The 287,425-nt window shown below is 40.6% G+C and overlaps 19 protein-coding genes across 20 annotated transcripts in view; 3 read left to right on the forward strand and 16 right to left on the reverse strand.

Moving 5' to 3' along the window:
- Positions 1-15,492: 15,492 nt before the first annotated feature.
- LOC119729754 (organic cation transporter protein-like) lies at positions 15,493-29,674 on the reverse strand. Its single transcript, XM_038202481.1, has 10 exons — positions 29,004-29,674; positions 24,056-24,159; positions 22,326-22,480; positions 21,171-21,339; positions 20,081-20,222; positions 19,695-19,789; positions 18,932-19,140; positions 17,988-18,096; positions 17,225-17,433; positions 15,493-16,644 (listed from the first exon to the last, which is right to left on the reverse strand). Exons 1-10 carry the CDS (start codon positions 29,469-29,471, stop codon positions 16,520-16,522), a joined length of 1,785 nt encoding a protein of 594 aa, XP_038058409.1. The 5' UTR covers positions 29,472-29,674; the 3' UTR covers positions 15,493-16,519.
- A 4,626-nt stretch (positions 29,675-34,300) lies between these two features.
- Positions 34,301-36,583, forward strand: LOC119729504 (trace amine-associated receptor 9-like). Its single transcript, XM_038202083.1, has one exon. The coding sequence runs from the start codon at positions 34,395-34,397 to the stop codon at positions 35,364-35,366; it is 972 nt and encodes a 323-aa protein (XP_038058011.1). The 5' UTR covers positions 34,301-34,394; the 3' UTR covers positions 35,367-36,583.
- Positions 36,584-43,609: 7,026 nt separating this feature from the next.
- On the reverse strand, positions 43,610-56,135 carry LOC119729664 (E3 ubiquitin-protein ligase Praja-2-like). The gene is made up of 6 exons (XM_038202328.1): positions 55,589-56,135; positions 50,567-53,481; positions 49,000-49,165; positions 47,966-48,110; positions 46,144-46,259; positions 43,610-43,969 (listed from the first exon to the last, which is right to left on the reverse strand). The coding sequence occupies exons 2-6, from the start codon at positions 52,951-52,953 to the stop codon at positions 43,919-43,921; spliced, it is 2,865 nt and encodes a 954-aa protein (XP_038058256.1). The 5' UTR covers positions 52,954-53,481; positions 55,589-56,135; the 3' UTR covers positions 43,610-43,918.
- A 349-nt stretch (positions 56,136-56,484) lies between these two features.
- LOC119729688 (sporozoite surface protein 2-like) lies at positions 56,485-62,056 on the reverse strand. The gene is made up of 6 exons (XM_038202368.1): positions 61,833-62,056; positions 59,995-60,031; positions 59,326-59,403; positions 58,798-58,878; positions 58,462-58,629; positions 56,485-57,650 (listed from the first exon to the last, which is right to left on the reverse strand). Exons 1-6 carry the CDS (start codon positions 61,944-61,946, stop codon positions 56,908-56,910), a joined length of 1,221 nt encoding a protein of 406 aa, XP_038058296.1. The 5' UTR covers positions 61,947-62,056; the 3' UTR covers positions 56,485-56,907.
- A 383-nt stretch (positions 62,057-62,439) lies between these two features.
- LOC119729689 (adenylate cyclase, terminal-differentiation specific-like) lies at positions 62,440-65,087 on the forward strand. The gene is made up of 4 exons (XM_038202369.1): positions 62,440-62,717; positions 62,943-62,994; positions 63,483-63,560; positions 63,857-65,087. The coding sequence occupies exons 1-4, from the start codon at positions 62,607-62,609 to the stop codon at positions 64,564-64,566; spliced, it is 951 nt and encodes a 316-aa protein (XP_038058297.1). The 5' UTR covers positions 62,440-62,606; the 3' UTR covers positions 64,567-65,087.
- Positions 65,088-68,238: 3,151 nt separating this feature from the next.
- Positions 68,239-98,701, reverse strand: LOC119729852 (fibrillin-2-like). The gene is made up of 34 exons (XM_038202647.1): positions 98,562-98,701; positions 95,154-95,226; positions 94,356-94,400; positions 92,855-92,926; positions 91,908-91,934; positions 90,991-91,118; positions 89,914-90,142; positions 88,558-88,629; positions 86,558-88,027; positions 86,202-86,327; positions 85,698-85,814; positions 84,972-85,223; positions 83,860-83,985; positions 83,402-83,521; positions 82,678-82,800; positions 82,025-82,153; positions 81,401-81,532; positions 80,940-81,062; positions 80,515-80,634; positions 79,895-80,014; positions 78,855-79,100; positions 77,818-78,063; positions 76,582-76,716; positions 76,026-76,148; positions 75,437-75,565; positions 74,609-74,721; positions 73,856-74,102; positions 73,107-73,253; positions 72,560-72,694; positions 71,619-71,743; positions 70,850-71,042; positions 70,229-70,310; positions 69,142-69,179; positions 68,239-68,557 (listed from the first exon to the last, which is right to left on the reverse strand). Exons 2-34 carry the CDS (start codon positions 95,206-95,208, stop codon positions 68,331-68,333), a joined length of 5,772 nt encoding a protein of 1,923 aa, XP_038058575.1. The 5' UTR covers positions 95,209-95,226; positions 98,562-98,701; the 3' UTR covers positions 68,239-68,330.
- An 8,391-nt stretch (positions 98,702-107,092) lies between these two features.
- Positions 107,093-117,212, reverse strand: LOC119729589 (fibropellin-1-like). The gene is made up of 15 exons (XM_038202208.1): positions 117,166-117,212; positions 116,451-116,526; positions 115,691-115,849; positions 114,850-114,990; positions 114,166-114,288; positions 113,647-113,769; positions 113,418-113,530; positions 112,853-113,099; positions 112,206-112,349; positions 111,465-111,605; positions 110,699-110,823; positions 110,019-110,211; positions 109,234-109,312; positions 108,895-108,932; positions 107,093-108,372 (listed from the first exon to the last, which is right to left on the reverse strand). Exons 1-15 carry the CDS (start codon positions 117,166-117,168, stop codon positions 108,149-108,151), a joined length of 1,929 nt encoding a protein of 642 aa, XP_038058136.1. The 5' UTR covers positions 117,169-117,212; the 3' UTR covers positions 107,093-108,148.
- Positions 117,213-123,998: 6,786 nt separating this feature from the next.
- LOC119729853 lies at positions 123,999-135,026 on the reverse strand. The gene is given in 8 exon segments (XM_038202648.1): positions 123,999-125,014; positions 125,190-125,228; positions 125,542-125,764; positions 126,196-126,726; positions 127,300-127,436; positions 127,775-128,974; positions 128,977-132,513; positions 134,966-135,026. Coding segments are annotated over 8 exon segments (5,940 nt in total). The 3' UTR covers positions 123,999-124,802.
- A 5,170-nt stretch (positions 135,027-140,196) lies between these two features.
- Positions 140,197-153,839, reverse strand: LOC119729854 (nuclear pore complex protein DDB_G0274915-like). Its single transcript, XM_038202649.1, has 5 exons — positions 153,752-153,839; positions 142,618-142,712; positions 141,666-142,203; positions 141,146-141,166; positions 140,197-140,628 (listed from the first exon to the last, which is right to left on the reverse strand). Exons 1-5 carry the CDS (start codon positions 153,837-153,839, stop codon positions 140,465-140,467), a joined length of 906 nt encoding a protein of 301 aa, XP_038058577.1. The 3' UTR covers positions 140,197-140,464.
- Positions 153,840-153,857: 18 nt separating this feature from the next.
- Positions 153,858-165,625, reverse strand: LOC119729856 (cell wall protein AWA1-like). Its single transcript, XM_038202650.1, has 8 exons — positions 165,519-165,625; positions 157,477-157,571; positions 156,230-156,763; positions 155,950-156,077; positions 155,512-155,737; positions 155,109-155,126; positions 154,633-154,650; positions 153,858-154,087 (listed from the first exon to the last, which is right to left on the reverse strand). The coding sequence occupies exons 1-8, from the start codon at positions 165,623-165,625 to the stop codon at positions 153,858-153,860; spliced, it is 1,356 nt and encodes a 451-aa protein (XP_038058578.1).
- A 1,296-nt stretch (positions 165,626-166,921) lies between these two features.
- Positions 166,922-179,849, reverse strand: LOC119729499 (cell wall protein IFF6-like). The gene is made up of 7 exons (XM_038202076.1): positions 179,771-179,849; positions 173,490-173,568; positions 172,592-173,035; positions 171,821-171,948; positions 170,295-170,508; positions 168,620-168,637; positions 166,922-168,166 (listed from the first exon to the last, which is right to left on the reverse strand). Exons 2-7 carry the CDS (start codon positions 173,542-173,544, stop codon positions 167,958-167,960), a joined length of 1,068 nt encoding a protein of 355 aa, XP_038058004.1. The 5' UTR covers positions 173,545-173,568; positions 179,771-179,849; the 3' UTR covers positions 166,922-167,957.
- Positions 179,850-184,516: 4,667 nt separating this feature from the next.
- On the reverse strand, positions 184,517-185,841 carry LOC119729514 (integumentary mucin A.1-like). The gene is made up of 2 exons (XM_038202102.1): positions 185,765-185,841; positions 184,517-185,291 (listed from the first exon to the last, which is right to left on the reverse strand). Exons 1-2 carry the CDS (start codon positions 185,817-185,819, stop codon positions 184,528-184,530), a joined length of 819 nt encoding a protein of 272 aa, XP_038058030.1. The 5' UTR covers positions 185,820-185,841; the 3' UTR covers positions 184,517-184,527.
- Positions 185,842-191,746: 5,905 nt separating this feature from the next.
- Positions 191,747-195,361, reverse strand: LOC119729857 (cell wall protein DAN4-like). The gene is made up of 6 exons (XM_038202651.1): positions 195,358-195,361; positions 193,864-194,859; positions 193,572-193,699; positions 193,144-193,369; positions 192,480-192,497; positions 191,747-192,000 (listed from the first exon to the last, which is right to left on the reverse strand). Exons 1-6 carry the CDS (start codon positions 195,359-195,361, stop codon positions 191,747-191,749), a joined length of 1,626 nt encoding a protein of 541 aa, XP_038058579.1.
- A 5,346-nt stretch (positions 195,362-200,707) lies between these two features.
- LOC119729858 (cell surface glycoprotein 1-like) lies at positions 200,708-205,366 on the reverse strand. Its single transcript, XM_038202652.1, has 6 exons — positions 205,363-205,366; positions 202,803-204,836; positions 202,514-202,641; positions 202,086-202,311; positions 201,446-201,463; positions 200,708-200,961 (listed from the first exon to the last, which is right to left on the reverse strand). The coding sequence occupies exons 1-6, from the start codon at positions 205,364-205,366 to the stop codon at positions 200,708-200,710; spliced, it is 2,664 nt and encodes an 887-aa protein (XP_038058580.1).
- Positions 205,367-210,890: 5,524 nt separating this feature from the next.
- Positions 210,891-223,414, reverse strand: LOC119729859 (mucin-2-like). The gene is made up of 14 exons (XM_038202653.1): positions 223,325-223,414; positions 222,562-222,860; positions 221,938-222,271; positions 221,569-221,696; positions 221,113-221,338; positions 220,458-220,508; positions 219,535-219,752; positions 219,038-219,044; positions 213,514-213,609; positions 212,500-213,198; positions 212,213-212,340; positions 211,824-212,049; positions 211,426-211,443; positions 210,891-211,166 (listed from the first exon to the last, which is right to left on the reverse strand). The coding sequence occupies exons 1-14, from the start codon at positions 223,377-223,379 to the stop codon at positions 210,943-210,945; spliced, it is 2,709 nt and encodes a 902-aa protein (XP_038058581.1). The 5' UTR covers positions 223,380-223,414; the 3' UTR covers positions 210,891-210,942.
- Positions 223,415-228,148: 4,734 nt separating this feature from the next.
- LOC119729770 (polysialoglycoprotein-like) lies at positions 228,149-244,592 on the reverse strand. The gene is made up of 7 exons (XM_038202511.1): positions 244,397-244,592; positions 234,981-235,069; positions 233,226-234,356; positions 232,721-232,848; positions 232,264-232,489; positions 231,614-231,664; positions 228,149-230,824 (listed from the first exon to the last, which is right to left on the reverse strand). The coding sequence occupies exons 2-7, from the start codon at positions 235,036-235,038 to the stop codon at positions 230,643-230,645; spliced, it is 1,776 nt and encodes a 591-aa protein (XP_038058439.1). The 5' UTR covers positions 235,039-235,069; positions 244,397-244,592; the 3' UTR covers positions 228,149-230,642.
- Positions 244,593-261,884: 17,292 nt separating this feature from the next.
- Positions 261,885-270,937, reverse strand: LOC119729740 (alternative oxidase, mitochondrial-like). The gene is made up of 10 exons (XM_038202456.1): positions 270,521-270,937; positions 269,210-269,313; positions 268,507-268,626; positions 267,625-267,688; positions 267,070-267,161; positions 266,245-266,363; positions 265,798-265,890; positions 265,005-265,117; positions 264,465-264,542; positions 261,885-263,448 (listed from the first exon to the last, which is right to left on the reverse strand). The coding sequence occupies exons 1-10, from the start codon at positions 270,809-270,811 to the stop codon at positions 263,323-263,325; spliced, it is 1,200 nt and encodes a 399-aa protein (XP_038058384.1). The 5' UTR covers positions 270,812-270,937; the 3' UTR covers positions 261,885-263,322.
- A 1,085-nt stretch (positions 270,938-272,022) lies between these two features.
- Positions 272,023-279,383, reverse strand: LOC119729883 (chromatin target of PRMT1 protein-like). The gene is made up of 5 exons (XM_038202674.1): positions 279,302-279,383; positions 278,209-278,329; positions 276,074-276,242; positions 274,775-275,117; positions 272,023-273,995 (listed from the first exon to the last, which is right to left on the reverse strand). The coding sequence occupies exons 2-5, from the start codon at positions 278,274-278,276 to the stop codon at positions 273,766-273,768; spliced, it is 810 nt and encodes a 269-aa protein (XP_038058602.1). The 5' UTR covers positions 278,277-278,329; positions 279,302-279,383; the 3' UTR covers positions 272,023-273,765.
- Positions 279,384-279,801: 418 nt separating this feature from the next.
- The window catches only part of LOC119729881 (vacuolar protein sorting-associated protein 72 homolog), an 8,597-nt gene continuing 973 nt past the window's right edge, over positions 279,802-287,425 (forward strand). Inside the window, exons 1-7 of one of the 2 annotated variants that reach the window (XM_038202672.1) lie at positions 279,802-279,907; positions 280,570-280,756; positions 282,060-282,209; positions 284,096-284,243; positions 284,879-285,073; positions 286,341-286,500; positions 286,999-287,425. The exon at positions 286,999-287,425 is cut by the window's right edge and continues 973 nt beyond it. In XM_038202672.1, coding sequence (XP_038058600.1) covers positions 280,640-280,756; positions 282,060-282,209; positions 284,096-284,243; positions 284,879-285,073; positions 286,341-286,500; positions 286,999-287,281 — 1,053 coding nt within the window. In that variant the 5' untranslated portion in view covers positions 279,802-279,907; positions 280,570-280,639 and the 3' untranslated portion in view covers positions 287,282-287,425. The remainder of the gene's footprint in view (positions 279,908-280,569; positions 280,757-282,059; positions 282,210-284,095; positions 284,244-284,878; positions 285,074-286,340; positions 286,501-286,998) is intronic. The other variant, XM_038202673.1, reaches the window with a different exon arrangement.

Here is a 287,425-nt window from a genome sequence, read left to right on the forward strand (position 1 = left end):
AATCCCAAAACTTCAACGTTTTCCATAGCCGGCATCATCAAAAAGTCAGTTTTTGACCCAAAAATAAAAGTTGATCAAATTTGCTCAAAAGTTCACACGAGGTGCCTAGAGGCCAGAATTGAATTCCCTGAAGAGTTCAACTCATTACATTCAGTATCCAGTGAGAAAAGAAAACTTCAACGTTTTCCATAGCCGGCATCATCGAAAAAGTCAGTTTTTGACCCAAAAATAAAAGATGATCAAATTTGCTCAAAAGTTTACACGAGGTGCCTAGAGGCCAGAATTGAATTCCCTGAAGAGTTTAACTCATTACATTCAGTATCCAGAGAGAAAAGACAAATTTTAGTTTTTTACAAAATGCACCCAAAACTTCAACGTTTTCCATAGCCGGCATCATCGAAAAAGTCAGTTTTTGACCCAAAAATAGAACTTCATCAAAGTTGCTCAAAAGTTCACACGAGGTGCCTAGAGGCCAGAATTGAATTCCCTGAAGAGTTCAACTCATTACATTCAGTATCCAGTGAGAAAAGAAAATTTTTAGGCTTTTTACAAAATGCCCCCAAACTTCAACGTTTTCCATAGCCGGCATCATCGAAAAAGTCAGTTTTTGACCCAAAAATAAAGTTGATCAAATTTGCTCAAAAGTTTACACGAGGTGCCTAGAGGCCAGAATTGAATTCCCTGAAGAGTTTAATTCATTACATTCAGTATCCAGAGAGAAAAGACAAATTTTAGTTTTTTTACAAAATGCACCCAAAACTTCAACGTTTTCCATAGCCGGCATCATCGAAAAAGTCAGTTTTTGACCCAAAAATACAACTTCACCAAATTTGCTTAAAAGTTCACACGAGGTGCTTAGAGGCCAGAATTGAATTCCCGAAGAGTTCAACTCATTACATTCAGTATCCAGTGAGAAAAGAATTTTTTTAGATTTTTAAAAAAATCCCAAAACTTCAACGTTTTCCATAGCCGGCATCATCAAAAAGTCAGTTTTTGACCCAAAAATAAAAGTTGATCAAATTTGCTCAAAAGTTCACACGAGGTGCCTAGAGGCCAGAATTGAATTCCCTGAAGAGTTCAACTCATTACATTCAGTATCCAGTGAGAAAAGACAAATTTTAGATTTTTAACAAAATGCCCCCAAAACTTCAACGTTTTCCATAGCCGGCATCATCGAAAAAGTCAGTTTTTTACCCAAAAATACAACTTCATCAAATTTGCTTAAAAGTTCACACGAGGTGCCTAGAGGCCAGAATTGAATTCCCTGAAGAGTTCAACTCATTACATTCAGTATCCAGTGAGAAAAGACAAATTTTAGATTTTTTACAAAATGCCCCCAAAACTTCAACATTTTCCATAGCTGGCATCATCGAAAAAGTCAGTTTTTGACCCAAAAATACAACTTCATCAAAGTTGCTCAAAAGTTCACACGAGGTGCCTAGAGGCCAGAATTGAATTCCCTGAAGAGTTCAACTCATTACATTCAGTATCTAGTGAGAAAAGAAAATTTTTAGGCTTTTACAAAATGCCCCCAAAACTTCAACGTTTTCCATAGCCGGCATCATCGAAAAAGTCAGTTTTTGACCCAAAAATAAAAGTTGATCAAATTTGCTCCAAAGTTCACACGAGGTGCCTAGAGGCCAGAATTGAATTCCCTGAAGAGTTCAACTCATTAATTCAGTATCCAGTGAGAAAAGACAAATTTTAGATTTTTTTACAAAATGCCCCCAAAACTTCAACGTTTTCCACAGCCGGCATCATCGAAAAAGTCAGTTTTTGACCCAAAAATAAAAGTTGATCAAATTAGCTCAAAAGTTCACACGAGGTGCCTAGAGGCCAGAATTGAATTCCCTGAAGAGTTCAACTCATTACATTCAGTATCCAGTGAGAAAAGACAAATTTTAGGCTTTTTACAAAATGCCCCCAAAACTTCAACGTTTTCCATAGCCGGCATCATCGAAAAAGTCAGTTTTTGACCCAAAAATAAAAGTTGATCAAATTTGCTCAAAAGTTTACACGAGGTGCCTAGAGGCCAGAATTGAATTCCTTGAAGAGTTTAACTCATTACATTCAGTATCCAGAGAGAAAGACAAATTTTAGTTTTTTTACAAAATGCACCCAAAACTTCAACGTTTTCCATAGCCGGCATCATCGAAAAAGTCAGTTTTTGACCCAAAAATAGAACTTCATCAAAGTTGCTCAAAAGTTCACACGAGGTGCCTAGAGGCCAGAATTGAATTCCCTGAAGAGTTCAACTCATTACATTCAGTATCTAGTGAGAAAAGACAATTTTTAGGCATTTTACAAAATGCCCCCAAAACTTCAACGTTTTCCATAGCCGGCATCATCGAAAAAGTCAGTTTTTGACCCAAAAATAAAAGTTGATCAAATTTGCTCAAAAGTTTACACGAGGTGCCTAGAGGCCAGAATTGAATTCCCTGAAGAGTTCAACTCATTACATTCAGTATCCAGAGAGAAAAGACAAATTTTAGTTTTTTTACAAAATGCACCCAAAACTTCAACGTTTTCCATAGCCGGCATCATCGAAAAAGTCAGTTTTTGACCCAAAAATACAACTTCACCAAATTTGCTTAAAAGTTCACACGAGGTGCTTAGAGGCCTGAATTGAATTCCCGGAAGTGTTCAACTCATTACATTCAGTATCCAGTGAGAAAAGAATTTTTTTAGATTTTTAAAAAAAATCCCAAAACTTCAACGTTTTCCATAGCCGGCATCATCAAAAAGTCAGTTTTTGACCCAAAAATAAAAGTTGATCAAATTTGCTCAAAAGTTCACATGAGGTGCCTAGAGGCCAGAACTGAATTCCCTGAAGAGTTCAACTCATTACATTCAGTATCCAGTGAGAAAAGACAAATTTTAGATTTTTTACAAAATGCCCCCAAAACTTCAACGTTTTCCATAGCCGGCATCATCGAAAAAGTCAGTTTTTGACCCAAAAATACAACTTCATCAAAGTTGCTCAAAAATTCACACGAGGTGCCTAGAGGCCAGAATTGAATTCCCGAAGAGTTCAACTCATTACATTCAGTATCCAGTGAGAAAAGAAAATTTTTAGGCTTTGTACAAAATGCCCCCAAAACTTCAACATTTTCCATAGCCGCATCATCGAAAAAGTCAGTTTTTTACCCAAAAATACAACTTCACCAAATTTGCTCAAAAGTTCACACGAGGTGCCTAGAGGCCAGAATTGAATTCACTGACGAGTTCAACTCATTACATTCAGTATCCAGTGAGAAAAGAAATTTTTTAGATTTTTTACAAAATGTCCCCAAAACTTCAACGTTTTCCATAGCCGGCATCATCGAAAAAGTCAGTTTTTGACCCAAAAATAAAAGTTGATCAAATTTGCTCCAAAGTTCACACGAGGTGCCTAGAGGCCAGAATTGAATTCCCTGAAGAGTTCAACTCATTACATTCAGTATCCAGTGAGAAAAGACAAATTTTAGATTTTTAACAAAATGCCCCCAAAACTTCAACGTTTTCCATAGCCGGCATCATCGAAAAAGTCAGTTTTTTACCCAAAAATACAACTTCATCAAAGTTGCTCAAAAGTTCACACGAGGTGCCTAGAGGCCAGAATTGAATTCCCTGAAGAGTTCAACTCATTACATTCAGTATCCAGAGAGGAAAGACAAATTTTAGTTTTTTTACAAAATGCACCCAAAACTTCAACGTTTTCCATAGCCGGCATCATCGAAAAAGTCAGTTTTTGACCCAAAAATACAACTTCACCAAATTTGCTTAAAAGTTCACACGAGGTGCTTAGAGGCCAGAATTGAATTCCCGGAAGAGTTCAACTCATTACATTCATTATCCAGTGAGAAAAGAATTTTTTTAGATTTTTAAAAAAAATCCCAAAACTTCAACGTTTTCCATAGCCGGCATCATCGAAAAAGTCAGTTTTTGACCCAAAAATAAAACTTGATCAAATTTGCTCAAAAGTTCACACGAGGTGCCTAGAGGCCAGAATTGAATTCCCTGAAGAGTTCAACTCATTACATTCAGTATCCAGTGAGAAAAGACAAATTTTAGATTTTTTACAAAATGCCCCCAAAACTTCAACATTTTCCATAGCCGGCATCATCGAAAAAGTCAGTTTTTGACCCAAAAATACAACTTCATCAAAGTTGCTCAAAAGTTCACACGAGGTGCCTAGAGGCCAGAATTGAATTCCCTGAAGAGTTCAACTCATTACATTCAGTATCCTGTGAGAAAAGAAAATTTTTAGGCTTCTTACAAAATGCCCCCAAAACTTCAACGTTTTCCATAGCCGGCATCATCGAAAAAGTCAGTTTTTGACCCAAAAATAAAAGTTGATCAAATTTGCTCCAAAGTTCACACGAGGTGCCTAGAGGCCAGAATTGAATTCCCTGAAGAGTTCAACTCAATCCAGTGAGAAAAGACAAATTTTAGATTTTTTTACAAAATGCCCCCAAAACTTCAACGTTTTCCACAGCCGGCATCATCGAAAAAGTCAGTTTTTGACCCAAAAATAAAAGTTGATCAAATTAGCTCAAAAGTTCACACGAGGTGCCTAGAGGCCAGAATTGAATTCCCTGAAGAGTTCAACTCATTACATTCAGTATCCAGTGAGAAAAGACAAATTTTAGGCTTTTTACAAAATGCCCCCAAAACTTCAACGTTTTCCATAGCCGGCATCATCGAAAAAGTCAGTTTTTGACCCAAAAATAAAAGTTGATCAAATTTGCTCAAAAGTTTACACGAGGTGCCTAGAGGCCAGAATTGAATTCCCTGAAGAGTTTAACTCATTACATTCAGTATCCAGAGAGAAAAGACAAATTTTAGTTTTTTTACAAAATGCACCCAAAACTTCAACGTTTTCCATAGCCGGCATCATCGAAAAAGTCAGTTTTTGACCCAAAAATACAACTTCACCAAATTTGCTCAAAAGTTCACACGAGGTGCCTAGAGGCCAGAATTAAATTCCCTGACGAGTTCAACTCATTACATTCAGTATCCAGTGAGAAAAGAAATTTTTAGATTTTTTACAAAATGTCCCCAAAACTTCAACGTTTTCCATAGCCGGCATCATCGAAAAAGTCAGTTTTTGACCCAAAAATAAAAGTTGATCAAATTTGCTCAAAAGTTCACACGAGGTGCCTAGAGGCCAGAATTGAATTCCCTGAAGAGTTCAACTCATTACATTCAGTATCCAGTGAGAAAAGACAAATTTTAGATTTTTAACAAAATGCCCCCAAAACTTCAACGTTTTCCATAGCCGGCATCATCAAAAAAGTCAGTTTTTTACCCAAAAATACAACTTCATCAAAGTTGCTCAAAAGTTCACACGAGGTGCCTAGAGGCCAGAATTGAATTCCCTGAAGAGTTCAACTCATTACATTCAGTATCCAGAGAGGAAAGACAAATTTTAGTTTTTTTACAAAATGCACCCAAAACTTCAACGTTTTCCATAGCCGGCATCATCGAAAAAGTCAGTTTTTGACCCAAAAATAAAAGTTGATCAAATTTGCTCAAAAGTTCACACGAGGTGCCTAGAGGCCAGAATTGAATTCCCTGAAGAGTTCAACTCATTACATTAGTATCCAGTGAGAAAAGACAAATTTTAGATTTTTAACAAAATGCCCCCAAAACTTCAACGTTTTCCATAGCCGGCATCATCAAAAAAGTCAGTTTTTGACCCAAAAATACAACTTCACCAAATTTGCTTAAAAGTTCACACGAGGTGCTTAGAGGCCAGAATTGAATTCCCGGAAGAGTTCAACTCATTACATTCAGTATCCAGTGAGAAAAGAATTTTTTTAGATTTTTAAAAAAAATCCCAAAACTTCAACGTTTTCCATAGCCGGCATCATCGAAAAAGTCAGTTTTTGACCCAAAAATAAAAGTTGATCAAATTTGCTAGAAAGTTCACACGAGGTGCCTAGAGGCCAGAATTGAATTCCCTGAAGAGTTCAACTCATTACATTCAGTATCCAGTGAGAAAAGACAAATTTTAGATTTTTTACAAAATGCCCCCAAAACTTCAACATTTTCCATAGCCGGCATCATCGAAAAAGTCAGTTTTTGACCCAAAAATACAACTTCATCAAAGTTGCTCAAAAGTTCACACGAGGTGCCTAGAGGCCAGAATTGAATTCCCTGAAGAGTTCAACTCATTACATTCAGTATCCAGTGAGAAAAGAAAATTTTTAGGCTTCTTACAAAATGCCCCCAAAACTTCAACGTTTTCCATAGCCGGCATCATCGAAAAAGTCAGTTTTTGACCCAAAAATAAAAGTTGATCAAATTTGCTCCAAAGTTCACACGAGGTGCCTAGAGGCCAGAATTGAATTCCCTGAAGAGTTCAACTCAATCCAGTGAGAAAAGACAAATTTTAGATTTTTTTACAAAATGCCCCCAAAACTTCAACGTTTTCCACAGCCGGCATCATCGAAAAAGTCAGTTTTTGACCCAAAAATAAAAGTTGATCAAATTAGCTCAAAAGTTCACACGAGGTGCTAGAGGCCAGAATTGAATTCCCTGAAGAGTTCAACTCATTACATTCAGTATCCAGTGAGAAAAGACAAATTTTAGGCTTTTTACAAAATGCCCCCAAAACTTCAACGTTTTCCATAGCCGGCATCATCGAAAAAGTCAGTTTTTGACCCAAAAATAAAAGTTGATCAAATTTGCTCAAAAGTTTACACGAGGTGCCTAGAGGCCAGAATTGAATTCCCTGAAGAGTTGAACTCATTACATTCAGTATCCAGAGAGAAAAGACAAATTTTAGTTTTTTTACAAAATGCACCCAAAACTTCAACGTTTTCCATAGCCGGCATCATCGAAAAAGTCAGTTTTTGACCCAAAAATACAACTTCACCAAATTTGCTCAAAAGTTCACACGAGGTGCCTAGAGGCCAGAATTAAATTCCCTGACGAGTTCAACTCATTACATTCAGTATCCAGTGAGAAAAGAAATTTTTTAGATTTTTTACAAAATGTCCCCAAAACTTCAACGTTTTCCATAGCCGGCATCATCGAAAAAGTCAGTTTTTGACCCAAAAATAAAAGTTGATCAAATTTGCTCAAAAGTTCACACGAGGTGCCTAGAGGCCAGAATTGAATTCCCTGAAGAGTTCAACTCATTACATTCAGTATCCAGTGAGAAAAGACAAATTTTAGATTTTTAACAAAATGCCCCCAAAACTTCAACGTTTTCCATAGCCGGCATCATCGAAAAAGTCAGTTTTTTACCCAAAAATAAACTTCATCAAAGTTGCTCAAAAGTTCACACGAGGTGCCTAGAGGCCAGAATTGAATTCCCTGAAGAGTTCAACTCATTACATTCAGTATCCAGAGAGGAAAGACAAATTTTAGTTTTTTTACAAAATGCACCCAAAACTTCAACGTTTTCCATAGCCGGCATCATCGAAAAAAGTCAGTTTTTGACCCAAAAATAAAAGTTGATCAAATTTCCCCAAAGTTCACACGAGGTGCCTAGAGGCCAAAATTGAATTCCCTGAAGAGTTCAACTCATTACATTCAGTATCCAGTGAGAAAAGACAAATTTTAGATTTTTAACAAAATGCCCCCAAAACTTCAACGTTTTCCATAGCCGGCATCATCAAAAAAGTCAGTTTTTGACACAAAAATAAAAGTTGATCAAATTTGCTCCAAAGTTCACACGAGGTGCCTAGAGGCCAGAATTGAATTCCCTGAAGAGTTCAACTCGTTAAATTCAGTATCCAGTGAGAAAAGACAAATTTTAGATTTTTTTACAAAATGCCCCCAAAACTTCAACGTTTTCCACAGCCGGCATCATCGAAAAAGTCAGTTTTTGACCCAAAAATAAAAGTTGATCAAATTAGCTCAAAAGTTCACACGAGGTGCCTAGAGGCCAGAATTGAATTCCCTGAAGAGTTCAACTCATTACATTCAGTATCCAGTGAGAAAAGAAAAACCTTTAGATTTTTTACAAAATGTCCCCAAAACTTCAACATTTTCCATAGCCTGCATCATCGAAAAAGTCAGTTTTTGACCCAAAAATAAAAGTTGATCAAATTTGCTCAAAAGTTCACACGAGGTGCCTAGAGGCCAGAATTGAATTCTCTGAAGAGTTTAACTCATTACATTCAGTATCCAGTGAGAAAAGACAAATTTTAGATTTTTTACAAAATGCACCCAAAACTTCAACGTTTTCCATAGCCGGCATCATCGAAAAAATCAGTTTTTGACCCAAAAAAACAACTTCACCAAATTTGCTCAAAAGTTCACACGAGGTGCTTAGAGGCCAGAATTGCATTCCCGGAAGAGTTCAACTCATTACATTCAGTATCCAGTGAGAAAAGAACATTTTTAGATTTTTTACAAAATGTCCCCAAAACTTCAACGTTTTCCATAGCCAGCATCATCGAAAAAGTCAGTTTTTGACCCATAAATACAACTTCACTAAATTTGCTCAAAAGTTCACATGAGGTTCCTAGAGGCCAGAATTGAATTCCCTGAATAGTTCAACTCATTACATTCAGTATTCAGTGAGAAAAGACAAATTTTAGATTTTTTACAAAATGCCCCCAAAACTTCAACGTTTTCCATAGCCGGCATCAGCGAAAAAGTCAGTTTTTCACCCAAAAATACAAGTTCATCAAATTTGCTCAAAAGTTCACACGAGGTGCCTAGAGGCCAGAAATGAATTCCCTGAATAGTTCAACTCATTACATTCAGTATCCAGTGAGAAAAGAAAATTTTTAGGCTTTTTACAAAATGCCCCCAAAACTTCAGCGTTTTCCATAGCCGGCATCAGCGAAAAAGTCAGTTTTTCACCCAAAAATAAAAGTTGATCAAATTTGCTCAAAAGTTCACAAGAGGTGGCTAGAGGCCAGAATTGAATTCCCTGAAGAGTTCACATCATCACAGTCAGTATCCAGTGAAAAAAAGAAAACTTTTAGATTTTTTTACAAAATGCCCCAAAACTTCACATTTTCCATAGCCGGCATCATCGAAAAAGTCAGTTTTTGACCCAAAAATACAACTTCACCAAATTTACTCAAAAGTTCATACTAGGTGCCTAGAGGCCAGAATTGAATCCCTGAAGAATTCAACTCATTACATTCAGTATCCAGTGAAAAAAGAAAACTTTAAGATTTATTATAAAATGCCCCCAAAACTTCAAAGTTTTCCATAGAGTTTTCCAACTTTTTAACGAGTTTTCTTTGTTTGACCATGGAGGAATTGTTTTAATTATAAGTTTTGAGTTATCAGTGTTGACTTTATCGAGATTTCACTTATTCCAATTTATCAACTCGTCAGCGTTACACGAAGGTGCGAATTTGTTGCAATGGGTGTTAGGGTTAGGGTTTAATGGTTAGGGTTAGGTTTGGGGAACAGGTATTGGTGAACATAATTCTCCCATTGAACTTGCAGTGGTTGTCAGAAAAGGGGTTTTAAGTTGGTCATGTTTTGGAATAAAGATTTCGCCTACTGCTGACTAAGTTTGTAACAGATAAGCTGAGATGAAACTTCAAAGATGTACCAATTACAGAATAATGGAACATTGCGGAGTACCGGTAACTAATCCCCATAGATGTTTGTCTGGTGGTGAAAATGGAATCCCACACACTTGTTGTTTTGGCAAATTGCCGATACCCATTCCCCATACCGTACCGGCCTTTGCGCGAATTTGTCTTTTCGTGAAAAATCAAAAGACATTCAGGTGAAGTTTTTCCAACATTGATTGTTATGATTTTATTGATTTTATCTGATTTTGACCCAGACATCTTCGCAAAAAAAATGTTCGTTGCGTGCATTTACCGAATTCAGCCGGAACAAGAATTTTGAAAAAAAAATGTATGATTTTTGGACTGATAATTTAGTCCATTCGTGAAAACGCTGAAAACCTTTTGCAATTTGATTTAAAATTTTCAGAGCTAATATTTAAAAGATTTGTCATGATCGTTTTCAAAGAACGAGTTTGTGACTGTTATCCCGGGGAGATGATAATCTGGATGCGTCTGTTCTTTGACGACTCTTCAGAATTCCGTTAAATCTCTGCCCCCATGATCTCCCCCTTTCGTGATTTCATTTCATCAAGTGTATTTCCTTTTATTTTCATCATCCCCTTTGTTGTTATAATTCTTGACATATATTGATTAGTGGTGAACATTCATATTCATATTTTTTTTGTTAGTCATGTAAGTTAAAAACAGACATGACATTCTTGTCCTGGTGTAAAATCATAGAGTAAAAACAGTAAAAACAGCAGTCAACATGTAAGAACTGACAACAGCATGATATACCGGTAACTTACATTTAAATTACATAACTTATGAATAAAATATGCCTGCAAAAACATAATAAATTTAAGAATGATAACAAAAAGACTGACAGCAAAAAGACACCTTGCTTATCCGTCCCGGGCTAGTAGAACTATGACAATAAAATATAACTCCAAAAATATGCCGGGGAAAAAATGATAAGAAACTTTAAAAATGACATGAAGACTGGACAAAGACTGCAAGAAGTTGGGAGTTCGATGATAATACATTTCTGGATTGCTTTTGCAGGTTGTAAACTTTTTTTATTTTCCATCGTTGTAAAAACCACAGGTTCAGATTTGAAAAGCTATTTAACTTAAATAAGGCTATTTTGTACTGTGTTTTCCAGTGGCTAATTCACAACAAATGTAGGAATCTATACGGTCTTTCGTGTTTGCTGTATGTAACTTGGAATATAATCCAATTGCATTTTGGTCAAAAATAAAATGAAGCAAGGATCGAGTCTTATTTGTAACTCCATTTTGAAAAATTTGAATTGAAGCTCCCCGATCCCCTGGATCATCCAATGCATGTACATACACGTACACGCATTTGTATGCAGTATGTATGCATAGTGCCTGGCCGTGGCGTGGGAACGTATCAGATTACATATCGGCCGCGCGCAATGTCGATCGGTTTAAAAATAGATGGTCCGATCGGGAATTGACCTGGATTGACCCGCAAATGTTCAGGCTGTCTGTGAGGTTTCACTCGTACCCCCCGCCCTGCAAACAGGACGCTGGGAAACTCTGATGAATTCACGCTCTGATTGGTTGGATTTTGCGTGACCAGTGACCTGCGCGTCATCACGGTCATGACTATGCAAGGTTTGAAACGGCCGTTAAGACTGATTCATTACCCTTTTATTCCAGTTTATCCAGTTTAGAGAAAAAAATTTTTCGTTGAAAAGCGTAATAATGGAGGAAATTCTGTGAAACTTATCTGTGTTGTAAATTAACAATTCCCGTCACTTGGTCAGGCTCCGTCAAAATGTTGTCCACATGGTCCACAATGTCATGAAACAGAAATCACATCCGGTATGGAATGTGCGCATTTCTTTGGGAAGTTTTCGGATAGCATTTGCGCACATTGTTTAACTGCGGTCTTGAATAGCTGCAGCCAGATGCTTTATACATAGGTCATAGGCCATTTCCTTCACAAGATTCTGTGAAGCTCATCAGAGTATCCCAGCGTCCTGTTCGCAGGGCGGGGGGTACGAGCGAATCTGTGAGGTAAGGTAAGCAAGTCACCGACATATTTTTTCTAAAAAATGAAACATTTTGCATTCACTCAGATCAACAAGAGGGCGCTGTTTTATCTACACGATGAAAATGTTATAGCTGAGGAGTCTTTTTGCACAATGCATTGCAGTACACATCAACGTGATGTTTCACGTATGGATTTCGATAACTCTCTGCAAAATTAGAATTAAAAGCTGAAGTTTTGGTGATGCAATGCTCACAACAGCAACTTTGCTAGGCAGAAGTTTCGGGGATTATTGAAGAAACTGTAGTGAGTAAGAAGCTTGCAAATTTGATTCACACTGGTTTTATCATGCAGCACAAAGTTTTGCACGATATGGATACCTTAAGTTTTGGGACTCTCATACACTAGTATTGAGAGTCCCAAATTTTCGGACTAGGCTCTGGAGTGCTCTGAAACGTGCAAAACTAAATCAGGTCCACTTTACTCACAGTTTAGCCAGCAAATTTCTCCAAAAATTCCACTGGGGCAAAGAAAATGTCCTCAGTATTTTACCAACCAAGTTCGCAGACTGAATTCAATTTTTAAAGGAGACTTTTCTTCAACATTTTGCACATGAGAAGGAAGTCAAGTGATTCCAAAATGGGGCTAAAGACTAGACTGGTACATGCCCAACCATGGTTCAACTATTTGGAAAGACTGACCTCTTCATATCAGTGTCAATAGTCTGGTGGCTTTACAATGGAGAAATGCGTAGTAAATCGAGACTAGTTCCCGCTTCATGCTAGTCCGAGTAACTTGGACCCAACTTATCGCCTTTTTTAACATTTGGACATGGTCTGGCGATAGTGGGGTCCAAGCTAATACCGCGACCTTGACAACATCATCCTGTCACTGTCCCAAAAATCAACATTTTCCAACAAAAAACATCAGATTTCACCTTCAAAACGGCCTCCAAATTACTAGATATGCCACCTGAGGTACAAGTAGACATCGATAATTAAGATGGTTGTACTGAAGTTTACTTACGATTCGGAAAAAAGTGAAATTTTTCGTTCATTTCGGAGAGCTCCCCTCGTGATCTTGAACACGTTAAATTTCCGATCGTGTTTAATGTTTGAACGACGCGATTTCTTCTACATGCCCAGCGTACATTCGATGGTCCCCGTATCCCGAGTGCCATTCCGTTACCGAGCGCGCGCGATGCATCGATTATGATAATGAGTCACGTTTGTAAACACATACACTGTACATGTGCATTTCGAACTGTAAAAGGGAATCGGGAACCAGCTTGAACTGGTACCCGCCATAAAAGCTGCGCTAGTTCCCGACTCCCTATTATCGTTTGAAATGCACATGTGTTTACAAACGTGATCCAGTCTACTCATTATCATAATCGATGCATCGCGCGCGCTCGGTAACGGAATCGCACTCGGTATACGGGGACCATCGAATGTACGCTGGGCATGTAGAAGAAATCGCGTCGTTCAAACATTAAACACGATCGGAAATTTAACGTGTTCAAGATCGCGAGGGGAGCTCTCCGAAATGAACGGAAAATTTCACTTTTTTTCAGGATCGTAAGTAAACATCAGTACAACCATCTTAATTATCGATGTCTACTTGTACCTCAGGTGGCATATCTAGTAATTTGGAGGCCGTTTTGAAGGTGAAATCTGATGTTTTTTGTTGGAAAATGTTGATTTTTGGGACAGTGACAGGATGATGTTGTCCAGGTCGCGGTATTAGCTTGGACCCCACTATCGCCAGACCATGTCCAAATGTTAAAAAAGGCGATAAGTTGGGTCCAAGTTACTCGGACTAGCTTCATGCCACATGTTTCTTAAATTCTTTTGGCATGGCTGATTGATGCAGTACGGTGACGGTACTGAAGCTGTGTTGGACTGGTTATTTTAGGTGCCAGTCTATTTTCTTGTTTTGCAAGTTTTTAATACCTTAAAGGGAAAATACAACATTTGCAAACATCAAAAAATAAAACTACCAAATCATTTGGAAATACCTTGCTGGACTGTTAGTGAATGACAGTGTAAAGCATCCTGTAAAATCATGGCACCTGGTATACTGTCATTTTCAAGAAAAGTGGTATTTTTGTATCAATTTCCAACGCTGATCGGCCGATCAGCGTTGGAAACAACTGTCTTTTTTTTTCAAATACTGGCCCCAATTGACCATCGCACTTGTTTGCAATCGATTACAAACCTATGAACGGGTACGAGCCAGCTAGACTGGTTCCCTGACCTTACAATTCCCCAATGTATGTAAACTGATCTGTTTCTTCTTATATGGAGTCAGGGAACCAGACTACAGGAAAATGATCGTTTTTCTTGGTTTTTATAGCATTTTCGAACCCAAAACCTCAAAAAAGTCAGTGTAACTATATTTGCTATATATTTCCAACCCCCCAATTCCATCCATTTCTGAAAATTACAGCAAAAGCAAATGATGTATATTCCCTTTAAGTTTTGGGACTCTCATACCATGGAGCTAAAGTATAAACACAGTATTGAGACTGAGAGTCCCAAATGTTCGGACTAGGCCTAGGCCTACATCTTTGTCATGTTTGTATTCATTTTGGTATTGAAAAAAACTAACCTGTATAGCTTGTCCCGTCCTTCTGTGTATGACGTAAACTTGATGAAATTGCGGAGGAAGGTCTGTTGCTGAGGTTGCAAAGACATTTTGGGCTGCCTGAGCTGAAACAAAATATTGGTTAGTGAAGAAAACAACGTGAACTTGGCAAGCGCGCGACTCGACTCGGTTAGCTTTTGCCAAAGTGAAACAGCGCCCTCTGTCGGTATCTGTTAAATGTCTTTGAATGACTTTGGCCGCGCGGCGGGGTTTGAGAAGTTTAAGATTTTATTGCAATTTTTTTATTTTTTTATGGCATATCATGAAGGAGAGACACGGGTTTCACCGAGGGGGGGGGGGTGCCATCCTTCCTTTAGTCTTTTTTTTGGGGGGGGGGGGTCGACAAAATCGATTTCTCATCACCTTTTTATCGAGGAATACCAAGATAAAATTCTAACATGAACGTTTCTTGGGATGATCAGGGTTAGAGAAATTATTTTGTCAAAAAGTACGGTATAGCAAGAGAAAGTGCAACCCTAGTGTAAAATCCCCATAAGCGGCCTGGGCCGCGCGAGGGGCCGGAAGCTCGCCACGTGACTTTTTACATGTACTTTCAGGCACTTCTAGTGTCGTCCAATAGTGCCCATGATCGTATGCTTAGAACAGCGCACCCTGTGTCACCCCCCCCCCCCCCCCCCCACACACACACACAGACTTTCCACCGTTTAGCACGGATGGTCTGTCGGTAAATGTGAGCTTGTCTTACATACGCAGTGTGGACTTCCGAACAAAAGACGTCCACATAATGTAGGTAGCAGCGACGAAGTGTGGACTTGCCCACGTCCACACAGTGTTTCCCCATTTCTGGAAAACAGGTTTAGAGGCATTTTTGGGTTAGGTTTATCTGTAGCAGAATGAAGAGAAACACTAAAGGGAATCATTGAAAAAAAATTGGGTTGTAAGAGTTTTCACAGTTTGAGAAAAATGAGTTTTTCCACTGGTGTTCCTTAACTACACGAAAAGAAAGGAAAGTCCACACTAGGTATGTGAAACAAGTCTTCGTGTTGCCGCACTACATGTAGGTGTACCTCCATTCAAAGTGGTAGTTGCGACGTTGAGTGCTGCGAGGAGAAACATACACATTACACAGTCATCAATAATCTGTCAACATGATGGAACAATCACTTTAATGTTGATATATTACTCTATAACACGCCTTGCCACTCCGAGGGTGATGTGCAGATTATTATACTGACAGCCACTACCAACCGTAAAAATTCCCACGCTGATGATGTGGAAACTTGTACCTTTATATAATGTTTACATTCGTATAGCCTTGAAGGGATGGCATGTGTTATTTTTTGTTTAATTAAATCAAGAAGGATGTTAACAAAAAATGCAAAGGCCGTAGGCCTATTTTTATTACTGATGTGAACTTTTATTGTCACTTTTCATCATGTAGACAAGGATTTTGATTCAAAATGTGAACAGAATGTTCTTAGTAACACGAAATAATAATTTCACTTATTTTCACAGTCTTTGCTTATCTTCTTCCTATACTGCATTTAAAATTATCTGTGTACAGATTTTGTTTATAAATTGCTATTTTTATAGCAATACAACAGTTGTGCACTTTTGAATGAAACATCAAATAAAAAATATCCGCCATGCATGTTTACTTATGCCATTTTTACTTTACAAATTCCGAATTATTTGCGGTCCGATATTAATGAAGGAGTATATCTTTTTGTGCGTTATGGGCGCAAAACAACTCGTCGTAAAGTGTATTTTTTAGAGGGTTAAAAAGTAAAAAAAAAAAAAAAAAAAAAAAAAACCAACCAGTAACTTGTTCTGTCTCAATAAAAAAAAAGGAAAGGAAAATTTGTCGGAAGAGAACGGCTAGAGCAAGTTTCAACCGTAATATCCCACAGCAAAGATGATTAAATCTCCAAAATGCCATGCTTTGAAGAAAAAAATTCATTCTCTCTTAAACCAAATAATTTATCTAAAATAAGCCCTTAATTATCCCAAAACACCCCTCAACCAACTAATTGAAACTTGAAGTCGTAAAAAAAACTTAATAAGCGTTCGATTACAGCATCAAAATAAGAAATAAGAAAAGAAAATGAAAACTTGCAATGTTCTTTGGAGAATTAAATCCCCTTTCTTCAGATTTGCAGTACACCAAATGAAAAGCCAATTACCAACGACAGAGTTTGACATGACGTTTTTAATGTAGAATTACCCATAACATTTTGTAGCACCCCCAAAAAAGTGTCCACATTAACAAAGACTTCATTCTCCATATCCGAATACTGACGAAATTAAACATACCAATAACCTATCACCAACAACTTAAGGAAGAAAATGGCCGTAATCACAGAAAATGAGCCTTTAGACAGAAAATTGAATTTGTAACTTGGATTCAGACTTCAGACTACCGCTGGTTCAGTTGTAGATTTATCAGTTGAAGACAGTAGAAGGAAGTCTGCAGGAAGTTTAGACGAGTCACTGCTGTCAAAGGAATCCGTCTTACAGCATCCCGGGCTCCAACCCACTACGAAAGAGGAAACAAACCAGTTGGTATGACCATAAAATCAAAGCTGCTTTGAAAAGCTTGCATAAATCATTGGTTTTGGAAAACCTGGCATTTAACAACTCAAAAGACCGTATTTTTCGGCAAATGGAACCCCCGCCCAATTTCTAGTTCCGCCGCTGGCGAATGGCGGCCCTGTTACGTTTACCATGCCACATATTATTTTGGGTGCCAACAGTAGACATATCACGCGTATTGAAGCAAATTTTAGGACATGTGTGTCGGACGAGGCGTACAAAGACAAAAGGCCCGAGTAATCAAGATTTGCGATATTGAAGGACGTTACCAGGGAGTTTAATGTGCGAGATCCATTATATAAATAATCAGCATTGGTCAGTCGAAAGACCCGAAGCACTTCATTATGATCTGCAATCCAGAATGACCTTACGGGCCGTAGAGTGTATTTCTCTTGGGATATTTTCCATAAAGTACATTAGCATTGGTCAGTCGAAGGACCCTCCCTTGATACGCTTAAATCACGGAAGGAATAGCGCCCTCATTCGCTTACACAAAACCCCCAAAAAACTGGCCTAGCACTCACTGGCAACTTTCTCTCCGTCCTGAAGAGTGTCCGGCATGTCACGACCCAAGGTCTCCGGCAGCATCAGAGACAGCATCCCGGCCAGCACGGAGCTGCCTCCGAAGACACAGAGAGGCAGTGGTTGCCAGTACTTGCCTAGGATCAAGATGATGGGGCACAGAACCCCACTCACGCGGGCTGCCATGGAAGATGCTCCCAGGCCAATACTCCTGCCAATTACGAGATGTCATAATTGCATTTTTTTTTTCTAAATTACCTATGACCGTCTTAATATATTGACAAGTAAGTTAGTTTGGAACAATACATCTTTTGTGAATTGAAAATCAAGCCTTTTTCTGTCTTTTTTTATAAAATGTAGAACATTGTACTGATTGTAATGTCCTCGAACTCCAAAAGGGAGAACAAATCATTGATGACAACCGATGGTGTTTTCCTATTAATAATATAATACGAAAAACATTGCATGGCGTTCAGCTCGGTTTAGATGCATAAAATGAAAGAGGAGCAATGTATATAACTGCTGCCACCAAGTGAAAAGTTGTTGTCTAATGACATGCTCGGTGGTCGAGTGGTTAAGACGTCTGCACTAGAAAGCAGGAAGTAGTCGTGGGTTCGATTCCCACCCTAGCAAGGTATTGATCTTTTTCTCGCAAGCTCTCGTACACCACTGATCACACAGTGCTTATTAATATTACGTTGGTGAAGGGCAAAACCCAATATTAAGAAAACAGTTCTCTAATATGTTTACAACAACATTTTATACCTTACGACGGTTGGGTGGATTTCACACGTATAGATGTAGATGTGGTTGAATGCAGCAGTGATGGCGAACTTGCCCGTCATGGCTACCGCCACCCTGCCCGCCCCGAGAGCTGAAAACAATCATCAGAGCTCTATTACCAGTGGTAAAACAAGTGGCTTCCAGTTACAACTATACATTTTTGTTAGGTTAGTGACGGGGCAAAAGCACCTGCAGAGCCAGTACTTGATATGAATGCCAATTGTTTTATTTATCAATTTTAGTTCTTTCTGGTGGTAATGAAACTACGGATTCATTCCTCATAAGTGCCCTAGGCTCTGTAGCTCGGAAGAATTAGAAACCTGTAGAGAGGAGACAATGAAAAGAAGTTACAGTTTTTTTAAGGTCAGAGGAAAACCCCAGAAAAATATGATGGATAAAACCCACGGAATCAGGTAGGGACTGAAAACCCAATCCATAATGTGGTCCGGGCAGGAATCAAACCCGGGCCACAGCGGTAGGAGGGGAGGAAAGTAACCAACCCGACTCCCTATGGAGGGGCAAACCGAAAATTTGAAGATTTGCTCGACCATTTGTAAAAGGAAGACGGCCAAAGTGAATAAACTCAAACTCTACCATTTTGGGTCGATAATTAGTTACATTGTAAAAGGTGTGAATGCTAGTTCTTGTGCATGTGAAGTTATTCGAGTATAATTTTTCTTATTAATCAAATTTGGGAAGTGCGGGTGTAGTTGATATTTTGACCAGCGTTGAAAAAGACGTTGAGCAAAAAGTAACACCCATTTTGTTTTGGGGCGTATTGGCCCGAACCCACAGTCAACAATTCCTGTAGAGCAGCTGATGAAGATAATCGCACAAGTTCGTCCAATGGACGGACGACGTTGTCGGTACACTTTTGGACCAATATTTTGTCAGGTAGACAAACAAAAACACACAAACAAACTTACGAACAAAGATGGTTGCGAGGCAAAACAGGCCTCCGAACATAAAGAATGCGAACATGGTGAATCGCCTTCCGTATTTCTCCATGACGAACCAGCACATCAGATAGCTAGGAATCTCCAATGCTCCCGATACGAAGGCAGCCACGTAGTCGTCTATCCCTAGAGATGAGGTGCTGAGAGATAGCCCATAGTAAACCATACTTGCCACAAACCTGTAGGAAAAGGGTATAGCAGTATCCTTTTCACAACTCATCCGCTGAAGATCACGTGGCAATTAAAAAGTGTCATATTTGGCAAGCGAGTTTCCAAGAACCGCCCCCCCCCCTCGAAAAAAGTTCTGTGACGTCAGCCTGACTCCGTATGTCTTGCGTATAACTTTTCAAGTCTCGTTATGATCTATAATATTTATAATTTCCTTGGGACTGTTTCTGAAATACATTGTAGCTCAGATATAATACACCTTTGCTGCCACCATTGCAGTCATGTTCCCTATATCCAATAACAGTTCTGAATGGTCATGTTTTTGTGCACACAATTAATGAACCAGACTATAATTATTTTCTTCCAGCCTTGATTTGGCTACGCATATTCGAATGGGAACAAACTAAAGATGGCCGCAACATGATAATGGTCTATTATCCGAAACCTACCACAAACGGATTCTTTCAGTACGATCGTCTACAGACGACCACAACCAACGTGACATCGATTATCGATGTTAAATCCACTAGCATACTCAACTTCACTTTTATTTTTTTTTACTCACCAGGCGTAAAACATAATGAGAGTCTTCTTACGGATGTTTGGAGTCCTAAAAAGATCAAGTATCGTAGTCCGACGTACCGGACTCGACTTCTCATCCTGCGAGTAAAACATAAATTCTTATTCAATCAATTATAGTGTTATTTCAAAACATATTTTGAAAGTTTGAAGTTGTAAACGGGTAAATTAATGGTAAAGAATGAGTTGACTTGTGTAAAATGCAGCTTTATTTTTAAACAAAGTTTGAACTTGCATTTTTTTGTGTGGAATAGAATAAATTGATCTCTGTAAAAGTGGGAGTTAATAATGAACAACGTAATTTTGATTATATTTAATGAAATTTTTACAAAATAATTCACATTTTTCCTTAATGATAACTATTCCAGTCACCTCCTCCCGTAGACTCTCAAGTGTCCCAAGGAGATTGTCCGGGACCTTGGTGCCGTTCACCTTGGCGATCTTTGTGATGATTTTCTTGGCTTCCTTGAAGCGACCCTTGGATATCAGCCATCGCGGAGACTCGGGCAGAATTCTAAAAATACACAAAGTCTTAATGCTAGACCTATAAAATGAAATGAACTTCAACGAGTTGAACTTGGTCAGATACTCCTTGCGTCGATCTTTTATACCTGTCCATTTTTAATTTCAATAACGGTAAAATAAAACTATTCATAAATACCTAAGACAGTTTACCCATTCTTATTGGTGGAGAGCCCGTCACGTGGCCGGCCTTAAACGGACGATAAAGGCTGGCTGGTCTTAAATACTTTTCAGTGTCATATAAAATTCGGACTCTTATGAAATCCAGTGCCTTTTACCATTTTATTTGTTGAACGTTAATTCACAAAAACGATTTTCAGCGGCGCCGTATTTTGTATATGGAGTAAAAAAAAAAAAAGGTTTCTCCTTGATGACAATACGTGACTCGAGTCACGAGTCACCAAGCTCGAGTCCAAGTCATCATGGTCGAGTCCGAGTCTGAGTCCGAGTCATTTTCCAATGTGACTCGAGTCAAGTCCGAGTCACGAAAAATGTGACTCGAGTCCGACTCGAGTCCTGGACTCGAGTCCTACAACACTGCCGAAAAGATATTTATGAATGGGAATATTTGTACTTGGTCGGTATTAAACACTATGGTTTGGACCGGTTGGAGTCTGGATGCTGATAATTACCCGAGCCCAATGCGAGGGTAATTATCAGCACTCCCACCGGTCTTAAACAGAGTGTTTAAAACCTCCCAAGCACACATTTATTCCCTTAAAAAACTGTTATGTGTTCTAACAGAACTTCTAACTTACGTTTGAATGTGTCATTTGATAATTATAATTTCTTGACTTTTTAATGTTAGCAGGTTAAAGTTCCAGCACGAAATGTCTCCTTTTTAGTTACGAATCCTTAATTAATTCTCTGGCGAGAAATACAACAAGAGAATCTGGTATGAGAAATAAAAGGATCAACCATGCCAGAGTCCAATACTCACATAAGCATCAGAAAACAGAGGAGATAAGGGAGCGAAATGACCAGCTGCAGGTGACGCCAATCCCGTATAAAGTAGGCACAAAAGGACAGGAGCAGATAGCCAAGAGCAAAGAATATTGCAGACACTGTGCCGACTTTTACACGGTCCTTTGGGCCGACGATCTCGGTAGCTAATGGAGGAGCGGAAACATACTTAACTAGTGAGATAAATCTCATCCTACAATTTAAGAAAACACAATAATCACTCCCCGATTTCGAATTACTTGAAGTCTGATAAAAGTTCTGGCGGTTTGTTTGTACATTAGAGTTGCCGAGAAGCAAACCAAAGAACCTTTTTAGCTGCGGAAAGAAGCTCAAGAAATGATCGCATCTCTCCGTTCGTTAGTAACAAACTTGAGCACATGCGTTTTTGGCAATCAATCACGTTGTCCCCTAGGCCCTCGCAACAACACGTGCATGCTTCAGGTCTCCACTGACCAGCTACTGCAGTCGTGGACAATTGGGTCACGAGGTTACTCGCATTGGGGCTAGCACTGTACTGCACCCAAATTGGGTGTTCCACAAACGCTGCCGCTGCGGCAGCCGCTCCATGCACCAACTGACGTTCAACAAAATAATGGGAATCCTTGTCAATTGACAGTCACGACCACGTGAGTGGTTGTCATGATAAGAACAGACTTTTACATCATGTACATTGACTTATAGGCTACAGCAGGTCTACAGTTAGGCCGCATGCTTCCGAGATCCTTTCAAGCTTGTTCTCTCAGAGCGTTGCATTCACCCACGGCTTGTTGAAGAGCACAGAGAGCTGGCAACTATAACAACGTGGAATATAGACCCTATATGCGTTGCGGATATCTCGGAGGCTGATCTTTGTCATTTTAATTTGCCAAAAATGGATACACAAAAGTTTCACTCATGCATATCCAAGCGACACAAAAGCATTGCCCACCGACTCCGCCCACGAAGTCTGTATGTAATTTAATAGTATGCATGCACAACATACGTCACGAATCAATCACTTATCAGACAATGATTCTTATGATCATGCTTGATTGCTCAGAGGTTCTTCAGTACACTCTGGCTGCTTGAGCCCCTCCCGCCCCCCCCCTTTCTGGCATTAATGATAATAAAATATGATCATGTTTATGATTACGTAAGATGGAAATAATGAGCATAATTCCATATGCACAAGCGGCCGTGACGAAACGCAATGCCATATAAGCCAAGAAGTTGGGAGCAAAAGTCGTCGCAATGGATGAGATGGAGACGAAGATGAGGCTTAGGATGAAAGTTTTCCTTCTTCCGAGCCTGGAAATCGAGAAAACAGGACTTTGAATTATTATTGAAGGACTCACTCCCTAGTACCGAGTATGTAAACGTCGTAAAACTCAAGTAGGCCTTCAACAAAATCGGTAAACAAAAGGTACAAAAACAGTTCGTACCTTACATAATTTTTCACAAAGGAAATTTACAGTGGTACAGAACGTCAGAAAGAACCAGGTATATGGACATAAAAACATGCATGGTTAGGAGGAAAAACACCTAGAGGAATTAAAAAGGGAGGACAAGGAGTGTGGCGGGGGTTGAGAAGGGAGGGGGTGATGCTTGAGGAGGAACAGAGGAGATGGCAGTGCATGAAGTGTTAGATAAGGGGGGGGGGGTTTAATGGGAGGTGATTAGGCAGGGAGAATTAAAAGCCGCCTTCACCGTAAGGCAGCTGAAACCAAACGCACAGATGCGCTTGATAGTGAACATATCGCGATGCCTTCTCGGCCTCTCTTGGCAAGACGTGGTGACAAAATAATGAGGAACTGGAAAGACGCATTGGAGGCCGCTGTTCGTGTCCTTTCTCTATGATCTGACAGTATTTGAGCGCAAGGCAAGCTCGTGCGGTTACGTGTGAGAGAGATGTAGCGGTCTCTCGGCGGCGGTGATGGGGGGGGGGGGGGGGCTTCCGGCGCATGCAAGGAGAGGAAGCGGTCGACCTCATGCTCGATGGGTGGACAACTTGATGAGGTGGAGGGTCTCTCGTGAACTAAAGGCCAAGGGACTGCGGATCGCGGAGAATCCAACAACTCTTGGCACCGCCATTCCGTATTGAAGCGGGAGCCTACGGGCCAAAAGGCTTTCGGCATCATGATGATGCATGATGTCGGATGGATGGTTGATGGGTTGATGGATTGATGGATTGAGGACTGATGGATTGATGGATTGATGGATTGATGGATCGATGGATGATGGATTGATGGATCGATGGATTGATAGATGGATAGTTGGATTAATGGATTGATGGATTGATGGATTGATGGATTGATGGATTGATGGATTGATAGATTGATGGATTGATGGATAATTGGATTAATGGATTGATGGATTGATGGATTGATGGATTGAGGACTATGAATCGATGGATTGATGGATTGATGGATTGTTGGTTAATGGATTGATGGATTGATGGACTGAGGACTGATGACTGATGACTGATGATTGATGATGAAGGAACTAAGAGTTTGATAAGGGGTAAATTAAAATGGGAGGACAGCAAAGGAGGAGAAATACCCCAAAGAGGGTAAGCAAGGTAGATTATCTACAGATATTTCACTGGATGAAACATGAAAAGGTTAGGCATTCCCTTCCTGGATATTGAGTCCGCGTATTGTTGCATTGTCCAAAGAGATCGAATTAATTTGGGGAAAAACTCACTGTGATCGAATACCCAAACCGAATAACCAAAAAATCGAATAACCAAAAAATAAACTTAAAGAAATTCCTAACAGGCACAGTCATGTACTCCTTTCACAGGAAACGTAGACTCTGTCAAAAGGGCTTTATAAGAAAAAAATGTTTCGAAAACAACAACATCTTGAAAAGCTCGGCACTTACCAATCACCCACCGAACCCCAGACTAAGGAGCCCGTCAGTACACCAGCAAACCAGACTGACTGGGCGAGACCCACAAAATCTTCTCTCTCGCACACAAGACGAAACTGTAGAAGCAAAGATACATAATAAAATTGCCATGACATTTTTTTACCATTCTGTAATTACAAGTTTCATGGATGGCTCAGAATAACCGATATGTTTGTTTGGACTCTTTTATTATATTTTTCAAAAGAAAGTTTCTGAGCGTTCACATGCTATTTTGTCATAATATCCTCAAGCAAAACAGGTTAACCCGACCCATTGGCATTCAGGTGTGGCTCGGATGGGGTTCGGGTGGGGAGGGGGACAGTCATGATCTACTTTTTTCTGCATTATACTATTTCTTTTTTTGGGGGGGGGGGGGTACCAGACCTCCATCCCCGGTAAATCCGCCACCGAGTCCTATCAGGGTGCAGACCAGTAAATCGGTCCGAAATTGCCTGCGCCGGCCAAATCACGATTTGCATGCCCTCAAAATCTTCGGTATTTGAGCATGCTGTGGGCCATGAACTTGAGGGATTGTAAAAAATATGGGTGGAAGCCGTGCACAGGACTGGGAGCTTGCAGTTCTGTGTAATTTGGATGTAATTTGGACCCTAAAAGCGCTCTATTTTGCAATGGAGTGTAGGCATCGTTTTTCAAAATGGCGATGGGCTTCAGGACTATTTTCAGGGGTGATCATCTTCAGATGGAAATTTCTCCTAAAAGTCATCAGTTGACCCCCCGAAAATTGAAAAGAAAATGAAAGATGATGAAATAAGCTTTAATTTGATGTGTGTCTCGAATACCTTGGAGAGTTGTGGGTATTTTTCCCGAATTTTGAAGTGGGAGCATTTACCATTGGGGTCTATGGAAGTTTATTTACTGGTCTGCTACCTATATGGGCTTACTTACTGCACATGCGCAGTGTGAGACATCCACTAGTCTTCGCATGTGCGCGATTTTTACCAACATAATCTGGCGCTACGGTGACATAAAATGTCCAAAATGTTTAACGTTTGGTATACCGTGAGGTATATCTAGGTTGTGTAAACTTTAGGTTTACTCCGATCTTAACGATAACCAAGTTAACGATCATTAAATAAAAGGATTTTAGGGGAACAAATTGCTTTGCCCCCTGCTACAACAAAAATCCTGGCGACGCCCATGCATGGCCAGGGAGGGAGGGGGGGGGGGGGAGGGCGAAATAACAAGACTTATTTTAGTCCATACACTTTTTTTCGCCATAACTGATTGCAATAGAACCTCACCAGTTTTCATACCTAAATGCAGAAGTTTCAACAGTTCGTACAATGTGGCCTCGAACCATTCCTTCATTAGCTCAGAGCAACATTTTATTATGCCCTGCAAAACAAGAAAGCCATATATTAAAAACATGTTTTTTTAGATGATAAGCATATGTTACATGAACATAAACTCAAGGACTGAGGCTCCGTCGAACTCCAAATTGAAGTCTACCGACACTGTGTCTGTTTTCGAGTAGTCATAATGCGAACCAAAAAAAATGTCCGACTCGAATATTAGGCAGTTTTTTCTGCTTTCTATACTTTGACTGAAATTTGTCATCACAAATTAATATTCACGAGTAGAAACGAGGAAGAACCAGTTTTCATCAAAGACAAATGGACAATAATTTCACCCCTCTCATTTCCAACAAAAGCCAGCCATTCAGTCAAAGCAGAAAAAAAGCTGCCTAATATTGGAGACGAGATCTACTTTTTTGGGGGTTCACATATTGACTACTCAAAAACAGAAACAGTGTCGGTAGACTTCAATTTGGAGTTTGACGGAGCCTCGTCCTTGGAGTTCATGTAACATATGCTTATTATCTAAAAAAGAAAAGAATGCTTTTATTAATGGCTTTCTTGTTTTTGCAGGGCATAATAAAATGTTGCTCTCAGCTAACGAAGGAATGGTTCGATCGTGGCTACATTGTACGTACTGTTGAAACTTCTGTATTTTGGTATGAAAACTGGTGAGGTACTATTGCAATCAGTTATGGCGAAAAAAGAGAAGTGTATGGACTAAAATAAGTCTTGTTATTTCGCCCCCCCCCCCCCCCCTGGCCATGCATGGGCGTCGCCAGGATTTTTTTCTAGCTTTTTTTTACTATGTACATCATAAAGCCAAGAGGAGTGGTTTTCCACATATTATTTCATTGCTTAAATTACTTAGCCCTAGTATATAGCTTGACTTCGTTTTTTCCTTGTTTACTGTTTCTTATTATGTTCTTTACTTCTCTTTCGTTGTTTATAGATTTTCGTCAAAGTGTATTCTAAGATCCATTAATTCACACTGTGTTGGTTTAAGCTTTCAGGTTTTTGGGGGGACCCAATTAGGTTAATTACCTTAATAAAAAAAAATTGCAAACCAATTCTGGTGATCTTCCATCTAATCCTAGCCAGAGACACCCTCTACGGATATATGCAGTCACCTTTAGTGTGTGACCCCGCGTCAGGCATATCTGAGCCTGACAACCTGGGCTGCCCATATACACGTGCACAAAACAAGGTCACTCATGCACTTGCGGGTAGCAAGTCCACGACTTGACCTCAGACTATGTATACAACATATGTTTCATGTCCATGACCTCCTTATTTATAGTCTACAGACATGTCGAGATTGTGTAAAAAAATTGAACAAGTTGTGTAATATGTTACACAAGTATGGAACGCCAAAAAGGCATTAAATGTGATCGTCGAATCGGTGATGCACTTTTGCAATCGGTGATGCATATTCACGATCGGTGATGGACTTCTGCGACCGGTGATCAACTTTTACTGGTGATGCATATTCACGAGCGGTGATGGACTTTCGTGATCGGTGAGGGACTTCGCGATCAGTGAAGGACTTATTCAATCGGTAATGGACTTGCACGACCGGTGATCAACTTGGCAATCGGTGATGGACTTTCGTGATCGGCGATCAACTTTGCAATCGGTGATGGACTTTTGCGACCGGTGATCATCGACCGGTGAACCGTCCACGATTGCAAATTTAGTCTATCACCGATTGCAAAGTCTGTCACCGATCGTGAATATGCATCACCGATTGCAAAAGTGCATCACCGATTCGATGATCACATTAAATGCCTCTTTGGCGTTCCATAGCAACCAGTTGTGTAAAAAAAATGAACAAGTTGTGTAATATTAATATGTTACACAAGTTGCGTAAAACAACAGTTTACACAACGGGTTGCTAGGTTCATATAGTACACAACCGTTTGATTTTTACACAACCGAAATAACAGTGCATGCAGCGGGTCTAGTTTATCTTCGTTAGTTAATCCCCATTGAATTTTTAGTTTTTGCGAGTTCCCCCATAATGTGCTATTTTCCGGGTTACATGTACAAGAGGACATTAGAGTGAATAATGAGCGATGTATGTTTGTTGAAGTTTAGTTGTGCAGTTTGAGCGGTGAGCAATCAATACAGAGTACAATGGGATTTTTATCAGTCTCGTTAGGTTTACAATTTCCCTCAAACAAAATCCATATCCTTTCTCTATGATATAACCACGTACTGAATGGGATTATGGGCTTTCCCTGTATTGTGTATTATTATATACGCCAGGAACAGCTAGCTCACCATGTGATAGAATGATCAGTCATGCATAAATGCCACTAAGTGTTGCTATATCATATCACTAATCATTATGGCGCCACAAACGAGTTTGGCCGACGTGTGGTTTTTATTCCTCCATGGTTATATATAGCCCTTATTCAACCGTCGTCATTGAAAGTCAGTGAAGGGAAAAGCACAACAATGAAATTACTTCCCCTCCCCGAAAAAACCTCCATAATACCGAAAAAGAAAAGGTTTCACCATTTCAAGCAGGGATGGGACTGGACCTTGTTGGCACGGGGGAAAGAAAGTGTTTCCTAGCCCCATAAATGTGGCCAATTCACTGAACTACCTCCGTAAATAAAGGCCACACTTCCACCATGTACAAAAACATGTCGAACTTTGTCAAATTCTGATTTTCACATTTAGGCTTAGTTTGTACTTTATTTTTGCTTTAGAAGCATACTCACCCTCTTTATAGGCTAATCAGAAAGTGCTGCCTTTGTCAGATGTTCAATTTTCGTGAAATTTCATGTTGAAATTTTGATACGCAAACGTGTGTAAACGAATCTGGAAATTTCACTGACAAAAAAATAGACATCTGAAAAAGGCAGCACTTTCTGATTAGCCTATAAAGAGGGTGAGTATGCTTCTTAAGCAAAAATAAACTACAAACTAAGCCTAAATGTGAAAATCTAAATTTGACAAAGTTCGACATGTTTTTGTACATGGTGGAAGTGTGGCCTTTATTTACGGAGGTAGTCCAGTACATTGGCCACATTTATGGGGCTAAGTGTTTCCCAACTAACTGCTACAATATTTTCCCTGCTAAATTTTACTTTTTAGAAAATGTAATCTATCCCTCTGTGCTGGTAATTGAGTCATTGAAGGGAAAAACTAGGGGCGTACGTATATGGAATTCTATCCACGGTTTGTGCCGTGCGATTCAGCGCGCCTTGCGCGTTCTCGGTACACTGCACTTTGATCGCAATCTTTATTTTTGCGTTGCGTTTTGTCGTTCTCATCGTCATTTTACCCCCAAATTTTCCTCAAATCTTCAAAACCCTGCCCTTTATCTATGATATACCTGCATGTTCTTAAATGTCGCCAACTAGTTTGGTAGGTCAAATAATTTAAAAGTGGATTTTGTTCCCTTATAGGAACCGGGCGCGAAGATACACGATCGCCGATAAAAAAGCACCGCGGGCGGGGGCTCCAGATGATAAAGTTTGCAAACGCCAGTTTTGTGTGGACAAATAGGGTACAAAGTGTTAATTATTGCACCCGTTCCTTATTTGGATTTAATTTGGGGGGGGGGGGGGGAGTGGGACTAAAGTGACCAATACCTCTTCATTGATAGTGGATTTGTAGCGCAATCGGTCGAAATCCCAGCCAGCATCACAGTCGATGACATCCGTCGAGTTGGTAGTTTGGTCGCCGTCTTCCTCATCTTCGAACACGTACCGCTCACACGAGGAGTAAACTCGACTTCCCTGGGAGTCCAACTCGTACGGGATACTCTGGTTCTTCTGCGCTTCCTGACAGGCAGACACCGAGTCCAGCTGGAGCAGGCTGCAGTTGACGGCCTGGCTGGCAGGGATCAGGCACCAATGGTCGGTGTCGGCCGCTAGAAAAACCTGAGCTAGGAACTGACATGCCCCGGGAAGTTGCGTCATGGAAACGACAATTACAAGAAACTTTTGGTATTTGCCAAAATGGCCGATTTTGTGCAAAATGTCCTCGTAATGCATCGTCAATGTTACTGCTTTTAGCGTACAGATCCGTGCTTGGTTCAGCGAGGCGTTCACAATCATATGAGAGTGTGGTAGCCAAGGTTCAAATACTCCTTCGTTTTACTGCGCGTTATTCGTAGCCTTGTTGCCTAGTCTGGTTCCACGCTGAATGTCGTTGTGATGTTGTATTCCCTTAAAAAAACCTCTGGAGCCACGACTAACATGCGCTCTACCCAACTGTGACCGGTGTCTCTGTTGAACATCATAAATATTCATTATTATAAGATGGCATTTTGCGTCGGGGTGATATAAATCAAATTACGTTTTGCCCTTCACCGACGTTTTTTGAACACTGTATACTCAGTGTGTTACCTCGCGAGTGAAAGTTGGAAAAAATCACTCGGGTGGGACTCGAACCCACGACCTCCTGCTTTCTAGTGCAGACATCTGCAAATGTGGAATGTGAAGATATTTGTCGGAAACAAGGAGTAAAAAACCCAACATTTACATAATAAATATAACATTAAAAAGTGATTCCTTGGCCTCTGTAATTTTGTCTTTTTCATAGCAGGTGAATTTGATAATCATGAGCATGTATATTCTTGAGCATTTGGAGAGGGCAAACTGGTCATGCATAGCAGGGGCTCGGGTGTCTGGCGGCTGTCTGACACGATGCCCAAAGATCTTATTTGAATTTAAACAGCAAACCTGGTTATCATCAATAAGGTGCTTTTTGTGCATATATTTCCAATGAGATTTGGGTTGGTCATAGAAAGCTCTGTCTGAAGGTATTCGGGTGTGGTGTTCACATTCAAATGATATTTGTGTTAGTAACAGAAAGCACTGTCTGAAGATATTCGGATGTGGTGTTCACATTCGAATGAGATTTGTGTTAGTAACAGAAAGCACTGTCTGAAGATATTCGGGTGTGGTGTTCACATTCAAATGAGATTTGTGTTAGTAACAGAAAGCACTGTCTGAAGATATTCGGGTGCGGTGTTCACATTCAAATGAGATTTGTGTTAGTAACAGAAAGCACTGTCTGAAGATATTCGGATGCGGTGTTCATCAAATGAGATTTGTGTTAGTAACAGAAAGCACTGTCTGAAGATATTCGGGTGTGGTGTTCACATTCAAATGAGATTTGTGTTAGTTACAGAAAGCACTGTCTGAAGATATTCGGGTGTGGTGTTCACATTCAAATGAGATTTGTGTTAGTAACAGAAAGCACTGTCTGAAGATATTCGGGTGCGGTGTTCACATTCAAATGAGATTTGTGTTAGTAACAGAAAGCACTGTCTGAAGATATTCGGATGCGGTGTTCATCAAATGAGATTTGTGTTAGTAACAGAAAGCACTGTCTGAAGATATTCGGGTGTGGTGTTCACATTCAAATGAGATTTGTGTTAGTAACAGAAAGCACTGTCTGAAGATATTCGGGTGCGGTGTTCACATTCAAATGAGATTTGTGTTAGTAACAGAAAGCACTGTCTGAAGATATTCGGATGCGGTGTTCATCAAATGAGATTTGTGTTAGTAACAGAAAGCACTGTCTGAAGATATTCGGGTGTGGCGTTCACATTCAAATGATATTTGTGTTAGTAACAGAAAGCACTGTCTGAAGATATTCGGATGCGGTGTTCATCAAATGAGATTTGTGTTAGTACGAAAGCACTGTCTGAAGATATTCAGGTGTGGTGTTCACATTCGAATGATATTTGTGTTAGTAACAGAAAGCACTGTCTGAAGATAGTCGGGTGTGGTGTTCACATTCAAATGAAATTTGGGTTGGTCATAGAAAGCACTGTCTAAAGATATTCGGGTGTGGTGTTCACGTTGAGACCGGTGAGACCGGCTGGTGATCTACAAAGGACAAGTTGCCGTCTACCTCCATGTATAGACAGCATGATTTCTTTTGTAACATCGCGGTTCACTTGACTTATATTTTGACCACCACCATGTACCGACCGAGGTTTACAATTTTTCTAACGTTGTGGTTTACTTTAATGCCGCAGTTCAATTTTTCGGCGTTTTGGAAATAATAATCACTACGGAAATGTGTCCTTTTTAGAGCATCATTATATGTGTACGTGACCAAAATGTGTGTGAATTATTAGGAGGAAATACATGAGCTGTACTGGCCTTTGTTAGTCATTGATATAAACAGAATGCATTGCGAATGTCTGCAAGGTCGGTCTGCGGGAGCTATGAAGCACCTTGTTACATACAATGAGCAGCAGGTGGCAATGCTATATACAGACAGCGAAGGCTATTAATTATGATTGGCAGATCGCCACTTATTCTTGAGTATAGTAGCAGACGGATCCCACACACAAGGATTAACGACTCGGCCCAACTCCTGGTTAGACGCGTTATAATGGCCCGTACTGGTGGCAAATAACCATGAATACTTTTCAACAAAGACCACTGCGCGCGGTGGCTTTCAGATTTGCAAGGCTCTGCGCCCGATCTGGTCTCGAAGTCTGTCAATATAGCCTAATTAAAAACGAAATTTTGGTAAATGGTGTTCTCCTCGAAATTTGACGTTTATTTCCCGGGTAAATACTTCATCTATCGGACGACAAAAACTGCACAATACCATCTGTTAGGCCAACAAGAAAAAAGTCTCCGGTATCTGGTATGCGCGCGCGTCGCCGTAGCCATGCGCGTCGGCAAAATGAAAAAGTTTTTTTTTCAATGAAAGATGATGTCTCAAAACCGCCAAACTCACTGGTTTGACTGGAATCCTGCTGCTGCACAATAAACGTGTTTTTAGATTGGGTTATGGTCGAGAATAAGGTTTATGTGGCCTCGCTGGACTCCTATATATTTGCACTAAGTTTAGTCGTGCACCATTTGCAGTCATCAGCCGACATTTGAAGCCCAAAAATCAGGTAAAAAAAAAAAGCCGCGTCGCCGCACCACTTTTTGGGCAAGCTCCATATGCATACCAGAAACCGGAGACTTTTTTGGCCTTATACCCTGACGTATTTATTTTTAAACAATTTTGGAACAATTAAATCTTAAATAAGGAGTTGTTTTGCTTACAGTTTTATGAATATTTCCGTTTTAGATGTCTTGCAAAAACCCAACACAATAGGACACCTGAACAATTCGCGATTACGCGCCAACGGGTATTAATGCCCGTTATCACGCGTCTAACCAATTAAGGCAAGTCCGCTCAGTGCTTTTTGTACTGGAGCCCAGAACAGTCGTTTATCCTGGTGTCTAGGATCCGTGAGTAGCAGAACAAAGCACGATTGACAGCTTCTTTCTGGGTTCATTCCCTTTCAGTTCAATTCAATTCAAACTCACATTTATCTCCATACCAAAATGAAATATAAGCAGAGAATACACGAATAAGTGAACGAATAAGAAAGTGGAATTGCCAGAAGGTGTAAAAGAGGCGAAAATATAGGTATGGAGGCATCATCTAGAAGCCTTGTGTCGAGATGCCTTGGGCGCAGGGGCGGCGGAACGGGGGGGGGGGGGGGCAGGGGGCAGGGGGCACCATATTTACCCAAGTGCTCCTCTTGTGGACATAAAAGTGCCCCCCTCGAGCACAAATGTGCCTCCTCGAGATGACACAAAACTGGCCCTAAAATTGCAGAAAATAATGCATTCAGTAACCATTTCCCAAAATAGTACAGAGAGTTCTTATATTATGAACGAGGAATATGAAAACCAAGCCCCAAAACCCTAACATAATGCGCAGTTTGCATAATGGCCGGTTTTGAAGAGCGCCCCCTATTTGGGAAGATGGTACTACAATGGTCGACATTTCAGCACGGATGTGCCCAAAAAAAAAAAAAAAGCTGGATACGCTGCTGCACCAACGGAAGATACCTTTTACTGAGCAAGTGGCCCTTTTTGGTGATGCCCCCCAGTTTGAAAACCGTTCCACCGCCGCTGCTTGGGTGGACTGACACAAAACAGAAACAAGAACACGCACACACACGGACAGTTGGACCAAGACCTAAGCATGAAAACTTACGGATAAAATATAGAACAGTACACTTGCTGAAAAAAAAACCATTTGCTGAAAAACCAAATGAGAAGCAAGCTGTGTCAGATATTGGGAGCTGAGAGCTCTCCTATTGGCATGTTTGAATCGACCCAAAGATGAGCACCTTATGAAATATTACACACAACAATGACCATCTTTTAGTGTATTGTTTACTTGGGGGTGTTTTTTGATACATGTACGTGAGTATTTAGGTGGGCGCCAATTTTACGGTGGATCCCAATATTACGGTAAGGTGCATCATCTTCACATCAGAACCATGTGAAATAGATCGTTGATAGTCGATGATAATAAACCTGTTCACGTTGTAATTTTTATTTATATTGTACCTTAAGGAATGATTGAGATGGAATCTTTCAAATGACGAAGGTGGCAAATCGGCTACAAGAAGAATTGCATGATTTCATCTTTGTAACCCTTAATGGCTACAAAGATTTGCACGCAGAATAACACAGTGCTGCATCTGTGGGTACATTCGGCAAGATGAATTGTGCACAACTTCTTTTAAATGCATACATAAATGTCCAAACATTCACTTGCAGGAATCATTGCAGGTACCAATGTCAATGATTCCTGCAATGATTGAGTGATGCTGTAAAATTGAAAGGAGAAAAGTACCATTATTAGGCCACCTTATGTCTTTATACAACATTTCACTTTTGGAACATTCCACTGGGGAAAAAAAGACGACATCCCAAAGCGTAGGCAAATAACTAATTAACACCAAGCCAACTGCAGTTTATTATGTGTATCCTCAGCGCTGCATTGCTGTCGTCACGATGACGTAATTCATCACGTGTTTTTCGGTTGCTGGCGGATGGACTTTTTTTTAATAACCGACACACAGTAGTGTATCGCATTCTGGACCTTTTACGCATTCGTAACAAGACCTAGTCGAGTGCGGACTCTAGTGCAGGATTCACCTTTGCCACAACTCGCCTTAAATAAGTTACTGGGCTGCAAGAATCACTGCATGCGAGATGGGTGCTGCAATCACACTACAAGTTGTCCAAAATTGCGCAGGAGTCATCGGTGTGTTGGGAAACACCCTAGTCTGCATAGTCATCTGCCGAGTGCAGTCTATGCACACCCTCACCAATGGTTTGATTCTTAATCAGGCCGCCATCGACTTACTTGGGTCACTGGTCACGCTGATCAGCGCCAATGTGGGCAAACTGGATCCCGTGCCTGACGGCCCCACCGGTGAACTTTACTGTCGTTTGTGGTTCTCCAAATTTCTCAATTGGGCGTTCTTTGCCGCCTCTACCTTCAGTCTGACCGCACTGACTCTTGAGAGGTACCTTGCTATCTTGTTTCCGTTTACCTACCAGACACGATTCACCCGACGTGCCGCTATTCTGGTCGTTATCGCCGTTTGGCTGACTGGGTGTGCTTGCTCCGCGTACAACATAGCCATCAAAAGGTTCAATGGCATCGGATCCTGTGAGTCTGTCAACGTTGGCGGCTCCCAGCTTGTTGGAGTTCTCCTCTTCTGCTTCGAGTACTTGATTCCAGTCACTGTCATGTTGTACGCCTACATTCACATCATAGTGGTGTTGAAGAGGAAAGCTCGAAGAGTCGGTGTGATGGGAGGAAACGGCACGGGGAGTTCAGCGGAGCGCCAGGCGGCTGGTCGTGGGGAGGGTCAGGCAGAGTCTCTGGTCCGTGCACGCAAGAACGTCTTGAAGACACTCTTCATCGTCTTCTGCTCCTTCGTGGTCTGCTGGACACCGAACAAGATCATCTTCTTCATGTTCAACTTTGGCTGGCCTCTTGATTTCCAAGGAGCTCTGTATGTCATCTCAGTGGCCCTGGTAGTCTCCAACTCGGCCGTCAATCCCATCATCTACGCTCTCAAGTACAGACAGTTCCGTCACGGGGTTCTCTACATGTTCGGTGTGCGCTCTAACGCTGACGAAGTCGTGCTTGGGATGTCCTCTACCCAAGGCTGAATTCTTTCCTAACTTTACTCTGACTTGACTCTATAGCCGAGTAAACCTGGGCAGTACATACTGTCGCACCGCACCTCGCACAAATTCCGAATTTCACGGCACGTCATCAATCCTGGTGTTGTCTTTTCCGTCTGTATGAACACGGCACAAGTTGGCGTCCTGTAAAATGTGCCGTAACAACTAAAAGTAGTACATGTTTTAATAGGCCTATGTAACTAAGATTTTCAATAAGGAAGACTATATTTTATTTATTCAAATTTCACCCAGAACGCTAAAGCAAAACAGCCTCCAACAATGTATAAAATAGCTCAGTCAAACGTCAATTATGAAAACAAATATGGTTCATTGACTCTAATTATCTGTATGTTAACCAAATTGTTAAAATAATTATTTGAAATATATTTAACCTAAAAAAGGTCAATGGCTCGTATCGTTAGACATGGCCCGAAAGTAGCTGAAACGTATACATGCACGTTACAGGCATTTTCGTCACTTCAGTAGAACTCTTGAGTGTCTTGATGTTATGTGATGCACTTGTCACCTTAAAGTTTATGTAAAGCACTACAAAATTGTAATATCAATGATCCACTGAAAATAATCCATTCCACTGATTCCTCTTTGTTGACAAAAAATATCGAAGAAACACACTTCAAGACAATACTCTTTCTGATCCCCCCCAACAAAAATTGTGCCACCCCCCCCCTAAAAAAAAGAAGCAAGGAGGGGACCTACTTCCAGTTTTGAAAATCACTTTTCTCGCGGCCATTTTTGTGTGCAATGCTTCGTTTGGAACATTCATGACTGATCAGCTTCTAATGATTTTCATTTAAAACAATCCAACAGTAAGAAGCACTTGCTATACCTGTTGTTTAGTAAATGCTGAACAGTAAAGGAAAAGTTTTATTCATACGGAATCAAGCATTTGGTTTTCCTTAATGGTTTTACTCCAAAGTCAATGCTTTTTCTTTTTGCTCAAACGTCCTAGTATTGTATTTGCTAGTTGTTTTTCATAGTAATACGACCCAATGTCAAGAATAATAGTCGAAAAGCTGCAGCATGCACGGCGTCATTAATTGCGTGACGCGATTATGAATTTCATAATAACCAGCTAGGGGAAAACATAGCAAATTAATTTCACCGATGCATTTGCATCTAGGGAGAATAAAATCAAAGTTGGTGTTCGATTATAGGTTTTCCCGGCCAATTTCCTAAAATGTTCATTCACTTCCGAAAATCGGTCATTCATTTTCGTCTGAATTTCAGAATCGGTCTGAACACGCGTTTCATTTTCGCTACCACAGCATTCGATTCCATTTCAGTTCAATCAATAATTATAAGTGATTGAGCAGCACCTCTCGTTTATGTTCAATCAGATTCGTTAACAAGACTTCTTTTTCGCTTTTAGAGGGCTATTTCAAACTTTGACTATATTCTATTTCACTTTTAGTTTGTGTGATGTAATGTGATGTGATTGTGATCTGCTATTTTGAATGAGAAAAACGTACTTTTGATTACACATTCGCGAAATTATATTCCAGAACTCTGCGCGAAAAAGGTATGCTTGCGTAACGTAATTGGCTGTCTGTTGCTCAAAACTGAATGCACGGACAATGAAAACGATTGAACTTTCGTTGCTTTAAAATGGAAATAAAGACGTGCAAATTCAAAGGAAAACGAATGACCGATTTTCAGAAGTGAATGAACAGTTTAGGAAATTGGCCAAAAAAACCTATATTAAACATCCGACCCGAGCCGTTTTCTTTTCACTGCAAGGTCAGATGAATTCTTTGGTTATCTTGGTAATCTAGTGGAGTAGTAGTGAATATTACTTGTCAAACAGGTTTGATTGTATTTTTGTATGTGCGATCGGCCTGGATTGATATTTCATTAAATTATTTTGTTCTGAAGCTATTCTGATCATTTTCCTCAAAAGTGCACGGGCATATAGTGCGGAAGTCCGAACTCTCGTATGAAATGACGATTCAAATTTTGGAAAAAAAAGAATATGACAAATCATGCAAGATCTTATACCGCGGAGAGGTCTCTTAATGGATCTTGACAATGAAGTTAAGGAAATTAACTGCCTTTTGGCATTGTATGCATGTTCAATCACGAAAGTGCAGCTCAATTGCAGTATTATTTCTCTGAAAACACTCTAGATAATTTAGAGATAATTTAATAAGCTCCTAAGCTGACTATCCTTCCTGCTATCAGTCCATACATCCCAAGCATAAAGGGCATTCGGGCTCTCCAGGGATTAATTAAACCTTTGCCATGGCGTCACACTATTGGTAAGCCCGTATCATACTCGGCGCGAAAGCGAAACGAATGCGAATTTGTGACGTCGTGGCAAGTATTCGCGCTGCGAATTCGTAAAAGTTGAACATATAAAATTTTCAACTCGGGCGAATTTCGCAGCGAACGTTTCATGACGTCAAATTCACTTCGCATTTGCATGAAGTATAAACCGGGCTTAACCACTGAAAATGTATAACCTTGCGATTCGGACTATCGAACTTTGTCGTCCATTCGCACCGTCGAACCTTTGGATTATTTATCCTTACTCTATTTCCGGACGAATCAACACTACGGACTAACGAACTTCGGATTGATGAACCTAGCGTATCCAGCCTTTGATGTCAAGGTGGGGGGTGGGGGGGGGGGTCAACCGCCCGACCGCGCCGAAATGTAGACATGTTTTTTTTTCTCCGGACACTTGGCCTCCGTAAAATAAAAAAGCAGGAGGGGAGGGGGGGGGGGCGGTACCCATCTTCCCAATGGGGGCGCTCTTCAAAACTGACCATTATTATGCACACTGAGAAAAAATATATGCCGATTTTCACGGGGCATTGTTATGGTTTTTGAGCTGGTTTTCTTTTTATGGGTTGATGTCACAACTCTAACCATTTATGTAAATACCGACTGAAAAATATTTAAAAATATTTGTCAAAAACATCCGCCGGAGGGGGGGGGGGGGACCGCAAGGTGCCCCCTGCCCCACCCTCTGGATACGCCAGAACCTTCAGAGTCATTATCGAACCTTCGGACTATCGAACCTTCAGACTAATGAACCTTCGGACTATCGAACCTTCAGACTAATGAACCTTCGGGCTATCGAACCTTCGGACCAATGAACCTTCGGACTATCGGTCCTTCGGACTATCGAGCGGTAGCCGTCCAGTATGGGTGTCCCCTATAAAAGGAAACAAAGGTTATGTGTTTGTCCTCGGGAGTCCATCGTCAAAGCAAAAAAAAAATCATATTTATAAATAAAATCCTCGCATTTTGCGTCCGCATCAACGAGATTTTCAAATTAATAATCTGTCGTGTGTAAGGTCAGCGCCCAGAGGGTGGACAGCCAAATGCGGAGTCTCCTAAAGTAGCATTGGAACCGAGGATCTCAGCTCAAAGCCATTTGTATGAATTGAGGACCTTTACTGTTTTTTTTTAATCCTCTCAACAAAAGGCAGCACAGGTTTCAGTGCCAGTTTGAATTTCCTGTTTCGAATCGGGAAAATCCTCTTACGGACGAAATGTGTGTCCTAATCAGGGGTTTGCTTGGATGTTTCAAGAAATCACCGGCCATGAAATGGAACATAAGGGGGGTGGGGTCAGACTTGGCCGTTTGACACTTTGTTCAAAAACCTGTGTTGATGGAAGGTTGTCATCTTTCAGTCCGACCAACGGACACGGACGACGTTATTGAAAAGAACCTTGTTGTAAATCTCTTGGGGAAGAAATTATAGTTGGCAACGCAACTCCCTCCTCACCGAAGCTTCCAAAATCTATGGCGTGCAACTGAGAAGTCAATTCCTCTCTGCACGGGTTCTCAGGTTTTTTTTTTTAATGGCATACAAGAAAGTTGGGGGATAAGCTGATCCACGAAAAAATCGCATGCCTGATTTCAATGTCGAAACATGGTGTAAAGCAGGGCTGAGGTGACAAATGCTATAAAATTTCTTTTGAAAGACGTGGAAACGTATCAATTTATATATCTCCCCCGGAAATTTAATAGATTTGGCAGCCAAATTGATGAAGACTCACCCACTTTCGCACGAATTTGAATGCACGTTCAGATTAACTAAATATATCTTCCAATTTAAATGTAAAAGCACGCCATTTCACTTTTCAATGATGCAATTTAAATAAATATGCAGTGAAATTAAAACTAATTCACGATGGGCAATCGAATTCGTCGGTGCTTCCAGTTGTGTCTGTTTGGGCATTCGAATTCGCCATTAAGCACAGCATCTTCTACTGCTCTGATAACCGTGCATAGGGGAATGGTTCAACAATTGTCCATTGTACATGCCAAGATACTTGGCGCGGCAAGAGATCGATGGCCGTCAGATACAGGCATCCTCACCATTCCAAAATACAGGGCGTCTAGTGCCTGGGGCAATATATTATGACCTTTACACTCGTAAATATATACACAAATCTTCACAAGATAACAATTTATAACTGTTCAATTTAATTTAATTTACTTGCCACTCTGATACTTTGTTAAGTTTATATCCTAAATTAAAACACAAAACATTTCCACGTCAGCTGCCAGATCGTGGCTCGACACCATGACTTTAAAATCGTTAAGTCAGTATTGCCGATTTTAAAAACTTTTTAAAAAATTCCTTAAAATCTCGGCAGTTGCATTTAATCATTTCACAAATAGACCTATATATTGTAATGCTTTCACACAAAAAATGCTCCTGACCAGTGTTGTAGTACTCGTCCTCGTATTCCGGTACTTTTTCCGTACTCGGACTCGTGGAAATGTGCTCATACCCGTACTCATACTTGCAAGAAAAAAATTATCCGTACTTGTACTTGGGCAAAGTACTCATATACTCGTGGCAAATAACTCGTACTCGTACTCATGGTAAAGCACTCGTACTAATGGAAAAGTATTCGTACTCGTGGAAAAGTACTCGTACTCATGGAAAAGCACTCGTAATCGTGGAAAAGTACTCGTACTCGTGGAAAAGTACTCATACTCATGAAAAAGTACTTGTACTCATGTAAAAGTACTCGTACTCATGAAAAAGTACTTGTAATCGGGGAAAAGTACTTGTACTCGTGGAAAAGCACTCGTACTCATGAAAAAGTACTTGTACTCGTGGAAAAGTACTCGTACTCGTGGAAAAGCACTCGTACTCATGGAAAAGTACTTGTACTCGTGGAAAAGCACTCGTAATCGTGGAAAAGTACTCGTACTCGTGGAAAAGCACTCGTACTCATGGAAAAGTACTTGTACTCGTGGAAAAGCACTCGTAATCGTGGAAAAGCACTCATACTTGTGGAAAAGTACTCGTACTCATGGAAAAGCACTCGTACTCGTGGAAAAGTACTCATACTCGTGGAAAAGAACTCGTACTCATGGAAAAGTACTTGTACTCATGGAAAAGTACTCGTACTCGTAGAAAAGCACTCAACTACAACACTACTCCTGACACATTTTTCAATGACGAATGCGGAAGTAATGTGTGTGAACTTCAACTAACACATACAAAACACCCACAAACACCTATAGATCGTTTGCAGTGCAACCATCTTGGAGGTCTGTGCCTTAGTTCAACAGGGGTACGCTTGAGTAGACCTCTTGGGCATACATTGTTGAGACCTAACATAGTAAACAACTAAACATTAAGATGGCTGCTGCATGCAATCGATCTATTATTGTTTTTTTAATTTGATTTACTATTAAAATTTCAATTACAACCAGCTGTTTCGCTTCGTGTGCTGAAACAGTCCATACAATTTTTCATTTATAAATCTTCTAATCTATAATAAAATAATTTAATATGAAGTCTTTTATAAAAGACGTCAGCTCTAATCGGCCATACTTTAATTGATCAGGTACCCTCCAGATCAAGATGTCTTAATGGATTTTATTGTCGCTGCTGACCTTTTTTTCCCCTCTAAAATATACCAAGATTTACGCTATATACAAAAATGTGCAAATGTTAATTAGTTGATGTATGTGTTCGGGAAATACCACCTACAAGTGAGGCAATACAAATTAAACTACATGGACGGTTCTTAGCACTCTAAAACAGCTTTATAAATATCACACACACACACATGTATGTATAACACCTGGTTTTCTTGCATAAACATAAACCATTAAATCACACACATGATACCTGACTACTACAACCATAGAGCAAGGACCCAAGGAGTTCGTACTCCAAGACTTCAAAAGTAAAATGATAGTGATGGTTGCCGCGCTCGAAAGCTACAATAGGAAGCACCTGGCGTCAGCTTGCTCAGTTGCTCACTACGCTAATCTCGACACAATAGAGATCCGCGCTCACTAATGCCAAAAAAAGGAGTTTGCATGGCTTCGTAGACAGTACCGTGGTATATACGCATGCGCAGTTGTCATACATCGCTAAAAATGAATGATTTTGAAGTGTTTGTTCGGAGTTGACTAATACTGGCTAACAATGTGGTCAACATCACTGAAACAATCATTTCATGTAGAACGAAATGCTCTGTACCTTTAGTGTGAAAACTTGTGAAATTTTCCAAACAAACACATTTCATCAATTATATATTGCCAATTAAAATGTCTGAAAATACATGAAAACTTATCTGAAAGAAATCCAATTTATCTCCAAATTACAGGGACAGATAACGCTTTTAAGCACCAACAACTGCACATTGCTAACTTGAGTTCATAACTCACATCTAACAACTGCGCAGTTGTAAAAACCTATCTTGTCGTAAAATATATTTTTCAAAAAAGAGCAGCGACGTGACATGACTTATTATGCAACATATAGGGAGGTTGTTGGTTACCAACTAAAAAGGCGGCGACGATCATCGTGTTCAAGGGACGCTTTGAATGGTCGAGGCTTGCGGTCACAGTGCTGTAGCTATAGACATTCCCGAGGGATTGGTATGTTAATGGTCAAAATGTAAATCGCGCAAGAGTTCTGACTTCTTGGGTCCTTGCTCTATGCTACAACCATATGGGCTCCATGCTCCAGTAACCCCTCAACAAAAAGGTCTAAAAATAGGGAGAGTTGGGGGAGACCAATGGGAGAGACATTTAAACGCATTACCGTCAGTGCCCAACGCTCAGGAGAAGATGCTATGGGTTTTCTGCACACTCAGAATAAATATTAGTCATGCGTACTTCGCGCCTACGCGCACGGACCAGTGTGTGCACGCAGTGTGTACCGCCCTCTAATGTTCACACACGTAGTCCATAGGACAATGAGTGCAAACACGGGCATATATCTGCTTAAAATACATTTCTATATCTTGTTTAAAAATTTCACAATCACAATAATCGAGAAGTCCTAGAACTTCTTATGGTATTCAAAAATATATATATTTCAGGCTTTTTTAAGAAGGTTTACTCTTGAATATTTTCTCAAAAAGAAAAAAAATCCACAACCAATTTTATTCAGTCACATCAACAAAGACAGTTTCTTATGAAACACCAATCTTCTAAGTACATACCGTCGAACTGCTTAGCAGTAACATCCATTCTCAGTCACACTGTGATAGTATAAACAATATATGCTCATACGTGCATTAATAAAGATAAATAATTTTCTCCCAAGTAGCAAAACAATACAATACCTATTTTTTTATCAATTACCAAATGCATCTATCTACGCGGCTTCACCCCACCTGCTTCGCGGGATAGGCAGCTTCACCGCCCCGCCCGCTTCGAGGATGAGAGGCAGCTCCGCGAGACGTGACATTGCCGCTTCATCCCCTCTGCAGGCGATCATCTTGTGAGCAAACTGTGAACGCACGCATCTTGCCACGGGTTACTACCATCTTTATTTCCCTACTACAGGGCGAGTCAAAAAAAGTGAAACCCAAATGTTGGGACTTCTCTTTAGTGAAGATCTGCATGTAGCACTATCAAAATCTAGGATATGAAAGCTCAATTCATAAGCTTTCTTTTAGTGCAAGAATCATTCAAATCACTCAATGTACTTTTCAAGTTATGGGATTTTAAAACACAACCACCGTTATAAAGTTCTGTCCACGGATCACAAAAATGGTGTGCTTTCTTGCAGCATAACCAAACAATTCACACACATGTGATTTGATTTCGTTTTGCTGAAAGAACACTTACTTTCTGTTGATCCGTGGACAGAACTTTGAAACGGTGGTTGTGTTTAAAATTCAGAAACTTCAAAAGTACATAAGTGATTTGAATGATTCTTGTACTAGAAGAACACTTATGAATTGGGCTTTTATATCCTATATTTTGAAAGTGCTACATGCAGAACTTCACTAAAACAATGGTCCCGACATTTGGGTTTCGTTTTTTTTTTTAACTCACCCTGTATTGTTCTCCTTTGTTTCTACTGAAATCTCAAACTCCATAGCGTTTCCCTTGTGGGCTACTTAGATTTCATAAGACTGACTTGCGAGGTCCCATCGTCCCTGTTGTTACTTTTTCTTTACTACGTTCCCGGTGCCCCATAAGAGCATATACAGGATGTTCAATCCCTAATGAAAAAGACACTAATGACTTATCTTTGTTGCCATGGCAATGAGAAGCCTAGCATCTCCTGCAATTACTAACGAGCAGGCGACAGCAATTGGAAACGACAAACAGGGCAGGTTCCCGACTGTAAAATAATGAACACAAAAATAATGAGTACAAAATCAAAAATAATAAGAACAGGGCCGGCTCATTATAGATTGGAGGGCACATTTTTATCATAAGAATGATAAAAAAAGCCAATTCATCAAACAAACAGTTGTTCCACAAATATAACGCTCTACTGAACAGGGAATAATTATTGGTGCGCAGGCAATCAATAACAAGGGGGGGGGGAGGTGGGGGGGGGGGAGGTGGGGGGGGGGAGGTGGGGGGGGGGAGGTGGGGGGGGGGGGTGGTAGTTTAATTGCTTGTACATGTACAAGGCCACAGACCCAGCTTGCAAGGGGAACCCTCACAGTGTTTTGTTATTTGAATTCAGAGGCCATGAAAGCACAATACATGTATAGCCAGTGGCATATCCTATAATTGGCCGGCTGGAGAAATTTGAAAGGGGGGAGGGGGGAGGGGCTGGAAACCACGACACTAGGGGGGCACTGCTGTTCAAGTTACAAATGTACATAAAAGTACGTGCAGAGTTGTGTGCTTACGTCCCCTAACCTAAAGCCCCTGTCACACTTTCGCGTATCCTAATTCCTTATGAGTTCCTTATCAAAATTTTATGCGACTTATGTGCGACGCACATCTAACGAACAAGTACCGAATTCAGCGCATCCATTGCGTATGGGATGCGTATGAGTTGCGTATGCAGTGCACAACATTATTTTTCGGGCTGCGAATAGGTCAGTATGCAGTGCGCATGCTGAGCGTATTCCGGACGCACCCGACTTATGCCGACCACATGCCTGACGCAATACGTCGGCATTCGCTATGAGTTCGTTCAGAGTGTGTTGTATCTGCGCTGCAAGTACGCTATGTATACGTCCAATATAGGCGGCTCATATGCTGACGGGGTGCGTGCCGGGAGGTCAGCGTATTACCGCGTATGAACCGCTTATCCCCCACGAACACATAGCGTACTCGTACCGTGCTCGACCGATGCGGGACCGATATGCTGCGTATTTATAACTTATGACCTGCGTAACAGCGTACGCAGCGTAGTTTTGTGCATGCCCAAAACTATCCGGCGTACTGGGCCGTACCATGCGTATGCCTGCGTACATAAAGCTTACACAAAACGATAGAGATGCATATGAGGTGCGTATTATGCGTACGACTGCGTATGAAAAAAATGTCAATGCGCAACTCATAAGGAATTAGGATACGCAGAAGTGTGACAGGGCCCTTACAGCAAAACGGTGCATTTAAAGCTTACATACTTGTTCTCTGCATATATATGGACTTTTGGCAAGTTAAAAGAAAACCCCAAAATCAACATTTTATTTTTCTTACAACAAAATATGGGGAGGGGGAGAAGGGGGAAGATCCAATGGCCAATGCCCCCATGGTCAAAAAGCAGGGGGGGGGGGGGGGAAATACATACATATTATCCCCCCCCCCCCTCCCCCGCCATGATACAGGACTTGGAATGTAGTTACCCATGCGTACCACACAGGAACAAATACCTGCCCTCAATTGGGACATCAGATGTAATGGGTCTAGTGAATGTTGAATTGTTATGTTAGGGAGGCCTCGGCCCAATTTCATGGCTCTGTAACCAATTTCATGCTTCTGTTCTGATGCTCACAATTCTGCGCTTACAGCGCAGGCACAGAAATCATGTCCAGTTCAATAATCACGGGATGTGTATAGGCCAACATTCATTGCTTGCATCATCAGTTGCACGTGGAATACTGTAACAGTACGTGTGTAAGGACATGTCTGAACTCCACTGTGTGATGGACTTGACAGCAACATTTTTACCATGAGGACAGAATACATGTTTTTACATGAAATGGAATAAACATAATTACCTAGAAGGGCAAAACCTAATTTGATTTACATCTCCTTGACACACACAAAAATCCCATCTTATGAATAGTTAATGCGGTACCCGCTGCTATGTACATCAGATTCGAACCAGCCAACCGATCCCGTTAGCTCGGTGGTCGAGTGGTAAGACAACTGCACTAGAAAGCAGGAGGTCGTGGGTTCGAGTCCCATCCGAGTGATTTTTTCCAACTTTCACTCGGGAGGTAACACACTGAGTATACAGCGTCTATACGTCGGTGCAGGGCAAAACCTAATTTGATTTACATCACCCCGACGCAAAAAAATCCCATCTTATGAATACATAATTACCTTCTTAAGCCAGATTGCCACACACGTAGGATGAAAGAAGTGCTGGCAAGGTAGCTCAGATAGTGTCTCATACAGCTCGTACTCGCTGTGACATATGGCACATTTCATCTCCTTTTCTGTTGAACAGAACATTTATAAATCATTCGTCAGCTGTCGCAAACCAATAGACTTCTTCTACACATGAGCAGAAACTCTTCATTTTCATTGGCAATGAATTTAAATACCAAAACCTGTACTCGTAGAGGGCTCTCTACGTATGGGGTCTGTTGTAAGTTTTCTGTAAACAAGAATAGGCTATCTGCCAAAAAAGAATTTTGCCCCTTAAAGGGAATATACAACATTTGCAAACATCGAAAAATAAAACTACCAAGTTTTTACGAAATACCTTACTAGGATGTTGGTAAATGACAGTCAAAAGCATCCTGTAAAGTTATGGCACCTGGTGTGAAGTCATTTTCAAGAAAATTGTATTTTTGTATACGTTTCCAGCGGTGGTCGGCCGACCACCGTTGGAAAAACCTACTGCTCCAAATTTACCATTTTTTTATTCAGTTCAATTTGTTTGCTATTGGTTATACCTATTCATGAACGGGTGCAGGCCAGCTAGACTTGTTCCCTTACCTTACAATTTTCCGGCATCTGGAAATTGATCCATTTTATCTTTAGTGAAGTCAGGGAACCAGACTACTTGAACATTTTTGTTTATCTTGGTTTTTCCAGCATTTTCGAACAAAAAACTTCAAACATGTCAGTGTAACAAAATTTGATCTATTATACTCCCCCTTCAAATAGTTCATTTCTGAAAATTACAGCAAAAGCCAATGATGTACATTTCCTTTAACATATTCAACAGTGTTGCATTTTTCATGCCTTGTGTTTCAAATTTGCTGTTTTTGGCACCATTGTCCCCCTAACCGTAATCAGAGTGAAGACCTATTCATTCTTTTCGAAAGGAGACTGGAAATAAAGAGGCATGAGAATGATCATTTATTCATTTCCTCAAACTGCCTAACTCTAGCTTGCAAGCCAAAGAAAGCAGATAGAACATCTTAATCCTCAAATGGGAAATGTTTGACAGGGATCCAGCATGGATATTTTGGATAAATAATCATGAATTGTCAAACTATTATTAGTTATCCCGCGAGCGCGAGTGGAACACGGAATAATGTAGTGCGTCTGTGTCCCACATACCACGAGGCCGAAGGCCGAGTGGTATGTGGGACACAGACGCACTACATTTTCCATGTTCCATGAGCCCGAGCGTGATAACGAATTTATCTTCAAGCAAACTTGACGCGCAGTAAAGTTGGACCATAGCTTTACACGAACCTTTTAGCAGTTTAGCGCATGCCGTTGGAATGTCGCTCGCATCTTTGAATAGCGCGATACGCAGGGTGCGATATGGACCGTGCAATACAGCCTCATATCACACTGTTGTTGCCATGGATCGTCCAATCAGGATCGAGGATACAAGTTTGCTTGAAGATAACATGAAATAACCTACTTGATTGTGAGTAAATAATAGGATCAAGCATCCTGGGAAATCATTGTGCCTAGTTTGCCGTCAATTTCAAGGAAAAAAGAATCACCATCATTTCCTTGTGATGGTTAGGACCAAACCATCATGCTTTGCGCCGAGAAAGATGAAGATGAATTTCCATAGTTTTCTCAAACGTGTATCTACTGAGCTAAAGGTTAGTTTATTTAATAACCTGCATCAGATTTCTGGTATTGTTGTTCCTTGAATCAGCAGAAACACCATTTTTTTTTGCAAATGGTGTCCATTACGTTTAATGAAGTGGTTAAATCCTTAAACACAAACCTATGTGTGATTCTAGCGCTGGTATCTCGTTGAGATTATCGATGATATCTTGGGTCGCCGGAGGCGGTGCACCGGTGATGCCATCTTCATTGCCTCCTTGATCGCCCACAAAGAGATGATGGGCCAAGACATTCAGCATCATGTTCTACGGAGAAATCAATGCCAATAGTCAAGATGACAAGTTATGTTTCAGAATCACATAACAATATGTTCATCAGGAGTCTTTTTGAAGTAAGGCGGTCACGGAAGGCGGGCATAAGGTTGGTAAATTTGAGTAAATACAAAAGCGTTTATCTATCCCAAAAAGCGCCCTCTCATTGTGTCCAGCATGCACGATGTCGATGTCGCTGTAGTGTATGATCCGACGTTACAGTTTTCTCTGATTTTTCTCTTGACTTATCCAAATTTCCCGAAGAATGTTCGCGTCGGTCGAGATCATAAGGGTGCAGAATTCTCAAGCCTTATGGCACTGAGGTCACCTCAAGCTCAACCCTGCAGGATATTTTTGAGAGTTTTAAGGAGATCATAGTCAGCCGACATTTGAAGAAGAAAAAATAGGGGGGGGGGGGGGAAACGTGTCACTGCACCACTTTTGGGGCAAGCTCCATATCAGAAACCGGAGACTTTTGGGGGGGGGGGCCTTATACTTGTTGGCCATTTCAGAAGACATGTAGATTGGGTTGCAAGTCCCAACAGCTGTGATTTTCCCAAAATTTTAGTCTGCAGGGTTTCAATGCACGCATCTACACCAAAAACCAACTGAAGACAGGTCTTTTATTCCTCTGTAATATGCACGAGTGGACACTCAATTTCTAGTGCCCATTATCACTAAAACTGGAATAACAAAAACAATTTTTTTGGGGGGGGGGGGCACTTTGCACAAAAAAACAGTGTCAAAATTAACCATCGGTCATCCCTTTATAACGATGAAAGGAAACAATGTTACAAAAACCAGAGACTGTTTTTTTTTTGTATCTCCATGCTCAAATCCAAGCGCGGATGATGATACACCATCAGAGAGACCTTTTTCTTACCTCAAGGAGAAGTTCCATGAACTCTTGACCAAACTCTCTGCGTGTCCTGATGAGGAGACTGAGGAGCATTCCTGGGGCGATGCCGAGTGGGGAGAAGAGCGGGGAGCTCAGCAGAGGGATCTGAAGCTCCAGGGTAGCGTCTCTCAGAGGAGATTCATTGGAGCCCCTTAAAGGGAAGATAAAACATTTGCAAACATCAAAAAACGAAATGATCAAATTATCACAAAATATCTTACTGGATTGTTAGTGATCACATTCTAAAGCATTCTGTAAAATCGTGGCTCCTGGTGTGCTGACATTTTCAAGAAAAACTTGTATTTTTCCAACGCTGGTCAGCCGACCATCGTTGGAGAAAACTGGCTTTTTTCAAAAATTGCTCCTAATTTTTCATATTTAGTTATTCCGCATTTTCTTTGCAACTGATTACACACCTGTGAAGGGGTACAAGCCTGCTAGACTGATTCTCTGACCTTAATCCCCCAAAGTCTACAAATTGCAATGTTTCATCTTACGTGGGGTCAGGGAACCAGACTACAAGAACATGGTTCGTTTTCTTGGTTTTTCCAGCATCTACAACCCCAAAACGCTAAGTAAGTCAGTTTAACAATATTTGCTATAGCATACTAATCCTCCAAATCCATTTATTTCTGAAAATTAGAGCAAAAACAAATGTTGTGTATTCCCTTTAAAGAGGGCAAGGCAAGATTGATTCCACAGCATAAGATTTGAAGATTTTTAAAAAATTTATCAATAAGCGGATATGAACTGTCCGACTTTTGATCTCTTTTGCAATTATGTAGCTCAATAGAAGAGCCTGCTTAATCTCAACCCCTTCTGCAAAGTAAGTGCTCTTTGTTGGCAGCAGACTAATTAGAACACTGAAACCTGTTAATATTTGCCACTTTGATTGAAAGCTTAAACAACTAATGATGAATGAAGTTCAATCTGTTTGCTAAAGGTTACACCGACTGTTCTGTTTTGATAGCTCACTTCCAAAGAATTTTGTTTGAAATTCTATCTAATGGCCGATATCTGGCAGAAAAGGATTAATCAACATACCATTGTATGATTTGGCCAACAAAACAAAAAATAGTTCTGCTTCCGGTTTCCCTACCTACCCTATTCTGACAGCCCCTACCCTAATTTTTTTATGGGAAAATGAGAAAAAACACCCAAAACCATAAATTTCTACCATTTACCTTTGACTACACGCAGACACCTCCATATGATCGTACACAAAACAAATTGGCAAAAAAAAAAAAATTCCCTACCTACATGTACCTACCCTATTTTCAAATGCCATGTAATCGGAACCAGAACTATTTTTTTTTGGCCTTACAAAAAACAACTCTCAACTCTTAAACTTCAATGTAATTTTAACGTGTACTCTCTTTGTTTTAAAAGCTCTCAGACCTGTAGCCCGTAGAATCAAACGGAAGAGGGTATGAGCAGTGAACAGTTCATTTGAACAACTTGTGATTTTACTTGGGACAGCTTGGCTTGTTATTAAATTTATACGAGGAATTGTTTGGACTTGACTACACATGTAACTCTGTGAGCTCTTTACCTTTGAGAAATGCCGTCCCGAGATGATCCAAACACATCCTCCATGACTTCTGCCCCTCTAGATAGTTCCCTCGGTGGCTGACGACCTCTCTGAGACAGCAAGCGTGGGATAGCTTCACTGCGATCGCTTTGATACCTCCTCCTTGCATCCCGGCTGAGACGTCCCTCCTCCACCGAAAACGTCAAGTTGTCCTGATCATAGTCCGAGGATCTCTCAATGTCAGAGACATTGTCAATAGATTGAGCAGAGGACTGTAGATGGAGCTGTCTCGGAGAGTTGCTGTTACTGGAGCTAAAGCTGCCAAGAGTTGCCATGCTTGAGGTAGGACCTACTTCATGCAACCTCCCTCTTTGATGAGGTGTTGATGAGGAGCTGTCTAGCACTGGTCCGGAGTGGAGCAGAGGAGCGAAGTTTGCCGCGGTGCCTGATGCAGTGCGGAACGAGTCTTCATGTAAATCAAGGTCATCATTGCTGATTGAAGACCCAAGACTACTTTGAATGCTGGTTGACGTTCCTTGTTCTTCAGAGGACTGTCGCAAGTTCGATGTGCCTGAGCCAAAGTGGGTTCTGTGGTGTCTTCTGAGAAGAGGTGGTGAAGGCGGTTGACCATAGAGGAGGTCTCGATTTGGGGTAATGGGTATCTGGATCTCCCGATCGGTCCCAGATATGTCCCTTGATAGCGAGAAGAATTGGTATCTTTGGCGATTTGTTCCTTCGAATTGTTCCTCCGCTGATTGCTCAGAAACAGTCCGAGCTTCCTGTTCGTCTGGTTGGTTGCTTTCTCCAGTGACTACCGAGTCTGATGATGGTATTCTTATCCTCCGACCAAAACGGTTGAGTCTAGCTTGCTGCGAGGTTGAGCCAGCTGAGGGTGTGGAGTTGCTGATTGGAGGAGGTTGTGCAAGCATTGACCTTGGACTAACAGTGTTATCAGTAACTCCTGGAGAAGGCTGCTGTTGATTGACTGACCCACTCTCAGTTGACAACTCAGGACGTTCACCAGATGAAGCATGATCATCGCTGTGGGAAACATTTTGACTTCTTGAGCTCTGTCTATTACTCAACACCGATGGCGATACCAAAACTTGACTTGACTGAATTTGACTAGTGTCCCCTGTTCCAACAGAGTTCAATCGTCGACGGATGACACTGTTCGGCTGCTGACTCCCACTGAGTTGCTCGTTGATTCTGATGTCAGACTCATCACAACCTGCAGGTAAATTGGATTCACTTGTATTTTGAAGCACAGTATGATTGGCAGAATTTGTGACAGTGCTTGTTGAATCTTCCGATTGTGCTGCTGCTTTAAACTCAGCAGAGGGCAACATGACATGGACATTACCAGCCAACGTCACGTCACCTTCGTCAAAAACATTATCGATGGGCGGTTCATTAGATGATCCTACAGACTGACTACTGGATTCATCTGGCCTTAAGTCTGGTTCCAGGTTATTTTCTTCGACATAATTTGTTATCTCTCTATTTTCTTCAAGACCAGGGACCAGTATGCCAGCAGGTTTATTCTGTTCAGCTTTTTCACTTTTATAATTTGTTGATTGTTCCGTCTTCCTCAGTGACGGTAAACCCGGACTCGTCACATCACTTTGGGCACGTCCTCTCGGTGCGCTTTCTGATGGGGCTTTCCTAATCCCATGACCAACTTCTTGGCTACTCATCTTTCTCATAATCCTTGATCCTTCTCTCCTGCTGTCTATGCTTTTGTTTGCAACTTTTACTTTGCCACGCTGTTTCTTCCTTTCATCGTAAGACAGGCTCTGGCTTTTACTTGCATTCTCGATCAACGAGTTGTTGCTCTGCTCTTCATTACTCTCTGGACTTTCTTGTAAACGAGCAGAGAGCCTCTCCTCGCGATCTGTTAAGGAATAAAGGCTACTTTGTCTCGTCAGATTTTGTGGTGTGGTTTTTTTACTAACAGGTAGGTGTGATTCATAACTACCATCCCTGGGAGCTCGCTGAAATGGTATCAGCTCTCCCGAAGAATTGATGGAGGAGCGCTGCAGTAACCTCCGGGAGTTACTTTTCTCACTGAATGTCCTTTCTCTCTTTGGTCTTCCTCCTTCTGAATTCCAATTTCTCGACGGATCGACGTCTTCGATGCCAGTGGAAAAGCTTCGGCCCGTCCTGTTGTGGATAGACGGCCGATGCCTGTTTTCACCGAGTGACTCTTGTTGAGGTGGTAGTCTGGAACTGAGATTCTTTTTGGCTCTTGGTGTTGTCTGTGAGATGTTAACACCCCTCTGAGGAGACAAACTTCTCCCAGGCAAATTCTTTGATCGCCTCTCCGTGGTCTTGTCATTGCTTGGTCTGGGGCCGCGGGAAGAGTTGATGGAAGGCAAACCACGCCCACCATTCGACGATGATGACATTTTACATTGGATTATACAAGACGGAACCGGATGGAATAGAATCGACAAGCAGTCGCTAAATTCAGCCCATCTTTGCTGCAGTTTTCAACGAGTACTACGGCATATTTCATCTCATCCGCAGCCTGAAATCTTTGATTCATGTATAAACATCACGAAGCTGAATTCCATCTTTCTCTTTTGTCAAAAGCTTTTGATGGTACAGGGCTCATTGTGGATAATCACAAGGGCAGCAACAGAGAAACAAATGAATTCTACAGTGAGCCTGAAAGTTGTATCATTAAAATTTTGCGTGTTCACACAAGAGATATTGTCAGACTGTCTGCATCTTTTTTTTTTTATCAAAGCCAGACACACTAGGCTAGGTAGATGAAAATGACTGTCTCGTTTCACAACAAGCCGACAAACACTGCCAAACTAGAAATAGTTTGGGCTCAGCCGGAAGGGAGCATGGGAAAGCCTAGTGCAGAAAACCAAGGTGATATAGGCTTCCATACATGTACGTGCATGCTGTGACGGCTCAGTCAGACACTGTGAATAAAAACAAACAGACCATGATGGTGTGATTATTGGCGAGAGTTAAAAAGCGCACATAACAAACTGCAATCATTTTGCTGGACATCAGTCGTTACTAAGACCATGCAAAGTTTAAAAGTACATGTACCAGTGACGGATCTAGAGTGAGTGTAGGGGGGGGGGGGTGGTTGGCAAACCTCCTCCCCCCCCCCCCCCCAATCTGCCGCAGATTAACGTTACGATACTCGTAAAATGGGGCCAAAAATATTAATTGGAATGCTAAGTTTATTCTCAAACTTGCCTTAGAATGCAGGAGAAAGCATCGTACATTCCAACATTTTCCAGGGGGCAAATCAACACCCCCGTTTCCTGAAAGCTAAACCCGCCCCTGTACACATTACTTACCTACATTTGTAATTACCTCAAAATGATTTTACAAGTTATTATTTCTGAGCAGTTCAGTTGAATTGTATAGTGATTCGATGCATTCCAGTTGATATTTCAAATCATATGTGTACTCTCCATAAAATTCATTTAAATTAATTTCAAACACATCTGTATTATCACATGGGCTGGCCCATAGGCACCATGGAGGAATAAGAACTTATTCCTCCATCATTTGTCCATGATAACACCAAAGTTTAAGGATGTATTCTGGATGTATTCTTGACCATACATCATGTGTACAACATGTCACGATTCAGAACACTCACCACAGACCTTGCACCCAAAACAGTGATATATCGCATGTTAGGCCAAAAAAAATAATAATCGGTCTCTGGTCAGACCGAAGTTCCGGAATTGATGCGGCGACGCAGCTTTTTTTTTTTTTGGTGTTTTTTTTTTTTTCAAGCTTGAATTGTAAGGACAAGGTGGGTACTATTTTGCTTTTTTGTGTCCTCATTATACATTGGTGTCCTCCATAATTTGCCTTGGTGCCCTTTATCATTTGCCTTGGTGCAATTTCCCCATTCCTTGGTGCTCCTTGGTACAAAAATTTGAGGAGGTGCGGCAATAGAGGGCGCTGTTGTAGCTTCCGTGTTAATTTGAAGAAAAAAAAAAAGGTTGACGCACATGATTAAAATCGACGCGCGCGCTGACCAGAGACCGAGGTATTTTTTTGGGGGGCCTTAGAGCCTAAACGGTTTTGCTACATCCACATCTCACATTCACACAAACAAAGTCAAGTGCCACTATTTACAGTTTTTACACTCATTGGCATTGCACTTTCGACTTGTCATATATTTCCTCACAAATCTAATTTCAATTCATCTCACTCCTGCACATTATAATAAGGCAGTGGATATTTAGCCGGAGACGGCGAACCTTTAGTAAACGCTAGCTTGCCGGATATGCACTGAACATGCGCAGTTACAGGTTTTTTTGGTACTTAAGACATTTTCCGGTAACAAATTTTAGTCTGGCTCCATGCCAGCATTATCATTGTAACTTCGTATTCACAAGATGGGAATCAGACCATTTTATAATTTCTGACTTTATTTCCCTTTGAAAAAAAATCCTCCAGAGCCACAAATCTGAAAAAAAAGAAAATGCAATACTCAGCAATAAAATGTTTGAGACATGTTAAAATATTAAAAGAAGAATACTCTTATTTTTTCGGGATGGGGAAAAAAAAACTTAAAAATTTCGCCAGCGGGGATCGAGCCCGGATCTTCCCGCTCATGAGATCCGTTGCTTATCCACTAGGCCACAGGTGCTACACAACTGTTCGTGGTATCTCAAAAGTCTTAGTCTTATAATTCAGCCCTATCTTAGAGAGTACAACTACAGCGCTATCTGGTGATGGATTGCCGCCGGCAATATATCCACTATCTTATATATTGCTGTTTTGTATGTAACGTACTTTCACAACAATAATTGCGAGTTTCAAATACGGCATACCTGATCCATGACTGGGTAGATCAGCTGGTACTTCATCATAGGCCTACATGTACCGCACGGTTCTATGAATATTGCTTGACCTAATTTTTCACATTATTCTTACACGAAAAAAAAGGTAAGTGTGAACTAATTAAATGCCTAATTCGAAACGCTAACGTACATTGGACGGTTGTTTACTGCACCCTTTACATTTAATAGGAAAAGAAGGAGGACAACAAACCTGTTTGGGACAGATTTCTGATCAGAAATTTGGACTTCGTTCGGCAAAAGCGTCGCTGTCGTGAAGGTAACTTGTTCCTATATGGTAGCGCCCCCATGCGGTGGCCATTGGAAAGGACTAGACTGGTTCACTATCGATCTCTACATAAAATGAGCGTTCCGCACGCAGCGAAAGTGTCAAACATTTTTGTGGAATCCATCAGTACCATTTGGGAGAGGAAAACAGTGAGGGAAAAAAAGGCAGTTGACCCTTACTTACTGTCAAAGGAATTCATCGTGGTTCAAACAGAAATTTGCAATGTTCGCGAGTGAAATGTTGCACTTGCAAAGCTGAATTTATATTTTAAACTCGATCACCGCAATTTTAATATGGGATCAATCCAAACGCTCGAGTCCGACATGAAAACGTTTTGCGCCATTTTTACACCAAGAAGGTCAGATCATTTGCATTTCTGATAATGTTTTCGTTTGAAGCAAAAGAATTGCTCAAAATACTAAGTAGGGTTGGGGCGGGATGGGGTGGGCGTGTGGTTGGGGCGGGGTGGGCGTGTGGTGGGGTGGGGTGGGCGTGGGGTAGGGTGGGCGTGGGGGAGGGGTGGGGTGGGCTTGGGGTGGGGTGGGCGTGTGGTTGGGGTGGGGTGGGCCTGGGGTGGGCGTGGGCTGGATGAATGGATGACAGAACCAGCCAGTCGGTCACGTGTGAAATGAACGTAATTTTACAGGATATTTTTGCTGCTTTCAGTACTTTTGTTGATGACATTAGCTACAAATTATGACAAATTTGCAGGTTTTTTTTTTAATTATGACGGAATAGGTTCAGAAGTTTAACTGCAACTGCCAAGGGTGTGAGAAAAAAGTAGTACAATTGGAGGATTCAGGACTCTTTTTGTAAAAAAATCATCACTTTTAATAATTTATTACTAATATTAGACAATGGCAATTTTTATGTTTCGATTTTATTTGCCTCTTTCAAATCGCCAGATTTTGAAGTAATATTTATTCATCTTTATTATTACCATGTTACAAAATGCCCAAGGGACCAAAAAAAAAGGGGGGGAGATGAAAGGCCAACGAACTTAATCGTCGTAAGTAAAAGAGAATTACGAATTCATAATTTCATATAAGACGATCAATGACTATCCATAATCAATTTTCTATATAAAAGTTGAAGATGTTCAGTGTTCACGACGGTGCCTCTGCCTAGACGTGATCGGATTCGCTGCCCGTCTGCGACGCGCTATCAAATATCTGTAGTGCTCCATATCGGGTTGAGCCGATTGTTTCCTGTGACAGTAGCACATACAACCGAGTGCAAGAAGACTAACGGCCGCTATGGCTGCCGACACGCCCATGAGAAGGTAAAAAGCGGTTTCGGACACGAAAATGACGCTGGCTGAGTGCTTGATCCAATTCATTTCTTCGTTGTTCCTCTTTGTTGGTTTTCTCACTGCTCTCGTTCGCTTCTTCCGTCTCATTGTCCGTCTCATCACTTTCTTCGGTGTCAATCTTGCTAGTCTCATCTCCAGCCATCGGAACACCTTCAGGGTTTGTTTCGCCTTGTGCGTTGCCCTCTTCATTCTTGGCGGCATGATTCGCGGGTGCCCCATTGTGAATTGCGACGCCACCGTTATTGCCAGGGTTGATTATTTGACTGTGCTGAGGACTAGGCTGAGGGCTGGGTTTATTGGCAGGCTGGGTTGGCTCACTAGGCATATTGGGGTCTTGGATGGGTTCCTGATTGGGTTGACTGGGTTCCTGACTGGGTTGACTGTTTTCCTGATTGGGCCGACTGGGCTCCTCACTGGGTTGACTGGGCTCCTCACTGGGTTGACTGGGCTCCTCACCGGGTTGACTATTTTCCTGATTGGGCCGACTAGGTTCCTGACTGGGTTGACTGGGTTCCTGACTGGGTTCCTGACTGGGTTTGTTTGGCTTTTCGATGGGTGCTTGGGTGCTCTGGGCAGCTTGCTGATTTCCGGACAGTACTGCTTCGGCTTGCTCTATAGCCGTCTCGGCTTCTTGAAGCAAGTCTAAGGTTTCTTGTACTTGTTCAAGGGATCCACCTGAAATATGATGACAAACGAAATAAAATCAGATATTACGAATTTCGCGGTGACAGTGTCATGAAATGAATTGACATTTTCGTCTTTAACTTTGTTCTTTGTGGCACCACAATCCATCATTTTTTAGATGTTATAAAATGACACGTTATGAGAATAAAAGGGACAACAATAAGTAGCAGAATTTTTTATTTTTAAACGATACGTCAGGAATGATTCTTCTTTAAATGAAGCGCGCCCTGCTCTGAACTACTTTAACATAAAATGCAAATAAATCTTCTATCGTTCCAAAAAAAACCTGATCAAATAATGTTTTTGAAAACCAAATGGTACACCGAGTAGGCTACGCATTTCGGAAAGATTTCCAAATCTGGCATCACTTGTCACACTGTGCACAAACCGTGTGAGACTGGTCTGAAAATGTCTAAGTGTTTTCTCAGTAAATACTTCAATATTTTCCCTGCTAAATTTGACTTTTGAGGACTTAACACTTTCTGATGGCTGATAGGTCACTGAAGGGGAAAATGTAGTGATGGCCAGATATGTGAATCTTGTCCGTATTTTATTCAGAAATAGTTTTCTTCCATGATTTTGGACCTCGAAATATGAATGGAATGTACTTCTTTCGAAAATGTTTAACCTTTACAAACTAAGAAGGTAGCGCTGAGCTTCTGTACGTACACTACTGAGCTGAACTGGGTTTTTTTATATGAAATCTGCTTTTTTTTTAAATCGAATTTAAGAGTGTACACAAGAATTTTGGTCGGCAGAGTTCATTCAAAGAAAATGCTACTGATTTCCCAGTAAGCCTAACCTTGGTCTCCAGCAGCTCCATCGTTTTCCTCGTCAGCCATGTTGTGTCCGTCCTCATCCGTGTTGTGTCCGTCCTCATCCGTGTTGTGTCCGTCCTCATCCGTGTTGTCTCCCTCCTCGTTCTGAGTATCGCTCATGGGTGGGGTTGTCATCGTTGGTACTCCATCATCTACACGTGAATAAATTAAGAGAACATGAAAAGGTAGTGTATCAATTCAGAAGAAGTGTGGGAACCAGTTTTCATTAGGCCTATACTAAACAAAATTTCAGTGGATGGGAGATCTAAAGTCTTGGAAAACAAAAAATTGAAAAGAAGATTTTAAAGGAAAAACCTTACTATTATTCAGCAGTTTCTGATCTGTCTTCTCCATTGTCAACATTTCCACGATGACTGCCAAACGGTCTGAAAGTCTCGTCTCTGTAAAATAAAAACGATCATCATCATCATTATCATTTTGTCAACTACCAAAGCCCGAACAATGCGAAATAAAGTTTGGATGACAGTTTTTTTCTTTATTATTATCGCTAAAAGTTTTAGAAAGACAGGCTTGAGAAAAATGAAAACATGTTCGAGTCACTCAGTTTGTTGTGGCTGGGGCATCCGACTGAAAAGTTGAGATTCTTTTCACTTATTTAGTTTACATGGGCCTACAATCAATAAAAAGTTATGATACTGAGAATATAAGCTAATTGTGAACTACTTATGGTGCTGTTCACTAGAAAAGAAGTATTTGACATGAACTTTCTGCCCTCCATTTTGGTCATCGTGATAACCTTGTTATCCATAATACCACAGAAACCGCTGCGAATACGACAATTATTATTTCTCACAATTTAGAAGCAGCATTAAATTGACTAAGCTTACCGTTAGTTTCAAGAGCAAGAATGCGCCGTTCAAGACTGGCAAGCGTGTTCTGAATTGATTGCATCGCATCGGTGATGTCTGGAATAATAATTTACAGGAAGAAGAAAGGCGTGAGGTAGCCCCATAAATGTGGCCAATTTACTGGACTACCTCCATAAATAAAGGCCACACTGCCACCATGTACAAAAACATGTCGAACTTTGTCAAATTTTGATTTTCACATTTAGGCTTAGTTTGTAGTTTATTTTTGCTTTAGAAGCATACTCACCCTCTTTGTAGGCTAATCAGAAAGTGCTGCCTTTTTCAGATGTTTAATTTTCGTGAGATTTCATGTTGAATCTGGAAATTTCGCGAAAAAAATAGACATCTGAAAAAGGCAGCACTTTCTGATTAGCCTATAAAGAGGGTGAGTATGCCTCTTAAGCAAAAATAAACTACAAACTAAGCCTAAATGTGAAAATCAAAATTTGACAAAGTTCGACATGTTTTTGTAAATGGTGGAAGTGTGGCCTTTTTTTACGGAGATAGTCCAGTAAATTGGCCACATTTATGGGGCTAAGCGTGAGGAAGACAAGGATAAGAAGAGGAACATATGACTTGAAAACAAAGAAAAATCTTCTTAGACATGGTATTCATTTTGAGAGTTTGAGAATCAAGTTTCAGACTTACCGGGTTGTACTTCGTGTTCATTGGTAGAGTCCGTTTCCTGAAAAAGAAGTCGGGGAAGATTGAATAAAGTGAAAGTGGAAGATAGTGACCATGCATCCACATAAGTGACATTGGGTGTGTGTTTAAGCAGTACAAATGTCAAATGTGGATACTGTCTAATTAGATGCAAGTTTTGAGGTATGATTACGTTAACTTACGTATTCAGATAAGTCTACGTACACGGTACACAAGCTTTGAGTAGTGCATTATCATGACGCCACATTTTAGCCGCTTTCTTCTGTAAACCATTATTACCTCAATTCGCCCTCTTCACACTTCCGCCATGGGCTTGCAGAGCCTCGATCTTGAAACTGTACACAATAGATATAGCCGGCCGTTTCAGTGATTCCCGTGTCGGGGTTCAGATCACTGAACCGGCTATTTTTATTGTGTAAAGTTGCCAGATCGAGGCTGTGCATGCCCAATGGCGGAGCGTTAAAAGAGCGAATTGAGGTAAAAATGGTTTACAGAAGAAAGCGGCTAAAAACGACGCGCCGCCACTTCAGCGGTTGTGTACAAAGTCTATGGAGAGTCAAGAAAATTTTGTAAGTATTTCCTAACAAAATTGGAAATGTTTCTCAGTCCCAGAGTCATGTCTTTTCAACATTTTTGCAATGACTGACCTTTAGTGAGATTATAAAGAAGTAGCGTCAGCTTGCAACATTCTTTCCTTTTTGTTCTCTTTAAAAATACCTAGAAAATGAGCAAAACTATCAAAGTGACGTGCATTGTTTCCCTCGACTCCCATAGACTTTCCACGCAACCAAATCGGCGTGTATTACATTCTTGTCGTTATTGTTGCCTTTGTTCTGTCGATGAAGCCATACGTACCAAGACAAGATGTGATCATTATACCCAAGTAGAAACGAAAGGCGCTGCGTTTTTCAAATTCTGACGGGAATTTCTATTTATCAATCAGTCACTTACTTCATTGAGATTCGAACCTCGGACGCTTGCTTGATACACGAGACTCTTAACCGCTAGGCCGCGCAAGATCGCTGTTGCAATGATCAATCTTTGTACGTATTTGAAGTATCCATTGAAATAAACTAAATATTCATGAGAAAATAAATATTAATAATGACGTATTGCACTATCATTGGCCGGCTCATGCGACGTCATGGTTATCGATGTCATGCGTATAACGTACCGCTGTTCCAGACACTTCACTCAGTTTTGACCGGCTGCTTCAACTCAGATCTGCACTACTTGTACATGTGCATCCAAAATGTGCTCTAAAAACAATTTTACTAATTTTTTTTCGCATGTCCGCTGTTTCCTGGATTCCTCTTGGTTAAAATCACAAGGTGAGGTGAAAATTTATTTGTTTGGCGGCAGGTAAGTGGTGATCGGGTATGGAATTTTTCCCGGCCGCACTTTGACATGTACAAAAACATGTAAAACTGTGTCAAATTGTGATTTTCACATTTTGGCTTAGTTTGTAGTTTATTTTTGCTTTAGAAGCATACTCACCCTCTTTATAGGCTAATCAGAAAGTGCTGCCTTTTTCAGATGTCTATTTTTCGTGAAATTTCATGTTGTAATTTTGATACGCAAACGTGTGCAAACGAATCTGGAAATTTCACGGGAAATGGACATCTGAAAAAGGGAGCACTTTCTGATTAGCCTATAAAGAGGGCGAGTATGCTTCTAAAGCAAAAATAAACTACAAACTAAGCCTAAATGTGAAAATCAAAATTTGACAAAATTCGACATGTTTTTGTACATGGTGGAAGTGTGGCCTTTATTTACGGAAGTAGTCCAGTAAATTGGCCACATTTATGGGGCTAGACTCGTACCTGTTGTGTATTCGTAAGATGCACACGTTTGGTGACTTTCTGCGGCGTGGACTGGACGCCAGACAGCATCGCCAGTGACACACCCACGAGCAAGACGACATTAAGGCGAGCCATGATGAAGAGGTGATCCCAATGCGATGCACTTCAGGGAAACTGAATTCCAGAAACAGCAAAGCAGTCAAGCGGCCTTCACTCCAGCTTTTTCATTGACCAAAAAGGGTGTAGCTTTCGCATAACTTCACGTGCTAGAGTCACCCCGCATGCGCATAATGACGTAACTAATTTCTGTTTGCTATGCGCACATCTCTCTAACCTAACTGAAGTACAAAAGCGATGTTCTTTTTTGATCACTGAATCGTGTCGGATCGGTGAACTTTTCGACATAAGGGACTCCAAACTTCGATGAACAACAAGTATGTGACGATTGCTTATTAAAAGAATATTGTTTTTTATTTCACACAGGAAACAATGTTTGGATATTATAAACACACACACAAACTAAACTGAGATTTCGTCAGTTCAACGATAAAAATCACTTCTTGACTGCGGAACTATTTGAGTTTTTTTCCAGTCCCCTCCCACCGTGTGTTCTTATTTAGCTTTGTCATGACGCGCAATGCGTGTATCGTTACATAATATCGCATTCCTCACTCGTACATGTTCTTGAGTAGGCCTACAAGCTGTAGGCCTATGTCATTCGTACGGTACAGTGATAGTTATTTTTTCCTTTTTTACGATTTTGGTCTTTTTGATGTCTGCTAAAATATAAACGAAATGGGAGTAAAATGGATGTGTTTGTTGTTTACATTAACGGTAATAACCGGCCAGATACACGGCACAGTTGACGCCCGGGCACAAGGATCAAGACTTTCTGCAAATGTTCAGGTATGTTTAGTGCTCACGCCCATTTTTATTCACGCATTCACTACTAATATTTTCATCAATTGATTGAAATACGTCCAATGCCGGAAAAGAAATTTTCAAATAACAAACATTGTCACTTTTATTAGAAAAAAAACAACAACCCTACTTAGTAAATATCAATGATATTTGATACGATTATGACGAGAGGATTAATACCTATCATTTTCTTGTTATTTTTCCGTGAAGGCAAAGAGAGACCAATATGAGACAAGAAGTCTTTCAAATGAAGAGGAGCATGGTAAGTGGAAAATAATAATTAATTAAGATAAATAAAGTAAAAATGCTAAATAGGAAATTGTGTTAATTGCAAAAGGTTGTTGAATAAACCACATGCGTAGCAGCCATCTTAGTAGGCAATGTCACCTTTGTTTTCCAAGAATATACATGAGTGAACCTCCTGTGCATTTATTGATACTAAATTAAAATAACAAAATATGCCCTCAAATATGGCCGCCATGCATAAGGTCTGGTAAAAAACAGGTTTTAAAAAAATATTAATAGACCCTTTGCATACAACATCCAAATTCAAAAGGATCCTTCTCCTTAGAAAAAAAATTGTAACGAGTAGTGCAGGTGGGTCTACTCAGGCCTATGCCTGCAGAACAAAAGCAGTGCCCCAAAGATGGCTGCCATTCGAAGAGTCTACTAGAGAAATGTCAGTTATCTTTGATTTCGTTTTATTACACACCTATCCGTGAAAATACATTTCTTTGTTTATTCTTTCAGATTCTCATAGTGACATCAACAAGATATGGAACTTGATAATGACATTAGAAGTTGCAACAGCAAGACTCGAGAAAATTCGTAAGTAATTCAAACCGTAATTAATGATGAAGTGAGAATTAAGTTAATTTATTGTTCGGAAAATTACAAAAATTGTATTTGACATGGAAATTCTTAATTATATTAGCATAAAACAATTCTTAGGCAAATATCTTCTTTATGAAAGGCAATGCCTCTTTAAGGATTGACAAATCTATTCGTGGTTTACCATGTTAATCTCAATTTGTAACAAGGAATTGTATGACGCGAACTTTACCACTTAATAGATCGCATCGGTTGGGTTTCAAATAATGGTGCTCTTTCCTGGCTGTCCACAGAATCTGAACTCGACGGCAAGATAACCAGCATAGAGCAGGAACTGATGAGTAATCACGGGCTGGATTCAGCCAGCTTGCTCCTTTCCCAGCCAGTGCCTGATGAAGCTGTGGTGAACACGGACATTATGCAGGTAACTTTCATGGATCAGATAGTCATGCCTACGGTACCAGACCAAGATGATGGTGTAGGGCAAGGCACTCAAACGGTACCACTAGCACTGGAAGACCAGGTGTCTGTAATTTCCGGAGAGCAACAGCAGCAGCAGCAAGACGACAAGCACAAAGAAAGTGAGCTTCTGCAACAAGACCACCTGCAGCAAACACAACCACAGTCGCAACAAGACCAACAGTCACAACCGCCGCCACTTCAACAATCACCCACACAATCCGAACCGTCGCAGGCAGATCAGAAACAATCACAGACAACCCAACTCCGACAAGAACAACCTACACAAGAACCGCCACTACAACAGATTCAGCAAGGGGCTGCAGGAAGCGAGCTCAGTGAAATAGATAAAATCATCGCCTTGGCTAGTGGACTGTCGCGCCGTCAGAAAGCCCGGCCCTCCGGCCAAGTGAGATCCTCTGCACGGAATCCGCCCATATGGCAAGATGACCGAAGAGCAAAGGTTCCCCCTTTTCTCGAGGCAATAGCTCGAGAGGGACGAATGGTTGAGAGAGAGGGACTGCCCTGGTTGTCTATCAAGTAGGGAAATTCCCCAAAAAAGCACGAGTAGAACCTTGGTTATTTTGTTAATGACACTAGATTATGACACCTGCCCTTAATATACTAACATTTTAGATGGACGCATCCTAATATCCAAATTAAAAAAAAAATATTATTAGTAAATATAATCAATAAAGAAAAGCATCAATGTGAAACGAAGAGCTGTATTTCAAATTACGCTCAAGTAACAATTATGAAATGAAATTTACTGTGTTATGTTAAAAAAGAACAATGTCATCGGATTCAGTTAAGATTTGTTGGAAACTGGATAAATCCTCAGTACACTGGATAGTTATTTCTGTTCTACTTAGGCTAATACAGGTACTGAATATATTCTTCGCCTATTCTTCATCTGCGTTCTGTCAAGTTTGAAAATAAAACTCTAATATTTGTGAGCAGATTTCACACTGAATGAATCAAATTGAGGCACTAATGTCCAATGCATTATGAATTTTGCAGTAAAATATACAATTTATATAAAATGAGACGAGTCCATTGCTTTAATATTCAATCGGTAGTTTTTCACATGCATAAAAAAAAGAAAATACCAATCTCTCCATTTTGTTATAACCAGAGAGGGCCCAGGGTCGGCAGAATGTCGAGAATGCCCAGTGTCGGTAGAGTCCCGAGAGTGCCCAGTGTCGGCAGAGTGCCGAGAGTGTCATGTGTCGATGGAGTGCCGAGAGTGCCCAATGTCGGCGGAGGGCCGAGAGTGCCCAATGTCGGCATATTGCCGAGAGTGTCCAGTGTCGGTGGAGTGCCGAGAGTGCCCAGTGTCTGCATATTGCCGAGAGTGTCCAGTGCTAGTGTCAGTGGAGTGACGAGTGTGCCAAATGTCGGCGGAGTGCCGAGAGTGCCCAGTGTCGGTGGTGGAGTGCCAAGAGTGCCAAATATTTGCCGAATTCCGAGAGTGCCCATTGTTGGCAGTGTCTCGAGAGTGCCAAGTGACGGCAGAGCGTCAACAGTGCTCAGTGTCGGCAGAGTGCCGAGTCCGGCATAAGGCCGACACTAGTTTGCGAGGCGACACAGAATCCAATTTTGGTGCACCAATAATATCCAATGTCCCGCTCTTTCCTGCCATTCATTTCATGACATTTTGTGGCCGTTTAAACATACACCCGTAGACAAACATAACAACTAAAGTTCACTCACAACTTTGTAGCGTATCAAGCTTTTATTTCCTTTAAAATCAATCCGTTTTCTATAATCCATGAGAAGTTTATCGGCTCACTTTAAACATTGCGTCTTTTTTTCTCTCTCACAGCCAGATCTTAATACTGCTAACTGGGATAATGCTGTTTATGAAGATCGTAATACTGATACTACAAAAAGCTGAAAAAATCTCATGTAACTTTCACAGCAAACATTTTATGCTAACATCTACTTCAAATTTGCATTGTTGACAGTGCCTCGCATCAAACATGTTTCAGCTGACAAGATGACTACAAAAAGGTTTCTTTTATACGTTTTACCCCTAAAAAAGCAATCGAATTAAAAAACTTTAAAAATTGACAAATTACAAAAATACCCATCACCAAAATTAACCGCCAAACCTTTCCGAATAAATTAGAAACTATTTGCCCCTGTACTGTGCACAATAATTACATTGATACCTATGTCATACAATTGCAAGGATATGTGTTTAGTTTTACTGATGTTCATGTAAAAGTACAAGTACAGTTGGTTCTTAATATCCACCTGGTCGAATTATTTAACAAACAAACAAACAAAAAAAATCTTAAATGTGTAACATAAACCATCATGTTCGCTATTTCCTAAAAAAGTGAATATTTCTTTGAATTTGTTTCATCGACCTCTTTTAAACCGGAACCTAAACTATTGTGTTTTAATTAAACCAAACACCGTCAAATATCATTCTCTGGGCAGAGGACTCCATTCCGATAAAATTTCATTATCCTTTCTAGCGATCCAAATGTGCACGCGACAGTTTCAAAAATATTTAAAGCCTTTTGGCCATCCACCATCCCAGAAAGAGATTCTAATAATTACGAAGGGCTATCTATACTTCATTATTAAAATGTTATTTACATTGTTCTAACTTCTGGCGGTGATCCCACCTGAAGGTGTCAAGTCAGATGTGGAATTTCCAGGAAAGCCGCCCTTGAAATAACTCTCTTTCTACGGTCGTCGTGTGCTCATAATTCATAAATTAAAAGAAAACCAAAAATCTGCAACGAATTACTGGTTTACTTTTTATCGTAAGATATCTCGTTGGAAAATTCATAGCAAATGTAATGCTTACAAAATTAACAATTCTGAAATCGATTTTTTTTTTTGTGGGGGCGTCAAAGCCAACAAAGCACAGATTAAGTTTTCAATTTTAAGGATTCGCATGAGAAAGAAACATAATCCGAAGCGCACGGTCTCTTAAAAAACTCCACAATCGATTTTTTACGAATTAATATTAACACGCAAATGCTTTTTTGTTTAACTTTATATACAGCGAAGTTGGATATTAAAACATTCTACATACATGTAACTAAGATATCAAATAATCTGAGTACCCGGATTTAAAATGGAAAAGGAATTTAAAAAAAAACAACACTGCATTTTCCAAGCAAATTGCGATGGCTCACGTCTTGGATTTGTTACCCGAGTAAATATATTCTATAATACGGTATTCTATTGCTATTTATCAAATATACAGCACTACATTGTTTAGCCATGACAGGAACATGACACAATCATCTTTAATTCCGTCAGACTGTTATGTCTAAAACGAATATGGCTCACTTGTTTGGTTTGTGACAATCTTAATCTTAAAGATTATCAAATATCAAATTTAGTTATATGTCCTATAGTAATTCATAAGTTTTATAATTTTATAACGGCTCAATTAAGTTTCTACACCAGAGTATTTTCACCTAAACTTTTTACAAAAATGAGTGTTAGATTTTGAATACACACGCAAGCATCATTGCAAATTATATAAGAAAATATATATACAAAACACACACGTTATGATAATATAAACATCTTTAGAAATGATAATCAAAAATGATAATTTAGTGAATGAACGTTGGCTCACAACTTTCTGAAATTTGATGTTTGGCTCACATCTTTGTTTAGTAATGCTGAATATTTTATGAATATATGAGAATACGAGAATACTATTATAATATTTGAATTATCCCAGAATGAGTTGCTAGCCGACTTGGTCCCTACTCACAAGTGCGACGGTACAGTTCTGTAAAACCATACGTGTTGAGACAATGCACGATATTGATTAATTTATGTTTTTGGCTCACGTCAAAGTTAATGTTATTATAATAATCAAACAAGCACCAACGACTCTTCTTATGATTTGAACTTCAAGTAATAACCAAAGTATTCGTTTGGACAAAGATTTTTGTAATAGTTCCTCAAAACATTTGACGACAAAATCAGAAAACAGTATTCCCGTTATTCCTGAAGTTATTGGGTGTCTATTTTTGTGGTTCAGAATCCCAAAAACTCTTTAAACAGAAATCGAGGTTTTCAAATTAGGTTTTGCCTTCACCGACGTATAAACACTGTATACTCAGTGTATTACCTCCCGAGTGAAAGTTGGAAAAAAAATCACTCGGGTGGGACTCGAACCCACGACCTCCTGCTTTCTAGTGCAGATGTCTTACCACTCGACCACCGAGCTAACGGGATCGGTAACACACTGAGTATACAGTGTTTATACGTCGGTGAAGGGCAAAACCTAATTTGATTTACATCACCCCGACGCAAAATTCCATCTTAAGAAATCGAGGCTTCTTCGTGTCGTTCAGTCAGGGCCATTTCTTCACGGGAGGTCCCCACCTTGGCCCTCCCTTTAGCCTTGCAGATGACGACGATGATGATGATGATGATAAGCAGGAGTACGACAGCTCCGACGACGATACCGATGATTTGGCCCGTGGTCAATCCGCCGGCAGGGGTGGTGGCAGGGGTGGTGGCAACGTCCGGTGCGCTGGTTGTAAGGACTGCAACGAGTTAACCAAAAACATGTAAGCAACACGGTAAAGCATTTGCTATGTATATCCGGGTACGTGATCAGTGTACACACAAGGCCCCCTTCAATGGCGAAAGCATTGTGCGACCTATTGTGCAAAGCTACACACCATGATGGATTATCTGAGCAATAGCTAGCACAGTGCTTTCGCCACTGAAGGGGGCCTTCGTGATAGAATTGATAGCGTGCCCAGATTGCTCTATAAGGAAAGAACGAAGTGAACGACTCAGGAAAACGCACGACTGCCATTAAACTCAACTGTAGAGGCAAACAATTTATATATGTAAAGTAATTCCTATTTTGACACAAAAGAAGTTACAAATCTTTCGAATTATCTTGCCAAAAATTTATCAGCCCACAATCTTCAAGAGATATTAAGATAGTTATGTTACAAAAAAAATCAGGTAAAATATATCAGTTGTTTTTCTGCTTTAACGTGAGACCAATGGAACTTTTTTTTTTTTGGTTCAAAACCATACAGCGCAGGACAAAGAACATCGCAGATTCATCAACAGCAAATAGCTGTTGAATTCTTTTTTTAAGTCGCGGTCTTACCTGCACTACAGTCGCCTCCTATGTAGCCTGCTGCACACCTGTAATCAACACACAATGAAGGACAATAATTCAACTATATTGCAACAGTTACAACTAGTCTTTTTTGCAATTTTGTATTTCTAAACTTTATTTTAGCGAGATAGAACTTGTTGAGTAAATTTTCATCTCACTTGCTGTAAGAGTCGTGTCCAACAATATTTAAAGTTTACGCTGCAGAAGTGGGGCAAGTTTTTTTGAAGAATAAAATAAAGCAAAAGCTTTTGCCATTTTTGTTATTGAAATCAGTCATTACAAGGCTGAAGCCATTCAGGGTAAAGGGCTGAAGAAATAAGGGACAAATACGGGCACAATCAAAGGCTAGGCACATAGGATCAATTGTCCTCCATGCATTTTGTTCGTTTCCAATAATGACGCCACTCACGATCCAAACCTGTTGAAGTTCTAGCTCAGTGGATTTTACACTTCTAGAGAAAACAGTGAAAAGCCTTGCAAAACATTTCGATCGCGAAACATGATTTCGTCAAATAGCACTTTTTATTGACCATTATTGGAAACCACCCACATTTCTTGATTCTTCTAAATGACAGCATGCAAGATGGACTATTTTCACGGGGTGTTTAGAACCAGTATACGGTCTTTAATCCAAGTAAGCTTTTTGATATTATAATCCGGCAAGTTATATTTTGTATAAATGCCAATGATCTACGACTTTAAGGCTCATGATCACTTGCCTATGTACCAAAAAATCATATCCGAGCCGTGTTGGTATGTGCTATACATGACCTAATCTTTAAAGCATCCACGAGGGACTTCTTCTTCTTCTTCTTCTTCTTCTTCCATTGAGTACATCCCTCCATAGTGGAGTATTGTCGTACTTGGGTGCAAAAGTGCTCGGTCACGGGAACAAATATTAACGAAGAGTGCAGTAAACTAATTTAGAAGTTGGTGCAAGTACTTGGGACTGATTGTTTTCAAATAAAGAACCATTTGGTTACACCATAGAGCAAGGACCCATTTAAAAAAAAAAACACTGAGGGAGGATTGGCAAACTTCATCACATAAAGTTGGACAAGTTTGGACTACTTACGCGCAGCTGATCTGGCTGTTGATGACGGAACATGTTCCTCCGTTTAAACAAGATGAGAATTCGCAGAAAACGCTCGGAATAGCTGTAAAGGATTAAAAAATAACTGATGAGATTAATTGCTAGTGGGAGAGCACGATTGTGGCCGATCTTTCATAAAGTCAACTGGTACACAATTGAAGAGACCTGTCAAATTGTATTATTTTTTTGTAACACACATCACACACTATTCATTAGATGGTATTTGCGTTGGGGTGATGTAAATTCAATATAGGGATTATGCACACATAGGGATTAATTTACGGGAAAGAAGTAATACGGTGTATTTATAGAGCGCACGTATCCAGCATTGGTGCTCAAGACGCTACATCATTATTACCCCTGCTCGCTTGGGCCAGTCATGAGTGAAACATTCCAAAGACAATCTCAGCTCCATGGGGAGTAAAGTCCTACACTGAGCTGATACAAATTGATGTAAGACATTGCAAGACGTGGCAATTACCGTCCTCCAATTACCTTCCTCCAATATTCGTTTAATGAGTAAAAAGGCAGACACTGCGTGATGTTTCGGTCCAAAATATGCTATTAAACTGAAATCATGGATGAAAGCGCAGACAGACTTACCCATTACGATGATTGAACTTTGCAAGAAATTTAAATCAGTTGATGCATCGTCTGCAGCAATGATGTCAGCCACGATTTCCTGTTCCGTTTTTCCTTCGGCCTCAAAGAAATACAACGTGTAGTTCACGATAAGGCTCCCATTGGAAAAGCTGTTTACCTCACAATCAGTGGCGTTTGTTGCTGACATGAAGATCTAGAATGAAATACAAGGTGCTTGCATTAAGTGAAGCTGCATATGAAATAAGCCAAATTGGATTTAGAAGTGCGCATGCGCACAACTTGAAAACTTGAACGTATCACATAAAAATAAGTTAGAGCGTTTAAGAGCGTAACTGTTAGGACCATACTTAAGAACAGGATATTTTCTTATTTTTTTCTTGTACATGCTTTTACATTTCAAAATACCTGTGATAAAAACAGATTCCGGCAGTTGTAAAAAAAAATCCAAACATTTCCATCAAAGCACTTAGTTTGTTTATCATCATGGACTTGAATGCTACATTATCACAAGACTAGTGTGAGAAATCAGAGAGACATGGACCAAAAGGTTTTTTACAAATATTTCCACATTAATTTCCCACAACATTGAAGGAAATGTGGAAATACGTGTACCTGAAGTTCTAAGCCATCGGGCCTATATTTTTTCTATTAATTAAAATGACAGCAGAAAACAAAACTTTATAGCCAGTAAACTGTACATGTCCATAGTCATATCCCTTCTGTCTACCTCAGATTAAAAAGATTTGGTTAAGCGTTAAGTTAAACTCACACCGCAGGCGCCCGATTCATAGATGTTAAACAAAAGAGAAGATTTGTTGGCAAGATCGTCGAAGTACAGGACTGGACTTCCGGCGACATCCTGGATTAACGTCACTGCAACAAACTCAGCAAGCTCTGTTTGTGGAGAAAAAGACAACGAAAATAAAACAATATTACTGTTTTGATGGTGTGAACAGAAAAGAGCAGATATGTAAAAAAAAAAATTAAAAAAAAAGCTCTATATTCACATCAGAATTTATTCACGTGTGAGATTTTTCGAAGATGCTTACTAAAAGCGCGCACAACTTTGAAGGGCTACTTAATCACCCTCGTTTAGTTTGAACAAAAAATAAAAACAACAGTCTTCGGATTAATAACTGTATCTGCAGTACAAACACCTGCAACAAAAAATGTTCAACACTTCAGTTACCACTGCACTATATATACATGATTACAAAGAAGGATATTTTCTGAATAGAATAGGCTAAAATATGTGAAAAGGACAGAAATGCATTACAAGAAACGCATTTTAGAAACTCACGTCTGAGTATAGCTACTAAGTAGCTTTATAGAGATGATCGTTATTTTTTATTTCTTAAAAATACCAATTGTTGTAAAAAAAATGTAGAACAATGTTTTGGGTTTGTCCTTAAAAAAAAACCAGGACAGCTCCAACAGCTCCAAGTATAAAGGGCCGATGACCTAGTCAGCGTCTGAAATTTTCTCCTTTTTTTCCCGACTTGCTCTAAACTGACATAAAGCCTCTCAATATCATTTAAAACAAACAGAATGCGAGTCTTGGCTGTATGCAGTTGTGGGCTTCATGTTACATAGTATAGTTTCTGTCAAATCACATCCAGAGTAGTGTTCCATTTCTCGTTATGAAAAGAAACAAGTGGACACTTGAATTTGGAAAATGGTTGAGCACATCATGCGTATTCGTTGACTTACTGTGACACCGGCCGTTCACCAGTCTCCATCCACCCAGACAATTCTCACAATGAAACTGTCCTGGGCCGTCATGTACACAGTCCACGAAGTCCTGGTTGGTGCAATTCTGCGGGTCTACCTGACACGGGAAGATTTCTGGGGGAAAAAAACAACAAATAGAAATCAAAAAACTTATTCGAACATTCAAAGGAATCCCTTTCTGTCAGTATCTCTGAGCCTTTTTTTTTCACAACAAAAATATGTTCATATTTATTTTGCTCTTAAATCAGATCACACTGAAGTCACATTTACAACTTTTACTCCGTTTACATATCTGCTACCCTGGTTGGACTGTTCATCAGATTTTCAAATAACTCATTATGCATTATCTCTTTTCTTTTACCAAGTTATAATAGTTCAATTGACAATCTCCCACGCATGCCAATGCTGACAGTGTTTATGTTCTTAAAGTTTCCCAATAACGTTTCTCTCAACCAACAAAACAACAGAAATAACCTGACCAGTTTGATGTTGTGTTTTTTTAAACATAACAAAATGTGCCCCTTACCCGTGCAGGCTTCGCCTGCAACAGAGGGTGCAGCGTAACCAGTTCGACATGTTCGACAACTAAACTCGTTGCTGACACCTCCAAAGACACATTCGGCGTAGTTGAAGTCATAGCAGTTGTCTGTAGTCTCCTCACATGGGTTGATGACTGCACGATATCAAGAAAGAAAGCGACGATTTGTCGTAGTAAGAAAGAGCATCACAATGGGGTTATTGTTTTTCTTTTTTTTATTAATCTGAGATTAAAGAGAGAAATACAAAAGAATCAATGTCTTGAAGCGATTATACACAAATTAGGGGACAGGAATGTAGAACGCTTTATGTTGAGAAGGAAATACGCCTGTTACTATTGGTAACCCTAAAGTGAATACAGTGATCAGAAGTTACCAGAGCTAAAATGCCAGTGGGGCACTTTCCACCTTCTGTTCTGCAAAATAACATGAAAAGTTAAAGGACTAGTTTTCCAAAAAATTGCGATTAAAAATGTTGCTCTTCCTTATTAATTGAAAAAAAAAAACAGACAGGTTTTTTCTTAAGTTTATGTAAGTTTTTATTCAATTTATCCCAGTTTCTTTTTCTTATTTTGTTCAATAAATCGACTTTTAAAGAAGTCATACCAGCATTTGCCTCAATTAAGAAATGTTTCGGAAGTCAGTTCTGTACCTTGAGAAAATATGTGATCACCAAATATTTTAAAAAAAAACACACAGATGAGAGTCTTTAAAAAGACATCAGCAGAATTATTCGCACCTGGTTCTTCCACTGTTGGCGTTGATCCGGTTTGAATCCGGCTGTCCGGTTCCACCGTGTCATTGTCGTTACCCCGGAGTCCGTTCACGAAGGCTTCCGACAACTGGGCCACGGTCAGGCCAGTCCCCGAATCCAAGTCAACCAGGAACGTGACGGAGGTTCCGCCGGTGACGTTGGCCATGGCCGAGACGGCTACTCCCTTGAGATCGGGCTGGACGCTTGACGAAGCATTCAACAGTGAGAACACCTGCAATGATTTGGAACATCTCATTTTCAGGAACACATAAGACGGATGAGCTCTTGACCCTCGTGGATTGAAACTTATTGATGGCCTGTTGAACTACATTTTAAAACCCTACTGAGGATTGAACCCTCGGTTTACAGGTTGAAAACCGATTTTACTTTTGACAAGTCAATGAAGCTATATTGACCTTTTTCCTAGCAAAATCCCATGTAAGTAACAAACCCCTACGTGTGGAGCTCAGAGCCCAAGTTTTCCGATATTGAATTACACTTTAGATTGTTAAAATAATTCTTGTTTTGGATGGACGATGCCACAATGAAAAGACTGCTCTAGCGCTCGTAAGTGATAACTAACCTTTAATGATAATTTAAACAAAAGACAAAATTACCCAAAAAACAAACCACAACGAATCGACAAAGTTATCAGATAATCTTAACAGTGAATAAACAATGTTTGGAGCTTCGCTTATTTGATCTGAATTGACACAAATTGATTTTTGTTCAACTCACATCGGCAGCAAGATCGATACGGTTCGCTGAGGTATCAACCACAGCCAGGTTATCCACTGCGGGTACGCCCTTGATTTGGACAAAAACGACCACCAGATTACGAGCCACGGTCCCTGAAATTACAACAAGGAAAACAAAAATAGCTCTCAAGGATGACATCATCAAGTAGGAGAAGACAACAACACCAGACAACAAATGGAAACAACGAGAACAATACCCAGCCATCACTTAGCAGTCGTATAGCCAGGGGTTTGTTTGCCCGTTGCAAAGTAGAATTATGCATATATAATCCATTTTCGCCGTCCCGATTTTGAAAGTTGATGTCAGTGGATGCAGACAGCATTGAAGTCAGGTCCAGTAACAGATCAAATCACAAGTCAGTCACAAAGGCACGGTCAAAAGTACCAAGGCGATGAACAAATGAAAAACGAATGTTGTGTCACAGTTTATTTGACTTGCGGTGACTTGTGAAAGATTTGCAATCGACTTGCGATTGACTTGAGATCACCTTAAGATTGACTTGGAATCACCTTGTGATTGACTTGTGATCACCTTGATCACCTTGTGATTGACTTATGATTGACTTGTGATCACCTTGTGATTGACTTGTGATCACCTTGTGATTGACTTGTGATCACCTTGTGATTGACTTGTGATCACCTTGTGATTGACTTGTGATCACCTTGCGAATGACTTGTGATCACCTTGTGATTGACTTGTGATCACCTTGCGATTGACTTGTTATCACCTTGCGATTGACTTGGGATCACATTATGATTGACTTCGGATCACCTTGTGATTGACTTGTGATTGTCTGTTTGTACTTACCGATGCAAACTCCGTTGACCCGGAAGTAGTTAGTCTGACATCCGCATGTGAATCCACCCACAGTGTTAATGCATTTCTCATGAGCTGACACTGAGCAGTTGTCTGCGTTGATGAAACACTCATCGATATCTGCAGACGTAAAATAACGGTAGGAAAATCAGGCACTTGATGATACAAGAGAAGGGGGCGGATCAATGGTTTTTAAAAGGGGCGGCTGAGTGTTTTAATCAAATATTTTCATCCGGTGTTGGGGTGTTAAACTCAACACATACAGAGACCAAAATACCTTATTGCAATAAAACCATGATTCGCAATACTGTTTGACGATATTGCAGTAGACTAACTTTTTGAGTTTTCCTAGTCATGTAAACAATTACATTGGTCGGAAGAAGGCATAGTCAGCAATCCTAGAGGTCCAGCACTAATTAAATGAGAACAGGTTTTTTTTTTGAGTTTTTTTGGTGGATTTCCATTATCTTTGAGCAATTGTGCAAAACCTTGCAAAAGAAATGTGATTTTCTTTGTCTACCATCAAGTTTAAATTTTAGTGATTTAATTTTTTTTTTTTAAAGTTGAGACAATCACATACCTTGACAGGTCCGTCCGTCTCCCATGTATCCTGTATCGCAGGCACACGTGTATGATCCTACGGTATCAGTGCAGGTTGCATGCGAGTCGCACATGTGGGTATTAGTCAAACATTCGTCGTTATCTTAGGGGAGAAAAGGGCAATTAATCTTAAATTGCATTACATTAGTTGAAAAAGAAATCCGTTATCTACGAAAATTGGCTCAGTGATATACTGCAAGATCTGATAATTGATTTCAACTGGTTGTTGGCTTAAAAGGAAGTTTTTAATTAAGGGGTGGGCAAGCTTATTTCGTTTCAAAGTAATGACTTGAAAATGTTTATTAAAATATACACCTAAGGAAAAATTACAAAAGTGCACCGATTGTCGTATTATTTCACTTAATTTGCTGATACTTTTAAAGGACACTGACTCACCAAACTCCCTCCGAAATATTCTCCTCTTTGCAATTCCAAGAATTCTCAAAATTAAACAAATCAGTTTTGCTGAATCCAAAGATTTCAGCCTATCGATAAATGTATTCAATTCATTATCAACCTGTTATATACAAACTTACTTATGCAGAACTGCCCGGTGCCTATATAGCCAGTGTTGCAGGAACAGGTGAAAGAGCCGGGTATATTAAAGCACACGGCGTTACTGTCGCAATTGTGGTCGAGCGATGCATCCATGGTTGTGCATTCGTCGATGTCTACAACAGAGCAAAGAATATTCAGTTAGGGATATTGTGGACACAATATTTACCCAAATGTACGCACTCTTAATATAGGTTTTCCCGGCTATTTTAATACATTTTTCGTTCGAATTTACCGATTCTTATATTCAAATTCGTCCGGCAACATCGATTCAGTGCACTTCCAATCTTTTGTCGGACAATTTCAAATTTAGTCAAAACAAATTCAAACAATGAGCACAAGTTCTCGACCCGGAGTATTCGATTTCGTCTCGTCTACGCCAAATCGTGTTAATCAGAAATCAAATTCGTCTAATTCATTTACATAAGACGAATTTGATTCGGCTACAGTTTAGACGAATAGTTGATCCGTAATGACGAATATTCCTGACCCGGTGACTAAAGAGGATGACCAAACTTTGAAATTGAATGGTAAATGACTAAATTGGTTTTGTTAAAAGCGTGTGACGTTTTTCGTGGACGAAATTAAATGATAGAGTTGGTGAATTTGAGTGAAAAGTCTTTTAAAATAGCCGGGAAAACCTATAGTACCCTTTTAATGCACATGTCTGTCTTATCTCACAAGGCTGACTAGCACAATATTTTATAAGAACTTTAAGAATTTCCTTTGATATCAGACTTCCGTCAGCAAAGCTTGGGGTTGTAGGTTACAGTTCTAAGATGACATCAGCAGCAGCGAACGTTTGTTCAGAAATTGATGACTGAACAATCGAATTCCTTATTTCCCTCATTTCAATAAACCTTTTGGTCAGTTCGAACTTCGGCTTCTGTTAATAGCATTATCGTTCCTTCCTTTTTTTAATATTGAAATTAATTTGTGTCCCCCTTTTCATTCCTGGCACAGCACTGCTTGATTATAACCTGACACTTCGTATATTTAGATTGGATGGATTTTCATTTTCCCTCTAACAGTTTCTTGTAAGCATGTACAGAGCGCCCTCATTGTGGTCAGGTCTTTGTTACTCTGTGATACGCACAGGTAAACACTCTGTACTTCACTGTTACTAAATTTGAATAACAAAGCCTGTCCACAGCGAGGGCGCTCTAAGCAAGCACTCTATTATTTCCCTGCACTATTTCACACAAGAGAGGGCGTACCTGTGCAGGTCACTCCGTCACCCATGTAGCCAGAATTGCACGCGCACGTGAAGCTGCCGTCGGTATCGGTGCACACAGCGTCCGCGTGACAGTTGTCTGCTTGCTCGGAGCACTCATCGATATTCGGGCATTCCACCCTCGCATTGCCCCGATAACCGGCATCACATTCACAGAAGAAGGATCCTACGGTGTTGGTGCAAGAGCTGTTTGACGCACAGCTCGACGGAGTGTCACACTCGTCGATGTCTGAAAGGACGAGAAAACGACTTAGCGCATGAGCTTCAGATTAGCATCGACAGCGAGGTTCTAGGTGTTGTCTCTTATTGTGGCGAGGTTTGAAAGAGAATAGGTCCACAGTGTCATGCAATGGCTTGGCAATAACAGCCTCGGTTTGGCGATTAATTTGAAAATCAAATTCGGGGTTGCGGAATGAAGTGTCGAACAATTGGGTTGTTTCAGTTTTGTTGGTTGCAGATTTTTCTCAATTCTGCTAATTTTAAAATGGGATTGTCAATAATCATTCTTAGTCTCCATCATATATGATAACCCCAAGAAAAAAAGGGGGGAAAGAAGAAGACAATTAGATAACTGTTTATCTGAATGAATTTATAAAGTCGCTAGAATAATATAACATTATCAAAACCTCTGAAACACACTGAAAAAGTCGAGGGGGGGGGGGGCGGATTCCGCCCCGGCCCTTTTAGGGTTAATAACATTCACTTCCTATCCTTGTTTTTTTTTAATATTGAAATTAATTTGTGTCCCCCTTTTCATTCCTGGCACAGCACTGCTTGATTATAACCTGACACTTCCAATATTTAGATTGGATGGATTTTCATTTTCCCTCTAACAGTTTCTTGTAAGCATGTACAGAGCGCCCTCATTGTGGTCTGGTCTTTGTTACTCTGTGATACGCACAGGTAAACACTCTGTACTTCACTGTTGCTAAATTTGAATAACAAAGCCTGTCCACAGCGAGGGCGCTCTAAGCAAGCACTCTATTATTTCCCTGCACTATTTAACATGAGAGGGCGTACCTGTGCAGGTCACTCCGTCACCCATGTAGCCAGAATTGCACGCGCACGTGAAGCTGCCGTCGGTATCGGTGCACACAGCGTCCGCGTGACAGTTGTCTGCTTGCTCGGAGCACTCATCGATATTCGGGCATTCCACCCTCGCATTGCCCCGATAACCCGCATCACATTCACAGTAGAAGGATCCTACGGTGTTGGTGCAAGTGCTGTTTGACGCACAGCTCGACGGAGTGTCACACTCGTCGATGTCTGAAAGGACGAGAAAACGACTTAGCGGATGAGCTTCAGATTAGCATCGAAAGCGAGGTTCTATAGGTGTTGTCTCTTATTGTGGCGAGGTTTGAAAGCGAATAGGTCCACAGTGTCATGCAATGGCTTGGCAATGACAGCCTGGGTTTGGCATTTAATTTGAAAATCAAATTCGGGGTTGCGGAATAAAGTGTCGAACAATTAGGTTGATTCAGTTTTGTTGGTTGCAGATTTCTTTCAATTCTGCTAATTTTAAAATGGGATTGTCAATAATCATTCTTAGTCTGCATTCGTATATGATACCCCCCCCCCCAAGAAAAAAAGGGGGAAAAGAAGAAGACAATTAGATAACTGTTTATCTGAATGAATTTATAAAGTCGAGTGCTGGAATAATATAACATTATCAAAACCTCTGAAACGCACTGAAAAAAGGTAGGAGACAGAAAATTACAAGCCCACCGGGACAGTACCAAATACACGTAAAGATAGAATATTATTATTTTTACTTCATGGTATAGTTTTGATACTGAAACTCTCTCTGCTAATGTCACGACCAATACTAGAATCAAGTCAAAATCTTTCCGTTCAATCAAAGCATATAAAGGATAAAGCTGAGGACTCGAAGCATTATTACACTGCAAAAACTGTAGTGTTAATTTAACACCATTCGGTATCTATATAGGACAACACCAGTAAAATTTAACACCAGTTGGTCCTATATAGATACCAATGGTGTAAATTTAACACTGCAGTTTTTGCAGTGTACGGATTGCGATATTTCCATTTGAGGTTACCTGAGCACGTGGTACCGTCACCAGAGTAACCACCGTTGCACATGCAGGTGTACGACCCTTGTGTGTTCATACACTGCGCGTTGTCATCACAGGTGTCTGAAACTCCACACTCGTCGACATCTGTGGAGAAGAAAAAGGGACGAGGACAAAACTGATGAATAAGGAGACATCTATCCTGATACTTTCACAGCTTCATTTTGGTTGAGTTACATCAAGATGGATGAAACAGTAGATCTCCCAAAAGAGGGGGAAGAATTAGAAATGTGTATGTATGTTTCTCTCTGCTGTACTTACTGAGCCCGCTTCGTCTTTGAAGAAAGTTTGATGACAAAGACAATATAAGGACGATGGACAGTTCATTTTAAATAAAACCACTGGCGGTAATATGCTTCTGACATCTCCTCAATAGTTCCTCAGGAGTATGCCCACAAGTTCAAACGGCACCACTGTCCATGTCATTTTTAACTTCAGCCTCTCATTTTTTTGGCTTCTCCTTTGTGAAGGAAGGGTGGAATTTGGAGGCGAACAAAGGGTGCTACATATTTCCACTCAACCCCTCCAGATAACCACTTGATCATTTTAATGGTTACAATGGCAAAATCCATTGTGTATAACCTTACCGAAGCAGGAAATTCCATCTCCAAGATATCCAGTATTACAGGCACAGCTGTACGATCCTACGCTGTCGGTACAAGTGGCCTGAGAGTGGCAGGGAGTAGTCAGCATGCACTCATTGATGTCTAAGAAAAAAATGAGAAATTAAGATTAAAATTGTTATAAATTCACAGAGTTTTAACAAAGTACAAACGACTTGAGACACGTATACAAGTTTCCTCAGAGAAACCTCCAAACAAATTAATAAAAGAATTAAACTTTGGCAGCATTTTTTCCCACTTAATATTCCTGCGAACTACGTGGGATATATCACTTACGGACTTAAAAAAACATCACATTTCGTGCATGTAGACTGAGCAATTAGGACAATAATCGAGCAATTCCGCAAAATATTTAGTTGTGCAAGAAATTCAAATTTATTTTTCCATACTTGTGCAGGTTGTTCCACTGCCTTCGTAGCCTCCGTTGCAGGTGCAATTGAAACCGCCGTCTGTGTTGGTACACATAGCGTTGCTGTCGCAGTTATCCATGTTGCGCAAGCACTCATCAATATCTACAATATAAATTGAAAGGAAAGTGGACATTGTCAGAGGGGCACGATGAATATCTGTAGGCCTTTATCTAAACCAGTTCATGAGTTTGCTATAATTTCTCCATGCATTGTCTGGCTGCCATGAACAAAACTAACAGAAAACTGACAATTTACAATATATTGTTGATTAATGTGATGTGGCATGTAGCGTTCTTGACACACGAGAGGCGAATAACACACTCGGCGCGTAATCCATTCAATGATTTGTATCAGCCAATTTTGCGATGTATCAAACAGTTTAACCCTTGTCAAAATGTTTAGCATTATGTGGTGCAACGAAATAGAAAGGGAAATATTACCAAGGCAGCTCCTCATATCGCTGGCGAGTTCGTAGCCTGATGTACATGAACAGGTGTAACCGCCAGGAATATTGGCGCAGGTTCCATGCCCATCATCACAATCGTCACTTGACTCCGTACATTCGTTAATATCTGGAACATGAAATTACACATTAGACATGAAATAAAGACTCCACAAAGTACAAGACTTAGTCATTAATGTCGCCCTCACCAGGGTTATCACCAACACCATAGGCGAACATTATTCTACATCATTCAAAGCGGTGGTTGTGACTTTGGGTTTTGTGCTGCAACTGTCTTAGTAATGCCCAGTTGTTGTTTTTTCCATGTGGCACAATATGGGTCGATTTGGTATTCCCCTCCATAGAGGACAAGGGAACTTGCGTATAGGGACGTTTTTACGGAATACTCGTGGCGTGGCAAGCATCCCTTTTCGTTTTATCGAAGCGGAATCAGAAAAGACAATGTTCAAGTTTGTTCCTTCTCAAGTGGGGCCAATGAGTTGGACTGGTCTCTACATGAATTGTGCTTTTTTTTCAAGTCAAGTTGGGGCGACTCCTGACAAGGGCAATATCATAAGGATCCAGGGGATGTCTTGTCTTTTTTTGTCTTGAGGCAGTTTACCTTCGCAGTGAGTGGCGTTTATTGCTTGAAATCCACTGTCACATCTGCAAGTGTCAGCGTTGGATGTTGAGTTCAAGAAGCAAATGGCATTGGCCCCGCAGTAGTCGGTGTCTGTACAGTTGCTTGAGGCTAGAAATAAAATTATTTCAGGAAATTGTTTTTGGTTTAAAATTGTCTGGATTGTTTGCTGCCCCATATTTAGGCTTGAAGTTTGCATTCAGGTATATAAGGACTCAAAACTTCATTGTTTTAATGATTTAGCTGTCAAACAGTAAAATGGAAATTTAACTGTTTCATGTAGTCTGCAGCCTTTGAATATTTCCACAGATTCAGTGCTTCTGATAAGAGCTTTCATTATAAGATGGAATTTTGCGTCGGGATGATATAAATCAAATTAGGTTTTGCCGTTCACCGACGTTTGAACACTGTAAACTCAGTCTGTTACTGAGCTTTCATCTTGTGAGCTTTCAGCTTAAGTATGATCAAGATTGGCATTTTGGAACTTGAAAACAAATCAGTTAACGCAAAACTTAAAAAGATGGAGCGACCTTCAATAATAACAGGCTAGGTGTGACAGTTTGAAGTCTGAACAGAGGAACACTTGAGTTGGTCTCAGAAGGGTTTTAAAGGGTTCTTTGAGTTAATTGTCTTACCCTCGCAGTCCATTCCGTTCTCGGCCAATGTAAAGCCGTCATCGCAACTACAAGTGTATCCACCCACGGTATTCATGCAATTCTGGGAACAGTCGTCGGTAGATAGACTGCACTCTTCGATGTCTGCAACCACAACAAAATGAATCACATCTCTGTTGAACCTACTGCTTCATAAAATCAATTCGGATTATTTTTAAGACTGTCGTAGAAAGAGAGGAACTAGGCCTACTTAGATCCAGGAAGAGGTTAATTTTTAGTGCTTTATGAGCGGTGCATTTAGTATCCTGAAGTTTGAGAGACAGTTTGAAAGGAATAATGCGTTACATAAGGAGTCTGTATCAGGATTGTAAAATACTGTTGGTTTTAAGTTGACTGCATTGATTTTTATATGGCAAATTAACAAAATACGTCCTTTACTTGTTTAAATTGAGGAAGTCACCCTACTTGTGGTTGTGTGAAAGACCCCTATAGACCATTATCATGACCGTTATCATTATCCTCTTTGCATGCACAAAAACATTATCATTTAGTACTTTTATTGGATACAGGGAACATGTCTATTGCAAAGGGCGAATGCTGAGAAAGTATGGACACGCTAAACTAGATCCAAAACGAGGCTGTGCTTCCACAACGCATCGTTACTATGTAGCTGGCTGAGCTATTACATAGGGGCCCATTGAAGTATTCTATGGTAGCCTCTCTTTCAGTGACTCAGTCTATTTACCAGAGCACTCGTCTCCGTTCTGAGTAAAACCGCTGTCGCAGATACAGACGAACGAACCAGCGTTGTTGTCGCACGTAGAATTGGCAGGGCAGCTGGCGGCATTAAGGCATTCATTTACGTCTGCAACAGAAAAAATAAGTATATAATATAATAAGAAATGTTACCAATAGGCCCGTAGCTTTTAATCAGAGAAATAGTAAATACAGCTGTGTTCCTTGTCTTAACTAACCTCTGGGAATTTAAATTCTGGAATCAAAAATTGGGTCAAGGATGCAAAGCAGGGAAGAATCTCACTGAGCATAAAAATGTTGATCACCGAAACGTTTTGTTTTCATCTCATGAGATGTGTGTTGAATTTTCTGGCCCTCAGCTGTTATTGCTAAGACGTAAATCAAAAGTAGTATTTCTGCTAATCAATTTTTTTAAAATAAAAATCATACTACTAATTATCTACGTACCAACGCACATGTCAGAAGAATCTTTTTCGTAGCCTTGATTGCAGTCGCACTGATAGCTACCCGGAGTATTGACACAGTGCGATGATGCGGTACACGATGCGTCCCCATTGGTGCATTCATTCTTATCTGCAAAAAAAATACAAAGATATTAAAAATGTACTGCCAAATTTGGAAAAACATTCACAATTTTGGATCAAAAACCGTATCATTGGAAAACAGATTGATGTTGAAATAGGGCAAAAGGGTCCTCGGCAGGAAAAATATCTTATTTTTTTTTTGGAAGGGCTTGTCAAAGAACACCACGTCAAATCACAACTCACAAGCCTAAATTAAATTCAAGTCTTGTCACATCACGTCATCACCTGTGATAACTTCAGAGTGACTTGTGATGAAATGTTTCGACTTTTGAAGACTCGTGATGACTTAGTCTGACTGTATAGTGACACCCTAGCCACATTCTTATTGCCCACAGTGAACTTGCTGCTATTTCCCTACACAGCATTCGACAAATCAGTCTGCTCATAGAACCTAAAAAAAACACCAAATTACCGACCGAAGCACAAGGGCGGATCCAGAACACAATTTTTTTGGGGGGCAAACAAATTTTGGTCCCCCAAAAAGTGGGTAAAAAAAAGATTACGGCGAGGGGTTCGGGTCCGCTTAAGGGCCCCGAAACTTTTTTGATTCTTGATGCTCTGTGGTGCGATCTGAGGCAATTTCTGACCACTTTAACCAATGTTTTTTGAGGAAAAGATGGTGGTGTACTCATTGCCTGCCTTTATTGCGACGTCACATTAAAACAATTGGTTTCGCTTCTTTTTTTTGGCCCTCCCCCGGATCCGCCCTTGTCGGAGCAAAACAATACTTAAAAAGTAACTTTTGCATCTGCTAGTTGCTAAGCTGCTGCTCTTTCAACTAAACTGTGCAAATGGGTATTTGGACTGGAATGCCCTACAAACCTTGCTCAAATGATATATCTTTGGACTTGCTTTGTGCTTTAGTGCACAACAAACAAACAAACAAACAAACAAACAAACAAACAAACAAACACCCCAACACCCCCAACAAACAAACAAACAACCCAACAGACAAGCAAACAAACGAAAACTTACCGACACAACTATCACCGGTCCCCGCATAGCCCGTGTTGCAAGTGCAGGTAAAACTACTAACAGTGTTTGCACAAGCTGCATTCGCGTCGCAGTCATCTGAGCCGTCGCTGCATTCGTCTGCGTCCACACATGTGCCGTTGCCACTGTCCGTGTAACCTGTGTCACACTGACATTCATACGACCCCATGGTGTTGACACAAGAACTGTCACTTGGGCAAGTGAACAGGCTTGGGTTGTCACACTCGATGACATCTGTGTAGTAATTGTCAAGCAGATACGAGACTTTGAAAAAAAATGTTTAATGACCCATGATTTTGCAGAACGGATGCATGTCAGTATAACCAGGTCTTGGTGATTTAATAAAACGCTTTCCCTTGGATTCCATTGACTTTTAATTAAGACATTCACAGTAAACCAATCAGTGGAGTTTGTTACCATTATAAATAGGGCCCAATATTTCAATTTCTGTTGCTCGAGGGACAGTTCATTTTCGAAAATAAATAAATTTTCAAGGGCAGACGAGATTCTCAACATTGAAATTTGTCAGTGTTTTTTTTTCACTTCCTGAACGTTGTTGATTTTTAACACTTTAACTACTTGCAGAATGGAAATTCTAAGTTCAGGTATTTTATTTTATTTCGCAAACAGGGGCCTACCCAGCGCCCCTAATTAAATGGTCAAGATACTGATAAGGTAATCTATTATGTCCATAGTGAATTGACATACCATCACAGGTTGTTCCATCTCCAATGAATCCTGACTTGCAAGCGCAGGTGTATGAGCCGTCCGTGTTGGTACAATTTGCATTGGAATGGCAGGGACCGCCTAGACATTCGTTGACGTCTGTGAAGAGGCAAATAACAGGTGTTGATATAGTGTTTGGCAGCATGCCGGAGAAAACATTTTTGTCATCCATTTGGTCACCAAAACACACATGTTTCTTTGTTTCGAGTCAGGGAAGGCAAACGAGTCCAATGAAAAAAATTAACTTTTCTTCTACTTCGATCTCAGATTTTGTCTTCAAATCTGAAAATACGTTAGCATATTCAAAACATTTCCGAGTTATCTGGTATTCTGTGAGAAAATGTTCCCGTCGAATTTGGTGCTTTCTTAATGGCAATCATATTTTTGGTACATTATAGCCCGATACACTTGTCAAGAAAATGAGTCTTAATAAGACGAGCATCTGCTTTGCATGATATCGGATGACAGTTTGAATCGAGTACTCACCAACGCACTGAGTAAGGCCGGAGCTGACATAGCCATTATCACACTGACAAGTGTACGAGTCCTGGGTGTCGATGCATGTGCTGTGAGGTCCGCATGCATCTGTGCCAGCGGTACATTCATCCACAACTGTAAAAAAAAAAAACAAAGGAATGGTATTCGAGGATTATTCAAAGAAATTGCCATGTGGTTGTCTGGAGTTGCTGCAATACCAATGTTGGATGATTTACCACCTGTCAACAAAATCTGTCAATCACATTTTTTTCCGCTGCATGTGTTGGCTATGTACCTTACGATTTATTTTTCTCCGTGGGGATGGAGATCACCCTGAGAATGACAGTCACTGATGTGATACTTACGAGTTGGAGTAGTGGGTGCTTCTGTAGATGGACTTTCCGTCGTAACCTGGCCACTCTGTGCTGTGGTGTCACTGCCACCCAAGGTCGAAGTGCCACTTTCCACCACTGTCGTAGATTCAACTACTTCTGTCATCATTGCAGTACCGGTAGTGGCTGCGGCTGATGCCACTGTGGTGGCACTACCACCACCAATCACAGTGCTACTCTCGGTCATGGTTGCGGCTGGTGCCACTGTGATACTCTCGGTCATGGTTGCGGCTGGTGCCACTGTGGTTGCACTACCACCACCAGCCACAGTGATACTCTCGGTCATGGTTGCGGCTGGTGCCACTGTGATACTCTCGGTCATGGTTGCGGGTTGTGCCACTGTGGTGGCACTACCACCACCAGCCACAGTGCTACTCTCGGTCATGGTTGCGGCTGGTGCCATTGTGATACTCTCAGTTATGGTTGCGGCAGGTGCCACTGTGGTGGCACTACCACCATCAGCCACAGTGATACTCTCGGTCATGGTTGCGGCAGGTGCCACTGTGGTGGCACTACCGCCACCAGCCACAGTGATACTCTCGGTCATGGTTGCGGCAGGTGCCACTGTGGTGGCACTTCCACCACCAGCCACAGTGATACTCTCGGTCATGGTTGCGGCTGGTGCCACTGTGGTGGCACTACCACCACCGGCCACAGTGATACTCTCGGTCATGGTTGCGGCAGGTGCAACTGTGGTGGCACTACCACCACCGGCCACAGTGATACTCTCGGTCATGGTTGCAGCTGGTGCCACTGTTGTGGCACTACCACCACCAGCCACAGTGATACTCTCGGTCATGGTTGCGGCAGGTGCCACTGTGGTGGCACTACCACCACCGGCCACAGTGATACTCTCGGTCATGGTTGCGGCTGGTGCCACTGTGATACTCTCGGTCATGGTTGCGGCAGGTGCCACTGTGGTGGCACTACCACCACCAGCCACAGTGATACTCTCGGTCATGGTTGCGGCTGGTGCCACTGTGGTGGCACTACCACCACCAGCCACAGTGATACTCTCGGTCATGGTTGCGGGTTGTGCCACTGTGGTGGCACTACCACCATCAGCCACAGTGATACTCTCGGTCATGGTTGCGGGTTGTGCCACTGTGGTGGCACTTCCACCATCAGCCACAGTGATACTCTCGGTCATGGTTGCGGGTTGTGCCACTGTGGTTGCACTACCACCACCAGCCACAGTGATACTCTCGGTCATGGTTGCGGGTTGTGCCACTGTGGTGGCACTTCCACCATCAGCCACAGTGATACTCTCGGTCATGGTTGCGGGTTGTGCCACTGTGGTTGCACTACCACCACCAGCCACAGTGATACTCTCGGTCATGGTTGCATCTGCCATTATGGTAATGCTCTGCTCCGTGGTGCCACTCTCGACTGTACTTCCATCTGCTTCCATGGTGCTACTCAGTACTGTGGTTTCGGTCCCATCTTATAAATAAATGGGAAAAAAGGTATTTTAGTTACTTTGAATATTTATTTTCTAGTTTTGCAGATTAATACCCCAGTCGTTTTGTCATTTTGACTAAGTGCGATCAATATAACAGCGTCTTGTCAGATCTTGTAATGATTAGTTTGAAAAATATAATGTAAAACAACGTTTGTCGTGCGCACAAAAACCTCGGCAAATATAAAAATTGAAACTCGTGTTTAAATCTGTCTGCTGTTCAGAGAAAGAAGCATCAATGATAATTTATTAAATACTTTGATTGGGAAGAATATGCAGACAGGATTCGCTGAATAGGAAACGGAAGAAATAGTCGCACTTCAAGGAGCCAGTTGCTTTTTGTCACTTTTCTGAATGGACTGTCATATCTAATGCCTGAATTGCATACTGAAAGTGTCCGTTCGAGAGTTTAGAAAGAACGAGTGAAAGGTTTAAAACAGGTCTTTCCCACAACATGAATATTTTACTTCAGAGAAATTTCAAAGCGTAGAGACATCGTGTTTTGGACTTCTACCTGATGTATCAGTTGCAGTGCTCAGTTCCTCGGTAGTGGAATCAGGACAATTAGTGTATTCTGTTGTGTTTTCTGAAAGAAAAAAAATAATAAAATAAATGAAATGAAAATAAACCGGACAAAAGGAAGTCGCAATCTAACAATCGATCTTTTACGTGGATCTGTCTGAATGGAAGGTAAGAGCAGCCATGTAACTTTATCTGTAATTTTTTTTTGGGGGGGGGGGGCAGAATAAATTTGGGTTCCCCAAAAAGTGGGTCCCAAAAATTACGGCGTGGGGTTGGGGGCCCGCTTAAGGGCCCCGAACAGTTTTTGGATTCTAGATGCTCTGTGGTGCAATCTGAGGCAATTTCTGACCATTTTAACCATTTTTGAAGGAAAAGATGGTGGTGTACGCAGTGCCTACCTCAATTGCGGCTTCACTTAAAAAAAGGGTTCTCGGTGGTTTTTTTTTGGGGGGGGGGGGAGGAGGGGGGCATGGCCCCCGTTGCCCCCCCCCCCCGGATCCGCCCTTGATTATTATCAGGCATGCAACTGGGAATTTAGGGGGGAAACGAGGAAATTCCAAACCACACAAGACTTTGTACAGTGTTGTTCAATTTGTAATGGCATTCATCAAAAGTAAAAAACGAGGAAATCAGCAGATCCGAGGAAAAGTTGCATGCCTGTATTATTAATACCCCTGATCATTGGGCCGCCAATGAAACTTTGCAAATACAGTCTCGGCTCCTTAGGTAATATACAGCTCGATACAGCCATTTCTGCGCAAGGCAGCTAGAATCAATCACAATTACCACCTCTGCCCTCACAGGCACCCAATTTACATGCACTCCTGGCTTGGGAGAAGCGATGAGTGACAAAGTGCCTTGCCCAAGGGCACACGCACCACAACCCCAGGCTGGACTCGAACCCACAACCGACAGAACTACCCACAGACCACGAGTTCAATGCCTAGACCACGAGGCCACATGCACAGCTCTCATATCGATCGAGCGTTTGTAAGTCCGCGGTTTTATGTGAATGACACTCGCCAACTGACCCATAAAAAGCTATGCCAGGCAAATAGTTTAGGCATTACAACTCTTCTCATGCAGTGACCTATCCCCCAATTTGAGGCCCGTTTGCTTTGGGGAGCATCCTGTTTAGGATCGAAACGAAAGGTCCTTTATGTTCATGACAACTCAATGTTTAAATATTTGCAATTGGTTTCTTTTTTTTTACATGTTCATTAATTCATAACTCACAAGAGGGCGTTCCCGATTGGGTGGAACCATCTTCACTAGAAAAAAAAGGGCCGAAGAAAGATCAAGTAGGTAAATTAAGGTAACTTAAATGATAAAGTTGTAAACTACATACCGTACACAATAGTGTTAATGACGTCACCAAATATGGTGAACGTGGAGTTCTGGAACGCCTCGACAAGTAATGCAACCGTCGTACTCTCAGGGACGAAGGTGGTAGATTGAAAGGAAGCATCAACTTCCAGGCCGATTGAGGTGGTGTTCGTTTCATCGGTTGTATTACTGATCTCAGTAACGTTACAATCAAGTGCTGTACTGCCAAAGTCGGTGATAGCCTCAGCGAACTACAACGGCAGGAAAAAATAAAAGATCGGCAGCCAATGAAGTTTGCGCAAGATGGGTGTTATGTGGGAAGATGATTTCGTTCTTGTGAGTGTGCAAGCGGCAGAGTTCTGGACAAGTTGGAGTCGTTTTATCGTATGTTGTGGTAGACCTACAAGTAGGCTATTGCAAAAATCTAATCTGGATGATACGAAAGCATGCATGAGCTGTTCTGCAGCAGAGGATGTAAGTGTGTTTCTTACTGCTGCTTTACGTCGTAGATGCATGTAAGAGGACTGACAAATAGAAGAGACATGTCGTTCAAGGTTCATTGACTTAATATAAGAACACAACCTGATGTTTGCTCGTTCAACATTCATTCAACAACACCAGGCAATCCTCGCGAAGCGTGCCCTGGAGCTCATAATTGGTTTATTTAATTGATTCAGAATGACTATTCATGCACCGGGAGTCTTTTCAAGCATCTGGTCCACACAATGGACAAGAGTTAGCCCATTCATCGGTGTAATGGGTTAATGCTATACGACTGCACTGCTCGGTTCTCTTCACCAGCCCACGATCAGTCAAAGGCACATTTGACAGCCAGTCAGTCAGCCAACGAGTCTGTTATTGATGCGCAAAGAGAACACAACAGGCTTGCTCTCTGGTTCCATCAAGACTCGACTCTTCGTTCACGCATTAATACAAGCTTATCATTCATTTTGCTCAGATTATACAGCGCTGTGGTTTTGTCTCTTATATCAGAGCTTCATAAATTTATTAGTATCTTTTATTATGTCGAATATTTTGAAGGTTGAGCGGGGCAGTTTTGCCGAATGACTTTCTGAAAGGTATCAAAAATTGAAGTTACCACTTCACAGATCGCCGAGCTCAGATTTCTGTATTCTTCGCTTGACGCATCCAAGTATGCAAGGTCAAACTCAGCAGCCGTCATATCCATGAAGGTTATGGAGAACTCCCCGACGAAATGGGTCTCAACTAAAAGCAGAAAAAAAGTAAGTTCTTGATAGAAAGGGGATACTATGAAGATACCTAGGACTGATAATTACCGGGAAAAGTACCTACCAGTCTAATGACAAAAACCTTGGTAAAAGTGAAGAAAAGGGTGGTACCAAATACTCCATGAAATTATTCCCCCTTCACGCTATCGGCCACACATTCTAAAATTTGTATCCTTGTGGAGACATTTCTTTGTTCTCGTGTAGTAAAGTGTTCAAATTTGAAAGTGAAATTTCAAAATGCTCTTATTTTAACCAGAATTAGTTTCCTTGGCTGAAATTTGGACTTGATATCCCTTTTCTAAAACTCTTCCATTTGCGACGAATCAACCCACCTTGGAAATTCCTAGTTTTTGAGTAAAACCCATATATCTATTTCGTGAAAACCTTGTGGAGACCTATTCATCTATAGAAATTGCCCTGTGGAGACCTTTACAATGTTTTGTTCCCTATTGTGTGCGTGTCTCCACAAGGATACAAATTTGTGGTCACACTTTTTGTCATGTACTTTTGTTCCTATTCCTATTTCACCCAAGCATTTAAAACATAACCTGAAAAAAAAACAAGAAGCAAAATTACTTGACCTTGGTTAAAATCAATATAAAAAAGGTCATCGTTTTGTTCAGTTTCTATGCACAGATCAAGATCCAGAATGCTTGGAGATTGCATAAGTACGCTTTTTCAAACTAATGGCGTTCAAGTTTTAAGTGATGTGTGTATTTTTGTTTCCGAAATGATGTAAATTATAAAACATATTACAAGCGTATACCTGTTGCTGTGGGGGAGCAGCCACTCTCTGTTGAAAAGACAACATCAAATCATCAGTTTAGTTGTGAAATTATGACAATAGATATTTCATCTTGATAATCATCGTAGGCTACAAGCAACATATTATTCTCAGCAATGCATGGCCTGAAAAAAATATAAAATGCTAAACAACGTTTGTCGTGCAAACTAATACCTCGGCAAATCTAAAAAATTGAAACGCGTAATTTTGTTTGGCACTGCTGTTCAGAGCAAGACCGGTCCACGATAATAAACCAAGGACCAGTTGCTGTTTGTCACTTTTCTGAATGTCGTATCTAACGTCTGAAATACAGGTGGAGTAAAAAAAAAGCGGAACCCAAACTCCAAAAAATATATTTCATATTTAAAAAAAATATGTAGCACCAAAATAATAATGACTGGAGAGCCAATTTCATAAACTTAGATGAAAAAATTACTGAAATTGCTCAATCCGTTCAAAGAATAGGCTATCACCATCATAAACGCAATGACCCTAAAACCTGGATTCACCAATATTATGTATATTATTTCCATGTTGCATTTGAAGTTGCTCCTTCCTTTAATTTTGCAGCGGTCTCCTTGAAATGAATCAACAAAAGCTTCTTTTGTCAGGAAAGTAGGTGCTTAGAAGCGCCATGAAGTTGGGCTAAGATTCAAGCGGGAGTGAAGATTTAAAATCTATTTTTCAAGGTGGTTACACATTTTCTATTTTATGATGGTTTGATCAGTTGAGATCTGACACTTGTGGAGCAAATTTGTAGTTTTTGAAATTTTACCTCACAATTTTTGTACTTTGAGAAAAAAAAAACCAGTTTTATTCTAATCAACAGAATGGAGCGATGGTTGGGTTCAAGATTTGAAGTCGAAGAAGCTAAGTAGACATGTCAAGCATTATTTTAATACAACTGAAACGGTATTTTGGGCTTTTACCTGATGTATCAGTTGCAGTGCTCAGTTCCTCGGTAGTGGCATCAGCAAAATTAGTGTATTCTGTTGCATTTTCTGAAATAAAAAATATTCAAATGAATGAAATGAAAATAAACTGGACATTTAGGAAATCGCAATCTAACAATCGATCTTTTACGTGGATCTCTCTGAATAGATTTTTGATCAAAATACTTTAAAAATTATCATGCAGTCTCTTTGTACACTGTGGTAATTTAATTTGAAAAGAAAACCTACTATTTAACAAAAAAAACCCAAACGCATTCATTTTGTAAATCCACAATTGCGATAGTAAGAGTTATATTTTTCAATGAAGTGAAATTTATGTTTTTTAAAAATAAATCAAAGTGTTTTGTTTTCTTTAAGAGAATCTGCCTATACATTGCAAGGGTTCACTAAAGGTGTTTTTAATTACATTTGTCACCTTTCAGTAATGGGAAGACTTTGATATTGATATAAATATGTTGGAATGGAAAATTGGTTGGAAAAATATAATGTAAAACAACGTTTGTCGTGCGCACTAAAACCTCGGCAAATATAAAAATTGAACCTCGTGTTTAAATCTGTCTGCTGTTAAGAGAAAGAAGCATCAATGATAATTTATTAAATACTTTGATAGGGAAGAATATGCAGACATGATTCGCTGAATAGGAAACGGAAGAAATAGTCGCACTTCAAGGAGCCAGTTGTTTTTTGTCACTTTTCTGAATGGACTGTCATATCTAATGCCTGAAGTGCCATTGATGGTTTCATCAGTTGAGATCTGACACTTGTGGAGCAAATTTGCAGTTTTTGAGATTTTACCTCACAATTCGTGTACTTATATTGCAAGGGTTCACTAAAGGTGTTTTAAATTACATTTGTCATCTTTCAGTAATGGGAAAACTTTGATATTGAAATTAATATTAAACAAATTGCAAGAAAAAAACGAGAATGATTATAAAAAACACATTTTGCTGCTGAAAAGTGACTAAAACTAATCTACATCTTCTCGGTGACTCGTGGCTCTAGAGATGTTCAACGGAAGCAGGGTATATACGGTTCAAGAATAATTCTTTAAAATGGTAAAGGCCTATGCGTGCTTTTTTCAAAATTTCGATTTTCTTTTCCGAAAGAAATGTAAAGGAATATAATGTCCTATAACAAACAAATGTTGCTTGTTTGCTTTTGCGGGCATTTTTAAAAAGTGGTTTTAAATGGTGCGCTCTAGTTCAGAAATTGCGCACACTATTCAGAACGAATAAGGATCGTCCCGCTCTTAATTCAAACGTTGAAATTAATAAACTGATTACTTGTCGTAGGCCGATTTTTTTTCACGCGACGTTTCATTGAAAAGCTCATGACTAATGTAATGCTTGAAAAGTATCAATTCAATTTGAAAATCTATTTTTCAAGGTGTCACACCCAAAAAGCACGTATACACCACTTTAAATGAATTCGTCGATCTAGGAAAAGTCCTTTTTCTGTTGTCTTCTGTTGTACTCACCTGTTGTAACGGCTTCGGTAGTTGCAGCGGCTTCGGTAATAAGACCTAGGAAAGTTGTAAAGTTTTCAAGGTAAAAAAATAATCATTTACAGGTCACAACGTTATGTGTTTTTCACAGTGAAAAATATAATGTATATTATTTCCATGTTGCATTCGAAGTTGATCGCTCCTTATTTTACCGCGGTCTCCTTGAAATCAACAAACAAAGGTTCTTTTGGCAGGAAAGTCTGTGCTCATTAGCGCCATGACGTTGGGCCAACATTTCAAGCAGGAGTGAAGATGTGGTTATACATTTTCTATTTTATGATAGTTAGATCAGTTGAGATCTGAAAATTTAGGTGGAAACTTGTTGTTTTTGAGATGATTTTACCTCACAAACCCAGTTTTCATTCTAATTGACAGAATGGAGCGATGTTGAGTCCAAGATTTGAAGTCGAAGAAGCTCAGTACACATGTCAAGCATTTGAACGATACTCTCTAAATTCCAAAGAGTGAAATTAGGGACTAGACGTTTTAGAGTGAAAATCACTCTCATTTTCGATTAAAATAGTCTGAAAAAAGAACCACTTCAGTCGAAGCTCGAGTGAAAACTCGATCTTTAGGAATTTCAATCTAAAACGTCCAGTCCCTAGTTTCCGACTGTGGGAGTGAATCTTCACTCGAATGGAGTGAATTTTCACTCTTTGGAATTTAGAGAGTAACACACTGAAATGGTATGAGGTAATAGGTATTAATTCAAGAATATCAATTTGAAGTTAAATAGCCAACTGATCGATTTACAATTCTACATTTATGTACCTAGCTGTGCTATCAGTGCTCCAGTTAGAACCAAGAACAGAAATTCCGCCTTCATCGTGACGGCAGGATAATCCTGAAGAAAAACAAACCGTACAAACAAGACCTGGTGAGCTATGATCAAAAAGTGGTTCAAATAATATGACTTGATGACGAAAAGGCCTTGCTAAGGTTTCAGGGCCTGGGCTTATCAGACACCCCCCCCCCCCAAAAAAAAAACCCCACCGCCATGCACGTGGTTAAACAGAGCCAAAATATTAATAAAAAATGTCAAAGAAAGACGCAAGGAAATCTTAAAATGAAAAACTTCTGATTCTCTTACATGGATTTCTTGTTTAAAGTTATCCCCCCCGGTGCTCTTTTCGAGTTTCAACCCAATTTTTTTTATTTATTCTATAAAAATTATTCAATAGTGAATGCGTCATCGAACAAAAAACATTTCTGACGTTTGGTTTTGAAATATAAACTTCTCAAGTTTGCGGCCCGACAATAATGCAAATCACGGGCGCCAGAAAACCCTAAATAAAAGCGTTTTATCAGAGGGTTGAAAACGTAAAAAAAAACCCACAAATAATTAGATTTTTCTGTTTAAACAAAAAAGAACAAATTAAAAAGAATTTAACAGAACAACAATAAAACGTGGTGAAGAGCACTGTATAACTGTAAAATAGTCGGCTATTTAAGGGGAAACAAGTTTATCTAAAACAACTTCAGTTAATTCATATTTTAACCGATTCAGCATACAGTCGAATCTCGTTAGTACAAACTCTGTTAATACAAAATTCTGGTTATAACAAACATAAAGCCTTGGTCCCGACTGTGCATTTATGTGCACAGTGAATGGGACTGATGTTCCTCTTAATACAAAATTCTGATATAACAAACAATTTGGCTTGGTCCGAACGAGTTTGTATTAACGAGACTCGACTGATACCTCAATTAGTCAATAAAAGCATGCGTCCCTGACAACCATCGGTTGAAAAAAAATCCATACAAATACAGACACAATTGTGCACCGCTGTTGCCTGTAAATATAGCGTCACGGTTGAGTTGCAAAATAAAGCTGTCTATAAACCACGGTGTTCGTGAGGAAACACAAGTTCAGGTGTACGTGTACGACTTACAACAAAGGGCAAACGAGTTAAACTGACAGCCTCCGGCAAATTGTCCGATAATTCAGCGAACCCCCAAATCCCGCTATTGTGGGCGAACAATACCAATATTATCTCCGTGGGGGTATGTATCCAAGACCACTGAAGAAAAGTTACCAAAACAACTGTTAAACAACCCAAACGTTAGGTCGTTGCCATGGACCAACTTTCAGTTTTAGAGGCTCCATCAAGTTCAAAGATCAGCTTGTATAATACTGTAATTCAAATTAAATTTTAGAACCCCGAATTTGGAAAGGAAAGTTCAAACGTTCGAAATGAAGTTGAGCACACTGTGACGTCAAAAGTCGAAACAGCATTATTATAGATCAGCAGTATGATTTATCGCATTTTTAGTATAATTAATGGTTTCAATACGAGCCAAAAAGTTCATCGCAAATTGGAAGTACTTTCAGAGAAAATATTTTCAGTATAGCTTAATTTATGAAAATGAATTGTTTATTTTAATACACTAAAGTGTTGCCGACAGTATCGTTTGAGTTCAAGAAAAACAGGTAAAAGTTGGCTTAATTAAAACGTAGACAAAAGGCTTATGTCTGTACTTTCCTTTTGACCCTATAGTCCATCCAGTAGAGGATGGGTGGGGGGGGGGGGGGCTTCCTGATTTGCCTCTTGACCAACCCACAGCCACAAGGCTTAATGTCTTGAACTGCTGTAATTGAGAATTCAGCCCCCCCCCCCAAAAAAAAAATCTAATTCTCTGGATCCGCCCCTCGTTGAGCCTGGAATCCACCATACATGTTTAATATGAAGTTTGTTTTTTTATCGACTTGCCGATTGAAAGTTAAAAGTTGAAGTTTAAGACCAAGAAAAGAATGCTGTGTCCATTATCAATAGGCCTCAAGATTTCAAACTATGTACTTTCTTTGAAAACTTTAAACCAACATAAGCTTCAAGTCATTTCTACTTTAAACTGTCATTATCTAAGACTGCGAAGAGGAGTCGACTACAGAAATGCGTGCAACGTACCTTAGAAACAGAATCACAACATTTTATTTTCGAGAAAAAAAGAAACAATTTGTACATAAAAGAAAGCTTGTTGGACATAAGCCTAGTCTGTATAAGAATCAGAATGTATGTTTGTCAAACGGGAAAATTGAAGGGCAGGATAAATTTTCAAGTGAAGTCGAACTGTTTCAAGATACTGTGAGTTAACGGTCGAATCTTTTCATCTTTATCTCATAAACCCCACATTTTTCAAATACCTTGACAAATCAACCTGCATGATTTCACAAGTACGATAAGTTGAAAAAAAATAATCATTTCATTTAATAACTGCATAAAGATATTAAATCATAAAACACGAACCAAAAGAATAAAAAAACTCACTCTCCAAAATAGTGAATCTCTTATAAAAACCACTCCAAAAGTGTGAAAATCACTCCAAAAGAGTGGAATGTCCACTCTTTCGAGGAGCCATATAAGGGACAAGTCTAAAAAGAGTGGTTCCTGATATGGTTCCTCGAAAGAGTAAAAATTTCACTCCTTTGGAGTGAAATTTTCACTCTTTTTGGAGTGAGATTCACTCTTTTTGAGTGGTTTCATAAGAGATTCACTCTTTTGAAGAGTGAGTTTTTTTCACAATTGGACGTTTACATTTCTGGATGAATGCAGATGATCCTGTATGAATTTAAAGGTCAAATAGTTAGTGTAACCCCTAGGTAGATTTTTAACGATCACATTATGAAGGTAATTCTATTATGTTATAACATAATAGAATTACCTTCATAATGTGATCGTAACAAATCCGCTAAGGATTACCTAGGGGTTACACTAACTATTTGACCTTTAAATTCATACAGGATCATCTGCATTCATCCAGAAAGTAACCTACGGAATCACAAATCTTACTTGGATTAAAGATCGTACAGGGACCAAAGCAACTCGTGAAATTATTTCGTCTGGCTTGCTGTCATTTAGAAGAAACCAACAAATGTTAGGTGATTCCCAATGGTCAGTCAATTGACTGATTTTTGGAAATTAAGAATGCTATGGACGAAATCGGGTTTACTGATCGAAAGGTTGTGCATGGTTTTTCACTGTTTCCTCAAAAAGTGTATTATCCACTGAGCTGAAACTTCAGAAGGTTAGGTTTTGAACAGTTGTCTTTGGATTTTGAGCGGTGTACATATTGGCAGAAACAAAATGCAAATGCTTCTACAGGCCTTTAAGTTCATACATAATATAATACGCATATGTTTGCAAAAATACAAATAAATAACAACAGAATACAAATACTTACCCAACGCCTGATCTTCTTAAATCCAACAATCCAGGTATCCAGTGAAGGAGTTAGCACACAGTCAAGGCAAGGATTGAAATTTATCAGCTATCCGATGATTAAAAAAAACCCGCATGCGAATATCACCGTGGTGGTTCAAGTCTATGGGTGGACTCGGTACCAGTATCTCTGTATCTGGGAACCCTGGCTGTTCACCGCCTGGTTACTCCTCAGTTTACGTTGCCACGGTGAACGTCGACATGGAAACGCTAAATAAACCGCCATGGCACCCCTGGCCGGATATGAACTAAACTACTTCACTTTTTTTTTTCTGGAATTCCGCGGTCAAACTTTCATTTTCAACAAAAGATTTTTAGAGCTGCCTTAGATCGTGATTGTAGCTCTTTTTTGCCGGGGCGAACTTGACTGAAAAGGCTGAGGCCGATTCATTGTTAAGTGCGAAGTCACTCAACGCGCGATGAATAGATAAAGGGCATTCAAGTGAAGTATTTCATCATTACGATATGGCCTAGGCCTAGGCCTATACACCACGTTCATGGCCAGACGGTTTCGAATACCGCACAAAATTGGGTTGTATTGATTCCACAGAAAGTTTGCTTTCTCGTGAATGGTATTCAAGTTTTCCAATTAAAGCTGGGCCTCACGCAATCTTCATGCAACAATAAGTTGTAACCGTCTTTTCTACTGTCACCACATACATGTTGTGCAAATTTTTTTTGGTTTATCAACTTGATTTGAAAATTGATCAAGAACGGTCCCTGGAAAGATGTATTGCTGTTTTTTCCCCAAAAGATATAGTCAGAGGACAAAAGTAAGGTTTTTTGGTGCAAAGGGAAAGTAATTAATTCTTTTAACTTTTAAGGAGCATGAACCGGCCCTAATTCTAACAGTTTCGCTTCACTGCGAAAGTATCCAAAGTTTATAAGCCATTTTCAGAGTTATTATTGTTCCACGACACCAATAGTACCTGTTCATGGTGTATGAGACTATAGATTGAATCCGTGACATTGACTTCGTGAAAGTTTCTAAATTATACAAATATCGCCCATGGTAAAGTCTTTTTTTTCGGGAATAGTTTTGTTCGTCATCCCAGGGGTTAGGCTTAAGCACACACAAAAATGCAATGGATTTCATCATTGGATACTTTTTAAAAACTCTCTTCGAAAAATAAACACAGACAATTTCTTTGTAGTTTGAAGGAGAGGCATGTTGGGCTATCGTTTTGGGGTTTTTTTGCGGGTGCTACTATTATTAACGGTGCCCCCCCCCCCCATCATAACACACACAGTAATACCTTACCTACTGTCGAATTTCTCCCTGGAGAAAAAAATCATTTTACTCCCACTGTGAACACTCAACCCATTTCAACCCATTTTTTTTTATCGAGATTCCCTTGAGTCTTCCTCTTCATTTTGCAACAAATAAACCCCAAAATGTCTCAAAGCTCGTTTCTCAGAGAAGAGGAAATCTTGAGTATGTAAACAACGGCAACCGTAGACCTAGAACAAAAGGGTTAGGGCACGAACAATACGTCCACGATTGACCAAACGTCCACGATTGAAATTCTTGTACAAAACCAATGAGAGCTGTTGATTAAAAGTTAGAGCACAAACAAAGGAATGATGATTTGGGACAATGTGGACCTCTTTTATTCGCAGGTCCATTATATGTACGATTAGATCACGCACACCGGCACACCTCCCACCCCCCCCCCAAAAAAAAAAAACCCGCGAAAATCAACGATATCATTTTGGAAACTCGTTTTCCCTTCAAGGGGAGAATTCCACTGAATACTCAAGTACTTGAGAATTCACAGGTTACTCATTTTTAAAATGTTTGGACGGGGTGGGGTGACCTGCTGCCCATACACCTGCAGCCCTCGAACAATGAGGGTTATTGCCGCTTCAAAATCGAAAGCGCACGCCGGGGGTACCACATGCAAACACCACTTTCATTCAATTTAACTTTTAGTTCAAGCGAGAGAGAAAAAAAAAACAAGTACAAACCCTATACAATCGGTAACCAAAATAAACTCAAAACATAAAACAGCCAACCATTGCTTAGGTGACAAACAATCATCTCTTGCTAATATTTACTGTAATTTTCTTGTAGCTTTAGAAACGTTTGAAGTGCAAACTCTCCATCGGTCTAACAAACGTTCCCTTGAAATCAAATCTCCCTTCTCTTTTTGTTGAGATTTCAAGTTTCACAAATGCTTCATTGATAAAACACTTCCGAAAATAGAAATTTAGGACATTAATAAAATGTCTTCATAATTTTTTTTTTTAATATTGTCCCTCTCATTGTATTTGTAATTAACACATACTTTAAAACAATGTCCCGTGCAAGATAAGGAATTCACATTTCAACATTTTCCTGCCCCAAACCGGCGATGTCGTCGAGTCCACGATGTCAAGTCGGAAGTAAATCGCAAGTCCGTCGCAAATCCGTTCACAAGTAAATCACAAATCCAGTCACAAGTAACAGAGGTGCGAATTAGCAAAGGAATGCCTTTATCGCAGATCATTTGAAAAGCTTTGCGACATGACTTTGGACTGATTGACTTGCGATTGACTTGTGATTGACTGGCGATTGACTTGCAATTGACTGGCGATTGACTTTAGATTGACTTTAGATTGACTTGTGATTGACTTGTGATTGACTTTGTGATTAACTTGTGATTGGCTTGTGAGTGACTTGTGAGTGACTTGCGATTAACTTGTGATTGACTTGTGAGTGACTTGTGATTAACTTGTGATTGACTTGTGAGTGACTTGTGATTGGCTTGTGATTGACTTGTGATTGACTTGTGATTGACTTGTGATTGACTTGTGATTGGCTTGTGATTGACTTGTGATTGACTTGTGATTGGCTTGTGATTGGCTTGTGATCGACTTGTGATTGACTTGTGATTGACTTGTGATTGGCTTGTGATTGACTTGTGATTGACTTGTGATTGACTTGTGATTGACTTGTGATTGACTTGTGATCGACTTGTGATGGACTCGACTGCAACACTGCCCAGACGCCTTCGGCGCACCTAGGGGCTTTTAGTACCCGACACAGATATACCACTTGAAAACTGCACTTTGGAAAAAGCTTCACCATTGGCTTCCAAAGTTTGAAGTCTGAGGGTGGCAAAATGGGTGAATTTTCCGAAAAGGTGGCCCCCATGTTGGTCTGTAGCCATTTGTTTGTTTCGGCATATGGAGTATGGTCCTCTCCACAAATCTAAACGCCGCTCTCCAGGGTAGGCGGTTCCCGCATCGTGGCCCACCGTTCCCCCGATGACCGCGTATGTTCCCGTGTCACCAATGCGCCTGTCGGTGTCCTGGTAAGTGATTTGAACACCACGAGGATCATGGCGATGGTTACGATCAGGCATGCCAGGCCGGCACCCGTCACTATACCGATGACGGCCGCTAGGCTCAGCCTCTCGGAGTCTTCGGTGGGTGTAGTCTGCGGAGGTGAGGTAATAAGCAGAGCTAAAACGAAAAAAAAAACATTCAGATTATGATGAAAAAAAAGAAAGAAATACTGAAGTTTGAAGTGCCGTGCTTCAATCAATTTTCCAAGGACATTTGTTTTGTTAAACGTGTGCTCACAGCATAATGATGCCGTCAAATTTGCTTAAAATATAAGGATAGATAGAGGTAGACAAAAAATCTGTACATCTATATATACCTGGCAGGGTATTAGCAAGTATCAAGATCAGAATCTCTAACATCTTCATTTCAACCGTCAGGGAAGTCTGAACGAGGTAAAAAGAAAACCAATGGTTGTTAAAATCTTACAACATGTTGGTGTGTTCTGTGAAAACAAGGAATCAGTTTAGTGAGAAATGCCACCAGCTTAAACCGTTTTAAGACGCTGCTGGAAATTAATCGTTTCCAACATGCTTTTGATTTGTAATCTATTTTATTGTAAGTATTTTTAATGAACTTAACTTGCATGCAACACTAATTTTAATGGTGTCTTTTGATGTATTTCTGATCCTTATTTGTAGTTTTAAGGTATCTGGTGATTTTAATGCATATTAATCAACATAGGCCAATTTACAACATTTGCTTTTCAGAAATGTTTTTTTTTCTCCTGACGAGTTTTCACTGTGTGTGTTTTGTTGTCACGAAAAACTCTACTGTACATGTACATGTATTCCAAATTTAGGCGTCTACAACTTTCTGAAAGAGGGCTTTCAACTGCGCACAAATAAACCGCCCGGCAAGAGCCAAAATATTGTCTGGCAGCCAATAATTCCATTTTGTGAAGGATAAACTAAACGTTGATGGATTTTTTTTCATTCGATGTTTCATTCAACAATGAAAGTTAAACTTTTACATTACTAGGAAAATGGCAATTGAAAAAACAAAACAAATCTATTTGTCGAGGTAAACTCGAATACAGTACGTGGAATACATCTTTAAATATGTTTCACGTTTCACTAAGATGTCTACTACTACTGGGTCTTTCTTTATTTGCATGTATACAGGGTCATTTCTTGCCATAAATTTTACCAAACGGAGCCAGTAATCACGGAAATATAAAAGAAAATAGAGCGACGAAAATTCCATGATTGTTTTAGCCCTGGAGATAAATTAGGCTAAGCAGGAAGGCAATTGATAACAGAATTTGCGACGCATGAGTTGCGATGGCGTTGCAAAATACTGCAGAACGAAGGGCAATGCATTAGCTGCCACACCGAGTGATTATTTGGGCAATTATGGGAGAGCGTGACCATGACAACCATTCAAAAGGAAATATGACAACGGAGTGTTTGCATTCTTCCAAAGTCTGGTCGTTTGTGGTTCTGGTTGGAAGATGATCTATTTTCCGTCGGTATCGTCGTGACAGAGTGGCAGTACGATAGCTTTGGGTCTGCATAAGGCCGTTAATATAATATTTGCCCGTTCAAGCTTGTAACTATGAATATTCATAGTTTCCCCTATTGTACAATACATTTCGTTCATTTCCCCTTGAGTAAACGTATGCCAACACATTGGGTTTTTTCCCTTCCCTTTTTTGGAACGGAGGGAAGCCAATTCCAGCTATTCAGGATCCAGTATTTGGTTCGTTTGGATCGTAAAGGAATATTTAAAATGTCCAAGTGGGATTGGGGCAATCGACAACTTCTAGCAGAAGAAACGGCCATATTTCCATAATCTCTCTGGGTAAATATCGCTTAACACCAGACGACCACTCACTTTAATAAGTACATGTACATTGATAGACAACAAAATTTCCCCAAAGTCCCCAGAAAAATGGCTCATTTCTGGAGAATGTTAACTACATGTATTAACAACAAATTACAAACGGATATTGCCTCAAATCAAGTAGGATCTAGTAGTATAGGACACACTTCTCCCCCCCCCCAAAGAAAACCTTTTGCATCATCGATTGTACCTTTACAACTTGCAAACCTACAGTTCCTTAAAAAAAATCCCTATATCGTTGCATATCATATTAACGCCCTCTTCGGTCTTAGAGATATAAACTGCATCTTGAAACAGTTTCAGAGGACCCTGTTGTATAGTTCCCAACTACGAGTATTGGTTTCATGTTTAAAAGAGTTTTAAAATTATTTGTGTTCAAATAAAGGCATGTTGAAAACAAATTGAACCGATTTGAAGGAAAATCGATGCTGCGGTACATCAGATGCAAACTAGAGCCACACTTTGAGCGCGTTTTTTGAATACGTACATTGTACATACTTTTACGTGAATTTCAAAAATTGAACTTTAAAAGCGAAGAACAATATTGTGAATTCATTTAAGGTGTTGTCTACGTGGATCTAAAAGAATAGGAAACACAGAAATTAATGTAAAAGGCAACCAGATCGTCACATCATGAATATGATGAACCATTTCCACATTAGAAAAGAATGCAAGTGATTGATTTTCCTTGAAATTGGTTGAGTTTGTTTTTGACATGCCTTTATGTGACCACGAATCATTTTAAATCCCTTTTGAAAATCAAACCAATACTTGCCAAAGATAAAGTTAAGATTCCAAGCTTCAAAAGGATATCAAAATAATGGCGTTTAGTGTTTCCGCGGCGACGCTAGATCCTCGCAAAAAAAATGTTAGGTGTAATTTGGGACGCTCTGTATAGCCTGTTATCCGATTTGGGTGGAAAAACCTGCCTTGAAAACCGGCAGCACCGGAACAAAAAACATACCTGCACTTAGGTAGGACTCACTTTCATCGCTTTTAACCAACAGTCCGAAGCGCCCATCAGATTCATCAACGGGTCGAGGTGTGTCCAGTCCGAGACGGCAGGACGGTCATCATCTTCGTCAGAACGTACACCGATATGACAGGAGCAACTGCACGGATGCAGCATCATCTGGCTTCGCATGGTTACTATGGTAAACGTCGCCATGGACACAGCTGGGTTGCCATGCATTCCCATGCACCGTAATATTCCAAAACTGTGTGTAAACTTGAACCGTGAGGACGGTTTCCTCAAAACCACTGGATCAGATCGATAATGAGAAAGAAGTTCAGCGGCATACGTGTACATCAAGGGCGGATCCAGAACACAATTTTGGGGGGGGCCAAAAAAAATTTTGGTCCCCCCAAAAAGTGGGTGAAAAAATTACGGCGTGGGGTTCGGGGCCCGCTTAAGGGCCCCGAAAAATTTTTGGATTCTAGATGCTCTGTGGTGCAATCTGAGGCAATTTCTGACCACTTTAACCAATGTTTTTTGAGGAAAAGATGGTGGTGTACTCATTGCCTGCCTTTATTGCATTGTCACATAAAAAAAAAAAAAAATTGGTTTCGTTTTGGGGGGGGCCATGGCCCCCTTTGGCCCCCCCCTGGATCCGCCCTTGGTGTACATGAACATGCATATTTCTTGTCACTTGTGACTGTTTGAAAGTTTTCAAGCACACTTGTTTTCACTTTCACTTGGGGGAAACACACTGAGCAGGGGCGGATCCAAGAATTTTTGCGGGTGGGGGGTTCATTAGCAAATCAATGCTGAAATGTAGACAGGGTTTTTTTCTCTAGGCACTTGGCCTCCGCCGGGGGGGGGGGGGGCGGGTCGTACCATACTTTAAATGGGGCGCTGTTGAAATCCGACCATCATTAATTTAACACTATATTACAAAATATTACGTCGACTCTCATTATAACAAGGTCGATGGGACTAGCCAAATTACCTCTTTATAACAGGAATGTTGTTATAAAAGGACAGCGAAACAAAGCGAAAACAAAGAGAACCTGAGATTTGGGACCTCAGAATTTGCTCTTTATAAGCAGAACCTCTTTATAAAAGTGCTCTTTATAATGAAAGTCGACTGTATACAATAACACCCGTAACCCAGCTGGCTCTGTCCCAATTTGTGCACAATTAAGCGGACATAATTACAAAAATGTACTAGTAAAATGTTTTTGGGTATCGGACCGGGGGGGGGGGTCACATTATTTGTGTCAAATTCCCGTGGTTCCGCGCCTGACTGAGTACTGTACATATAGTGTTTATACGTAGGTGAAGGGCAAAACCTAATATTGAATGATTAATTTTCCGTCTTTTTTCCCTTCATTTTTAAAATGATTTCGATTGTTCGGATATTTAAGCATGCACACAGTACATGCACGTTTGTTACCAAGGGGCAAGTGAGTAAATACGTGGCCAGTGGAATACACAATTGGCAATTTGCATTATTCTCGTCAACTGCTTAATAACAATGTCACCGAGCAAAACTGAATTATTAGCATCACATCAAAGTTTCATTCAACAATTGTACATGTACATGTACTCATTATTTATTCAATAGCCACGGCTTCATTTTTCTCGTGTAGCATCTGGTCACGTGCTGTCATTATAATGAATCATCAGCAATCTGTTGCTGGGGATTCCAGTCGCCACATTGCGGGAATAAGATCATAACATAAAGTGCGTGAAAAATTAATGAAGTATCTGAGCGACGCGGTTGCAAAATAGGTCATAATACCGAATCGGCACGTTCTGAAAAGTTCAAAACATGTACATGTATTCATTTGTAGTGATCCTTTGCTGCTCATTTCAGCATTTACTTTTCATTTCAACATTGAAGAAAATACAAATGTTCTCTGAGTCTCAAAATGTATATATATTTTTTTCGTTTTCGATTTGTTTGTTTTAATTCCGACTAGTTTCACACACACATATACAGACAAATACTTGATTTTTATCCTTGTGGAGGAATTTTTTTGTTCCCGTGGACTAAAGTTTTCGAGTTTGAAAGTGTAGATTCAAAATGGTCCTATTTTAACCAGAATTAATTTCCTGGGCTGGAATTCGGACTTAATATCCATTACATAAAATACTTCAATTTGCGACCAATCAACACACCTTGGAAATTCCTAGTTTTGGAGTAAAATCCATATCGTAAAATCTATTTCGTGATAACCTTGTGGAGACGTATTCACCTATAGAAATGGCCCCGAGGAGACTTATTCAATCTTTTGTTCCCTATCATACCCATGTCTCCACAGGGTACCGTGTAACAGATCATAATTACAAGCATTCATGTACATGACTATTTACACTTTGAAACCACATAGATTTATGTTCTCATTTATTGATCAAGTCAAGTTATACAAATATTCAATAAACTTGTGAAGTTTAAACTTGTCAAATTGATAGCACTAATCAATGACTTTTTTTCAAAACAATTTATCATTTAAGCTTTATTAAACTTCACACCATGAATTATTTAAAACAGGACTGCAAAGTTTCCAATTATCTAAACCACTAGATGTTAAAATGCACACAACCTTTTATTTACATTGTACAAGAATCCATTGTTTAAAAAAAGAGTAATATTTTTGATTCACTTTAACGAAAATCAAAGATAAAAATACATGTACAGTGCATTGTTGATTTATTTTTACCAAAAGCTGCAGTTCAGCTGCTTCAATGTAACAATTACTGCGTATACATAAATTCATTAATAACCCAAAATGGTGAAATTGTGGTCTTTTCTTTTGGATGCGAAATGCATGTTAGCAAGCGTAAGGTTTCGTATTTCAGTACACGTAGTAACAATCCATCACTTTAAAGAGTAAGTTCAAATCTTCAAAACCTGTGTAAAACTTTAAATAAAAAAGAAGATAAAATCCCCTTCCGTCCTTAAAAAAAAATATACTTACATCAATATATACATGCAAATAAAAAAGGTGTTTATCCCTTTTCTGTATTATGACAAACTCTGAATTATGAATGAGAGAACAATATTGTTTAAAATGGTGCGATATTCATAATTTCAATATTGCACCCTTTATAAAATATGTTTCTCTCATGCATTTAAAAAAAGAAAGAATTATTTACAAGTTAATTACAACGAATATCCAACACAACAAAGGCAAACTCCATGCTAGCCTTTTACATGAAAACAAAATATGGAAAAAAAAAATAAAACACAATATACAGCATACGGAGTCACAGGGTTCTTTAGAGCACCTCAATGCGTTCATATTCATTTCAAAACACTCAAGATGAGCAGGAGATGCTTTACAGGAATGCAAAACCAACAGAATCTTCGCTGGTGCCAACCCCGTGTCCGGCTACCAGGGAATGAAGTTAAAACCATGTGCAACACCCCATCAGTGTTGATGTTGATCAGCGAGTGGTATTTCGTCTGGTTCCTGTTCCCGAATGCCAACTTTAGACTTGCCGGTGCATTTCATGATTACTACTACCAGAACGACCACGATGATTATGGCAGCGACCACACAGCCCACCGCGATACCGACGATCGCTCCGGTACTGAGGCCGTCGGGTGCGGCGGTCACGGCGATCGGCGTGACGACTTCAGGGGTTGTCACAGCTATAATCAAACAAAACCAAACAATTTCAGTCAAATTTGCTTCAAATTGAACAAGAAAAAGTGGGATAGGGAAATGGCCTTTTAAGATAGGATTCGCTGTTAAGGATTGGATTAGGCTCTGACGGGGAAGATGATTTTCATTTTTTTAAAGATAAATTTTGGAGCTTTGGAGACTTTTGTATGTCCACAATGTATGTTCCATGGATATTTTGACCTATCTTCGGGTGTGTGTGATGTCCAAACAAATCAGTAACAAGATTGTATGTAATCAGAAGTGTTGGATTTAGTTTTGACGAAGGCTTGGGTCTCAGCTGTGATAGAATCCTCAAAGCATTTCATGTCCCGAGCAGAACAAAAATTAATTAATAAATAAACAACCAGGATTCCGCACCCTTGATTGAACATTTTATTAAAAAAAAAAATATGCATTGTTTCGATTTAGGTATGTCTCGGTGTCAGTTTTGCAAGGTTAAGAATTGTAATCATTTTAGTTAATAGACATTTACATCGAGTTTGTCTTACCTGTGCCACAGTCGCTCCCTGTGTAACCTGTTGTGCACCTGTAAATGTAAAAAAAAAAAAACAATCAATAAGGGATTTCTCATATTAAGTTTTTCAATTTAAGTGAAAACAACTTGTAGTACTGGTACTTCATAGAGTATTAAAAGCAATTATTGCAGTGACGGATCTGCTGGAAGTTAGGGGTCTACCCCCCCCCCTCCCTCCTTTTGGCCGCCAAACAAGTAGGAAAATCATGTAGGAAAACACAGCATATGCCTGCTATACCCCCTCTTAGCAGCTACTCCCCTTCAAACCTGCATCCGCCCTTGCATCGACAAGAATCTAAGTTAATTAACTTACGCGCATACTATCTGGTTGCTATCAATAGAACAGGTGGCACCATTCAAACAGGAACTGAACTCACAGAAGGCGCTGATGTCTGGAGAGAAAACGAAAAATAAGGACCAGGAGATAAGGACACGGCGATTACACATAGCGTTGTTGAACTTGGAAGATTTCATTCAAAAATATGTACATGTACATGTATAGGCCTACATGTAAGGTTTTAAATAAATTCGTTCTGCCTGGAGAGCCCATACGTAATAGACCATTTTCATGTTGTGGCCATCATGATTTTTTTCTCATTCAAATCAACGTAACCAAAGCGGGGCTGGAAGGGAAAACAGTCTGGTTCTTGTTTTGTTTTTAAACATGTTATCATTCAGTACTGCTATTGGATACAGGGAACATGACTGAAATGGTGACAGCATGATAAAGGTCTATAGGCAACAGTCACAACATGAACTGAAAATTAATGTGTACAGAACTGAAATGACTAACACGAATTGAAGTTTGCATAAGCTTTCGTTGCTACAACTACTTATCAGATGCAGTGAAGCGGGTCATCATCGTGCAATGTCAGGTGTTGATTAGTCAGTAGTGTATAGTGTGACAAATAACCTGCACCAGCCCTATTTAGCCCTCTTTTAACACAGTCCAATCTAAGAATGAGTTGTTGCTGCGAACGTTTATGCACGCTTGTATTCTTGTCACTCATTAAAGTGCTATCTCACTTTTATTGTGTTTTGGTTTGACCAACAGGGTTGCTCATCACTTGACATGAAATGAGCGAATGGCAAACTCACCGACTAAACTAACAGAGCTTGGAGTCAGCGCCAGGGAGCCCGTAGCGGTGTCAGCACTGAGGATAGAGGCAGACAGGTCTGATGCGGTGGAGTTGTCCGCCTCAGGGAAGAGCAAGATGTAGTCGATGATAATGCTGCCATTACTGAAACCTAGAATCTGACAGATGGACGAACCGGTGGCCGCTGTCAGGAACTTCATGGAAACAAAAGAAAATGAGAAACAAAATGAGAGGAGATGGGAATTAATTTCACGTCAGAGGAAGACACGATTGACTCCGATGCAATCCTCAACTCAACTCCCAACTTAGAAAGCTTCTTAAATTTCAAAGAGTTTTTTCATCTTTTATATGAGAAGGTTTGGGGTAATATCCGTTTTTCGGTTCAACACTGAGGGCAGGATTACCTTTACTGCCAGTTTGGACAATAAAGGGAAATTAAACATACCGCAAGCACAGAAATGACATTTTGCGAATCTGCGGTTAAAATAATACATGTTAAATAAATAATAATAATTATATACAATCACACCGTGTCTCTTTTTTTTGTCCAGTATTTTAAATTGTAATACAAATAGAAAAACGGGAACCCAGAAGGGAATGAATAGGACCCAGTCCTGTAATTGGCGGTTTTTTTTGCTGTTGGATGTGGATAATAAATAAATTAATAAAAGGATAACTCACGGTGCAGATATCGTCTGCCAGTGCAATGTAGGCCGATGATGAACTGTTGGTCAGATCCTCTGTAAACTCCGCCGTCATGCCACCGTAGTCTTCAAGCCTGGCGCTGCCTTGGAATTTCTGCAGCCCTGTACAAGGAAAGGAAAGAATTGTTTGTCCAAATTAAACTTCATTCGTAAATACCCAAGACAGTTTACACATTCCTATTGGTCAAGATCCCGTCACATGGCTCTCGACAAATTATCAGCATCCAGACTCCAACAGGTCTTAGCAGAGTTTTTAAAACCAGCCTTAGAAAAAAGGGTTTTAAAACTGGCGGAGCACACATTTATTCCCTAATTAATAAATATAGAGAGACTTCTGGCTTAGAACTTATTTAAAGAACAAGTCAAACAGCAACAGCTCACCCATTGCATGTAATTGTTTAAACGAGTTAAAGGGGTCGGAAATTTGGACAACAGACTAAAGAATAAACATGCTCATGAACAAAATCATGAATTTTTCATTGGGGAAAATACATGTAGCAATCAAAATTTGTCTATTCAACCATGAAATCAGGTTTCTGAAATTCACTTCATATCACGCTGATAGTTTTCATACTGCAACCTAACGTTTCACACAAATCGAGACTTGGGCAAATAAATGAAAAGCCAAACAAAACTTCTAAGTATATGTTGACATAAAGAAGGAAATATACTTAAGTTTGTTAAGGGGCTTTTTCGGGCGAATTGATGAGTGAAAATGTGGTGCATGGCGGCATTATACGTACTTTCGCACTGGCTTCCCACCATCGTCCAGCCAGGCAGACAGTTTTCGCAGTGTGACTCGCCGGGCCCGTCGTGTACACAGTCCACAAAGCCTTGATCGGCACACGCTTGGGACACGGTGCTGTTGTCACAGGGAAAGATTTCTATAAACGAGGGGGAAAAGTACAAACATTGAAAACAGTTTGTACTACATGTACATGTATATCAAGTAATTCAACAGGTAGAGGTAGAGATTTCTTTAAAATGGCTTATGTTCTGTCCATGGATTAATTTTCTTTTAATTACTCAATGTGTTTTGATCTTGAAACTTATAATAAAAAGATGAAGTTTGCGAAAACAAATGTCTAAGCATATCTTTCTTTCTATAAAAAGAAATTTAGGAAAAAACTAAGTGTGTGTGTTTTGTTCAGTGTGAATCATGCTCAACAGTAAAAAGCTGAACTACCCACCCAACTAACAATTTAAAACAAACTATTCATTCACAAATGTGTGATCCGGCATTTGCAATTTTGAAACTCTTACATACAAGTAGAAAAATAACCTAAACCCTCTAAATTCCTTCAAAATCCATCGCCAGATTTTGGACATAATTTTTATTTACTGGGCTGAGGAACACACAGTCCATACTGTTGCAAAGAATGAATCATTGTTTCCATAACAGTGTGTGATCTCGATGAATTCAGGTAGTTTGGTAGCAAAAAACAAAGATTCGGAACTTGGGGTAAAAAAAAATATTGACATACCCGTGCAGGCCTCGCCGACAACAGAGGGCGCCGCATAACCCGACAAACACGTCATACAGCTGAACACGTTGCTGCTTTCGTAGACGCACTGCTGGTAGTTGAGGGCGTAACAATTGTCCGTTCCCTCCTCGCATGGGTTGATATCTGAAATACACCAAGAAGGAATATGAATATTTTTTTTGGTCTTTAAATCATGTCTGGGAAAGAAAAGTCAAAATATGTAGGCCTACATGTATTTGGCCTTCATCCTGAAGAGCTAGTTGGTTGGTTACTGCCACAGCTAATTTGTTTGATGGTGGTTTTTGCAGATGTCTTACCACTCAACCACCGAGCTTGCCCGGGTCGGCTGGCTGGTTGAAACTGAGGTCTATACAGGTGCTTGCTCTTTTACAAGCACGAGTGCAAAACATGCGCATCGATCGGAACGAAGTCGGTCTTTCGAAACTTTTTGGCAGGAGTGCATTTATATAACCACGGAATGGCATTTGGTTAAATGTTTTTGTCAATTTTCTCGAACAGACAAACAGACAGACAGACCGACTACCAAGTGACATGTAGAAGCTCGTGCCAGAGCTTTAAAATATGTGTGGTTCTCAAAAAGATGTTTTGCCGTTTAGTGTCTTGGCTATTCTTGATCTGTAACCTACCAGGCACTGCCACAGTCGGCGTCGATCCACTCTCGATCAAGCTATCCGGTGCCACGGTGTCATTCGCCGCGCCCGTGAGTCCGTCGACGAACGCCTGCGACACTTGAGCTTCAGTCAGGGTCGTGGCGGCGTCAAGATCCACCAGGAAGGTGACAGAGGTTCCGTTGGTGACATTTGTCATGTCGGTGATTGCTACACCCAACAGGTCGGGACCGACAGTGGAGGACGAGTTGAGGACTGAAAACACCTGAAATTGTGTCAGAAATGGAGGCACAAATTCATGACTTGTATATCACTGTTTGCTTTAAGGCTGCTAGATTTATGCAGGTATAGATCGACACGGGATTCATTGTTTGACTTGATGAGCTTGAGATTTGTATACCTAATGAGACCCTGACAACACAATAATGTTGATAATTGAACGTCCAAAGAAGAATGTAAAGTTTGATTGACGTTTTCCATTATTCGTCTTAATTCCTCTCAATTGTTCTGACTTTTATATTCAATCAATGTGTGTCATGTGCAAGAGAGACGTGTAGTCTAAGTTATCAGCCGTTTTACTTACGTCATCTGCCAGTTCAATGCGGTTCGCTGCCGTGTCCACTGCGGTCAGGTTATCGACGGCTGACATGCCCAGGATCTGGGAGAAGACTACCACCAGATTAAGCGAAACCGATCCTGAAAGAGAAATGATTGAAGAGTCAAATACATGTACATGTACAGAGTATAAAACGCAGATACAGGAAAACATAGTGGGAACAAACAGGCTGACAATTTACAGGTAAGTACCGTACCTGTGCAGACCCCGTCAACCCGGAAGAAGTTTGTCTGGCAGCCGCACGTGAATCCGCCAACATTGTTGATGCATTTCTCATTGTCTGTGCAGTTATCGGACTTGACAAAACACTCGTCAGCATCTGTAAGAGTGAAAGATAAACAAAAGGTCAATATTTCAAGATTTATGTTTTGCCAAACCTTGAAACGGGGAATTACATTGTAGATGGGGCACAACTTGTTTGTCATTAACAGTCGAACCCTGATAAGAAGAGCACAGTTGATACAACGTCATGCTTATAACAAACAAAATGTAAGGTCCCAAGTCTTTCGTTTTCTTTGTTTTCCCATACTGTTAATATAAGGTACCTGTTAAACGAGGTAATTGGTCAAGTTCCAAGGACCTTGTTATAAAGGTGTTCGACTGTATTTCGTTCCTTGCCTGCCAACTGTGACCATTATAACATGCCCGATTATGTGAACGTGATAAGAAATGACTAAAACACTGCTCCACCATTGCCACTGTTTGGTTATCTTACCGGCACACGTCATCCCATTCCCAGTGTATCCTGCATCGCATGTGCACGTGTAGGATCCGGCAGTATCCGTGCAGGCCGCATTGGTGTCACATGAATCAGTGCCATTCACACACTCGTCGATGTCTGTAGGATAACCAGAAAAAAGACACGAATGAGGATCGTCACGGTTATTATCGTCACTGTTGTTGGCATTAGTCATCCAAGTGTCATTAAGTGTCATCTTTGCGAAACAAAATTTGAGTTTCACAAAAGTAGCTCAGAGATGTATTCTTGAAATCTGTCTATAGTTTTCGGACATATTGTTTCACATCGTCATCACATTACATGTATTTTAGCTCTGTTCTCTGTACACGAAAGCGATGTATGGTTGGGTATGACATGCTGTTCAAATTACAAAGGTACAATTTCTTTAATCCTTGCAAAAACAAATGACTAATTTCCACAAACTATAGTTCAGCAATTAAAGATGGCAAAATAATGACGGGCTTCGGCTTTGGATGCAAACCAAAGCAACTTGGCAAGATTACCATATGCGAAGTTCACTAATTTTCCTCTGTATTGACTAACAAGCCCCCAGATAGCAATTTCATGTCATCAAAGTCATAGGGTTTGTACACAGGGTGTTGAGTGAACTTCGTACAGTATATGGAAATTTTTCCGGCAACTTCAGCAACAAATCCTCACTTTGACATTGTCCATCCAGTCCGTTGCCTGAGTAACCAGAATTGCAGGTACACGTGTAGGAACCATCGAGATTGGAGCAAGTTGCCAAGTCGTCACAGTTGTGTCTGTTCTCCAATTGGAAAGTGGTACACTCGTCGATATCTGTTAGTAGGGAGAAATGACAGAAATCTGGTTGATGGAACAACATCGAACAATTCCTGGATCGTAAAGCTTATCTAAAAGTATCAGTGATTTGTAGCTATTGAAAAAAAAGTGCATGTATCTGTTTGCGGTCTCTGTTTCACACAATGTTGCCTGTATTCTTAGTGCTGAGGCGAAAAAGCTTTTCTTGTGAACCCTCAAAGTGGTTGTTAAGTTGTACGACACCTTTTGAGTTTGTTTTAAAAACCGGAATCTTAGAAAATTACTGTGCAACAGAAGTTTGACTTCAGGAGTAGTTGACTTGGGCGTTGTCATGACTACATGTACGGGTAGCTCCTTATTAATCAAAAGAGGTCAGAATTAAAATGGAAATTGAGAACGGTAAATTAACAAAATAATACTGGAACATTATAATAACGACATACAGCGTCTTAATATGCGCAGAATGCAAAGGCATGACTTGTTCAGATAACATTTGAGTCTTGGGGTAACCTTAATCCCTATAGGTATCGTCTTTGCACGAAAAAAACCTGAATCTGAAAATGTTTTCCACTGCAAAAACATCGAGTATCATATGTCCTCGATTCTTCTTGAATCCCCCAAAAAACCAAGGTGGATTGTGCATACGGTAGGAAGGATTGCGCTACAGATATATTTTGGGGTATAGACTTATTTGATATCCATCAGCATTTTGAATTACCTGCCGCCGATTCGGTAACTACAGGGTCAGTCGTGTCATCGGTGGTGGTTTCGATCGTTGTCTGGAATTCGGTCGCTGCCGCCTCAGCCGTTGTTTCGAAAAGTGTCGTCGTATCTTCCGTCGTCTGGTAGAGCTCAGTGGTCTGCCCATGAACACCTACTGGTCCAACAAAAAGATACATAAATACATTGTAAAGTTATGCATTTGCAATCTAAACTAGGGCGCAATTGTGTGTTTTTGGTGGGTTTTTTTTGGAGGGGTCTTTTTTTTTTAGTTTCACCCTTTCCAGGCAAGAAGCACCTTTAAATTTGAACGAGTTACGCCACTAGGCCTGGATGAAAGCACTGTGCGAAATCTTAGCACCACAGCACACAAACTATTTACATTGTGGCTGTACTAAACAACCGCGAAGGCGTCAAGGGAAATAAAATGGCCCCTGATTATCTTCAATGGCTTATTACTTACAGCCTCATCTAGAATACTTTATTTAAATTTGCTTACCATGTGGACATTTTTCGAAACCATAATACTGTACATGTAGCCTAGAAAGAGTTGTGCCTAACAATTAAAAAAAATTCAGACTAATATATATTTATTCTTCTTTCAGCCATCATATTCTATTCCGATGCTACCATTTGAATGTCCAAAAAAACCTTTTCTTTAGACATTTTCTTGTAAAATAATAAAAATAGGTAAGAACATAAACAAATAAACATCAATCACTAAAACACTTGACAACGATATGTTTTCTGTCACTTACCCAAGAGGATACTTGCACATATCAGGATAAGATGTCCCAACTCCATGGTAACGATATGAATGCCCTGCGTGAAAAACTTCGGAAAGATATAGAACAAGTTGGAATTAGTTTAGGTTGAAGGCACGAGCCGTTTCTTGAAGACCTGGAATATTTCATTTGATTTCCACTAAAATGGGGCTGAAATGGAAACAAATGTGAGGACACAAACCTCAGCGAAACTGCTTCAGATTGAGAGAAACAAATGGAACAGTTGTGGTGTGTTAATCTTAGACCCGTAGTGCGGGGTCTGAAAAGAATGTTGCAACCTGACGCTGCCTTTTTCTTCATAGATCATCTCAATAAAGGTCAGTTATTGCAAAAATGATGATTAGACATGAATCTGGGACTGAGAAACGGTTCCAATTTTGTAAGGAAATACTAGAAATTTTCTTGACTCTCCATAGACTTTGTACACAACCGCTGAAGTAGCGTCAGGTTGCAACATTCTTTTCCCGGGTTCTATTCAAAATTCAGCAGAAACATACTGTATGCAAAATAAGCATGTACATGCACACATTTTAATCGAATACATGTACATGTAATAAACTTCACTCACTGAAGTTTTGAATTAACTGGTTGTGATCAAGAAGAGTAATCAATGTAGCACACGTATACCTTCCGTGACTGATGAAGTAGTGAAAATAACCGAAATTAAGCTACCATACTAACTTCTTACCATCCCAAAACACTTGTGTCCTACATATATCACACGAATACCACTATCTCGTCCTTAACTAACAGCGGAAAGGTTACCGTGAGACGTGCATAATGTGAACATACTGATACATGTACATGTACTTAGATACCAGAAAAGCCGTAAGCATTCAGGTGTGAAAGAAGTCTTTTCGTGGTTTGAGAAACCAAAGGAAAGTCATTCAATCAACCGTGTTTGGACAAAGGAGAGATTAACCCCCACAAACGCAGGGTATCGGGGTTGACGTTTGAATAAATACGAGAAGATGGAATTCAAATTGAAGAACGAGATTGAAATAAGAGTAACATGTATATATTTCACTCGCAGTGAAACGCTTTTTGAAAGGAAATTATCGAGACGAGACCAAATCTAGACAGAAGGTAACAATTAATTAACAATAAAGTAGTCATTGAAAAGGCATAATTATGTTCAAGACTTCTATCAATCTGCAAAAAGTGCTCGACAAGACTTTACACTAAATTAGCGAGTCCCCCCCCCCCCCCCCGTTTCGAATACTTTTACATATGATTGCTACTATGGCGTCCTTAAGAAGCTGGTTTAAGTTCGGTCGTCCTAGGCCTGGCTAGCAACCAACTCCGGCTTTTGTTCCACTTCATCCATTCATACGCCTCTTTCAACTTGACTAACCACGAGCTTAGGCTTAAAGCTTGTCTTCTCCGTCTTTGTCTTGGCATTGTGGCTTCCACAGCCTGGCGTAGGGCCTTGCGTAAAGGCTCTGCACTCTTAATATCTAAAGAATCCGTGGCTTTCATTAGGTACGATTCAATGTACGATCAGGACGTAATGGCCAGTTAAGGCGAATAAAAGACCTCCTCGTCCAAGGAAACAGGCCATTGTGCGCAATGACAATGAGACAGCAATCAGTGGATACAAGGATACCACCTGTGGTCTGTTCTCATGGCTACAGAAGAACTATTGCCAAAACAACTAATAACAAACACTGCAAGAGAAACACTGAAAGCATTTTTGTTTTAACTTTCTTCCCAACTCTTGGCATTTTCTAATACCGAGATGTTGTAGAGTATTCCTTCTTCTTTTTCAGAATTTATACAAAAGAGCGTGAATTAATAACTCAGAGTCTCCTCCACATGGGATTTGTATTAGAATCAGTTGTCAAGGCAGTCGAGGTGAAACAAAGAAGACAAAATAAAATTTGTGACGACGGTTCCCAAATAAAGTAGATCCGCATCAGTTAAGTTCTTGTACAATCCACTCCATGCGAAGATTCATTTAAGAAAAATGTTGTCGGCGAGCACATATGGCGACTGTGCTTTGTAAAAATAAGATATTTTTAAGATCTTTGGTTGTCGATTCACGATTGGTATATATCTGCGTTTTTCCCAGGAGATTTTCTTTGACTAAAGTATTGATAGAGATCCTTATGTCAATTAAAGGTATGTAATGATGCCACGTGTACCAAAACTATACCTGTGTATGAGTAAACACGGGCACAACACAATTCAAAGTTTTGGTGAAGGAAGAAGCCACACTTTTATTTTTTACAATACATATTGAAATCTATCTCAGATTAAAACAGTTAGGGCCTACTATTTAACTGTAAATATCAATGAACCACAAAACGCTCATTACCCTTTGGGGAAAAAATCTGGTTATGGCCATTTTTTTTTTTGGTGGACTTGTAAAACGGTATTTTGCACTCTTTCCAGAATGACGCCCAAAAAAAGCACGGGGAAGAAACACACAACTTTATGTACAGTAAATATTAGAACAAAAAAATTGATCTTTAAACTTTGGCACAACACTATCTTCGCACGCGCTGTGGGTGTGTTGGCTTACATTTCATCCGGTCTTGTTGCACGATGAACGCGTTGCTTGGTAACATTATCGATGTACCGAAAATTACTTTAAAATAGCCTAAAATAACGGAAATCTCTTCAACGAAATTTGTGAAATAAAATCAAGGATCAACTCACCAACTTGCACTTTTATCCAAGAGTCTCAGTTGTTCTCTATTTCCGTTTAGTGTCCAAGCTTCTTATTACTCCACTGTTACTAAGTCAAGCACTTCCTAGAGAGGGCTACCGAGTCAACCGTGCGCGGTGTCTCTAACTTAAGTGATGAGCCGCGTCGTGTTGTAATACCGGAGTATACTCCTCCCCGGGAAGTCAACTTCTGTGTGTACGTAACTAAGGCGACGTCGACATGGAAACGGTACATAAGAAGACAAGCAGCCTAGACTACGGGACAAAAAGAAAGAAAGAAAGCGCGCCTTAGGCCTCGCATACTTAAGCAACCAGACAGTGATTCACTCAACCAGTGCCTATTCAGTCTTTCTCTCGCGCGGGCGTGTTTATGGCAGGTTTGTGTCAATCCTCTTTGTCGTACCAAGCCCACCAGAGACTGAGAATTGAAGGTCTTCTATTATGCCTTAGATAACGTAATGGTGCTGATGAATAACAATGGTAAAAGTCTACCCAAAAAAATCCTTATAGGGCACAACGCAACTTTAATGTCCCATGCCTAACGGAATCAGGCACCACGCCTGGTGTTGAGTCTGAAGAGAAAATTCATAGCGGAACTTCCAGGAAGTTGCCGCGTGCGTGATTGACACAGACACGTTGTCCGATTCCGTTATTTGCATGCCATTTTATGATCGCAGAAAACGTATTATTTCACCTTTGAAAGTATTAGCAACAAAATATACTACTTTCTGCACTACTCCTAGAAATTTCCTAGAGCAATATGAATTTTCTTTAATTCATGACCTCGAATATAATGACCCGCAATTTATATCTGATTTATAAAGAAAGGACAAATAGATTAATCTTTGTCATCCGTCAACATATAGGATTAGAAACATTTTTCGAGTAAATTTGAGAACGCTTCATTTATAATTGAAAACCAAAAACGTCTTAATACTGATTTGTCATCAAACATTCGCTTAGTGATGAGAAATGGTATTGTATTTCAAAACTTTTTTTTTATTCTTTCCTGATTACGTAGTATTTCACCCCACGGAGAGCTTATGAATGAAAACGCTCATCCTTGAGGCCCATGAGACGGGATTTTATGGCCGGTGATTCTGCAGAAGGAAGCCTTTGTCCGGCTGAGGCTTGTCCAGTGAGTGTGAAGAAGACATAATAACGGTTGCTATAAACCAGAGGTTTGTTTAGGATGTTCGTGTGTTTGTTATGGATACCGGACAGACTGAACCAAATATTATGACAAGTTTTTGTTGTTTCTATGTCATTGGCGTAAGAATCTTTTCATTGATGGCTTAGTGATCAGAGATACCCATATGCATGTGGTGAACATCTCAGAATCAGGCAAACAGATGACTTTCGTCGCATTTTTATGCAACTGGTCTGTTTTGACATTTTAGGGCATCTTAGTTGCATGAGTTACGCTCTTGTGAAAACAAATTGATGTTTAGTCAAAAAGCTGTCGCCTCGATTAACAGGTACTTCTGGTAATAACTTGTTCGACAAGACCATAATATCGTCCCGATAATGTTGCACGTTATAACCCAGACTACCACTTTGCTAAGTAAATGGCATTAAAACGACTGTTGGATTTTTTTGGTGAATGCAGGAAATAAAACTTTACTGGCGTGAAACTTTGAAAGAAAGGAGAAATGCACTACGTGTACTTTGAAAATGAACATTAGAGCCCCCGCATGTGGGTTGTTCAGTGTTGAAATTCTACCCCAACGCACCACTCTATGTACGTCTCTAATCCGCTCATCCGTTTTACGTCAGCAACTTCACAATCCCCTTGAAATCCCAATGTTTGGCTTTTTTTCGATTGAGTACTTTTCTGTGTGTCATCAACTTGGTAGATTTTAAACCATCACTTCATGAGAGCACGTGTCCGGCTCACGTTGACTCTTGGTACCCCATAGTCCGTGACGTGTGTACTACCTGCACTGCCATTGGTTAATAATGAAGATTGTCAGATTACCATAGCAAGGATTGTGGTTCTGCCTGAGGTTCCCTAAAAACCGAAGCTTATGGTGCAGCCCTGTATTAAAATTCAAATAGACACCAATGATAAATGGCCACATCTCACGATTCTTTTGAAAATACTCAGAACTCTCACAGGTGATCAGGATCCACAGAAAAATGATAACCAACATGTAGTCTTTCATTTTTTTTAAAATTTTTGGGTGGGTTGACCATTGACTTTTTGAGATATTCTCACCTAAAGAAGAACACCCCTAAAACGAACAATGTTTCCCAAACTGAGCCATTTTGAAAAAGAATCCCTCCACAACATGGCTAAATAGCGTCACTTTCGGGCCCGATTGAATCCAAAATGCCCAGAAATGGAAGCTGCAAATCCAGGCCAGAGGTTCTGTGCCACATATCTTCAATTAACCAATCCATGGCAATCAGAACTCTCTAATATATAATATTTTGTTATAACTCTCTACGACTTTTATTCATGAGCTCGGCGGACGGATTTTTGGTCTATTTATACAGGTGTGCACCCTTATGAGACCGGTGTACGCGGGGACATCGTGCACGCTGTTGGTCGAACCAGGTTAGACTGAGAAAATGACAACATACATGTATATGATTTTATGAATCGAATTGTTTTTTTTTTTCAATTATTCTTAATCAATTTATAGGCCAAGAGTCCTTTTTCTCAAGTGAAACACGGATCCGGAATGGCGGTATACCGCGAGCGTTTTGGTTTGGGATACTTGAGGAATTTTCAACTGATTTTCATTGATTTCAAATACATTTCAAAGCTCCTTTCTCCGTGCTTTTCTTCTCCTATTAACAGAATTTCATTCGTAATATTTTACTTCGAAAAAAAAGTCCACTTTGTTTTGTATTTTAGGCGTTTGCAACGCTCTGAAAAAAAGGGCTTTTAGTTTTGGTCGTTTCTGGGTTTTTTTCTGACGAACAAAGTATCCGCCTGAATTATTTTCGGGCCATAAACAATTCGATATTGTACATGCATTATTTCTCAACTAAACATAGACGTTCTTTCTTTGTTCGATGTCTCAATCAGAAGTAAATAAGCTTTGTTATACAAGAAACAAAATATTCATTCAACAATCAATGTTGAGGGATGAAAGTTGAAAAACTAAAATCTGTATCTGAAGTGAAAAGATAATATTTCGTATAATGCGTTATTTATTGTCTAATACCTCCTCCCCTGAGTGACCCATATTTCTTTTACCTGAGGTTACTTTTACCTGAGGCAAGGTAACAGCTCAAGGTAACGTTTAGCAGCGGGTTGTTATAATGGCTGTTTGTTATGGATACGAGCCACGTGTGATTTGTTTGTCGTCGTGTGTCTGCGTAATTGGCCGTGCACGGCAGCAGACAAGACAACAGTTATAATTGGTTTTCCTTGAATTGGAGTAAACCAGCGGCGCATCCAGCCTGGCAACTTGCCCCTTTCGTCTTTGCGACATTTTGGCTTAGACACGGCTATGGCTTACAATTACGCGTTATCTATGGGGAGCAACTGGCCGGAGCCACTTCTCATAGACACGTGTGTGTTATTGCCGGCCGTATAGCCACAAGTAATTCGGACGCGACCATTATTTTCTAGCAGACGGTGAAGTCCCAATCAATTCGCAAAACTATTTTTTTTAATTACTTTTTTTTTATTTTAATAAGAAACCTTTGGGGGAAAACCTACCCGCACTTAACATCTGGAAAGGTTTCATGGGAGTTGAAGATGTATGTCCATAGGGATTAACACCTTTTGGGAGTCCAGTTAAATTTAGTCGATAAAAAAAGACTGCCGTAGGCCTATATGAAAAGTCACGTGAAAACATTAATTCCTAAGAAATATTAATATGTTTTGTATTTGGAACAGAACACACCATGGTAGTTAGTTACAGGCCGATCCAAGCTTTGAAACGCCAAAACCAAACTCGATAGAAAAGGTGAGTATATTTACTTTTTAAAAATATTTAAGTAACCAAAAAGAGCACGCTAATAACTTGTAAACATCTCCTTTTTGCTGTAAAACTTCCTCGTTATATCCGGAATCATACCAGCCCTTGAATCCAAACCAACACAAAGCGAAACAGAGGCAGAACATGAAAACAACTCATGCGTTCGAATATAACTTTATTAAACATTGAACACGATTTTTTTTTCACGCGCAAAGAAACAAGTTGAAACGATTTACACTCTTTCGTGAACTATTTAACTACAAAGCGGACAAAAGCAAGGTGCACAAAGGAAAGTAAATTATTTATACAACCTCAACCCCACAGTATCTGCGAAACATACCTACGGAGAAGATGCTTGAAATTTGAAGAAAAAAAAATTTGATTCAATGCATAATAATAATGGCAATGTACGGGCTGTTTATTTTAAAGATTTGTAAAATTAGCACTACTGAAGAAAAAAAACCACTACTGCAGCTTTACTTTGTATAAGGTTCTTTAATCGATATTTCATAATTAAAAAAAAAATACATCGTAGATCACTTATCTACTTCGACTTTCATCTGATTAAATTCGTTGAAGTAAGAATTCAAAATGCTCTGTGTATTGATCATCAGTATATATAATTTCGACTTGCGCAAATCAAATAAAACATCCAACAATAATACTTTGTTTGGAATTATTAGACATTTCTTGAAGTTACCGTTGCCCCCCATATATTGTTCCTTCTGATGATTAAAAGTTCAAATATAATTAAAGGCCTAGAGGATCATTTGCTTTTCATACTTTTTGTTTCGTTTCCAATAAAAACACCACTCAAAATCCAAAGAAGAATGTTCAAAACTTAAACTGTTAAAGTTTCAGCTCAGTGGATATTACACTTTTCGAGAAAACAGTGAAAAACCTTGCACAATCTTTTGATCACGAAACACGATTTCGTCTATGGCTCTCTTTATTAAAAAAATATCTAGTAAATGACGGATCGTTGGAAACCACCTACATTTCTTGATTTCCTGTAAATGACAGCAAGCCAGACGGAATAATCTCACGGCACTCTTAAGTGCCAGTACGATCTTTAGTCCAAGTAAGCATTTTAATAAGAACTCGTTAGGATATCTTGGGGATAATTGAAGTGATTCTATATGCCTTTAATGTATCTTCAGTATTATATCGATGGCAAACATACACAAGTCGTATAAAAACTGTTCTGTGTAAAGAAAACCACTAATTTCCCTCAATAGTCACCGTAAACTTATGTATTATAATTATAGAGCCCTTGCTTAGAGCGCCCTCACATAAGACAAGTTTTGAACTTGCAGTAACACTGAGAGTACAGTGAGGGCGCGTTAAGCAATGGGTCAATAAGCCAGTTCGGTATTCCAAAATAGTCTGGTGCACAGCAAATGCACCCAAGGCTATGGGGGACGTGGTAACCAAATCTGCATTTTTAATATGTGCAATCGAAACGCGATGGAACTTTCGTTCTCACAAAAGTTTTGACGCACAAGACACCTTAAAACACTTCGCTGTCCAAAGTTTTTTTTGCAAAATGTTATACTTCAGAACACGATGATCTCTTCAATTTTGCTGGTACCCCGTTATGCTCTTGCACGCATACGATGACTGTTATCCCGAAAGACAAATCAGCAAATCTTGATGTGCACATGCGCAGTTGGAGTACCGAACTCGCTTATTGCATAGTCATAACTTATTACGTCACTCAGACTGGCGAACCAGTTGGTGCATCACCGACGTTGACGCGCCGCCATCCCGTTGACATTTTGACGACTTTGTATCTACGGTAGTCTCGATACTCCACGTAGACGATGACAGCGACCAACAGAAGCACCAGCAACGAGCAGCAAAGTATGATGGCCGCTACTGCACCTCCACCAAGACCACCCTCGTCTTTAGAACCGTCTCGAGAAACACCTGTAATTGGAGAAATAAGAACAATTCCGATTCCGATTTAAATTAATTTCGAAAATAAGACCTATGGTATGCATTTTTAACACGATTAAACAGATAATTGAGTTATTGCAGTCCGCTATTTTCAAATAATTATACTGAAAACATTTGTCCTTTTAGGCAAAAAAGTGTGACTTACCACTAAAGTTTGGGGGAAGATGCTTGTCTATTTCGATTTCTGGGAAGAAATATAGACAAGAAAGTTAATTCATTTTTCCACTGCTCACTACTCAACATTGTCTTGCTCAAACCTCAAACAAATGGTTAAAATTACTTTTACATAGTTAAAAAAGAGTCCGACATTTCTCTTTGCTTTCTAACCTGATTTTTTTTTAACACAATTCAAGTTTACGTTTGCAATCATTCATATAATTATGTCGAATAATCCCTAAAATCGATGTTTAGTTGTGGCTTACTCGTGAGCAAACATTAAACTTCCGCGGACGGGTCTATTTTGAAACCCCGTCCAGAAATTTGAGACGTAAGCTTACTTGTGACTTGGAAGGATTCCTTGTCGACCCCTAGCCGACTGACTACAGGGCTCTCTGAGCTAGTGAATGCCCGGATCAGCTGTGAGCGTATGCCGTCTTCCGTGACCAAGCTCCCGCCTTTGAATCGGACCTTGAAGTCAGCGATGATGCTTCCCCGGCGAAATGACGCCACGAAGCAGCTACTAAGATCATCGGGGTAGACGTCGGATAAACCTGTCAGAATCTATCGTTTAGCAAAAAATCAAGGGGGAAACCATTCATGCATATATTGAGATATTAAATTCATTTTCAGTGCTTCAGTTTGAGGAGACAGTGAAGGCGTGGCCGTCATAACGGTGTACAAGTAATCCAACATTTGAGTTATTAACTAGCTTACACTCTAATAGAACATGACTTTTTGAAACTTACTGGCACGGCTTTTAAGAGTTTATCTCTCTTGAAACGAAGATATTTTTTTCTCAATACTTTCGGGATATTTTGTTCCTTCAAAATGATTCCAAACACCTTGTGACAAAAAGATCAGAAATTTCAAGATGGACATTTGACAAGGAAGGGGTTGAGAAGTCGGTGTATTTATCTATGAGAAGTCAACTTGATGTTTCAAATCGTTTGCTTTAACGTTTTTAAAGTAATCACAGTCACGTGAGAACTCACCTCAGAGCAAACTATGCCACTGTAAACTTTGAACTTCTCCGAGTTGCGATCCTCTAAATCCGATGTAAATACCGCCTCCTGCCCATCGATACTAAGTATTCGGAATCGTCCCGAATACTCCTGAGACACTGCGACTTCGGGTACCAATGACACGATACTTGTTCCGCCGGGGATAGCAGGTTTCGTTCTGCCAGGAGTCGATACTGCAACCGAATGAGTGCCTCCCTGTGTTATCGATGCCACATCGGAGGAAATCGCGGTGGCCATTGAAGCCTGCGTCCCATGATCGAATCCCAGAAGCGTCGATTCTTCGATTCTTCGAACGGACACCGATGATCCATCAACCTGTAATCCAGCCACCGCTCGGTCGCCGGACCCGAAAGCCGCCGCCAGGTGTGAACGGATGTCATCGGCATTGAGGGCGCCCTTCGTTCCAACCTCAAACACAGCGACCACACTCCCCGATCGAAATCCAGTTGTTTGACAGTGGCTGGGATTGCTGCTGTACGCTTGGCTGAGAATATCAATAACCTAACAAGAATTATGAAACAAAGACGGTTGTTCAGCTTCCGGAAGGAAAATTAAGGCTCTTAAACGCCCATGTCACAGAACAAATGCAGGCATTTATCCTTGGGCCTTTTCACAAGAACCATGCGCCAAAGAAGGACACAATGCAACCATTTTGCACATACGTACAGAGCAAAAATTTGCGGTAGCAAAGTTTCAGCTGTGATATTAAAAGACAAGACTAACCAAATCAAGCAAAACTGGTCACCAACCATTTTGTCAAAGCGGTTTCCTTAGTCATTCAATTCAAACCTTTGGGCAAAGGTGAAACTTAAGCAAGTCTAATTTACAAGTAACAATGAGTCAGTCAGTGAGTCAGTCAGTGAGATGGAAACAGGACTGTAGCCTATAGCCCTCTGGGGCCAGCACGAAAACCCGCAGCGTCAGCGCGCCAGACGAACGCACCTGATAAACACGGGTGCATAATCGTCGATGAGACTCATAATAATACTCTTCAATATCAGCGCTCTACGTCATTCTCACCGTTGAGGGAGTACTTGTGCACAAAGATAAAAAAGAACACCTTTGACTACTCACCGCATTGCAGACTGCATGACTGTACTCCTTATAGAGGGCGGTGTTTCTGTCTTCAAGTTGACTGGAGTACGTGACCTCGTAGCCATCCATTGTCAGAATCGTAAACTGGCCCTCAAAGTGATGGGGATTGGCTTCACCTGCAGCTAACAATCAATAACATTTTAATAATTTTTTTTCTCTTAAACTAAGGACAACAATCGCTTAGTGGTGAATAATTTAGGCACAATCTTAAGCACCTGTTGTAAATTAATGGTCAGTTATTGGCTACACCAAACGCATGCACCCAAGACGCCGAATAATAGGTATTCATTTCAATCCAGAAGAAAACTTTCCTTACAATTTTGGTTTTCCCTCTCTTTTTTTGTTATGTTTTTTTGGAACAAGTCGTTTTTTTGTCTAAATCTTCCCACTTCCCGGCATCCTAAATGCAATCATGTTTTCATAAGATGACTTGACGGAATCATTGTAAACCAACCTGACTTGGTCGCAAGCGTTGTCAAACTTCCTTCTTTTGGGTCATCGTCGCCTGCAGCTTGGTCTCCTTCTCCAGTCGCCAAGTCGCCGTTGGATCCTGATGCCCGATACGCTACAGTTGTCCGCTGATCTGACACTGTAGACAGTTCCACCGGTTCCGGACTGGGTTCCACCGGTTCCGGACTGGGTTCCACCGGTTCTGGACTGGGTTCCACCAGTTCTGGACTGGGTTCCACCGGTTCCGGACTGGGTTCCAAAGGTTCCGAACTGGGTTCCACCGGTTCCGGACTGGGTTCAACAGGTTCCGGACTGGGTTCCACCGGTTCCGGACTGGGTTCAACAGGTTCCGGACTGGGTTCCACCGGTTCCGGACTGGGTTCCACCGGTTCCGGACTGGATTCCATCGGTTCCGGACTGGGTTCCACCGGTTCCGGACTGGGCTCTGGTTCGGGATCGGGCGAAGCGGGCTCTTTTACTTCTCCCACAACAATGTCTACTGGGAGATTCTCTGTTGTCAACTGGAACACTGTACTGCCGCTCGATTGCCGCGGCTCAGATGATGCGGTTGTGTGAAATTGCTGGTCGTAATTGGGCAGTGGTACGTGTTCGGGTATCGGCTCTGGTTCAGGTTCAGCCACGGCTGAGACAGTTGTCCGTTGGCTGTCCTCGAATAATACGCGGTCATTCGTTTTCAAAGTTGGAGAAGCAGTTTGTGGAATGCTTCCATGTGATGTGAGCTCTGGTAAAGGATTGGGTCGAGAATCTGACCTCCCAAGCGTGGACTGATACATTGTGACTTCATCCAAGGAAGGTCTAGCTGCGGTGCTTTGTGGTAACAGTGCTTCTGCTGGGGTTCCAGCCTCAGGGTCAACAAAGATCACGCCCACCATATCAGTGTCACGGGATGTTGTCTGAAAATTGTCTTCTACCACAGATTGAGTCGGCGATGGATACGGACTTGGTTCTGACTCGGCTGTCGGATTCAAATTTTGCCTTGGTGAATGAGCTTGCTGATTGATTGGAATCTGACCGTCAATTATGACCCCTGACCTCATCGTTGACCGCTGCAGTGAGGTCGTTGGAGACGACAGAACTTCGTCGGTCGACCCTGATTCCAGACGAACGTGGGTTGTGAATGTTGGTTCTGGTTTAGGTGAAGTAGACGATCCTACCTGTTGAAATGTTCCGTCACTACAGCACCTTTGTCAATTCCTGGATTTTGCTCGGGAATTGGGGTTGTAAGCGAAGAGAGCATATCTGGTGCTCGAAATTTAGGTGTAGTACGTGGTTCTGGTTCTGGTTCTGGTTCTAATGCAGATTTTGGCTGATGTTCCCCTTCAGTGAAACTCCGAGAGGTCACAGAAAGAACTGATTCTGTCTGTGGTTTTTGCTCGGTTTGTGTTACACTGGAGATCACAGTTGACTGGATCGATTCGGCCTTTAATTCCGGCTTCGGCTTATGTTCGGATTCTTCTTCGATTATGATTGAGGAACTTGTTGAAAATTGTTCAGAAGGTTGAACTGTGTGCGCATGTTCTGAGGTGTCTTCCAGTTCCTTGAATAATGAATTTTCTCTGATATGGTAATTTTTGTCGCTGATTTCAGTGACAGGCATTGGATATTCTGTGGTCTGTTTCTCATCAACTTTTATTGGTACACCTTTGTCTCCCAATTTTTCAGTTCCTTCGGTAGCGGGGGTTGCACTCAAATCAGCCAGGGGTATGACTGTGTGCTCCTCAATCAATTCGACTTCCCAGAGAAAGAGATGCGGCTGAGAAATGCCAGGCTTTGATTTTGAGGTGGGTGTTTTAAGTGCCCCCTCTGTGGTTGGCAATGCATTCACTTCCTCGGTTTCCAACTGTAAACTTGCTCTGGTTGATGGTGTATCAGTGCTGCCAACTTTAGTTGGTGTTGGAGCATTTGAATATTTGGACTCTCGAGGTAAGGGATTGTCACTTCCCTGGATATGTATCTCTTGGTTAACTCTTTCTGCTGGCCGATGAACAGCAGTAGTCATTTTATCTTGTGCCTGGATTGCTCCCTCGCTAGTAACGGGTCTTTCGACTGGTTTTTCGGATGAAGGTTTGCGCTGGGAGACACTTTCACTGCCAGAAACATGTAAAGCTGATTCACTTTCTTCGATTTCTGTGGTCCGATCTATAAAAGAACTACTTTCAGTCGAAGAATCTGTGTCTTGTAGTGGGCTCGAAGTTGTGGAGGCACGAGAAAATGGAGCATCTCCCACTTCATGCTCTTCAACAAACTCCACTTCCCAGAAAACAAGCTGCGGGTCTGAGTCGTTATTCACAGGTTGGGGTGTCACTGATGTTGAAACCTTGTCAGTCAAAGCACCGGCTTGGGTCACTAACTTGCCCTTAGTGATCTTAACTTGACTTTCGTCGGTGAAGTGGTCTTGTTGTGAAGTAGAAGTTGGAGAGTTGACGGCTTCAGGAAGCTCGTTATACCCTGTGCTCCTCATGAAAGCTTGAGAAGGCTTTGGAGAGAAGGTACTTGTAACTGTGTTGGTATCTTTGATGGGAAACGGATTTGTGGTTGATTCTTTGAATGCAGGTAATTTTTCCTCGCCATTTTTGTAAGGTAAAGAATCAGCAGAATTAGTCACTGGTATCTTGGAGCTTGGAGTTTCTGCGTTACCCGGCAAGGTTGTGAGTTGCTGTGGTGACATCATTCTTTTTATACCAACCAAGATATCCACTGCTCCTTGGAAGGACAGACTATCTCCTCTTTCTGGCCCAGGAGCCTCGGTTTGGCTCTTGATGTTTGACTCTGATACCATGGATTCATGGTGTGTCGTCATAGGATAGGACTCGGAGAGGACTGCATCATCTGGTGTCGGAGATGAAGTATTGGGGAGAATCGGATGGTGATTATGGCGATGTTGATGGTGATGCTTGTGTTGCTTTTCCTCGTTTGTCTCATGCTCTTTGTCATTGTTTGCTTCTTTGTTTTCTGTTGCCATGGAATCCGGAAATGTTGAGGGTTGGGTCTCGGGGAGTTTGCCATAATCTGGTGTGGAAGGTGAATTGCTTGGGAGGTGGTGGTGATTCTCCTGTCTTGTGTCTTTGTTTGTCTCATGATTTTTGTCATTGTTGGTTTCAATTGCAATAGAATCTGATGACGCAGATGTTGGGTGGATCAGAGGCAGTGTAGCACCTTTGGTATCATCTATAGTAGCCGGTGTGGTTGGATGTTTCCCTGGTGACATTCTTTTTATACCAACAAGGATATCTACTGCTCCTTGAAAAGAGAGGATATCGCCTGCTTTGGCACCAGGGGCATCGGTTTGGCTTGATGGAAATTTGCCACTTCCAATGTCGGACTCAATTTCCAAGGAATCAGGTGGTGTTGTCTGAATATGGGTCTCGGGCAGGATTGCATAATCTGGTCCCAAAGATGAATTATTGGAGACACGTTGCTGGTGGTGATGATGATGATGCTTCTGCTTCATTTCCCCACGGATTTGGTCAATGCCGGCTTCTGTTGCCATGGAATCTGATGATGGGGGTGTTGGATGCATCTGCGGGAGTATTGCAGTCTTTGTTTCATCTTCATCAGCTGGTGCTGTTGGATGTTGCTCTGGAGACATCATTCTTTTTATACCAACAAGAATGTCCTCTGCTCCTTGGAAGGAGAGAACATCGCCTGGTTTGGCATCAGGAGCGTCGGTTAGGCTCGATGGAACTGAACTTTCAATCTTGGCGTTATGGGTGTCGTCTTTTTGAAGAGAAGCCTCAAAAATTTGAGAAGAATCTCTGGAAGTTGAGTCCGGTGTGGCAGTTGGTGAAACAGTGTATTGCTTGCGAAGCACAGTCTTGACTGTACTGGTACCTTCTTTCTCTTTAGGTTCTTGCTTGTTTGTAGGGAGGATGGTTCTGGTTTTCTGCACGTTGTCTTCTTTTATTTCGTCCTCACTAAGAGTCATATGAGGGAATACAGTCATTGATTGAGCATGGGTTAGGCTAGCATCATTAGGTCTCGGAGGACTGTCTGTGGGAAGATGATGATGACCGCCCACTTCTTTAGCTTCGTCTTTGTTAGGCCCATCCTCGATTGCCGCAGGGTAAGTGGAGCCACTTGCCAAACGAATCTCAGGGAGGATACTATCATCAGGTCTTGAAGACGAATTGCTGGCAAGTTTAGGATGGTGGTTTTCTTTGTGCACTGCATGCATGTCATCACTAAAGATTTCCGTTGGCATGGAAACTGGGGAGGTACTCGCCTGGTGTGTTTGTGAAGAATTGCTTCGAAGATGGTTAGGATGTTCCTCTCTGTTTCTAACTGCTTTACGTGTTCCGGGAGGGTTGGTGATGGTTGCCTCCGTTGCCATAGTGCCGTGGGATTCCATGACAACGGTCTCCGGATGATTCTTCATACGATTCTTTGGAAGGAAGATGGTGTCATTTTGTTGCGAAGCAATATCTCCCTGGGGCTGGTGGTGGTGGGGACGATGATGGTGGTGATGATGGAGTTCCTCTCTGGTTTCGTCTTCATCAGCGTCTTTTCCCGGGTTTGCCTCGTCACCACGTACTTGGTGCATGCCATTATTGTTAACAAGGGCATCCTCTGTTTCCACAGAATCTGGCAGGGCAGTCTTCACTGGAATGCCCGAGAAGAGAACGTCTTCGCTGACTCTGGGAGACGAAGTACTCGGAGTGAGATGGCTATGGTTACGATGATGGTGGTTGTTTACATGTTTTCCGTGTTCCGTTGACAAAACACCTGTAAGATAAGGCACCACATAGTTGGGTTAATTTTATCCTTAACAAGTAAATTCGGGCCTGAGAAACACATGTCTATAATTTTGCAATTTAATCTACAGCTTGCAGTTCCTGTTGTTGCTGAGAAATACAAATGCTTCGTGACATATTGCCTTGCAATATATCGTAAATGGGACAGAAATAACAAGAAGTCAATCACATTTTAATCATGGACATACAGACCTACATGGACCCACACTATACCCGTTTGGAACTTACTAAAGCACGCCATTTAAGATATCCTTATTACAGTCAACAGCCCCACGTCAGTTTTTGACGTCTTAAAAATGTCAGTATTTTTTGCTCTGAAAAAAAGTGCCCCAGGGCTGTTGATGACGAGACCATATCAAGACAAATTGGTCTACCAGTGTTAAAATTAACTTCATTTCAGTCTGACCTTGTGTTGAATGTGCTCTTTGTATGTAGCGCCAACAAACAGTTTACTGCATATGGGAATCGCTCGAGGAGTTGAGGACTGGGTTGAAAAGTGCAAATGGGACACATTTGGCCTATTTTGTTGAAGGAAAATGATTGATTGTGCGCGAGCGCTAATGCACCCAGCCTATAGTAGCTGGTATCTCCGTGTACAATGGGAATTCTAAACTGCGTGGAGGAATTTCTGGAATTTTCAGCCATGATTGTTACAATGGACCTTTTTATTAATAAATACATAATTATACACGCATGCGCATAAATGGGCCTGGTGGCCAAATGCGAATATGTACAAGGCTACAAACACTCGGGTCATTTTCTCTCAATTTGTCCAGGATTTGTCGCTTTATTCTTTAGAAAATCCCCTTAAATCGTCATGGACATTACTCTCTGGCCTACTGGGTTATTTTTTTTTGGGGGGGGGGAACAAAATAAAGACTGAAACAAGGTTTTTTGGGGGGCACAAATTAAAGACCGAAAAAAGTAGCTTTCGTCCCGTGCGCACGAGGTCTAAGGAAATCAGCTGGCAGTGTTCCTCTTTTCACCCGTGAAAAGAATATTTTTTTTCATACCAACAACCACTTTTCGGGCCGAATCGTGGTTCGCGCCGAGCTGAACCGCGGGCTTGATCACGGTCTGTGCCGTGACGTCGTTGCGCCGGCGCAGCCCGTGATTTAGCCCGCGTTTCTGCCCGGCACGATTCAGCACCGGCACCGCGATTCGGCCCGAAACGGAAATAAAAGAGAGTAGGACCTACACAGTAGAATAATATTTGCAGGCAATATGTTGTTGAAAATATCACTGTGAAGTGCTTGGCACAATATATCTCTGGCTATTTTAAGGCATGGTCGTCACGCTCTCTGACTATGGTGTTCATTATGCTAGACAGTCGTTATATATCCTGTCGTGTAATGTACATGTAGTTGGCGTGTATTATCCTAATCTGCAGGTATGAAAAACGATCCGTAGGCTCCTGTTTCTCTTAGTAAGACCGAAGTTGAAAAAGTCTGAGAGGTTCTAGCACACCGTGTACGATGTAAATTTACATAATTAATTGGACACCTGTTAAACGTCTACATGTATATTTTAACAGTTTAAAGGCTTACAAAAAAAGAAGGAAGCATCGTAATGTAAATTTTGTATTTTGTATCGCAATGTAAATTTTGTATCTTTACTAAATACAAAGTACTTAATATTTTAATTTGAGGGTGTAATCTGGCCACCACAATGAGGGGCCAGAATTGAGATGGACAACATTTGCAAACATTCAAAAGAGAAAATGTCAATATATTAATGGCGCGTGGAAGAAGTTCGTTAGGGCAAAACAGGGGGTCGTAAGGTCAAATTCGAATTTGTTGGGTTATCGATAGGGCACGGATATATCTTTCATTTGATATACATCTTGTCTCAAGGGGCTACGGGAGCACAAAACCTTTCAAATCGATTATCTCCAAAGTGTTGTTGCGTGCCCGGGCTGCTAACGTCCTTGTGCTTGGCACGGCACGACGAAATCATGAAAATATCCTACCTGATTGTAGGTAAATAATAAGGTCAAGCATCCTATAAAATCGATGCACCTGATATGCGGCCATTTTCGAGAAAAGAGGAGTTACCAGTTTTTTTCACGATGGTTTAGGACCAAACCAAAGACCGTTCAACCGAAACTATACATGTATATGCTTTGCATTGAGAAAAACATGATGATGCATTTTCACAGTTTTCCCAAACAGTATACCCACTGAGCTGAACTTTCGACAGGTTAGTTTATAAATAACCTGTTTCAGATTAGTTGTAATCGGCCAAAACAGTTTTAGCAAACGGGGTCCATTATCGTTTAAGGTGCACGCGCATTTTAGCAAGCGTACAAACTCGGAGCAATGAGTGCACACGCTATGATCTGCGCGCGAGCGTCAGCCGCCTCATGATTGGCTTCTTATTGTGGTGGGGGATTAATTTTAGAAGAAAGGAATATACAATCTTACCATGGTTACTCATCAGCAATGATACCACCAAGACAGTGATGACACCGGTAGGTGTCTCCATGGCTGATTAGGGAAAAGCTATAAGCGTGGAACACTCACCGTAGCTTCCAACTATACCTAACTGCACCCAGCCCAAACCTGACTGAACTTCAAAACAAGTTCATGTCTGTTCCCTTACATATCTAGCAAGTCACGCGGTCATCCGACATGCACTACTTGTTCAGGGAACAAAAACTCCCGCTCACTCTTTCTGTCAGCAGCCAACAATGATTATATTCTACGTGGCGTTTTAGCCTTGCTCTTGTCGCCATTTTAAGAGAATATCTCGGTAATTCAGCCTCGAATCAAGACAATGTGTTGACCTAGTTCATCAATCTTTGTCCAAAACCGTTACTGGTATAGTAGTTTCATGGGGAAAAAGTTGAAGGTTTTTTTTTTCTAATTAGAAGGGATTTTTTTTTAAAATCGAACATGACTTGTTCGAAATAGCTTGTGCGATGTTTCAAGCCAACTGCACTAATCAAATTTATAAAAAAAAAAAAAAGATTAAAAAGTGGTGGTGTTGTTGTTGACACATCAATGGTTATCCTTTATATATTTGTATGTAAGCCTATGCAGATTTCCTCACAAATTTACCAATTTACAGGAAATAGAGATCAGTACCTCACCAAGAGATATAATGTCATCAATAACTGGATAAAGTTTAAAGTTATTATTCACATTGGTGATGAATACTTTGTAAGAAAACAAATATGTATTTTATAACGCGCAAATTTAATGTCTCGCTGCTGCTGCTTGACAATGTGAGCTATTGGGTGAACCTATAGACCTTATCACGCTGCCACCATTTCAGTCAAGTTCCCTGTATCCAATAACAGTACTGAATGATAATACTTTTTGTGCAAAAAGGGAACCAGACTATTTTCCTTCCAGCCTCGCTTTGGTTACGTTGATTTGAATAGAAAACATCAAGGTGGCCGCAACATGATAATGGTCTATTGGCTCCAATTACGTCTAGCTTGTAAAATATTGAACGTTGCTGAAGTGGACATAAATTCATGGAGACTGGTCCCCTCCACCCCCCCCCCCCCTCACCCAGCAAGACTCAGACAGAATAGCAAACTTAATTCACAGAATGCTGATTCCAATTCAATTTTTCCTCGTTTGTATTTTCCTTCACCCTGGTCTGTCCTCTCCCCGTGCCTACCTTGATTTGTCGAGGCTGTCCCCAGCCCATGAACTGGGTCAATCGACATGCGTGAACGACTGATGCCAAAAGTTCACTCCTCACATAACCCACGCGCGCCAGACAGCGTCATATCCGTCGTAAGCCTTGCTCTGAATGCCGAACAATAAAAGCTAAGCTGCCCGTCTTTGTGAGTGAATAATGGCGACAATCCATCACGAACTGTCAAAATGTCTGGTGTCAAGGGTTCATTTTGTTACTGACTGTCATCTCCGAAGACGGGCTCTGTTATGATTGATACCCCTAAAAAAATTCAATAAATAAATCTGTCTGGGTCTAATCTAGTTTCAAATCCGGGTTCATGGACAGAGTTGTCAGTACCCGTTGATTGCAGTAATTGTTTGCATGTACACCGTACAGATGGAATAAGCAAGTATATCTCAGTTTGATCTAGTCGGTTTTGAGCAAAATTTGAAACTTTTTATCGCGTGACCCGCGGATCTCCGGTTTACAAGCTCTGCTGTTTTGGCGACCTCCTCCACTTTTGTTCAATCAAAGTTTCATAAGTGCAGGTGCATGTGCTGTTATTTCCTATGAAGTGAATAAGTGAAAATAAATGAACTGAACTGAACCGAACTTAGGTTTTATGAAATACAGACTCATTGGTGGTATTGCACATGCTCACGCATAGAAAATTAGGAGAGGGGCCAGTCACGCATAGGCGTAGCCAGCGGGGGGATAAGGGGGGTATTTACCACCACCCCCCAATAGTTTGTAAAGACTGCCCTTTTCCATTTAAATCCCCTTTTTCAACGGGCTTACCCCCCCCCCAATAATTTGTAAAGAGTGCCTTTTTTGACAAAGTGCCCATTTTTTTCTGAACAAGTACCCTTTTCAAAAAAGAAGTGGTGCCCTTTTTTGTGGCATTTGCCGTTTTGGGTGCCTTTTTAAGAATTTCGCACTTGTATCGCCCTGAAAAGCACCATATATTGGCCCTTTGTGTGCATAATTGTCGGTTTTGAACAGTGCCCTCATCGACAGATGGAACGAGCACCCCCCCCCCCTCCCCCTCCCGGAGGCCAAGTGTCCGGAGAAAAAAAAACCTGTCTACATTTCACAACGGATGTGCAAGTGCCCTTTTCAGAAAAATTTACCCCCCCCAATAAAAATGACCGTGCTACGCCCCTGTCGCGTGAGAGGGTTTAACCAATAAAGGGGAAAAGCCTAGGAGTCTGATTTTCATATCACACCGACTCACTATTCGTGTCTGGACTAGTAAAAGCCATAAGGGATACCCCACCAGATCGGTAATGAGAAGCGAAGGTACAGGGTGAGTTTAAAACGCAGAGCCCAAACCCCAAAAGTATATTTAATATTAAAAAAAAAATAACACCAAAAATAAAAATGACTTGAAAGCCAATTTCATATTTGCGACGTTTAGGTGGAAAAAGTACTGAAATTGCTCAATTTGTTTGAAGAATATCACCACTTAAACACTAAATAAAAACTCGACAATTACTTTTGTTATTCTGAGTATCCATGTTTTCTCCTCACACCCCTGTCAATTTTAGTTGATAATATTTACACTCAGGAAATTTAAAAAAAAAATTATTCAAATAACAAAAAAGTTTTATGAGAATCACTTTCACTTTTAGCACGTGAACAAAATTTATTCTGTACAGATTTTTGTTAACAAAAACATATTTTTCTTGCAAATAATTAAAAAAACTTTTTTGGAATCCGAAAGCTTTTCACAATCTAAAGGTTTGTTGGTTTATAGGAAAGAGCACAGCATGAAGGAGGTGCGATTTAAATGTTTGCATTGATACTATTTGCCAATTTAATTTAAGATCAATTAGTGGATGGATAATCAATAACAAGTGACGTCATGCAACCATCCAGGTAATGGACAGGGAAGATGAAATTTAGTCCTATTTATAATTTACAATTATGGTATGAATAATGAGAGGGATCAACACTGATATGAATATTGAAAAATATGTATGAATAATTATAATCAGCGGCGGCGGAACGGTTTTCAAACTGGGAGGCATCACCAAAAAGGGGTACTTGCTCGGTAAAAGGCATCTTCCGTCACGGTCCGGGCAGCAGCGTTTTTAGCTCTTTTTTTTGGCACATCCGTACTGAAATGTCGACACCGCGCCGGCAAGTGCCAATGGCAAGTTTTGTTTTCATCTCGAGGGGGTATATTTATGTCCGCAAGAGGGGCACTTGGGTAAGTCTAATGGGACAAGTGCCCGCACCCCCACTCCCCGGTTCCGCCAACCCTGTTTATAATTATGTAATATTTTAGGTGACTAGTATACAATCATAGCTATATAGTTCACAAGATCAAACATACTTTATCATACGCATCATAACACATCAAACCACACAACTCGAGAAAAAAATTAATGAGGTGAATAAAAATACGTAACCTAAGCAGCATGATTTAAATGTTCAAACCCTTTCCCCACCAAAAAAAACCTCTCAGACTTTGCTGCTTGCCACATTTTATTCATGAAGGCATAATGAACACATACACATTGTAATAATCTGCAATACATTGCATACGTCTCTGCATTGCACGTCTCTGCATTGTTTAAAGTTTAAAAAAAATCTGCGAAATCTGCAAAGACGGTTCAGTTGCATGAGGAAAAAGTGAGGTCTTTCAAGGTGGCGTCAAAATTTCAAAATCATACTTTCCATATTACAGCATAAAAAGAACCATTAAGGCTTTATTTATTTATAATTACAAAGAGTTTTTACGTGAATTTATGTTATAATGCGCATTTTCATTATCATTTTCATTATCATTTTCATTATCTATAATGTATGGTGTGAAAACGCAGATTAATCCTTCAACACGGTATCTCGTGAAAACTCTCCATCCGACCTCGTATAAAAAAAGATATAGGACTATTAAAGGGAAAATACAACATTTGCAAACATCAAAAAATAAAACTACCAAATCATTTTGAAATACCTTGCTGAACTGTTAGTGAATGACAGTGTAAAGCATCCTGTAAAATCATGGCACATGGTATACTGTCATTTTCAAGAAAAGTGGTATTTTTGTATCAATTTCCAACGCTGATCGGCCGATCAGCGTTGGAAAAAAGTGGCTTTTTTTTCAAATACTGGCCCCAGTTGACCATCGCACTTGTTTGCAATCGATTACACACCTATGAACGGGTACAAGCCAGCTAGACTGGTTCCTTGATCTTATAATTCCCCAATGTATGTAAACTGCTCTGTTTCTTCTTAAATGGAGTCAGGGAACCAGACTACAGGAAAATGATTGTTTTTCTTGGTTTTTATAGCATTTTCGAACCCAAAACCTCAAAAAAGTCGGTGTAACTATATTTGCTATATATTTCCAACCCCCCAATTCCATCTATTTCTGAAAATTACAGCAAAAGCAAATGATGTATATTCCCTTTAATGTTTCTCAAATTTCGGTTTCGAAACAGCTTCGCTTTAATCACGAAAATAAATCCACACGCCATTTTGTGGTCCTCCGCTCAAAAAAGGTTCATTACTTAGATTTCCTACTTGCGATTCTTTTGATTCGACAAGCACGAGGAATTCCGTGATATGCTATCGTTGAAACGCGGAATACTGTGATAGCCTATCACGAAAACGTGGACTACCGCGATAGGGTATCTCAGCAACATGGAATTTCGTGATGTTTTATCGTGGCAAAGCGAAATGCCATGATATCGTTAGCCTATCACAAAATTCCACGTTTCCACGATAGCTCATCACGGAATTACACGCTTTAACGATGATGCCTATCACCGAATTCTATGTTTCTGTGATAGGCTATAATGATATTCCACGTTTCCGCGATAAGCTATCACAGTATTCCACGTTTCCACAATAGGCTATAACGATATTCCACGTTTCCGTGATAAGCTATCACGGTACATGTATTCCACGTTTCCACGATAGCCTTTCACGGAATTCCACATTTCTGTGATAGACTAACACAGTATCCCACATTTCCACGATAGCCTTTCAGGGAATTCCATGTTTCCAAGATATTTTTTCTCAGTAACGCAGTAACACGGATGGCCATATGCTTCCGAACCATCCAAATGATCCGAACTCATGTGCGACAGGCGTGCACGCGCGTATAATTATGACGCGCACGGCTGGAGCATGCAGTGAAGCAATGGAGAGGTAGGTGCACGTGTTAGCTCCCCCATGGCCACGTGCACAGTGGGCGGGGCACTGCACCATTCGGAGGAGTTTGGAGGATTCAGGCCAGGGAGGTACCTAAGAAGAACAAAAGTCTCAGGATGTTGGGGTTAAGCTTCGACTTGAGCTGCAACGGCGGAGTCTTTACCACACTTGCACTTGACGATTAGGACAATTCCCACAATGATAACGACCAGAACCACAGTGGCACCCACCGCGATGCCAGCAATCACGCCAGGGGACAGAGTGGTTGGCGGCTCAGGTTGTGCTGGTTCTGGAGTCAAACGGAACAAAAAAAATCACCATAAATGTTTTGATTTTTCAGTACAAATACGTGGAGTCGGGTTGGTGCAGTGGTGCTTTCCTCTAGGCTACGACCTCTGTGGCCCAAGTTTGAATCTACCCATTTGGATTCGGTTTTCGGTTGTCTGATTCCGTGGGTTTCCCCGGAACATCATTTCGGGGTATTCTTCCCCCCTCCCTCCCTCTTCCCCCGCCCTTAAAAAAATGAACATTTCTTCGTCGTCAATTCTTCTTTCAGATTTCTGCAGGCTTCCAAGCTAAAATGCATCTACACCTTGAGGAACCCATAGAATCAGCAAAAAAGGAAATGAAGTAAATTAATGAAAAAAACTGAGCTATTATTGTCCTTATATTTAATCCTATCCTTCACGATTCAAATTATCAAGAGAAAAAAAAATAAAATCATGATGAATCTGTCATGATTTACAAATCAATTATTTTTTTTATTTTTTTTTTAAATAAAATCAATAGTTTTCTTTCCAACTTACCTTGAGTCGTCTCCCCAGATCCTACAATTAGAGAAATAAATGTAAAGATCTATTTAGAAGTATCAAGACAATATTGACCAATTTAAAATGAAAGGTATTCATCCTAGAAATATTGCTGACATTTTACTGACGTGATGAGGGCCAACAAAAAACACGGTTGTCATTTTTGGAGAGTAAATAAAATAGAGCAATTTTCCGAACTCGATTAATTGGTTTTTGAAATCAGACTGATGAAATCATGGAAATCTAAACGTGAATGATGAGATGACTAAACTCTGAACGATACTTTTGGAACTGAAAAAAAGAACAGAGCCACGTAAATGTCGACTTTCGGTTTACTGACTATGCTCTGACTGTCACCTGCATGAATCGTATAGGGCAATCTTTTATTTAAAATTAAAATATTCGGTTCTATGATTACTATTTTTTTCGCAAGATTGTCTATATTGTATGTGTTTCAATTAATTATTTTTTTCTTCTGTATCTAAAAAAATTGCAGCTTCTGCCAATCGGGATTCACCTGCGTCTGCTGTCGTTGAATTTGTATCAGACGTGGTGACATTTTCAGCTGTTTCATTAGCACTGGAGCCAGAAACTGTGTAGCCAGCTGTCGTCCCACCTGCATTCGTAGTAGGTGTACCAGAATCTGTAGTGCCATCTGTAGGTGTACCAGAATCTGTAGTGCTACCTGTAGGTGCAACAGATTCTGCAGTGCTACCTTCAGGTGTTTCAGAATTTGTAGCGCCACCTGTAGATGTACCAGAAACTGAAGTGCCACCTGAGGTTCCAACACTAGGAACCGTAGCCGTGTATGAGGTTGTGGCGCCTGTAGTAGGACCACCGCTTGTAGAGGCAACACTACCTGTGGTGCCTGTGGTTATGTCATCAACACCTGTGGTGACCGAGCTACCATCTGTCCCTGGTGTCGTTGGTTCTGCTGTCGTGCTACCAAGGGCTGTAGTGGGCGTTAAACTGCTACCAAGGGCTGTAGTGGGCGATAAACTTGTTGGGTCTACCGTTGGGGGCTGTGCAATTATATCTAAAAACGATACAAACCTCTTTGTCAGTTGGGCGGAATAAACACGTATTTATTAATGTTCTTTGGCAGCGGTCATTAGAGTGAAGCGGCTGCCTCCGGATCTGCAGGATAACTAATGGTTTACACTGAGGACTCAAAATAAATAATTTACATAACGGTACGTCCTCGGACCCGATGTGCGTCCTCGGAGGTCAAAACCTGTCCTCGCTTTAAACCGGTGTGAATATCAACATAGAAAGGTTGAAAAAATAAGTCACGCACGAACAAGTTTAGCCAGAGGACCGTCGAAAAATGTCGGGCCTGCAAATGAGACTGCCTTCCTAATGTTTGGAATTTTTGGTCAGGGGTAAGCCCAACTAGTCCACATACCTATACAAAATTTTTTGGCGAGATACCGAAATACAAACTAAAACAGTTTGAAAATGTCACTCACCCGGTACGAGAAATACCGCAACGAGGATGAAAACGAGGGCGCTCTTTCCCATGGTGAAAAGCCGGTCTGGAACGGTGCTCGCTCAAATGGAAGACCTGAAGAAATAAACGAAACTGAGTTTGTTATGTTAATTTCGCATGGGAAAGCTGTTAAATAATTTAAACTTGAAAATAAAAAAAATACATCTGAAGTGCACGGTGTGCGCTGGGGCCTGTTCGCTCGTACCCCCCGCCTTGCAAACAGGACGCTGGTAAGGGCTGACGTCATTGAGCTCTCATTGGATAGATTTGCGTGACCTGTGACGCAGAACGTAGCTTCCCGTGCCCATCATGCGTAGCGCGCGCTAGCTGCATGCGAAGGTCAATCTGTACTTCCTTCACAAGATTCTGTGAAGCTCATCAGCCCTTACCAGCGCCCTGTTTGCAGGGCGGGGGGTACGAGCGAATGGGGCCTGTCGCGTATCGAACCGTGTGAGGGCGCTATCACCAAAGTGCGGGCACTGGCATACCCGTGCATAAAACTGGTTCCAACGACGGGACTCCCAGAATAGAAAGCAATAATGTATAGGCCTATACGTGTTAAACGAAAAAAACATTGGTTTGCATGCAGCAAGATCATGCGCCCAGAAATTGAGAGAGCGGCTGCCAATTCTGTAGTTCTACTGCCCTTGACTGTGAGAAAGATTATGAACTACAGCAACAAGTGACCTAGCACAAAGAGAAGTTATGGCTCAAAGGATTTTTTCGAAACCCTATAGCTCTCTTCGATTCACGAGATTTGTAGTCCTCTGACTTGGGTACTCTTGCTCAATATATAGGTCCAAGTTCTGATTCAGTATGATCCAGTATGATTTACTGAGTTCAAAGTGCCAAGTACGTACACCCATTTGGTCATAGGGCCAGAGGCCTGAAAAAGGACTTTGATGTCAAAGATGGAACCTAAACCGTAACGAAGCCGGGGTTTCGAAAAGCCGCTCAGTTTCAGCAATGAGCTCTTTTCACAGAAGCACCACATGTCTGAGCGAATCGAGGCTGTACTTGAGAAACAAAGACTCCACCATGAAGGTTGCTAAAGCTATTATGAGAAACCTGCTGGAGTAGCCGCAGCGTGCCGGTTCTGCCTCTCTGTGAAGCCAATCTAGCCAAAGGTGGGGATGTGGTGGCCGAGGTGTTACAATCATCGTTCAGGTGAGAAGGATGTGCGCAAGCGTGATTTGTTGACTGGCTGACCGGGCCATCCGGCGACTGATGCATGAAACATCAAAGGCGTGGGCTAGCTCACGCAATTGATATGTCATCAAACAGCCGCCATACCAAAGGAGTGAGCCAGCCCAGCACCCTGTGTAATTATATGGCGTTTTCTATTTGACTGAGCACTGTCCTGGCCGACTTTGTAGTCGATAATTCAACTCCCTGGCAGTATGCACTCTGTGAAGTTTCTTGTACAGTATTAAACTGACGTCATAATAGTACTCATAATTCCCCTAACCTTCCGCCAGTGGAGGCCTGCCATAAAATATTCCGTCAAAAGTGGGGCACTTTTTTTCGCGAATCCTGGGATTTGGCTTGCGTTCATTGGAGAGTAGACTTGCGAAATGTCTGGGTTTTGTGAGTGAGGATTCTAACAAACAGGCATGGAAATTGTCCATCATTAAGTTCCCCATAACGTGGTGGTGGTCATCTGAAATCGGCAGTTCCCGTGTCTAATGTGGGTCCAACAAGGTCGGAGACAAGAACCAATTTGTGTTTTAAAACTCAGGAGATTTGATAATATTTGATGAAGATTTAGCTGATTGCCGTGCTTTACGGGGAAGTAGGCTACTTATTCTTGAAACCAGATATCCTATAATCACAAATGCTGAAGTTACATCCTCGTAACATCACAAAGAGGTAATCATTATGAAGAACCAGGTAACTTCTTCAGGAAACAGTTAGTCAAATTACACCAATACAGGTGTTTTACTCATCGATAACACAGTCCTATAAGCGATAACCAAACCAGGCACTTTACAAAGACTGCCGGTGAAGGGTAAATAGACTTGCGCAGTCTCAAGACGCAGGTCAAGACGCAGTCTTGTTTTGCATAAGCAATCGCCGCATCTGCTCGCACATCTTAGACTCTTGCTGTGCAAGAAGATATTCCATAGACTATAGGAGTCTTTATGCATTTTGTAAAACAACTACTTCATGTGTTTTTCCCCCTTACAGGCATATAGACCTAGCTTACTTAGATTAAAGATCGTACTACAAACACTAGTACTTTAAACACCCCTTGAAATTATTCCGTCTGGCTTGCCGTCATTAAGAAGAAACCAATAAATGTAGGACCTTTCCAACGATCAGTCAATTGACTTATTGGTTGTTGTTTTTTAAGTAAAGAGTGCTATGAGTGAAATCGTGTATTGTGGTCAAAAGGTTGTGCATGTTTTTCTTTTACTGTTTTCCCAACAAGTGTAATATCCACTGAGCTGAAAATTCAACCGGTTAGGTTTTAATATTCTTCCTTGGATTTTGAGTTGTGTTATCAATTGCAAACGAACAGAATTTAATGATCCTACAAGCCTTTTACCAACCGACAGTTTTGTTTTGCAATGTTACAAAAATGAGCGTTCAATCGACTTGTATATAAAGTGGGTTATCACGACTAGTCATGCCAAATAGTGCGGAAACACGCTCAAGGCCTCACTCAACACAATACACATGGTTCACAACGCTCTTTGAGATTCGAGTCGTATTACATATCAAACATGAAATCATCGCGAATGTGTGCATTCAACACAATCCCAATTCCGTCGTTATGTTTGGGGCGCGTTGCTATTACCTTTTCACAGGTTTACTCCCCAAACCAATGAATGAACACGTCCACCTTGTGAAACCCCGGCTCACCCCAGGATTGACAGATGGCCCGGATTGACAGATGCACAATACAGGTTCCTTGGGCACGAGGTTGAGGGAATAAAAGGCAGGTTAATCGCAACGGATTCAAACACAAATGGTGTTGTGGCCAAAACATTAATCGCTAAGGACCGGTTGCCATGACGAACCCACAACAGAGCGACAACAAGGCGTAAAGCACAAACGAGTTCTTATGCGAATTGAATAACAAACAAAAAACATTTTTATTTTGTTCACTCTTCGTGCATGTCTGGAACATGCTTCCTTTATCAGACGAATTTCTGTTTGGAATTTACAATAAGTAAATTAAATTTAATTAGTTTTGGAATTTTTGGTTTCTGGACTACAGAATACGTAATGTGCCTTGTGCTCTGTCTCATTCTTTTTTTGTTGCCGCGAGCGCTCCTATTCATACAATTTCATGGATTTTTCTTCCCTGTCTTTGATTTTCGGATACAGAAACAATTTGCAGTTTTTCACTGTGAGGGTAAAAATCACCCATGAGACCAAAACAATTTGAGCATTTCTTTCACACATGAAATAACTAAAACCGAAACATTAATTACAGTTAAAACCAAACACTGATGAAGAAGACAACCCAAGCCAATGCGTCCCTCACTTTAACATCATTTTCTAGGATAAAACTGAGAAATTACAAACCTTTATTTGATTAAACGGAACCACAGAAAGAAAAGCAAAAAACACAAACACTGCATCTCTACTGGAACTAAAACTGAAAAGGTCCCATGTTTTCACAATAAGACTTTTTTTTTCTATATCAATTAAATATTCCTCATTGTGGCTTCTTTCTTTCTTTCTTTCTTTCTTTCAAGGCAGAGTATATCATTTGCGGCTATCCAAAAAGTAACTGACAAAATTATTGTTGAAAAGTGTACTTGGTTTAAAGATAGTAATGGCACTAAACTCCCTGTGAAATTATTCTTTCTCACATGCTGCCATTTTGAAGAAAACGCTAAAAGAAGGACATTTCCAAAGATATTGGAAAGTTCCGTTAGTAGTTCCTTTTTCCTTCGGGGAAACCGTGAATGGGTGCGCGCCGCGCGCGCGCTGTTGCTGTATTTCGTCGGCTCAGTGATTTCGGGCACATTTCAAAACTCGGCAACTTTTGAATTGAAATCGAGTTCCTAGAATATTGTGGTATCGGAATATTCAGCATACACTGAGCTAAAAATTCATCAGGTTAGCTGCTATACCCCCTTTTTTTATTTTGAGCACTTTTGTTTCTTCCAAAAAAATGCGCAAATGACAAATGATATTCTCTACCTTTAAGCTTTTGTTTCTGCTTTGAAAATAGAGGAAGAAAAGAGGACAATTGTGAGACAATTGAGAGTGCACGGCTCACTGAGGCGCATATATGCAACCCTGCGCACCCGGTACCACCCGCGGCAGAACTCCCCGTCCATGGTAACGACGACAGACTTTTAACCATCACACACTTGTAGGATTCTACGGTTGACTTTGGTTTTTTTTAGAATGATATCAGGGAAATACCAATGCCCATCCCTTCATACAGGTCTCCACAACAAACAACTAACAAACAGTAAATGTTACATTGTTGTCGTGGCAACGTCAATTATAAACGGTCGTTATAATAATATCACTGCGACCGTTCCGGATCACTTTCTATACAAACTGCTGGACAAGCGCAAATGTTTGGACTTTCGTGGTCCGAGTGACATCATTGCGTAGTAAAATTCCTCCTCTTCAAGTTAAAACCCAATATTTCCACCCATACTCAACTTAAAGGGAATAAATCAAGGCTTTTGTACAGGACTGAACCCGACAGTTGCGGATCACTTTCGACAATTCCGAATCACGCACGCTGCGCTACATGATAATTTAGTCTTCAAATTCATCATTCAAGGCGTGCTCAGCGCGCGCGCGCCGTGTGTCACGCCTTCATCATCTAGACTGCACACAAAACTGCATCGTTTGCATGTGTGATCCGCAACAACTGTTCATGCAGGGAAACCAATCTTTTGCAAGTACGGCAATTCAGTGAATTCAAATACCCAAACCATTATTACTCAGTGATACTCAGTGAGATTGTTCCTTACAAGAAACCTGATATAGTGCAGAAAAAAACGATAAATGTTGACTACGTTTCACAGGAAACCAGAATTGTAACCTTTACGCGATTTCTTTCACAGACCAGTTACAAAACAAGCGGATATTTCGACGAAATCGTTCGTTGGGAGCCTAATGTTTGAGGGATTTCCAAAATTTATTTTCCCCGACAATTGCAAAATGATAGACCTTAAAGTTGGTGAAAAAATCTCGAAAAAAAGTTTAGTTACAGTTAAATTAATTTTTATCTAATCAAGTAATCCATAATGATCTGTAACTGTCTCACTGACTGTATACAAGTCATTTAATATGTACGCAAGAAGGTTAAAAGTAAGCCATAATTTATAAAGTGAACTCCCAGAAATTAATTAAAAATATAGGTTTCATATTTTCAAACTTTTCCGCACTGGACTGAACAGGGAAATAAAGGCGTTATAAACGACTACAGCTCAGTCCATGAAGGGACGGCATTGTTTGGTGTTTGAAAATGCTGATGATGATAATAAAAACAATAGTAAAAAGATCAAAGAAAATATAATAGTGATGAAAACTGTTGAAGCTTATGAAACATTTTTTTTTAAAGGAGACTACCGTCCGCTTCAGATTGGTTTCCGGAGTCGCGTCGAGTCAAATACTTGGAGCGACTCTTGTCGACCTTGTCGACCCAAGTAAAATTTAGTTTCAGACAGGGAAAATGTACGCATTACTTCCATATAGGATAGCCTCTTGCGTCGATTCCTCTAGTCCATCTTTCGAAAACTGGCGCGCGAAGTCACTCATTTTTTTTTTAAATGACGAACTTGATTCAAATCTTCAGAATGTTGGTTCGGCTGCAGACTTCGAAAAACAAGTTCGAAGCGCGTGTAAGGAGAGTCGAGGGGTGAATGCTAAACACCGCTGGTTAGGCCCTAATCACAAAACGCCTTTCGACTTTCGGAAGTCGAACTTTGGTCTGTAAATTCATTACTTAGATCTCGGCCGTTCAATGGCGGTTATTATTGGACTTCAGAATAAATCCATGCGCAATGCTATAGACGTATGAGTCTTCTAAATTTACGGTACTTTTATATTTTGCATACACGGTCTGTGAATAAAGCAATTTTCATGATGCAAAGCCTTCAATGGATGATATTTTATTAAACCCCCAAAAAATCGGCGTGAAAATGGGCGCAAGATATCGGCCAATAAAACCGTTTTAAGGCTCGGTATGAAAGAAGTACACGATAAGCAGGCCCGGATTACCCAATAGGCACAGTAGGCACTGTGTAAAGCTTTCAATGGATGATATTTTTTAAACCAAAAAAAAATCGACGTGAAAATGAGCCCAAGATATCGGCTAATAAAACCAGTTTTTTTTCGTAGGCCCTAGGCACAGTAGGCACTGCGCCTAATGCCTACGAAAAAATCGGGGTCCCTACGAAAATACCGCAGTGTGCCATAAAACACACACATTATTTTGCCTGCAATCGGGAACCCCCTGTCCCTCTTTTGTTTTTACTTTTTAGGAAAACCTCCGTTATGCTTTGTACACGATCGCCAAATGTTTGTCCCCGAGTAGCCTACATTTGATACTGTAGCTCCAAATATCAGATTCAATGACCTTAATCTCAAAAATGATGATTAAATAATGATGGAACAAATTTGGTTAAAAGTGGTCAGAAATTGCCTCAGATCAAACCACAGAGCGTCTAGAATCCGATTTTTTCGGGGCCCTTAAGCGGGTCCCGAACCACACGCAGTTTAGGCTTCGCACTCGGGGAGTTTTGATCCAGATACACTAAGTCATGTATGTACCATCCCCCACTTTTGAGAACCGATTGACGCCCTTGGTGCCAACAGGCTTTTAGAGCTAGGACATATACTGGTTGGCTTGATTTGTACTGTGCTGTCAAGATGAAGCGGAAACAAACATCATTTAGAGCAAGGGTTTCGCCCAGTCGTTGTTGATAAGCCCTAGAGGAAGACTCAAGATGCACAATTTCAATGGCTCGACAGTCTTCTCGACTGACGACTTGAGGGGCTACAGAACTCAAAAGTCTCGTAAACATTCAGTTTCTAAGAAACTCTAATCAACTAATCAAGAACTTTGGATATAGATTTCCAATTTTTTGCCTCAACAAATCATTGGAATTAAGATCGTCTTATGCTGCAGAGTTTGTGTAATGAATAAACTCCATGATCCTGCACTAACTCATGCTGTGTTTTTTTTTCTCATCGAATCAAACAAAAAACGTTACCGATTAAGAAAAAAGATAGCAACGGTGTTTTGATAAAAAGGTTTTTTTTTCAGGGAGACGGGGGTCGTGGAAAAGATGTCATACTTACTACAACCTGACTCTCTGCAGTTCAAAGATTTTGTTCTTCCAACAGTGATTCCAGAACTCAATGACGCTCCAGCAATTTCAACTCTGAGGTCCTTCCAATTTCTTTAACTTGATCAAAATCGCTCACCAAAAACTCCACCAGAGGTTTCCTTTCGCTAAAAAAAATTAATTCCGCATGTTCAACTCACAAATCAGTTTTATTGATCCAGATGAATTGTCAGAAGGAAACGGCAACAGCGCATTTCGGGTATATGAAAAGCAGTAGATCGACCACGATTCTGAAGTTTATTTCTGTCAGATTGAACAGGCTAGAAAGCGTGTTGCGTTTTTTATGGCATTTCCTTGACGACAGTTCCTATGGACGCAAACCGCGTCAAGCAAGAACTAGAAGAAGTGCACGTATACATTATTGGAGAGCTTAAGTCGCCAAATCGTTGTATAGGACAAAGACAATCGGCTCCGCCCACTGTGATATCGTTGACAACTATTGACCAATCAGGTGCGCCCATGAATATCATGTCCAGTAAGCGCTGTTTTCACTGCTGGGCTATGCATATTCATAACAAAATACGCGCGCCACTGTGCCAAATTCGATGTCAACTCCAGCGAGTTATTTTCACAAAGCGCTATGTCACAATAATTGCTGGTCAGTGGGTTTGTTCAATATCACATTGCATGGCGGTAGCTGCGAACAACACAACGACAATACGAGTGAGTTATTGACTACGAACACCAAACATTCAGTACAAACGCCTTTTCATGTATTCGGGTGCAGTGGCACCTATATTTGTTTGTGTGGTTTTTTTATGAGGGGGGGGGGGAGAGAAAGTTTAAAGTTAACAGTTAATCCAGGGCCCCCAGGAAGAACAGTTCATTGACACCTGATGGGGCTAACCTTGTAAAATAACACGAACTAAAAAATGAATAAATAGATAGATAAATCAGCCGTAAAAATGTATGATGGCCCTGAAGGGACATAACCAGTCCTGACATTTTTCGCGACGTCGTAAAATTGTTCGCGACGTCGTGACTATTTTTCAGGACTAGTCGTAATTGTTTTGCTATCATGTACTTTGATCTACCAACAGAGGGCTCTTTTTGTTGCTTTTATCCCTCAAATTTCAGACTTTCAAACCGAATGCCTTCTTTACAGCGACCAAAGTATTTTTTGAAGCATTGACGACTACATGAAACACGCTGTTCGAAGGAAGATGTAAGCCTACAGATGACCCTTCCCCCCCCCCCCCTCCTAACAACTGTTCCTGGGTTGACTTAAATCTTAGCACACTGTTACCGATAGTGTGCATGATCGCCCGATTTGAAAAGCGCCCCCACTGGAAAATGTTACAAGGCACCATCCCCCCACCCACCACTATTTGATTTTACGGAGGCCAAATGTCCGGGGGAAAAAAGAACCTGTCTCCGACTGTCGACTTGGTCCTGCTGCAGAGACGCGCAATGCAGTAAATAATACGACGAATACAAGCTTGCTAATCGTCAGTTACTTCTATAAACGAAGAACAGCTGATAAAATGGAATCCATCATTTTGAAACAGCAGGTATCAATCTTAAAATACACACACGTTTTTAATTATAGTCATTGAAAATTGTTGCATTAAAAAGAACATATTTAGGTAATGCAAAAATAAATTCGTGAGCTCACGCACATTCGTTATTGAATTTAAACTAAACTCTTATGCTATCTTCTGCGCTGTAAAAAAAGGTTGGGTAAAACACTGCTTTGGCAATGTTATTTGCCTTACATTGGTGTGAAGTTACCTCATTGTGGGTTGATTCGGGTAATAATTCGTCACCGACACCACGAAGTAACACTCTACCATGTTAAACCATATTTTTTTCGATTTTCAGTTTTTTGGATTTTTAAATATTATTCATCAAGGCCTACCATTGCACGAAGTTTCAAAGCTTCAAGAGCTTTACTTTAATAATTACGCTAAGTATCCATGGAAATTTTTGCGCAAAGGTGACAATTTTCGTTTTTAAGAAGTAACACTCAAGTTCCATTTACCATGGCGCACACTCTGCTCATATTTGAGCAAAAACGTTTTCACGAAGTAACACTCTTCTTGTAATAAGTTGTATGAGCGCGCGCGCGCTGACCTGAAGTTGCACTTTCCTCGTGCTGTATACATTAGAAGGTGTTACTTCGTGAAAACGAACATTTACAGTTTCGCAGCTTTTTCGGTTTCACGAACTAACACTCATCTTTTTCCTCTTATTTCTTGTTTATTTAATACACAAACGGGTGAAAACAGCAGATTTAATAAATTCAATTCATCAAGTGTCCACAACGAGAAACCCAACTGAAAATACTCTGTTGGCGTTTTGACGCAAAGTGTTGTTTTAGAAGATGTTCAACTTTAGATGCCGTTTTCTCCGATTGCTAGTTTTTACCGGTATGTACATGAGTGTTACTTCGTGGTGTCGGTGACGAATTATTGACCAACTTTTGGCAAGAATTTGCCCAAGAGTGTCGGCAGTTTGTAAGTTGACCAACATTGGGCAAAATACTAAACCATTTGCCCAACTTATTATACCGTGAATTCTATACACACCTTCCTGTGTGAGTTTTAACTCTGGTCCTCATTTATATCATATTATCCTCACTACCATCAAAAACAAAACGCATTCGCTATATACATCAATGTATAAAAACATGTCTTTTGTACAAATCACAATCTACAGTAAATGCAAGTTACAAAGGTAGAGAATAAAAGATTAATAAAATGAATTATCATAATTGTATACACCCAACTCGATATCATTCACTGAAGAGACGGACGGAGTTATGCTATACACTGACCAGACATCAATGTAGATGTAAAAAAAAAGAATTTTAAATACTATATATCCCAAACAGGTTCAAAAGTTATCTTTTATTATAAAATAGACTCTATATCAAGCTGCCGACATTGCCCGCCTAATACTGCAAAGACATAAATTTGAGTTCGACCGACTGATTTCCTACATGTACGGGTCAGTGCATTGACAGTTTCAGGATACCAGACGATGAATACGCATTGCAACCCCGTCTCCCAGAGTATGACCCCACGAATCTGTGCTTATTTCCCTTGGCAGAAAAACAACAACATCGGCAATCTTACTTAACGACCAGATAATACCCATTTGCATATAAACATAACACAGCAAAACCTTTAAACGCAGGAAATTAAATAAAAACTCTAATATTTAAAGTTCGTATGCACCGTGTTTTGGTGTTGTTCACACAGTAACGATGCATTACTAATCATCGGCGTGGCACAAAATGAAAGCAGCAATTTTGAATGACAATTGACAGAGTTGAGGGCTAATTATCACCTCTTTTTTAGTTAAAACTGGACGGTTGTTTTTCGGTAAGCAATTAGGCAAAACGATCCAAACAATGATGCTTTGGTCAAACCAAAATTAAAAAACCGGGAAAACCAGGACTTTCTACCTGCAAAGTTTTCTTTATAAAATTAAATTACCCCCTCCCCCCCCCCCAAAAAAAAACAAACAACACAACACACAATAATGTCTAATCTTTATAAGATGGAATTTAGCGTCGGGGTGATATAAATTAAATTAGGTTTTGCCCTTCGGTGAGGGCGTAAGACATCTGCACTAGAAAGCAGGAGGTCGTGGGTTCGAGTCCCACCCGAGTGATTTTTTCCAACTTTCACTCGGGAGGTAACACACTGAGTATACAGTGTTTAAACGTCGGTGAAGGGCAAAACCTAATTTGATTTGATGTCTACTCATGCTTCAATATCACGAAGAAACAAAGAAGTGCCCTCATTGTGAGCTCAGATGCAAGGGGTATATTACAGTTTTCCTCCTCCCCCACCACCACCACCACCCCCATCCCCTCGTGCAAATACCCAAACTTGTACGTCTCGCTTAGCTTTTCCTCCATGCTTAGATCTCATCAAGATTACTTGTCTGATGCGTTGGAGACCCGGTCAGGCGGTAGGCTCTTGCCGCGAGACGATGGCCGAGTCAGCTCCTGTTCCTCCACGTCCTGGACCTTGGAAGATCGTTCCTTGTTCTTCACGACAAGGCAGACGATGAGCACGACGATAATGGCGACAGCGGCGACACAACCGACGACAATGCCGGCGATGGCCCCGGGGGACAGACCGCCCGGCCCTTCCGTGGGTGTAACTGATGAATCAAAAGAGACATGTATGGAAAAGTCAATTGAAGAATAAAGAATACCTCATGTCTTCTATCTATCTTTTAACCTACAGTCTAAAATAACTAACTCACAGCCCGTTGAATACAGATCTGGGGCCAATTTCATGGAGCTGCTGAGCACAAAAATTTGCTTAGCACCAAAAAAGTCTAGCTTATAAAAGCAGGTTACCAGCCAAAACTTTATGTGATTTTCATGGTAAGCAAACAGCTGAATACTAATCACAAGCAATATACATCACATGAAAATTTGGTTGGTAACCTGCTTTTATAAGCCAGACATTTTTGTGCTAAGCAATTTCTTGCGCTAAGCAGTTCCATGAAATTGGCCCCTGGATATAACAAACGTGTCTGTGTCAACTCAGACTATACAATGTTGACAAATGTTACATGTTCATAACATGGGGAATATGCAGCAAGTATTATCGGTCGTATTACACGTATGTAGTTTGAACAGAATTATGCAAGTATCGTTTTCAAAGCGAAAAGATGGAAGAAAAGTTTTCTCAACTTACCTGTGCTCGGTATAACTTCTGAAAACAAAACAAAACAAATGAGATAATGTTAACTTAATATTGACGAAACTAATTCAAAATAGTACATGACGCAGCAAAAAGTTCGCCCCTCGTATACGATCCGAGTACAAAATCGTCGTTGAATTTCAAATTTTCTAACTAAAAGCAATGAATATATATAATCAACTCTTTGAATTTTTAATAAGGAATTAGCACTTAATAAAACCTATAATATACTCGGAAATACTCGGGCGCTATCCGATTGTCGACGAAATGAACTCAGCAAATTTCGGGCATTTTCGGAGAAAGGAGGAATTCCTCCCGTTTAAGCCACGTGACGCAAATTGTAATACAATGTACGTATTACCGAAGACTACTTGACCTAAGATTCATCAGGAATAGTCAGAATCTTTTGGTCTGGGAACCAGACTATCGTTTTCAAATCGAAAGATCAAAGACAAGTTTTCTCAACTTACCTGTGGTCGGTATAACTTCTGAAAACAAAACAAAACAAATGAGATAGTGTTAACTTAATGTTGACAAAACTACCATTATAAGTTCTGTCAAAAGTAGGTCAAGAAAAACTTGAACCGGGCGCTTTGCAGAATATTATCGTTGTTGTGTTTTAAGAATTAATTTTAGTGATGCGTTTCTGTATTTCCTCGAGTATGTTGAACAGATTTTATACTTTATGGAACTCATCTCATGAAAGGGTACAACGTTCTTCATTAATGCATCTACATAGTGGTTAGGTCACTGCTATTATTATTATTTTATATTCATGTAGACAGCTCAAATCCTATCTTGTAGCAAGGGAGGATGGGGTCGTAGGAAAAAAGGTTTCAGTCTTGCAAGATATGAAAGAATTACAACTGTTACCTTTAACTGAGATTGATGACGTATCAACTGTGAGGAAAGCAATCCTTGGGTCCGTTGAGTTTTCGAAAGCATCCTTCAAGGTCGTTACTAGTTCCTCAGGGGTGACGTTCGTGTCAGCTGGAAATTCCAGGAGAAATGTGGCCACGATGCTTCCACTCCTAAAGCCAGAGACCGAGCAGCCCTCGATACTGCTTCCTAAAGTCGAGTTTTCCAGTGCGGTTGTGACCTAACGGACAGATATAAAGGAGATCAAATTGCGTGATGGTCAAATGAGTAATGTAACATGGACAGCCGTTCCACGGAGATAAGGGCGCTCTTTCTTGTTATAATAATCCAAGGTTCTCCATGGCTCCTGCTTGCACTCCGACTACAACTTATCATTTAGCAGGAGGGGAACGAAAACTTTTTCTACGGAATATTCATAAATGTTGTACTTACTGCATCGCAAACTGCGACGCTCAAATCCTTGTAAGGCTTGGAGTCTGAGTTCTCATATTCGCTGGTGAACTCAACTTCGGTTCCATTAATTTGAGTGATTGGTAGGTCACCCGCGAACTTCTTGACAGCTGAAACAAAAAACGAAACAAGAGGTGATGGATGTATAAAATCCGAGGCAGGTATGATGATAATCTCACAAGAGAAAATAGGCCTACTTTATCAGCTATTTTGTTTCTTGACTTCATCTTTGCCTTTTTGAGAAGTGTTCGTGTATACTCACGTGGTTTTGTTTCCATTCCAGGTGTCTCTGTAGGCGCGTTTGTCCCAGGTGCTTCTGTAGACGCGTTCGTTCCAGGTTTTTCTGTAGGTTCGTCTGTACCAGAATCTGCAGTGCCACCTGCAACTGTACCAGAATCTGTAGCGCCACCTGCAGGTGTGCCAGAATCTGTAGTGCCAACTGCAGGTGTGCCAGAATCTGTAGTGCCACCTGCAGGTGTGCCAGAATCTGTAGCGCCACCTGTAGGTGAACCAGAATCTGTAGTGCCACCTTCAGGTGTATCAGAAGTTGTAGCGCCACCTGAAGGAGAACAAGAATCTGTAGTGCCACCTGTAGGGGCACCAGATTCTGTAGTGCTACCTTCAGGTGTTTCAGAAACTGTAGTGCCACCTGAGGTGGTGTTCTCGGTTGTGGCATTCACACCTGTGGTGACCGAGCTACCATTTGTCCCTAGTGTCGTTGGTTCTGCTGTCGTGCTACCAGAGGTTGTTGCCGTTAAAGTTGTATTGTCTTCCGTTGTGTTCTGTGCAATGATATCTAAACATGATACAAAACTATTTGTCAATGGGGCAGAAAAAAATGTATTTATTAATGTTCTTTGGCATTGGCCATTAGAGTAAAGCGGTTGCCTCCAGGTCTGCAGTAGAACTATACACCGAGGACTCAAACGAATTAATTTACATAACGGTACGTCCTCGGACAAAATGTGCGTCCCCGGTAGTCAACATCTGTCCTCGCTTTGAACTAGTGTGTATATCAACATAGAAAGGTTGGGAAAAAAAGTCACGCACCAACAAGATTACCCAGAGGACTAAACACATCGAAAAATGTCGGGCCTAAAAAATGAGACTACATTCCTACTGTTTGGAATTCTTGGTCAGGGCTGAGCCCCAACTAGTCCACATACCTATACAAAAAATTATTGGCGAGATACTGAAGTTCAAACTAGAGGACTCAAACGAATTAATTTACATAACGGTACGTCCTCGGACATAATGTGCGTCCCCGGTAGTCAACATCTGTCCTCGCTTTGAACTAGTGTGTATATCAACATAGAAAGGTTAAATAAACCACGCATGAACAAGTTTAACGAGAGGAATAAACATACCGAAAAATGTCGGCAAATGAGACCACATTTCTAATGTTTGCAATTTTGGGTAAGGGGTGAGCCCCAACTAGTCGGCATACCTAAAAAAAACCAAAAACAATTATTGGCGAGATACCGAAGTACAGACTAAAATGTCACTCACCCGGTACGAGAAATACCGCAACGAGAATGAAAATGAGGGCGCTCTTCTCCATGGTGAAAATCCGGTCTGGGACGGTGATCGCTCCGATGAAAGACCTGAAGAAATAAACGAAAATTACTTTAAGTTCAATTTGCATGTAAAAGCTGTCAAACAGTTTAAACTTGAAAATAGTATTTAAAGAAATATATAAACTGCAAGGTGTGCGCGGGGGGCGAATATTTTATTTACACAATAGTACAGGGTACCCATTTTTCAGGCGACTTGAATCAAGGTTATAGAATTGTAGATTGGCTCTTTTTTCAACAATTTAAAGTTTTATCTTAGAAACGTTATTTTATAGTCGGATGCCTACATGTACTTGTATAGCAGCAATTTTCTTTTTCTTTTCTGATCCGAAGCTCTGGAGGATTTTTTTTTTAAATGGAAATAAAGTCCGAAATCCGTACCAAGTTGAAAAATAGTAACCTCCAATCAAGCCTGGTTATGTTAACCATGCCCCATAGGAAAGCGCACAAAGTATCCCAGATAGTTGTGGTAAAAAAATATCGCGCGCGGGGCCCGTCTCGTATCGAACCGTATGAGGGCCCTATTACCAAAGCGCATGCACTGGCATATACCCGTGAATAAAAAAGGTTTTATAACAACCGGGGATTCCCAGAATAAAAGGCAACAATATTGGCTTACGTGTACAATGAAAAGACATTATAGGTTGCATGCATCAAGATCATGCGTCCAGAAATTGAGAGAGTGGCAGTCAAAACTATTTCTACTGCTCTTGACTGTGAGAAGGATTTGGCCTATGGACTACAGCAACAGGTGTCCCGAGCACAAAGAAAAGTAATGGCTCTTCGATTCAGGTTTTGCTTCACGAGATTTTTAGTCCTCTGACTTGGGTACTCTTGCTCAATAATAGGTCTAAGTTCTGAATCAGTATGACCCGCTATGGTATACCGAGTTCAAAGTTTCAAGTATATCCATTTGGTCATAGGGCCTAAGGGCTGAAAAAAGGACTCTGAAGTCAAAGATGGAACCTAAACCGTAACGAAGCCGGGGTTTCGAAAAGCCCCTTATTTTCAGTAATGAGCTCTTTTCACGGAAGCGCCATGTCTGAGCGGATCGAGGCTATACTTGAGAAACAAAGACTCCACCATGAAGGTTGCTAAGAGCTATTATGAGAAACCTGCTGGAGTAGTCGCAGCGAGCCGGTTCTGCCTCTCTGTGAAGCCAATCAAGCCAAAGGTGGGGATGTGGTGGTCGAAGTGTTACAATCATTGGCCAGATGAGGAGGATGAGCGCAAGCGTGATTTGTTGACTGGCTGACCGGGCCATTCGGCGACTGATGCATGAAACATCAAAGGCGTGGGCTAGCTCACGCAATTGATATGTCATCAAACAGCCGCCATACCAAAGGAGTGAGCCAGCCCAGCACCCGTATAAGTATACCACGTCTTCTATTTTCCTGGCCGACTTTGTAGTCGATAATTCAACTCCCTGACAGTATGCATGCATTCTGCGAAGTTTCTTATTTTTTTCATATTGAAACTCATATTTTCCAAACTTCCCCCAGCGGAGACCTGTCATAAAATATTCCGTCAAAAGTGGGGCACGTTTTCGCAATTCCTGGGATTTTGCCTGCGTTCGTTGAAGAGTAGACTTGCGAAATTTTTGGGGTTTTCTGTGTAAGAGTGAAGATCCCAAGGAACAGGTGTGGACATTGTTATTGTCATTCTGTTCCCTGTTTGGAAAGGGAGATCGTGCCATCCCAGGGATGGTAAGGCGGTGGTGGTCACCTGAAATCGGCAATTCCCGTATCTAATGTTGGTCAGCCCAAGGTCTGAGACAACAGTCAAGTGTATAACATTCAGGAGATATGATGAGATTTGATGAGATTTGATGAGATTTAGCTGATTGATGTGACTTTACGAGGAAGTTGGCTACTTATTCTTGAAACCAGAGATCTTAATGACAAATGCTCAAGTTATATCCTCGTAACATCACGAGGTCATCATTGTGAAGTATCAGGAAACTTCTTGAGGAAACAATTAGTTACACAAATACAGTTTTACTCATCGAAAACACAGTCCTATAAGCGATAATTAAACAAGGCGTTTTACAAACACTGCATTGGAAGGGAAAAATAGTATTGCGCAAAACTCCCACCAACTTGACTGATTTACAAATTTAAAGATGGGGGATCTAGATTTGTGGGTTGCTTTAAAAACTATTTAAAATGCCTGTCTTTTCTTTAGACGACCAGTATCTCTAAATATGATCACCCTCTTATCAACTGAAATAAGTCCATGAGAAATCGATTGGAAATCAACCCTTCGACAGGTCTTGTTTTCTTTAGTTTGCCAGCAAGCCAAAGAGTTGTTTAGCCCCAGGATGAGACATTTCCGTGGGCAGAGCCACGGTACGAATGTCTGATATATCGTAGCATGTTATGCGACCACGCGCGCCAGCCAATCGGAGTGGTCTTTAGAACTGTGACGTCATTTTGATCAGAAATGTGGACTAAGCTGTGGATTGGCCAATTCGGATGCCATGTTTTTGTAATACAACAACGGGCTACAGGGGACCCCATAGAAGGAGCCCGCTGAATGGTCAGAATCTCGAGTTCAAGACGCAGTCTTGTTTTGCATAATTAATCGAAGACGTAAAATGTATAGACTCTTGCTGTTCAAGATGATATTCAACATACTAGGAGGCTTTATGCATTTTGTAAAACAATTAATGCATGTAAGGTTTTCTTCACAGGCCTTTACAGGCTCATTTGTATTTATCCAATAAGTAACCTATCGAATTACTATTAAAAAGCTTACTTGGATAAAATATCGTACTAGTAATATCAACACCCGTGAAATTATTCCGTCTGGCAATTCGCGACCAGTCATGCCAAATAGTGCGACACATATTCAAGGCCTCACTCAACACAATACACATGGTTCACAACGCTCTTTGATATTCAACTCGTATTACATATCAAACATGAAATCATCGCGAAATGTGTGCATTCAACACAATCCCAATTCCGTCGTTATGTTTGGGGCGCGTTGCTATTACCTTTTCAAAGGTTTACCCACAAAATGAATGAACACGCCCACCTTGTGAAACCCCGGCTCACCCCAGGATTGACAGATGGGCAGGATTGACAGATGCACAATAGAGGTTCCTCGGGCACGAGGTTGAGGGAATAAAAGGCAGGTTAATCGCAACGGATTCAAACATAAATGGTGTTGTTGCCAAAACATTAATCACCAAGGACCGGTTGCCATGATGAACACACAACAGAGCGACAACAAGGAGTAAAACCCACAAACGAGTTCACTATGCGAATCGAGTATTATACAAAAACCCACATTTTTATTGCGTTCGTTCTTCGTGCATGTCTGGAACATGCTTCCTTTATCAGACGAATTTCTGTTTGGAATTTAAGTAAATTAAATTTAGGTAGTTTTTGAATTTTTGGTTTCTGGACTACAGAATACGTAATATGCCTCATGCTCTGCCCTATTTTTTGTTGCCGTGAGCGCTCCTATTCATACAATTTTATGGATTGTTTCTTCCCTGTCTTTGATTTTCGGATACAGAAACAATTTGCAGTCTTTCACTGTGAGGTTAAAAATTACCCATGAGACCAAAACAATTTGAGCATTTTTTTCACACACAAATTACTAAAACCGAAACATTTACAGTTAAAACCAAACACTGATGAAGAAGACAACCCCAGCCAATGCGTCCCTTACTTTAACATCATTTTCTAGGATAAAACTGAGAAATTACAAACCTTTATTTGATTAAACGGAACCACAGAAAGAGTCTCCTAGAACTAAAAGTGAAAAGATGCTATGTTTTCCCAAAACAGGGGGAAAAAACCTTTTTAACATTCTGTTCGCAAAAAGCTCAAATTAAGCAAAATACTAGTCATTATAATTAGTACTTGATCTCTGGTGCGCAAATTAAAAAGACCATTTTGATGCTGCCGAGTAGGCGCTCTCCACTTTCAACCTGTCGGTTGATTAAGAGACACAGGAGAAGAAATGGAAGGGGAAGATAACAAAATAATGTGAGACCGAGAGCGCACGGCTCACTGAGATGAGGCGCATTATAGGCAACCCTGCGCACCCGGTACCACCCGCGGCAGAACTCCCCGTCCATGGTAACGACGACAAACTTTTTATCTGATCGCACAAATTGTAGGATTCTACGGTTGCCTAATAGCTATTATTTTAGAATGATATCGGGGAATTACAAATGCCAATCCCTTTATACAGGTCTCCATAACAAACAACTAACTAACAGTAAATATTACATTGTTGCCGTGGCAACGTTGATTATAAACGGTCGTTATAATTGTTAGGTACTATCAGTGCGACAGTTCCGGATCACTTTTTATACACAAACTGCTGTACACTCGCTCATGTGACATCATTTCATAGAAAAATTCTTCCTCTTCCAGTTAAAACCAAATATTTTCACCCATAATTCAACTTAAAGGGAAATAAATCAAGGCTTTTGTACAGAACTGAACCCGACAGTTGCGGATCACTTTCGATTTATCAAAAATCTGCCAAATTCCTATGAATTACTCGAAATCCACTATAAACACTTAAAATCACATTACATTATAAACAATCTATAGTCATATAAAGGTGTTATGAAATTGCGTAAATTTCAGTCAAAACGACTGGTTGCGTCACGATGAAATCCGATTCTCAGTGAACCTCAGCACATAGACAAGGCAACCTGTCCTATTTTGCAAGCGTTTTGTTTGAAAAGATTTAAGTTTTGTTAAACAAATCTACCTTTTTTCAAATTTCCTATGTTTTATCTTTCAAATAACCATCTTTGCAGAATTCTGCCAGAAATCTGCCAAAAAATCCATTCTGTCAAATTTTTTGTCAAACTCGTTTTTTTTAACAAAAAAATCCGTCAAAGTTAGCCGAAAATCGGCTAAAATGGTCACTATGGCTACATGGTATGTACAAATTCAAATTCACGGCGTGCTCAGCGCGCGCGCGCCGTGTGTAACGCCTTCACATAATAATATAGCTCTATGCGCCTTCATCATCTAGACTGCACACAAAACTGCATCGTTTGCATGGGTGATCCGCAACTGTTCACGCAGGGATACAAATATTTCGGCGAATACGGCAATTCAGTTAATTCAAATACCCAAACCATTATTACTCAGTGATACTTGACATTTGTCCTTACAAGAAACCTAATAGTGCAGAAAAAACGATAAATGTTGACTACGTTTCACAGGAAACCAGAATTGTAACCTTTACGCGATTCCTTTCACAGGCAAGCTACAAAACAAGCGGATATTTCGCCGAACTCGATCGTTGGGAGCCTAATGTTCGAGCGATTTCCCAAATTTCTTTTCCCCGACAACTGCAAAATGATAGTTAAATTGGCGAAAAAAATCTCGAATATTTTTATTTTAATTTTTATCAAGTGATCCAGAACTGTCGATGATCTGGAACTGTCTCACTGACTGTATACATGTATGTGCGCAAGAAAGTTAACATTAAACTAGAATTTATAACGCGAACTCCCAGAAATTAATTATAAATATAGGTTTCAAATTTTCAAACTTTTCCGCACGGGACAGAATAGTCAAATATAGGCGTTATAAACGACTACAGCTGAGTCCATGAAGGTAATTGAAAATGCTGATGACGATAACAAAAACAACGCCAATGATAGTGGTGAAAATGTTGAAGCTTATGAAACATATATTCTAAAAATGGAGACTACCATCCGTTTCAGACTGGTTTCCGGAGTCGCGCGTCGAGCCAAAATAATAGTACTTAGAGCGACTCTTGTCGACATTGTCGACCCAAATAGAATTTAGTTTCAGACAGGCAAAATGTACTTCCATATAGGATAGACTCTTGCAACGATTCCAATAGTCCATCTTTTGAAAACTGGCGCGCGAAGTCACTCCAAAATGTGTTTTTAAAATGACGAACTTATTAAATTCAAATCTTCAGAATGTTGGTTCGGCTGGTCTTCGAAAAACAAGTCCAAAGCTCGTGTAAGGGGAGTCGAGGGGTGAATGTTAAACACCGCTGGTTAGGCCCTAATCATAAAACGCCTTTCGATTTTCGGAATTCGAATTTTGGTCTGTATATTCATCACTTAGATCTCGGCCGTTCAATGGCGGATATTATTGGGCTTCAGAATAAATCCATGGGTGATGCTATTAGACAGAGTCTTCAGAAATGATGGTATTTTTTAATTTTGCATACACGGTCCTTGAATAAAGCCATTTTCATGATGCAAGGCCTTGGTTCAAAGGAGGATATTTTATTAAAAATAGGGGCACGATATAGGCTAATAAAACTGTTTTCAGGCTCGGTTTGCAAGAAATACATGATAAGGATCGGAAAAAAAATAATTTAGAGCAAAGGTTTTGCCCAGTCGTTGTTGATAAGCCCTAGAGGAAGACTCAAGATTCACATTTTCAATGGCACGACAGTCTTCTCGACTGACTACTCGAGTTCGAACACTGCTGACATAAGGGCTACCTACTCAGAACTCAAGGGTCTCGTTAACATTCAGATTCTAAGAAACTCAAATCAACTAATCAATAACTTTTTTTTCCAATTTTCTATTTTAATCAGCAGAATTGAGATCGTCTTTTGCTGACATAAGTTTTATGTGATGAATGAGCTCAGTGATCCTGCACTACGAAAACTGATCAGTCGTTAACTCACGCTGTTGTTGTTGTTTTTTTATTAGACCAAACAAATATTGTCACGGAGTAAAAAAAAAGACATCACAACGGTGTTTTTGATGAACATGGTTTTTTTAGGGAGACGGGGAAAGTGGAATGGATAAATGTCATGTCATACTTACTACAACCTGACTCTCTGCAGTTCAAAGATTTATTTCTTCCAACAGTGATTCCAGAACTCAATGACGCTCCAGCAAGCTCTGAGGTCTTTCAAATGTCTTCAACTTGACCGAAAACGCTCACCAAAAACTCCACCAGAGGTTTCCTTTCGCTACAAATTTGATTCCGCTTGTTCAACTCCCCAAAATCCGTTTTATTGATCCAGATGAATGTGTCAGAACAGCAAATCTCGGGTATATGAAAAGCAGTAGATCGACCACGATTCTGAAGTTTAATTCAGTCAAATTGAACAGGCTAGAAAGCGTGTTGCGTTTTTATGGCATTTCCTTGACGACAGTTCCTATGGACGCAAACCGCGTCAAGCAAGAACTGAAAAAAAATCGGTGTATAGGACAAGGCAATGGACTCCGATCACTGTAACATCGTTGACAACTATTGACCAATCAGGTGCGCCCGTATTATTATCTTGTCCAATAAGCGCTGTTTTCACTGCTGGGCTATGCATATTCATAACAAAATACGCGCGCCACTGTGCCAAATTCGATGTCAACTCCAGCGAGTCATTTTCAAGAAGCGCTAATGTCACAATCATTGCTGGGCAGTGGGTTTGTTCAATATCACATTGCATGGCGGTGGCTGCGAACAATACAACGAAAATACGAGTGATTTATTGACGACGAACACCAAACAATCAGTACAAACGTCTTTTTAATGTATTCGGGTGCAGTGGCGCCTATATTTGTTTAACAGTTAATCCAGGGCCCACTTATTTCGGTTGTGTAAAAATCAGACGGTTGTGTACTATATGAACCTAGCAACCCGTTGTGTAAACTGTTGTTTACACAACTTGTGTAAAATATTACACAACTTGTTCAATTTTTTTTTATACAACTGGTTGCTAGGTTCATATAGTACACAACCGAAATATCAGTGGCACAGGAAAACAGTTCATTGACACCTGATGGGGCTACCCTTGTAAAATAACACGAAATAAATAAATAGATTCATAAACCGTACAAATCTATAATGGCCCTGAAGGGACATAACCAGTCATGACAAAGAAAACTGAGTATTCCACCTACAACACGCCCGAACACGCTCCACTGAAGACGCTGGAGGGTAGAGAACTTGAATGAGGTCCCTGACTTTAAGTACCTTGGCGCATGGATCAACTGACATCAAGGTCAGGAAAGGAAAGGCATGGAGGGCACTGGCTGACATGAAGAAAGTGTGCAGCTCCACCATTAGCCGCAACGTAAACATCTCTTTCTTCTTGGCAACCATCGAGTCAGTGCTACTCTATGGATGCGAAACATGGACTCTAACTCCTACGATGGAGAAGTCATTCAGTGGATGCTACACACGCATGCTCCGAGTGGCGCTCAATGTATCCTGGGAGGACCACGTAACCAATGATGACCTATATGGCGACCTCCCTAGGGTCGGAGACAAAATCGCAGCCCGTCGGATGCAGTTAGCAGGCCACTATTACCGGCACCCGGAGCTGGAGGCACACAAAGTCATTCTCTGGAAACCGACCCGCGGACAGAGGAGGCGAGGAAGATCGAAAATGTCTTACACCGGGGTGTTGCAAAAGGACACGGTGTAGAATCAACAGACGAACTGGCCACTCTCATGCGGGACAGAATTACTTGCAAAAGCCATACTCGAGCCCGCCTGTGGGCGACCGAGTGAGTGAAAAAAACCTGTTTACATTACAACACGGATTTGCGAGTGCCCTTTTCACGAACTTTTTAACCCCCCCCCCCTATGAACTTACCTTGTTATGCTACTGGGACATACACAAATCTGACGGGCCTGAACACCCCCTTGCAAAAATTCCTGGATTCGCCGCTGTCATGTTAAAAGCTTATATGAATGAATATGAAGCAAACAATGGGAAAAGGACCGTGTGTGTTTGCCTCCATCAACGTCACAAAATGTCTCCCAGTGCATGCATGCATGACATCAACAGCGGCGAATCCAAATGACATCATTTTCAGAAACGGCAGTTCAAATACGCAGGACTAGACTCCACTTACTCTAAATAGCGCCCTCATAATGATTGTGTCCATCATAATCTCAAAAATGCTTGTGGCGGTCACTGAAGGTCTTTATTCGCCATGAATAAAACATGATCAGGCCCCTCCCCTTAGATTCTGGATCCACCCACCAGAGTTACTTTCATTTGGGAAACTAAAGGTTATCAATGGCGTGACAAGCTGCAGGCTACCAAATAAATGAATCTGTACTGCTCTTCAAACTTTTCCAAATATTTTAATAAGAAATTCACTTTTCTGTTTAATTCTTTATTTTAAACACGAAAACCGTTAAGCTGGGTTCATACTTCATGCGAATGCACAGCGAATTGGACGTCCTGAAACATTCGCTGCGAAATTCGCCCGAGTTGAAATGGGTAAAGTCCGGTTCATATACTTCACGCGAATGCGAATGCGAAGCGAATTGGACGTCATGAAACATTCGCTGCGAAATTCGCCCGAGTTGAAATATGTTCAACTTTTACGAATTCGCAGCGCGAATACTTGCCATGACGTCACAAATTCACCTTCGCTTTTCGCTTTCGCGCCGAGTATGAAACAGGCCTGTTATACAATAAAACCTGATTTTTTTTTATCAGTTACACTCAACTAGTTACACACAACTATTTACATATGAGTGTATAAAAAGCCCACTCTTTAATTAATCGTACTATTTACATGCATATTGTCATTATTATGAAGAGTACAATTTTAGCCAGATTACAATGCTGAATTCTTAAAGCACACATAAAAAAGTCCACGCTATAGAGTATTCACATTGTTCGTAAGCCTGAAGCACATGGAACATTTCGAAGAATGGGAGGTCTCAAGGCAAAATTGTTATTGTTATCCTCTTGCTCCATAATTAACTCATTTTTGTTTCCGTCGTAATAATTGTCACTACGAACACTTTGAAATCACTCAAGGTAAAACGAATAAATGATTCACATGGAAGTAAACTAAAATGGTACGTCTTAAATATTTTAAGGCAATAATATGATTATCTATTAGGTGCCTTAACAGTGGTCACGTGGTATCCAGGTGCTCCAATGAGCATTTGACCGAAAGCGTGGGTCAACCACTTTCTCAAAGCATAAACTGAAAACATCACTCCATAATGTATATACAAAGACTTTTAAAATTACAGTCGTGTATTTACTGCACAACACATACACTATAGGTAGGTCCGCCATTTTGTTTACTTTATTTCAACCTCGTTTACAATAGGAAAGAAGGGTGAGAAGCTTAGGGCGGCGTATTGATAGACGCCATGGGAACGAGGATACGCACTGAACCCCCCCCCCCCCTAACAAACCCCTAAAATTATTCATGTTTTAAAAACAAATAAAAATAAAATAAGTCTGCTTATATAAATATGTTTTTTTCATCATGTAAATTAAATAATCATTACTTTGAAACAAAAGCTATAAATGTCAATTGCAAAGTTTAGTCTTGGCAGAACGGGGGGGGGGGAGTTCAGTGTGTATATTATATGCGGAGTATATGTAATCTTAAAACAACCAAACGTTTGCCAACAATCCACAAATAATCTAGCTGATCGAGGCCTACTCATATTCTCAAGACACAGAAGTCACAGATGGAGACTTCTCCGGTTTCTTGTCCGAGCTGGGCTGCAGTTCGGCTTCTTCAATGGACGTGACCTTCTGGGACTGCCCATTGACCTTGACGACGGCGAAGATAATGATGGCCACCACGAGGACTAAGGCGACAGCGCCGCCAACGGCGATCCCGGCAATAGCTCCGGCTGAGAGGCCTCCTGGTGCCGCTTCAATGACATAATATAATGAATCACAAACATTAAAACAAAAGAATAAAATCGACAAAATAAACAAAGATGCAAATCGTCTGTGATTCTTTCCCTACTTTTGACGTTTTTCTCGACTGTTTGTGATTTTTTGTCATGACAAATATGTTGGAACATTACCAGAGAGGGCGCGCTATTTGGCTTCTCTTATTCGTTTCAATAACCAACGTCAATTTTTTGTATTGACTTCGGCTGCGTCCAAAGTTGGCGGTGTCCAGAAATAACACATTACCCGATGGAAGCAGCCGAGTCCTGCTCCTATTGATCATATGCATGGTAGCCATTAGTGAGGGGCGTTTTTCTTCAAGATATGTATGGAGTAGACCTTATGTGGATTTATAGAAGAAACCACACCAAATATGGCTTCGAATAGTCCGAAACAACAAAAACAAACCATTTTGAATGTGAACTTACCGGTTGCCTTCGGTGCCTCTGCGGAGAAAAAAAAAGTGAAGAAAAAGACGTTTAGTGCATAATAGCAGCCTCGTTCCCTCAGCAAACACAAACATAAAAAATATTGTTAAATAAGTCAGAAATCGAATCATAATGAAGAGGTAAAACTGTAGACCGCGGTTAGCCAATGCGCGCAAATGCCATCCGAAAAGTTTGCCATTGAAATGCATACACACCATACCGGATGTGATTTCTTTTTCATTGCGGACCATGTGGACACATTTTGAGCGTCAAATGATATGCATTTCGACCCTTCGTGAATTCGAAACGGAGCCTGAGCAACTGACGGGAGTTGAAAATTTACAAAACAGAAGTCTTACAGATTTTTCTACATTATTATGCTTTTCAACCAAAAAAGGGCGCCGCATTTATGAATGGGAATAAAAGAGTGATGAACGACTCAGTCTTAACGGCCGTTTCAAACCTTGCAGGGTCGTAGTCGTGATGACTTGCAGGTCACAGGTCACGCAAAATCTATCCAATCAGAACGTGAATTCGTCAGCCCTTCTCAGCGTCCTGGGGTACGTTTTGGCGGTCATAACCAAGAATTGGTTTGGTGGTTTCTCTTTGGTTAATTGTTTTGGGGATGGGATTTGAGTACTACATGATCATGCTTAATTCTAACCCAATTAAAATTGCCGAAGAAATTCACCGACAAGAAACCACCGAACCAATTCTTGGTTATGACCGGCAAAACGCACCCCTGTTTGCAGGGCGTGGGTAAGAGCGAAGGTCACCCCCAACTGTACTTTCTTTGCCGGTAAGGGGGTACTTGTGAACGAAGTGAATATAGGGCCTAAGCTTCGAGCGACACATGCCATGGATATATTTTAAAAAACACCTAAAAAACTCAGCTTTACCTGATGAATAAAAACTTGGGAAGAATTTCTGACAAAAGTCCAGTGACTTGAAACAGCTCAGGGGCTCAATATGTACCCTTGCCAACGTCTTTCCCCAAGTTCGCTCAAATAAATATTCAACTTCGTTCTCAATGGCAGAGAACGAAAGCAACTGCAGGGTTAGCGTAGTGCGTTGTGCTCAATGGGGACGAGGTTATCCGTGTTTTGATACAGGCGGGGGCCTTCGCTCGTACCCCCCGCCCTGCAAACAGGACGCTCGGATACGCTGATGGATTTACGCTCTGATTGGTTGGATTTTGCGTGACTAGTGACCTGCGCGTCATCAAGGTCATGACTCTGCAAGGTTTGAAACGGCCGTTAAGACTGATTCATCACTCTTTTATTCCAGTTTAGAGATTTTTTTTCTCTTTGAAAAGCGTAATAATGTTGGAAATTCTGTAAAACTTATCTGTGTTGTTAATTTACAATTCCTGTCACTCGCTCAGGCTCCGTTTCGAATCACGAACGGTCGGATTACATTATGCGACGCTCAAAATTTTGTCCACATGTTCCTCAATGACTCAGAAATCACATCCGGTATGGAATGTGCGCAATTCTATGAGAAATTTTCGGATAGCATTTGCGCACATTGTCTAACTGCGGTCTTAACCAGCTGCAGCCAGATGCTTTATACATAGGTCATAGGCCACTTCCTTCACAAGATTCTGTGAAGCTCATCAGAGTATCACAGCGTCTTGTTTGCAGTCCTCCTTGTGCATCGCTGAATGTCTTTTTACCTTTTACTTCAAAAGACGATTCGTCGACGCCCAGGCCCGTATTGGATTCCTGGAAACCTTTGATTATCTGTGCTTTCAGCGTGTCGACCGTAACCTCTGCAGTCCCCGTAAACGACAAGCGACAGTCAGCGATGACGCTGCCTTCCGAGAACGAGTTCACCGCGCATCCTTTGAAGTCATCTTTGAAAGTGGCGTTGTTGAGTGTCGTTTCGAGCTGAACACCAAGAGAGGATGAAGTAAGACGGTGTTTGATCAATACCAAGGAGTAACAACGGTAAGTGTCGATAAACAAGGCTTAACCCTAAAAGGGCGAGGACGGAATCCGCCCCCCCCCCTCAACTTTTTTCAGCAATCCCTTGATTTTTTTTTCGCGACCACAGCTGTCCTGATTTTTTTAGCCTCGAGTCTTGCACATCTTTTGATACCAAAATATAAAATTCAGACCACGGGTTGTCGCGCAGCGAAAAAAAAAATTCCGGCGCTATGCGCCATCAAAACTGAATTTCCCCATATACGTAATGTACGCAAAGCTGAATTACCATTCGTGCATATGAATAATTAATTAGCCATAATTCCAAAACCCTTTGACCTATAGTCATGACATTTCTTGGGTACGTTTATGTTGAGTATATATGCATTTATTAAGTTTCATAATTGTTCGTCACTCGATGGTCGAGATCTATAGGGGGATCCACCCCCGCCCCCGGCTGTGAGATGGTCAAAATAACCCGGCCTTTTTATTTTAAGGTAATAAATGTAATACAATCTAAACAAGGCTAGGGCTTGAATGCAAATAATGCTAACGAGCCTGGCATTCAACATCACTCTTTCTCTCAAGAAAAACCCTGACTTAATCACCCAGACATGGCGTACGTTAGCGCATAATATATCCAGTTCGGACATCTTGACTATAAAAATCAATGGTGAAGATAATCATGATCCTTTTGAAATCTCAATCCACAGGCAATAATTATTTTCACATGAGCGTTTCTTTTCTTTCTTTCCTCCTTTTTTTTTGGGGGGGGGGGCGGGTTGGGGGTTAGGGACAAACAGGCGTACATTCAAGTTCATCGACGTCACTTCAAGTTACATGTTGCGATACTTCAGAAGTATCATTATTACAGACTAAAGACTGAAGTAAAGATACTACATCGGAAAATTCAAGGAAATTCGACAGTTTGATTACCCGAACGGGGTCAACACAGCGCCCTTATTCGTTTAGATTAGTTTTGGCCTAATTCATAGACACACCATATCGGGGATATACTTGATTGACAATCCAGCGGTTTTATGGGGTAAAGGCACAGCCTAGTGATTTGGACCGACATTCCGACAACCTCCCCCTCCCCCCCTCCCCCCCCCACTATCAAGCAGTCAAGTGTATTATAGGCCTACATGTACGTAGTTTCGACTTAAATACATTTCTTTAATGTCTCATAGAAGAAACGCATCAGTCTAGTTTGATGTACAGATAATATTCTTTAATTTGTTACTGTTTGCGGACTGTATGCTTGCAGAGTACTTACCGCACCACAGACGGTGTCTCTCATATTTTTGAATGCACCCGTTTCAGGGTCTGTAAGGGCGTCGGTGAATATGGCGTCCGTCCCGTTGATTTGTGTGATCTTGAATATACTATCAAACTCCTTACGGGCTGGCAATATAAACACACGGTTTTCCTTATAAAGGTCTATCTGAGGAAAGTCAGGAACAGATATGATACCCTAACGGATCCTATTTTCTCTACACTTGGTTTGAAATCCAACTAACCTTACGACGGGTAGCGATTTGGGTCATTTCGACGGGTTTTCAAAATAAACAGCGAATGTGTCCAACCGGCAAGTACTGATCGGGGTATCGCCTAGTTTGGGGCAATCGATGACCAATGAGTCATCCAACAAATCGTCCAAGCTTATAAAAACATATTCCCTGTGCTATTTTCGAGTTTCACCTCGAGTTTCTTTTCATTTGCTATTTTCCTGACTGCTTCACAATAATTGGGCTCTCACAGGGCGGGTTATTTGTGCACATTATGAAAGCCCTTTTTATGGAAATAATGTATAGTTTTATTATTGATTGGGGTATGCATCTGTAAAGCTATTCAAACGATGCCATGTGTATATAACAAGGGGATTATTACTATATCAGTTAGAAGGGTTATCATTAGTAGAATCATTCTATATTCTCAGTATCTCCCAAGGTAAGAGTTTGTCAATGTTCGAGGCAGGGGCTCGGAGGACGAGGTAAACAATTTCTTTGAATTATTCATGTTTTCAAGAAAGAGCTAATGTTCTTACGGGTTGCTTCAGTGGGTTTTTCCGTTGCCTTTGGCTCCGTTACTGCTGGTTCTGTCACCCTTGGGCCCTCCGTCGGCCCTGGGCCCTCCGTCGGCCCTGGGCCCTCCGTCGGCCCTGGGCCCTCCGTCGCCCCTGGGTCCTCCGTCGCCCCTGGGCCCTCGGTCGGCCCTGGGCCCTCCGTCGCCCCTGGGCCCTCGGTCGGCCCTGGGCCCTCCGTCGCCCCTGGGTCCTCCGTCGCTCCTGGGCCCTCCGTCGCTCCTGGGCCCTCTGTCGGCCCTGGGCCCTCCGTCGCCCCTGGGTCCTCCGTCGCCCCTGGGCCCTCCGTCGCTCCTGGGGTATTCGTCTCCCCTGGGCCCTCCGTTGCCCCCGTGGCATCTGTACCCCCTGGTGTACTCGTTGTCCCAGTAGAAGCCGTCGTATCTGTCTGCGCGTTGATGGATGTCCCTGTGTAAAATTTAATAATCATGAAATGAAACAGTAATTCAGCCTGCATGCAATAGTTGATTTGGGCACGACTGCACTAAATTTCATGTGCTTATCTTGTGAAGGACGCACCATAGTTTTGAAAAATAGGAATATATTATTTACGTAATATATTTAATCTAAAGAAGGGTACCCTTCTGAAGTGACATATATCTTTTTTGTGAAGACTGCAGCATTTCTATGAGAGGATACATGTACATTCCTTTTTTTATTTTGTAGTCATTCCGATTTCATTTTTATACTCATTTCTTTCATTCCAGCTACACCTCAAAGAGTAACACTATTGAATCGTTCTACAAATTAAAAGGTTAAAAAAGTCAAGGAAAATACATTTTTCAGGTGGCAATCAGAAGTACTTCCACTGATCACTTGAAATGAAACAATGGTGAGATTAATAACGTAAGTGTTAACTTACCCATCATGCAAAGTGCGATGAAGAAGAAAGAAACAATTATACTTCTTGAGTCCATGATGACGAAGCTAAAATGTTGCCCCTTTTGAACACAAAAACAACAAACATGACAAACATGTAACTTTCATTTTCAAATCAACGCTACATCTAAAAATAAAAAATCCTTAAAGATAATCACAAGGCATGTAGGAGTTTTATTTAATTTAAAGGCATATAGGATCAAGGCTTATCCTAAAAGTGCCATACCCTTTTTACATGTATTATCAAAAAGCTTACTTGGTTTAAAGATCGCAGTGGTACTTATAGGCCCCGTGAAATTAAATAACGAAATGCGATTCATTGCCAACGATAAATTTCTTTCTGCCAGCCATGAACTTGAGGGTTAGAGAAAAATAGGTGGAAGCCGTGATCAGGACTTCAACATTGTCTTACTGTGAAATTTGGATGAAATTACGCCTTATAGTTACTTCAAAATTGCAATGGGCTTTCCGACAACATTTAAGTAAATCGGACTTCTCATGACGGACTCCTCATGACGTTAGTTATTTTTTTATGCAACCACGTATAGTCAATGACATAATGCACTTGCGTCAATTGGTATTGGAATGGTTCTCGGACATAACTTCCGGGTTTTTTTTTAAAGATAATCCACCAGACCCCGGATGATAAGAAAAGACTTACTTTCATTTCTTCATCAGGAGTTGATCAAACACAATTAAAGGGGGGGGGTCACTTTTTGGGGTGAAAATGAAAATGTAACATTCCCTTCAGAAATTGAATCTGGAATTATTCCACCACGCTTACCGTGGTGGAATAATTATAAGCTATAAGAACTAAATTCCGAATCAGGTGACATTATATTTGTTTTACGTGATTTGTTGCACGCATGCGCATTATGTTCATTGACTATAATTGCTTGCAGAAAAAAACTGCCTTCTGTAATGTCATATACCATATTCTGTTTTGCGAATGAGGTTGCTGTTACGTTAGGATACAAAGGGTTGCATCATGAGCAATATTAAGCAACGTTATGCTTCAATCTAATTGATAAAGATTTTTAAAACAAATAAATGTCTTTTTATTTAATAATAGCTACCGGTACATCATAGCATTACATCAATATCCTTAGGTTTCTTATGTGTTTGCACCCCCCAAATGGCGTCTCTATAGCGCCCTCATTCGTTCAAGAATACAGTTAATTAATCCTTCGAGAAATGGCGGCCACAACATGAGGGCGCCATTTGGTTTGCGTGAATGAGCCAAAAATCGTGAAACGGTGCATGCAAGTCAGAGTTCACCCTTAGCGGCATATCCTTCACATCTATCATCAAAATATATTTAAAGAAAAAACAAAAGAAGCTAATTCGAGCATTGTGTACAGAAAGCTGTGTCTGCAAATGGGAACTGTTATTGGTAGATTCCGAAACAAATCTGTATTTTTGTTGGCTAAGATTTGAGGGAGTTTATGCTCAATAACAATACATGTATGAACTGGAGACAAGTGCATTTTGTTCCATAACAAGATCGCGCGATGTTTAACACGATTTTATTTCTACTCGAAGCCTACCAGGCTAATTCTAAGCAACACATTTTTTGAAAGATTTATGAATTATGAAAACAGAAAGGGCGTAACTGTTTTGAAGTCCTGTTCTGCTGATGCAACTCCTTATGGTTTTTAAACTTTCTTAATTAACGAGTCAGTGACGTAGTAAATGGGATTCAGTGTTTCGACATTCCCACGCCCCACCCCTCGTACCCCCTCCCCCAGGGGAACGGGAACAATGAGCACCGCAGCCATTATCTTGTCAAATAATAAGAATGTCGTGTCAAATTTAAACTAGAAACAGTCAGTAGGGGCAATAAAATGTCTATATACACATACACAAATGTGTTCCGTGAAACGACTGCCCGCTGGTATGTCCGGCGGCCCAAATGTAGACCTATTCGATTTTTACTGTTGCCCCATTAAAAATGTCTCGCAAAAATTAACTGGGTGAAAATAGGAGATATGGAACCGATTAAAACCGATATAAATTGTGGATTCTATTAAAGTCAACTAATTACTCCCCCCCCCCCCAACTCCCTAATCATTCAAGATAGTGATGGCGCTTATTGGATATACCTTTTTCCATCATCCATTTATATATTCGCCTTTTTCGGCATAAAAAGGATGAACTTTACAGCCATAAAATTTCCTGTCGTCAAGTAAATATTTGATTACTTGGAAATAACACAAAGCAGCTTCGTGTGCTGTCGACTGGCGGTATCAGCGAGTACATAGCAACATACAAAAATATTTACGTCCTTTATGCATCGTCACTAGGGGCAAGGTGCAAGCGTTATGTGGCCCAATATGTGCCGAATAAAATTAATCACTTCCCATCACGATAAGAGCGCACTCAAAATTATTTATCAAGCTGGTTGCTATGAAAACAGTTACAAACATCAACAGTCGGAACCAGATAAAAGCAGATTTCTTCTTGTTGTTCAATGCACAACGATGTTGGATAAGACATGCGTTTATATAGCATCTTCTTCTCAACCAATATCTATACGTAGGGTGTCGAATTCGTAAATGCCAATTAACAGAGTTAACTGTCAATGACTATCTACTTTCTTTTCAATTCAAAGGCCCCGATTTCTACATGTTAATTCAGTTTACAATGTGTCTGATACGTTGTATCATTAAATCAGTATTTTCACTGCTTGAATGGAAACCCAAGGTTAATCAGTGCATGCCCTAAAGCCCCTGTCACACTTTTGCGTATCCTAATTCCTTATGAGTTCCTTATCAACATTTTTCAATACGCAGCCGTACGTACGCTCAAAACGTCGAATTGTTTTGAATATTACCTTGACTTATGTGCGACGCACATCTAGCATACAAGTAACGAATTCAGCGCATCCATTGCGTATGAGTTGCGTATGAGTTAAGTATGCAGTGCACAACATTATTTTTCGGGCTGCGAATAGGTCAGTATGCAGTGCTCATGCCGAGCGTATTCCGGACGCACCCGACTTATGCCGACCGCATTCCTGACGCACTTCCGACGCAATACGTCGGCATTCGCTATGAGTTCGTTCAGCGTGTGTTGCGTCTGCGCTGCAAGTACGCTATGTATACGTCCAATATAGGCGGCTCATATGCTGACGGGGTGCGTGCCGGAAGGTCGGCGTATTACCGCGTATGAACCGCTAAATCCCCCACGAACACATAGTGTACTCGTACCGCGCACGACCGATGCGGGACCGACGCGCTGCGTATTTATTACTTATGACCTGCGTAACAGCGTACGCAGCGTAGTTTTGTGCATGCCCAAAACTATCCGGCGTACTGGGCCGTATCATGCGTATGCCTGCGTACAGAAAACTTACACAAAACGATAGAGATGCATATGAGGTGCGTATTATGCGTACGACTGCGTATGAAAAAAATGTCAATGCGCAACTCATAAGGAATTAGGATACGCAGAAGTGTGACAGGGCCCTTATTAAAGGACGAAGACAAAATGATTGTGCAGTTTTGTTACTTTCTTTTCTTTTCAAGACGTTTTAAACAACGCGGTGTTTAAATAAGCTCCGGACGGAACATGTTCCTTTATAGCAACCGTACGGGTCCGATGTGTTATCCGCCGGGGGATCTTGGAGTCCTGTCCTTGAGCTGGATGCTTTACAGTAATTAGATTCCTCTGATAAAAGTAACTAGAGGCCCGTGCAATTTAGATGAACTCCTATCAAGAAAAGGCCTTCTTGAAGTACAATTGATATTCCTAGTCAAACAAAGTTCCGTATATCCTGAGGGGTGTGAAATTGCCTACGCCGGCCAAATGAGGATTTGTAAAAAAAAAAAAAAGTAGAAGCCGTGCAGAGCACAGCGAGTTTCATAAACGGCTCTTTTTGCAATGCGGTGTAGGCATCTTTTTTTTTTCATAATGGCGATGGGCTTCAGGAGTACTTTTAGGGGTGGTCATCTTTGGATGGAATTTTCTGCCAAAAGGTCATTGGTTGATCCCAAAAACATGGAACAGAAAATTAAAAATGTTGAAATAAGCTTTACTTTGATGTGTGTCTAAAAAACCTTCGATCGAGCTCTGAGCGTTTTTAATAATTTTGGGAAATGCGCGTAATTATCTCTGTAACCTTAGATACAACGATCCATACGGCTGTTTACTGCATGCTCAGATCCTACTTGCCCATGAGTTCATTTTGCGATTGCTAATTGCATCAACTTCGCTTTTTATTTGCGCTTGAGTTTCAAAACTCTGTTGAGTGCTTCTGCATTCTCCAAGCTTCAGCAAATACCCCCATTCTATAATAAGAGTGTTCCGTGCCCAAACAGTTTAATGAGCATTACTTTCGAAAGATAACTACTTTATTTTCAAAACTTTAGTCTGTTTTTCTTTCGCATCTTTCGCTTGTTGTTTGTATGTCTGTGAACGTAATGGCAAATAGCGTCATCGCTAAGAATCAAAATATCCACACATATTTTGCATCACGTCCTCCGGAAAAGTACTTTCACAGTCCTTTTGTCTTCTTGGCCTGTTAAAATTGATCTTCCCATGAAAATCAAAAAGTCTGTGGGTTTTTTATTTCCTCCTACCAAGTTTTCAATTCGAAAGATTCATTTAAACAAATCCCCTACATTTTCCCAATTTGGGCAGTCATATTAGGTTTCTTCTGAGCCTCTTATGCACAAAAAGATCCCTCTTATGCACAAAAAATCCCTCTTATGCACAAAAAGATGCACCTTAATTATCGTCGGGCCTCCAATAATTGAAAACAAAAGGGTATTCAGTAAATAAACGTGCGCGGATGTTTTTGCGTTCGATGTCTTTAAAATATTTTTAATAATGAATGATTTTGTACTTCCTAGAAAAAAACCACGGCTATCTTAAAATAGACGTTTGAGGTCGAAACCCGCGGACACTGCACTTGACAAGCAACTTTTACCACACCGATGTACTTTTTCATATTATTTGGACCCAAATTTCGCTGTACATGCCTCTCGATCTGTTATTCAACCATGGGCAAGGCACTTAATCACTCGTTGCTTGTCCCCATCCAGGAGTAAATGGGTACCTGTGCGGCAGAGATGGTTATTGTGATTGAATAAGCTTGCTTGCTCCTAACAGGCTGCATCGAGATGTATACTCCCAGGGAGCTGAGATGGTATTTGGAATGCTTAAACGGCCCAATGAGCAGGGGTAATAACGATGTATGTAAAGCGCTTTGATCTTTAGTTAAAGCTATAGTCCATCATTTGCAGCCATCCGAAAAGTAACTGGCGTAATTTTTGATGAAAAACATAGTGGTTGAAAGATAGTAAGGGGACTAAACTCCCTGTGAAATTATTCTTTCTGGGAAGCTGTCATTTTGAAGTAATCAACGAAAGAAGGCCTTTCCAACGGTGCGTCTTAAGATGCACCGTAGGAAAATTTAAATTAGTAGTTCGTGTTGTTATTCGGCGCAGCGCGCGCAAGCATTGGCACGACGCACACGCGCGCGCGGTTGCTATAATTCGTCGGATCAGTGTGCGACATCGCGTATAGCTGCAATTCAAAACAATTCAAAACATGATTCAGCAACTTTTGATTTGAAATTGCGATCCTAGAATGCTGTTTTTCTCGGAATATACAGCTGAAGCTGAGTTGAAACTTCATCAGGTTAGTTGTTCAGTATCTTTTATTAGATTTTGAACACTTTTGTTGCTTCAAACGAACAAAATGAACAAATTACAAATGATGGACTATATCTTTAAAAGTGCTATTAGAACCCGTCATTATTAATATAAACAAGGGAAACTTGACGGTTTACAGCTTTCTCATATCGATTCGGATAAATACTTCATTTCTCTAAACAGAACAAAATGTGGCTTCGAGAAGAACCAGAAGAATTCCTTCGGCATTTAGGTAATTAAGGAAATAAAGTCCGAGCACACTGACCAATATGTTGAGTTTAAAAACTCCGGTTCGTCTGAAAACCATGCTCCTCTCTTAGAGAAATTGCAGTCCCAACGAGTTCCACCCATTTTTGTGCTCTTCATTACATACGAATCGGGTGAGTCAACTGGCTTGACAGCAGAGAAATCGTCAATTAACTGAAGATCATTCAAAGACAAATCTAGACACTACGGTATACTCGTCAAAATAGTTCACAATAGTCTCGAACTGCTTCTCAAACGTCTGAAAAGGGTTCACTCATGGTTTTGAATTTTTCTTTTAAATTTCTTACAATTTTTGTTCCAGAGTTTTGACGAAAGAAAATAAAATTTCTTAAATACTCACTGGAAATCTGCTGTCTTCCGTAAAATCGGTTCTTGTCCTCCCCGTTTGAACGCTGGAAACGCAATGGATTTGTGGTCGGCAGAGTAACGCTGAGACGGCGCCGGTTTTCCGTGTGATCAAAATGTTTTGTCGAATGTACGCCAGTTACCATAGCGAACCATGGCAACCAGACGCTGTAGGGGGCAAAAACAATGCTACCCCCTTGGTACGAAAACTCATTCCGATGAAGTACCTATTGTCTAGTCCTTGGAAATTGAGTTTATTAATGGCTCTGGGACACCCAAAATGAGATGATTGGTCGACAGGTGTACCCCTCCTAGACACGTGACATCAGGCACTGCATCTCACCCGCCGATTACGGCTGGCTTATAATCAGAAACACCAAGTTAAAGCAGCGGTGGCTATCAATGCGATTCTAGTTTAACTCCAGATGGGTAGTGGACAGTCGCAAGAGGTCTGAACAAGCAGTTTAAGCAGTGCTGTTAACAGCCAGAAAGCTTACAGCGTTGCCACACAACATGAATGTCCATGGCAAAGCATTATCTATTTGATACAAATACATCATACTAGACCCTACATTCATGTGAAGGGCCATCCAGTTAATTGAGTGATTCGAAGTTATTTTAGCTCAGAGACTCAATTTTCTGAATCAGTTTCTGCTGCTGTAACATGGTTGCTCGGATTTCAATGACCTCAGACAAACTCGCCATAAGTGCACTTGAGAATTATGACCTGTGCCCCAATTGCTGGAGGGCATTAGTTGGCCGTACGCAAAGCAGACTATTATTCCGGATTCAATAAAGCGATAATCTTATCTTCGTCAATGAAGTTTGACTTGACTACCTAGGAAGTCACTGGGAAGTCCTTCAGGACCAAACATTTTGAGCTGCGTTTCTTGTTGACAGTTTGCACGTCTCCGACTGTCGACTTGATCCTGCAAAAGCGCAGTGTAGAATTAATACAAGGTATTGACAATTACCAATCGCCACTTTACTTCGATAATAAAGAGCAGCTTAAAATGAGCATCCAATGAAACAGCAGTTTTCAATTTCAAAATACAGTTGCGTTTTTAATTATAGTCATCGTTCAACTCTGATGACTTTAGATCAAACAAACGAAAGTTGTTGCATCCAAAAGAACACACTCAGGTCATACCAAAAAAATGATGAACACACATTCGTTAATGAATTTCATGAATTTAAACCAAACTTATGCTATCTTCTCCGCTGTCTCGTTTCTTGTTGATAATAATTTTCACGTCTCCGACTGTCGACTTATTAATGCTGCAAAAGCGCAGTGCAGAATAAATGCAACGTATGCAAAATTACTAATCGTCAGTTACTTCTATAATAAAGGACAGCTTAAAAATAAATGAGCATCCAGCATTTGAAACTGCAGTTATCAACCTCAAAATACACTCGCGTTTTTAATTATAGTCATCGTTCAACTCTGACGACTTTACATCAAACAAACGAAACTTGTTGCATCTAAAAGAACACACTTAGGTCATACCAAAAAAAATGGTGAACACACATTCGTTAATGAATTTAAACCAAACTTTTGCTATCTTCTCCGCTGTAAAAAAAAAAGTTGGGTAAAACACTGCTTTGGCAATGTTATTTGCCTTACATTGGTGTTAGGTTACCTCATTGTGGGTTGATTCGGGTAAACTTGACCAACTTTTGGCTAGACTTTGCCCAAGAGTGTCGGAAGTTTGTTAGTTGACCAACATTGGAAAAATACCAAACCATTTGCCCAATATTTTTTTGGTACAGTGAATTCTAAAGACTCTATTATATCCTTACTACCATCAAAACAAAATGAATTCGCTATATATCAATATATATATAAAACACGTCTTTTGTACAGATTATCATTTTTATTTGTATACCCCCAATTAGATATCATTCACTGGAGAGACGGATGGAGTTGTGTTATACACGGACGGATGTGATACGAAAGATTTATAATCGACACAAAAAGGGTCCAAAGGGTATCTTAGCAATGGACTCGTATCTCGATGTGCACATTGCCCGCCTAATACTGCAATGAACTCGAAACGTTCAACTTGAGATGTTCAAGTTCGACCGCCTGATGATTCCCTACATGAACGGGTCATGTGCATTGGCAGTTTCAGGATACCAGACGATGAATATGCATTACCAATGGCGCACCAAGGATTTTGCTTGGGGGGGACTCACAATTTTTAAAATTTTTTAAAAATTTTTAAAAAGTTAAAATTTTTCCCCCAAAAAATGGCGAAAAAATTGGCAGAAAAAAAATGGTTATTTTATTTTTTGGGGGGTCAAATCGTGGGACTAAAAAGAAAAAAGAAAAATGAAAGAAAAAAAAAAGAGCATGACCCCACAAAACTGTGCTCATTTCACCTGACTGAAAAAAAACCCATCGGCATTCTTACTTTTCGACAAGAAATAACAATGTACATATAAAACATAACTAAGCAAGCAACCTTTACAAGCAGGAAATAAAATAAAGACTTTCCTATTAGTGCGGCTCACAGTGACGATGTATTACTTATCATTGCCGTGATACAGAATAAAAAGAGCATTTTGAAAGACCATTTACATAGCGGAGGGTTTATCATAAATCTTTTTTTTCCCGTTAAAAATGCCGTTTTCTTCCTGTATACAATATTATGCACACATTCAAACAAATAATTCTTTCCTTCAAAAAGCACGGTCATACCAAAATTAAACAGCAACGAGATAACAAAGACTTTCACATAATGCTTTACACCAATACAGACCCCTTGCAGGATGCGCCGTCACTGAGAGCAGTTTCTGTTATTAAAATTCAGTGGAAACGAAAATACAAATGTCTACTCATGCTTATCAAAGAAGGACACATTCGTGCCCTCAATGTGACGTCAGATGCAGGGGTTCTATACAGTTGTCCCCCTCGTGCACGGGCCCAAACGTCTTATACTTAGCTTTCCCCACCCCTGCCAGCTCCTCCGATCCGTAATTCCATCTTATCAAGATGACTTGTCCGACGCGTGGGATACCTGGTCAGGCGGCGGGCTGTCGCCGCGAGGCGGCGGGCTGTCGCCGCGAGGCGGCGGGCTGTTTCCGCGAGACGATGGCCGAGTCAGCTCCTGTTCCTCCACGTCCTCGACCTTGGCTGATCGTCCCGTTTTCTTCACTACAAGGACGATGACCACAACGATGATGGCAGCAGCGGCGACACCACCGACCGCAATGCCGGCGATGGCCCCCGGGGACAGACCCGGGTCTTCCTTGGGTGGATCTGATGAATAAAAAAAATTTAGGGGAAAATCAATTAATAAAAAAACTCAAACATGATTAAAAGTCTTGCCTTCGGAAAAGTACATTGATGAATGTGAAGCAGATACATCGTACGAAGTGACTACCTAGGTATTGTATCTTAAAACCTATACTTTAGTCTATTTGGTTCAAAAACAACAAAGAACAATCCGTTGACTACAGATCTGCTCATAACAAACGTGTTCGAGTCAACTCAGACTACAGTGAGGCCCTTGGAATATGCCGGAAGTACATGAATTTAAAGGGTTTTTTTTCCCAAATATCAAAGGATGGAAGAAAACATTTTCTCAACTTACCTGTGATCGGAAAATTTTCTGAAAACAAAACAAAACAAAACAAATGAGTTAGTTTTAACACAATATTGACGAAATGACCATTTATATACTTTCTGTCCAAAGAAAGTCAAGATAAACTTGAATCGGGTGGTTTGCAGAATTGCTGTGATCTTTTGACATCTTGTTTGGGTCTTCACAATTAGGTTTAGTGATGTATATCTTTTTTTCTGTCAGTTGTACTGATTTATGCTTTATGAAACTCATTCCTCGGAAGGGTACCGCTCTCATTAATTCAACCACATATTGGAAAGGCCACTGCTTGTGTTATAGCCTAGTTATATTCCCGTAAACAGCTAAAAACCGGTCCCGTTTTGTTTTTTTTTGTTGTTTTTTTGGTGGGGGGTCATAGAATACAAAAACACTTTTCAATCTTCCATGATATGCATATGAAATACCGGTACCTTTAACTGTGATTGATGACGGATCAACAGTGAGGGCAGTAATCCTTTCGTCATCTGAGTTGTTGAAAGCGTCCTTTAAGCTCTTCGTTAGTTCCTCAGAGATTACTTTCGTTTCCGGTGGAAATTCCATCAGAAATGTAGCCACAATGCTTCCTTTCCTGAAGCTTGAGACTGAGCAGCGCTCCATATTGCTTCCAGCACCCGAGTTTTCCAGGGCAGCGTCGACCTAACGGAGAGAGATCAACACGATCAAATGTTGTGATGGTAAGATGAGTAATGCATCATTGCCAGCCATTCCACGGAGATGTCGATGAGGATGCTCTTTCTTGTAAATACACGGTTCTCGAGGTTTCCTTGGACTCGGACCATAATTTATATTTTAGCAGGATGGGAAGGAAAATAGATCTAACATGACTTTATCGCTGTCTGTCTATACGGAATATGGATATTACTTACCGCAATGCAAACTTTGTCGCTCAAATTCCTGTAAAGTATTGATTCTGGCTTCTCGTAGTCGGACTCAAACACAGCATCGAGTCCATCTATTTGCAGGATCTTTATGTCACCCTCGAACTTTTTGAGAGCTGAAACAGAAAACGATAAACCGGTGATGAATGTGTGAACGTCTGAAGGAAATCACAGCAGGTGGGAGTAGCTCACAAGAGAGTCATCGCAACGTACTTCATTTTTTTTTGTTTCATGAATACATCTTTGCCTTATTGAGAAAGGTTCATGTATAACACACGTGGTGTTTCAATAGTGGGCTCTGTCTCATTACCAGGTGCTTTCGTAGCCAGTTTTGTAGGCGGTTCTGGTGTCCTAGTTGCTGGTGTAGGTGGGGTTGTCCTAGTCGCTGGTGTAGGTGGGTTTGTCTCATTTGCTGGTGTAGGCGGGGTTGTCCTAGTCGCTGGTGTAGGCGGGGTTGTCTCAGTTGCTGGTGTAGGCGGGGTTATCCTAGACGAAGGTGTAGGTTGTGTTGTCTCCGTTGCTGGTGTAGCCGGGGTTGTCCTAGTCGCTGGTGTAGGCGGGGTTGTTCTAACTGCTGGTGTAGGCGGGGTTGTCTCAGTTGCTGGTGTAGCCGGGGTTGTCCTAGTCGCTGGTGTAGGCGGGGTTGTTCTAACTGCTGGTGTAGGTGGGGTTGTCCCAGTTGCTGGTGTAGGCGGGGTTGTCCCAGTTGCTGATGTAGACGGGGTTGTCCAAGTTGCTGGTGTAGACGGGGTTGTCCCAGTTGCTGATGCAGACGGGGTTGTCCCAGTTGGTGGTGTAGAGGGGGTTGCCCCATCTGCTGTTGTACTCGCATTTGTAGGTGTCCCCGTTGGTCTCGTAGTCGTATTTTGTTCTTCTGTGCCCATCGTTGTTGCTTCAACACTTGCTGTGGAGGTCCATTCAATAGTTATGTTCTCTGCAGTTTCTGGCGTTACGTCTGTTACATTCACTGTAGGCGTTGTAGCTGTTCCGGTCTGCGCATGGGTAGGTATTCCTAATCGAGAATCGGTGTATGAGAAAAACATTATGCCACAGAAACCAAAACTCCTGAAGTCTGTTTCAGTGTTTTTTTTACGGTGAGTGACGCCTTGATTTCATAAACAGCGGTACAGTCGGTGAGTTGACACTTTATTTGAATAAAACTTCTATAAATTATTAGTGTCTCCTTTTCAGTCCCAAAAACCGCTTTGGAAGACCTGAAAATAGTTGGACATTTTCAGCACTTGTTCAAACACTCAGATGCTACCAATCAAAAGCCCATATTCTCAAACGACAGAAGTTTTTGTTCAATTTCTTTTAAACTGTTTTGTTTTGTTTTGTGCTTTCGGATAAGCACATGCCATCCCATAAAACACTGGTGCGCAAATGCCACAGTGGGGCAATGCGACCCCAACAAAATACGCTTAAAACAAAAGTGTAGGATATTAAAATATTAAAACAATAGTCATAAACAATATACTAACTTACCCATAATGCATACTACGATGATGAATAAAAAAACTGAGGACCTGTAGATCTCCATTGCCAGATTCCGTCTAAATCGACCTTTCATGAGAGATAGCTCTAGAAAACGAATTTTAAACAGCATCTTCAGTGGTAAACATGAGTTCATCTCTTAGTCAACCAGAAATGATGGCCTGTTCAAACGATTCGCTTGTTTGAAAATATTCACAATAATATCGACCAATTCATTAATTTTGTCGAATCAAGATTATTCACATGATTCAAGGACATACAAGTCTGAGTAATGGTTTTGATCTTAGTTTCCATTATGTGCTGAAAAAGCGAAATAATTTGTGAATTACATATTTCTAAACGAAACCACAAAATCACGACACCCCCCCCCCCCCCCCCCCCAGTCACAGGTAAATCATCTGTACCTGTAAAATTACTTAATCATTGTACGGTTTCATCAGACAGACAGTTGTCTCTTCGAATATGTGACAGTTGTCTTATCGCAGATTTCTGACGAAAGGCAACAATTTTTATCTACTACATCACTTTTTCACCTCGAAATTTCCAATTATCCGACAAATTGTATGAGAAAAGAAATTCCAGATTTAAATTATGTCTATAACCATTTCAATTCCGAATTAGATGGTCAATTTTTGGTCCTATTACTACAGGATGAAAAATACCTTTAACTGAATGAACTCACTGGACTGATTTCCTTACCATTTCAGAGCAAGCCTATAAATCATTGGCTTTCCTACAAACTCAAACCACACCGGATATTAAGCTGTAGGCTTTCCGGTTTTCTGTTAATTAAAAATGGCTGTGATTAACACTTGATGCTTGGTACAAGCACGTGCAACACTTTTTAAGGTATACATGTATTAACCTATGCACACTTGAATAACTTCGCACTGTCTTTTAGTACAATCGCAGTTCTCCAAGGTGTTTTAAACTATTTGTCCATCTTTGGTTAAAGATTCCGGACTCCCTTGATTCCACAACCTTGAAGGCTTAAAGTTCCGATTTCTCAGGTGTTTGACGCAACTTTGGAGTTGGACTTGAGTTGAATGTGTACGCACTGATACCATAAAACAACTATCAGCCTGCATACAAGCCAACTCGTGTCACAACAAGAAGTAGCCTATATATGCTCAGTTCACTGATCAATTGCCTGTCTGGTTATCATCGTTTAAACATTTCGACCGCGAATGCATATTAGGACTAGTGCTGCATCTCTTTATTTTAGGTACACCACTCGAGAACGGTGCAGAGGTTTATTCGCCCCTGATAGCCACTCCAGTTTGATAAAATCAACATGTTCTTGTCTCTATACATCGGCTGCCGGACAACGAATCAAAACTTGGCACCCAATATTCCATCGATAGCACTTGTCCATCTGCAGTTTCAGAGTCATCGGTGTGGGCGTTCCCCGCTTTCCGTATTTCATCGTCCGTGTTTTTTTTTATAATGCATTATTTCAGTGTGCTTCGTTCGCGGGTTTTTTTTCCAAGGGTTTGAGTCAAAATCTCAGGTTCTTTGGGTTGGATTTAAATGGACTCTTTTCAAACGACTGCAAATTATCATCAAAAGGTGATTCAGGAAACGAACATTGATCACAACGATCGCAACGACTTGATGGTTAGCGGCCATCTTGGCATATTTTTTTGTTTTTTTAATTTCAGTACCAACGAATACACAAAAGGTCTTGAGTGTAAATCCCTGAAAAACAAGGGTATTGCTGTCTAAGATGGCTGCTACGCATATAAGGTCTATAGCGAAAGCAAATCTTCTCAAATAACACCACCTAATATATTCATCAGTAGACATTGAGTGACACAAAAGCATTTTTTTCCAGAGCTGTGAATTTATCAAAATAATGTGTATATCTTTACAAACGAGATGATTTGGTCAGCCGTACGGGATGGTTTTGAAAAACCTGCCCAAAAAATGAAGTTAACAATTTCCCACAAAATGTTGACTTTTGAGCAAAACAAATGGACATCGTAGCCGTTCTGGACTAAGCAGAAATTAATGAATGTAATGCCAAGGTTTGGATCGGATAATCAGTGCAATAGTCATTGAATTGGAAGGAACGGGAGAAAGTTTACTTACAATTTTAACAGATCCGTCCGTCAAAGCTGAAGCAATTTTGTCTTATGCTGCTACCAGTCCTATAGTATATCCAGAACCGATTTCACGATTTACAAGGCGTAAAATGCTGCGCGTCACGAAGGGCCTTTCCTTTTTATGGGGATAACGTTTCTATGTTCCATGTTGCTATTGGCACACAGGTCTCGAAGCAAAATTACACGGTTTTCTAATGGCTATCTGCGTCACAAGTGGGTGATGGCCCCACGTGACTCGCAGTGCGCGCCTTCTATTGGTTGACGCAGACAGAAACCGAGCCGGATTGTTTCAGTTCCGTTTTGTATCACTGAACCTGTATTTTGTTTATCAGGGGAACTTTGTAACACTTGAAAATCCGTTTTTGCGATAAACTTGGCAAATAGTTCCATTTTGTTTTGTTTTATTTATTTCGTCGCAGAGCTGACAAACCGACGAATAAGCGAAAACCTTGTTTGGAGTAATTCGCGTTTGAAGTTGGACACTTCTCCGGGCGCCGTATTTTACCCTTAATGTTTCGATAAAAAAACTATTAGTATATATTCTGAATAAAATATGAAACTAAGTATCCACCATGTCACTTATTTAATCAGAGAAGTTGTACGATATGATTTTATTTGATCGTAAACGCATTCGTCAGTTTGTCAAATTACATTAATCTGCAATATCCGGTTGTTCTTCACACTGTTTGTATGCTATTCGTCAGTTTGTCGGATCGCGCGTGCACGCACGCGCAATCCGATAAACTGACGAATAACATTCGTTGGTACTTGGAACGCACACCTTACATAAGTTGGTTACCAGCGAAATGTTTGTATGCTATTCGTCAGTTTGTCGGATCGCACGTGCACGCACGCGCAATCCGACAAACTGACGAATAACATTCGCTGGTACTTGGAACGCACACCTTACATAAGTTGGTTACCAGCGAAATTTCGTATTCGTCACTATGTCAAATTATGGATTTGTTTTTGTGAGTGATTCGCCACAAGGGGGGCTCTGAATCTCAACATCCAGACAAATATTAAGAATTTTGGCATAAATTCTTGAAAGAGCAACCTTCATAAAGCCTAAAAATAACAAAAAATCGAAATCGCCAAAATGGTCGATTCGCCGGTTTGTCAGCTCTGCGACGATTTATTTGTCACCCTGGAAACACAAATGTCAAAGGACACCTAATTCCCTTGCGCACCGCAACCAAAATTCTAATTTCGGGGGCTAATCATCCTTACTCGCAGCTGAGTAGCATGGCCGGCTACAACGTGGTCTAACCGATGGAATCTATGACCACGGAGCATGCACAGCCCGAGATCGCAAGTGTTTTATTTTTGCAGAAGGAGGAGGGAGCCATGTTTATAATTATAAAACCTGTATTTTATGCATAATATGCCGATTAGCATCGGTCATTATCATATAATGTTTACTTCTATCTATATCTCCGCTGGACCTCGTCCAATTGTATCAATCGAGTTGTCTAAACACATGTTTTATAGGGTCAACGAATTCATTGAAGCCATTTCTACATACAATGATAACGGCCTATATGTGTCTATTATGCATAAACAAATCAAATTGTGTTTTTAGGATAAACCAGAACTAAATCATTGCAACACCAATCTCAATTAAATAGTCACAAACTAATTCTCGAACGCCTGAATAAAAACCCACGTTTTGGTTCTGGACTTTTTTCGTTTAAAGTAAAAGGGTGACGACCAAAATATCAGTTTCTAGATTTTTACGAAAGAAAATATTTCTTTAAAAAACAAATTTCTTAAATATTCAGTACAAATGAATGCTGTCTTCCGTAAAATCGGTTCTCGTCCTCCCCGTTTGAACCGTGGAAACGCAATGAATTCATGGACGGCAGAGTATTGAGCGCCGAACCTTCGGACTAATGACCCTTCGGACTAGAAAACCTTCGGACTATCGAATCTTTGGACAATTAAGCTGTCACCAGCGCATCATAGACCCTAAATATCATTCGTTTTGTACGGGCCATTTAGTTTATTTAGTGATTTGAAGTTTACTCATGTCGAGCTGCACTTCAATTATGACCTGTGCCCCAATGTTGGAGGGCATGTTTTTTTAGTCGCCCGTACGGTACCCAAAGCAGACTATTATTCCGGATTCAATGAAACGATAATCTCATCTACGTCAATCAAGTTGAAATTGACTCCACAATAGGGACGATATGAAAGAGAGGAACTGTAGCCTAGGTTCAAGTTCGAGATTTTTTTTTACTTTAGCTAGAAAATTTATTTCCAGGGAATTACCAAATATTTTGAGACTCGTTTCTTGTTGATAATAGTTTTCACGCTTTCGACTGTCGACTTATTAATGCTGCAAAAGCGCAGTGCAGAATGAATACAACGTATGAAAAATTACTAATCGTCAGTTACTTCTATAGTAAAGGACAGCTTGAAATGAGCATCCATCATTTGAAACAGCAGTTATCAACCTCAAAATACACTCGCGTTTTTAATTATAGTCATCGTTCAAGATTGACGACCTAACATGAAACAGACGAAAATTGTTGCATTAAAAGAACATATTTAGGTCAAGCCAAAAAAAAACATTGGTGAACAAACATTCGTTATTGAATTTAAAGTAAACTTATGCTATCTTCTGCGCTGTAAAAAAAGTTGCGTAAAACACTGCTTTGGCAATGTTATTTGCCTTACATTGGTGTGAAGTTACCTTATTGTGGGTTGATTTTGGGTAACAATTGACCAACTATTGGCAAGACTTTGCCCAAGAGTGTCGTCGGTTTGTTAGTTGACCAACATTGGGCAAAATACTAAACCGTTTGCCCAACATTTTTTTTTGATACAGTGAATTCTAAAGACTCTATTATATCCTCACTACCATCAAAACAACATGCATTCGATTATATAAAAATATATAAAACATGTCTTTTGTACAGATTATCAGTTTGATTTTTATACACCCATTTAGATATCATTCACTGAAGAGACGGATGGAGTTGTGTTATACATGGACGGATGTGATACGAAAGATTTATAATTAACACAAAAAGGGTCCAAAGGGTATCTTTACATTGGACTCGTATCTAGATGTGCACATTGCCCGCCTCAGACAGCAATGAACTCGAAATGTTCAAGTTTGACCTACTGATTTAATACATTTACTGGTCAGTGCATTGACAGTTTCAGGATACCTGACGATGGATATACACTGCAACCCCGTCTCCAAGAGTATGACCCCACAAATCTGTCGTTACTTAATTCCCTTGACTGAAATAAAGCCATCGGCATTCTTACTTTACGTTCAGATATAACCATTTGCATATAAATATATCACAGTAAACCTTTGAATGCAGAAAATTAAATAAATACTAAATTTGTAAAGTTGGTATGCCCGTGTTTTAGTGCGGTTCACAGTAACGGTGTGTTACCTATCATCGCCGTGGCACAGAATGAAAACAACATTTTTGAATGACCATTTACAGGGTTGAGCCCCAACTTTAAGGTTTGGTTTTTGTTAAAAAATGCCGTTTTTTCTGCAAACAATTAGGCAAAACATTCCAACAAATGATTCCTTTGTCAAAAGAGCACGGCCAAACCAAACTAAACAGAAACGAGATAACGAGGACTTTCACATGATGGCTGAATACCAATATAGACCCCTTGCACGGTGCGCTCTCACTGAGGGCAATTTCTGTTACCAAAATGCCGTGAAAACGAAAATACAACTGTCTACTCATATCACAGAGGAACACATTTGTGCCCTCAATGTGACGTCTGATGCAGGGGTTATATACAGTTGTCTCCCCTCGTGCACGGGCCCAAACGTCTTATACTTAGCTTTCCCCACCCCCTGCAAGCTCTTCTGATCCGTTAATCCATCTCATCAAGATGACTTGTCCGAGGCGTTGGATACCTGGTCAGGCGGTGGGCTGTTGCCGCGAGGCGGCGGGCTGTTGCCTCGAGACGACGGCCGAGTCAGCTCCTGTTCCTCCACGTCCTCGACCTTGGCTGATCGTCCCGTTTTTTTCACAACAAGAACGATGACCACAACGATGATGGCAGCAGCGGCGACACCACCGACCGCAATGCCGGCGATGGCCCCCGGGGACAGACCCGGGTCTTCCTTTTGGGGTGGATCTGATAAATAAATAAAAAATGAGATTGGGGGGAAAATCAATTGGCAAAAAAACCCTCAAACATGATTTAAAGTCTTCACTGCAAAAACTATAGTGTTAATTCAACACCATTCGGTATCTATATAAAACAATACCAGTAAAATTTGACACAAGATGGTCCTATATAAATACAAATGGTGTAAATTTAACACTGCAGTTTTTGCAGCGTGCATACGGAAAGTACAACACTGATGAAATTGAAACAGATACATCACACGAAGGGACTACCTAGGTATTGTATCTTAAAACCTATACTTTAGTCTATTTGGTTAAAAAACAACAAAAAACAACCCGTTGACTACTGATCTGGTTAAAACAAACGTGTCCGAGTCAACTCAGACTACAGTGAGGCCCTTGGAATATGCCTGAAGTACATCAACTTCTCGAGTCTTTTTTTTATCCAAATGTCGAAAGATGGGAGGAAACATTTTCTCAACTTACCTGTGTTCGGGAAATATTCTGAAAAAGAAAACAAAACAAAACAAGCGAGATAACATTTACACAATATTGACGAAATGACATTTATATACGTTCTGTCACAAGAATGTCAAGATAAACTTGAAATCGGGTGTGTGCAAATTTGAAATGATCCTTTTGGCATCTTGTTGAGTTTTCAAAATTAAACTTAATGATGCGTATATCTGGGGTTTTTTTCTGTCAGTTGTACTCAGTGGCGGTTCAGGGGGGGGGGCTTTAGCGGAGAAAATAACCAGTCTACATTTCAGCACGTCTCCTTGAAAACAATTCTGGATCCACCCTGCTAGCCCCCTAAAAATATCGGCTCTAGAACCGCGCCTGGTTGTACCGATTTTTATGCTTTATGAAAAATCATCCCCAGAAAGGGTATACACAACGCTCTCATTAATTCATCAAAAATTAACGAAGTTGCTTTTGACCTGTCAACAGCAATATACGTACCACAAAAGAAGTGGACTTTCCACTATATTATAGTGGAAAGTCCATTTATTGTGTTGCACTTATATTCCTGTTTGCAGGTCAAAAGTAACTTCGTAAAAGAAAAAAATGGTGCAGGGGCGGGGGGAGGTGGGTTTTACAGACAAAAAGACAGTTCTCAATCGTCCACGATATGCATAATTACCGGTACCTTTAACTGTGATTGATGACGGATCAACAGTGAGGGCAGTAATCCTTTCGTCATCTGAGTTGTTGAAAGCGTCCTTTAAACTCTTCGTTAGTTCCACAGAGATGTCTTTCGTTTCCGGTGGAAATTTCATCAGAAATGTAGCCACAATGCTTCCTTTCCTGAATTCAGAGACAGAGCAGTCCGCGATACTATTTCCAGCATCTGAGTTTTCCAGGGCAGCGTCGACCTAACGGAGAGAAATCAACACGATCAAATGCTGTGATGGTAAGGTGAGTAATGCATCATGGCCAGCCATTCCACAGAGATTAGGGCGTTCTTTCTTGTTAATCCACGGTTCTCCAGGTTTCCTTGGACTCGGACCAACATTTATTTTTAGCAGGATGTGAAGTAAAATAGATCTAACATGACTTTATCTCTGTCTTACCTACCGCAATGCAAACTTTGCCGCTCAAATTCCTGTAAAGTATTGATTCTGGCTTCTGGTAGTCGGGCTTAAACACAGCTTCGACTCCATCAATTTGCAGGATCTTTATGTCACCCTCGAACGCCTTCAGAGCTGAAACAGAAAACGATCACCCAGTGATGAATGTGAACGTCTCAAGAAAATCATAGCACGTATGAGCATCTTACAAAAAAAAAGTCTTTTCAAAGTACTGAAGGTTTTTGTTTCATGAATACATCATCGCCTTTTTGAGAAAGGACAAGTTCTATATAACTCACGTTGTGTTTCAGTTGTGGGCTCTGTTTCATTACCAGGCGCTTGCGTAGCCAGTTTTGTAGGTGGTTCTGCTGGTGTAGGCGGGATTGTCCTAGTCTCTGGTGTAGGCGCGGTTGTCCTAGTCGCTGGTGTAGGCGGGGTTGTCCTAGACACTGGTGTAGGTTGTGTTGTCTCAGTTGCTGGTGTAGACGGGGTTGTCCCAGTTGCTGGTATAGACGGGGTTGTCCTAGTTGCTAGTGTAGGCGGGGTTGTCCCAGATTCTGGTGTAGACGCAGTTGTCCCAGTTGCTGGTGTAGACGGAGTTGTCTCATCTGCTGCTGTATACGCGATTGTCCCAGTTTCTGGTGTAGATGCGATTGTCCTAGTTGCTGGTGTATACACGATTGTCCCAGTTTCTGGTGTAGACGCGGTTGTCTCATCTGCTGGTGTAGATGCGGTTGTCTCATCTGCTGGTGTAGACGCGGTTGTCTCATCTGCTGGTGTAGATGCGGTTGTCTCATCTGCTGGTGAAGACGCGGTTGTCTTATCTGCTGGTGTAGACGCGGTTGTCTCATCTGCTGGTGTAGATGCGGTTGTCTCATCTGCTGGTGTAGACGCGGTTATCCCAGTTGCTGGTGTAGACGCGGTTGTCTCATCTGCTGGTGTAGATGCGGTTGTCTCATCTGCTGGTGAAGACGCGGTTGTCTCACCTGCTGGTGTAGACGCGGTTGTCTCATCTGCTGGTGTAGACGCGGTTGTCTCATCTGCTGGTGTAGACGCGGTTGTCTCATCTGCTGGTGTAGATGCGGTTGTCTCATCTGCTGGTGTAGACGCGGTTATCCCAGTTGCTGGTATAGGCGATGTTGCCCCATCTGCTATTATAGGCCCATTTGTTGATGCACCTGGTGCGCTTGTTTCCTCGGCAGGACGTGTCCCTTCTATCCCCGTTGATCCCGTAGCCTCCGTCGTTGCTGTCACATCTGTTATATCTGTTACAGTCTGCCCATGGATAGGTATTCCTGAATGTACATGTATCAAGAATAGATATATTAGGGGGTGTGCAATAGAAACCAATGCCCTGAAGAAATGATTACACGCAGCATGTGACGGCTATTTTGCCCAATATGAAATCTGCTTGCTTGTAATCGCCTAAATCTGTGAGTTGGCACACTATCTATAAAAAAATTACCAGGCCTAATACATGGCTCATATAAACTGCCCCTTTTTCAGTCCTAAAGACCGATGGGATAGTCCTGAGAATACTTTGGCATTTTCAGCCATGATTTTTGTCCAAATAGTCAAATGCTATCGAAAGCCCATGTTTTTGTTTAATTTCTTTTAAACCATTTTTGTTTTGTTCAAGAGTCCTTTCTGTACTCTGGATAAGCACTAAACCATAAAACACTGTTGCAAAATGCCACAGTGGGGCAATGCCAATCCAGCAGAAAAAATACGCTTAAAACAAAAATGTGTATATTACAAGCTTTAAAATGGTTATAAACAATATATTAACTTACCCATCATGCATACTACGATGATGAATAAATAAACTGAGGACCTGTAGAACTCCATTGCCAGATTCCGTCTTAATTGACCTTTCATGAGAGATAGCTCTAGAAAACGAATTTTAAACAGCATCTTCAGCGGTAAACATGAGTTCATCTCCAAGTCTACCAGAAATGTTGGTCTGTTCAAATGATTCGCTCGTTCGAAAATATTCACAATAATATCGTCCAATTCATTTGTCGAATGAAGATTATTTTCATGATTCAAGGGCATACAAGTCAGAGTAATGATTTTGATCTTATAAGATCAAAATCATTACTCTGACTTGTATGCCCTTGAATCATGTAAATAATCTTCATTCGACAAATGAATTGGACGATATTATTGTGAATATTTTCGAACGAGCGAATCATTTGAGTGTCATTGTGTTGGAAAAGCTAAATAATTTGTGAATTACATATTTCCATAAAGTCTTCATTGACAATATGTCTGTGTGTGACAAGAAGTCAAATCAGTCTGAAAAGAAGAAAAAATCTATCAAAGCGAAACCAGGAAAACAAGACCCTCCCCAGTCGCAAATAAATCATTGTTACCTGTAAAAGTATTATTGAACGATTTCATAAGACAAACAATTATCTCTTATTATGGGAAGGTTGTCTTCATACATATTTCTGACAAACGGCGAGAGTTTTTGTCGACTCCATCACATTTTCACCTCGAAATTCCTCATTTCTATTCATCCGACAATTGGTCAAGACAAGAAATTCTGGATTTATATGTCTAATCATTTCGGTTTTCTGTTAGTTAAAAATGGTTGTGATTGACACTTGATTCTAAGTACAAGCAGGTGCAATACATGCATTAATTATGCACATAACTGAATAACTTCGTACTATCTTTAAGTACAACCACAATTCTCCGAGGTGTTTTAAACTATTTGTCATTGAAAGCTTAAAGTTGGACTTGAGTTAAATGAGTAGGCAGGTATACCATAAAATTAAGTATCAGTCTGCAAACAAGCCAACTCGTTTCACAACAACACGTAGCCTATCTGTTCAGTTCACTGATCAATTGCCTGTCTGATTACCATCGTTTACACATTTCGACCGCAATGCAAATAGGACTAGTGCCGCATCTCTTCATTTTCCGTACAACACTCGAGAACGGTGCAAAGGTTTATTCGCGAGTAGCCACTCCTGTTTGGTAAAATTAACAGTTTTTGTCTGTATACATCGGCTGCCAGTGTCATATGAAAATTCGACTCCTATGAAAGTCGGACCTCTTTTCCCTGTTATTGGTCAATCCCTCACAACACACGACACAAGTCACTTTCCCATAATGATCCTAAAAATAGCATATTATCGTACTTGCGCAATACTACCATGCGCAATACTACCAATGAGTCCACATTTCATGGAGTCGGATATTCACGCTACACCGGAAAACAGCTAAAAAAAACCTGGCACCTAATATTCCATAGACAACACTTGTCCATCTGCAATTTCAGAGTCATCGGTGTGGGCATTTCCCATCTTCCGTATTTCATCATCCGTGTCTTTTATCATCCATTATTACAGTGTTCTGCGTTCGCGATGCAGTTTTTTTTTTTTTGCAAGGGTTGGAGTCAAAATCTCAGGTTCTTTGGATTGGTTTAAAATGGACTCTTTTCAAACGACTGCAAATCATCATCAAAGGTGAATCAGGAAACGAACATTGATCACAACGATCGGAACAATAGACCTATAGTAGGCAGCGGCCATCTTAGGGCATCTTTTGCTATTTTATTTCAGTACCAATGAATACACAAAAGGTTTAATCTGTTTATCCCTGCAAAACAGGGGCATTGACGTCTAAGATGGCTGCTACGCGTAAGGTCGGTAGCGAAAGCAAATCTTCTCAAGTAACACCACCGTGCTCTGAACTATAGATAGTAGACTTCAATATGTTCATCAGTAGACATTGAGTAACACTAAAACAGTTTTTTTCCAGAGCTGTGAACTTATCGAAATAATGTATACATCTTTACATACGAGATGATTTGGTCAGCCGTACAGGAAGGTTTCGAAAAACCAGCCCCCCCCCCAAAAAAAAAAAAAATGAAGTTAACAATTTCCCACAAAAAGTTGACTTTTGAGCAAAAGAAATTCAAGTTGACATCTTAGTCGTTCTGGACTAACCAGAAATTAATGAATGTAATGCCAAGGTGTGGATCGTGATAATCATTGCAATAGTCATTGAATCGGGAGGAACGGGAGAAAGTGTACTTACAATTTTAAAAGATCCGCCTGTCGTCGAAGCTGAAGCAATTCCGTCCTCTGCTGCTAGCGATAGTATATCCAGAACCGATTTCACGATTTATAAGGTATAAAATGCTGCGCGTTACGAAGTGCCTCTCCTATTCATGAAAATCTTGTTATTTATGAACATCTTGTTATCTTGTTGTTATTTGCACACATGTCTCGAAGCAATATCACAGGGTTTTCTAATGGCTATCTGCGTCACAGGTAGGTGGTGGCCCTGCCATGGGACATGCAGTGGGCGCCTTCTAATGGTTGACGCAGACAAAAACCCAGCTGGATTGCCGTATGTTTCAGTTTGTATCCCTGTATGTATTTTGTTTATCAGGGGACTTTTGTAACACTTGAAAACCCACTTTTGCGATAAACTTGGCAAATAGTTCCATTTTGTTTTGTTTTATTTATTTATTTGTCACCCTGGATACACAAATGTCAAAGGGCACTTAATTCCCTTGCGCACCGCAACCAAAATTCTAATTTGGGGGACTAATCATCCTTACTCGCAGCTGAGTAGCATGGCCGGCTACAACGTGGTCGAACCGATGGAATCTATGACCACGGAGCATGCACAGCCTGAGATCGCAAGTTTTTTTATTTTTGCAGAGGGAGGAAATGTTTTGGGTCAACGAATTTATAAAAGCCATGTTTACAATAATAAAACTTGTATTTTATGCATAATATGCAAATTAGCATCGGCCATTATCATATAATGTTTACTTCTATCTATATCTTCGCTGGACCACGTCCAATTATATCAATCGATGTTTAAGGTTCAACGAATTCATTGAAGCCATTTCTACATACAATGATAACGGCCTATATGTGTCTATTATGCATAAACAAAACAAATTGTGTTTTTTAGGATAAACCAGAACTAAATCATTGCAACACCAATCTCAACCAAATAGTCACAAACTACTTCTCGAACGCCTGAATAAAAACCCACGTTATGGTTCTGGACTTTTTTCGTTTAAAGTAAAAGGGTGACTTGACCAAAATCTTAGTTTCTAGATTTTTACGAAAGAAAATATTTCTTTAAAAAACAAATTTCTTAAATATTCAGTACAAATGGATGCTGTCTTCCGTAAAATCGGTTCTCGTCCTCCCCGTTTGAACGCTGGAAACGCAATGAATTCGTGGACGACAGAGTAACGCTGAGCGCCGGTGCATCGGGGCGGACTATTGAACTTTCGGACTAACGAACCTTCGGACTAATGACCCTTCGGACTTGGAAACCTTCGGACTATCGAAGCTTTGGACAATTAAGCTGTCACCAGCGCATCATAGACCCTAAATATCATTCATTTTGTAAGGGCTATTTAGTTTATTTAGTGATTTGAAGTTTACTCATGTCGAGCTGCACTTCAATTATGACCTGTGCCCCAATGTTGGAGGGCATTTTTTAGTCGCCCGTACACGGTACGCAAAGCAGACTTTTATTCCGGATTCAGTGAAACGATAATCTCATCTACGTCAATCAAGTTGAAATTGACTCCACAATAGGGACGATATGAAAGAAGGGAACTGTTGCCTAGGTTCAATTTCGAGTGTTTTTTTTTACTTTAGCTAGAAAATTTATTTCCCGAGAATTACCAAATACTTTGAGACTCGTTTCTTGTTGATAATAGTTTTCACGTCTTCAACTGTCGACTTATTAATGCTGCAAAAGCGCAGTGCAGAATGAATACAACGTATGAAAAATTACTAATCGTCAGTTACTTGTGCATCCATCATTTGAAACTGCAGTTATCAACCTCAAAATACACTTACGTTTTTAATTATAGTCATCGTTCAAGTCTGACGACTTTACATCAAACAAACGAAAATTGTTGCATTAAAAAGAACATATTTAGGTCAAGCCAAAAAAAACATTGGTGAGCACACATTCGTTATTGAATTTAAACTAAACTTATGCTATCTTCTGCGCTGTAAAAAAATTTTGGCAAGACTTTGCCCAAGAGTGTCGTCGGTTTGTTAGTTGACCAACATTGGGCAAAATACTAAACCGTTTGCCCAACATTTTTTCTGATACAGTGAATTCTAAAGACTCCATTATATACTCACTACCATCAAAACAACATGCATTCGATTATATAAAAATATATAAAACATGTCTTTTGTACAGATTATCAGTTTTATTTGTATACCCCCAATTAGATATCATTCACTGGAGAGACGGATGGAGTTGTGTTATACACGGACGGATGTGATACGAAAGATTTATAATTAACACAAAAAGGGTCCAAAGGGTATCTTTACATTGGACTCGTATCTCGATGTGCACATTGCCCGCCTCAGACAGCAATGAACTCGAAATGTTCAAGTTTGACCTACTGATTAAATACATTTACTGGTCAGTGCATTGACAGTTTCAGGATACCTGACGATGGATACGTATTGCAACCCCGTCTCCAAGAGTATGACCCCACAAATCTGTCTGTGCTTAATTCCCTTGACTGAAATAAAGCCATCGACATTCTTACTTTACGACCAGATATCACCATTTGTATATAAATATAACACAGTAAACCTTTGAATGCAGAAAACTAAATAAATACTATATTTGTAAAGTTGGTATGCCCGTGTTTTAGTGCAGTTCACAGTAACGGTGTGTTACCTATCATCGCCGTGGCACAGAATGAAAACAACATTTTTGAATGACCATTTACAGGGTTGAGCCCCAACTTTAAGGTTTGGGTTTTGTATTTAATGCCGTTTTTTCCTGCAAACAATTAGGCAAAACATTCAAACAAATGATTCTTTTGTCAAAAGAGCACGGCCATACCAAACTAGTCAGAAACGAGATAACGAGGACTTTCACATGATGGCTGAATACCAATATAGACACCTTACACGGTGCGCTCTCACTGAGGACAGTTTCTGCTACCAAAATGCCGTGAAAACGAAAATACAAGTGTCTTCTCATATCACAGAGGAACACATTCGTGCCCTCAATGTGACGTCTGATGCAGGGGTTCTATGCAGTTGTCTCCCCTCGTGCTCGGGCCTAAACGTCTTATACTTAGCTTTCCCCACCCTCTGCCAGCTCCTCCGATGCATCTCATCAAGATGACTTGTCCGACGCGTTGGAAACCTGGTCAGGCGGTGGGCTGTTGCCGCGAGGCGGCGAGCTGTTGCCGCGAGACGACGGCCGAGTCAGCTCCTGTTCCTCCACGTCCTCGACCTTGGCTGATCGTCCCATTTTCTTCACAACAAGGACGATGACCACGACAATGATGACAGCAGCGGCGACACCACCGACCGCAATGCCGGCGATGGCCCCCGCGGACAGACCCGGGTCTTCCTTTTGGGGTGGATCTGATAAATAAATAAAAAATGAGATGGGGGGGGGGGGGAATCAATTGGCAAAAAACCCCTCAAACATGATTTAAAGTCTTCACTGCAAAAACTATAGTGTTAATTCAACACCATTCGGTATCTATATAGAACAATACCAGTAAAATTTGACACAAGATGGTCCTATATAGATACAAATGGTGTAAATTTAACACTGCAGTTTTTGCAGCGTGCATACGGAAAGTACAACACTGATGAAATTGAAACAGATACATCACACGAAGGGACTACCTAGGTATTGTATCTTAGAACCTATACTTTAGTCTATTTGGTTAAAAAAAAAAAAAAAAAAAACCCGTTGACTACTGATCTGGTTAAAACAAACGTGTCCGAGTCAACTCAGACTACAGTGAGGCCCTTGGAATATGCCTGAAGTACATCAACTTCTCGAGTCTTTTTTTTATCCAAATGTCGAAAGATGGGAGGAAACATTTTCTCAACTTACCTGTGTTCGGAAAATATTCTGAAAAGAAAAGAAAACAAAACAAGTGAGATAACATTTACACAATATTGACGAAATGACATTTATTTACGTTCTGTCACAAGAATGTCAAGATAAACTTGAAATCGGGTGTGTGCAAATTTGAAATGATTTTTTTGGCATCTTGTTGAGTTTTCAAAATTAAAGTTAATGATGTGTATATCTGGGGGTTTTTTTCTGTCAGTTGTACTCAGTGGCGGTTCCGGGGGGGGGGGCTTTAGCGGAGAAAAAAACCAGTCTACATTTCAGCACGCCTCCCTGAAAAAAATTGTGGATCCACCCTGCTAGCCCCCCAAAAATATTGGCTCTAGAACCGCGCCTGGTTGTACCGATTTTTATGCTTTATGAAAAATCATCCCCAGAAAGGGTATACACAACGCTCTCATTAATTCACCAAAAATTTACGAAGTTGCTTTTGACCTTTCAACAGGAAATAAGTACAACAAGAGAAATGGACTTTCCACTATAATATATAGTGGAAAGTCCACTTCTCTTGTTGTACTTTCAAAAGTAACTTCGTAAAAAAAAAAGGCGCGGGGGGGGGGGGGTTCACAGAAAAAAAAGACAGTTTTCAATCGTCCACGATATGCATAATTACTGGTACCTTTAACTGTGATGGATGACGGATCAACAGTGAGGGCAGTAAACCGTTCGTCATCTGAGTTGTTGAAAGCCTCCTTTAAGCTCTTCGTTAGTTCCACAGAGATGTCTTTCGTTTCCGGTGGAAATTTCATCAGAAATGTAGCCACAATGCTTCCTTTCCTGAATTCAGAGACAGAGCAGTCCGCGATACTGCTTCCAGCATCCGAGTTTTCCAGGGCAGCGTCGACCTAACGGAGAGAGATCAACACGATCAAATGTTGTGATGGTAAGATGAGTAATGCATCATGGCCAGCCATTCCACGGAGACGAGGATGATCTTTCTTGTTAATCCACGGTTCTCGTGGTTTCCTTGGACTCGGAACAAAATTCATATTTTAGCAGGATGGAAAGGAGATAGATCTAACATGACTTTATCTATGTCTTACTTACCGCGGTGCAAACTTTGTCGCTCAAATTCCTGTAAAGTATTGATTCTGGCTTCTCGTAGTCGGGCTTAAACACAGCTTCGAATCCATCAATTAGCAGGATCTTTATATCACCCTCGAACTCCTTGAGAGCTGAAACAGAAAACGATCACCCGGTGATGAATGTCAACGTCTCAAGGAAATCATAGCAGGCATGAGCATCTTACAAAAGCGTCTTTTCAAAGTACTGAAGATTTCTGTTTCATGAATACATCATTACCTTTTTGAGAAAGGTCAAGTTGTATATAACTCACGTGGTGTTTCAGTTGTGGGCTCTGTTTCATTACCAGGTGCTTGCGTAGCCAGTTTTGTAGGTGGTTCTGGTGTCCTAGTTGCTGGTGAAGGCGGGGTTGTCCTAGTCGCTGGTGTAGATGCGGTTGTCCCAGTTGCTGGTGTAGACGCGGTTGTCTCATCTGCTGGTGTAGACGTGGTTGTCTCATCTGCTGGTGTAGACGCGGTTGTCTCATCTGCTGCTGTAGACGCGGTTGTCCCAGTTGCTGCTGTATATGCGATTGTCCCAGTTGCTGGTGTAGACGCGGTTGTCCCAGTTGCTGCAGTATATGCGATTGTCCCAGTTGCTGGTGTAGACGCAGTTGTCTCATCTGCTGGTGTAGACGTGGTTGTCTCATCTGCTGGTGTAGACGCGGTTGTCTCATCTGCTGCTGTAGACGCGGTTGTCCCATCTGCTGCTGTATACGTGATTGTCCCATTTGCTGGTGTAGATGCTGTTGTCCCATCTGCTGCTGTATACGCGGTTGTCCCAGTTGCTGGTGTAGACGCGGTTGTCTCATCTGCTGGTGTAGATGCGGTTGTCTCATCTGCTGGTGTAGACGCGGTTGTCTCATCTGCTGGTGTAGATGCGGTTGTCTCATCTGCTGGTGAAGACGCGGTTGTCTCATCTGCTGGTGTAGACGCGGTTGTCTCATCTGCTGGTGTAGACGCGGTTATCCCAGTTGCTGGTGTAGACACAGTTGTCTCATCTGCTGGTGTAGATGCGGTTGTCTCATCTGCTGGTGAAGACGCGGTTGTCTCATCTGCTGGTGTAGACGCGGTTGTCTCATCTGCTGGTGTAGACGCGGTTGTCTCATCTGCTGGTGTAGACGCGGTTGTCTCATCTGCTGGTGTAGATGCGGTTGTCTCATCTGCTGGTGTAGATGCGGTTGTCTCATCTGCAGGTGTAGATGCGGTTGTCTCATCTGCTAATGTGGGCGCGGTTATCCCAGTTGCTGGTGTAGACGCGGTTGTCTCATCTGCTGGTGTAGATGCAGTTGTCTCATCTTCTGGTGAAGACGCGGTTGTCTCATCTGCTGGTGTAGACGCGGTTGTCTCATCTGCTGGTGTAGACGCGGTTGTCTCATCTGCTGGTGTAGACGCGGTTGTCTCATCTGCTGGTGTAGATGCCGTTGTCTCATCTGCTGGTGTAGATGCGGTTGTCTCATCTGCTGGTGTAGATGCGGTTGTCTCATCTGCTGGTGAAGACGCGGTTGTCTCATCTGCTGGTGTAGACGCGGTTGTCTCATCTGCTGGTGTAGATGCGGTTGTCTCATCTGCTGGTGAAGACGCGGTTGTCTCATCTGCTGGTGTAGACGCGGTTGTCTCATCTGCTGGTGTAGATGCGGTTGTCTCATCTGCTGGTGTAGACGCGGTCGTCTCATCTGCTGGTGTAGACGCGGTTGTCTCATCTGCTGGTGTAGATGCGGTTGTCTCATCTGCTGGTGAAGACGCGGTTGTCTCATCTGCTGGTGTAGACGCGGTTGTCTCATCTGCTGGTGTAGATGCGGTTGTCTCATCTGCTGGTGTAGACGCGGTTATCCCAGTTGCTGGTGAAGACGCGGTTGTCTCATCTGCTGGTGTAGACGCGGTTGTCTCATCTGCTGGTGTAGATGCGGTTGTCTCATCTGCTGGTGAAGACGCGGTTGTCTCATCTGCTGGTGTAGACGCGGTTGTCTCATCTGCTGGTGTAGATGCGGTTGTCTCATCTGCTGGTGTAGACGCGGTTATCCCAGTTGTTGGTGAAGACGCGGTTGTCTCATCTGCTGGTGTAGACGCGGTTGTCTCATCTGCTGGTGTAGATGCGGTTGTCTCATCTGCTGGTGTAGACGCGGTTATCCCAGTTGCTGGTATAGGCGATGTTGCCCCATCTGCTATTATAGGCCCATTTGTTGATGCACCTGGTGCGCTTGTTTCCTCGGCAGGACGTGTCCCTTCTATCCTCGTTGATCCCGTAGCCTCCGTCGTTGCTGTCACATCTGTTATAACTGTTACAGTCTGCGCATGGATAGGTATTCCTGAATGTACATGTATCAAGAATAGATGTATTAGGGGGGTGTGCAATAGAAACCAATGCCCTGTAGAAATGATTACACGCAGCATGTGACGGCTACTTTGCCCAATATGAAATCTGTTTGCTTGTAATCGCCTAAATCTGTGAGTTGGCACAGTATCTATAAAAAAAAATTACCAGGCCTAATACATGGCTCATATAAACTGCCTCCTTTTCAGTCCCAAAGACCGATGGGATAGTCCTGAGAATACTTTGGCATTTTCAGCCATGATTTTTGTCCAAATAGTCAAATGCTATCGAAAGCCCATGTTCTCAAACGACAGAAGTTTTTGTTTAATTTCTTTTAAACCATTTTTGTTTTGTTCAAGAGCCCTTTCTGTACTCTGTACTGATAAGCACTAAACCATAAAACACTGTTGCAAAATGCCACAGTGGGGCAATGCGAATCCAGCAGAAAAAAAAATATGCTTAAAACAAAAATGTTGTATATTACAAACTTTAAAATGGTTATAAACAATATATTAACTTACCCATCATGCATACTACGATGATTAATAAACAAACTGAGGACCTGTAGATCTCCATTGCCAGATTCCGTCTAAGTTGACCTTTCGTGAGAGATAGCTCTAGAAAACGAATTTTAAACAGCATCTTCAGCGGTAAACATGAGTTCATCTCCAAGTCTACCAGAAATGTTGCTCTGTTCAAATGATTCGCTCGTTCGAAAATATTCACAATAATATCGTCCAATTCATTTGTCGAATGAAGATTATTTACATGATTCAAGGGCATACAAGTCAGAGTAATGATTTGAATCTTAGTGTCATTGTGTTGGAAAAGCTAAATAATTTGTGAATTACATATTTCCATAAAGTCTTCATTGACAATATGTCTGTGTGTGACAAGAAGTCAAATCAGTCTGAAAAGAAGAAAAAATCTATCAAAGCGAAACCAGGAAAACAAGACCCTCCCCAGTCGCAAATAAATCATTGTTACCTGTAAAAGTATTATTGAACGATTTCATAAGACAAACAATTATCTCTTATTATGGGAAGGTTGTCTTCATACATATTTCTGACAAACGGCGAGAGTTTTTGTCGACTCCATCACATTTTCACCTCGAAATTCCTCATTTCTATTCATCCGACAATTGGCCGAGACAAGAAATTCCGGATTTATATGTCTAATCATTTCGGTTTTCTGTTAGTTAAAAATGGTTGTGATTGACACTTGATTCTAAGTACAAGCAGGTGCAATACATGCATTAATTATGCACATAACTGAATAACTTTGTACTATCTTTAAGTACAACCACAATTCTCCGAGGTGTTTTAAACTATTTGCCCATGTAAAGATTCCGGAGTCGTGCGATTTTACAACCTTGAAGGCTTAAAGTTCCGATTTCCCGGTGTTTGACGCAATTTTGTTGGAGTTGGACTTGAGTTAAATGAGTAGGCAGGTATACCATAAAATTAAGTATCAGTCTGCAAACAAGCCAACTCGTTTCACAACAACACGTAGCCTATATCTGTTCAGTTCACTGATCAATTGCCTGTCTGATTACCATCGTTTACACATTTCGACCGCAATGCAAATAGGACTAGTGCCGCATCTCCTTATTTTCCGTACACCACTCGAGAACGGTGCAAAGGTTTATTCCTCAGTAGCCAATCCTGTTTGATAACATTAACATTTTCTTGTCTGTATACATCGGCTGCCAGTGTCATATGAAAATTCGGCTACTATGGAAGTCAGACACCTTTTCCCTGTTATTGGGCAATCCCTCTCACGACACAGGCAATTGTGTACATATAATTGTACTTACGCATGCGCAATACTACCAATGAGTCCACATTTCATGGAGTCAGATATTCACACTACACCGGAAAACAACTCCAAAAAACCTGGCACCTAATATTCCACAGACAACACTTGTCCATCTGCAATTTTAGAGTCATCGGTGTGGGCGTTTCACATCTTCCGTATTTCATCGTCCGTGTCTTTTTATCATCCATTATATTACAGTGTTCTGCGTTCGCGATGCACGTATTTTTTTGCAAGGGTTGGAGTCAAAATATCAGGTTCTTTGGGTTGGATGAAAATGGACTCTTTTCAAAAGACTGTAAATCATCATCAAAAGGTGAATCAGGAAACGAACATTGATCACAACGATCGCAACAATAGACCTAGTAGGCAGCGGCCATATTAGGGCATCATTTGTTATTTTATTTCAGTACCAATGATTACACAAAAGGTTCAATCTGTATATCCCTGCAAAACAGGGGCATTGTCGTCTGAGATGGCTGCTACCGATGAAGTCTGTAGCGAAAACAATCTCAAATAACAGCACCGTGCTCTGAACTATACATAGTAGACTTCAATATGTTCATCAGTAGACATTGAGAAACATAAAACCATTTTTCCACAGCTGTGAATTCATCAAAATAATGTGTACACATCTTTACATACGAGATGATTCGGTCAGCCGTACAGGATGGTTTTTAAAAACCTGCCCAAAAACTGAAGTTAACAATTTCCAGCAAAATGTTGACTTTTGAGCAAAAGAAATTGACATCCTAGTCGTTCTGGACTAACCAGAAATGAATGAATGTAATGCCAAGGCTTGGATCGTGATAATCATTGCAATATTAATTGAATTGGGAGGAACGGGAGAAAGTGTACTTACAATTTTAAAAGATCCGTCTGTCGTCGAAGCTGAAGCAATTCCGTCCTCTGCTGCTAGCGATAGTACATCCAGAACCGATTTCACGATTTATAAGGCATAAAATGCTGCGCGTCACGAAGTGGCTCTCCTACTTATGAAGATCTTCATGTTGCTATTTGCACATAGTCTCGAAGCAATTTCACAAGGTTTTTTAATGGCTATCTTCGTCACAAGTGGGTGGTGGCCCTGCCCACGTGACTCGCAGTGCGCGCCTCCTATTGGATGACGCAGGCAAAAACACAGCCAGATTGCCGTATGTTTCAGTTTGTATCACTGTACCTGTATTTTGTTTATCAGGGGACTTTTGTAACACTTGAAAACCCGGTTTTTTGCAATAACCTCGGCAAATACTTCCAATTTGCTTGGTTTTATGTATTTATTTGTTACCTTAACGATGATAAAATCCGCCATAATCTTTACATGACGTCGTACAATTGTATCAATCAAGGTTTCTAAACCCAAGGTTTTAGGTTTTCAACGAATTCATTGAAGCCTTTTCTACACTGATAAAGTCCTATGTGTCTATATGTATAAACAAAACAAACCAAAGAAGAACCAAAAGAAAGTACCGTATCTTTCCAATACCAATCTACACACTATCTTCGTCAAAATTTTCAAATAATCACAGACTACCTCTCAAACGCATGAAAAGGGTTTACTAAAAAAAAAGAAACCGTTATGGTTTTGAACTTTTATCGTTAACCAAAATCTTAGTTTTTCCAGATTTTTACGAAAGGAAATATTTCTTAAACAAAAAAGAATTCTTAAATATTGTGTAGAAATGGACATCTGCTGTCTTCCGTAAACTTAGTTCTCGCCCTCCCCGTTTGAACACTTGAAACGCAGTGGATTTGCTGAGTAACGCTGAGTGCCGGCGCATCGGGGCGTACTATTGAACCCTCGGACTAACGAACCTTCGGACTAATGACCCTTCGGACTAGTAAACCTTCGGACAATCGAGCTGTCACCAGCGCATCATATGCATCATAGACCCTAGAATTTAAGAGCATTCATTATAAGGGCCATCCAGTTTATTGAGTGGTTCGAAGTTTACTCATGTTGAGCTGCACTTCAAAAATAATATGGCATATGCCCCATTTTGTTGAAGGGCCTTTTTTTTTTAGTCGCCCGTTTGCAAACCGGACTATTATTCCGGATTCAATCAAACGATAATCTTATCTACGTCAATCAATTTGGACTTGAATACACAATATGGACGATATGAAAGAGAGGAACTTTGACTAGGTTCTAGTTTGAGGTTTTTTTTTACTTTAGGTAGACAATTTTATTCAGTGCAGGACCAAATATTTTGAGACGCGTTTCTTGTTTATTACAGTTTTCACGTCTCCGGCTGTCGACTTGATCCCGCAGAGGCGCAGTGCAGAGTTACTTCTATAAACGAAGAACAGCTTATAAAATGGAATCCATCATTTGAAACAGCAGTTATCAATCTCAAAAACACTCCCATTTTAATTATAGTCATCGTTCAAGTCTGACGACTTTACATCAAACAAACGAAAATTGTTGCATTAAAAAGAACATATTTATGTCATGCAAAAAACATTGGTGAGCACACACTCGCTATTGAATTTAAACTAAACTTATGCTATTCTCTGGGCTGTAAAAAAAAGGTTGGTAAAACACTGTTTTGGCAATGTTACTTGCCTTACATTGGTGTGAAGTTACCTCATTGTGGGTTGATTTGGGTAACAATTATTGAACAACTTTTGGCACGAATTTGTCCAAAGAGTGCAGTTTGTAAGTTGACCAACATGCCTTATGCACTAGTTGGCCATTTTGTCAAGTTCCCTGAATGTATTTCATTAATTGTAACCTGTTGAATGGGATGGCGCCAGACTATTTATGCGGGCAGAATGCAGCCTTATTTTAATGTTAGTTATTTTAACTCTGGCTTTAAACATTAGGAAATGTTTAATTACACATTTTAAATTACTCATTGAAGCAGACTGGAAGTAATAAGTAATTAACTTGCTTTCATTTCTCTTCGCAAGATCCAACGATTAAGATTTTACCTCACTTTCAATTCAATATGGCTGACTCATGCAAAAGGCCCATTGGGCAAAATAACTACATCGTTTTCCCAACTATTTTTTACACAGTAAATGTTATTTTTCCACTGTTAGTTTCCACTGGTCCTCGTTTCTATTATATTATCCTCACTACCATCAAAAACAAAACGCATTCGCTATATATTTATCAAAATATATAAAAACATGTCCTTTGTACAAATCACAATCTACAGTTAATGTAATTTACAAAGATAGAGAATAAAAGATTCATAAAAATGAATCATCATATTTGAAACACCCAATCTGATCATTTACTGAAGAGACAGTTGGAGTTATGCTATACCCTGACCATACAGCAATGTAGATGTGATACAAAAGAATAAATTTTAAAATACTATTCATCCGAAACAGGTTCAAAGGATATCTTTTATTATAAAATAGAATCTATATCAAGCTGCCGACATTGCCCGCCTAATACTGCAAAGAGATAGAAATGTTAAATTTTAGTTAGACCGACTGATTTCCTACATGTACGGGTCAGTGCACTGACAGTTTCAGGATACCAGACGATGAATATGTATTGCAACCCCGTCTCCCAAGGTTTGACCCCATAAAACTGTGCTAATTTTCCTTGACTGAAAAAAAGCCATCGGCATTACTTTACGACATATAACCATCTGCATATAAAACATAACCCAGCAGACATTTAAAAGCAGGAAATTAAATACAAACTTTATCTTTTAAAGTTTTTGTATGCCAATGTTTTTTGGTGCACGTGGTTCACACTAACGATGTATTACTTGTCAACGCCGTGGCACAAAATGAAAACAGCATTTTGAATGACCATCTTAATACAGAGTTGAGGGCTAATCATAAGTTCTTTTTTTTCGTTAAAAATGCCACTATCTTCCTGTTAGTAATTAGACAAAACGATTCAAGTGATTTGTTTGTCAAATACCAAAATTAAAGAAACGACTTTCCCCTTGCACACGTTTTTTCTCCTGACGACGGGCAAAGCATACTGTTCGAAACGTTAAGTCCATCCGGTTCTTTTCAGAACCACACGTACTCAGAAAAGAGATTTATTCACATGGTGCTACCGCAAACTTATCTTGTCTTTGCACAGTTTTTCTTATCATAAAATAGCAATAAACAAACACACACACGTATGCTCACCGCGGAGAAAAAAGTCCTCATTGTGAGCTCAGATGCAAGTAGTCTACAAAGTTTTCCTTCCCCCCACTCCCCCACTCCCCACCCCCATCCCACTCCCACCACACCCCCACCCCACCCCCTCGTGCAAATTCCCAAACTTGTACGTCATACTCATAACTGTGGCTCGTACTTAGGTCTAATCAAGATGACTTGTCCGATGCGTTGGAGACCCGGTCAGGCGGCGGGCTCTTGCCTCGAGACGACGGCCGAGTCAGCTCCTGTTCCTCCACGTCCTGGACCTTGGCTGATCCCTTGTTCTTCATGACAAGGACGACGATAATCACAACGATGATGGCGACAGCGGCGACACTACCGACCACAATGCCGGCGATGGCCCCGGGGGACAGACCCGGCTCTGGTGGAACTGAGGAATGAAAAAAAGAAAATTAAACAAAAAACTCTTCTATCTGAAAGCCTACAGTCTGAGAACAGCAAATTCACAACTGGTTAAATACAGATTTGGCTTAAGCAAACGTGTCCGAGTCAATTCAAACTACAGTACAGTGAGCACTTGGAACATGCAGGCAGTATTACCGGTCGTATTATACGCATTTTAGTTTCAACAGAATTATCCAAGTATCGTTTTCAAATCGAAAGATGGAAGAAAATGTTTCTCAACTTACGTGTGCTCGGTATGACTTCTGAAAACAAAACAAAACAAATGAGAAAATGTTAACTTAATGTTGACGAAACTACCATTATAAATTCTGTCAAAAGTAAGTGAAGATAAACTTGAACCGGGCGCTTTGCAGTATATAATCGTTGGTGTGTGTTAAGAATTAGTGATGCATATCTGTTTTTCTGTCGGTTGAACACATTTGATACTTTATAAAACTCATCTCATGAAAGGGTACAACGCTCTCATTAATTCATCCACACAGTGGATATAGGTCACTGCTTGTGTTATAGTTATATTCATGTGGACAGCTCAAAACCCATTTTGTAACAACGGAGGGGTGGGGTCGTAGAAAAAAAAAACAAGTTTTCACTCTTTCAAGATATGAAAAATTACAACTGTTACCTTTAACTGAGATTGATGACGTATCAACTGTGAGGAAGGCAATCCTTGGGTCCGTTGAGTTTTTGAAAGCATCCTTTAAGGTCGTTGTTACTTCCTCAGGGGTGACTTTCGTGTCAGCTGGAAATTCCAGGAGAAATGTGGCCACGATGCTTCCACTCCTAAAGCCAGAGACCGAGCAGCCCTCGATACTACTTCCTGCTGTCGAGTTTTCCATGGCAGCTGTGACCTATAGCAGACATAAAACACAATCAATGTAACGGGGGCCAATCATTCCACGGAGATGAGGCTGCTCTTTCTTGTTTAATAATTCAAGGCTACTACAGTAATCATTTAGCAGGAGGGTAACGATGTTTTTCTATGGAATATAAAAATATGGATATTGTACTTACTGCAGTGCAAACTTGGACGCTCAAATCCTTGTAGGGCTTGGAGTCTGGTTTCTCATAGTCGCCGCCAAATACAGCGTCGGTGCCGTCAATTTGCGTGATCGGTAGGTCACCCGCAAACTCCTTGCCAGCTGAAACAGAAAACGACAAAAATAGGCAATGAATGTCAACAACCTCTGTATGAAAATCGAAGCAGGTATGAAGAACATCTCAAGGGAGAAAGAACTTCAGTGATTTTGTTTCTTGACTACATCTTTGCCTTTTGTTGAGAAGTGTTCGTGTATACTCACGTGGCTTTGTTCCAGGTTTCTCTGTGGGTGCCTTTGTTCCAGGTTTCTCTGTGGGTACCTTTGTCCCAGGTTTTTCTGTTGGTTCGCCTGTGCCAGATTTGTCTGTTGGTTCTCCTGTGCCAGATTTTTCTGTTGGTTCGCCTGTGCCAGATTTTTCTGTTGGTTCGCCTGTGCCAGATTTTTCTGTTGGTTCGCCTGTGCCAGATTTTTCTGTTGGTTCGCCTGTGCCAGATTTTTCTGTTGGTTCGCCTGTGCCAGATTTTTCTGTTGGTTCGCCTGTGCCAGATTTTTCTGTTGGTTCGCCTGTGCCAGATTTTTCTGTTGGTTCGCCTGTGCCAGATTTTTCTGTTGGTTCGCCTGTGCCAGATTTTTCTGTTGGTTCGCCTGTGCCAGATTTTTCTGTTGGTACGCTTGTCCCAGGTTTTTCTGTAGGTCCGTCTGTCCCAGATTTTTCTGTAGATGCGTCCATTCCAGGTGTTTCTGTAGGTGCGTCTGTCCCAGTTGTTGCAGGCGCACTCGTCACAGCTACTGTTGTTGAACTTGCAGTCCCTGTCTCCATGGTAGGTGTCCCCGTTGGTCCCACAGTCATTACTTCTGTGGTTATCGTTGTATCGCTTGTAACACCTGCTAAGGTGCTCACTCCAGTGTATTCTGTCGTTTCCGTTGCAGCTGTTCCGGTCTGCGCATTGGTAGGTATTCCTGATCAAAAATGAAAAAAAAAACATTATGCCACAGAAACCAAAACGATCCTGAAGAAGTGACTATACACTGCACTGCACGTGACAGCTACTTTGGCCAATATGAAGTCTGCTTGAGGTTTTCGCCACGAGTGACGCCCAGTTTTCATAGTCAGCGGTACAGTCTTTTGGTTGACACAGTATTCATTGAATAAAACTTAGTATTATTGTCTCCTTTTCAATCCCGACGACCACTTGGATACCTATAACCAAAACCATGTTTTCAAACGACAGATTTTGTTTTTTAATTTAAAGATGTAAACAATAACTAACTTACCCATCATGCATACTACGATGATGAATAAACACACTGAGGACCTGTAGAACTCCATTGTCAGATTCCGTCTAAGTTGACCTTTCGTGACAGATAGCTCTAGAAAACGAATTTTAAACAGCAACTTCAGTGGTTAACATGAGTTCGTCTCTATGTTGGCCTGTTCAAATGATTCCCACGTTCAAAATATTCACAATAATATCGTCTAATTCATTCGTAAAATCAGGACTATTTACATGATTCAAGGACATATTAGTCTGAGTAACGGTTTTGATCTCTTGTTTATTATTATCATCAGGTGTGACACTTTTAAGGTACATGTATTAATTATGCACACCTGAATAACTTCGCTCCATCTTTGAGTTCAATTACAATTTTCGAAGGTGTTTTAAAACTATTTGTCCATCTTTGGTTCAAGGGACGATACAACATTTGAAAACATACAAAAAGCACGATATGATACAACTATCACAAAATACCTTACTGGATGATAGGGGATGCCAATCTAAAGCATCCTGTAAAATCGTGGCTCCTGGTGTGTTGACATTTTCAAGAAAAATCATATTTTTCCAATGCTGGTCGGCAATTTTTTTTTCAAGAATGCTCCTAATTTTTCATATTTAGTTATTCTGCATTTTCTTTGCAATTGATTAAACACCTGTGAACGGGATGATCGTACAATTCCCCTAAGTCTATGAATTGTTCCATTTTATCTCAAGTGGGGTCGGGGCACCAGACAACAAAAACATAATTGGTTTTCTTGGCTTTTCCAGCATCTACAAGCCCAAAACGTGAAACAAGTCAGTTTAACAATATTTGCTCAAACAATACAAATCCTTCAAATCCATTTATTTCTGAAAATTGCAGCAAAAGCCAATGTTGTACATTCCCTTTGAAGATTCCGGACACGTGAAGGCTTAAATTTGCAAATTCTCAGGTGTTCTTCTCAGCCATGGAGTTGGACTTGAGTTTACATGTGGACCCGATAAGCGCAGCGGTAAACTATCAGTCTGCGTATACAAGTCAATTCGTGTCACAACAACACGTATGTATCTGAAGAACCGTTCAGTTTAACCGATCGATTGCCCGTCTGATTATCATCGTTTACACATTTCAACCAACAATGCATATTTGGACAAGTACTGTATCTCTTTCTTTCCGGACAACGCTCGAGAACGAAGCAAAGGTTTGTTTAACACTGGCAGCCACTCCTGTTAAATAAATCAACCTTTTCTTGTCGCTATACATCGGTTGCCAGACAACAATTCAACACCTGGCACCTATTATTCCATTGATAACACTCGTACATCAAAACTCGTTTATCTGAAATTTCAGTCATCGATCTTGGCGTCTCCCGCCTTAACGAAGTGGTGCAAAAAGAAGGATAGGCACACCCACGTTTGACAGTAACCAAGTTTCACGTACTTTTTAAGCATGTTAATTTAATGGTATTAAAATATTGATCTTTAAACATAAGTGACGAAAAGTGATTGCGAATGCATATTTTGCCTCTGAGATAAGTAGTTTTAAAAAGTTCATGTGCCAAATCTGTTTGTCCACGGACGGCTTTGTTCCATCCGCTTGACTGAGCTCCGGAGCTTGATTTGCAGAAAAAATAACACTACACTAGACTTACACGTTGAAAACAGTGATTTTGGTGATTTTAATTCAAATTAGCATAACAACACTATGCTTGTGGGTTTTTTTAAGATTTGTTCACCGCGTATGGTTGAAGAGCTATACTTCACTACATTATAAAAAAAGGTTAAAATAAGTTGAGTAAGTTTAGGTTAAAATTCCTGTCAAAAGTGGGTTTCCTTTTTTTTCCCACCACCCTGTATTTCATCTTTCGTATTTTTTTATCATCCATAATTACAGTGTTCTGCGTTCGCGATGCATGTGTTTTTGTCATATCTAGAGTTTGAGTAAAATTCTCAGGTCATTTGAGTTTTATGAAAACGGATTTTTTTTCAAAAGCGTGTAAATCATGTACAGAAGGTGTTTCAGAAAACGAACAAAACGAAACAATGCCGAAAGTAATACTTCTCAAATGATGCCATTTTGATTCGAATTGATTAGGCCTACGTTCAGTTTACTCTTTAACGGGCATTGAGTAACACAAGGGTACTTGTATTAAAAGCAGTAAAAGTATCGAATAATCGATAAATGATGTGTACATTGCCTATTATACAAGCTGATTTGCGTCAGCCGTACATAAATTGTTTTAAAAACCCACCGTTTGAATTTTGAGCAAAAGGGGGAACCCTAGACGTTCAGGACTAGTCAAAATTGAATCCATGTAATGCCAAGGTGTGGATGAGATAATCATTATAAAAGTCACTGAATTGGAAGGAATGGGTGAAAGTTAACTTACATTTTTAACAGATCCGTCCGTCGACGCTAAAACAATTCCGTCCTATGCTGCTACCAGTCCAAAGATATATCCAGAACCGATTTCACGATTTACAAGGTGTGAAATGCTGCGCGTCACGAAGGGCCTTTCCTTTTTATGGGAATAACGTTTTTATTTTCCATGTTGCTATAGCAAATTTACACGGTTTGCCAAGAATCCTATTGGCTATCTGCGTCACCAGTGGGTGATAGCTCTGCCCACGTGACCCGGATGCGCGCACTCCATTGGATGACGCAGACAACACAGCCTGATTACCGAATGCTTTAGGGCTGTTTTGGATCACTGCACCTATATTTGTTTTATCAGAGGAAATAGTTCCACTTTAGATACACGTATTTCTTTCTCATACCTTCTCTTATTTATCCATTTGTTTAATCTATTTATCTGTTACCCTGGATACAAAAATGTCAATTGTCACTTTCTTCCCCTTTGCACCCCTACCTCTAGTAGTGCCACAGGTTTTCAATTTTCACCGTTTTTCAAAGTAAGAACCCGAATACCCGTGATTGGATTGTGAGCAGAGTGTCAAGTTAAACAAAGAAAAATCCCACACATATATTGTACACGTATGAAGCCCGGGAAGGGACTGGGTAGAATTTTTTTTTTTGGAGTTTGCTAATTCGTTCGCACGAATTACTAATTCGTGCGAACGAAATACTAATTCGTTCCCTCGAATTACTCATTCGTGCGAACGAATTAGCAAACTCCAAAAAAAAAATTCCACCCTGTCCCTTCCCGGGCTTCATATAAACGTTATAAACAATTGTGTAAAAAAAAATTTAAATGTTAAGTTCGATGCCAGCTTTGTTTTTGGAATAGAAGCCACTGTTGCCAAGCCACGATGAAATATGCACTTGCGGGGGGGGGGGATGCGCAACTCCCCCGTTCAGTCGATGACTATTTTTAGATACTACTAAAGTGGTGCCAACAATAATACCAGGAACGGTAAATGTATTTCTCACGTTGCTTTAGAATGCACGATAAAGTATTGTTAGGTCCTGCAGGTATCGAAACGCTATGCCTTCTAACCATGCAATATGATGAAGAAAATAGTCCATCGCAAGTCGTATCAAGAGTAAAAGTCACACGTAACAGGGGGCAGCAATGAAAAGGAATGAATTCACATAACGTCTCAACGTCACATAACGTTGCATTTGTCTCAACCTCGTTCCCATGTGTCGAGCAGTACGCTCCCAACACTACCTGCTCTCTCACACTGGTATTGGATCATCTGCATGTTCAAAAATCTTAAACATTGTATGCAAATTAGGAGTCTGATACCTCTCTGTGCTTAAACAAGCGTCCTTTTTTTTCCTTTTTTTCTTTTATTGCGGTGTAAGGGGTAATAATAGAATCAATTTGAGATTCGAGATCCGAAACCACGTTAAAATGTTACAATCTTATCCACCCAGTATGAAGTATGTTATTATATTTTAACATAAGTAAAATGCAAAATGCAGGATTACACGATATAAGTTCGTTACTTGCCATTGCTGTATCGAATCAGGGTACAAGAAAAACGTTTCCTTCCCAGGGGTTACTATTGGAACGAACTTGAAAGCTGGAGTCCGGTATCTGTTTTTTTGGATTTGGATAACTGCATGTCACAGACATCCATACATCTAAATCATGTCGTGGATTTTAACATGTTAAAAAGTGGATGCAAAAAAGGAGTTTGGAAATGTGTGTATAATAAACTCTAAACACTGTTTTTGCGGTGCACCTATGTTTTGGGTTTTTTATCAGGGGGAACTTTGTAACACTTCAAAACCCGTTTTGCGATAGCCTTGCCAAAACAGCGTCATTTTAGTTCCACAATCTATCTTTCTCTTATTGTTTTCCCCATCTTATGTTTCTGTTTTGTTTTGTCTATTTATTTGTTACCCAAGATACACACAATGTCAAAGGACACTTACTCTCCCTCGTGCAGCCTATCCTCTAGTCATGTCACAGCTTTTCAGATTTTACCGTCTTTCAAAGCAAGAATCCAAATTTTAAGTCGAGTGTCAAAGTTAACAACAAAATTATACTTTTTTTCTATGACGAAACCTTTTGTCTGTGCGAATCAGGCTTCCTGTCATAGTAGGAATTTTCACAGCGACTGGCAACGGTACGCAGCTCCCGCAAATTTGAAACGGTTTCGTAAAATCCATTTATAAAAATGAGAACACTTTCAGAATCATCTTTCAAAAAGTGTGTCTCGGATTATTTTGTCATGCCCCTGCCCCGTCAAAAACCAATATAGTCCTGCATCTACGTTGTTCTAAAATAACCGGCACGTGGCGATGAAACGTCGACTAGTTTCGAAAAACAAATCCCTGTTTTAAAAAAAGGAAATATTACTGCAAAGCTCCACATGCATACGAGGTGAAAAATCATTCCCATAGAACATTTTATACCTAAAAACCGCTGTGAATAAAACAGCAAACGAGCGTAAATCGAGGGGAAAATCTTGCGGGCACACGTACCGTGGAGCCGTCATGGTTTGACAATCAAATTCTCATTTTTGGGAATGACACAATATTGTAAAAAAGTCGGACTGGTGGATCGGCAAAAAATATGGACAATTTGAATGGAAAAGGACAGTACTTACAAAATGTTTGGGGGATGTTAAATACCCCCCCCCCTCCCCCCGCTGGCTACGCCTATGGATTTGCAATCGAATTTAACTCTGAATACGAAAGGGTGTGCCAGTTAACTTATAGTTATTTCATTCTCTTTTTTCTGGTAAAAAAAACATCGTGGGTTCATGAGAAGAGCGGATGCACTGTAGCAGATGCCGGGATATGACGCCAGATAGCACAGTCGTAGGACACAACAATAACCACAGAATGATAATTCAGGGAAACCCAGTTAAAAAAAAACCTATTCAACTGCCTATAGGCAGAACTCCAACCAAATGTATTCATCACGAGGGTTGATTTTCATTCTGCATGCCTCAATCACAATTGTTGGGAGGATTTGTGTTTCATTCTTTCATTCTTGTCTGACATGATGACATATATGTCACACTGCACTTAATAACCGGACCTAGGCGACAACGTACATCAAGACATGCCCAACATTAACAACCAACACAATCTGGTCAACCTATACTCTATTTTATTGCCAAACCTTTCACCTAAGCGATTATTCAACATCAATCAAATCGAAAAATCAACTTTGACAATGAAAAAGAGAGATCCTGAAAGACATTGGCATTTTCGATTGTTCCCCCCCCCCTTTTTTTTTTTTAATTATCAAGGCTGGTTATAGTAACATCAAAATTCGAGTAAAACAGGTTTACAGACTAATTAGGCGACCGCCATTTTTAAAATTAACCTCTTTCCCATTCGTTTGACCCCAACGCGCTACTCGGTAGGGGAAGAGACGCATGCATTCAAAGAGACTGGTACCCAAAATAACGCGTCGTTAAACGAGCCTTTGTGAAAGGGGCACCCCGTTTATTCCTTATCTTTTACGTTGGATTTTCACTACGATTTTGTCCTAAAAAAACACTTTCGCCGGGTTAATTTTTCTTCCACCGTCCCGATTCGGAATAAGAAAAATACACGAATCGTATACAAACAAGAAATGAAGGGGAGGAGATGGTGTAGGGTCAAACTTTTTTAAAGCAATTTTTGCGTTCTGGATCCCGGACTATGGATATACTCGTGGTTGCTCGGTGGTTGTGGGTTGTTGTCCTGACTTGCGACCTTGGCGTCGTTTCCTTTCATCTTCATGACGACAAAGACAATGATGACCATTACGATGAGTACGAGCAGGACCGCGCCGACCACGATACCAGCTATAGCTCCCGGGGAGAGACCCACTGGCACCGGCTGACCGTCTGTGGAGACACGCCAAAAATGATAACCAGAGTGAGAGACCAAAAACCAAATAATTGAAAAACTACCCGCTTCCTTGATTGAGCAGAAATATACAAATCTCGATGGGTCCCGTTGGAATCGAAACACTATACCATGCAATATAATAGAATAAAATGTCTAGTCCATCATAAGTCATATCACAAGTTAAGGTCACATGTGACAGCGGAGCAGCAACGACAAAGAAATATATTTGTTACATATAGTATGTGGCTTGTTTTGAGACTGAATGACTTGTGATTAACTTGTGATTGACCTGTGATTGACTTGTGATTAGCTTGTGATTGACTTGTGATTAACTTGTAATTGACTTGTGATTAACTTGTGATTAGCATCTGATTGACTTATGATTGACTTGTGATTAGCATCTGATTGACTTATGATTGACTTGTGATTGACTTGTAATGACCTGGCTATAACTGCTATTCATTTCGATTGTAAAATTTTTGATTTTTGATCTGTCAGGGCCAGTCATTCCCCGAAAGAATGACATTCTCTGTTTCTCCTCGACTTGAATCTCGTCGCCAGGGCGTCGAAGCAGCACAAACAACACAAAGCTCCCTCGTTGGTTGCTTGTATAGGCCTACTCTAAATCGCGTTTTCAAAAGAACGGTTTTCTTAAACATGGTGGATTAACAAAATAGTATTTTACAACAAACTGAAACTACCTGTTGGTGTTACTGTTGTCAAATCTGGTGCTTGGGTAAGTGGTAGAATTTCTGTAAATGGGGAAGAAACGTACAATGATGCTCCGTTAAACATGAACGACTAAACATCTAAAATTCACTCAGTGCAGTACTTGTCCATGAAGGCAATGAAGATTAAAACAAGCCTTTATCCTCAGCTGAACTCTTCACTACTTCATTATCTTTCGTTATTCCCTTTAGGAACCGAATTTTGGTTTTAACAAGTCAAAGCTGATTTCAAGAGTTTCGCGAACGTCGCGCGCAGACCACACCAAAAAAAATGTTCAAAAGGAACAAAAAACTATTCCTCTGGGTTTGCCATAATATATCCCGCATTGATCACTTCCAAACGAAGCTGCACAGGGAGCGTGTTTTGTCCGGAAGGCCTGAATAAACCTGAAAATTTAGACTTCAGGAAACAATACACAGGCAACAGTGTAAGCACCGGAGAGCAACCAATAAAAAGCATGCAGCCCAACTTCGGAACCTTGCCAGGCCCGCTTTTGTAGCCCCTTTCCCCCTGCAAAACAAAGACCCCTGGGCGTCGTTACTGTCGTTGCTAACCTATTACATTAAAACCCATTGAGGTAGCGGAGGCTGGCCTGTGCAGCCCACTTTCAATCCAACGGTGACTTACCCTCGGCAGTTATCGACGAGGTGTCGACACCTAATTGCGTGATGAGTGGATTAGTTGAGCTTGTGAATGCTACGACCATATGTTCCACCAGCTGATCCGCTGTCAGTGTGGTCTCCGCTGGGAATACCACCCGGTAAATTGCTATCACACTGCCGCTACTGAACTCCGTCACTTCGCAGTCTTCTGGGGTCGGTAGTGAAGAAGATTCGTTTGCTACAGCTGTGACCTGGTGGAAGGAATGATTGCAAAACTGAATCAGAATCGGAATCTTCAGCCGTAAAAGGCAAAATGGGTTCAGAAAACTCACAATAAGAACTGAATGGTCTTACTCAGTTACACTCGAATTTGATCGACTTCGGCACAATAAAATGTGTTGGGTTCTCAGATAGGATTTTAAAAGTGCGGCTATGCATGCTTCCCATCTGTCTTTCGGGTCAATTTGGACTGGTAACTCACCGCTGCACACACTTTCTCGCTTAAGTCCTTAAAGGCGTCTGAAGATGTATTTGTCAAATCATCTGTGAAATTGGCTGGTAGACTGTCAATGTCAGTTATCCGCATGTTACCTTCGAACATCTTAGGAGCTGCAAAACAACATGTTCAAAACAGAATTAAGCATTAAGAATGGTTTTTGGGAAAAGTTTGTTGTCTTGAAAGAAATAGATTGCCAGCTGAAACAGACAACGACAAAAATATGCAATGAACGTCAATCTCTGTATGAAAATCGAAGCAGGTATGATGAGCATCTCACAAGAGAAAGAACTTCAGTAATTTTGTTTCTTGACTACATCTTTGTCTTTTTGAGAAGTGTTCGTGTATACTCACGTGGCTTTGTCCCAGGTTTCTCTGTGGGTTCGCCTGTCCCAGGTTTTTCTATTGGTTCGCCTGTCCCAGGTTTTTCTGTTGGTTCGCCTGTCCCAGGTTTTTCTGTAGGTTCGTCTGGTCTAGGTTTTTCCGTCGTTGCGTCTGTTCCCGGATCTTTTGGAGATGCGTCCGTTCCAGGTGTTTCTGTAGGTGCGTCTGTCCCAGTTGTTGCAGGCGCACTTGTCACAGCTACTGTTGTTGATGCACTTGCAGTCCCTGTTGCCTCGCCAGGTGCTTTCTCCGAGGTAGTTGTCCCTGGTGTCCCCGTTGGTCCCGCACAAGGGCGGATCCAGGGGGGGGCCAAAGGGGGCCATGGCCCCCCCCCAAAACGAAACCAATTTTTTTTTTTTTTAATTTGACATCGCAATAAAGGCAGGCAATGAGTACACCACCATCTTTTCCTCAAAAAAATTGGTTAAAGTGGTCAGAAATTGCCTCAGATCGCACCACAGAGCATCTAGAATCCAAAAAATTTTCGGGGCCCTCACGGGCCCCGAACCCCACGCCGTAATTTTTTATACCCACTTTTTTGGGGGGGACCAAAATTTTTTTTTTGGCCCCCCCAAAATTGTGTTCTGGATCCGCCCTTGGTCCCGCAGTTGTTACTTCTGTGGTCATCGAAGCATCGCTAGTAACACCTGCTAAGGTGCTCCCTCCAGTGTTTTCTGTCCCTGCAGGTGTTGTGTCGCCAGGTGCTGTCTCCGTGGTAGGTGTCCCTGGTGTCCCCGTTGGTCCCGCAGTCGTTACTCCTGTGGTCATCGTTGCATCGCTAGTAACACCTGCTAAGGTGCTCCCTCCAGTGTTTTCTGTCCCTGCAGGTGTTGTTTCCGTTGCGAGAGTTGTTGTCGTTGTAGCTGTTCCGGTCTGCGCATGGGTAGGTATTCCTGATCAAAATTTAGTGTATGAGAACAACATTATGCGACAGAAACCAACATGATCCTGATGAAGAGACTATACACTGCATGTGACTGCTACTTTGGCCAATATGAAGTCTGCTTGAAGGTTTTTCGCCACGAGTGACGCCCAGTTTTCATAGTCAGCGGTACAGTCTTTGGGTTGACACAGTATTCATTGGGTAAAACTTAGTATTATTGTCTCCTAAGGCCGATTTGATACCCATAATTCAAAGCCCATGTGCTCAATAACACATCTTTTTTCAATTTCTTTTAAACAATGTTTTAGGTTTTGTTTTGTTCTAAAGCTCTTTCTGCATCGGATATATATGAGCACTAAACCACAACACTGTTGCACAAATGCCACAGTGGGGCAATGGGACTCCAGCAAAAAAAAAATACGCTGAAAACAAATATGTAGGATATTAAAAGGTATCAACAATATAATAACTTACCCATCATGCATACTACGATGATAAATAAACAAGCTGAGTACCTGTAGATTTCCATTGCCAGATTCCGTCTAAGTTTACCTTTCGTGAGAGATAGCTCTAGAAAACGAATTTTAAACAGCAACTTCAGTGGTAAATATGAGTTCATCTATTATGTTGGCCTGTTCAAATGATTCCCTCGTTCAAAATATTCACAATAATATCGTCTAATTCATTCTTCAACTCAGGATTATTTACATGATTCAAGGACATATGAGTCTGAGTAACGGTTTTGATCTGTTGTTTATTATTATCATCAGGTGCGACACTTTTAAGGTACATGTATTAATTATGCACACCTGAATAACTTCGCACTATCTGTTAGTACTGAAGCGGTACGCCATTAAGGAGGTCCGCTCAAACTTTAGATTTAAGGACGCCAAGAACAACCCAAGACAAACAAACAAAATCAAACCACTAGGAGGAGTCAAATTATGTTTGGTCTCATGATCTTGTTACCGAGTACTTTTTTACAAAATCAATTACAGTAGTTCTGGATCTGAATCTCAATCTAACTCACAAAACAAGTGTTACAAAAATCATATAACTTAGATTAAACTTCCAGCTTTATAAATTGTAATAACGTTGCCAATGATAAATTAAAATCACAAAGTTTGTATTTCTAAAGTTGCCCCGGTTCCTAAGATTCCCAGGTTCCTAATATTCTTGGTTCTAATATTTTAATCAAGTTCCCCGAACGCCTGGCCAGTGTACGGCTGTGTATTGAACTAGGCCTCCCAATTGCACCTGACATGAAATACTCGTATTGCATTAAATCAACATGTGACTTACACGATGAACACGGGTGATTAAAACTTTGAGATTACGAAGACTAATTCGCCCAAAAATCACTCCTTTCGTCGACATGAAATAAACTAACACCTAGCCCAGAGAACTTGCATTGTGACATTAATAGATTGTAAAGAAAATACAAATTCCGCTCATTTGAAACTAAAATGTTGGTTTTCAAGCACAAATCTATGCACACGATACTCACACTTTGGTGTGCAGGCAGAAAAGGGCAGATATTCGCTGCACTGAGTGCGCGTTTGTATACATTTTTCTGGGCTGTATGCCAATTGTACGGTGCCTCGTAAAAGACGTCTCACTACAGTACAATCACAGTTTTCCAAGGTGTTTTAAAACTATTTGTCCATCTTTGGTTCAAGGGAAGATACAACATTTACAAACAATAAAAAAAAAAAAACGATATGATCCAATTATCACGAAATACCTTACTGGATTGTTAGGGAATGACAGTCTAAAGCATCCTGTAAAATTGTGGCTCCTGCATGGTGTGCTGACATTTTCAAGAAAAATTGTATTTTTGCAACGCTGGTCGGCCGACCAGCGTTGGAGAAAACTGGCTATTCTCAAAAACTACTTCATGTTTCTTATATTTTAGTTATTTCACATTTTCTTTGCAATCGATTTGACACCTGTGAACGGCTACAAGCCAGCTAAATTGATACTCTGATCTTACAATTCCCTAAAGTCTATAAATTGTTCCATTTCATCTTAAGTGAGGTCAGGGAACCAGACAACAAGAACATACTTGGTTTTCTTGCTATTCCAGCATCTACAAGCCCAACACGAGAAACAAGCCAGTTTAATAATTTGCAAAAACATACCAATCCTCCAAATCCATTTATTTCTGAAAATTGCAGCAAAAGCCAATGTTGTACATTCCCTTTAAAGATTCCGGACTCGTGTGATTCCACAACCTTCAAAAGCTTAAATTTCCGATTGTTCAGGTGTTCGACTCAGCCTTGGAGTTGGACTGGAGTTACATGTAGACGCAGTAAGCGCAGCGGTAAACTATCAGTCTGCGTATACAAGTCAATCCGTGTCACAACAACACGTATTTATCCGAAGAACCGTTCAGTTTAACCGATCGATTGCCCGTCTGATTATCATCGTTTACACATTTCAACCAACAATGCATATTTGGACAAGTGCTGGATCTCTTTCTTTCCGGACAACACTCGAGAACGATGCAAAGATTTGTTTAACCCTGATAACCGCTCCTATTTAATAAATCAACCTTTTCTTGTCGCTATGCATCGGTTGCCAGACAACAATTCAAAACCTGGCACCTATTATTCTATTGACAACACTCGTCCATCTGAAATTTTGTCTTCGATCTTGACCATTTTGATCTGAATCAATTAGGCCTAGGCTACGTCCTAGTTTACTCTTCAACGGATATTGGGTAACACAGGGGCACTTGTATTAAAAGCAGTAAATGTATCGAATAAATCGAAATGATGTATGTTCGTTGCCTATACTTACGAGCTGATTTGGGTCAGCCGTAGATAAATTCTTTTAAAAACCTACAGAAAATTGAAGTTAAAAATGCCCCACAAAAGTTTGAATTTTGAGCCCTAGACGTTCAGGATTAGTCAAAATTGAATCAATGTAATGCCAAGGTGTAGATGAGATAATCATTGTAAAAGTCACTGAATTGGAAGGAATGGTAGAAAGTTAACTTACAATTTTAACAGATCCGTCCGTCAAAGCTGAAGCAAGTTTGTCTTATGCTGCTACCAGTCCTATAGTATATCCAGAACCGATTTCACGATTTACAAGGTGTGAAATGCTGCGCGTCACGAAGGGCCTTTCCTTTTGATGGGGATAACGTTTCTATGTTCCATGTTGGTATTTACACGGATCTCGAAGTAATAATTAACACGGTTTGTCAAGAATCCTATTGGCTATCTGCGTCACCAGTGGGTGATAGCTCTCTGATTTGGCTGGGGGCTCACACTTTTTTATTTTGTTTTTCAAATTTTTCATAATTTTATTTTTTTGTCAAAAAAAATTTGCCCAAAATGTTTGGGCGCAAAAAAAACATGTTTTTTTTATTTTCACGTTGGTCGCGCCACTTACACTCCTATTATAGTACTCGAAAAAGGCCACATACATATCACCAAGGTCAAATCATAGGACCAAAAAATAACCTCTTGGGGACTGTAGGCAGCCCCCCTCCCCCCACGAGCGCACCCCCCCCCCCCCCCCCCCCCGGGTGCGCCATTCAGGCAGGAATCTGACACAGTAAATTAAAAAAGCGGTTCAAATCCTGAGTAGAAAATTCAACCAAGTCTCAATCCCAACTTTCCCGCCCCGGAATAATGCCACGAGAAAACTGAACTTAGTTGTAAGCATCCGTAGTGGCCGATGGCACACAAAAGGCCACGATTTTTTTTTCTAAGGGTACTTGTTCAGAAAAAGGGCACTTGTTAGCAAAAGTAGGGCAATTTGTATATGAAGGGGGGGAAGCGCTGGTGAAAAAAAGAGCATTTGAATGGAAAAGGACAGTATTTACATAATATTTGGAGTGGTTGCTAAATACCCCCCCCCCCCTGCTGGCTACGCCTATGGATTTGCAATCGAACGTAACTCTGAATACCAAAGGGTGTGCTAGTTAACTTATATTTAAGTCATTTTTCTGGTAATAAACATCGTCGGTTCATGAGAAGCGCGGATGCACCGCACCAGATGTCGGAATAATGACACCAGATTAATGTTTTAGTTGTGAGACACAACAATAATTCAACTGCCTGGGCAGAACTCAAACCAAATTCATCACGAGGGTTGATTTTCATTCTGCATGCCTCAATCACAACTTTGGGGGGGGGGTTGTGTTTCATTCTTTCATTCTTGTCGACATTATGACAGTTACGTCACACTGCACTTAACCGGACCTCGGCGACAACGTACATCAAGACATGCCCAACATTAACAACCAAAACAATCTGGTCAACCTATACTCTTTTTTATTACCAAACCTTTCACCTATTAAAGCGATTATTCAACATCAATCAAATCGAAAAATCAACTGTGACAATGAAAAAGAGAGATCTTGAAAGACATTGGCATTTTCGATTGTTCCCCCCCCCCTTTTTTTAATTATCAAGGCTGGTTATAGTAACATCAAAATTCGAGTAACACAGGTTTACAGACTAATTAGGCGACCGCCATTTTCTGAGTCGCGCTCAGGTATTATGCACCATTGATCCCGTTGGCACAGCGACCAATAAGATTAGGGACCTACCAAAATGCGCGCGCATCTTGTCTTTAATACGCGCGCCTTGTCTTTAATACAAGAACACGTGCAGCATGCGCATGTGCGTGCGTGCACGACGTACGGCAGTAACGCCTTCTAGTAACGGTTTTCTATAGAAAGCTGCATAAACAAACGAAATTCTGCGTATACAGAAAAAATAGACAAGCTGCCATCACCAGAAATACAAATCTATACTCCTTCTAAAAATGTATTTCTAAATATCATATTCCATATCAAATATACTTTAACGTAGATGCAAATCTACACGATATATAAATACAATACTATCCATAAAGTAGTTTGGGCTTATATACAAATCAAAGTAATTTCCAATCAAAGTATACGATTATGTACATTCCATATATTAAGTACATTTCTGTTAATTTACATCATTAATAAATATACTATGTTTCGAAATATTGAATTAATATCATACAATGACACTGTTTAGCTGATGTGCTTTGTGTACACTTGGAACAACTACCAACGATTCGTGCAACAGCGTGATTTAACACAAAAAAAATAATGATTTATTGAGCTATGAGTTGAGCTTCTTTGAGTGAAAAGAATCGCCAGAAAGTGAACTTTGTCCACGGAATGGACCGATCCAGTAAGCACCGCCCCATGGTGTTCTGACCAATCACAGCCGTGATTTATGTCCGACGTGTGTGCACTTAAGTCCGACATGCGTGCACGCGCGTATGATGCGCGCGGCAGGAAAATGCAGCGTGGCATTGGAGAGGAGCACGTGTTAATTTGCCAACGTGCGCACTGGGCGGAGCTTACTGGATTGGTCCATTGCGAAGGGTATAACGTTTGAAAATTATATTGAAACATTTCAGGTCATCTACTGGGTTAACAGAATACGTTCAGTAGCCTCTTATTTCTAAAATTGGTTATTCAAAAATATAAAGGCCTACAATTTTTGTAAAAAAAAAAAAAAAAAATCATTTTGGCCAACAATGATGTATTTCCCTATAATGCGGGTAAAATACCACACCAAGCAACAGCGATATCAATCCTGTTAAAAATTCCGACGTCATTTCTTTTACAAACCACGCCCACTTGAGCAAGGGTCAATTTCGGAACATAATACGCAGCACAGACGGGAAAACACTTAGGGCAAAAACAAAGAGTTGTATACGGCACAGGGTAATTGCAAAGTAACTCATTAACCTTGGGGACTGAATGTAGAGCCATTATGCGCACTAATTATCTAATTAGTTCCTAATTAACCAGAGTCCAATGTCAAGGTGCTGGTAAGCGCATGATTTCACACAGAGCCTTCCGTCTATTTCACGGAGACCATAAGCATAAGCACAGCAAAAAGCACACTAACCTTAGAGGAAAAAATGTGCTTAACTTAGTGAGGTAACAATAGAAATCTCGATTCATGCGTGACCGTTAGCACTTCAAAGCTATGAATTGAGCTCTTATGCTAAGCATAATTGTTTTGTATAGTAAGCACACTTTTTCTGCCAACTGTTAAGCAGCGCAAGTGGCCGCAAGTGGATTGTCTACGTATGCGATGGATGTGCCGTTCGTGACAAAATAATTCAGTCCTCGTTAATATTGTCACAAAAAGTACACTCTCTTGCAAGATTCTTTTCACTCACATTAGCTCATAACATTTCTAAAATCTTGTGGGTTTTTCTAATTTGTATACAGTTTTATACATTGAGTTTATTTTTCTTTTTTTAGATCTGAAATTTCACTATATAGTTTTAGTTTTAGATGGTGTACTCAACTGAACGCTTCAAGCCACTTGCTTCCGATAAGTTATGTTTCGCACTAATATTTTACAAAATGATTCAACCTCAAAAACAGCCATATTACTGTAACTATATTCATAAAAACTGAAGCACAGCTATAATGTACAAAAACAATTAAATATTTGTTATTCTTTTTTTAATGATTTATATTAAAGAAAAGGCACTATAATTTTGATGGGCATTAAAGGTAATATACACCACCAGCCCCAAAAAAATGTATTTTTGTCGATTCAAGGTACAACAATAAATAAATCGGAAAGCCGGTTATTAAACCAATCTGTCGGGATTTCATCTCAGTAGATTTACTTTTTGAGAAACCTGTGAAAACGCATCTTCATTTTTCTTGACGCGAAGCAAATGTTTCCGTCGACAGCGCATTTCCTCTTTTCTCGAAAGTGACGGCACACCACGATATAACAGGATTTACGATCCAGTTTTGTTTACATACAATCAGGCAGGATATTTCTTTGCTTAACACTTTCATTTTTTTAATGTTTTAATAAATGGCGTCAATTATCTTTAAACAGGTCCCAAATTGGCTTGACGAGAATGGGAAAATACCTTTGAAACAGCGCGCGTTCCTTCACATACGCGCAAGGCATGATGGGAACCAACATGGCGCAGCAGGATCGTACCCATGGAAACGAGGTTGGGTTTAACTTGCGTAGTCAGGCTTCGTGCATTGCTTCTGACGTTTGACAATTTGTGAGGAAATTTCTCTTTGCACCGCTGCTCTCAAATGATCGGTCGTGGTCATGATGATTCATACCCAAGTTGGAACATACCTTGATTGAAAAACTCTACCTTGCCCTACAACCCTATTGCTCTATCATTATTACTTCCATCTAAAGTGGTTAAAAAACACCCAGACATATCAGCAACTGTATTCGACTAAACCGGCTGCGCAGTCACATTTATCAATTTGTGTCACTTACACCAGTCTATTTTTCATGCTTAGAGCCTTTGATGTCCAAGATCATGCAGGTTCCAAACTTCGGATGTCGATAATTTGTGTACAAATTGCACAAACCAATCAGAGAACACGTTACAAATATGGAACCGCCCATAATTACCTTAATTGGAGAGGGTATTTTGATCCACCAATCACAGTTGGATTATTGGGCGGGTCATGAATGAGCAACAAGGGGTACCCTACTCATATACTATTTCGCATTTGTGAACCACGATCACCACTGGTCACGCCATACAACTAGTATGTGCATGTGCATCATTTATTGGATAAAGTTTTTATTCAAAGGATTTTCATGAATAATTATTCCGTATATCTGTAATCAATTTTATGGCATTCCGACACTAAAACCGCATCGGAAGATCATCAATTAATCGGGTCAGGTGCATCAAAAATTAAGATTTTATTAAGATGTTATTTTCACGAGGAAAAGTATGAGAAACCACAAGGCACACCGGTGTCTGATATGGTTGGCTACTCGTGGTTGCTTGGTGGTTGTGGGTTGTTGTCCTGACTTGCGACCTTGGCGCCGTTTCCTTTCATCTTCATGACGACAAAGACAATGATGACCATTACGATGAGTACGAGTAGGACCGCGCCGACCACGATACCAGCTATAGCTCCCGGGGAGAGACCCACTGGCACCGGCTGACCGTCTGTGGAGACACGCCAAAAATGATAGCCAAAGTGAGAGACCAAAAATCAAATAACTGAAAACTACCTGCTTCCTTTATGGAGCAGAAATATACAAATCTCGATGGGTCCTGTTGGTATCGAAACACTATATCATGCATATAAAATGTCTAGTCCATCACAAGTTAAGGTCACAAGTAACAGGGGAGCAGCAATGACAAAGAAATATACTTGTTACATAATAGTGTGTGGCTTGTTTTGAGACTGAAAGACTTGTGATGGATTTGTGATGGACTTGTGATTGTCCTGCGATTGTCTTGTGACTGACTTGTGATTAACATGTGATTGACATGTGATTGACTTGCGATTGACTTGCGATTGACTTGTGATTGACTTGTGTTTGACTTGTGATTGTACTTGCGATTGACTTATGATTGACTTGTGATTGACTTGCGATTGACTTTGATTTACTTGTGATTTACTTGTGATAGCTTCTGATGGCTTCTGATGGACTTGTGACTTACTTGTGATGCACTGGGTATAACTATCAATTTCGATTGCAAAATTTTGATCGTAAAAAATTGCATTGTATATTGTACTACACTCTTCCATTTTTTTTATCAATCTATCTGTCAGGGCCAATTATTGACATTCTATATCTCCTCCATTTAAACCTCATCGCCAGGTCTTCGAAGCAGCACAAACAACGGCTCCCTCACTGGTTGCTTGTTCTCTAAATCACTTTTTCCAAAGAACAGTTTTCTGAAACCTGGTGGATTAACAAAATAGTACATATATTACAACAAACCTACCTGTTGGTATTACTGTTGTCAAATCTGGTGCTTGAGTGGGTGGTAGAATTTCTGTAAATGGGGAAGAAATGTAATGATGCTCCGTTAAACTTGAACGACTAAACATCTAAAATTCACTCAGCGTGGTACTTGCCCAAGCAATGCAGATTAAAACAAACATTTATCCTCAGCCGAACTCTTCACTTCTTCATTATCTTTCGTTATTTCCTTTATGAAACGAATGTTGGTGTTGAAAAGTTCAAGTTGATATCAAGAGTTTCGCGAACGTCGCGAGCAGACCACACTAAAAAAACTGATCCAGAGAGAAAAAATACTGTTCCTCTGGTTTTGCCGTATTATATCCCGTATTGATCACTTCCAAACGAAGCTGCATAGAGAGCGTGTTTTGTCCGAAGGCCTGAAGAAACCTTACGATCTGGACTTTAGGAAACAATACACAGGCAACAGTGTAAGCAGTGGAGAGCACCCATTAAAAGGCATGCAGCCCAACTTCGGAGCCTTGCCGGCCAGGCCCTCTATGTAGCCCCTTTCCCCCTGCAAAACAAAGACCTCTGGGCGTCGTTACTGTCGTTGCTAACCTATTACATAAAAGCCATAGAGGTAGCGGAGACTGGCCTGTGTAGCCCACTTTCAATCCAACGGTGACTTACCCTCGAAAGTAAACGACGAGGTGTCGACACCTAATTGGGCGATGAGTGGATTAGTTGAGTTTGCGAATGCTGTGACCATATGTTCCACCAGCTGATCCGCTGTCAGTGTAGTCTCCGCTGGGAATACCACCCGGTAAGTTGCTATCACACTGCCGCTCCTGAACTCCGTCACTTCGCAGTCATCTGCGGTCGGTAGTTTAGAAGATTCGTTTGCTACAGCTGTGACCTAGTGGAAGGAATGAAAGACTGAGTCAGAATCGGAATCTTCAGCCTTAAAAGGCAAAATGGGTTCAAAAACTCACCATAAGAACCGAATGGTCTAATACTCAGTCACCCTCGAATTTGATCGACTTCGGCACAGTAAGATGTGTTGGGGTTCCCAGATAGGATTTTAAAAGTACGGCTATTATGCATGCTTCTCATCTGTCTTTCGGGTCAATATGGACTGGTAACTCACCGCTGCACACACTTTCTCGCTTAACTCCTTGAAGGCGTCTGACGATTTATTTGTCAACTCGTCTGTGAAATTGGCTGGTAGACTGTCAATGTCAGTTATCCGCATGTTACCTTCGAACGTCTTAGGAGCTGCAAAACAACATGTTCAGAAACAGAATTTAGCATTAAGAATGTTTTGGGGAAAAGTTTGTTGTCTTGAAAGATGATGATTTTGTAAAATGATTTATATCTTTGCGCTTGATTGGGAAACCAAATCTTTTGTTTTCACTCTGCATGTTTATAGCTGTTGACGTTAGGATATTATGTTGCACGTTAAATACGTCGTCTTGGGGCGGGACACGAGCATTATTCATGCAGTCCTAAAAGCGCTTTATAAACATGAACATCACAAAAACTTTTAATCAATACATTTCACTATATACAAGAACAGGATGCTTGTACTTAAGTTGTCTGACAAATCCATTTCGAAAAGATGCTCAAATTCAAAACAATGTAAGCTAACATACGCGGAGCAGCAGTTGTGGTCTGTGATGCCGTTGTGCCCCCAGCTGTTGAAGCAAGTGCTGCTGCTGTAGTTGCATCACCACCTGCTGCTGCTGTAGTTCCATCACCACCTGCTGCTAATGTGGTTGCATCACCACCTGCTTCTGCTGTAGTTCCATCACCACCTGCTGCTACTGTGGTTGCATCACCACCTGCTGCTGCTGTAGTCCCATCATCACCTGCTGCTGCTGTAGTTGCATCACCACCTGCTGCTGCTGTAGTCTCATCACCACCGGCTGCTACTGTGGTTGCATCACCACCTGCTGCTGCTGTAGTCCCATCATTACCTGCTGCTGCTGTAGTTGCATCATCACCTGCTGCTGCTGTGGTTGCATCACCACCTGCTGCTGCTGCTGTAGTTGCATCACCACCTGCTGCTGCTGTAGTTGCATCACCACCTGCTGTTGCTGTAGTTGCATCACCACCTGTTGTTGCTGTAGTTGCACTATCAGATGTTATCACAGCTGCTGCTGTGGTTGCATCACCACCTGCTGTTGCTGCAGTTGCATAACCACTTGTTGCTATTGAAGTTGTACCGCCATCCGCTGTTGTTGCTGCAGGTGCACTATCAGATGTTATCGCTGTGGTGGTGGGGCCACTTGCAGGTGTTGTAGTTGGTCCACCATCACCTGCTGCTGCTGTAGTTGCATCATCACCTGCTGCTGCTGTGGTTGCATCACCACCTGCCGCTGCTGTAGTTGCATCACCAACTGCAGCTGCTGTAGTTGCATCACCACCTACTGTTGCTGTAGTTGCACTATCAGATGTTATCACAGCTGCTGCTGTGGTTGCATCACCACCTGCTGTTGCTGCAGTTGCATAACCACTTGTTGCTATTGAAGTTGTACCGCCACCCGCTGTTGTTGCTGCAGGTGCACTATCAGATGTTATCGCTGTGGTGGTGGGGCCACTTGCAGGTGTTGTAGTTGGTCCACCATCTGCTGTTGTTGCTGTAGTTGCATCACTAGACGTTATCACTGTTGTGGCGTCACCTACTGTTGTTGCAGCTGTAGTTGTATTAGCTTCTGCTGTAGTAGCATAATCTACCGCTAATGTAGCATCAACACCCGGTGTAGTCGTAGTGGTCTGTGCTCCTGGCGAAACAAAAAGACCAAAACAGAGAACAATCACAGAGTGTGGAATTCCTCATGGACTGAAACCTCCTCCCGTTGGCCGCTGGCCCTTTGCTTATATCCGGGTCGTTAGTAAAAACGTCATACACGCGCGCACCACTGATTACTAGCGCCCATTGGATGAACACTAAAGTTATGTTAGCTTCCGGTTCCAATGGTTCCAATGCAACCTCGTCCTCAGGGTGTTGAGCATCACGCGCCCACCACTACCTGCTCTCTCACCCTGGTATTGGATCATTTGCATGTGCAAGATTTTTGAACACGTCCGCTCATAAGTCCGACGCCTCATAGGTCCGACTCCTCAGAAGTCCGACAAAATGGCATCCCCCAACCAAATAAATGCCCATAAATCCGACGCCTCGTACTCTTCGTTTTTCCGACGTCGGACTTATGAGGCGTCAGACTTATGAAGCGTCGGACCTATGAGGCGGAATAAATAAATAGTATGCCTCATAAGTCCGGCGCCTCATAGGTTCGAAATTTCAGACTTATGAGGCGTCGGACCTATATGAGGCTTCGGACTATTACGGCCCCAATTTCCAGTATCATGTCTTGTATAATTAAACGAACAAAGTGTTAACTTACCAGTGAGACATGCTAGTACAAGTATGATGAAAACACAAAGCAGTGTTTTTGTACCCATGGCGAAAATATGCTCCCTTCAAAATCGTAATCTGGGAGAGGAAAGACATAAACAAGTTTACAAAATTGTAAGAAAACTCAAAAGGATGTTTGACATGCCTCCCATAAATTTCTTGCCAAAAAAATATATTTTCTGTCTTTATTTCGTCATTCACTAGTGCATAGTTTTTTTCACAAAACCCAAGCTCCTACACTAACGAAAAGGGAAACGGCATCCTCTGTTAATAAAAATATTAATTATTAAATATACTGTTAACAACAATGACTTTTTAATCTCTGTTGGGGGAGGGGGGGTTCACCGATGCTCCAATCGTGAATTAATCCTGTCATTGGCATCAATGACCGCGAAATGGTCCTTTCATTGGCACACTGCCAAGTGCCATTATCGGCAGGTGAGACTGAGTCCCGGATGTTACCATGGCGACGTTCTTTTATTTACCAATTCCCGCATCAGCGGCCGGCTATGCATCCTTGACAAACCGACGGGGCTTTATTAATGGATGGCGTGTTTTATAGAGTGCCCCGTACAATTCACGCCAAAGAGCCAACTCTGTGGCCATTGTGATGATTGATAACAGGTGATACTGGCTAGGAAGAAAACGAATTAGCTTCCTTGTAGAACAATAGAGACACCTGTAACGATCGATGGTCGTTTAGGATGACATCAAAGGATATACCTGGAAAGCAATCATCTTGACCTTAAAGATAAAAGTTAATGGATAAAACATAATACACAAAGTATCGATTGTAATAGTGGCTAAATTAAAACCGTATCGACCATATGCCCCATTGCACCTGAGTTAAATTATCCGAAGACAATATCCGTCATTGTGTTTTGTCCAAGACGGTTTCCACCTGTACCTAAATTTACACGTCGAGGGCGTTTTCCACTAAAAATGCAGAGATGCCGAATATATTCTTTCCAACTATAGTGTCTCGAGGCCTTGGGTTAGATGTAATTCTGCCGTTTCGTTAATACCTTCCAAAATTCTGCCGTTTCGTTAATACTTTCCAAAAATAACGTATAAATGTTGCATAGATAAGCCATCAGCCTGGGGGTTTGGTCAGTATCAAATCAGGGCATAAATGATTATAGTGTGCGTGCGCAAGGTATACCGCCCCTAGAGTGGTAACAAGCATTTTGATGGACATTTTGAAAAAAAAGGTGATTACACCCAAAAAGCTGCCACCGCTGCAATGCTGTCACACATTTTCCAATTCTGGAGGTGTGTGCCTTGCCAAAAATCGCTATGACGATTATTCCCCTCATCTGATACCAGTGGCCTAAATTTTGGACCGAGGATGATGGCCTAAGAAGGAGTTTCTGAATGTTTTCTTACATTGTATTATCAACACATTATATCGGGGTTTTTTTAAGCCTCTTAGTTAGACTCCTCGAGAAGTTCTGAAGAGGGTAACCACCAAGTACCAAGTAGTAGCAAGCTGATTAAAGAATGGGTACAATGCAAATGTTTTTCGTAAAAGCCTGCTTTAGTAGGGAACTCATAGCCATTTCCAAAAAAACTGTATTCCTGCATTGACATGATATCATTATTAAGTGACGGGTCCAGTCGGGGAGGGGACGGAGTGGGTGGGCGGCCCCAGCACTACCCAACCACCACACCGACTTTACTCTTAATCTAGTTGGACATTGTTTGCAAGTATGCTGTTTATTCCATTGCAGCGTTGCCAAATTAACTTCTGGAGGTTATCCCCTCCACACGGGAGCCTCCCGATGTTCCCCAGTCCCTATGTCCCCAGTGCCTATGCTCCCCAGTATTCCCTCTAGGGTAAGGGTTAGGGTTAGGGTCAGGGTTAATTTTAGGGTAGGGTTACTGGATATATGAATGGGGTCACTGTGAGGAACATATAGGGACTGGGAAGCATTAATTTACATCAGAGTGAAAAGGCCCATGACAACCCCTCCCCACACCTCTCCCCACCCCCACCCCGCAAAAATTCAATTCCAAACGGGGCCAGCCTGTAGTCTTTTTGTACCTTTCGGACTGACTGTCTGACTGACTCCCCGACTGAGGGTCACCTGTGACTTAGCCTGGTTGTTGGCTTGTGAATAAAACCGGGCAGTGCTAACGTATAGGACTATCCTACCATGAGCAGATTCAGCCCATTGATAACACCAGTTGCATGAAATACTCCCAATGAATACCATTCTGAATCAGCTGAATTTTTAAAATGGTGTCCTCTGGATGGGACCAGCTAAACTAGGCTTGATTTTTTTTTGTCTTGTAAGATATTTTAAAACGTGCGCCAATTATAGATTTGCGAATTTATTAAGAGTTCATACAACCGAATCCACAGCGATAATATTGTTCCGTCTAAACAAGTGTTCAACAGCCCAAGCTTTACCTAGCAACGTACACAATGAGCACAAATAGTTTGCACTTGATGGCCAGTATCTAAAATAACCTTCGTCATAATGGTTGGATCTGCAAACAGACCTCTATCTTTGGAACTTGACCTTTATGCAATATTAAATGCCGAGGGAGTGTATTCGTGTAAAATTGATAAGGCAATCCGTCTGCATTGCGCACAGGGTTTGAATAGTCGTGGTTGTGATACTACATTATATTATTTTCTCACAAAGCAGCTACTGTATATGAGTCTAAGGTATTCGATCTCGTTTTATCACCGAGATACCAACAATTTCGGCTTTGGCGTGCCAACGTGCCTATAGTGCCTTGTATATGCCTACAGTCTGCAAAATTCTAATGTGGCTGGTAAGTGACACACAGGGTGTCCAAGAAGAAGAAAGGTGTGCAAGCAGATATCCGTAAATATCTATTTAAAAAAATACCTAACATCCGTATTCTATCTTGATGGAGCATGTTAATTATACTCTTTTGTATATTCAGTAAAAATGCCATGGAGATCTATTCTTGCAAACCAAAAATCTAACAGATTATAAAAGGCTCTGGGGTTTTTCCCCATTCCAACCATTCCAATGGGATGGAATTGACACAGTTAACTTAATTTACATCAGATTGAAAAGGCCCGTGACAATCTGATGCACTGCACTAACTGTGTAAATCCCATTGGATTGGGTGAAAAACCCATAGCCTTTTACAATCGGTTAGACTCTGGTTTGCATGAACGGATTTCCATGGCATTTTCACTGATTAAGAGTATTCCATGTTGAGTGGTTACCATGTTTAATAGTGGACGCCTACTTCTACAGAGGATGTCGGAGAAGTCTTCTAACATAAGTACGTTTTAAAAATATATATCATTTGGTGGGAATTTTCGATCTGCCCTCATGTGGGCTCGGAAAACTAACAAAGGTACAAAATTAACGCGATTATTTTTTCCTGTGGTATATATGCGATTACTATGTCTATGAAGTCAGGCAGCTCATCCAAGAAGTCATATTTCGACTCAAATAAAATAAAAGCTCGCAGGAAAACGGCAGAAGAGCATTGAAGCCGAACTGCCTGTGTTGCTTTGATGGGAGCTAAAAAAAAAGTCCGCTGTCAAAGTGCCGTAGCATTGATAGCCTCGACGTGGATGCTTGATAGAAATTCGTCTATTTAAAACCGTTTTTCGATCCACCAGCTTCGATTTTCCGTTCCGGACTTTGAAACGTTGCCCTGGAAACAGGCAAACAACATGATGACACAAATGTGCTTCCCATCCGAAGTCCAGACGTGCAAGTGATACTGGTACTACGGTACTTCATGGCGCATTGATATTAGCATTTTGCTATAGTTACCAAGCTACGGCCTGATACTATCAGCGGGTAACAAGTGGTGACGTCGGCGCTTGGAGACGTGTCGTGTATTAAAGTAATATTGACGTTAAGCTAAGTTTGTCGACCCTGTTTTTGCTGGGTCTGTTGCTAATAACGTGGCCCACCGTTCTGAAGACGTCAAGGACTTTTAATAATTAACTATGAACTAAAATCAATCATGTTGTATTACATCATTTTTTATTATTATTATTTTTTCATAGTTTAATAAAGAGATTCAGTGCGATATATTGAACTGAAATATGTACCACAACTGGTAGTATTTCGTATTTTTTTCACAGCAAGTTATATCTTTTCCTATATAGCAGGACATCGTTCAAACGCTCTGTTCGCTGTCAGTTAATGTCACGATAAGTAAAAAGTATTTACTTTTCCCGGACAAATTAAGGTATTGACTATGGATTAGTTCTTTTCTACGATTTTTTCCCCGATTCAAATATGTGAAAGTCTTCCTTAATGTGCGACAAATTGTTGCAACGCCTCATATTTAGAGGTTCAGAAATACCAGGCATGAGAATGAATGTTAATGAAAAATAAACAGGAAACTTGTACAAATACAGGAAAACACGTTAAATTAGGCCCCTCAAAAACCTAAAACAGGCTCAAAGTACATAAAAAATGCGGAAATCTGGGCAAACAAACAAACAGCAATTCATTTTAAACAAGAACATTTTAAAGAAAGAAACGGAATCTGAACATATGCAAATCAGACTTCCTGAAAATCGGACTCCTTTTCCTTTGTATCTAAATTACCTCCTATAATTATCTTCAATTAGGCATGCGCAATACTACAAATGAATTTGTATTTCGTAGAAACCTCACTTCACGCCACACTGGTCCGTGCTTACAGCGGACTCGAATTCGACGTCACTATACGAAAAACTCGCAGCGAAATTCGCTTGTTTTATGCAAAGTTAATTCGGGTGCTTTATTTTCGTTAAAACCGACTTCAGGTAGAATATCAAAATCGTGTCATCGGTGGGCATATTTGTTTTTTTTAAACGAAACCAAAGAGTTCAAGATTGACACAGCAGTACAGTTCGAAGGAACAAATACAGCCACGGTGAACCAACAATGAGAGCCGAGATTGACACTGATACAACAGAAGAAAGAAGAGCCGCGCACGTGTTATAGGACAGAGTAATAAGGTCGGTTCATTATACACATGCAGTTAAAACGAAAGCGATACTGATTTCTTTGACGTCACAACATAAACGTTCCATAGTGAACCGTGGAGTAACTATGGACCCCCGCCCCTCCCGCTCTGTGACCGCGCTTATACAGCGGCGGCATCTTCCAAAATGGCAGGCGGTCTTCAAAACCGGCCATATGATTATGCAAACTACGCAGGGCGCATTGTAAGGGTTTCGGGGCTTGGTTTTCATATTCCTCACTCATATCAGAACTCTCTATACCATTTTGGAAAATGGTTACTGAAAACAAAAATTGGGCAAGTTTTGTTTTCATCTCGAGGGGGTACATTAATGCTAGAGGATGCACATCTATGTCCGCAAGAAGTGACCCCTGACCCCCCTCCCCCCGGTTCCACCACCCCCCTGCGCTTATAATTTCGAGAAGGCAAACCAAAAAAATGACTTTAAAGTAAATATACAATATTAGCTTTTGCTGTAATTTTCAGAAATATATGGATTTGTGGGGTTGTATTATTATAGCAAATATTGTTACACTGCCTTGTTATTGTTTGAAGTTTTGTGTTCGTAAATGCTGGAAAAACCAAGAAAAAAATTCATTTTCTTGTAGTCTGGTTCCCTGACCCACTTAAGATAAAACGGAGCAATTTATAGATGTCAGGGAATTGTAAGGTCAGGGAACCAGTCCAGACTTGTACCCGCTCACCAGATGTGTAATCGATTGTAAACAAAATGCGAACTGGTAAACTGATGGGGGCTGGTCGACCAGCGTTGGAAACAGATACAAAAACACCACTTTTGTTGAAAAATATCAGGACACTAGGTGCCATGATTTTACAGGAGGATTTAGACTGTAAGTCACTAACAGTCCAGTAAGGTATTTCGTGATAATTTGGTTGTTTTGTTTTGTTTTATGTTTGCAAAAAGTATATTCCCTTTAACCAAACCCATTTTGTGCCCCCTCTCCGATGACGTCTGTCCCCTTCAAAATGGGACCTCATTTTATACGCTACTAAGACTATTCTATGGGCTATGTTAGCAGAAAATCGAGTAGGCCTGATTACCAGTTCCTTATATAAGATTTGGACGCTGGGGCCAATCGTTAAGCAAATTTCTAAGCAAAAACAGGGCCCAATTTCATTGGTCTGCTTTAATACGTGTTGGTCAACAAATCTCCGCTTACTGCAGTAGAAAATTCCGTGCTTACTCTTAGCATTTTTCAAGGGTTTAAGCGTGGATTTTAGATTATGCGCATGCGTACATCATGCCTGTACCCCAAATATTCTGTGTTTACAGGGTTAGCCAAATGTTTTATGTGCTGACGCTGTTAGCACAGAATGGTGATCGTAAGCCTTTTTTGGGGAGGGGTAATAAAGCCATAAAATTGGGCCCAGTTTTCCACGAACTGACATACGTTATGTATTGCCGGTGATTGGTTGCAAATGAAGAAACTAAGAAATACTTTCAGCTTAACTGCTGTACGAAAATTGGGCCCAGCAACCGCACGATGACATAATGAAAGATATTATATATCACGTGAAAGAACAGACGCTGAATACCAACGAGGTCGTAATACAATACACCGCAGACCAAATTTAATCCTATGCAGTATTCGGCGACAGCGGTCTCATTATTATAAAAAAAAAAAAAAAGAGGTTTCCATTTCATGCGATAGATATTAACATTTCTAAAAGCTTTAGGCCCTAAAATAATCATGCAATGAAATAGCACGAGGATGGCTGATACTGCGTATTGTAAATAGCACAGTAGCCCTATAATGCGTCACGTCATGATTCGACAAAATGGTTTTCTTAAAGGTACAGTTCATCATTTGTAATTTCTGCATTTTGTTCTTTTGAAGCAACAAACGTGCTCAAAATCAACGCCTCGTTGGAAAGGCATTTTTTTTCGTTGATTTCTTCAAAATGACAGCTTGCCGGAAAGAATTATGTCACAGGGACTTTAGTCCCCTCACTATCTTTCAACCAAGTATGTTTTTCAACACTAATTACATCAGTTACTTTTTGGATAGCTGCAAATGATGGACTGTATCTTTAAATATAAATCTGCTAAAAGAGCATGCAAATGCATCTTCCAGGAAGTCACTGCATACTCCATTAAAGTGCCGGAACTGCAACATCCGCCTTGTTCCCTGATAAATAGCGTCTCGTGGATATAAAATGTGTTGCGTGTCAATGAAAGATGTTGAGTTGGTGTGTATTTTATTATAATTGTTGAATCTTTATTCAAAGAACAGGGACAATTTTTATTTATTTACTTGAAATATGAAATTATCAGCAAAGTAGATACTGAAACATTATTTCCGAGTTGTCTGGCTATAAAAACAAACACAATGATGCTACACTCATCATTGTTTCTGTCTCCTTCATGATAGACAAAGAATATCACTAATGTTGAATGTGTGGCATTGCGGAGGACAAACATGGAGTTTGTTTAGTCTGTGCAGAGCCTTGCATGTTAATAAACCGAAAAATCCAGTCGAATACAAATTGACAGAAATATCTCCCGCTTAAAAAAAAATCGATTTCGTCCATATCTGGTGAAAACAGATGTAGGCTTAGCACGTGGAATAAGCTTAATGATCAATACATATTAGAGGTAAATCAGGATTCTCTCCTCTTCACTGATAATAATCTTACAGGTTTGTTGTTTGAAATGATCGATTTGGTGTGGGAATCGACCGCGTGAAAATTCATCCCGTCAAGGTATTGATTTTTGTTACAATTTTTTTGGTATGAAAACACATTATCTCTCTTCAGTGATTTATCTTTAACGACGAATACACGATCACGCGCGGGAGAGATGCACAATTGTTATTGTAATGAGTAAAAGAGAAAATTTACGCTCATTATTTGCACAAGGTTGAGAAGCGATTTAGTGTGTCATGATAAAACTACGTTTCGAAGGACTTCCAATTAAACAGCAAAACTTCCTCCTGACGATTGCAAGCCACCTGAACCAAGAATAATGCTAAATAAATTATGATGTCAGTTCGGATGAAAAAACAAACAAAATGGCCGTTTGTACGCAGGGAGAAGGTTCATCTGACGTGCACGTAACGGATGTTATTTAAATTGCCTCAATTTAATCAGAGGCCTGTACACCAGGCACAGCAGACATAATATGTCATTGTTGACACGGGTGAAATAGAATAACAATCTTACACCATAATATTAGTAAAAGAACAACCCAAGGTGAAAATATGTTTATATATTTCCATGTTCAGTTGTGAAACATAATGTGACATTTTAATCCATAACTGCACATGCACAAGAAGGGTTCATTAGAGAGAAGTTAAACCTTCTCCTAGAATCAAAATATCGGTTTTATTTTCATAAGATGACTGCATGCGCCAAACCTGCAGGCTCTGTTGATCATTATTGGCATTTACAAAAAAAACACGAGGACCTTCGTGTCTCATTCGCGGCGAGGATTGAAAAAAAGGGAAGGGTCCAAAATGCCCTGCAATATTGCTTAGCAATGAAAGCCTCGGCCTGACATTTAATGTGAAATTTGTCCGCACCACATGATATCGACGCTGACTGTCTAGCAATCAATGTATGTATCACCGTGCATAATGCAAAGATTTGATATAATGTAGGGCGCGCGGTCGGAGGCAGTTGAAAACGGAAACACAAGAACTCTATGTGAGAGTGGAGCTCCTTACGGGCAACCGACTATGCACGCATCGTATATAGAACAAACCGTTGTTGAAGAGGCGTGAAATGAAGGCTTGAAGTCCACAAGCTGATAGGCAGGTAGACAGGCCGATAACGAAATCTACCTTGATTGCTGGCAATTAAAACACTGTCTTGTTACTTGGAGAAATTGGAGATATATTTAAGTACCTAGTTTTAATACCTTGAACATATTTTATGGAATTTGTGCTATAGAAATGAATAAATTATTCATTCTTCTTATTATTATTATTCCTAGCAAGCTACTTTTACTAATATGATTTCCAAAATGTCCGACATCTCTTTGGGACGAAAACATATCTGAAACTGACACCATGATTTGTAGTATTCCAGATCAAATATCGCCAACACATAATGTGCCAATTTCAGACATTTTGTACAAACAACTCATGTTCATATAAAGTGTGTTTATTCTCCAAAGGCACCCAATCATAGACTGGCCGTTTGTGACAATTGTCAGAGGTATATAAGTATTTTGCTGATCGTATGCGGACTGTGTTGATAATACTTGTGTTGTTCCCGAATAACTAATTATACAGTTGAACAGCAAGTGGATTGTAATTGTTTAGAGTGGACACAGGATAGGCCTACTACACTGGAGGATCCGGCCTTGTATCGCCATGCACGCAGGGGTAAATATAAACGAGAAAAATGGAGGGCATACGAAAACAATGAACATCTAAAACAGACAAAAACACCAACATATGGTCTAAGATGGTTACTTACCCAGGCCTCCAATGCAGTCTCCTTAAGTAAATATTAACGTCTCCTCGTGTTGTTATAATCCAGTAAAATGGCAATTGAGAAAGATGTCCGTCTGTGTTCGACCGCTCTCTCCCGGAGAGTGTGGATGAGGCGAGGGTTGCAATGAAAATGATCAGGTATCCCACGCACGCTGCGGTTCTCAACTCGGACGATTGACCAGTAATTTCAGCATCCTCCCCAGTCCCTACGTGTTTTTTCTCTTTTATTTGAATAATCGATCGACTTACGCCAATCGCGACGGGGAAATCTGCGTTGCCAGGACATGTGACTTATATACAACCAATAATTATCATAAAACCGATTTTCTTTCCCTGCGCAGGTGGTATCGTGCCGTACACTATTTTGTATCAAAATGGTGATAGAAATTCTTCCCGTGCTTTGCAACATTTTCGATTTTTTTGCTTCATCTCGCGAATGTTCAATTTGTATGTTTTATCCTTTTCTATTTTTGGACGTGTTCAACCCTCTAAAAAGGGTTGTTTTCGCACCCAATACATACAAAAAAAGACTCGCCTGAATTACACGTCGGGTCGCAAAGAATTCGACATTTATTAATTGTTATATTTGCCTGTCTCAATGTGAGTTAGTTCCTTTGTTTGATGACTCAAAAGTGAATAACTTTGAAATAATAAGATGCCAAGACAATTGGCGATTTAAAAACAAAATCTATTTTTCGGGTCAAAAGTCGGAAAATATCACATGTGGTGGAGAGCAACTTCTAAAAAACTGGGCAGCCAAATTCATGCAGTGGTGAAAAATGAATACCCTGTTTGAAACTGTTGTTTCATTCTGAGAAGGTAAGTATAGATTTGGCCGGAACTTCAAAAACCGGAACTGGAATTTGCAAACATATTTAAGCAATGGCATTGCAACCAACGCAACAGATAAGAACTGATACCATTGTTTCATTAAAGGCCAAGGAACTTTTCCTCTAAGCAAAAGCAATATCACTTGAACAAAAAAAAATGGCTATTTCTGAATTATTTCTATCGAAAAATGTTCCATTCATGCACCATACTTGTGCTTAACTGGAAAAGGTTAATTGCATAATGTCTGAGGCGTGGCTCTGGCTTCTTTCCCTAAGGGGTTTTGCATTGGGAATACATTGTAGTCATTACTGGCTGTCAATTTGAGGTTTGACAATACTTTGGGCATCACTTAGCGTATAATTGAGCCCAAAGAATCTAGCAATTTCGAATTTCTATTTCTTTACCGCGTTGTTGGTCAATTAACGGCAGCTTCATGCATTTGTTACGAACACGGGCTCGCCTAGTATAAAACTGGACAATTTGTTTGATCATTACAATGACCATTTTGAGAGAGACGCCTTTCCGAGTCTAACGATATCTATATCCATTCCAGTTGGCCTTTGTCGTTGCCATGTTTGTCACCATCCCCAAGCTGTCATCTGCAAACACTAATTGTAAATTTGGCTTTACTAAGTTTCCTTGTCTCTATACCATTTCCAATGAAATCCCATCACCATTATGACATATCTTAATGTTATGTATTATATTCCACCTGTGCGTCACTAACCTCGTTTTTTTATCTCAATGTATCATACTAGTGTGATCTTGTTATCCTTTCCGACTGAGGACTCTTACTTGGGACAGGGGTTGAGGACCTCAGCCAAGTCCTTGAGAAGTTTTCGTGTACAATCTTTATGGGACATGTTGAGAAAAAGTACAAACAATAGGAACAAAAGAAGGGAACAATGGGGGTCCTCATAAGTAAGTATAGGATAACTCGACTCAGTGTGTGTGCTTTTGTTTATGGTGTAAATCGAGGACCCACACGTGCAACATCATCGGTGAATTGAGGACAGGAACCAAATCGAGGACGACCTAGATTAGAAAACATGTACGAAACCAATAAGAGCTGTTGCAAAAAAAGTTAGAATATAAACAAAGGAAAAGGGAAGAGGAACAATTATAAAATCCTCGATTTACACCATAAACAAATGTGATTGTGTGTGTGTGTTGTCTTTTTTCCCATTATTATTTTAAGCATCGTATTTTCATTTGTATTTTCCTGGTTTTGACCACTGTATTGCTATTTCGCATGGACATTTTCTGAAGTAAAAATAAGAAGATGAGAGGTGACGATGGTCAGATTTGTCAGGGCAGAATAAGATTGCTGATTTGTGCTCATCCATGCAGTATTCCTCTTCGGTTTTTGTCCGGTGGGGAAAATGTAACGAGACGCGCAGAATTCGTAGACCAGTTCCGGTCAATGGACCAAACAGGCTGTCAATAGGAACGTGCGGACCTCCTTCGAGCCAACATCTATGGCTTTGATTTTGTCCTCGTGTGCCGACACATCACATACTTTCTGTTGTATATTGTTTTTTTAATATAACACTTTGTATACTTGTGGAATGTGGCGGGTGCGATGAATGTATTCGGCGCTATGTGAGTGAGTCATTTCCAATCACATTTCACAACATCCGTGAAATGGCCTGAATGATTAAGGAGATGTCAGGCAGTTATTAATGCATTGGCAATTTATCGTTTTTAGTTTCCAGGCAGAAAATTACCAACCAAATATCACTACTTGAAAGTTCAACAGTCAAGATAGGCTACTTGAAGTAGAGGAGCACCATTATACTGGTCCCCTTGGGCTAGCCTAGTGCTCTCTTTGTATACTGACTGACTGACTGACTGGCTGACCCCCCCCCCCCCCGACTCCCCGACTTACTCCCCGACTCCCTCCCCCCCCCCCCGACTCCCCGTTGTGACTGACTGACTCCCCCTTGTGACTGGTTCAAGAACGCACAAAACTGGGAGTCGTTTCACGCACTCTGGTCTACACAATCGGACCAGATTTAGCCTATTCTTTGGCGTTGTGGGGTGATCCTATACAAGAGCGCTGCCCGGCTTACAAGTAAAAGTCAGTCAGTCGGTCAGTCAGTCAGTGAGATGGTACAAAGAGAACAGGAGACTGGCCCTCTGGGATTAGCAAAAAAGCATTGCAGCTGTTGTTGGCTGTACTAACAAAATAATGACCGAAAGAAGGGACGAGTCAATCGCTATGGTCAGCAGTCCTAATCTTCCGAGACGCACGTGTTATTGTAAGCCACAACCAAGTAATTGGGACAAGGCCTTTACGATTAGGATTATCTCAGTACAAACAGGTGTTGCATCACCGATCAATGTCATATATTTCAGAGCAAGGAATGATTACCCGATTCGTTGCAATAAACCCCCAGCCTTGACATTGACAGAGCGGACCAATGTAAACATCTCACTGTGAGACACTGTTGCTATTTGTATGATCCGATGCAAATATCGTGCTCAAATAGATCTGAGCGGGGTTGTTAAGCGTCCGTTGCTAACATGTTTGTGTTGGCATGGGCATAAATACGCACTGGACATCACTATGGACACCGTTTCCATGTCGCAAGAGATGAATGTCCAACGGACGGAGGCCGTTCCACTAGTGTGAAGAGTAATCAAAACTTATCAAAAAAGACTGATATAAAGGCCTGCATTGTATTATCATCGTGTCAAAAATAGATGAAGTGTTTGCGGTTACCCCGAGAGATGAATATGGGTTAAACGCTTCCGAATGCCTCAAATAACTTCAAAAGAGATGTATGTTGCAATACTACCGGAAACTGCCATTATCTATCATGCTGACTATCCTTCAAATCCAATGCCGACTTGCTATAGAGTGATTCTTCAAGCCAATCCAAATCGCCATGCAGTAAAAAAAAAATGAAAGGGAGACAGAAGACTTTACAAATATTAAATAATTTTCTATTTCAGACAGCGGGAAGTTTACTTCGCGATTTCCCTATCACACATGCCAACAGCGCCCACTCAAATTTTATTCATTTTCTTATTTCGAAGTGCGTCTACCAGTGATTTCTTGAGCAATTTAAACTAAATGTAGAACGAAATTCATCAATATTCTTAAAAAGAAATGAACTCAACACAAAGGCTAACGACTGCCAAACAGTATGAAAAATAGAGGAACTTTGTTAAATTTCCTTCTGTAGTGTTATGGTCTTTATAAACGAATGAACAAAAGGAAGATTTTAGAAGTTTGGTTTGGAAATCCAGTCACTGAATTGTGATAAAGCTGTCTAATCAAGACATTAACTTACGGCCCAATTTCATAGAGCTGCTTAAGCAGAAAATTTGCTTAAGCACGAAAAAACATTGCTTAGTAAAATTAGGTTACCGGCCAAAACTCCATGTGATGTACATTGCTTGTGACTGGTATTTAGCTGTTGTTTACTTAGCATAACAATCGCATGGAGTTTTGGCCGGTAACCTGATTTATTAAGCAAGACGTTTTTGTGCTTAAGCAAATTTTGTGCTTAAGCAGCTCTATGAAATTGGCCACACACGAATTTCAAATTCACTCTAAAAACTGTTTAGCAATTAAACACAATTTTGCTATCACTTTGTAAACATGCTTAGAAGCTAAACATTATGTGTTCAATTCCTAAACATCAATGGTCAATTGCTAAACACTATCCGTCCTCACTCTAAACATGTTTATTATGTAAACATGTTTACAAACAGGTAGCAAGAAAGTGTTAGGATAAGTGTTTAATTGCTAAACACAGTTTTTGCAGTGTTAGCGTTGAAACCGAGGCTCTCAGTGCTAAGCCATTGTATATGAATGGCGGACCTTTTTATTTTAATCCTCTCAACAAGAGACAGCACTGATGCCCTCGGTTTGAGTGACAATGTAAAATTCGTCTGTAGGGCTACACAAAATTAATAAACGATCATAAGCCTATCAAGTTCTGTTACCATGGAGCTTTATTAGATGGTGGATACTACAAAACAGTTCTGTGGCAGTTTATACTAAGGCTCCGATCGAACAAACTATTTCAAGCATCTCAAGTCATGGAAACTGGTATTTGTTTTGTAGATAAAAATGAATTCAAGTTTTGGCGAAATATCAGAAGCCATTGTTGGTCCTCGCAACACAACTTGGCAACCTTATCAGCCAGTTGTATGACGTCACTGACGCGGGCTCAACCAGTCAAAATGTCAATAACGGCAAATGTCGCGAAACTCAATCTTATCACGGAGAGTCCAATTTGGTAACGGAAATTGTTTGGTCTGATGATGAGTCGGGTAAACATGACCCGCTATTCAGCCGGTTGTCAGGCTAGACGATTATCGCATTGTAGAGAATATGGGGGAGGGGGGAAGCAAGGGCCGACTACATGCTATAGACAGGTGGACCATGCCTCGCAGTGTAAATAGAAACGAGGTATCATAATGAGCAGCCGTTGCCTTGATAGCTGACGACGAGTGTAAAATAAGCAAAGGTTAATTCGAGTGTAAATAACCAAAGGATGATGCGTGCGATGATTAAGGTGTTTTCAAACTAAGGCTTCCTTTGCGGCATTGGCTACATCTCTGGCTTCGGAATCGTTGAGAACCTGATTTTCCATAACTACAATCCTGGCCAAATCTCGCTGGGCCCCCAACCCCCCAGCCCCGTTCAATGTTGTCTCTCATTGCGCGGTGTGTGCTCCATCCGCTGAGGAGAACAACATTGACCGGGGGAGCGGAGGATGGAGTTAGTGACCGTGGATGCTAAGGTTATTTCCAAGTGTCCCAACCATTTTGGCCGGGATTGTAGGCTGTGCAGTTTTATCATTTATATCTCAATTCGTCTTCATATCTTTTTTTTTTTTAATACTAACATGGTTCCCATTTTTTCCTTTCTCCCTCTGTCTATTTGTTTCTAGTCCCTCCCCTGATTGTATTTGTTTTGTGTTCTTGAAGAAGTTGTCCTTGATTGTCTCCTTTCTAATTTTCCTTCTTTTTCTGGATTATTGTTAATATCTGTGTTATTAATGTTCACGTACCTGGCTTTTTTTTACAAGCTTAGGCTTACTTAAACAGCCATGAGGTACTGTTTCTTTTCTGCTATAAGATTTACTGCTTCTTACCGCATCATTTTTGCTTACCACATTATTGTGCTCTTTAAACCTTTAAACAGCCCGAAAAGTACCTTTGTATCCCAATGAACCTTATTTTCAATTTTAGTTTTCAATTTCAAGGGTATTTTGGTGCCTTTTTTGTTTTTATGCTAATGCAAATTTTCATATTCATGAGCAAAAGTGTGGTGTCATTTTAGGCTATTAAACAGCTATTACAGCGCACAAAAACGCTGTCATAAGCTTGGATATTTTCTCGTCCTGAATTTCCTTGTCTTTGGTGATTCGTTGTTGTCTCAGTACATAGCAGTAAGCCAGTGAGCAAACTTTTCTCACCGATGTTTTTAACATTTTTGGGTTCACAATTTGAACAGAAAACTCCTTAACTGAACAGTGTCTTCCTGAAGTGACATCACAGCAACAGCGCCCTCAGTTGTCTGAACAAGCATGGAACATTTTAATTGCCTAAAAAAGTGCACTTTTCAATAAAAATTTACCAAAAAGGGATGTCAAACAGTTTCCATACATTTTTAAGAGTAGAAAGTTGCACACAATATTATGTTCCTAAGAAAAAATTGATTTCACGAATCCTTTAATTCACGATATAAACCACCTTTAATCCAGATTTTGGCTTACATTAGGATGTGATGATTCCAAATCCGAACATGAACCCATACCGAGCCGAACCCAAATCACCTGAAGCCGAACCGGAAACGAGGCCGTGGTTTTATCCTCCTCAGTCATTACAGTCGGTGAAGCGACAGGATAATGACAGTTTCTTAATCATCCGTTTTCGCCATGTTTGCTCGGCTGTCGTTGAGTGACACTTAATAACTTAATAATAAGAAGGAAATTGTGTCATCTGTCAACGGTGAGCATAACCGGTCGGTTGAACAACTATTCGAAGGAAAAAAAGCTCAGATGGGCGATTTTAATTCTTCTTTTTTCGTATCCCTACAACTGAATATGGAAGGTCGAGATCAAACAAAAAATTTTTAAAAAAATGTCTTCCGAAAGTTGTTTCTATGTAAAGTCAAGATAGGCCTAAGTAAACGATTCTTCCGATCCGATACCATTATTCGTTATAATAATTATGAAAGTTATTAATTAATATAATTAATCTCGCGTCGATGTCAATCGTAAACTGTATTTGGAATGTCAGGAAGAAACTAAAGCAAAAGCAAAAGTGTCATCCAAAAAATGTTCGATCCAAGCCCTGTGCAGACGAGTTTTGTCTATATTATATTTACATAAAAAGTGAGACATAAACATCGGCAAAATGTAGCAAAATAGGCACATGACAATTATTTAATTGTCCACTGCACATTACCGTGTGCACGGTACCGTTTGCCTTGAGCTGTGTGAAATAATAATTCCCAGGAAAGCGGTGCAGCAATGCACCTGGCTTTATCATGCATCCGGGTCTGCCTGTTATTCACACAACTTTTTTTTTGTTCAAATCAAAGAGCGGCTATTATATTATATGTGCAGAGACGCATTAAAGGTACAGTAATGATCACTTGCTAGTTAATTGTGCTTCAAGTTTGGGTGCATATGTTCCCCAATACCGATGTTCCCCGAAATCCTTACCATAAAACCCTAACCCTAACCCTAACTCTACCCTTAATCCCGAGGATTTCGGGGAACATCGGTATTGGGGAACATAGGTATTGAGGAACATTGGGTAGACCCCCTTTCTGGGGGGGGGGGGGGGAAGCAACAAATTTGCTCAAAATGTTAAGAAGGTACATAAAAACTAGTCTTGAGTATCACCCGTTTATTGTCCAACGGAGTCCTCTTAGTCTCCGTTTCAACGTCTGTTATATCGAAGTATGCAAATTTTACGCGACTCCGCGCCCCAGCCAATCGGAGTCGACATGACGTCATCGTTCATTCCAAAATCTAGACTGATCTGTTGATTGGTCGATTTGGATGACATGTTTTTGTAATACAACAACGGGCATAGAGATCTAAAAAAAAAAAAAAAAAAAAAACAGCCCGAAGAACAACCCGAAGACCCGCTATAGAAGGCGCCCGCTGAATGGTCAGAATGTCGAGGCCAAGACGCAATCTTGTTGCATAATTACTCACCGAATCTGCTCGGATATCATAGGCCCTTGTGGTGTTAAGGGGATGTTACAGCTACATTGTTTAACAGCTTCAGCTCAGTGAATACTAGTTTGAGAAAAGAGAGAAAACGTATTCTAAATGTTTGGGGTCTCGTAGCTCAGCATTCCGTTGCTTTAGCCACGTTCAAAAAAACCTATGCCCGCGGGGACACTTTCTGAAACCACCTTCAATTATTGTTTTCTTCCGAATGATGCCATTTCAGGAGGAATAATTTCACAGGGTATTTGGTACCAGTCCTGCCTTCACTTTGAGCAAGGATTCTCTCCTTATATCTGTAGCTATATGTTTCCAGGTACATGTAATTGCAAGGCTTCTACACGCCTTTAAATAGCCAATTACAAATCCAATACACGAAACTGCAGCTGCTGCTATAAACATTGAGAGAATATATAGGGATAAATTAATTAAATTCAGCCCCATCATGCAACCACTCGGGAAATTACTATTTCTCCTCTTGCCGTTAACAATATCATTGGGACTTCGTGATTGATTGCAGGGCACATCGAAGCATAGTCTGTATTTTTATGATAAAAAGGAAAATGGGAAAGAATTATTAAAAATAAAACAAAATGCAGGCGGCCTGATGTTAACACGATCGAAGAAGATCGTGCACGATCTTCTTCATCAGAGGCAAAAGGACAGTGGTTCAAAGAACAAACATGTAAGGGACGCACAGGCACGTAGGGTTGAGAGGAGAAACACAAAAGAGAAATTAAAGGGGTACTAGGTCCTGAAATCCCCGAAAATTTCATGTTTTTGGATTGTTTACTTATCCTATTTCAAACATGTGGTTGAAAGGAAACCAACCTAATGTCTTACCGTTCCCGAGGAAAGACGAAAAAACGGTTGTTTACATCGGACACGACGGAGTATACGAATACGTTTTTCCTGTCGTTCTCAGTGTACGCTATACACGTTGTGTGTCTCGGAACTTCAGAGGTGACCAATCACCAATGCACAAAATAAATTTTCTTCGACGTCCGCAAAAGGCGAGAACTTTACGGATGAAATCACAACTAGCACCCAAACAGCTCGACTTTTTGGGGTCACAAAAAGTGGACCCCGAAATTCGTTCTCGCACGCATTATACAGGAAAAGCACAAAAACGCCCAGTTTTTAAAGGATAGTTGTGTGGATGTTTATGTCCTACTTTTAAATGTTCTTTCCGATTAACATAATTTCGTTCAAAGCGCGTTTTGTGGCCCAATTGGGCTGTTCCAGGACCCAGTTCCCTTTAATTTGGGCAGACCAATGTGGGTGAAGATCAAAGTGAATGGAGTAGAAGACGAACAAAGGAAAGACTTACTATGAAGATCTGCAGCAGCTGCCCTGCTGGACATGTGAACTCAGTCACTATGCTTAAGCGCTTACATAGCCAAGTACTGTCTGGATATGTTTGTTCACTTTCCCGATTAAAGGGAAAATACAACATTTGCAAACATCAAAAAAACGAAATGATCAAATTATCACGAAATACCTTACTGAATTGTTAGGGACTGACAGTCTAAAGAATCCTTTAAAATCGTGGCTCCAGGTGTGCTGACATTTTCAAGAAAAACTGCATTTTTCCAACGCTGGTCGGCCGACCAGCGTTGGAAAAAACTGGCTTTTTTTCAAAAACTGTGCTTAATTTTTCATATTTAGTTTTCTGAATTTTCTTTGCAATTGATTACACACCTCTGCAGGGGTACAAGCCTGCTAGACTGATTCTCTGACCTTACAATTCCCTAAAGTGTATTAAGTGCTCCGTTTCATCTTATTGGGGTCAGGGAACCAGACTAAAAGAACATGATAGGTTTTCTTGGTTTTTCCAGCATCTTCAAGCCCAAAACGTGAAACATGTCAGTTCAACAATATTTTCTATAACATACTAATCCTCAAAATCCATTTATTTCTGAAAGTTGAAGCAACAGCAGATGTTGTACATTCCCTTTAAATGACGTTTCTCATGGATGAATTAAAAATACATGGTTTTTTTATTCCTCCATGCTTTACTGTATCTCCTGAAAGGGTAAAGGTTATTGCAGAAAATGTCAAATTCAGAGCCGCAGATTTAACAAAGCCCCAAAAACCTGAATACAAAAAAATCGCGTTCACGCAGCATTATATACCCATAATCAATATTTTGTTTATACTTGCACGGATGAAATGATCACCCAATTTTTTGAGACTATTACTTAATGATGACGACCTACATCTGTCAAATGAACTGAATTATTTATAAGACGATCGAAGATCCATTTGTCTACAATGATATTCCCAAAAAGTCGATTCAATGATTTTTCACTCGCTCGCTGAATGAAAAGCAAGCAAAAAGCCTCTAATGCATGCAGTCCGCTGGGTCTCCCACAGTGTAGTAATTGATTAGTATAATATTTTGGGGATCTTTGTAAATATGTTGCTTATCGTGGACCGTTTTTTTTTTGTGGCTCGATGACTCATTACAAAGCTCATAAATTAGATGCTAGAAAGCCAGTACGTTTATTTTTCCAGCGCTATACAGCCAAAATCACGGATGTCTTATAAACACATAGATCCCATACTGCCAATAAACGGCCAGAGGTGAACATGATGAATTTCTCAATTATTTTGGGTTAATAAGTAACTCGACGAGGAGGAAATGGGATGTTTGTTTAAATCCCGTGTCCGACTACTACTGTAAGCAGCCGTGTGAGGTGTTTCTTGTTATTGTCAGGTTGGCGTAGCGGTACTTTCCTCGCCTTCCACCGCTGTGGCCCGGGTTCGAATACCGCCCGGGCCAATATGTGGATTGGGTTTTCAGTCCCTACCTGATTCCGTGGGTTTTCCTCAGAAATTCCTCTGAGCTTTTCCTCCCACCTCTAAAACTGTAATTTCTTCTCATTGTCTTCTCTCTACAGGTTTCTTCAGGCTTTCGGGCTACAGTGCCTAAGGCACTTTTGAGGGATCCTTGGTTTCGTTACCAGAAAGAAATAAAATAAAATAAATAAATTTTGAATTCAGTAAAGACAAATGATGGGCAAGAGATCTGCTTGTCGGTATCCATGTGAAACATCAGGCATGTACATCAGGGATGGCTGCAATGCAGAAAGGTCTGTAGTGACGCAAATTTTATGTAATGGTTTCATTTTTGTCCCAGTTTGCATTTCGTCCGGCATGTCTGCTATATTTCCGTTGCATGTGTCCCGAGCATAGAATCCGCATAGAAAGTTGCACCTGTTCGTCACTCGTTGCTAGGGTAAACAACTTATGCGCCTCGGCCGTCGCCTGGCAACGGGACACCATCATCGTCATCAATAATCAATGACCAGCCGAACACTGCTTACGTGGTTAAAAACCACACAATTTTGTTGGTACACAATAAGAGATATTGTTTTGTTTTTCTGATATAAAGGCTGCCCATTTTATGCCATAATGTATAGACATGTTTGATAGAATTTTGTGGAAAAGAGCAGACGCTCATAAAATATGCAAAATAAGCTTTGGCAAACAACACAGTGGGCAGCTCAAGTATAGACCTAATAAAATGAAGTAAACCTAATAAACAACATGATAGGTTGCCAACCTTGCGCTTTTACTAATGAGAATAATTACACAACAACTGACGGCCAAGTAAAAGTACCAATTCTAGCGGCACACAAATTCTGCCGCCTTGGTAACACATGTAATTTCACTTTAATTGACATCGGGTTTGACGTTGTACGCTTTGAAAAACTGCGCAAACAAAATTGTCGGTATAGAGGCATCATGCTGTTGAAATGAAGTTGACGTACACACCATATGGCGGTCTGACCGTGATACCTTTAAGTGGAAACACGAACCTCGAGGGGGCAAATATAAGGCCGAATTTTAAAAAAAAACCTGTTTCTCGTCCGGGTTTTTTAAAGAAAGGAGGAAGCGGGGTTTTTTATTTTTTTATTTTTTATTTGTTTCAAGATGGCCGTCATTTAAAAATTTCCTGCAACCGTTGGTGTTTCCACTGTTAAAAAAAACTTTTAAAATGAAAGATAAGTTGGACAAGAGAACTGAACATATTTACAATGTCATTTAGACTTGTTTCGGTCTACAATTTATTTTCCGATGAATTTGTGGACTTTTTCGGTGTTTTTTTACTGCATTTTTCAAAAATAAAAAATAATAAAAAAATCCAGGCGGCCTCCAAAAAGGAAGCGGGCGGGGACGAGAAACATGTTTTGTTTTTTTTGTACTTCGCCTAATAATGGCCGAAGAAGTGGAAAGATGTTAATTATTTATTTTCACAACGATGAACAATTCACTGCACAGCTAGCCTTAAATAAAATCTTTTATAGTATAGGCTGTGGGAGACAGACACAACAAAATACATACATTGCATGGACAGAAGATATATTTCCACAATAAAAACGTCCCCACAAAACCTATACCTGTAAATGAATCACAATGATTGCTATTATGCAAATTTGTCTCATGTCTTAATATAACTCATATGTTCTTTATTAATAATGTGCTTCTGTATTTTAATAGAAGTATGGAAATAAATGTTATGCGAAATTTAATTTAATTGAAATTTAAAAATACATTTCCACCGGCAATACATCGAAACAGCATTGCGATACGCTATTTAATACTGTATATTTGTATATACCCTTTCAAAGTAAATTTCATTGTTCGCTTTTTGTTGATTTGTGAATAGACTTGCAAGTTGCATCCTTGTACAAATGTCATTGCAAACTTAACAATTTGCTCCAGCTGTTACCTATACGTGCAAATAAAACCGCAGCAGGTGTCACGGCTGTTTCATGTTTGAACAAGGTATCGTTTATCAAAAGTGGTATGATTCAAAGTAAAAGGTTGTCACGTTTTGGAGGTCTAGGCCTATGCAGCGGTTGGTGTGATTATGCAGGGTGTGGTATTTTTTTTAGGGTAATACATTCAATATAGGCCTACGTGCAATAAAATACATGAGACCTAATGGCGTAATGGCTTTGTTTATGCGCTTTCCTAGGGGAGCGAAGTCGGGACGCCAGACGAAGTGGGGACCGTCTACCACATAGGAAAGCTCACATGTAAAAAAAAAAGCGTGACGTCATTAGGTCTCAGACCTATTGTCAACCTTGTAACAACCTCTTCCCTTTTATACCTCCATCTCACCAGTGCATCAGTTTCCGATTTATATCAACTCCTCCCTTATTAGTAATTTTCATCATCCACTGACGGCCCATTTCGCTCCGAGAGGATACATCAATTCATTCAGTTATAGCTGTCATTGTTAATAAATTACAACATGTCAATTTCCATGCGTTAGAAGTATCTGCACAAAAATACGCAAAAGTATCCTATTGCGCACGTAACGTACATTGACTTGGACACTACGCACAACAAACTGAAAAGATCTACAGTGCACTACAGTTTGGTAGTATTTTCAACCAATATTGCAGTAAAACCGAAAAGGGTTACTTCGTTTTCAGTATGATATATTTCTTGGGCATTGTCATTGTCCAAAAATATACTGCTATAGTACAAAACAATATCAACTCTTTAACGAAAACAAGTAATGCTGTGTACACCACATATAATAAACATGGAGAAATAATTCCCTAATTCAAGATAATTATACATTCGGAACTTGGCTTTTTTTCTGTGGGAAGAAAATAAAAGAAATAGTTCATATTTTTGACAACTTTGTAGCTTTGTCAGTTTAGTATTTTATCCTGAGTTTCCATCATTAGCGCTAAGTATATATCCAGATAGGTTTACTCCGCTTATGTATATTTATATTATGACCATGAGCATTGTGAGAAATAATACAGCCGCACGCACCTGGCGCGGACTACAGCAGGCTGCGGCCGGCAATTTATTGAGTTCTCTTGTTTAGATCCGCCAATTAATAGATTTTCTTTTTATACCCAATCCAATAATTCCTCTCCCTTTCTCTCGTGCAGCCATGATATTTGCTTAAATTCACAGTGTGTTTTACATCATGTGGAAATATCCATTTATTCATCTGTTCTTTCTGCGCCTGTGTAAAAGTCAATGTTGTTGCTCACGTACACAATAATTAAAACAAAGATGCTATACATGGTGGTAAAAAAACAGCAACCTCATACTTCCAATATCCAGGGACCTAAACCACTGAAATGTACGGCTAGGAAATTTTGTCAGAAGGAAATTGATAGTCAGGGGTTAAGATAGTCCATTTGTTCACTGTGCGATTATCTTAATTAGAGATCCTGACCTTAATTCACAAAAATGTCGCTGGAATCAAAACTACTGGACCGAATCGGGAATTCTTGGTATCATTTTCCTTCAAACAAAAAGGTTGGTGCTGCTGAAGTATTTGGCCGAACCAGCAAGCTGATGGTCGTGGGTTCAAGTCCCCAATGTGCAAACTTGTGCTTGTATTCTCGCAACTTCTCGGACAACATTCACTTATAATTCATACAGCCACGTGTGCTTCAGTCAAGCGAGATTACTTGAATGGTTTCGCTCCAACCAAAACTGTCAACTTCGAATATACTCTTTATGCAATCTCATAAATTATTTCTCGAATTTTATTGACTTTTTGGCAATTTTTTTTTTTTTTAAGTAAGGAATATTTTTCGAATCAGCAGCGTCGGAGTTAGTGCCGCCAATTTGTACCAGACCTTTCACACCCACAATAAATATTTGTTTTCAAAATTGCTTCCAAAGATTACTCCAACTGATTTATATGTATCCTCCTTGTCAGCGGAGATGGATTTTTTATATTGAGTAGCAATTGAACGGACAAGTTTACATGTCTGAAAAGGGTCACTGAAAATCGATCAAAAGATTCGGCGGGACTGATATTTGAACGCCGTTATTTGCCCTCCATCCAAAACCCAAACAACCTTGGTCCTGGACTGTGTAGTCTACTCTTCATCAATGATTAATCCGTGACCCCGTCACGCTAATGGCGATGACGACTTCATCAACAGCTAGCCGTACATGATTGATGAAGTTGGCTTTAAAAATGTCAGTAAGCGAGGCGAGTTCAATTCATTTGGAGAAACAACCCTCGCTTCGCTGTGTCAAGGCAGTAATAAGCGGCTTACTCATTAACTCGCACTGGTGAAAATTAGACAAATGCAACAAATATTAACGTATGAAAATGACATGAAAATGAGCGAATACCCATTTCACTGAAACCGACTTTATGCACGGCTAATCGGATTTGTTGCTTCACTGCGGATTGGATGCTGAGTGATAATTAACTTGGGAAAACCCGGCTCCGATGCTCATTGGAAGTGTATAGCCTAATTCGATATTTCCACTAGAGACTGGGGTTTCTCAAACCGAGTGAGCAACATCGTTTTACGATACCCAGTCTGTCCAAAAAGAAATCATACGGATATCAAGTTATTGTCCGATTTATTGCTTTAAAATTATTAGGTGGACATATTCCCCACCTATTCGGTTGAAACTTTGGTTATTTATGTGACAATAACATGCGGTTTGTGTCAGTGTGAAATAGCAAAATGAAGCACACACTCCGACACTCGTCAATCTGTATTATGTTGTCAATCAAGATTCTCGGTCACCTAGGCCTTATGCGTAGCAGCCATCTTAGAGGGCATCTTTTGTTATTTTAATTCAGTAACAATGAATGCACACAAGGTTCACTCATGCAAATCCCAGCAAAGCCAAGGCATTGCCCTCTAAGATGGCTGTAACGCATCAGGTCTATTTATCGAACCAGTCCGAAAATTTTTCTCCAAAATTCGATTCCTTCTGATCTTATTTTCTTAATTAAAAAAAAAAAATCAGCTACTCGTGTGCGCCTGCATCAAATCAATTCCGTGAACAGCAAATGAGAAACAGTACTCGTTTCACCAATTAAGCTATTCGACCACAGACCAAGGCAGGGATCGTCCTATCCTTCGCTCGGCAACCGTTCCAACTAAATGTCGCCCTCATGCGTCGAGACTTCACTTTGTACTCAAATCCCGGTGTCATATGAAAATCAGACTCCTATGAAAATCGGACCCCTATTTTTGGTTGATCCCTCGCACGTGACGGGTCACTCTCCCGAAACGATCCTAAAAATAGCGTGGTATCGTACTCACGCGTGCGCAGTACTACCAATGAGTCCACATTTCATGGAGTCGGATATTCACGCTACACCTGCACTCGATCCTTTTTAACAATGGGACAACAAACTTGTTGCAATTATTCGTGCCACAGTTTGCGCACTTGTATAAGACAGTGATACAGTACTTCACGGACAATTTTTTTTCATAATATATTTATTTCCACACCTGCACTACAATCTTATTCATAAAAATTATATCATGAAATAGAATAAAGTGCTTTCAATAATTTGTAGTAACAAAATAATCTGAGTAACATATGATTTCTAATATTTTTTTTAACTATGACGTAAAAATATTCTATTTATAATTGTTTGGTCTTAATCAGTGAGTGTTGTGTACCTAAACCAAGACTATGTGTACAAAAGTAAAACTCTGCTATGCACAAAAAAAGTGGAACTAACTTTTTCCCTGTCTATTCTTGTTGATTAACAAGCAGATATGGAAACATTTTGGTTGCATACTCACAATATCCGAGACCTAGTGATACAAAAAACTTTATAGCAGTCCCCAAAAATATGAGTACATGGGGCTATCGCAAACTTCACACCTATTAACTTTAGAGTACTGTTATATGAAAGCCAAAGACATTAACTACACTCTTCAACAAATCTATGATGCAACAAAAACAGTGTGTCATGCAATATACATTTGTACAGGGTGAGTCAAAAAAAGCAGAACCCAAACACCAAAAATTATATTTCAAATTTAAACAAAAATATGTAGCACCAAAAATAATAATGACTGGAAAGCCAATTTCATAAGCTACTTTTAGATGAAAAAATAACTTAAATTGCTGAATCCGTTCAAAGAATATCACCATTTAAACACAATGACCCTAAAACCTCTTTCGTCCAAAAATGTGATTTCAATAATCGTCGTCACAATTGTTTTCAAACATCACAAGCGATAAAACCTCAGTTTAAAAATATTCAACAAAGTCCTTTGGAAGGCCCGTCTTTGAAAAAAAGTGGATTTTATAAATCATATTGTTTGCCTAACCAGGGTTGTTAATAAAGATATTGTGTACTACAGTTGTTGACAGTTGTTGAAACAAGTATTCCGTGTCATTTTCTTTGTTGTTCCAAACATGTCAAAACACACAATAAATTGCTTTTCTTTGGACCAGACAGGTTTTAGGGTCATTGCGTTTAAATGGTGATATTCTTTGAACGGATTGAGCAATTTCAGTAATTTTTTTTAAAATTGGCTTTCCAGTCATTATTATTTTTGGAGCTACATATTCTTTTAAATATGAAATATATTTGTTGGGTTTGGGTTCCGCTTTTTTTGACTCACCCTGTACCTGATAGCATTCTAGATTTTTTTTTTCTTTCTAGTACTAGTTCAAGTACTTTGTCTCTTTACCACTTTTTGACAAGAACGAACGAGGCACGGGATTACTTTTCACTCGACCTCAAGCCAGGCGGGTTGAGGCCATAACCTTGGGCAGCACACTCATATTTCCGGTCTAGCTCGCTGCGAGCGGGTCACTGACAGAGTATTACCGGCCTCGCTCCCTGCATGTTTATCTGTCATCCGTTCCGAATACCGCAAAATATTTGCGGGTATACACGTCCTCTGGCGTGAACCGTTTAAGAGTCGCACAAGGTGAACATTAAATATTTCAAGTTGAACAATTATGGGACACGGCAAACATGGCAAAACACAAAATGCTTAATATATCGCGGTAACAATGATCTAATGCACCATTTCACAAGCACCAACTACGTGTCAACAAGCTAAATGGTAAGGAGCGGCCTGCCACATGAGAGATTTACAACAAAGTGCTAACGCTAAGCTGTACAATGAAAACTTAATCTTAGTCAAGTTGGTCATTATTTAGACAGCGTACAGGATTGTTCAATTTTCTTCTGAAATAATTTTCCATGCCACCGTAAGATTTAGTCATATTTACCACTTAAAATCCCCCTTGTGTGATATTGAAGATAGTTTCACATAGGTTGGCTCCATGGCACACCTGCTCAGTTTACAACTAGCAAACTCACCAATGACGAAATTTGATTCGAGTGACAGAACATGACGTGACTTTAAACCCTGTACAGCCGGATCCCGCTTGGTCCTTCTACTTGCACTGATTTGGGCTAATCTGTTTAATCTGACTAAGGTTCTTGTTTTAATATTGCATTAACCAGAAAATTAACCATGTATGTTTTATTTTATTAAGTTAATTATCATCTCCTTATTTTTCTTTTTATAGTTTTCAGTGAAAAGAGTACTGTAATTTTTTTAAAACCTATTTCTGCCATTCTATATCTTTGTGAGATTACACAAATAAAAAGTAAATTAATGGATTATCGTGATCTATTATATTCAATGTTAGTTACAATAATCTTGGGCTTGTTCAAGTTTACCAACTGTTGAAAATATTGCCTTATAGACCATTATCATGTTGTGCCCATCTTGATTTGTTCCCATTCAAATCAACTTAACCAAAGCGAGGCTGGAAGGAAAAATAGTCTGGATTCCTTTTTGCACAAAAAATATTATCATTCAGTACTGTTGGACACAGGGAACATGACTGAAATGGTGGCAGCATGATAAAGGTCTATTCTCTTAATCTTTTGACTTATGTTTCTTAACGTTATGACCCTTAACGTCAAATCCCTTAGCATTATCCCCGCAATTTTCCTTTAGCTAAACTGCAGAGACTTGTGATGTACACTATCTTTCACCTGTTAATCCTACTGAAGTTAGAATCTTCCAAATGGTATGTTCCAAAGTAATCGGATTTGGGAGGATTACCTTAATCCCTCCCTTCACTGTCCAGGTGGGAAGGGATTACTCTCATCTGGCTTGAGATCACTCAGTGAGTGATTGACTTCTCTGTGATGCGCCTCGTCGGCTCGGATGGCTAGGATCATGTCACGCATCATGGCATCGGGCTACAAATATGAAATAACGATGGGCTTCAGATTGATCTCATCAAAGGGAGAGCATCACTGTTTTGCCGGACCCAAGTAACCACCCTAGTGTTCTCTGACTGACTGAGTCACTCCCTGAGTCACTGACTGAGTCACTGAATTACTGAGTCACTGAGTCACTGAGTCATTGACTGACTGAGTGACTGAAAGACCAAGTCACTGACTGAGTCACTGACTGACTGAATTATTGACCGAGTCACTTAGTCATTGACTGACTGAGTGACGGACATACTGAGTCACTCCCCCAGTCACTGAGTGACTGAGTGACTGAGTCACTGACTGAGTCACTGACTGACTGAATTATTGACCGAGTCACTTAGTCATTGACTGACTGAGTGACGGACATACTCAATAACTGAGTCACTGACTGACTCCCGGGGAGTAACTGACTGACTCCCCCACTGACTGACTCCCCCACTCCCCGACTGATTCATTGACTGACTCAGTCACCGAGTCGGGGAGTGACTGAGTCACTGACTGACTGAGTGACTGAAAGACCGAGTCACTGAGTGACTGAATTATTGACCGAGTCACTTAGTCATTGACTGACTGAGTGACGGACATACTGAGTCACCGACTGACTGTCACTGAGTCACTGAGTGACTGAGTCACTGACTGACTGAGTCATTGACTGACTCAGTCACTGACAGACTGATTCATGGACTGACTGAGTCACTGACTGACTCAGAGTCACTCCCCGACTGATTCATTGACTGACTGAGTCACTCCCCGACGATCCCTGACTGAATCACTGACTGACTGAATCACAGAATGCTTACTACATAAGTACTCACGAATAATGGACCGATCCAGTAAGCACCGCCCCATGGTGTTCTGACCAATCACAGCCGTGATTTGTGTCCGACGTGCGTGCACTAAAGTCCGACATGCGTGCAGGAGCACGTGTTAATTTGCCCAGTGCGTTGTGGGCGGGGCTTACTGGATCGGTCCATTATGAATACAGCAGCTTGACTAACCTTCATTTTCCAGTATCTAATGGCAAGGTCTGGTGCAGCCATGTTTCCCCAAACGGACAGTTTTCCGTCATCCAGGTCCTAAAATTAACCAAAAATAAGCGCCAGTCAAATTGAGTACATCAACCGCATCAACCAACCAATGAACTATTACGGATTTGGGCATAAACCTAACCCACCATTGTTTTCTTGCATGCCTCGCAGTACTCATTAGCCTGCCTATTTGATGGGTCCGAGAATTCCCATCAATGGAGTGTTTTTGTAAAGGCCCAGTGGTCTGCTTGGCATGAATGGGAGCTTCCAGGGAAATTGGATACCCGTTATTTGATTTGAAAAAAAGTTAGGACAACTGGATTTAGAAATCTCTGATTTCTTTCACCAGTACTTGCTTTCAACATTAATGGACATGGACTCCACAGTGATTTGGTGTTCAGACTGCTCAATGCTAAACCCAACAAAATTGTAACTTCCATCGCCAAGTTCGGACAAGTAGACATTCTAACAGAGGTACGAACGGACAGAAAAACTTTTCACTTCAACTACCTGGATGAGTTTTGTGTATGTTATGACGGCTTCTTCCTCCAGGTAACCCACAAACCGATGGCAGAACCGGGGACTGCATATGTAGGCCAAGAAGAACATATTCACAAAGAGCCCTGGAAAAATAGGGACAAATACAGAAGCATTCGCTTGGAATAACATGCTCAATTAGATCATTTATTGAGGCATGGAGCTGTGAATAAACACGCATTGACTCCAGGGCAATTTCGTAAATTCAAGCTCTTTTTGTACGTCCCAAGACACGATTTTACAAAGACGTTAGGGTGGTAGCACATTTGTTTGGCCTGTTATCGTTTTCTGCTCATTAGATGTCACACATTAGTAATGTAACACATTTACACTACCAACCAGAAGCTCATAAAACTGTCTTGACATGTACGTCTGAATTTACGGAATTGCCCTACAGGTGACATTTACATCAATTTGCTGGTGCAAATTGCAGGTGTAAGATAGGTCATACGGTCAATATTTTGTTTCTTGGTGTAAGAACTTTGCACAATCTTGACTCTGTGCACTGCAGATCCTAAAATGCAAAACAGACAACGATTTCAGCCTTTAGTGAATCCATCATGCACATGTGCTCTAGTACTTTCCTCTTACACAAAATGTGTATATATGCTAGTTAGGTACACTAATTTAAACATTTCCCGTGGGTACCGCGTGTGACATTTGTGGACAGGGCAGACTCATCCGACACAAGTCAATCATTCCGCCCTTTATGTGACCGCAAACCCTTCCAGGAGAAGGCACCGAGTCTGGCCGAGACCCTACTCACCCTGCGTGAGAAGCACGCCCATCGTGAACAGCTTGCCCGGTTTCCTGAGCTCCAGGGCAGTCATCAGATGCATTCTCTCGTTCTCTGCCTCCTCTGTCGACAACAAAAAGAGTCAGTAGAGCAAGAAGAAATAACAGGTCAAATACTCGCTCTACTTCTCGTCGATCTTGGTTAGGCTTACATGTCACTGTTGTAATTCATTTTTTTTTTAACCCCATGCGTACGGGAAGCGGTCATGGCCGCGGCCGCTAATCCTCATTGGAATGCAGTTGCCAGCTGTGGTATGCCATGGCACACTGCTAGTGGGTAGTTCCACAGCTGCTGCTTTTGTGCAGTCCCGCTACCATACAAAGGCTGTGCAGTCATGCGGGCCACTTGCTCTATGTGTGGAGGAATGTCCCCATTACACCCCGTACTTAAGGGGTTAAACCAAAGGGGGTCAATTACCAAGCAGTGTGTGTATCCATCCAAAGTCTCTTTGCATTCTCCTCAGTGAACGCAGATGTCTTGTCATGGCAGCTACCATCCCTGGCACTCCAGCAACAGTCTCCAGGAAGATAATACGACTGAAAAGACAATAGCCCATTCCTTGGTGTCACGCAGTATGCAAAACTTATTGTATTCTCAATGTCCACAATGCCATAGAGTACAAACATTACACTCACCGTGTGGACTTCCAAACAAAAGATGTCCACATAAACCAGTTTTCAGATATGTTGTGTGGACTCTCTGGAAAACAGGTTTAGAAGCATTTTGGGGTTAGGTTTATCCGTCACAAAATGAAGAGAAACACTTAAGGGAATCATAGAAAAAAATTTGGGTTGAAAGAGTTTTCACAGTGTGAGTAAAATGAGTTTTTTACAGGTTTTTCTTAACTACCCGAAAACAAAGGAATGCCCACACTAGGTATGTAATGTAAACATTTGTGTCTTCGCGTGAGCATCAGGTGTTGTCGGCAACGTGTTCGAAGTGCTATCCCAGTGGTCTCCCCCAACTCTCCCTTTCTTACCGTTGAGGGAGTACTTACATGTATGCATTGGTCCAATATGAAACATGTCAAACTGCCCGGCCACAATTGGTGGTCAGTCGGTAAAGTCAGTCAGAAATTCGGGGAGTAAGTCATTCAGTTAAGTCAGTCGGTCAGTCAGTCCATCAGTGAGACAGGAACAGTCTGGCCCTCTGGTTAAAGCAAAAAAAAAACACGACAGCAATTTTCTGATCCATCTCAATTTACAGAAAGAGTATTTGAGGATATATTCAGCATATACTTACATGAGCCATTTCTGCTCTGTCCTATCTCCCCGCTTATAGCCAGAAAACAAGTCAAAACTGAAGCGGAGGGTCTGCACACAGCTGTACGCAAACTGAAAGCATGCACAAAGAACCAGACAACATGATCAGGGGAAAGAAACACAGACACAGTTTTATTGCCCAATTTTACAACAAGTGGCCTCCAAGGCCTTGTTTTATAAAGTATGACGTCCTTCTTTTATGCCACACAGTTCTCATGTTTCTATAACTTGCAAATTTAAAAGGAAAAAGAATTTGCTGAGAAAATCTCTAGGTCCTTGTGGAAACTGGGCGACACTTCAAGGAGCTGCTAGTTAGTTGGCAATCGATATGCAAATAAAGTGAGAACAGGTCATTAGCAAGATACATCACTTGACATTTTGGCCAGTTACCTGTGTTTGAGCAACATTTTTGTACCTTGCATATCTCTGTGTACAACAGCACATGAAATTGATCCCTGCTCGCTTGCCTTATCTACTTGACATGCATGTTGGAACTTCAACCCAATACGACACTCCGATCAATAATAAGACTCACCCAATCAGCAAAGCCTTTTGGCGGTTTGTGGGTTATCTCCACGCTATCCAGTTCCTTGTCTGACCTGCCAGATTGATGGGAAAGATGGAATCAAACAACAAATCTCTGAGTCATTAAGCCCCACCTAGTGATGTTATAGACCAATCACAGCCTTGAATAATGTCCGACATGCGTGCACTTGTGTGTGATGCACTCACCTGGAACATGCAGTGTGGCATTGGAGATGAGCATGTTGGTTTTTTCCCCACGTGCACAGTGGGTGGTTGATGAGTGGTCTATATGTTCAATTTGAGTTACTGTAGTCAAGTCCATCACAAGTCCTAACAAGTTCTCACAAGTCCTTGCAAGTCCATCCCAATTCCCAAGTCCTCACAAGTCCATCACAAGTCCTCACAAGTCCTCGCAAGTCCATCCCAAGTCCTCACAGTCCAACCCAAGTCCTCACAAGTCCTCACAAGTCCATCCAAAGTCCTCACATTCTAACCCAAGTCCTCACAAATCTATCCCAAGTCCTTGCAAGTCCTTGCAAGTCCTAACAAGTCCTCACAAGTCCATCCCAAGTCCTCACAAGACGTCCATCCCAAGTCCTCACAGTCCTCACAAATCCATTTCAAGTCCACACAAGTCCATCTCAAGTCCTCTCACAAGTCCATCGCAAGTCCTCAAAAGTCCATCCCAAGTCCTCACAAGTCCATCACAAGTCCATAACGAGTTCATCACTTGGGCCTGCTTTCTCAAGCCATACATGGCATGCTATTTAAAATGAACTATGACAAAAGCATTCCTTTCATCCCGTTAACCCCTGAGTGAACTTGGAATGGACTTGTGATGGACTCTGTATCAATTTGTTGTTTTTGCTACAAATCTTGACCGGAAACTTACCATATAGGATGAGCGAGCAGATATTGTCTATCGTCCTCCCCTTCCTTGCTGTCATCTGTTGTTGCCTTAGGATGGGACATCTCATCTCCAGAAAACTCTGGCTGCTTCTTTAATGCTATTCTGCAACACACAAAATTATGTAAAAAAAAAAAAGTATGAGAAAACAAAAAATCATGGCAAAACATCTCAATACGATTCCCGCTCATTAAAAATAAAACCTACTAAAACTAATGACAAAATATTCTAAATGGGCCTGTGCCCAATTTCACGGTGCTGCTAAGCACAAAAAAATGCTTAGCACAAAAAAAGTCTGGCTTATAAAAGCAGGTTGCTAGCCAAAACTCCACGTGATGTACATTGCTCGTGTTTAGTATTCGGCTGTTGTTTGCTTAGCATGAAAATCACATGGAGTTTTGGCTAGTAACCTGCTTTTATAAGCCAGACTTTTTTGTGCTAAGCAAATTTTTGTGCTTAGCAGCGCCGTGAAATTGGGCCCTGGTTCTCAGCTCCATTTCTGCTGATATGTTGTAAAGCTGCTCACGATGATTTATTCTAAGTAGCTGACACTGGGTCTTAGTGTTTTCTGGTAGTTGGGGTTAAAAGGCAAATACAGGTGGGCACGTGGGGGGGGGGGGGGGTGCAGTGGGGGTGTTGTGGGGGGGGGGGGGGTACATCAGTCCCTAGCTTTTTTCACAAACTTTACCTGAAGTGTGGTGCATGTTTCTTTGCTTCTTTCTTGTCATCTTCAGCTGGCATGTCAACTCGAACCTTTTCATCCTGTTGTGAGGCAGTGCTGAGTGACTGTATCTATTTTTTCCCATAACAATTATAAACAAACCAACATTAATTTAATTTCAGTATCAGTTAACTTTTTTTTACTCAAGGAAAAAAAAGTTACACGTGTTCAAGTTAATCAACATTTTTTCTTCTGTTCTTTGATTGAGCATGGAGGAAGGAACATATGGATTGAGGCAGTACAGTGGCAGATCTATCTTCAACCTCTCCTCCCCACTCAAAAAGCAAGATTACAAGTCGAGAGGGTGAATGCATGATTGTATTTATTTTTAGAAGTAATATCCACCCTGATCTCTTGCAGGCCATTGACTTTACATGCAAAATGTGCAAATATTGAAGTGTTTTGGAGAGTGTCAAAGCAAAGGTTATATATGTTTTTGAAAAGGCAGTGTATTTTTTGCCGGAGACGGCAAACCTTTAGTAAACGTTAGTTTGCCGGATATGCACTGAACATGCGCAGTTACTGTTTTTTTGTACTTAAACATTTTCCGGTGACAAATTTTAGTCTGGCTCCATGCCAAAATTATCGTTGTAACCTCATATTCACAAGATGGGATTCAGACCATTTTATAATTTCGGACTTTATTTCCCTTTTTAAAAAAATCCTCCAGAGTCACAAATCTGAAAAAGTAAATGTAATACTCTGCAAAAAAATGGTTGAGACATGTTAAAATAATAAAAGAAGAATATTCTTATTTATTTGGGGATGAGAAAAAAAACCTTTAAAATGTGCTGCGGTCGGAATCGAACCCGAGTCATCCCGCTTACTTGAGCCTTTGCATAACCACTACACCAAACATGCTATTGCTACACAACTTTTGGGGGATTTAATACATCTTATAATTCAGCCCTATCTTAAAGAGTACAGCGCCCTCTGTTGATATGAATTGCCGCCGGCAAACCTTTAGTAAACGTTAGTTTGCCGTCATTACCTCCGGCAAAATATCCACTATCTTTTTAAAATTCATTGAAAAAGAGAGCACATTTTATACTGACAAGTGACATGTCAATATTTAATAAATAACGAAAAAAGGGGGATGCTTTTACATTCATACACGTCTACAACTAAGTACAAACATGGTACAAGCGTTGTATATGTAAAGTTGTTATGGCACAACAAATTATAATTTATCAGTTTCTTTCCTTCTAAATGTCTGCAAAAATGCACTTTTAAACTAAACCATTGTCCCTGATTGTCCTTTTTTAAATACGAACCAACCTTCTGATGTGTTGTGGGGTTTGTTACGTTGAACGGATTCAAGACAACATTGCTACCAACTGCACGGGTCAAGGCAAACCCTGCCGTGCACGACCCCGACGACCCGCCTGCAATCAGCGAGAATGGACGGCAGGGCACCGCTGCCAGACGCGGTGAGACTTTCGGTCTCCGCGGTGCTGAGGGGAAAGAGTCGCTCGATGAATGGACAGCTAAACCAAAGCAACGTGGCCACACGTAAACCAAATTATTCGCAGAGAGCAGCGAGGCCTGTTTTACTGTCACTTTCAGCATGTTTAGACTCGCTCAAAATGTAGAAAACCCGAAATTCGAATGTATTTTCAAAATTAAATACACCTGTCACTAGTGCCACCATTCGCGTCAACGCGCGATTTCGATGAATATATTGGTCTTGCTCGCGCTCCGGGTCAAATACATGATGCAATGCGCGCGAGTGCTGTAATTTCTAGAAGACCAAATACATGATGCAATGCGCGCGAGTGCTGTAATTTCTAGGAACCCGACTATAGACTAGTTTTACTTTTTCCATTATTTTGCACGGTGTAAATGCAGTTCATGACCATTTAAAAAAAAATATTAGACAGTTGAATTTCGTTGTGTTTTTTTTTTTTAAATGTCACGTACATATATCGTTATTTTATTGTAAGTTTTTACGGAAACAAAATCTTTCTTTTATTTACAGTGCATGTAAAAAAAAATCAAGATGAAAATCACGTAAGCCTGCGATGAGTTCATCCCATCATAGCAGATGGGTTCCTATTAAATCCCAAACTTTTCTGTTCCCTTATTTAGCCTAAAATGGAAAACTAATATTGAAGATCTTAATTTTCCATTTCTCCACCACATGTTCCCGACGTTTTCTTTTCTTACAGCCAAATGGAGCGCTTAACAAGAAACATGCCTCAAATGTAGGACCGAAAAAAGAGCTTTTAATTACATATATGCACATATATGCATACGAAAACCAGTCAGAAAGAATAGGACGGTATGACAAGAAGACCTAAAATATTATGAGAGGTTGCCCTTTGCACTTACAGACAGACCAGACAAAACACAAATACACCGAGTCCGCACGACCAACGACCTATAGTATAGCGCGCCATTATCATCAATCATTTATAAAGGCGACAGATGGATCGCTGTTGCCTACCGCACGACTAGTGTGATGCAATGGAAAAATCCAGTCATTAGACCGGTCGGTGAACGTGAGAAATGGCTTGTCTACGTTGGCATTTCATCGAGGGTAAATGAGCCATGAACAACCTTCAACCCACGTTTTCGCCATCTACCTCATTATGTTGTTTTTTTCCCTTCAGTTCCTGGGCTTTTCCCTCAGGCAATGTCACAAGGCAATAGAAGATAATTTGTACTGTCAATGTCACTGAATCTGAACACAAAAATACTTCACAAACTATTAAAATGTGTGTATTCCTTATATTCTAATCCTATCAGGAAAAACAAATAAATAAACCGAAGATGCTTGACTGGGCTTCCAAAGCGGCACTTAATTTTTATTTTTCATTTCAAATTGTTCCAAGTGATTCTTCATGTAATTTTACTTAACCAGTTGTTTATAAAACCTTTTCACTGCGAACCCCAACGAGGATAACATTTCTATTTCTTAGACCAAATACCTGAAATCTGCGCAATGGTTTGCAGGAGTCTAGACCTGCCAAAATATGGGCACCAATGTGTCAAATTCAGGCATTTTGTCTAACTAGAGATTGAATACTTTCAGAGCTCACATTGTCTTCATTATACACAATGCTGGTAAATGTGGACGTTTTGTTTCTTAATTATCTTCTGCTTCACTTTGAAACACAGCTCCTGGCTCAAATAATGCTGTCTTTATAGTTTCAAGATTCAAGGGATTATGGAAGTACGCAAGACAACTTGGAAGCAACTAAAATTGTTTACAGAATTTGAAACCTACAAAAAGACAGACATTACAGTGCATCACTATTGCACACTCAAAATTGTATACAAACACACGCAAATAATGAAAGAAAAATTCCAGAAAATATTTACATTAAAAATTGAATGCTTAAATAATGCGAACAGTTCCACAAAAAGGAATGAGTTTCGAAAGATCTACTTATTTAGGTTGTCAGAAATTCTTTTTGAGAGCAAATTGTAGAAAAGATGCTGATAAAAAAAAAACCTTGTAAAAATTCAAGATAACTTCAATCTGTATAAAATGCTTTCTCTTTAAACCATGAAAATGGTCGTTTTCAGTAAGAAACGCAGTGACTTCTCTCTACGTTCATACCATTTATAACAAAGGACAAATACATCTACTGTTACAAGTTAGGTAGCTTTGTTTGAGGTTTCATATAAAACCATCATTCAGACAAACATTACATATCTGTCATCTTTAACTAAGGACCAATACAAAAGACCAAATTAAAAAATGTAATATTGTGAGTACAAACATAACAGTGGAAGCCTAGTTCTGCACAGCAATTTACACATATTCACATTAACAACTATGAAACACTGAACCCTGATAGGTCACGATGCAGGATGGAACAAGTAAAAGAGATACATGTATATGAAAAAAAGGCAAACTTTTTTTTTTTAAATGCTTTTCGGCAATATCAAATAGCTCAGACTTTCATCTAGAAATGTACCTCTGAAGAGTTTCGCCAACCAATTCCAATATGTTATTATACATTGCCTTCAAGTTCAAGGAACCAAACAATAATAGCTACAGTCAGACAGTGTTGTAGTCAAAGCCTTTTCCCGAGTTATGAGGTATACACCTATCTGGGCATGTGATTATTGTACACTCACAGAGGATCCCATTAATGGCAGCAGATAACACTATGCTTTACTTGGGACCTTTACGAGTGAACAGTGATTGTGTGTCAAGATTGGTCTACACTGAAATTTATTATGAGAGCGGAATCGAGCATAAGTATCAAGCTGCGTTCTCTGAAAGCTAATATTTGCCAAACGAGTTATATTCTGAAAATGCAAAAAATGGATGATTGAGTCCGAGTCCTTTTGAAAATACTGACACATTTCCAACATTTTTTTCCAAATAAGTCAGATTCCTTCCTGAAATACAAGTCCCAAGTACTCAGACCACACTTTCTTGTTTCTCAAGTTTCATTCCTACTATAAAACCACCTTGTATTTCAGTATAACTGTCTGACTTAAGTAAAGGATTTGACTACATCACTGGCGAAAGGGATTGTCCTTTAACATTATCTCATTTTTTTCTTTCATTCCATGTCGGCGTCGGCCATGTACGCATCCAGCTCGGCATCCAATCCCGTTTTTGTCTTGGACATGTAATCGTCCAACTGGTTGTCTAGCTCCTCCTTGTTCAGCTGGACTGGTGCGGCTGCTCCACGACCACGGCCGCGGCCCCGTCCACGCCCGCGGCCACGCCCGAGACCACGCCCTCTACCGCCTCGGACCTGCTGCTGGCCTGCCCCACGACCTCGGACACCTACAAATGGAGATTGGAGAATGATTAGGTGGAGTTAAGATCTGGGACGAGCTTGCCAAACCATCACGTGAAACACAAGGCAAGTAGGATTCTAAGGAGCACCAGATGAATGAACTTCTATTTTGGTCAGTCTGATCCGACCATCACAGGATCGGGAAAAGTCTGAGAGGATGCAACAAATGAGGGATTGCTTCTGAAAGGAAGTTAAAATTATCCGACTTTGGCAAGCTGAACATTAGCATTTTCTCCCTGTTCTTATACAATCATGGGCACATTGAAAAGGCAACGGGAATGGTAAGTCTACATCATTCAGTTCATCTTTCCAAAAGCTAACATACATAAAGGTATGATTGTAAACACTGGAAGAAAGTTTAATTTTAAGAGTTCTCTTAGAAAAATGACTATAAATCAATGCTAAAACAAGAGGGAGTTTGGTGTGACGGATTCTAAATGCTGCTTAACCCTAACCCTCCAGGGTATGTTTGTAAGAACCCTGCCAAACGTAGCACCATGCAACACTTAAAGTGACAAGTCTGCCAAATGTAGCAAAATCCATCAGGGGAATCTTAAGTCTCAAGGCCACACTGCCTCAGAGTTTGTGGTCACAGCACGCAGCAGGATCCAACTGTGGCATTGTTCAATGTGAATTAGCTCTCACTGTTTCTGAGCTGGCCATTTATGCACTGGTGGTGGTAGCTGAATGCATCAAAGTGCACCAGTTCTTTGCCACCTGATGCACTGTGTTGCGTCTGGCAGGGTTAGGGTTAATGCATACCCACCTCTCATACCTCCTCTACCACCCCTCTGCATGCCTCGCCCCCTTCCGGTCATCTGTCCCCTGGCAGCACCGCGTCCGCCTCGCCCCATCTGTCCGCCTCGTCCCATCGGTCCACCCCGAGCTCCGCGCAGTCCTCCACGCCCTCTAGACCGCATGGCCATCCCCCCTCTGTTGACTCCGCCTCTGGCTCCGATGGCTCTCCCCACGCCCCTGCCGCCACGAGTGAAGACTGCACCCCTGAAGCCCCTGCCTCGACCCCCTCGTTGCCTCCCCTGTCCCCTCTGGCCCGTTGGGGAGCCTAGACGACCCTGGATACTGGGCTGGCCTAGACGCTGCTTCAGTGACTGTGTTTGGGATGTGAAAATCAGCACCAGTAAAATGTTATCTTTAATGAAACACTAAAATACTGATGAATCACTGCAATGCATCTAATAAAAAAAAACTTGTGCTATGATGTATGTTTGGTCAATTAAATGGCATGTACAGAACAAATGTGTCCCCTGAAATATCTGCTGTCTTTTTAAAAATGCGACAAGTGTTGATTTTAACATGACATCATATGACATCATCACACATGTACCAGGAAGAGAAAGTCTGTCGGGTCTTGAGAAATCTTGATTTTGACAAAATCCTGTGTATAAATGGCCTATAAAATTTGTTAAATAAATTGACCAAGAGATGAACTCAGCTCAAGCTGACCACTGCTGTACACAACTCCACCATGCTCTTTTCCTTCCCATTAAAATCAACCCCCTAGAAGCATTTTGCTCACCCAAGACGTTATGGCTTTGCGCACACTTAGAATATAATTAGTCCTGCGTACTCCATGCTATACACAGGGTGTACCCAAACCACTGGGCTATCAAATGTGATAAAACAGCATCCTCTCTTGTTTGCGCATAGAACCCACAGCCCAATGTAGCACGGTCCCATCTGATGCACCGTGTTGCACGCTTTGGCAGGGATAGGGTTAATACTGTAAAATCCTCCAAAATTGCTCAATGGATTCCAACGAAATCTCCAGCATTAAGTAATGCCATGACAGAGCTTTTATAAGACTTCAGTGAATTAACTTGAAAATGTAATTGTTTAAGTGTATAGATCTATCATCTAGTAATGGGCAAGGAGATTTAATCTGCAATACAGACTAGGAGTTTTGGATCTTTAAATTCTCTGAATCATTCATTAGATATTATGGTTACTTGGCCGTGTCGTGGTCATTACATTTTCTTTCATATCGCTGCGATCGCCCGAAGGATTATCAAGGATATGGGAGGGATATGCCTGACGCAAATCATACCTGCCTGCCGGGTTGCCTGGGGGGCTGCAAGGCCGCCTGGACGGTCATCCTGTTCTCCATCTGCATGGCTAGTCTCCTGTTGGCTGCCGACACCTGCTGCTGTTGGATCATGGTCTCCGTCCGCTGCTGGGCGGTCACCGTGGGTCGGTTCTTGATGATCTTGGTGAATCTTTGGATGGGGGGAGGAGGTGGGTTGGTGGGGAAGTTGTTGAGGGGAAGAGGTTTTCACGAGGGTTGCATGTTTCTTTTCGTCGTTCAACATTTGATTGATTCTTGGGAGAGGATGCGGCCGTGTGTGGATGACAAAGGAGTGTCATCACTTTAGAGAGGAAAGACTGTCAGTCACAGAGTGTGACAATAAGAAAGTAAATAAAGAATAAACAATTTTGGATTGATGCTTAAGCATCCTTATACTTCTGGAGGGAAAAACAAAAGTTTGTGCAATATGAAGTGGTATTTTGGGATCTTTCTCTAAATTTAATTCAGCAAAACTTCAGATAAAAAACCTAGCTAAAATGTTTAACCACAATAACAAAAATTGATGGGCTATAAGAAAATTATGCAGAGAGTTTAGGTGAAAGTGTAATGCAATACATTTGTATGGTTGATACCAAGTGATTTCCAGTCTAATATTCATAGGAAAATGAAGGAAATGAATAAATTGAAAAAAAGAAAAACTAAATGGAATGTATTTCAAAAGTTTTGACCGTGAAGAAGTCAGGTATATCAAGTGTAAGGTATCAATGTCCTTGACATATTATATAGAATGTAATTTCATGACATCTAAATCTGGATTATCTTTATACCTATAGTGTTGAGAAAATAATTTGTATCACTGTGATCTTTTTTTCTACTCTTGCAGTGAGAACATGTACAGAGGAGAGTCTAACACAGAATTCTAAGTTGGATTATTCTAACTGTGATTGAAAGCTACAACTATTCCAAAAAAAAAGAGATGACCCTGAGAAGAACGGACAGGAATGTCACACATGTACATGAAGGAACAGAAAAATTGTGCAAATGCCACTCGACAACGATTATTCATCAGCCTGTTGCCGCTTACCGGTCTCAGAGTAATTCAAGATATCACCAAGACCGCGGACAACAAGGACTGAAATCAAAGACAGAGAGAAAAGAAAACCCAGAACTGCCGCTTACACTCACAGTCTGGCCCCGGACTCTCAGGACACACAGGGCACACCGTGATTGGGCATTGCTGGCTGTAACACAGACCGATCCTCTCCACAGAATAATACACCATTGCCAATAATTATTTCATCAATTATAACAATACATGCATTTCAAAACACTCATCGGTATAAATCACATTCTTTCGTCATTTGTTATCGTCTCCGTTGGAGACCACACTGCTTTGTTAGTAGATATTAACTGCAGTGAGATAGCGATCTCTCCATGTTTACAAATGAGCTTTCGGATTCAGTCACAGTGGACTGAGCCATGTTGTGTTTCTAAATACATATTTCTGCAAATACGTACATGTAGCAGAATGACTGGCATCGTACGAAACTGGTGCAAGTGCCAATGTCATGTCAATGTTTTAATCACATGGCTTTGCCATACATGTACACATGTATAAATTCTGCTCATTTGTATTTAATCTCAGCGCAAATGTCTCCTCTTCGCATACTTCCAATAACATTCATGCCTTCAGCATTTGCTATAAAACAGCACTCTCTGAATCCGATGCTGACTTTTTCATTATAAAGATTTCAGAGGGAAATAATTTTCAATTTTTTATTGGACAAGTCGTCAAAGAATTATTTGTCCTTTGATTTTGAAAATCAAAATCATGTCAACTGAGGCATGCATTTTGGTTTTCTATTGTGTGATAATTACGGTCGTTAACACCGCACCAACATTTGCAAATTGGAAAACACAACTCGTATTTACTGAGCAGAGACTTGCATAGGCCTATAACATCCCATACTCCTGGTGCGGTTTTATAAAGAGTATCACACTCAAGGCAGAATGCTTTTTATGCAACTGAAAAGGATCTGGTGAACACGTTTGACACTGCATTCTGCCTAAGGGAGACATTTCTTGCCAGACACCCTTGGGTGGGCGAGGCGTTTTCAAGGGCAATGGTTATTTTTTTATCATGTGTCTTCCCTCACCGATCATTGAGTGTTTGTTTGGTAGTGCTTTTCAGCACTATCTTTGGGACGGGCATAGCGGTAGCCATCGTGAGACTTATATGCGGGAATCCTCTGCCGCCGATTCCTTCAAGACGTCCTCCTGGAAAATTCAAAATCAAAAGCAAAAACAAAACCGCAAAATTGTCAGTGAAAAATACAGAATTTAGACATCATGATTTTGCTGTGTATCAGTGATAGGCCTACATCAGGTCGGCTCGGGGACCAGCGCTAATTTAACTAGCGACGTCGCTAGATTGTACAACAGCCGCTTGATCAAGCGATAATGACTTCATTCTTCAGTAGGATGACGTCATTCTTTTCACCCAATTACTACCTTAGCGAGTTCAGCCATGGGTTCAGCCGACAAATCTATGTTTAGCGCAAAAAATGTAAAATGGGCTCAACTTACAGTTTGAATATAATTTATAAATGTTGATGTTCAATGTCTTCATTGATTTCGTGGATTAGATTGTATGATTCGTGTCTCGATTTTCAAGATATACACACGTGTATTGCCGATGTCGCAATGGTTCCTTATACGCGCAAATCTTGCGGTCGCATTGTCCTTGACTCCACAGACTATGCAGGCTTTCCATTATATGGCACAGCGCATGAATCAAGCGACGTCGCTAGATTTAGGGGCAGGTCCCCAACCCAGGCCTACATCATTTGTACATGGCAAATAGGTTTTGGAAAAAATAAACCGAAAAATATCTTTACCCCCCCCAAAAAAAAAACCTTTATTTTTTTGTCAGAAACTGACGTAGGCCTGTTCAAGTCCGGGTAACTTAAAGCAAATGCCATTTTTAACATAGTTTGTGTCTTTGGCTTAAATATGACGTAAACAATTGAAAAGGACTAGGTGTATTTGCTGCCACCAACGTCTCAAATGAAAAGTCTCCCCCATTGCATTGGCATTGCATTCCATGGCATTAGCATTGTTGTGATTGTGAAATTTTACAGGTTTTTAAGACATGTAAGACCTAGATTTTGCATTAAACGCTCGCAAAAATATAAAGCAAAACATGGCTTGTTTAACATGTACATTTAGCTCTTTATATACACCACTTACAATAAACCTGGTATTGGTAGAAAGAAGATATTATTATATTATCGGTATTTTTTCAAGTCGAGTTTCATCAGTTTCCGCTAGACGCTAGACGTGGCCGCGATCTCAGTCAGGATTCTCAGGAATGCTTCAATTTTTCAAGCAATTTGATTGGCTGCATTTTACTCAGCTTATTTGCTAAACTTGCAAAAGTCTGTTGCTATGTAAAAATCAATATTCCTGTCTTGTTAACAAGACATGTTCACAGTGGCTTTAACTTTACTTGACGTCAACTAAATGTGCCTGTCTACTGAACAATGTTATTCACAAAATGCTATAGTGCACCATTTGGCCATTGAACATGAAATCAAGTGACAAGAAATTCAAGTGACAAGAGACTCTCTAAACTTTAATCGCGTCGCTTTTGGTGAAACCATTCACAGCTTGGAGCGATTCCTGCAAAATATAAACGCTGGTGCTCTTTTTCTGACCGTTGATGGCGCTACAACATTCATTCAGCCACATGATTTTTATTGAGGAAACTTTGAAAAGCGGCTTTACCCTTACTACATGTACTAGTTTAGGAAAATTCTCGACATTGGACGACGGTTTGTAATTTCTTTGATTAATGTAAGTGTAATTAAATAATTGAGTCATGAATACACCACACACTATATACAGCATTAGTGGAATAGGAAAGAATGTAGTATCCTGACGCGATTTGACGCCACTTCTTCTTTTTTTTACAAAGTCTACTACAAAAAAAGTACTAGGGCCTAATGCTAATGCTTACTCCTAGAACTATGACAGTATGAGGCTCCACGTGGAGCCTCATGGTTCTAGGAGTAGCTAATGCTATGGTCTATCATGGTCTATGGAGAGTAGCGTAAAGCGAGTGTAGTTCTAGTTGTGTGCATTTTTCAAAGGATTTTCTAACTGTAACAAAATTCGAAATGCTTCTCAGAGAGTGAGACTGAGAGACTCAGTCACAGATTCATATCTCTTCACATTTTTTCAATTAGGCTTACAGACCTTCATTGATTGAAATAATATATGATGAAAAAAAGTGGCGTCCCGATGCAACACTGACATGACTGAGTGACATCTCTGTCATGTCTGTCATTGTTTGTATGCAGTGACCAGTGTATCTGATGTGTGTTGGTTTTTTAACACAAAAACGAGGGTGCACAAAAGTTACAAAGTAGGGAAGGAAAAAGGGGCAGAGTAATTCGTGTATTAAATTATTGTTCCATTCTTAGTCAAATAATCATCTTGTTTTCTCTCTTTTTTAGGTGCTAGCCAACCCAAGTGGAATTGGTATTCCTTGTTTGAATCTTGGACAGTCTTGAAATCCTTGTCACCATGGCGCTCGCTCTGACCAGAGAGAAGCGAGTCACTGCGGGCAATCGCATGTCTCGGATGTTGCAGGAGGAGGAACAAGACGAGTTCTACAAAACAACCTACGGAGGATTTGAAGAGGTGCTACATTGCGGTCCTACTCAAGCGCGTCAACAAGCGTCAACAAGCCTCAACGGTCGTCAACGAGCGTCAACAAATTTTATATAGGCTTTTGAACATTAAAAACAGCTTTATATGGTAGAAAAAGCAATAAAGAACATCTTCTGCATATCAATTAAAGTTAAAATTATTTTAAAACTTGGTTTTTTGAACGCGAAATGTTTGACGAATTTGTCGATAAAAGTTGGCCGCCATCTTGTTTATGTGTAGCTAGCCGTACTACGCATGCGTGAAGTGTACAGAGCCATACTAGGCATGCGCGAAGTCTACAGCGCCATCCAAACAAGATGGCGGCCAACTTTATCAACAAATTCGTCGTACATTTCGCGTTCAAAAAACCAAGTTTTAAAATAATTGTTTATTTAATTGATATGCAGAAGATGTTTTTTATTGCTTTTCTACCATATAAAGCTGTTTTTAATGTTCAAAAGCCTATACAAAATTTGTTGACGCTCGTTGACGACCGTTGAGGCTTGTTGACGCCTGTTGACGCTTGTTGACGCGCTTTAGTAGGACCCCTACATTGTGCTTGTGAATCATCAGACAAATTGAGAGAGTTCTGTTTTGGGAAAGAATATAGTAATCCAGACGTCACTTCTCTGGATGTGTACAAGTTTAGGGAGAGTTGAGTGCATTTTTAAAGTATTTTCTAACAAAATTGGAAATGTTTCTCAGTCCCTGATTCATGACTTTTCAACATTTTTGCAATGACTGACCTTCATTGAGATGATAAAAAAAATTGGCGTCAAGATGCAACATTCTTTGGAAAAAAATGTTGCAACCTGACGCCGCTTTTTTCTTCATATATCCTCTAAATGAAGGTCATTCATTGCAAAAATGATGATAAGACATGAGTCTGGGACTGAGAAACATTTCCAATTTTGTTAGGAAATACTTAAAAAATTGTCTTGTCTCTCCATAGACTTTGTATACAATCGTAAAAGTGGCATCAGGTTTCAACATTTTTTCCCATTCTTTCCCTGTTGTGTTAAACAAAGGATAATTCAATGATGGTGATATTTCAGTATGTTTTTTGGAGAAGAATGCGATATTCCGACGTCACTTCTTTCACCATACAGTATATATTCTCAATATTGGTCAGTACTCTCAAAATATAAAAAAACATAAATATGTGACTGAGAAACATATCCAATTTTGTTAGAAATATTAGAAAATACTTAGACTTTGTATACAACCACCAAAGTGACGTCAGGGTATGATTCTTTCAATTCCTTTTTTGTTTGTTTTTTGTTTTGCAAAACAGCAATCTGGGGATGAGGAATATACCAGTGAAGAAAGCGACTCTGACGCCACAGACAGCGACATAAGCGATTCAGAAGATGACGAAGTAATCAGTGATGATGAGGGAAACGAAAAGAAAAGACAGCGACGAACGGTCACCAAAGCATATAAGGTTAGTACTCATTCAGTGTAGGGAGCTAACGTGATGGTTTGTATCCCACTCATGTCTGGCCAGTAGTGGGTTTTCAATCTTTATTTTTACCATTCTCTCAATGGAGTAGGATTTAGCCTCCACGAAAGATTGTATTTTGAATTGAAAGTTCTGTCCCTGTAACATTTTATGATTTGAATCATTTTTGCTACTTGTATGTGTTATAAGTGCTGTTGCAAATTGATCCTTTGTGAGAATTATTATTTGTACGATTGTTGATCAGGTTTGAGATACAGTTGAAAATGTGACATTTATGGGTTCATGAGAAACAAATGTAGACTTTGTGCAAGTTGCAACATTCTACTTCTCTTAACCCTAAAGGGGCCGGGTTTTTTTTTACCATCTCTCAGCCGGGGGGGGGGGGATATTCCCCCCATTAAGATCTCGGCCATCGAGTGACGAAAATTTTTGAAACTCAGCACATCCATAGAGCAACTCTTCCTCAACATGCCCAAGAAATTTCATGACTATAGGTCAAAGGGTTTTGGAATTATGGCTAATTAATTATTCATATGTATGAATGGCAATTCTGCTTGGTGTACACGACGTATGTGGGAAAATTCAGTTTTCACGGCGCGTAGCGCCGGAAAATTTTTCGCTACGTGCCAACCTGTGGTCCGATTTTTATGTTTTTGGTATCAAAAGATGCGCAAAGCTCGAGGCTAAAAAGTCATAACAGCTCGGGTTGCGAAAACAATTTTTTCCCCCCCCGGCCCCCTTTAGGGTTAAATGTATATAAACTATTTGACACTTCTTTTTGGTTAATTTTACTGAAAAGTGCACTTTTTTAAACATTTTTAATAATTCCACGCTTTTCCAGACAGCTGAGGGTGCTGTTGCTGTGACGTCATTTCAGGAAGACGCCTTTCAGTTTAGGAGGTTCTTTTCAAATTGTGAACCCAAACTCTTGCTCATTGAAAACATTTGTGAGAAAAGTTTGCTCATTGGCTCACTGTCATGTACTGACACAACAACCGTAGCCGTGTAAATCCTGCAAACAATAAAAAAAAATGTATTTTGCCATCATCTGGATGGATTTAGGACTTTACGACCCAGCCATTCTAATCATGTTTAGAATGTTCAGTTTCTGCACCGTGGAAAGTACCAGGCATAGGAACGATCTAGCCAAATTGCCTGTGGGTTGAGGGTTAGCCAATATCTCGCGTCTTGATCGTCTTGTTACCATGGTTACAGGAGCCAGTCACAAAGCCTGCTGCCAAAAAACCCAGCCAACCAGGCCCAAGCGTCTTAGCTTCAAAGCCCTTCAGAGGCTAAAAAGTCATAACAGCTCGGGTTGCGAAAACAATTTTTTTAGAGGCTATCGCGAAAAATGTTGAGGGTGGGGCGGATTCCGCCCCCCCCCCCCCCCCCCTGGCCCCCTTTAGGGTTAAATGTATATAAACTATTTGACACTTCTTTTTGGTTAATTTTACTGAAAAGTGCACTTTTTTAAACATTTTTAATAATTCCACGCTTTTCCAGACAGCTGAGGGTGCTGTTGCTGTGACGTCATTTCAGGAAGACGCCTTTCAGTTTAGGAGGTTCTTTTCAAATTGTGAACCCAAACTCTTGCTCATTGAAAACATTTGTGAGAAAAGTTTGCTCATTGGCTCACTGTCATGTACTGACACAACAACCGTAGCCGTGTAAATCCTGCAAACAATAAAAAAAAATGTATTTTGCCATCATCTGGATGGATTTAGGACTTTACGACCCAGCCATTCTAATCATGTTTAGAATGTTCAGTTTCTGCACCGTGGAAAGTACCAGGCATAGGAACGATCTAGCCAAATTGCCTGTGGGTTGAGGGTTAGCCAATATCTCGCGTCTTGATCGTCTTGTTACAGGAGCCAGTCACAAAGCCTGCTGCCAAAAAACCCAGCCAACCACGCCCAAGCGTCGTAGCTTCAAAGCCCAAGGAAAAGGAGAAAGCGTCCAAGCGACCTGCTGTCACATCACAACCTGAGCAGACTGCTGGACAGGACGAAGGCAGCCGTGAGTTCAAGAAAAAAATATCCTTCAAATTCACCTCCCACCCTTACCCCCCCCCCCCCCCAAGCAAAAACACAAGATAAAGTAAGCGTAGTAAAGCCAGTTTCAGAGTGCACAAAATTCTATTCTCTTGATTTTGATAGCTGTTCAGTGGAAGTCTTTTCATGCATCTGGTGTGCATGCAATGGGCTGGATTTAGCCACTTATGGTGTAAATTTATCACAGTAGCTCTGTCCGGCTGGCTTCACTAGTCAGTGAATCAGTCAGTCGGGGAGTCAGTCAGTCAGTCAGTAGGAAAGGCACAAAGAGGACTACATGTATAGGCTGGCTCTCTGGGACCAGCAAAAATCAATTTACTTTTACTCTTACTGTTGCCAAACCGCTCAGCGTGAAGTGCGCCCTCAAGAAACAGGCCGCTCGGTGCGCAGACCATGCTTTAGGAATGTTGCAGGGTTGGATCGGATGAACAAACTTGCATCCAAACACCTAAAACGATAACTGCTCCTCCCATCCCAAGCCCTGGTTTATCCACCAACCCCAGCAATATTGATTAATACCGTCACAGGTGAATTTGAATGCACATTGGACAGGCAACTTGAATATCGTGTCCTCAATATTCAACACTTACCTCGTTACAGTGCGTAAGTCCAGTCGAAGGTCAACCGTTATTAAAGGCACCGAGTTTCAGATCCGGTTGAAGGAAAGGGAAGAACGAGCGGAGATCAATCGCATGACGATTGCCAATCGCTCCAGACCGGAGGTACGAAGATTGACACAGGAAGAGCTGCTTGAGGAGGCGACACTGACGGAGGAGAAGAACCTTATATCACTGCGTGAGTATTATTAATTCCGTTGAATTTTTTAATAATGTTGAGGCGCTAAACTTGGCATGGTGGTGCTTAATATCGACTATTCTCTTCTGGTATTCCAGGCTTGAATCTCACCAATAACCCCACATATTTCAGTCTCTCCTTGACAGTGCCATTTCGTCTAGAGCTCTCCTTTTGGCAAAAAGGTATTTTCTTTGGAGGAAATGCATTGTTACTAAGTTATTCCTTAGGCTGGTACTCCCTAATACAAGACATGTAGGTTCATAGACAAACCATCCATATTCCAAGATTTCAGAGTATTTAAGAACAGCCGATTTTCCCAAACTGAGGCAAAGGCAGTGCTCACATTTCTGAGAATTCAAGTCTTAATCAGGGGTGAGATTTGACACGATTTTGCCTGATTTGGGGATTTTTTTAATTTTTAATTCCTGTGGAAATCTGGAATTCCTGAGGTTTATCATGCAGGGTGATTAAAAAAAAACGAAACCCAAATGTTTAGTGAAGTTCTGCATGTAGCACTTTAAACACAACCACCGTTTTAAGGTTCTGTCCACGGATCACAAAAAAAGTTCAGTGTTCTTTCAGCAAAACGAAAACAAATCACATAGGGATGTGTGTGAATTGTTTTCGTTTTGATGAAAGAACGCACGCCTTTTTTGTGATCCGTGGACAGAACTTTAAAACGGTTCTTGTATTTAAAACTCTGTAAATTGAAAAGTACATGAGTGATTTGAATGATTCTTAAACTAAAAGAAAGCTTATGAATTGGGCTTTTATATCTTAGATTTTGAAAGTGCTACGTGCAGAACTTCACTAAAACAATGGTCCCGACATTTGGGTTTTTTTTTTTTACTCACCCTGTACTGGTGTTTTTACCCATAAACTTTATAGAACAAGAGAAATGCGTATTCTAAGGGGTGCCTTTAGGCAAATACAAACATATACCATAAACCCTATGGCGCTCTGGGACCTCAGTTACCCTCAAATCCTCCACTGATTATTTCAGGAATTTTTCAATTTTCCCTGTCTAACTAAGAAAGACTAACAAAGTAACCACAAGTATAAGCCCTGACTAAGATAGCAGAATGGATTGCCAAAGTGCCTGCGCCCGTCGAATTGCATGCTACTTGAGTACAAGCAAGGTACCACCTAAGATATAGCCTCTTCATCTGATCGCCAGATTGTCTTTGTACATGTATTTCACAAAGGCAGTGTTCAACTCCAGTCAATGGTACCTTACTACTTAGTACACTTTTCGTTTTCCCTCCAGAAATGTATCACAAACTGGAAGCCGAAAAGAAGAAGACCAAGTTCCACAAGAAAGCCTTCAAGGGGCCGTTCATCCGGTTCCATTCCATGACGATGCCGGAAGTTGTCACGGATAAAGCTGCCAGGAACAGAAGCAGTGGAGAAGAGAACGCTGTAGTGGGGTAAGAAATCATATCCGCAGATGTCATCACTTGATTGGCTCTTGGTGTTGAAATATGACAAGGGCATCCAATGACAGGCCTCGTTAAATCTGTGTTGTGGGTTGGCCAGTTTACATCAGCAGCAAGGCAAGTTCAATTAAGCACAACTGATCAACTAGTGGTTGATTTGTGGTTGATTTGTGGTGTTCCATTCCCCCTAGTAGTACTTGTATGAAAGTAGGAATGCCCCTTAATTAGTAGAATTATGGTCAATATTGCCCTCAAAACCTCACAATCCTTGCACCCTGCTGTACATAATGATAGACATGAACATTAGTAACTGCTGTGACCAACTTTGGTAGGCTTGTCTCGGAAAAGTTGAGATCACTCCTCTAACCATCGTCGAATCAAATTTTGCGATGAAATCTGGAGGATACCCCCTCCCCCGTGCCGTGAAAAGTGACAATTTCCCAAGATCAGTCCATTGACATGCATCGTTTGGTTTCCTTGTACCCACAGTTCGGATAACATGCAGCCACTACAACCCACCCAACGCTGCTCAAGAAGCTTCATCACCTTCAGCGAGGAGGCCAGCTTCATAGCGTGCTTCCCCAAGACCAAGAGTCGTCCCCCGGCCAAACCCCTCTGTCCGGTCACCAGACAACGAGCCATGTACCTGGATCCCATCACGAACATTCCTTACGCCAACAAGGAGGCCTTCAAGACTATCCGAGAGGCTTACGAGAGCGAGCTGGAATCGCAGAGCGACAGCAAAAAGCGGAAAGTTCAGAAAGTGAACTGATGAAAAGACATCCGTAGGTTTTTGTTGTGGACATCATCTACGTCTGCACCTTGCAACTTTCTGTGAAATGGCAGCAGTGTGAAGGAGTGCATTATAGTAAATACCTTGGCTAGCCATACAGGGTTTCATTCTGTTTACTGAAAG

This window comes from Patiria miniata, unplaced genomic scaffold (assembly GCF_015706575.1).
Source record: "Patiria miniata isolate m_02_andy unplaced genomic scaffold, ASM1570657v1 HiC_scaffold_21, whole genome shotgun sequence".
NCBI lineage: Eukaryota > Metazoa > Echinodermata > Asteroidea > Valvatida > Asterinidae > Patiria > Patiria miniata.

Excerpts from the sequence above, each read along its gene's own strand:
- LOC119729754 (XM_038202481.1), bottom strand. The coding sequence starts at position 29,471 with ATGATTGTGAACGCCTCGCTGAACCAAGCACGGATCTGTACGCTAAAA. Across the intron at positions 24,160-29,003 it reads AATCCACTATCAATGAAGAG|TTTCGTCTTGTGTGCGAGAG; the intron begins GTATTGGTCACT and ends TTGCTTCTACAG. Across the intron at positions 22,481-24,055 it reads TGGGGTTCGGTGGGTGATTG|GCTCGGAAGAAGGAAAACTT; the intron begins GTAAGTGCCGAG and ends CTCGATTTCCAG.
- LOC119729770 (XM_038202511.1), bottom strand. The coding sequence starts at position 235,038 with ATGGGTACAAAAACACTGCTTTGTGTTTTCATCATACTTGTACTAGCA. Across the intron at positions 234,357-234,980 it reads TGTACTAGCATGTCTCACTG|GAGCACAGACCACTACGACT; the intron begins GTAAGTTAACAC and ends TTGTTTCGCCAG. Across the intron at positions 231,665-232,263 it reads CTCGTCGTTTACTTTCGAGG|AAATTCTACCACCCACTCAA; the intron begins GTAAGTCACCGT and ends CCCCATTTACAG.
- LOC119729589 (XM_038202208.1), bottom strand. Across the intron at positions 114,991-115,690 it reads AGTTACCGAATCGGCGGCAG|ATATCGACGAGTGTACCACT; the intron begins GTAATTCAAAAT and ends CCCTACTAACAG. Across the intron at positions 108,373-108,894 it reads AGGGAGCGACTGTGGCACAG|CTGTGACAACCCCTGAAGTC; the intron begins GTAAGACAAACT and ends GTTTGATTATAG.
- LOC119729854 (XM_038202649.1), bottom strand. The coding sequence starts at position 153,839 with ATGGAGGAAAAGCTAAGCGAGACGTACAAGTTTGGGTATTTGCACGAG. Across the intron at positions 142,713-153,751 it reads GGTGGGGGAGGAGGAAAACT|GTCTTCCATTTGAGCGAGCA; the intron begins GTAATATACCCC and ends TTATTTCTTCAG. Across the intron at positions 140,629-141,145 it reads ATCTGGGGAGACGACTCAAG|AACCAGCACAACCTGAGCCG; the intron begins GTAAGTTGGAAA and ends GTTTGACTCCAG.
- LOC119729499 (XM_038202076.1), bottom strand. The coding sequence starts at position 173,544 with ATGGACTCAAGAAGTATAATTGTTTCTTTCTTCTTCATCGCACTTTGC. Across the intron at positions 173,036-173,489 it reads CATCGCACTTTGCATGATGG|GGACATCCATCAACGCGCAG; the intron begins GTAAGTTAACAC and ends AATTTTACACAG. Across the intron at positions 170,509-171,820 it reads GAGACACCGTCTGTGGTGCG|CTCGAAACGACACTCAACAA; the intron begins GTAAGTACTCTG and ends CTTGGTGTTCAG.
- LOC119729852 (XM_038202647.1), bottom strand. The coding sequence starts at position 95,208 with ATGAAGGCGGAATTTCTGTTCTTGGTTCTAACTGGAGCACTGATAGCA. Across the intron at positions 91,119-91,907 it reads CTGCTCCCCCACAGCAACAG|TTGAGACCCATTTCGTCGGG; the intron begins GTATACGCTTGT and ends TTCTGCTTTTAG. Across the intron at positions 79,101-79,894 it reads TGACGGTACCACGTGCTCAG|ACATCGACGAGTGTGACACT; the intron begins GTAACCTCAAAT and ends TCGTCCTTTCAG.
- LOC119729688 (XM_038202368.1), bottom strand. The coding sequence starts at position 61,946 with ATGGCTCGCCTTAATGTCGTCTTGCTCGTGGGTGTGTCACTGGCGATG. Across the intron at positions 59,404-59,994 it reads TGAACACGAAGTACAACCCG|ACATCACCGATGCGATGCAA; the intron begins GTAAGTCTGAAA and ends TTATTATTCCAG. Across the intron at positions 58,630-58,797 it reads TCAGAAACTGCTGAATAATA|ATGATGGAGTACCAACGATG; the intron begins GTAAGGTTTTTC and ends ATTCACGTGTAG.
- LOC119729664 (XM_038202328.1), bottom strand. The coding sequence starts at position 52,953 with ATGTCATCATCGTCGAATGGTGGGCGTGGTTTGCCTTCCATCAACTCT. Across the intron at positions 48,111-48,999 it reads TCATGGAACTTCTCCTTGAG|AACATGATGCTGAATGTCTT; the intron begins GTAAGAAAAAGG and ends ATTTCTCCGTAG. Across the intron at positions 46,260-47,965 it reads AGCGCTAGAATCACACATAG|AAAAGGAGATGAAATGTGCC; the intron begins GTTTGTGTTTAA and ends TCTGTTCAACAG.
- LOC119729740 (XM_038202456.1), bottom strand. The coding sequence starts at position 270,811 with ATGCTGAAAGTGACAGTAAAACAGGCCTCGCTGCTCTCTGCGAATAAT. Across the intron at positions 269,314-270,520 it reads ACCCCACAACACATCAGAAG|ATACAGTCACTCAGCACTGC; the intron begins GTTGGTTCGTAT and ends GGGAAAAAATAG. Across the intron at positions 265,891-266,244 it reads ATGGATACACACACTGCTTG|AGGAGGCAGAGAACGAGAGA; the intron begins GTAATTGACCCC and ends TGTTGTCGACAG.
- LOC119729689 (XM_038202369.1), top strand. The coding sequence starts at position 62,607 with ATGGGAGTAAAATGGATGTGTTTGTTGTTTACATTAACGGTAATAACC. Across the intron at positions 62,995-63,482 it reads TTCAAATGAAGAGGAGCATG|ATTCTCATAGTGACATCAAC; the intron begins GTAAGTGGAAAA and ends TTATTCTTTCAG. Across the intron at positions 63,561-63,856 it reads AGCAAGACTCGAGAAAATTC|AATCTGAACTCGACGGCAAG; the intron begins GTAAGTAATTCA and ends GGCTGTCCACAG.
- LOC119729859 (XM_038202653.1), bottom strand. The coding sequence starts at position 223,379 with ATGGAAATCTACAGGTACTCAGCTTGTTTATTTATCATCGTAGTATGC. Across the intron at positions 222,861-223,324 it reads CATCGTAGTATGCATGATGG|GAATACCTACCCATGCGCAG; the intron begins GTAAGTTATTAT and ends AATTTTGATCAG. Across the intron at positions 222,272-222,561 it reads TAACAACTGCGGGACCAAGG|CCCTGGATCCGCCCTTGTGC; the intron begins GCGGATCCAGAA and ends CCTTTGGCCCCC.
- LOC119729883 (XM_038202674.1), bottom strand. The coding sequence starts at position 278,276 with ATGGCTACCGCTATGCCCGTCCCAAAGATAGTGCTGAAAAGCACTACC. Across the intron at positions 276,243-278,208 it reads AAACAAACACTCAATGATCG|ATTCACCAAGATCATCAAGA; the intron begins GTGAGGGAAGAC and ends CCCCATCCAAAG. Across the intron at positions 275,118-276,073 it reads CCAGGCAACCCGGCAGGCAG|TCACTGAAGCAGCGTCTAGG; the intron begins GTATGATTTGCG and ends TCCCAAACACAG.
- LOC119729856 (XM_038202650.1), bottom strand. The coding sequence starts at position 165,625 with ATGGTTGCCAAGAAGAAAGAGATGTTTACGTTGCGGCTAATGGTGGAG. Across the intron at positions 156,764-157,476 it reads TGCGGTATTTCTCGTACCGG|ATATCATTGCACAGAACACA; the intron begins GTGAGTGACATT and ends TATCATGTTTAG. Across the intron at positions 156,078-156,229 it reads TGGAATGGAAACAAAACCAC|CTGTCAAGAAGTTCGCGGGT; the intron begins GTGAGTATACAC and ends TTTTTGTTTCAG.
- LOC119729514 (XM_038202102.1), bottom strand. The coding sequence starts at position 185,819 with ATGGAGATCTACAGGTCCTCAGTTTTTTTATTCATCATCGTAGTATGC. Across the intron at positions 185,292-185,764 it reads CATCGTAGTATGCATTATGG|GAATACCTACCCATGCGCAG; the intron begins GTAAGTTAGTAT and ends ATTCTCGATTAG.
- LOC119729858 (XM_038202652.1), bottom strand. Across the intron at positions 202,642-202,802 it reads GCCCACAACTGAAACACCAC|CTCTCAAGGAGTTCGAGGGT; the intron begins GTGAGTTATATA and ends TTTCTGTTTCAG. Across the intron at positions 202,312-202,513 it reads GCGACAAAGTTTGCACCGCG|GTCGACGCTGCCCTGGAAAA; the intron begins GTAAGTAAGACA and ends TCTCTCCGTTAG.
- LOC119729504 (XM_038202083.1), top strand. The coding sequence starts at position 34,395 with ATGGGTGCTGCAATCACACTACAAGTTGTCCAAAATTGCGCAGGAGTC.
- LOC119729857 (XM_038202651.1), bottom strand. Across the intron at positions 193,700-193,863 it reads GCCCACAACTGAAACACAAC|CTCTGAAGGCGTTCGAGGGT; the intron begins GTGAGTTATATA and ends TTTCTGTTTCAG. Across the intron at positions 193,370-193,571 it reads GCGGCAAAGTTTGCATTGCG|GTCGACGCTGCCCTGGAAAA; the intron begins GTAGGTAAGACA and ends TCTCTCCGTTAG.